Raw genomic sequence first — 288358 nt, 5'->3', positions numbered from 1 at the left:
GGGCTGGGGGCACCTCAAAAGCTTAGAGCCCCCGGTTTACTATCACATGGCCATCACTGTCCTCACTGAAAGAAGGGGAAGCCGGGGCCCAGGATTTTCCCAGCTGCTAGAGGGCAGAGCAGAGAGCGGACCCAGGTCGACAACGTGCAGTGTTATTTCCACCCTCAGCTGCTTCCGAAGGAGCCCGAGGTGTCATGAACCTTCTTCTGCAGAGATCGAAGGCATAGGTAACTCTGGGCTCGGATCCCCCCGACCCATGCTCTGCTCCCTACCATGGGAACAGCCACAGACCCCTTTATGTAGCCGCCCTAGAGGGACCAGCAGGAAACTGGGGTGTCCCCAGGTTGTCCTCCTGCCCTCCCCCACATGGGGACACAGTGGGCAGGACCCTGAGGCCGGAGGCCCTGGCCTCCCAGCACAGCAGCTCTGTCCCCTTTCACGCCTCTGCCCCGCCTTCCCCAGTGGACCTCAGACTTATAGCGTGGCACCTAAACCTCCACAGCAGGTCTTGAGAAAACACTGTGGGTGTATTTCACTAGCAAAAACAAAAGCCTTATAGTCCAAACTGTGGCCAGCAAGGACCAGAGGAACTGGGGACAGATAGCTGGGAAGCAGACTAAAATAAGAAAAAAATAGATTCTTTTAAAAATTGAGATAAAATTCACATGTCATAAAACTCTTCAAAGTATATAATTTAGTAACTTTTAGTATGTTCCAAAATTGTATAGCCATCATCACTATCTATCTAGTTCCAGAACATTCTCATCATCCCAAAAAGCAAACCCATACCAATTAACAGGCACTCCCCACTGCCACTCCGCAGTCCCTGAAAACCACCAACCTACTTTCCATCCACATGGATTCGCCTGCTTTGCACATTTCACACGAAGGGAATCCTATGACCTGTGATCCTCTGACTGGCTTCTTTCCCCAGCATCACATTTGGAGGTCCATCCATGTTGTGACAGCCATCGGGCCTCATTCCTTTTCAGAGCCAAGTAATATTCCATCGGATGGGTAGACAACAATCTGTTCATCCACCACCGATGAATGGACCACCGAGTGGCTTCCCCTTTTTGGCTATTATGAATAACGCTTCTAAGAACTTGTGTGCTCGGGTTTCTGTGTGTATGTGTGTTTTCATTTCTCATAAGTCGAAATTCTACTCCTAGGAGTAGAATCGCTGGGAGAAGCGCAATCACTTCCGAAGGCTGTGCTCTCTTTAAAGAAAGATGCTTTTCCTCTGGCATCTTAGCGACAGAAAGGGGACGGGGACTGCCCACCACTGAGACCAGCAAGAGGCACTCTGTAAATGGTGGGGATGTGCAGGGAGAACTCCAGGATTTGAAAATGCAGGCGGTGTTCTGGTGTAGTGGGCTTCAGCCGGTGGGGTTGGGCACTGGGAGAGCAGAGTCTGAGAAGCCCAGGAGGCTTCCTAGGAAGGAGGCTTCCTAGGAAGAAGGCACAGCGTGAGCCCAAGCCCCACAGTGGGCTGTGGAACCGCCCCCAGACCACAGGCGGCTTTGCGTAGAGGGAGGGGCACTCAGGACACTCGTGAGCCTGGAGCACCTCAGCGCCACCACCCCTCCCAACTGCACTGCCTGACACCCACACATCTGCCCAGCGGACTCCTACGATCTGGGTAAATTTGCTACAGGTGAGAGGTCAGAGCCAAGATGTGTGGTTCACGGGGAGCTCTTTCTCTCGGGGATCCATGAGAATATTTGGGGCAGGGAAAATGCAATCCAAAGATCCGCCTGAAACAAAAGGGTAACCCCCCCTAAATGTTCTTTCTTTCATTTGTTCATTCATTCATTCAACAGATATTTACTGAGTCACATGCAAAGTGCTAAAGATGCACCAGTGAGCAAGAGACAAAAGTCCTTGCCTTTCCAGGGCTCGCACACATTTGGTGGGGGAGCCAGATGTTAAGGTTTTTGAAAGGTATGATGCTGCCCCAGGGGAGTGCCAGCCAGGAACCGAGCAGGAAGTAAAGGCAAAGAGAAGGGCAGGAAACACCTGCACAGCGCGGTCAGGAAAGGCATCTTGAAGCTCTAGAGTGAAGGAGGAAAGGAGTCCGCTGTGAGAGAAGCTGGGGCAGAATTCCAGGCCATGGAATGGCATGTAGAGGGTCCCCAGTTGGACAGAGTGTGCTGGAGAGGCAAGCGGGCCAGGTGGGGGCAGGCTGGATACTGGGGAGAGACTGGGGAGACCGACGGGGTTCGGACTTTCTTGTCAAGACAGGAGGAAGCTGTGGAAAGATTCTGACAGGGCAGCGATGGGTTCTGGCGTTGGAAACCCCTCCCCTGCCTTCTCTGGCTCACTGATGGGAGACAGGACTGGATGCCTCCCCATGGGCCAGGCTGGGGATGGTGGTGGCCAGCGTGGTAGAAACACAAGGTGACAACCTGGCATGGTTGGGACTGTCTGGGAGAGGAGGAAGGAAGACACCATGGTGACTGACAGTGTGATTTGATTTTTTACATGTCGCCAAAAGTCCTTGCAGGGAAAAGATGTCACCCATGTAGAGAGGTGGAGAGCCGAGGGTGAAGGGAGAAGAGGTAGCTGCTGGGGAAGGAGTGGGAGCCAGCCCCAACCCCGGACCCCAAGTGCTGAAGGGAGGGGTAGTCCCACTCAGCAAGTGTCTAGTCCCTCATCCTGGCAGCCAAAGGGCACAGTGCGCAGAGGCCCTCCGTTCACTCCCCACTTGGAGAATTGTGTTTCCCACCTGGAACCTTCCTCATGAATATTATGCACAAGAATGAGAAGCAAATTCCTGGCTCTGGACAGAGGGTCACACACTTCTGAAAGTCATCCGTTAAAAAACACTGGTTTCTATTTTCACAAAAACCCTGGGAGATGAGTTATGAAAGCCCGAGGCCTGGGAAAGACTGCGAAACAAAACGTGGTGCTGGAGGGCCGTTTTCTCCTTGGACATGCGGAGGCGGCGGGGCCGGCCCTGGGGCGGGGAACAGGGTCTGGAGAAGGTGAACCAGCAGTGCTGCGGAATCACCACACCCACAGCGAGACAACTCCTTTTCTTTATTTTGAATTACCCATTCAAAAAATGAAAGTTGATCTGTCTTTCGGTACCAGAAATTTATTCTGAGCCAGTTCTGGGAAGAAAACATTATACACTGAAGGCTGGAGAGCAGCGCGACTTGGTAATAATATTACTTAAATAGCTATGTTCCTGATTACAACTGTTAGCATAATTACTCACCATTGATAATTAATATTATTAATTAGTGAGTAACTAGTAATTGATAGTAATAGCCAACCTATGTGTCCTATGTTTAGTCCTCACAACAATCTGATGACATGGGTACAATCGTTGTCTGCATTTTACAGATGGAGGCTCAGAGAGATTCAGCGACTTGCCCAAGGTCACACAGCTGTTGAAAGGCAGAGCCAAGATGTTGAAAACTGATCTTCTAGTGACCTGAAGATGAATCAGAAGGCCCTCTTTGTTTCAGTTCTTATTAATATGGCCAACTAAATTATAAATGCCATCCCTGATCATAACACAAAGAGGACTGGGGTAAGTCCGCGCACAGAGGACAGAGACAGACCTTCGGCAAAACAAGCGCGTGCACACGGGGTCTCATGGCCGCGGGGGTCCGGGGGCCCTGGGGCGGGAGGCTGTGCACCCAGGCAGGATTTCTCCTCTTCCCGGCACAGCGGTGGGCCAGCCAGCAGGGCCAGGATGAGGTCGCCCGGGAGAGGCAGCCGTCAGGGCTGGGCTCCCTGACCGGTGGGTGTGGAAGGGATGCTCCAGACAGAGGTCTCCACCAAGATGAGCACCTACCCCGCTGTCCAGGTGTGAAAGGTCTGAAGTGGCAAACTGTCCACCCCTTGGGCTCCCCACGGAGGCCCGGCTTGGAAATGCCACTCAGGCACCCTTGCTTACATTTATGCATCCATCTGTCCATCCATTCATTCATCCATCCATCCATTTGTCCCGTGAGACCACAGGAACAATTCACAAGTAAGGGCAGCACTTACATAACTAAGTGCAAGACCGCCCTGAACAAGCCATAGATTTAAGGCGTCAGCAGATATGATGGCTGGATGAGTTTTGGGACTCTGCACACCTAGGCTCCAACCTTGACCTCACCGCGGCCATGCACAGCCACCTGGTCTCACTGGGCTTTAGTCATCGGGTCCCTAAAAACCTACCCCACAAAGCTGTTCGCAGTGTTAAGGAGCCAGGGTCACATAAAACAATGGTCACAAGTCCCGGTGTGCAGAGAGCAGGCAGCCTGGCCGCCATCACTACTGTAAAATAGCGGTATCTGTGCTTTAAAAGGATGAAAGCCCAGAGACCAAAATGTTAACAGAATTGAGCCCTAAGTGTGAGAGTCACACACGAGTTTTATTTTCTTAAAGATCAGCTTCTGAGTTGTCAGGATTTTCTACTTATAAACATGCAGTTTTTATGGGAGAAAAAAAGCAAGTTGTAATTTTTTTAATAGAAAACCTTCGTGTCTGACAAGCCTTACCTCCACTGGTTGGGCCACAGAGGGTGCAACTCAGTTCACGGGAGTCTGCAGGCAGCCCCTCCAAGCGTCGCCCCCTCCCCACCCCCCACCAACAAACCCAGCATATGCATGTTACTAACACCTTAAGTAAAAAATCTTTCTTTCCATAACTCCTTGAAACCTGCCCTAGAGTAAAGCGTGTGGGGTCTGCTGGGGAAGATTAAAGGTCAAGGCCAAAAACCCACGTAAAAAGAAAGCTCAGCTTTGGTTGGTACCTGGACAGCCCACGTGGGATGAACAGCTGACCTTGGAGGCCCCTCAGCTGGCCCGCGGGAGCTAAGGGCATCAAAGACCACTCTGCCGGCTAACCTGTAACAGTGCCCAGCCCAGGAGGTGTAGGCACCCCAACATGTGGCCACATGACTGCTCGTTAAAAGGGTCCCGAAGCTCCCAGTAAATGCAGAGGGTTAACCCGCCAGGATTGTCCAGGTCAAGTTTGCTGCCGTGATCATAAAAATAGCAGGATGCTCAGAGCACTATGTTTCTGTGACTTTATGAGTCTCGAATGCTCTCCTTCCCTCTAAGTTGGTGCAAAGACCCTTATTAAAGCTATAAATTGAATTAAAACTCACATTTAATACTTAGTTATGGTGTGGTTAACGGTTTTACAGGCCAGGCTGCGGCCTCCCTATTTTCTTACAATGTTGTCCTTTATGTTTGCAAAACCGGGCTGCTCAGATGACGGGGCGGACGCCAGGTTATTAACAATCATCACCTTTCACAGTCCGTTTTGGCCCCAGCATGCTTTTTTGGTGGTCTCGTAATTTCAAAACAGGGACCTTTGAAATAATACCTCGAGACCAAACGGGCCTGCGGAGGACACCTCCTGCCTCCTGGCCGAGTCCAGCCTGGTTCCCATTGTGAGACCATCTCCACCTTCCCCGACACACCCTCCCCAAGCCCAAGGAGGAGCAGTGGCTCCTGGCCCAAAGTGCAAACCATCCTCGCAGAGAAAAGGAGCCCTTCAGGGCAGGACATGTCACACTGACTCCTGGGACAGAGGATGACATCAGGCCGCCAGTGACAGACCAGTAGTGATGTGGGTGGCCTTTGCTGTCGTGAGCTGAGGACAGGCAGAGGCCCCACACAGAACTGCTGGTCCTGTGACCTTGCTGCCAGCAACACCCCTGACAGAACTACATCGTTCCATCCCACACAGCAGTGATCTGGACACAGGGCAGGGTGTGTATGCATGAGAGAGAGAGAGAGGGGGCATGGCTCTGGCTGGGTGGCCCAGCTGGTCGCAGCATCGTTCCATAGACCAAGAGGTTGCAGGTTTGAAGCCTGGTCAAGGCACATACCTAAGTTGTAGGTTCGATCCCCGGTTGGGGCGGGTACAGGAGACAACTCTCAAATAAATAAGTATATCCTCAGGTGAGGATTAAAAAATCAAACAGCTCTACTCGAGAAGGGAGTGGGGATAGGCACAAGTTTTCACAAGTAGAGACCAGGAAGTAAATAGCAAGGACTGGGTTTGGATTTGGTTTTTAGTCCTCCCTCAATTTTTCAAGAAAAGTTGCAGTTGGTTAGAAGGCTGGAGTATGTGGACATCTAGCTGGACTAGATGTCCCTTCTCAGTCCTGGCCTCAGCAGCTCTGCCCCCCGTGTGGGGTCCACAGAAACTTGCTCACCAGCACCCACTTCGGTGGCAGATCACCCCTCCAATGCCTCAGCCCACCCACGGATGCACGCAGCGGACCCAGGTGGGCACGATCAGCCGTGAACAGGAGGAAGTGCTGCCACGCGTACAGCACGGCTGAGCCTCCAAGCCCTCGTGCTGAGTGGAAAAGCTCGTCACAGAAGGCTGCGTACTGGATGCCATTTGTGCTCAGAACAGGTAAACCCACAGACACAGCACCTAGACTGACAGTGCCAGGGGCTGGGGGCAGGCGAACAAAAAACGACCGCCAATGTACCGGTCTGTGCATCTACTAAAAACCACTGAACTGCACCTGCTGCACGGCAGGTGCATTTTATCTCGAGCAAGCTGTCTAAGGAAACATCTCCCACTGCGGCGCACCAAGCGTCCACAGCTCCATGCCAGCGCCTGGGCGGCCCTGGGTCGGCGGGGCTTCCTGGGTGGCCAGCACCCTGCCACCTGTGTGGCTGACTCCCAGGAGAGACGACCCGAAGTGGGATGGGCCCTGCAGAGTGGTGTGAGCTAGGTATTTATTTTGGGGGGGCCCCCAGAAAAATTACCTCTACCTGGTAGGGTCCCCCTGCAGTGGCCGCACTCTGCAACAAGACAGACTCCTTTCACCAGCCACCAGACCGGCCACTCAGTGAGCCTGTGGCCAATGGTGCTGGCTCGTAACCCAGCGGTGTGAATGCAGGCGTTAGGGCTGTGTTTGAAAAGTAGGCCTGTGGGTGGCTTTTAAATGTCATAACTCAACTATAAAGGACTAGCCATCTCCCACATGGCCATCCTGAGAAAAGTCGCCATAACCCACAGATAAGAGCCTCAAAAGAAAGAGTGGGAACCCAATAAAGATGGATGTGGCCTTTACTTCTTCCACACAGAGGCAGTCCAGCTCCCTCCTCCTGAGTCCAGGCCCGCCCTGGGGACGTGGCTGGCCAATGGAATGTGAGAAATGACATGCTACGATGCCTGAAGCTTGGGACACTCCCTCCAGGAGCCCCGAGCCGATATGCCCACTCTAAGACCGCCGTCCCGGGGAGGGGGCTGACTGCTCCAACTGTGCCAGCCTTCTGGCCGCTCCGCCAAAGCACCAGACCTATGGGCAGAGCCGCCTCAGGCCCCAGGGCAGCCTGGCCACTGGCCGAGTGTCACCAGGTGACCTCCACAGATGTGATGTAGGGCAGAAGAACCGCCCCACCAAACCCTGCCCAATGCCTGGCCCACAAAACCATGAGCTAAAACAGTATCATCTCAACTCCTGCTCCCCGAGTCCCTGGCACTGTATGACATGACACCGGAACTCCTCCGTGAGGCAGTGCTGCTGCCTGGGTGTTTAGAAACCGGCGCATGTCTGGGTGAAACATGGACGGGGCACTACTGGCATGTGTGGGAGGAGTGGTGCGGCCGGACAGCTCACTTGCCCAGGAGCTGTCCCGCTTCCTGTGCAACTTGACGTGCACAGAGATGAAGTTCTAAGAAAATTGTTTTATAACTTTCTGAGCCTGGAACGTGACTCTTTTGACATACCAATATAACGCATTTTAAAATGATTTTAACAAACCCTGAATTTTCCAAGAATGCAACCACCGTGTAAATCGAGGGAAGACTGCAATTTCCTTGGTGTGAGACTTTACTAGAAATTGTGCAGCAAGTCACCACGAGGGCTGGTGAGCCCTCCTGGCTTCCGAGCCACCCACGCCGGGCTCCGAGCAGCTCCCTCTGACCTGTCGCCCCCCGCCCACCCCCCAGGACCAGTCTCTGAGTCTGTGAGCAAATGCACTTAGTCCTTCTTTTGAAAGATCAAGTCTGAAAAGAAGGGCTTGACAATACGTCACGGAGAAGTACCTTCTTTAAAACCCAGACTCATTCACGGTAAGCGGGAGCATCTGGGAGCATCTGGGAGCACCTGGCGACGCGGCCCAGGCCTCTGCAGTGGGCAAGCTCGAGCGCTCACGCACTGATACCCACGTTTCACATCAGTGACTCCCCCTCCGTGGCTCCTTCATATAAGCGTTACAGCGTTGCTTTTGGAAGTGTATTTGTGGGTAGTTATGTAAATCCCATTTCAGGACAAGAAGGGAGGTGGTGTCAACAGTCGTTATAAAAGGAGACTTTGGCTTTGACAAGAATGAAAACCATTTTGCTACGCAGACAGGTTCCTGGTGCCACCCAAGAAACTTGGAAGTTTCTTGAAAGAATCACGGAACCCCATGGCCGCTGTGGTCCTTTCTGCCTGCTCCCTCCAGCAAAGGATTATAAAGATGGCAAGGGTGACATTAAGAGAGAATAGCACTTTGCTGGACATTAGGGGCAAGCAAAATAACAAAGATCTTTATGCACAGGCCAAAATTAATTGCTAAAACACACCTTTGACTCCCCCAGAGCAGGACTGAGCTGACTGCCTCCTGCGTGACTCCTGTGTGACCCAAGGCAAGTAAGGCACCCTCTCTGAGTCCTTTCTTGTCTGTAAGGAACCGAGTGAGGTGACTGAAATGTGCCTCCAGGAAACACAGAGCCCCTGACAGGAAACAACCGTGCCCTTGTTCCCGGCAGAGCCGCTTTGCCATGACCTGCCCGACAGGGCCCGGGCAAGGGTGGTCTGTGGACTGAGAAGGCAAAATCATCCTCATCCTCCAAGTTAAAAAGCACCATTCCAAACTGACCGATATTAAAGACAGAACAGAAAAAAATACCCCACAAGTTATTTATGGTTCAGAACACGCATAACAAGGTCATTTCTGGAGAGAAAAAGTGAAAAAAAATAGGACTTTTCAGCCTGTGAATAAAAACGTGTCCTTTAACAGGCGATAATTATATACAGGAAGGCAATTAAAGTTTTAATAATTTAATTACCTTCCTGCAAACCCATCACGGGAAAATACGGAGTGGAAACATTTCTGAGGCCAGCGGCCGCGACGGGAGTGATCAAAGGCCTCTGAGGCAGCCCCGCTCCGAGGCTGCGGACACGTTAATGTTTACGGGCCGACCGCCGTTATTAATAGAAGAAACTCGATGGAAGTATTTTTCCACGATGGGGGGACCACATCATCATTTGATGCCTGATGTTACAGCAAACATAGTTTTGGCTTCTCCCTGGAAATAAATCTTGTTTTCTTTGACCTTCATTTGGCTTGAGGCAGGGCCAACATTCGAGACTGGACTTCATAGAGAGGGCTCCCAGGTCAGGGCTGCCACGTTGGGACAACAACCAGAAATCGTGCAAGGAGATCAAAGGGAGTCCAGTTGGAAACCACAGGCCGGGGGCCGGCCCGGCCCGGCACGACGAGCCAAAGCGTCCCTCCCGGCCTGGCCTGCCCAGTCCGCCCTCTCACCATGGGCATCACACCGGCCCAAGGGCCAGCTGTACTGCTGTTGACTTAACACCTTCTTTAACCCCACCCGCTACTTCGTTATTGTGTTTATTGTCGTAAAATACCCGTAACATGAAGTGCACCATTCTATCCAGGTTAAAGTGTGCGATTCAGCAGCATTAGGGATAGTCATGCTGTTGCTCAGCCATCCCAGTTCCTGAGTTCTTTCATGGTCCCAGAAGGAAACCTGACGTCCGGTAGCGTTCGCTGCCCGGCCCCTGCCAACGCCCCTCACCTTCTGTCTCGGCAGACCTGCCTCTTCTGGGCATCTCACCTGAATGGAATCCCACACTACGAGGACCTCTGTGACCAGCTTCTGCCATCCATACATTTTAAACTGAAGGACGTGTACCTTAAAAAGAAGCTCTGCTTTATTATCAATAATAAAAGGCCTGCTTCCCTTGCCATAAACAGAAAATAACCATAAACACTGATACACAGAAAGCAAGTTCATGGCCTAATCGCTGTGCTGAGTCCCTGCTCTGAGCCACCCCCTGTGCTGGCCATCTCTGTGGGGGTGGGGGCTCAGTCCTGTGGGGCGCCTCTGAGGAACATTCTGGGTTCTACTTGAGTTTTCCTCCAAGTGCTGAGAAGCTGGGGCTGACTCCCACCCCTCCAGGTGGAGAGTCGGCTCGTGAGCAGTTTGTCTCCCCACCCTTCCTGGCTGCAGCCATGGACAAATCCCTGAGGCAGAACGAAGGGGCGCGTGAAGTCCTAAGACGGGGAACAACTAGGAAGGTGGGCAAGGGGACCGTCCACCGAGATGAGGGTGGGTGGGCCAGCAGGAGCACATGGGAGCAGAGCCCGGAAGGGTCTGCCAGGAGGAAGCCGTTCCGCATCAGCATGTCTGTTTCTGCCTCACTCCATTGGACCGCCAAGTAATAGTCCACTGTGTGCCCGAGCTGTCACTCACGTAGTGTGTTTTCTGCTGATAGAAGTTTTTGCTGTTAAAAAAAAATGCTGACATTGATATCTTTGTAATCATTCCACGTATGAGTGACTATAATCTCAATGTATAAATTTCTGAACTGGAACTGCTGGATTCGAGGACACAAGTACGTTACATTCGGATAGGAATTCCTAAAGTACTTTCTTTACAGATGGTCTCAACTTAGGCTCTCACCGGCAGTGTATGGAGATGCCCACTTCTGCACCTCATCACCGAGACTGCCAGCTATCCGTCTCCTGGATCTTGGCCAATCAGGAGGTGAGAAATGCCTGTACCTCACTGTGGTTTTAATTTGCATTTGAAAAGATCATTTCTATCTCCATTTTACAGATGAGGAAACAGACCCCAAGAAGATAGGACTTGCCCAAGGTTACACAGCTAATGCGTGCAAATCCAGGTCCGCCCGACTCCACCTCCTGGGCTTGTCCCCACTCCTTTCCTCCTTTCTCCTCTGGCGCGTGATGGATTCTGTCCCTTGTAAATGCAGTTTGTCCCCCAGAGGGAGTGGGAGCTCCCAGTTGGCATGTTCTGTCCCCCTCCCATTGGCCCTGCTGGGCCCAGCTCAGCATTTCTGGTGAAAGTGCTGATGACAAGATCAAGCCTGCAACCCACGCTGATGCAGCCTGGCATCAGGGAGGCACAAAAGCAAAAGGGACAGAACGGCCAAGCAGTCCTTGTTGTGGGGACACCTCTGTGACCTCATGGTTTCTGCCAGCTTCCTAGACCACCTGACTTTCCAGCTGAACCTCAAGGTCATCTTTGAAAAGGGGACAATTGGGGTTAAGGAAAAGGCACCAGGACCCTCTTCCACCAACTCAGAGCTGGTGGGTATCACATCCCATTGGTTCTGGCGAAAGTGAGACTGTACTTGTTCGAGGGGCCAGACGTCTGTAACTTACTGTGCACACTCACAAAGCCCCACTGATCAGAAAGTTCAAAAGACAATCTGAGCAGCCCTACGGAAACAGAAGAGGGCAGAGGGAGCCAGTCATTGACCATGCACTTGAAGGGCTCCTAGCAAAGTCTGTTTAACATGCACACTTTTCCATTCTGTGCTTCACAGCGACTTTCAAAGGCCCATTTCACAGATGAGCAAGTGGAGTTTCAGAATGACAGTGCATCTGGCTTGCAGCCCCGCGGCTGATGCTGGCAGATCCAGTGGCACTTTGGATGAATCCAATGCTCAACAAGTGTTCCCCACAGGCCACCTTCCTACTACCCTTCTCTGGGGCTGGGGTTCTCCAAGCCTTGCTGTTTCAGGGGTAGCTCCAGGCCCTGAACTCTGTTTCCACTAAAACCTCCCCTTGCCACTTCCCCCGGCTTAAGAGAGCATATCCCATGGCCTGGAATGCAGCTTGGCGGTGGTGGGGGGGGGGGACTTGAAAACTGCCAGGACCTCCCTCAGTACCCCTGCTCCCCTCCCAGCACTGAGATCTGACCCGCACAACGGGAACCAGGCGTTGGCAGGCGGAGGGACCACACACCCCCTCATCCCCTCCTGGGCTCAGCAGGTGCCGGGTGTGGGTCTGAAACCACGATTCCGGGAGATGCTTCGTCAGCCCAGCCCTGACCTGGGGCTCGGGCTGGGGGCTCTGGGAGGAGGGGCCCCACGTGGTCCAGCTCCTGCAGGATCTCACAGAGCATCGTGGATGTCTGGGCTGGGCTCCAGCCAGCCCCCTCACAGCTCACAACGGCAGGCTGCAGTTTGAATCTACTCTGCGAGGCTAAGGCGGGGATGAGCTGACCAGGAAGAGCCTACTCTTCCTCAGGGCCCTCCCGACAGGATGAAGGGTCTGAGAGCGCCACAGGCAGGAGGTGCGCCCCTTAGCGGAGTAAGATCAACTGCCATGCTCAAAAGGCTACGTAGTCTGCAATTCCATTGCTATGGCATTCTGGGAGGCCAGACTCCCAGGGTGGGGAGCTGGTCTGGAGTTGCCAGGGGCTAGTGACAAGGGCAGGGTGTGGCCGGGCAGGGGGAGCCCAAGCCAGATTTCTGGAGTGGTATTAATGTTCATAGAGCCATACAACAAACAGAAAGTCAATTTTAGTGTATGTCAGTGTTTTAAAAATAATAAGGCAGGAAAGAGTGGTCAGTGCCAGTGGTCTGTGGCCACCAGCTCTGGAACCTGTGCTGATGAAAAAAAATGTCCCCCAAACTATGGGCTCTGACCAGGGCACTGGGACCCCAAGTCTGCATCAGTTGGTGTCTAGGGAAGAGGGCAGGAGCCTCCCCATGCAAGATGGAGAGAATTCACATGTTTACTGGAAATTGCCTAACTAGAATTCATGCTCAGCTGATTTAGTCCTGAACCTAGAACGAGGTAATAATTATACACTCTGAGGAATCTTCACAGCACAGAGGAGAAACCCAAGCAAAGCCAGCCAGGGAGAAGTTCTACCAGAAATGGGAGATTAGAGCCCAACCAGAGGCCTCGAGGTTGTTTTCCCTCTGGAGATGGGAGCTGTCAGCAGGGCACTGCTGAACCCCCAGGGTGGGCTCTGAGCTTCCCTGTCTGCAGCAAACACCTGCCGCAGAGGCAGGGTTGCGGGTGAAATCCCCAACCCGAGGCTTCTCCCTGGGGCCCCGCCATCGTGGGTGGGATTGTTCTAGACCCTGCAGAGCTGCCACACGCATTGCAGGATGTTTTACCCTCCTGGCCCCTGGTCCCTAAATTAGTAGCTCGTCCCAGGCACTATGGCAGCCAAAACCATCCAACTCTGGGCGTGGCTGGACAACCCTGGGGTGGCACCCAGTAACCACTGCTCAAGTGGTTGGGGGAAAAAGTGATATTTACTTGGAAGCAACTGTTCCCTTTGCCCTGACGTGGAAGTGTCCTGAGTCCTGGGGCAGTGCAGTTCCTGCGATGAGATGGAAACTGTTGACGGACAAATATCCTCAGTGGTTTCTGTCCCCTCTCAGTGAGGGAGGGTGCTGGCAGTGACCATGCAGCCCCTCCCTTTCCTCACGCCCTTTGAGGGACAGTCTGTGACCGTCAGACTGACTGCACGGCCAAGCCTCGGCCATGCTGTGTCCTGACCTGCAAACTGAGGGTTCGACCACTGGCCAGGCAGCCTTGGCTCAGACAGAACGCCCCAGTTTTGGGAAGGAAAACCCAAGTCCAAGCCTGGACCGCATCATCTTACCTCTCTGAGCTTCAGTTTCCTCGTCTGTAACACAGGCGTGACAGGCCGAGCTCTTCCCCACATCCCAGTGTGTTGTGCGTTCTGGTCCCTGAGAGTCGGCCCCCAGGCAGACTCCTGTCTGATGCCTTCCTTTTTTGCCAATGCCAGTGACCTCAGAGGTGCCTCCCTATCAAAGTGAATTTTGACCCCAGTCACTTGGCATCACAGTGTCCTGCTGACTGCCACCAGGGGTTTATCACTACCCAAATTGTCTCCGTCCCCTTCTTGACTGTCCTTCGCTCCTGGACAAGAATGGACACACCATGAGGGCGAATGGAGTCCTCTTACCCTGCTCTGCACTCCAGTGCCCTGCAGCACTCCATGCTCGCTGCGCTGTGGTTGGATGAGTGACTCATCCCCGGTTGCTAGGGTTGTCCCAAAGGTCATAGGAGAGACTGCGTGAGCAAGCACTCTGCACCTCAAAGGCACCCACCGCACAACCCCCATCTCCGCAGGGAACGAGAGCAGAAGTTTGGTGTAAAAAAACCTCAAATCATAGGATTCATAATGCTGCATTTTGCCTGCTTGCCAGAGTACATTCTTGCTAAGAAATAAAAAAAAGTATAATGTTGCTGTAAATTGAAAACCAGTAAGAGTCCCAGTTTATTAGCCAGAGCAGATGCATCTTCCCCTCCATGTCAGTTACATTCAGCAAACATTTGGGAATCGACTTTCAGCATTGTTTCAATACAGGAACCTGGTCTGGGGCTCCACTCTTGAGCTTAAATTACATTTGGACACTAAACTTAAAACCTAAAGTGAAACCGAACTTCTCCGTGGTGTCTCTACACCCCACCCTCCCAAGAGCGACCCTTCAGGCAGCATTCCGGTCAGGATGGCAGGGTCTGCACTTCGTAGCAGCCAGACCCTCTACCCCCTCGGTGCCTCAACCTTCCTCATCAGTAAAATGGGGTTGATACCCACTGCACAGATAGATACGTGGGAACCAGCACCTGGCACACAACAGACACTCGATAAACACCACGTAGGATCAACATTCCCCACTGGGAGCCTTTGAGCGAGCCATTTCACCTTTCGAGCCTCATTTCCTAGTCTGTAAAGCGGGCCCAGAATCCCTTCTTGCTTGCAAGGCTGCTGAGACGGGCCTTTGAGGTCATGCTCAGAATGTGCAGTTCCTGGGGATGCGTGGCCTGGCCATCGCCCTGCAGGCCTGACGGGAATTTGAAAGAGGCTAAAAAGGTTCAAAAACATTTTTCTTTAAGCAAACGGCATGGAGATGGAAACTCTCCTGCATTTTTGTCACAGCTCTGACCCAAACGCTAGGGGAAATGTGGGGGATGTGCTTCGTCAGTCGCCATCATGGGTTCACTGGAACAGCCAGGCGCATGGTGGCTGAAGGTGCCGACTCCAGGCCAGCTGGACGGGAGGGAGGGAGTGGGAGGTGGGCTGGAGGCCAGAGGGTCCACTGCACAAACCGCAGCTGGCGCCCCTGTGCAAATTGAAAAGGACACCCCTTCCCAAAGACACTGAGCTACGGAACTGGATGTGACTGGTGTCTGACACCAGGCAGCGCACAACCTGTACAACTGCGCTCAGTGGCCAAGGGGCCCATACACCCAGCAAGGCTTAAGGAAGTCACATGACTGCAGGTCTGAATTTAAAGTCGCTGCAGCCCTGGCCGGTATGGCTCAGTTGGTTGGAGCGTTGTCCTGTAAACTGAAAGGTTGTGGTTTTGATTCCTGGTTAGGGCACCTGCCTAGGTGACAGGTTCAGCCCTCGGTCAAGGTGCATGTAAGAGGAAACCAATCTATGTTTCTTTCACATCAGTGTTTCTCTCTCCCTCCCTTTCTCTCTGTCTAAAATCAATAAGCATTTCCTCAGATGATGAATGAATGAACGAACGAACGAACCAGACTAGTGATTGTCAGAGCCTGGGGAGGGGAGATCATGAGAGGTGACTACTGAAAGGGCACTGGGTCTCCATTTGGGGGGGTGAAAATGTTCTGAATGACATGCGGACCAGGTGCCCGCCCCTTATGGTGGGAGGCTACGTGAGCTCCGGCAGGAATTTAGATCTCCCTGGGGTAAAGAAAGGAGAAAGCATGCAGAGGGCTCTGCCTCTCCAAAAGGAAGGCCTTAGATATAAGACTGAGTCCGTGGAACAAGCAGACTGAATCTGCCACGCTCGGTGGAAATGGGACCTCAAGAGAGAGGAAAGGCACAGCTGTGCACACCTGCTTCCTAATCACAAAAGCCAGTGTCTGCCCTCGGACTAGAATCCTGGTGTCACTCCCACTGTGCATTCAAGGGCATCAGGGTGCGGGCAGGCTCAGCCACCTGCCTGGGAGACACAGGTAATACTTCATACATGAAGCTGGATGGCCTCCCCTCAGAGCCCCAGCCTGCAGCCACCCCCTCTACCACCGCCCACACGAGATGATCAGGCTAAAGAGGTCGCGGGAGCAAAGGAACAGAAAGTTGAAATCGAATGCATGCTTATGAAAATATGCAAAGCTTGTTTTATGGTGACGGTGAGATGGTGATGGCGATGATGATGGTGCCACAGGTGCTGCTGATGGCAACTGCCTTAGCCAGTTTGGGTGCAATAACAAAATATCATAGACTGGGTGACATAAAAACAGATGTTTCTTCCTCACAGTCCTAGGGGCCAGAAAGTCCAAGATCAAAGTGCCAGCATGATCAGGCTCTTGGTGACAATCCTCCTGATGGGTTGCAGGTGGCTACCTTCTTACTGTGTCCTCACTGGGTGCAGAGAGAGCTGGTCTGTCCTCTTCCTGTCCGGACACCACTCGTATTATGAGGACTCCACTCTTATGGCCTCATCTAAACCTAACTACTTCTCACCTTCGGGCCTCAGCATATGAATTTGGGAGAATACAAACATTCAGTCCGTAACAATGATGATGATGGTGATGGTGGAGATGGGAATATTGTGCACGTGACAGGGTGCTTTTAATGACTTACTCAGAAAAAAATATTTTAAATCCTGTGTAAGCAAAGGAAACCATCGACAAAATGAAAAGACAATATACTATATTTGCCAATGATGCTCCAAGAAGGGGCTAATCTTCAAAATATATGAAGAACTCATACAACTTAACATCAAAAAACCAAACAATCCAATTAAAAAATGGGCAGAAGCCCTAACTGGGTGGTTCAATTGGTTAGACTGTCATCTCATACACCAGAAGACTGCAGGTTCAATTCCCAGTCAGGGCACATATATACCTAGGTTATGGGTGCCATCCCCAGTAGGGACACATCCGGAAGGCAAGAGATAGATTTCTCTCTTATTCATTGGTGTTTCTCTCTCTCCCTTTCTCTCTCTAAAAATCAGTAAACATATCCTGGGTAGAGATTAAAAGATTTTTTAAAGGAATATGGACAAAGGACCTGAATAGACACTTCTCCAGAGAACATACAGATGGCCAATAGACTTATGAAAAGATGCTCAACATCACGAGTCATCAGAGATGCAAATATTAAAACCACAGTGAGATATCATTTCACACCTGTCAGAATTGCCATCATCAATAAATCAAAAACAGTAAGTGTTGGCGAAGATGTGGAGAAAAGGGAACCCTGAAGGGTATTGTGCTAAGTTAAATAAGTCAAAGAAAGACAAACACTATGTAATTTCACTTATATATGGAATCTACAAAACAAAATAAACAAAGAGAATTAGAAAGAAACTCATAGATACAGAGAAAAAATATTGAGGGTTGCCAAATGGGAGAGAGGCAGGTAGGCGAGGTGAAAAGTGTAAGGGATTAAGAAGAACAAACTGCCAGTTACAAAGTAGTCACAGGAATGCGTTCCCTGTATTCATAGAGAATATAGTCAGTAATATTGTAATAACTGTGTATGGTGCCAGGTGGCTACTGAAAACATCAGGGGCCACACTTTGTAAAGTATGATTGTCCAACCACTATGCTGTACACCTGAAACTAACATGATATTGAATGTAACTGTAATTAAATTTTTTTAGTTTTAAGTAAGTTACACTTGTATAAGACTGACAAAAAATAAAAACAAAAACCTGTGCATGATCTCTAGCACAGGACAGAGCCGCCAGGGACAGCGGTGCCGTGGCTGTGGCTTCCCTCACCACATCACCTGGCTCAAGTCAGACTTTCTAAGCACTTCTAAGTAGACACATCAGTGTCTCTCAGCCAGTGTCCTGTGTTCACTGAGACTGGTCAGGTTACAGACAAAACGGCCCCTTTTAAGCTGGCTCATCCCAGCCAGGGAATTTAATTGCTTCTCCTAACTAGACAGTCCCTGTTGCAGAGAGTGGGGACCAAGAGGTTCAGCCAGTGGCCCCAGGTCCCGGGCTCCCTCCCTCCCTCTGCTGGTTTCCTCTGTGCTGGTTGGTTTCCTTGTGTGGGTTCTCCCACTGGGATGGCCAGGTGCTGTGGGCAGCCTCGGGTTCAAACCCTCACAGTATGGCCATCCAGGACAAAGGCAGTGTCTCTTCTGCCACGTTCCAGCAGATGACCCCCACTGAGGGCTCTCGCTGCACTCGTTTGGATCACAAGATGTCTCCAAATCCTTCCTATGGTCAGACAGGAGGGACTGTTCTCACTGCTGAACCTGGTCCAGCGCCCACCGGGACCAGGTGGGCTGGAGGTGGAGGGCAGGTGATTCTTGAAGAGGAGCAAAGGAGAGATGGATGCAGAGTGGGCAGAATCAACGCTGCCCACTGCATGTCCCTGAGAGTGGGAGGTCCAGGTGCATTGGGGGGAACGTCTATTCAGTGAGCATATAGGGAGGGCCTGCTTTACACCAAGCAAGACTACAGTGCTCACTGGCCAACCATGTCCTGCAGGAGACCCAGTTAGAGCGAGAGAAACTAGGCTTCTTACCCAGCCCAACACAGGAGAGAGGCGGGGGCCCGCCACGGCCTTGGGTGAGAGAAGACACTCCCTCCTCAGCTCTGTTAACCCTGAAGAAAGGGTTAACAGTGATGAGGAGGAGCTGCCTAGTTTGGGCAGCCCAATGGGAGGGAGCCCACCCACAAGCTTCCTGTGGGGGGAAAGACTGGGTGGCCTACAGGCAAGGTATGCTGGGGTGTGTCTGGTTGCTCAGAAAGGCCCAGAGCCAGCAAACGTTGGGTCAAAGTTTGGCCCCCAAGAGCCACTGGGTCGAGTTCATTCTTCTCAGCTGATATCATGAGGCATCTTCTGGAGGAGGAAGGAAATGATTTCCCCAGGAATTCGCAAAACAGTGATCGAGAGGGTGTTTCTGGGATTGAGCTGATGACAGGAGCTGCAGGGTTGAAAGTGGTGTGTGAGTGTGTGTGAGTATGTATGTGTGACTGTGAGAGCGTGTATATGAGTGTAGGAGTGTGTGTGTGAGTATGTATGTGAGTGTGTATGTGTGTGTGAGTATGTGCGGGTACATGTGTGAGTATGCATGAGTGTAGTTTGTGTGTGCGTGATGGAATGTGTGTGTACATGTGTATACATGTGAGAATGTGTGCATGAGTGTGAGAGTGCATGTGTGTGAGTATGTGACACTGCACCCATGATCGTATATGTGTATATGTCAGTATGTATGTGTGTGTTGAAGGAAAAGAGAGGTGCATGTGAGTGTATGTGTTAGAGCGTGTGTTAGAGAAGGAGAAGGAAGTGAGTGTGTGTGTGTGTGTGTGTGTGCAGCATCGTATGAGTAGGAGGAGAAAGAAGTGGAGAGACCTCAGTTTGGCTTAGCAACTAGTCCCCCGAGACCACGTACAATGGTAGAAAGCATCCCTGAGCACCTCGTATCTGCTCTGCAAGGATCCTCCTGCGCTGGGACAGCCAGTGAGGGGGGGAGGGGTTCTGGCTTAGTCACTGGTGTGGCCGACATTGCAGGCCAGGGCTCAAACCCGACCCTGCCTGATTCCCAAACCTGCAACCTTCCCACGAGAGCTGTGGCCTCCCCACCCCTGACAAGTAGGCGTCTGTGTCTCCTTGTCCAAGATTAGGAAACTCACCAAACCTGAGGATACCGCTCTCCCGGCCAGTGGGTGCAAATCGAGACCCTCAGGTTGGACTCACTCCTCACACGGGTTTGTTCATCCTCCCCTCATTTGATTAACATTAGGATTCGGTTGCCTTCAGGGCGTTCACCATGGTCTTGCCACCCCACATGCCCTCGCAACCCGAACCCTGGTCCTTGGTGCTGTCGGCCTGGCTGCGCCAGCAGCGCAGTGCACAGGCTGCTGGCACACGGCCCTTTCTCAGAGTGAGCGGGGACATGGGCCTGCCGGCCGCACTGAAGTCGTGTGATGCATGGTGGCAATGATGGTGAGAATGATGGTAAAAAAAAAGATTAGCCATGCCCTGGCCGGTGGCTCAGTTGTTGGAGTGTCATCTGTGCACTAGAAAGTTGCAGGTTCCATCCCCAGTTGATCCCTGGTCAAGGCACGTAAGGGAGGGAACCAGTCAGTGTTCTCTCTCACATCAATGTTTCTGTTTTTTCCCTTCCCCTTCCTCTGTCTCTAAACTCAATGGCCATACCCTGGGCTGAAAAAAGAAAAAATTACTCCAGACCCTTGCCATAAACACGGTGGAGAATTTTGACCCTTCTCCCCTCAGTGATACGGTCTCAAGGGGGCGGGGAGGAGGCGGGAGCTGGGCACGTTTGTTAGATACTTTCAAAGCTACATTTGAAAACTTCATTTCTATTTCTCCGGGTCAGAGCAGGGGGCTGATAACAGAGACGGGAGAGGAAGGGAGGGATGCAGGGAGGGAAGGGAGAGGGCCAGCCCCTCTCTGACTCCCCTCCCGGCTGAGCTCCCTGCAGGAAATCGGACTTTAGCATTCTTTCCCCAACAGAAAAGGAAACTTAAAGACTAGAATAAGACACTGACACCATGCCTGGCAACCAGTCAGCTTTCAGCAAGTTGCAGCTGTGTTTGTCCCGCCCGGAGGTGTTCTCCAGGTTGATTTCCATTGCTCGGCAAAAACAAAGCAGGCTTTAAGTCTCCTGTCCAGAAAGTCTCACTGAGAATGACTGCGTTCTCGCACAGACAGCCCTTTCTGTGGGCATGGGGGTCAGGAGGCCATCCTCTGCCCTAGGACTTGATTTCCAAATCCAGGTTGCTGCCATATCAACAAATCTGACTGTGTTAGGTAGCAATGAGCCCCTCATCCTCCCCGCCTTGTCAATCTGCTCACTGGAAGTTGGGCATGAAAGGCCTTTAGAGTCTATGCTCTCTGATGAAGCAGGAAAATGTCCTAACTCCCCAGTAACTTCCAGGCCCTGTGTCCCCTGCAGAGCTGTTGATGGGCCCCAAAGACTTCACAAAAGAATGACCCAAGCCCCTGGGAACAGCACAGAAAGGTAAGTGCGGCCCCATTGACAGGAAGGGTCACCTGAGAGGTAAAATGCAATCTCGCGGGTCCCAAACCGTCTTTCCCAAATTCCAAGGAGAGGGCCATCCACACCAACATTCCACACATAATCCAGAGGAGCTGTGGGCTCTCCCTGGGCGTCTCCTCGGGCAGGGGTGGCAGCTGTTCAGCAGGGCATTTCAGCTCATGGAAAATTAAAATCTATCCAGGGTACGAGCAGGCCGGCGGGTGGGTGCGTGTGAGCACACATCCAATTTACGCCTGATCTTCCCTTTTGTGTCAGCCAGAGAGGGTGGGTGGGAAGGTGACTTTCAAGGTTGGAGGGTAATTGACCCGAGAATGCAGGGAGCAAACATCTTAAAACAGCGCAGAGAGCCTCTGAAACTGATTGGAACCATTTGTGTGGTCAACAGGAATGAGGGCCGCAGAGAACTGCAGAGCAGGGACAATATCTGCTCTGTTCTGAGGCGTGGAACAGATGCCAGCGTTCCTCCTGACTTTACAGCTTTTTCTTGGCTTGTGCGGGTGAAAGAGGCTGATTAAAAATGGGGCCCGCACTGGATAGTGAGCAGCCTGCCAGAATGCGGCACAAGGCCCCGTGCGCTGGGGCTGGACTCCTCACTGCTCTGGCTCCCACTGAACCCAGCATCAGGCGGCCCCCACCAGCCTCTGAGGCCCCCGGCCCCCCAGGGACACGCCTTCACTCTCTCTGGGATTTTTCTCCTGCCCCTACACCAAAAGTCAGGCCTGGGCTAAGAAACAGAGTGACACCATCACCCCTCAGCCTTTCTCCAACTAATAAAACCCTTCAGAAATAGATGGAAAGACATCCATCCCCTCCAAAGCCATTTCTTCCTGCAGCGGTGTCTTAGGTAAAACCTAGTAAGCCCAGGGCATTGAGTTTCACTGGGCGAGTCACTGTGTGGTCTGCTCTGAGAGCCAAGACTTTCCAACCATACATTTCAACGGCGGTTACTCAAGTTTGGGTAAGAAAACACTTACCCAATTTCCGAGCAGACGGTGAACCGCGAGGCCTGTAACAGATACGAAGAGACGGGTGCGAGTTTCCCGGCAGCGCCGTGCTCCTGGACCCAGAGTGCACGTCCGTGGGGCTGATACAGGATGCAGCCATGCTTGCCAATTAGCCCCGGCCCCTTCGGTGGGAGATGGGGCAAGGTTCCCTGTGCGCGTTTCAGAGAGTTTCACATGGTGCCCGCTCCCCTGCCAGAGGGGTCGAGGCTCGCGGGAGGAAGCTGGAATGTGGATTGGAAAATGAAAATACTCTGTTAATGAGGAGCCAGAAAAGACTGGAAATGCCAGAGCTGGAAGGGGCCTTGGAGAGGGGCGAATTCAGGTCTTGGGGCTTCGGGGGCCTCCTCCATAAAAATGAGTGGGGGTGGAAGGGGCTGCCTGAGGCCAGCCATCTGAGGCCACCCAAGGTGTTAGTGGCTCAGCTGGGCTCAGACCCCTGACCCCAATCCAGGCTCTTTCCACCGCGGCATGCTCCCATCCAGAATAGAGCCCAGTGAGAGCATTCAGCAGGAGGCAACTTCCCTGCAAGTATTTCTTCTGCTACACCCAGGAGAGAATTTTCCAGACCAGAGGGTTATCCGACCTCCCCGTTGCACAAGTCCTCTGAGATGGATCTTAGCCACTTCATTCATTCCACGGTGTTCTGACTTGTTCCATGTTATGTGTGTACATGCATATGTGTGTACATGCATGTGTATCTCTGTGTGCGTGTGTGTGGTATTAACCGAGCCTTCCAACTCCATCCCTGCCAACGGGCTGCTCCTGCTCTTAGCTCTAGGCAACACTCACACTCTAAAGAATTTCCAGTCCGGCTGAGGAGGCAGATGCTGGATGAACAGTGGGTGCTGCTGTGATAGGCAGGACAGCGACCCTCACTTTGCCACAGAAAAGGAGTTCCTTGCGGGTGGGACAATAAGTTCTCTCCATCCCAAAACTCAGTGCTGAGTGGATGACTGACAGAAATATACATTGTTGGTTCATTAGTACCTGCTTGTTGATTAACTAATTGGTTGGTTAGTTGGCTGGTGCACTAACTACTGATTAGTTACTATTGGTCAAGTGGGTGGACATTCATTAGTTTGTTGGTTGGTTGGTTAATTGACTAATTACTGGTTGGCTGTTATTATTTGGGTGAGTGGTACTTAATAATTGGTTGATAGGTTGGATGGAAAGATAGGTGGATGGCTAGCTGATGGGCAAATTCTTGGTGAGTTATTGGTTGAGTGGGTAGTTGTTTACTACTTGGTTGATTGGCTGGCTGACTAAGAACAAAACCAGATCTAAACCATCGTGATGTTCTAAAGGGAACATGGACTTTGGGGTCAGAAAGCATTGAGCCCACTCCCAATTCTGCCATTTCCAAACTTTGTGACTTAGGGAAAGTCCCTTCTCATTGACTTTTCCAAGCCACAAGTTCCTCATCTGTAAAATAAAAATAATGCTACCTACTTTGAAATTAATATTATGTGTAAAGAGACTAGCACGTCAATGGCATTCAGCAAATGGAAGCCATAATCATTGCTACTATGCATCCCAGAAGTAAAGAATTACATTCTGTGCCTTTTTCAGGCACCTTTCCCACAACCCCCAACACAATGTCACCTGGAGATTTTGCATGCTGTCACACGGGCCCCAGCTATGTGATGAGTGATTGGCCTCTGTGATGAGTAATGAGCCCTTGTGTTGAGGCCAGAAAGAAATGGGGTCTTCATAGCCATTGCCTATTAACAGCCAACCTGTGACTTAGAAAGTGTATAGAACCTTTGAATGAGTTTCAAATCCCATTGGCATTTAAGTTTTCCCTCCCTTGCCCATTCAGGATTAAAAGCTAGGACCAAACTCAAGCCTTTAACAGAGAAAGTGCCCCAAAGTTCACCCACACATGACATACAGGCATCCAAAACATTTATAGTCTGCAAAGCACATTCATATCTATTACATCATGTGACTTTCAGTATGCTCCTGGCAGGCAGGCAAAGCTCAGTTAGTCTCCTCAGTTTACAGGTGAGGAAACTGAGGCTCAGACAAGTAGAATTACTCAAACAAGTCACACAACAGAGCCCAAGGGAAATCCTATGCTTTTCCTGCATTGGGGGCACATGTTTGAGGTCTTAGAGCACAAACGTGTATCAAGCAGGAATCCTTGAACCCAAAACACCTCTGAGGTTGTTGTTTCAGTTTAAAATCCAAGGCAGGTATTTTCTCAACCTGTTCTTTCCCACCATTCAAACGCAATCACCATTTTTGCAAATTTCTCATGACAATCCCTAAGAGCTATAAATAAAAAATAAACACTGTTAGGACTTCCACCAAGATGGAGGCGTAGATGGAAACATTTTGCCTTCTCACACAACCAAATCTAAAAACAACAAAGCTTTAGCAACAATAAATACAGCCAGCCACACAAACTGCTCAGCTAAACCAGTGAGAGGGGCGGAGCCAGCAGTGGAGCAGGTCTGGCAAAAAAGATCCCCTGGCCCAAGAGCACAGGCAGCCCAGGGGGTGGATTCCAGGTGTGGGGTAGCGACGGGTGTACCCAGTCAAGGCACCGGGTGGCTGGCTGACTGCGGTCAAGCATTTGCACGCAGATAAATACGGGGGGTGGGGAGGCGGACCAGGTGGGAGGGAACAGAGAGGACCGCCATTGCTCCCTCTCTGACCCCACCCCCACATACAGTGTCAAAAGCCCCCGACCTGGGTGGCCCTGCCCTGGTGAACATCTAAGGCGCCTCTCCTCAAACGAGGCACGAACAGACCAAAACATGGCTCAAGAACAACTCAGAGCCCCAGAGCCAATAAATCTAAGTGAACAAGAAATTGCCAACCTATCAGAGGCACAGTTCAAAAGGTGATCAGGATGCTCACAGAACTGGTTGATTTTAGCCACAAATTAGAAGAACATATGAAGGCTAAACTAATTGAAATGAAGGGAAATGCACAGGAAACCAATAGTGATGGAAAGGAAACTGGGAATTGAATCAAGGGAGAGGACCAGAAGGAAGAAAAAAATGACCAAACAGCAAAATATGAAGAAACAAGAATTCAAAAAATGAGGAGAGACTAAGGAACCTCCAGGACATCTTTAAAGGCTCCAACATCTGAATTATAGAGGTACCAGAAGGGGAAGAGGAACAGCCATGAGTGGAACACTTATTTGAACAAATAATAAAAGAGAACTTCCCCATTCTGGCAAAGGAAATAGACTTCCAGGAAATCCAGGAAGCTCAGAAAGTCTCAAAGAAGTTGGACCCAAGAAGGAACACACCAAGGCACATCATAATTATATCAGCCAAGATTAAAATGAAGGAGAGAATTCTAGAAGCAGCAAGAGATAAGGGGACAGTCACCTACAAAGGAGCTCCCATGAGACTGTCAGTAGATTTCTCAAAAGACACCTTACAGGCAAGAAGGGGCTGGAAAGAAGTATTCCAAGTCATGAAATCCAAAGACCTACATCCAAGATTGCTCTATCCAGCAAAGCTTTCATTTAGAATGGAAGGGCAGATAAAGTGCTTCTCAGATAAGATCAAATTCAAGGAGTTCATCATCACCAAGCCCTTATTATATTAAATGTTAAAGGGACTTATCTAAGAAAAAGAAGATAAAAAAGATGAACAGTGAAAGGACAGCAAACTCACAGTTATTAACAACCATACCTAAAACAAAAAAAAAGCAAACTAAGAGGACAGCTAGATCAGGAGTAGAGCCACAGGAATGAAGATCACATGGAGGGTTAGCAACAGGGGAGTGGAAGGAGGACAGGTGGGGAGAATGTACAGAAAATAAGTAGCATAGACCTTAGATAGAATAGATAAGGGAGAGGGTAAGAATAGTAGGGGAAATACAGAATCTAAAGAACTTGAGACACGTGCTCATGAACTAAAGGGGGGGAATGGTGGGGGAGGGGTGTGCAGGGTAGAGAGGAATGAAGGGGGGAAATAGAACTAATGTAATGGCATAATCAATAAAAATATATTAAAAAATAAACACCTTTAAAAAAATGCCCTGACTAATGTGGCTCAGTGGATTGAGTGCCTGCCTGCAAACCAAAAGGTCACTAGTTCTATTTCCAATCAGGGCACATGCCTGGGTTGCAGGCCAGGTCCCCAGTAGGGGGCGCACAGGAGGCAACACACATTGATGTTTCTCTCCCTCTCTCTCTCCCTTCCCTCTGTCTAAAAATAAATAAATGAAATCTTTTAAAAATATTTGTAATCCTCACCAAGGATGTGTTTATTGACTTTTAGAGAGAAAAGAAGAAATAGAGAAAGAGAGAAACATCAATATGAGAGAGAAATATCGATGGGTTGCCTCATATATTCACATCCTAGGTATGTGCACTGACCAGAGATTGAATCTACAACATTTTGGTGTATGGGATGGTGCTCCAACCAACTGAGCAGCCCAGCCAGGGCTAAACACCTTGATATTAACGTTTAACGTTTAACGCAAACATCATACAATTGAAAATACACAGGTAACCAAATGCCAGCTCAAAAGACCCTGGCTCAGCTCCCATTGCAAATGCGGGGGACTTGTGTCTGACTTTCTCTCTCCAGGATTCTGGGAAGTGAGCATGGCTTCCTTCTTTTTCCTAATCATATGTGTCTCTAAGCTCTGTCATGTCACTGTTCACATGTGACCATCTTTGTTCTTTTGGCCTGATACATTAGACCCAATGAAAAAGAAAATTAGTGAATTAGAAAACAGGGCTAAAAGAAGATGTGGAATGTAACACAAAATAATTAAGAGGTGGAAAACATCTTGAAAGAGATTAAGAGATATGGAAGATAAAATGAGAAACTCCAAAAATATTTAATAAGTTTCCTAAAGAACAAAATAGATAATGAGAGAAAAGTGTTTTTAGGCCAAATAACACCTAAAATTTTTTCAAAATCAAATAAGGACTTGAATATTCGGACTGAAGGAGCATACTGACTCACAAGCAGCTTGGAATAGATGGATGGATGGGTGGATGGATGGATGGATGGATGGACAGACAAATGGATGGATAATCTAATGGTGGACTTGAATAATGACATATCTGTGAAAAGACTCCCTGAGCTTAAAATCAAACAATGAATTCCCAATTTACTTTGCTGCCAAATTTGTCTCCCAGCAGATGAAAAGAGATATAATACTCTGAAATCATTATGAACAACAGCAAAAATAAAACTGAAGGATTTCTTGGAGATGTGGCAATGTAGGAATTTTATTGCAAAGTAAATCCCAATTTCACCTCATAGACAAAAGTAAACTCCAAATGCATTAAACAGCTAAATATAAAAAGCAAAATATTAAAATGTCTGGAATAAAATATAAAGGAATGGTTATATGAGTTTTGAGGAGGATTTTTTAAACAAGATGTAAAGATAAATATCATAAAGGAAAGGCTGGTGAATTTGGGGATGCCGGAGAGGATCATCATTGAACAACGAATTAATGATGGGATTCTGGTAATAAGCAGAAAAAAACATCTGAGAGTGGCTGAGTTCCTTCACGTCATCCTAGAAGGGAATCATCTACTCAGTCAAAGTATCCAGACCAGCAAGGAATACATCATCATCACTATAATCATCACCATCATCTTCATCATCATCACTATCATCACTATCATTGTCACCATCATCATCATCAACTAACACGTACTGAGCACTGACCGTGCACAATTGATCTTACACATTCTGTCTGCATTTGCTCATTTCATTCTTAGGAAAACCCTCAGCAGCGTAGGTTAAACCATTGTTCTCACTTTGCAGATGAGAGACCAGAGAGAGCTTATGAGACCCGCACCCTGTTCCACAGCCAGAAAGTCATGGGCTTGATGCCAGGGCTGGCCCATGTCCATGCCTCCGGCCTGCACCCTGAGGTCCAGGCTCATGCCTGGCATGCTGGGTTCTCCACCAAGTGTCTTCAAACTGCTCCGTTGAAGTCCATCTTCTTCATGCACTGACCAAAGTATACATATATTTACTTATCAATGTATTTCACAGAGTTTTTTAAGACCTATTGGGTCCCAGGGTCTCTGCAAGACCCCAAAAAATGTTGGCTTCTATTTCATGGCTCATTTCATCACAGACTGGTGGGAAATATCATGGAAAACATTTTTTGTAAGTTTAAAAACAAACATATTGACTGTTGTCCAAGGGTTCTACCAAGTGAGGGCATTGACTCTAATGGAATGTGGAGGATTCACAATGCAGAGGGTAAGAAGAAATAACCCCCCAGCCCCTCCCAGGTTTACTGGAGAAAATTGTTCTTTGCCATTGGAAAAACAACTACATTTCAATCAGGATCAAATTCCAAAGGCTTTCTCAGAGCTCACGAGTGCCCACAGGGTACAGAGCCCTGGCCTGGCAAACTGCCTACACAAAAACCCATTTCTACAACTCTTTGGATATCTAAAAAAAAAACCCACAAGATAAACTCACTGAAATCCAAATGAATGGATTTGTTCCCCTTTTAATGCCAGTTGAGGGTGTTTTATAGCCTACCCTGTGTATCTTTTACATGTCTATTTTTAAATACCACACACTTAATGCTCACGATAGAATGTATAAAACCCTTTACAATTCCCTCTACAAAACTACATCAAGATCTGGGCAGTAAAAATGTGCAGTTGATGCTATTAAGCCATGATGGTAGGGCCTAAATGGTGCTGAATGATTCCTCTTTGGAACCAGGGGCACGAGCTAAAACATCCTGATCTTCCTGAAGGCTGCCCCAACTGCAAACCCACCTCCCCCAGGAAATGCAGGAACTTACAAGTGATCAGGTGAAGCTGAGTGACAGTCAAGCTGTGAAAACCAAGCTCGACTCACATTTGCCAGACCATCCATCTGTGAGAAAGGCCTTCAGGCCCTTTAACAAAACAAGCTAACACCTACTAAGGTCAGGTGGTATTCTAGGCACTTAGATGTATTAACTCATTTAAGACTCGCCACAGCCTTGTGTGGTAGGCACTGTCATTGTCACTAAAATATAAAATACTAAATACAGAGGTGGAAACTGAGGCACAGAGAGGTTAAGCAAGTTGCCCAAAGACACACAGCTAGTACGGGGCAGAGCTGAAATCTGAACCCAGACCATCTGTCCCTGATCCCTGCTCTTAACCATCATACTCCCTGCTTCCTGTGAATGTTTACTAGGGAGGTCATACTTGATTAAAGGTACGTTGCTATGAGACCTAGAGATAATATAACAACCACAATTTCCACATTAGAATGCAGATTCCCTTCCTCCAGATGAAGCTGGCAGTGACTGCATCCAATGATTGTGTCACTCCTAGCCCATATGGCATATCGGTGTGAATTTTTAGAAAGTGCTCCTTCTTTAATCTATCATAAAATGGTTGTAATATACTTTTTGTTAGAATGAGTTCACTTACTAACATCTTCTGAAAGTGTCATAATAAGCCTCCATATCTGATATCTGCGACGTGAATGGAGCTCTTGGGTGTACTCAGTGCCTAATCTGAGTGACAGCAGAGAGCCACCCTGCCCTCCCCCCTCCGCCAAGTCAGAAGAGTGCAGGTTGGACAGCCCCCCTACAAAACAGACGGCAGCAAAGCAGAGAGGCTTAGGAGTGCAGTCCCCAGAGGCACACCTCATACGGTCATTGCTAGAATTTAGGGAAGTAAGTGTTCCTAGAAGCTGCTCAGCAAATGTTAGTTATTGCTCTCATCGGTCCATTCAAAACAGCCCCTCCTCTTTCTCATCCTCTGTTGCAGCCCACGGACAGCATGAGAGAAGCTGGAAATTTCTTTTCCAGGGGGGAATTTGTCCACACAGATAAAGAGTGCTTCAATGAGCTTACTTCCCAGGAAGTTCTCATCCAAGTTTCCTTATGTGTTTTGTTAAAACTTCATCAAAATGTGACTTCCAGCCAAGATGGAGGTGTAGGTGGATACACTGTGCCTCTTGGTACAACCAAATTTAAGGAAACAAAGATTTAGAAACAAAAACACAACCAGAACAAACAGAAAAATTGAACTGTACAGAAGTCCGACAACAACGAATCATTCATCCAGACCGGTAAGAGGGGCGGAGTCAGCAGCCTGCGGAGGGGGTTGCAGCAGGAGGAGACAGCAGTCGGCAGACCCTGGGCACGGGGAGGAAACGAGCAAACCCAGTGAGGTGTGCAAGGTGGTTGCCTGACCACGGACACACATTCGCACGCAGATAAACCAGGTGAAAAAACAGACAGTGAGACAGACCACGCAACCCAGGGCCCCAGCAATGGGAAATAAAGCCTCAAAGCACAGATCGAAAAAACTTGCAGGAGTTGAGGTGCCAGGAGACTCCCAGCCTCACAGGAGAGTTCGTTGGAGAGACCCAGAAGGTTCTAGAATGTACACAAGCCCACCCACCCAGAAACCAGCACCAGAAGGGCCCAATTTGCTCGTGGGAAGCATCAAAGAGGACCAAAATCCGAGAAAGAGAGGAGCAAGCGCCACTGCCCTCTCTGACCCCGCCCCCACATACAGCATCACAACCCAGCAACCTGGGTTGCCCCGCCCTGGTGAACACCTAACGCTCCGCTACTCATATGCAACAAGCAAGACCAAACCAAAAAATTATGGCCCAAAAAAAAGAACAAATCAAAGCCCCAGAGCCAATACTTTTAAGCGACCAAGAGATAGCCAACCTATCATATGCACAGTTCAAAACACTGGTGATCAGGATGCTCACTGAACTGGTTGATTTTTATCGCAAATTAGATGAAGAAATGAAGGCTACACTAAGTAAAATGAAGAAAAATGCACAGGGAAACAATAGTGATGGGAATGAAACTGGGACTCAAATTAATGGAGTGGACCAGAAGGAAGAAAGAAACAACCAAACAGAAAAATAATGAAGAAACAAGAATTCAAAAAAATAAGAAGAGGCTTAGGAACCTCCAGAACATCTTTAAACATTCCAGCATTTGAATTATAGGGGTACCAGAAGGGGAAAAGGAAGAGCAACAAGTGGAAACCTTATTTGAACAAATAATGAAGGAGAACTTCCCCAATCTGGCAAAAGAAATAGACTTCCAAGAAATCCAGGAAGCTCAAAGAGTTCCAAAGAAGTTGGACCCAACAAGGAACACACCAAAGCACATCATCATTATATTAGCCAAGATTAAAATGAAGGAGAGAATCCTAGAAGCAGCAAGAGATAAGGGGACAGTCACCTACAAAGGAGTTCCCATTAGACAGTCAGCTGAGTTTTCAAAACAGACCTTACAGGCAAGAAAGGGGTTGGAAAGAAGTATTCCAAGTCATGAAAGGCAAGGACCTACATCCAAGATTCCTCTAAACAGAAAAGCTTTCATTTAGAATGGAAGGGCAGATAAAGTGCTTCTCAGATAAGGTCAAGTTCAAGGAGTTCATCATCACGAAGCCCTTATTATATGAAATGTTAAAGGGACTTATCTAAGAAAAATATAAAAAGATGAATAGTGAAAGGACAGCAAACTCACAGTTATTAACAACCACACCTAAAACAAAAGCAAACTAAGCAGACAGCTAGATCAGGAGCAGAGCCACAGGAATGAAGATCACATGGAGGGTTAGCAACAGGGGAGTGGGAGGAGGACAGGTGGGGAGAAGATACAGAAAATAAGTAGCATAGACAGTGGGGAGAAAATACACAGGGGGGAGGGCAAGAATAGTGTGGGAAATGTAGAAGCTAAAGAACTTATGACACATGGACATAAACTAAAGGGGGCAATGTCAGGGGAGGGAGTGTGAAGGGTAGAGGGGAATGAAGCAGAGGAATGGGACAACTGCAATGGCATAATCAATAAAATATATTTTTAAAAAACTTCATCAAAATGTCATTTCCCCTTCGTGGAAATGCTACTTTGTTGATGGGTAAAGTGACCTAAAATCTGCTCTCTTTACCTCCCTCAGTACTATGGGCACACATATGACCCCACTACTTCTCAGAACAACCCTCTAAAAGGGGTATTTTTATTCCCATTTTACAAATGAGAAAACTGAGGCTTAGACAGAGGAAGTGCCCTGCCCAAGGTCACACACCCTGTAAGGAGCAGAGCTGACAAGCCCAACCTGATGTATTTGGACTTCACGCTGTCGTTCTTAACCAAAATAGTAGTTCAGCCAAATAAAACCATTTTGTAACTTTTATAGATAAAACAGTCAAGTCATTCCCTGAAGCATGCACCCAGCAGCAGACAAAGGCAGCAGCCCCTTTTGGACAAAAACCTCCTCTACTTTCCTTTCAAAGAAATGTTGGAAAATAGAACAGCTGCTCACCATTCACAGCATTCGCTGTCTCATAGAAACAGCCTAGAACTCCAGGTACTCTGAGCATTTTAACACCTTCTCCCCTCAAAGCTCCAACAGGTCATCACGCATGAAGGGAAACTCTTAATACTTTCCCTTTTCAGTCTCTGTTGAGATCTACCCTACACTATGCTGGATATTTTTGTAGCTGCAATCTCATGTAATTGGCATCATCAATGCACTGCAGAGATCTGAAAACAGAGGCTCTGAGTCCAGAGAGGTTGTCCTTCCCAAAGCCACCCCGCTGCTCCATGGCAGAGGTGGGCTTTAAACCTGGGTATGCATGAGTCGGCATCCAGGGACCTTCCCATTCATCCATGTTCTCACTGCAAAGAAAAATGGGGCTCCAGGGAAGGCAGCTTCCCTGATATCACTTCACTGTGGCCTGTCTTAGAGGCAGTTACCATGCTGCACTTTTGTGTGGTTTACATAAACTCAAATGCATGCAATTTATTACTTCACCCATGCATTTCCTTAGGTTGAAGATGTGCCCACATCTAGGGAACCCCTGCGAACACACATTGCACAAATAAAGTTTTTTCCCCATATTTCCCTGATTCTTGGAGCTACTGAGACATTGTGCCAATATTTCTATAACTGTTAAAACCCCACAAGAGAAAATTGGTGAGTAACAAAAGCCTCCGTGGTTGTTAGCTGCACACAACGCTCCTCTGCCAAACTTTGTAATAGACTGGTCCCAATATTGAATAGACTGGCCGTGGGGCAGCAGGGGGAACCGTCTGCCTGAGAACGCTTGTTGTGATGTTTTGGTCAGAAATAGGATGCAGGCCAGTGGCAAGGGGCTGAAAATCAGGGAGAGGAGAGCTCCCAATTAACGTCCTCCCGTCAGACCTGAGGTCCCAACCAACAGCGGTAACACACACCCCATTGTTAAAACCAATCAACTAAAACCAGTAAATACCATTATTTCACAATAATCCAATGCCTTCAAGTCAATTAATTTTCTTCACAGTAAACTAAGTCAATGAAATAGCACTAAAACCAAAATATGCATTGCATTTGGCATAATTAGAAGACAAGTGGGATATGGCCTAGAGACAGTGTCCTCAGCTATAAGATCATGGACTAGGAAGGTGACCTCAGGCCCCCCAGACCCCCACTGGCTGAGACTCTGGTTGACTCGTTCACTGCTTTCCTTGTGGGTGATATGGGGACACAGGGTATGGTGTGCGGCTGGGTAAATGGCACAGTAGCACTGTTCAGACATGTGTTATAGGCATTAGAGTCCAGAGGTAGAAAAAGGGTTTCCCCTCAAGTTTACTGTGTGGAAATGGAGAACTGTGTTAAGAAGGATTCTGAGGCTAGATCTCAGGTCAGTGGGTCAACTCAGAGATCAACAGTGTCTGCCATGGTTTTGGAGACTTGAATTAAAGAAATGACATAAACTCCCCTAAAAACAACACATCATCTCCCTCCCAAAATGTAAGATTATTTTCTTTATAAAAATCTCCCAAAAGTGAGACCTTTGGTAACATATTCCAGGCATTAGCCATTCTCCACAGGAAATTTTCTCTCCACAGGTTTAATTCTTGTGCACTTTCCAGGAAGGGCCCAAATCCCATTTTTCTTTGCTCCAGACTTGATATCCTAATGGAATGTGCATTTCTATTTTCTCAGGCCTCCTCCTCTTCCAAACAGGACACAGAGATGTGCATGCAGTCTTCAAAGAATTTTTCATGTTCTTACAAAAAGGCAAAGTTTCCCATCTGCCTGGAGGTTGCTTTTGGGCCACGGCCATGGGAATCACAGAGAGCCCTGCGACACTCCCGTGAGCTCCCTGACATACAGACTCCACCCTGGCCAGGGAGCAAGGACCCCCGCTCTGCACTTGGCCCCAAGACCCTAGTCCCAGGCGGGCGGCTGCTCCCCAGGCCACCCCCTCCTGCTCACGGAGCTGTGGCTGCTTGGAAGGCTCATGTCTGCTGCCCTTGGCCACAAGCAATGCACACTCCCCATCCCTCGCCAGGGACCATGGTGCCAGCCCCATGTCGAGAGCCAGATTGTGGTGGTCTGTCTGTGTTTGTTGAAATTGGGCCGGGAGAAACGGCCTCCCAGTCAAGACTGCCTGGAATGTGCGCCCAAGCGCTGTGCAGACGGCTCTGTCAGCAAGCTCAGGAAACGGGCTGGAAGGGCTGGGGAGGAGGCCCAGGTCTGGACCAGCTCGCCCAGCAACACGCCGACGGGAGGGAGAGCCGAGCCGAGGGACTGCACCAGGACAGAGGTCCCTTCTGTGTTGACACCATCCTGCCCTCTCTCACTTTGCAGTGTGAGGACCCAGTTACCTTCACCAAGTAGAAAATCCAGTAGGAAGCCTTGATTTTCTTATGTGCTCAGTGGGGCTTTTTCCATGAGGGAAGCTGAATCATGCTGACTCTCAGGAGCAAAGCCTCTTTTCTCTAAGGCACAGTCTCTGGACAGCCGCCTGCCACACATGCACACACCCTGCCTTAACATAGCAATGAAACAACATTAGTTATAATGAAAGAGGTTCCCATTTATTGAGCACTTACTAGGGAGGGCACGTGAAGAGTGATATTCAAAATACTTAGCAAACAGCAAGCCTCAGGCACCAGCTAATAAGAACACACTGGAAACAGGTCTTAGAAGCCCCTACTATGCCAAATGTCACCCTTTAGCATAAGGAGATTGGCTGAGGCTGGTCCTGGCAGCGTGGCAGGGGCAATAGGAGGGCTCGGGGCAGTGGTCATTTATGAATGACTGTAAGGAAATTTCAACGTTTAACCACAGCCATGACCCTGGCACCTTGCACCTGTGTGCCAGCCCCAGTGAGAAGCATCTGTGCAGGGGGATCTCCAGAGTGCCCCCAACAATCCTGCGTCACCCTGTGTGCACCAGCAGTCCCTCCCACAAGAGGTGGAGCTTGTGCCTGTTTCCTTGACACAGCTTGGCCAACAGAATGTGGAGGAAGTAACATCTAGGTGGTCTAGGAGCTCAGGTATTAGAAAGACCTGGCACTTGGAGCCCTGAATCTCCTTGCAGGAATGACTGGCCATGTGAAGAGGCCCTGGAGAATGGGACACCACATGGGGACAGGCCACACCAAGGAGCCACACTGCTTGCCTCGGCATAGCCCCTGCTATCACCTCAGGGAGACAACCAGAGAATAGGGCCTTATGAGGGGCCCCAGTTGGACAAGAACCAGGCAGCTGAGCCCCCACTGGCCCACGGAGTTATGAGACTCACTAAAAGGCTGTTGTTCGAGCCCCTTCATGTGTCGATAGTTCGTTATGTAGCACTGGATGACCAGAACGCTACCTGACCTGACATGTTCTTTTATTTGTTATCACTGTGAGGTGGGTATTATTATGCTCATTTTACAGACTCTTAGAGGTTAAGGAATTAATCTGAAACCATACTAAGTCCTGGCCATGTAGCTCAGTTGGTTAGAGCATCATCCCAATATGCCAAGGTCTCGGGTTTGATCCCTGGTCTGGGCACAAACAAGAATCAACCAGTGAATACATGAATAAGTACAACAACAAATCAATGTTTCTCTCTCTTCCTCTCTCTGTCTAAAATCAATGAATAAAAATGTTTAAAAATCCCACTAAATACTCAAGGCCAGCTTCGCTGGTCCTCTGACACCCTAAACCATCCTAATTTATAGACGAACCCATAAGCTCCTCTCATTTACAGACTCCTGCGCTTCACCAAATCTCCAGAAAGTATCCGCAGGACCTGTGATCTCTGCCCATCAGGGCATCTTGGCCGTGGCGTGCATCCTGTGCCATTAGAACCGGCAAGCCCACCTCTGTCCCAAGGGTAGCCTCCCTCCCTTTTTGAGAGCTCGAGCTACCCCCATCTGAGTACCTTCTCCTGGGAAAGCCGCTGGCCACGTGACTCACTCTGAGGGTATATTTAGCCGCTGGGAGACTTCTCAGGATGGCAGTGTTGATCCTGGACCCCGCTCTGGCCTGCGGGGAAGAGCCACATGCACTTTTCTCACTGCCCATTCTTCATGCTTTGCACACGCACTGTGCAAGCTTCCTCTGAGAAATGTTGTATAACATTTATGAGCTGTATTCCTGTCGGTGCTAATGAAACTGGAAAAAAAGTCTCATTTTTTTCCCCGCTGCAAAGTACTTTTCCATATTTTTCTGTCTTTGTTATGAAATCGCCCCAGCTATGTTAGTTAATTACTCAAAACAAAACTGCCCACTGAGACTGAATTCATCCTGTCAGAGAGCCAAGTGTTTTTATTCCTGTTGTGCAGTGGTTCCTGCCCCTGCCCAGCTCTCCCCTCAGCCCTCGTTAGGGTGATGGATGCCCAGTGTAAGCAGGGACCGGCTGGAGAGCAGGAGAATAGCACATCATTCCCATCCTTCATGATGCTGCCTGGCCCTATTCTCCAGCTTTCCTATGCTTGTCCTTCAGATTCTGCAGAACTGCCACCTCTGCCAGGAAGCCCTCAGGGGTCTCTCCTTCCTCTTCACCTACCACGTCTTCTTTGGCACCTGAATTCCTGTCTCTAATCTTTTATTTCTTAAGTCTAGTCTTCTCAACTATATCCTATGCTCTGAAATTCCAACCTCATGCAGATGGCATCATTGTCATCGGAACTCAGCACCCACCCAGCACTTCCTGTGGATTATCTCATTTCATACTGCATACAAGATATCCCCATTTTGCAGAAGAGAAACTGGGGCTCCAAGAAGGTGAGCCATCAGACGTAGCTGAGAAGCGAGCCCAGGTAGCCTCTGTCATTACCTATGTTAGTGATTAGTAATCCGTCACCCTAACTGAGTCACGGGTCAAAAGAAGAAAAAGTCAAGAGCACAATCTAAATTTTACCTGCAAATGAGCGGCAGAGAAAAAAAAAAAGCTCGTTGTTGGTAATAGTCACTGCTGGACAAGGTGTATTGTGACAGACCTCCATTACCTTGCCCGTGGTAGTCAAACTTAATACAAACATTTGCATATTTGCTTTGTTGACAACATAGTGCAAGAATTCTAAAATTAGCCAAGGGTTTATTTGATAACTCCTGCTGTTCAAATGAGCAAGACCCCCGAAGAAATGAGCTAAATGTGGGTAAAGATTTATTCACAGCAGTGTCCCCTGCAGCATGACTTTCAACAGCAAAAACTTGGAAAGAATCTAAATAAACAGCAATAGGGCCTGGCTGGGCGACTTGGTTGGTTAAAGCATCGTCCCAATACGCCAAGTTTGTAGGATCAAAACCCTGGTCAGGGCACATATAAAAATCAACCAATGAATGCATAAATAACGGGAACAACAAACTGATCTCTCTCTCTCTCTCTCTGTCTCCCTCCCTCCTTCTCTTTAAAGTCAATAAATACAAAAATATTTAAAGATAAGAAAAAATAAATAGCAATAGTGACTGGATACGGAAAATAGTGGATGTTATTGTTTCTTTCATTTTTCTGTATTTTCCAGATTCCTTCAAAAGTCCTGTATTTTACAGGATCAGAGGAAAAATCAACAGTACTTTTGAGGCAAAGCTGGAACACTGGTCATCTCCTTCCTGCCGGCAGGGAACAGTCTTTCTGGGGGCATTTTGGCAGCATGCGTTCTAGCCCACAGTTCTCCTTCTAGGAATGTGTCCTGCACAAATCCTCAGACAAATGCACCAAGACTCACATGCAAGGAGAGCCACTGAAGCACAACTTGTAATGGCAAAGGACTCCAATCAACCTAAAAGTCCGCCCAAAGGAAACGGTTAAATAAATCATGGTACATCCATACAGAGGAGTAGTCTGCAGTAAAATTAAGAAATGGAGCTAGAGCATGAGAAGTTGGCTGTGATAGACTGTTGAGGGGAAAAGCAGGTTGTAGACCTGTGTGTACAGCATGGTCCCATTTGTGTAAAAAAGTATAATATATGGTTGTTTATAGAGACATTGGAAAGTCCAGAAGGATATATATCAAACTCTTAGCCTGGGGTTACCTGGACGGAGAACAAATTGGAAGAATGAGAAACTTTTATGTTTTACTTAGCTTTATATTGCTTGAATTGTTTCCAAAAGTGCTATTGCTTTAGGCAAGTAAATATATTCTTTTTACTTTCTGTTATAAAAAAAATTCGAACATGTGCAAAAATAGAAAGATCAATGCAATTAACCCAGATGTACCCGTTACCCAGCTTCCAGCTTCAAAAATGATCGGTATAGTCCTGGCCAGGTGGCTCAGTTGATTGGATTGTCCCATACACCAGGAGGTTGCAGGTTCGATCCCTGGTCAGGGCACATACAGGAAGCAACCGATGGATGTTTCTCTTTCACATCAATGTTTCTGTCTGTCTCTCTCTCTTTTCCTCTCTCTCTCATCAATAAATATATCCTCAGGTGAAGATTTTAAAAAATAATCAATTAAACTAAAAATAAAATTAAGTTGAAAAGTAAAATTTAAAAACGGGCCAACTTCTGTTCAATCTTGTTTCCTTTCTGCCCTACGCACCCACATTTTAGTGCTATTCACACCTGGAAAAGAGCAATTGCTTGATGCCGCAAATTACCTACTCTGTTCATATTTCCAACTTCTCATGATATTATAAACCATTTCTAATGATTTGTTTGAATCATAACACAAATAAGGGCCACAAATGATAACCACTTAATATGACTTAAGTATTTTATTATGCAGATTAATTACCTATGTAATATACACCCAAATATGTGCGCATGTATGAACATGTATGTACACACATGTGTGTGTATTTGCGTGTGTGTGTGAAGTGGGTAATGTGCTTATCCCCATTGAAAAGCAGGAAAACTGAGGCACAGAGAGTCTAGGTAACTTGCCCTGGGTACACATGTTTGTATGGACAGAGTAAGAGAATGACTGAGGAAGAGGGACTGATCAAAGGCCCCAGACCATTTGTCCTATAGCATTTCCCACAGTCTGCCGGCAGCCCCATGGTGTGGTACAACCTGTTCTTCTGTCCTTCACATATCCCGTAAATTGGTGGTTAGAACAGGAGGGCCACTTCCGCCAAGATGGAGGCATAGGTGGATGTGCCGTACCTTCTCACACAACCAAGTTTAGAGACAATTAAATATCAGCAACAGAAAACACAGCCAGAACACAGAAAATGGAACTTTTCAGAAGTCCGTTAACAACAAATTCTTCAGCCTGACCGGTAAGGGGCGAAACCAGCGGCTGGTGAAGCGGGGTTGCACAGGAGGTCTCAGTCAGCCGGACTCAGGCGTGCGGAATCCAGGCACAGGGTTGGACCTAGTGAGAGACCGAGCAAGCGACCGAGCAAGCGACCGCGAGGGAGACAGCGGGGGAGCAGGGCTGCGGGTTGACTGTGGTCGCGCATTCGTGTGCGGATAGACAAGCGAGGGAGTGGGCAATTGGACCGGGACCCAGAGGATCCCCAGGGCTAGCGGCAGCGGAGGGCGCCACCATTTCCCCACTTTGACCCCACCTCCACATACAGGTCATAACCCAGCGACTCTGAGTGGCCCGGCCCTGGTGAACCATCTAGGGCTCTGCTCCTCACCCAGTGGTGCAAAACAGCAGAGGGTGCCGCCATTTCCCTGCTCTGACCATGGCCCCACATACAGCGTCACAACCCAGCGACCTGGGAGTCCAAGGCTCCGCTCCTCATACTTAACGGGCACGAACAGACCAAAAATGGCTCAAGAAGAACTCAAAGCCCCAGAGCCTATAAATCTAAGCGATGAAGAAATAGCAAAACTCTCAGACACACAGTTTAAAACACTGGTGATCAGGATCCTCACAGAACTGGTTGAATATAGTCACAAATTAGACAAACATATGAAGGCAAAACTAATTGAAATGAATGGAATTGCACAGGAAACCAATAGCAATGAAAAGGAAACTGGGACTCAAATCAATGGAGTGGAGCAGAAAAAAGCAAATAATGGCCAAAGAGAAAAGAGTGAAGAAACAAGAATTCAAAAAAATGAGGAGAGGCTTAGGAACCTTCCAGACATCTTTAAACACTCCAACATCCGAATTATAGGTGTACCAGAAGGGGGAAAGGAACAGCCACCAGTGGAAAACTTATTTGAACAAATAATAAAGGAGAATTTCCCCAATATGGCAAAGGCAATAGACTTCCAAGAAATCCAGGAAGCTCAGAGAGTACCAAAGAAGTTGGACCCAAGAAGGAATGCACTAAGGCACATCATCATTACATTAGCCAAGATTAAAATGAAGGAGAGAATCCTAGAAGCAGCAAGAGATAAGAGGACAGTCACCTACAAAGGAGTTCCCATCAGACTGTCAGCTGATTTCTCAAAAGAGACCTTCCAGGCTAGAAGGGGCTGGAAAGAGGTATTCCAAGTCATGAAATCTAAAGACCTACAACCAAGATTGCTCTATCCAGCAAAACTTTCATTTAGAATGGAAGGACAGACAAAGTGCTTCTCAGATAAGGTCAAGTTCAAGGAGTTCATCATCACCAAGCCCTTATTATATGAAATGTTAAAGGGACTTACCTAAGAAAAAGAAGTTAAAAAAACATGAACATTGAAAGGACAGTAAACTCACAGTTATTAACAACCACACCTAAAACAAAAGCAAACTAAAAGGACAGCTAGATCAGGAGTGGAAACATAGAAATGAAGATCTCAAGGAGGGTTAGCAACAGGGGAGTGGGAGGAGGAGAAGGGGGGAGAAGGTACAGAAAATAAGTAGCATAGACAGTAGATAGAAAATAGATGGGGGGGGCAAGAATAGTATGGGAAATACAGAATCTAAAGAACTTGAGATACATGGTCATAAAATAAAGGGGGGGTAATGGTGGGGACAGGGGGGTAGGGTGGAGGGGAATGAAGGGGGGGAATAGAACAACTGTAATGGCATAATCAAAAAAAAAAAAAAAAAAGAATAGGAGGGCCAATCCAGTTCAGGTGCGATGTTTTAGGCAAGATCGCTTATGAGACTCAGGAGTCTCTTGTCTCTGTATTGTGACGTCAGCTGTGTTGACCCTTATACCTGATAAACCTCTGGCCGGTGGTGATGTGTTTGGCATGGCTCCATGCACCATTCGGCATGACACCAGCTTCTCTCCACCGAGCACTGGCTGAGATAGCAGACACATAGGCTGGCTGGAGTCCCAGGAAGCTTTCAGCAACCTTGGTTCTTTGCTTCCAGCTCCCTTAAGCTTGATTCCATGAGCTCCAGAAGTGTGGGGAGATGGCATACCCTGCACTCTCAGTGTGCCCTTTTGCTCGCCACTCAACCATGTCTGAGCTGCCAAAACACAGAATGACGCCTTCCCATGTGCTAACCACGTGGAAGCACTTTGGAGGCTGAAACACTGTGGGGAAATAGGAGGGAAGGGCTTGTTTATACAGGTGTTTCATCCGGAAGTCCGAGGCAACTCAGTAAAAGGGTGATCTCACAGGCCCTGGGGCAAAACCGAAGGCCTCTAATCAAGGCTTTTTCATTTTCTGGCTGTGTGACCCAGGGCAAGTTACCTGCCCTCTGTGTGCCTTAGTTTCCCTGCTGTTAAGTGGGGATAACTGGATTACCCACTTCCTAGAGTAGTAGCAAGAACTGGACTAGGTAACCTGGATGAATTGCTCTGAACTGCGCTGGCACAGGAAATGCTAGCTTCTATTTCACGACCTGAGGGGGGCCCAGGGGCACACAGCAGACCCCCACACACTGCATGGCAGGCAGCTGGGCAATGAGAAGTATTCGGTTCTGGAATCAGCCAGTCATAGCCACGCTGCTTCTACCTTTATGGCTTTAGGCAAATAACTTCACCTCTCTCTGCCTCAGTTTTTATGTCTGTAAAATGTTATGAAACCCAAGCCCCAGGGGGTGCTACAAAGACTTGACAACAGTTATAGATTACTTTGCTCCAAGGCTCGGTTCCAGGCTTGCTCTGCCTTAGTGTGTTTTGTGTCGCAACCGCCGGAGGAAAACTGGCCAGTTTTTACCCCGTGAAAGGCTACTAGCAGGATGCCAAGCATGCAGGATACTTGTCCCTTATTTGAAACTCTGAGGCCAAATGTGTTTCAGAGTTCAGAGTCTGGGGGTTTTAGAAAGGGAGTGAGGTGTATATCGTGGGTCTCGGCAATACCCGCGATTGAGAACATTGGTATTTCTGCAGCAAAACCTACAAGCATCCCCCACTGAGTGGGGTAAACGAAGCCCTAAACACTCATCAGTTTGGGTCAAATTTTGCCACTCAGTTACAGCAAGTCTTTGAATAACTTTATTATATTCAATGTTATTTCATTGTAACATTGATGATATTCCATAGTGTTACAGAACAGAGGTCCAAGGTGGGGCAATATTTAGTCCACTCAGGGACGCCAAAAACTGTTACAGAACAACAGAGGCCAAGGTTCATTATGTCTGTCACCCTCTTGGAAAGACATTTCTCAATGCCAGAGATTTGTGAAAAGGAAAGGAAAGGTTCATTTAATATTATACAGACTTACAGTAGTGACCTAACGTCTTCATTAAAATATCAAAGACCTTTAGGATACCCACAGATGCCCACAGCACTTCCTTCTCCCCCTGCCCTAATTCAGGGTACTATAACTCAGGAAAAGAAGCAAAAGTCCGAGATCCAGGCTCCTGCCACCATCCACTGTGTCACCATCCAGGCAGGATCTCTAATCCAAAACCATGTGGCACCTTCTCGTGGTCTTCTGGCAAGAGTTCTTTGTACCCATTTTCCAGGCAAAGTCTCTCCTGCTTCCCAGGCCACATGGCCAAAGGGAGCACCCCGAAGCCACATGGTCCTCTTCTACCAAAGCTGCAGGGGTCTGCACTCTGGCCAAAACCATGTGGATCTCCCAGCAAAGCTGTGGAGAGGGTAGGGTCGCCACTCTGGCAAAGCCACTGCTAAAGCCTCATGGTGATTATCTCTACTCCCAGCTTCCAGGGTCCCCACTCTGGCAAAGTTGCATGGCTCTCTCTGAAAAGCTGCACATGGGTCCCCACAATGGCTGCTGAGTCTCAGTTTAAATCACCTAAGCCAATCTTCCTCTGCAGTCCCATTTCTGACTCCTCCCACAATTGGCTACACTTGACAGCACTCCCATATCCTTCCAGCCTTACTGGGCGGCCGTAGTGAGTCTGGGCAGGTGTGACCCCATGTCGTGCAGCCAATCATCTCCAAGCTCTCATGCAGGCTGTAACTCGGGGAACCTTCCCCCAGTTACATCTTTGGTGGAAGTCACTTCCATCCCCCTGGCTCAGAGCATGGCCACAGCTATTTAACATATCTATGCAACCAATTAAAGGTTACAGATATGTCAAATGACCATGCCAGAGGTTAGCTACAAAGCAGTTGCTGTACAAAACAGCTCTCAAGGGCCCTGCTCCATCTGTCCCTTCCCTAATTCACACCTGGCGGGAAGGGGTGAGGATATCTTAATATTTCCTGGACACCTTGAGTTCTGAACCCCATTACAAATCCCTTTTTGGGCCCTCTACCTCTTGGCTGTACCCTGTATCAATAGGAACTTAATTCTTGTTTATATAAATTAGTTTACAGTATAATTGGTCTCCTTACGTATTGTCTCCCTAAAGTCACAGAACCTAGCCACAACATTAAGTGAGGACTTAACGGCAGTTTCAGCAAACTTAAAAAAATGTTTCAGTGTTCTGATCTTTTGATCGTGTACTGGCAGTGTAAATGTCCAAGAGACCACCCCTCAGGATCTGGCGACAAAAACATCAGACCAACACGCAGCCTTCAAGACCCCTGCACCCTTCTATGGATAAGACTCTCAAGAGCCCAAGTCTGGATAATCCTTTGGACTGTAGCAGGAGGTGGGCAGAGACAGGGTCCAGAAAGGCTGACATAGGGGGTGGGGAAACAGTCTTTACCTCCATTGGTCCCTTCATCCATGCCCATATTGCCAGGGTGCTATTGGAGTCCCTGAGCTGCCAGGAGTCAGCTGGAGGTCCTGTGGACTCCAGCCTCCATGAAGGCCCCTAGATCCAGTTAGTAGCAGGAGCATATTAGGGGCATTCAGTAAAATCTCTACTCTTGTCATCCTGACACCCCTTCTTTATAGGTGAGACCCTACCTCCTCAGATAAACCATTTCTCTCTCTTTTTACAAACTCCTTCTATGGAGGCAGCCATATTCTTCTGTGACTCCACCTCCATGGTCTCAGCCGATTGGCCCAGGGGAGAACCTATGACCCAATCAGAGTGTTTCCCTGACAATTTTCACAGTATTGGGAGAAGGAGCAGGAGCAGTCCCTCTCACGTTGGGGTTATTATGAGCTAGGAGGTGAATGGCTCAAGTGCTGTCACTTCTGTTATTTTGGAGAGCAGAGGAAAGAGTGACGTGAGAATGGATGTGAGAGCAATAGACTTTTCTCAGGCTTCCCTGGCTGAGCTGATGCAGAGACCCAGGTCCATTCCTGCCCTTTGCATGGCTTGGATTTCATTCTCTCAATAAATTCCCATTTTTACTTAATTTCAATCAAGCTGGGGTGGGAACAGGGTGTGGGGGAACAAAGGGTCCCAGCAGCTGCCCATGAGCAGCTATATGGCTTGTAAATGAAAGCTGTGTTGGAAAATAACCCCCTGCTTCTGTATTTGTTCAGGAGGTTGGGGGTGGGAGGTGAGCACACCTTACCCCCAAACCCACCCGGCACCTGTTGAGAAACACTGACCCCATTGCAGAGTTTGGATTTACACGGACTCTGTATAACACCTTATAAAGAAAGCCACTGGTGCAGAAGATTAAAGAACACCATTAAGTTGTTGTTTTATTTCTTCTGAGACTGAACGAATGCTGGAAAAGTGCAAGGAAACATTGCTGAGTTATTTACTCTCTGTTACCAGGGGCTGTGCATCGCCTCACACAAGCAGCCCCAGTTGGGTCATGGTTGTGGTTTATAGGGTGTAAATGTTGTGGGGGAGTCAGCACCATCCTGGAGGGAAGCTCGGAGCGGTCACGTGGGTCTGAATGGAAAGTCAGTGCCATAAAAGCTTGTGGGGGCGGCCTGGTCCTGGTGGGACCATGAAAGAGGTCTACCCCTCTCCATGGAGTCCCTGCCATTCCTGGTGGAATATGCGTCAGGGCTCTGCCCACCTGGGCTGTGCCTCTCTTTATGGAGTTCTGCAAATCCCTTCCTGGAGCATGTGTTTCAAGGAGAAAGCAGCCCCTTTCACTGCTGGCTGCTGTGTAGTGTGAGAGGAAGGAGGAATTTCATCCAGGGACTGAAGAAGCTTTGTCCTATGTGTGAAGCTATATGGGTTTCTGGCCTCCCTTTTTGTAAGCTCCCTGATTATCTGGCTTTGGCGAGCAAACGGATCTTGGTAAAACCCCTGGGAGTTGAGGGGGCAGAAACTGACTCGAATTAGCTTTAGCCAAAGAGAGGGCTTCGTTGTAGGTGACACGGTAGTTCATGAGACACTCAGGTCTCAGATTAATAAACCAGGAACAAAGGCCTTCAGAAATCAGGGCAGACACCCGTGGTCTCTCCCTCCCCCCCCGGCCCCACCACAAGAGCCCTCATACATGCTTCTCGTGTCCTCGTGTGGGGGCCTTCTGCCCCTGCAGACCCGCTTCCTCTGGCCCTCTGCGGGCAGAACAGATGTGCCCTGTAGCTGACGAGTGATATGCCCATCATTCAGGCCACGCCCAGAGAGCAGTGCCTTCGAATCCCAAATTTCTAAGTGAGAGAATTTGATTGGCCAATGTTCAGTCAAATGTCCATCCTTTTCAGCCCAAGTCCTCATGGCCAGGGTCACAAAAGAAGTCACCACCTGGGTCCTTTTTCTCTTCCCAGAAGCCATTCCTACATTCAGTAGTCAACAAATACATGCTAAGCCCCTACCTACTGTGTGCAGACATGCGCCAAGTCAGGAGACACCATCATGAGCAAAAGAGACCAGGTCTTTCCCCTCATGACCATCTGGACAAGGGAGACAGACAGGAATTTAATGAACTTCAGGCAGAGAAGCAAATCAGGTGTGGACAGGCTAGGTTTCAGGTGAGCCACTGGGAGGCCATGAGGAGGCTGATTCCTGGAGGCTACCTGAGTCCTACTTCTACCCCTAAGCCTCCATTCTCCATCCCTTGGCTCTTGCTAAGGATATCGTCCATCATCTACCTAGAACTCTATTCCAGAGGAGCCCAAACTCCTCTTGACTTTCAGCTCTTCCCCTGACTTTCCCACCCTCAGCCCTGGGAAACTCCCCAGCATGGAGAAAAATATTTATCTCATATTTAGCCACATCCCTACCAGATGACTAACATCCCGTCCCCACGCCACAGTGAAACACAGATTCAGCACACAAGCGAAGGGGCAGCAGGCCCAGCCACAGAAACAGGGGAAGGAGGGAGGCTGGGCAAACTGCCACAAGGAACCAGTGACACCCCCACACTTCCACTTTGCCTGTCAAGACACAACTTCAGATCTGTTCCTGTGAGTCCTTCAGAGAAAAGCTGTGTGACAAAGATGGTGCAAAAACAAGCCATACACAGAGTACACCTGATGGGTCAGGAACTGCTCCGGGCCCTTGGCAAGGGTCAACTCAGTCGGCCATGGCAGGTACTATTATCCTGCCCTGGATTGATGAAGAAACAAAGGCACAGAGAGGTGAGGCCTCTCAGCCACCATCAACAGCCAGGATACAGTCTGTTTTCCAGCCATAATGACCCTCCTGAGTTCCCACTTTTCACCACTGTGATCTCTTGCCTCCTTCAAGATACCCCACAAATGCAGCCCAGGTAGACTAGGCTGCTGTTTTGCTAATTATGTTCCCTCATCAAAGGATGAAGCCTGTGATGAGGGAGCTCTGGGTATGAGACCCACCAATGACCAGGGTCAAAGAACCCACACACTCAGCCTTTAGAATCTACCTTATTCTGAAAGCTGCGGCAGGGAATCCCAACTGTAGATCTGTTGAGCGAGAACTTTCTGGAGCCTTACCTTTCACATGCTGACCCTGGAGAGGGTAGAGAGGGGAGGAGGGGAAGCGAGAGTGAGTGAAGATGCCTACCGGGACCCACCTGGCCCTCTGCAGGATTCCAAGCCTGAGGGGCCTGATCTGGGGAAGGAAGAAGTCTTAAACTGGGTTATGGTTTGGAGTTTTGACATTATCCTGGACTGGACTTTTATTGCCTGGAGGAAAAGACTACTTTTTATTTAAAGTGGCCGGAAAGGGTATGGAGTTGCCCAAGGTTCCACCTAGAGGGAGAGGGAGTAACATGCTGGGAGAGTAGGTTTAATGGAGAGCAGGGGGTGGCAGTCAAGAACTCACCCGATAAATGAGTTACTTCATCAGGTGATAAAGGATTCCATGCGCAAAGACATTTGGGGAAAGCAAGTTTATCAAAATTAAGCCAGTTCGGGGACCTTTTTTCCAACAAACTCATTGGCATTGAATAAATTTCTATTTTTAGTTCTATCATTTTCTTTCAAGTTTGACTCTACTCTTACATGAAAAATACCCAAACAGATAGTAAAAGAGCCAAACAACAGCCCACCCCCCGGAAAATCAGCAAGTCTCCGGGCAGACCTGCTGGACAGTGCCCGGCGCCGAGCCAAAAGGACACTCGGCATTCTTTTTTTCCTATTTCGAGCCTTTGGATAATTGTATTAACAAATTAATTTATGGAGTGTTTTGCAAAGTGTGTTCTATAGGACCTTAGTTCCAGATGGTGGGGGGAAGTGAGTGACAGGGTTTCCATGGTTAAATCAATGGGGGGAAGAAAGTTAAATAAAAATAAGCCATGATGTCATTCACACCTTCCTTCTGGGAAGAAACTGACCTTTCTGATAAAATGCTTAAGTGACTTTCACAAAAACTTTGAGTTGGTCTTCAGTGAGGGATCAATGATTGTCAACCAATTATTCTTTTTTCTTGTGTCCGTGCTGAAGCTTCAAGAGACCGAGGAAGCTTTTAGTCTTCACTGTACACAGTTTTGTGATTTTTGAATTTTTTGCCATAAGCATGTAGTATTTTGACAAATGTTTTTGGAGATTTAAACATATATCATGGCCAGGTTGTGGGAAAGCTTAAATGCCACGTGGGAGTATCTGGAAATTATCACGTGAGCAATAGGAAGCCATGGAGAGTCCTTGTGCCAAGAATTTCCTGGACTACAGTGTCATTTTTAGAAGGTTTACCTTGTACTAGTGACTCCCTCCCCCTTCCTGACTGTGTTCTCCTAAGCTTTTCCTAAAGTGAGGCTTGGATATCATGGTCTTTCCATGTGAGAATTCAGAAAAAAATTTAGCTAGAAAGTGACTAGTAAGAAAAAGTGTGAAACTTTTCTTAATAGGTAAATAGGTAAAAAGGATTACTGGATTTTGTTGGAATCAGTGAAATCAATTGTTGGTTGACTGGAATTGAAATATCAGTGGACACTTCACTGGAATGCCGGGAATTACCCAGCACACCCCGCAGAGCCACCGTCGTCCCTGACGAGGCTGCTTAACAGCTGTGCTCTGGGAATCCTGAATAGTTCAAATGGTTTTGTCCACAGAAGCACAAATAAGTTCTGTCTGCAGAGATGCAGCTCATTTACCCCATAGGAAAGATGATTCCAAACACACCTCTTTTGCCCCCAAGATTTAAACTAGGTGCGTCCCTATTCAGAAATTCCTTTCACTTTTCCCAATTCTCTATTGACCTGTGTGTTCTTCACGTTCACCTTTGAACCGGCTTTCACATCCTACCAATTTATTAGTGATCTAAGTAGTAAAACTTTGTGTATGTGTGCATTGCATATTTTGAAAGCCATGATTTTTTCTTTTGAAAATTATGTTTTTACATGACCAATTCGGAAGGGAAGAAAGGAGACGAGGGCTCTGCTTCACCGCTCTCTGTCTGGAGAAGTGTAAGAGGCGAGGGGCCCGGGTCAGAGAGCTCAGTGACAGAGCTGGTGCGGCAGCCAGGCCCGGGAAGCAGAGAGAGACGTTGTCTGGAAATGGTTCCGCAGCCAGGTGGGCATGGAGTGGCAGGGGACAGTTCCAGATGTGGCAGAACGGGGTGGGGGTGGGAGCGAATGAAGAAAGAACTGGGAACAAGAGAAAATCTGATTATCAGATGTGCAAATCGCTTACAGACATGTTTCCATAAGTAAATGATGCTAAAACAAGACAGAAGGAATGAAGAAAAATGGAGTTGAGAGGACTGGATGTGGGGAAACTTGTTATTCTTGAATCTGAACAATGAGGTGTTTTCTTAAAAGATAATCAGATAAGGGAGCAAAAGGAAGACTTGTTCCAAGCTGCGCCCGAGCCCCTGATCATACAATATTTACGTTTGATGGAGAAGCTAATGAAATTACAGGTCAATGATCAGGGAGCAGCTTTTGCCTGTTAACACTCTCCTTGCCCAGGGACAGAAGGGGCAGGCTGTGTTTTGAACAATAATAATCGAGAATAGAGCGGGGAAGGGGGCAGCGTTTGGGAGCAGATCCAGGCTCTGAGGGCTTTTTCAGGGTGAAAGTAACCTCAATGGGGAAGAGAAGGGAGGCAACTGCAGTCCTTTTCCTGGACTTCAGCACGGCTTGGGATTTGGGCTCTGGGGTTCTGATGCCCCAGGTTGTCACACACGGCATCACATGGCTGGCAGGACAGGAAAGGGCATCCGCCAGACTAGGGTGGGCTCTTTGCTCCAACCCCTCAACACCTCTGTGAGGTTGGAAGAGATTTTCCTAGACAGGCAGGGGCTGAACCATTTCACTTACTATGAAGACAGACCAGAACAATGCTTCAGGCTGAAAAACCTCTGCTTGCTTTTTTTTCTTTTTTTAACGTAATGCAACTCTCTCGGTTTAAAACTCACATATAGCATAAGAGGTACAAACTTCCAGTTATAAAAGAAACAAGTCGTGGGGATATAATGTACAATACAGGGAACATAATGAATAACATTATAACTTTGTATGGTGACAGATGGTAACTCGATTAATCATGGGGATCATTTCAGAATGCATACAAATATTGAGCCATTATGCTGTACATCTGAAACTGACAGGCACTGTGTACATCAGTAAAAAAAAAACTCACATACAGGGACCACGAGGAGTATAGGATGTGGGTTGAGCTCAGAGATCTTAAAGTCCGAGCTCCAATTCTCGCAGTTTCTGTTTGCTTTCCAACCCTTGGGTCCCTCATTTGAAAGGGGGTTCACACCCCCAGACCTGAACTTGAAGCAGCTTACACTGAGCTCAGCAGCAGAAGCAAAGTGAAACACACAAGCAAAAGACAGGTGGCGCGACACCCTAGCGGGAGATTACTGCTAATCACGTCTTTAAATGTGTCTTCGGTTTTGTCAGGTTGTAGTCTTTTCACTTGTAAAAGGAAATGACTTGGATGCAGCAGGAGGGGTAGGGGTAATCATTTCTATAATATTTAAATAGTAGTTTGTATCACTTAACTATGTGTCAGGCACTGTCTACTTAACCCTCACGACAAATCTGCATGTTTGGTGCCGCCACTGTCTCCACTGGACAGATGGCGATGCCAAGGCCCACAGGGCTAGAAATCTGCCAGGAGGCAGGTGGGATGGGAACCCGACAGGCGGCCGCAGGAATGGAAGGCCCCTTCCGTGGAGAGAGCACGCCAACAGAGACAGGGCAGGCGCAACCCTGCGCAGACCGGGCTCTCCCAGCCATGCGAGGGCCCTTCAGCACGGCAGGTCAGAATTCCCACTCTCTGAGCTGAGTTAGGGGGCCCCCAAAACTGCTCACAGGAGGCCTCTATTTCCTGCACTTTCCAACTTGCTTTAGACAGATCTGTTCTGTGGCCAGGAACCAACTGCCTCTTCATGGCACAGGAGAATTCCCCAGCTGCTTTTATTAAGAAAAACTAAATGGGATGTGAAAGTAGCAGCACTCTGGCCCAGCTGGCAGGGCGTCCGTTGTGGGCAGAGAGAAAGACAGATTTCAGCTGGGACAGACAGTTTGTCTCCTGCCCAGGGACAGAACCTCACCAGCCACCAGGTAGGGGACCAATTAATTCATGCAGTCCGTTTTCAAGGCCCCCACTGGCAAAGGCAGTATCTACACACGGTTTTCCGTTCCTGCCAGGAGCAGTGGCAATGCGGAGAGACAGAGCAGCAGGGAAGTCCAGTCAGGTTCAGGGATTTTACCGAGTGCCCCAGGAGCTGCCTGGGAACGCTCACCAGCTTCGTGGGCAGCGTTGCCCCCTGAGGACGTGGGAAGAGTTAAGCCAGTGTCTGGAGATCAGGGCAAAAAGGCAACCCCAAAAGACAGGGTTTGGGCTCAAAAATTATGCTTCTGTGTGGAGCCTCGGAGCGCCTGGGCTCAGCTCAGCCGCACTAACAGAAAGACCTTTCATGCAGCTCTCAGGAGACATTTCAAAAAGAGAAAAGTAAAGTAGAGCCTTTCAAGGAAGAAAGTTCAGCCCTCAGCAAAAACGGGTGTTTTTTTTTTTTTTTAGAAAAATTTAATCAATTTTTGCGGTTTCAATAAAAGCAAAGGGTTTTGTGGTTTTTCCCTCAAACTTTTCACCATTTTCCATAAAAACAAAAGCCAATCTTTGAAACCATTTCCCCCCCCAATGTAAGGGGCAACGTTTCGCCTCGGGACAGCTTCTTGGAAAAACACCTCTGCAGCATTTCAGCCTTAGGACGGCTCTGCTGCGGCCAGAGAAAGCTGGCAGGGCGCTGGCCGTCCTTGTCTGCGCTGGGCGGATTTCACCTGCCTCCAGATGTGTATCCTGGGATCCCAGAAATAGGCTTCCGTCGGAAAATTTACTCATGACGAGAAGTAAATCTTTTTTATTTCAAAAGGTTACTTTAGAATGGGGCCATTTTACTTCCAAGGGAGTCCTACGTGAAGGTCTCAGAGTGACTTCTGATACACAAGGGCTGTGCCTTAAACAGGTCTAATCGCAGAAGACAAAAAAAAAAAAAAATGCTCCCTCTGGTTCCCATTATAGTCCCATGAGTAGAACTGTCGTAAGGGACTTCCAAGAGGATACGAATTTCCCACTGCTACTTTACAGACGAGGAAACCGAGGCCCAGAGAGGCTGTGGGTGGGACCTTCCCTGAAACACGGAGATTATTGGCAGAGCTTAGATTCTGACCCAGTAGTTTTGGGTTTGGGTGGGGGGTTTTCTTATGTCTCATATTCTCTCAGTAAAATTTACTTATTTTTATCAGTTCTTAATTTCTACAACAATTACCATCTGTACTTTTGCTAGCAAGCTTTAACATTTTTGACCACAGACACTGAAGGTAAATAACTTCCAGCCTGTTAGATTTGAACTTTAGCAAAAAAAATTTCAAATACTCACAAAAAATTTCCTTTCAGACTGGGATCAAGAATGTCCCAGGAACTTTTAAGGGATCATCTTGGTGCAACAACCTAAAACTATCACTCCTCCTAGATTTCCGTTTCCCTACACTTAGCATTGATAACAAGGGCTCTTAGTTTCACTCTTTACCTTGGCTGCTAGGAAGCTCAGAGCTAAGTTGTGAGTTTATCTTCTATAGTCTCCCTCCACCTGGATTTGTTCATATAATTTATATCTCTGCACCTTAATTTTCTTCAGTCTTGCCTTTTACTTGGGATTAATGGTTTTTATGCTTTGTATTTTATGTGTAAGTAAATTATTTCAAATTCCTTCTGAAAGTAGGTAAAGAATAAATAGTCAATTAAATAAATACTGGCTCCCTCAGGTTTCAAAATGAGCAACAAAATTACTTGATGACAGACAGCCGATTGTAAGGGAAATGCAAAAGTAAATATAAAAAGAAATTTCCTCACAAATGCCAGCAAAAGAAAGCCAACATGTCATTGGTCAACCTTTCAGAATCACAGAAAACATTCTCCCTGTAGGATGTCTAAACTGGTGAGACAGCGGAGTCCATCAACTCCAATGCTCTCATTTCACAGATGAGGAACCTGAGGCCCAGAGAGGGCGACTGACTTTTCCAAGGCCACACAGCGTGGAAGTGGTGAAGTCGAGATCTGAGCTCTTTCAAAAATATCACCGACTTCCACCAAGATGGAGGCATAGGTGGGAATACTTTGCGTCCTCGCACAACCAAATCTAAAAACAACAAAGTTTTAACAACAATAAACGCAACCGAACCACACAGAAAATCGAATACAAAGTCCTGAAACAGTAAACTGCTCAGCTAAACTGATGAGAGGGGCAAAGCCAGCAGCGGAGCAGGTCGGGCAAAAAAGATCCCCCCACCCGGGCTGTGCACAGGCAGCCGAGGGCTCGGATTCCAGGTGCGGGCTAGCTAGGGCGGAACCCAGGGAAGAGGCTCGGCTTGCTGTCTGCAGTCAGTCGCGCATTTGCACGCAGATAAACCAGTGAAGAGGCGAGCATTGAGACAGATTGTGCAGGCCCCTGCGGCCAGCACAGGGCAGTGGCTTGCCCATTTGCGCTCGGATAAGCAGGCGCGGGCGAGCTGTGAGGCAGACTGGGGGAGCGGAGACCACCGCCATTGCTCCCTCTCTGACCCCACCCCCACATACAGCGTCACAAACCAGCGACCTGGATAGCCCCGCCCTGGTGAACGCCCAAGGCGCCTCTCCTCATACGTAACAGGTACGAACAGATTAAAATATGGCTCAAGAACAACTCAGAGCCCCAGAGCCAATAAATCTAAGGAACGAAGAAATAGCAAAACTTTCAGATGCACAGTTCAAAACACTGGTGATCAGGATGCTCACAGAACTGGTTGATTTTAGTCACAAATTAGAGGAACATATGAAGGCTAAACTAATTGAAATGAAGGGAAATGCACAGGAAACCAATAGTGATGGAAAGGAAACTGGGACTCAAATCAAGGGAGCAGACCAGAAGGAAGGAAAAAATGACCAAACAGAAAAATATGAAGAAACAAGAATTCAAAAAAATGAGGAGAGACTAAGGAACTTCCAGGACATCTTTAAACACTCCAACATCTGAATTATAGGGGTACTAGAAGGGGAAGAGGAACAGTTACAGGTGGAAAACTTATTTGAACAAATAATAAAGGAGAACTTCCCCATTCTGACAAAGGAAATAGACTTCCAGGAAATCCAGGAAGTTCAGAGAGTTCCAAAGAAGTTGGATCCAAGAAGGAACACACCAAGGCACATCATCATTACATTACCCAAGATTAAAATGAAGGAGAGAATCCTAGAAGCAGCAACAGATAAGGGGACAGTCACCTACAAAGGAGTTCCCATCAGACTGTCAGCCGATTTCTCAAAAGAGACCTTACAGGCAAGAAGGGGCTGGAAAGAGGTATTCCAAGTCATGAAAGGCAAGGACCTACAACCAAGATTGCTCTATCCAGCAAAGCTTTCATTTAGAATGGAAGGACAGATAAAGTGCTTCTCAGATAAGATCAAATTCAAGGAGTTCATCATCACCAAGCCCTTATTATATGAAATGTTAAAGGGACTTATCTAAGAAAAAGAAGATAAAAAGATGAACAGTGAAAGGACAGCAAACTCACGGTTATTAACAACCACACCTAAAACAAAAGCAAACTAAGAGGACAGTTAGATCAGGAATGAACCATAGAAATGAAGATCACATGGAGGGTTAGCAACAGGGAAGTGGGAGGAGGAGAAGGGGGGAGAAGGTACAGAAAATAACTAGTATAGACGGTAGATAGAAAATAGATAGGGGGGAGGGCAAGAATAGTAGGGGAAATATAGAATCTAAAGAACTTGAGACACGTGTTCATGAACTAAAGGGGGATGGTGGGGGAGGGGTGTGCAGGGTGGAGGGGAACAGAGGGGGGAAATAGAACAAATGTAAAGGCATAATCAATAAAATTTAAAAATATTAAAAATATATATATATCACTTCCTTCTTCACAGACATTCTTGGTTCCACCAGACCATGTGAGACAGACTTGAGAATTTAATTCACCAACATGAGTTTTTTGGGTTTAGCATTTTTCAGGCCAGCCAAAAAGCTAAATTTTTTTTAAAAGGGGTTAGTTTCTACTCCATGACCTATGCTAATGGACAAGCTGTGTGTGTGTGTGTGTGTGTGTGTGTGTGTGTGTGTGTGTTCAGGTACCTTTGTTGAAGTAAGATAGATGAGCTAAAATCCAATAATCTTTATAGCTAAGGTTTAAAAAATTATGGATAAAACATGCTGTCATACACATTCAATGAACTTTTTTATTCAATCAGCATTCAATGAGTCTCCTTAGGTACACAATGTCATGAAGGGGACGGAAGCAATAAACAAAAGTTTAAATGTCCAACCCCTGCAGAGCCCCAAGTCCTACTGCAGGAAGCTGATGACTGAGCAAAAATGTTTGTGTCCTGCTCTCTACCTGGCAGTAAACTCTCAACGGCTGGATCCTGGAGCAAGAGAAAAACCCACACCCTGTCTACGAAATCAGCATCCTTCTGAACAGAGGGAAGGAAAGCTTGAGCTTCCATAAGCAGTTACTTTTGTAAGGTGAATGAAAACAACACGGTCATTTAAACTCGCCCAGAGCATGAGGTATCACAGGAATGTACGGGAAGCTGGGACTCACTGTGCCCACACTCGGCCCCCCTGTCTTCACGAAATCCCACTTCAGTGTCTGCTGAAAACTTAATGTTGAACTAAATGGCTTCCCCGAAATCTGGGACCAACAGAGACAGTCTCGGGACCTAGAACATTAGTTTTCTGTGTGTGCGTGGAGAAGGACTGATTTAAATATGTTGAGAACGTCTTAGTGGTAAAAGCGAGTGGATTTTTTTTTAAGGAAAATTTTATTGGGAATATTTTTCCCCTTAGGTGTGAAATTTGGCAGGTAACTACACTCTCTGATGGACTGTTGAAGACTCGGTTAATTAGAAATAAGATTTGGGTCCAAGGTAAACATCTTGAGCTCGCTAAGTCTTCTTAGGATGTTTGTCTGAAATGCTTCTGAAAATAGTATAGCTTTCTATAAAGAAATATTAACCGGTGTTCATAAACGGAGTTGACTACATTCTAACCCAGCCCTTACTAAATTGGTATTAGAGGAGGGATTAGGCTCTGATTTTATTTGAAAATCCCAAGAGGAAAAGCAACTCCAACCACTGCTTTCTTATCCATTTTTCAGAAAGAAGGCAATGGAGTCTCTTCCTTCGCCAGAGCAGGGGGGAGGGTCGAACGGCCCCCTGGCTTGGTTGCAGAAAGCAAGCACGGCTAATTGCCTGCTGTTTGCGGATACAGTCGACCGCATTGACGGAAGACAAACAGTGACACGTCCGTGGCGTTTCACTTGGGGGGACACTTAAACCACATTTGTGCATCCACGCATCACACAGCCAGGGGCCGCCCTTGCTTCGGGCCAGTCTCGTCTTCTCCATTCAAATCCCCTTATTTCTTCTATCAGTCTTCACAGTACACTATGCTAAGGGGAATTTCAAGCCTCCCAGAATTCCCACGAGGAGCACACACTGAGGGGCACACCTGTTGATTTGGGGGCAACAATGCCTGCCCCCACCCCACCCCACCCAGCCCAAGTCCTTCTGGGCTCCTTGATGGAGGACACTGAGCCTCTGCTGAGCACCCTCCAGGGGCCAGGCACCAGTCACCATCATTCCCTCTGCTTTGAGGTAAATAAGCCAAGCTGAGACACATAAAAATTAAGCAAATGGCCCTTCCAGCCACAACAAGGTGAAAAGGGGGTCTGAACCCAGATGTTCATAGTAACAGGCATGAGAACAAAAAGGGTGGAAGGGCTGGCGATGAGGGTCACTTAGGTGGGGGAGAGATCCCGTGCTGGAGGACACAAGTCTGGAGCGAGATGAGAACACAGCTGGACTCCACCACTCAGTGCAGAATCCAGCCAAGACTGAGCTGAGCAGGCCCCATTGCCAGGCCTCAGCCATGGACCCCCTCCTCAGGAAATCCTAACTTAAAGAGCCATATACACACAAGGATACATGGGCGAGCTGCAGCTGCCTCTAGCTTGGAGAAAGAACAGGGTGGTGCTGGGGCGGAGGTGCCCTCTAACCAGTGCCAGCCCTTCTCCCAGCGCCTTCTGGCTTTTACCAGAATGTGTGAGGATGGCTGCGTACACACGTGAGCGCCATCTCAGTGTGGGCTTCTGGTAATCACCAGAACTTCGGCCCCGCGTGGGCGAGGCTCTGGGTTCTTTCTACACTGAGCACTTGTGATGATGCCTGGCACAGAGTGTGTGCTTGATAAATATGTATTGGACAAATGAATTATGCAAAAAGATTTAACAAAAGCCTGTGTTAAATGATCAATAATAAAACAGGTCTCCTGGTCCCCAGTTCCCATTCTATGGAACCGTGTCACTTCTCTGGGCCCCAGGGGATCCCATCCTACATTTTTGCTTCTCAAACGCAGTGGCACTCCGCCTCCTTCCTATTCCAGCTCAGGGCCACGGGAGAGAGGATAAGCAAGGGCTGCTCCTAGGCTGTCCCCTGCACTTGACAGGAGTCTCTGTGAGAGTCCGCGAAGCCCAGCAGATAAGGACCGGGACTTTGCTCCATGAAGCTGACCATGTTCAGCCTGGTTGCAAGGCATGTCCTGCTGTCCCCCTGTTTCTGGAGTGTCCCTAGAGCAAATGTTTCTCCATCTTCCACAGGACACAGCAGGAGGAACACCTGGCCTGGAGGAAGCCCCAGACTCCTATTTCCGAGGCTGTGGCTCTGACCAGCACGAGACACCCTGTGAGGGGGAAGGGTCCCTCCTGCACGCAGAGGGCTCACCGCCTGGTCACCACCAGAGTGTCAGCTGAGCATCTTTGCTCTTGTGGGTGAAAAGAGGAGGCGCTCCCCCTTGGATCTTGGTGTGTTTGTTTTAAAGTATTTTTTCCTCTCATGCATCACAAAAATGCTTCCAGCACCTCCTTCCCCCTGTGTGTCTCCTTCCTCTCCTCTCCCCGAGGCTCCTCGAGCAAAATGCACAGTCCAGAATGATGAGCGTGGACCAAGGCAGGGAAAAAACCTTTTTTTAATAAAAGAAAGAAGAGCCGCGCGTTCCCTGTGTGCTCACACATGGAGTGATGCTCTGCATTCTGTGCGGGGGAGGTGGGAGAGGGCGCGTGAGGGGTGCTGGCTGGTGCGTTCTGGGAGAGGGATGGAGCGGATAGTCTCCTCTCAGTGTGGCGCCAGGACCTCCAAAAACAAACTGCACGAGGACCCTGAGATTGCTCCAGGAAAAGTGTGCTGCCCATTCCTGAGAATTTACTCATTCAACAAACAGCTCCTGAGGGCCTGCCCCGTGCCCGCACATAGGGTCCAGCAGTGACGGTAGTGGACACAAGACCTGTCTGTCCACCACAGATGGGGTAAGGAGGCAGGCCCTAAACACCAGTAGTTAGTTACTCAGTATGTATGAGTGTCCTGTGGCTGCTTTAACAAAGTTGCACAAACTGGGGGCTTAAAATATACAAATGTATCCTCTCATGGTTTGAAGGCCAGGAGCCCAGAATCCAGGTGTTGGCAGGGCCATGTGCCCTCTGACAGTTGCAGGGAAAAATCCATTCCTGTCTTTTTCTCAGCTTCTGGTGTTGCCAGCGGCCCTCGGCATGGCCTGGCTGGTAGAGGCATCTCTCCCATCTCTGTCTCCTTATCACATGGACGTCTCCTTGTGTTTCTTTGTCCCCTTCTTCTTATAAGGACACCAGTCATCGAAGTAGGGCCCACTGGAATGACCCCGTTTTAACTCGATCACCTCCAAAGCCTCTATTTCCGAGTAAGTGCCAGCGTGGGGGTGAGTTGGGGGGAAGAGCAACGTGTGGCCATGTGGCCAAAGGTGACACTGTCAGTATTAGTGGCCTTAGCAGGCCAGCACAAGAATGACCATCACCTCCTCAGGACCCTCGGAATTCAGAGGCCTACTCAAAGCTCAAATGAAAGTCACCAGGAGCCTCCCTCAGCCGCCAAGACTCCTGCACCAATTTCTCGACCCTTCTCCACCCGCGGGTGTCTGTCTGGCTTTGCGGGTAGGGCCCTTTGCAGCCTGTACTTCAGGCGAGAAGTTGACACGTCTCCACTAAAGCTGCCTCATAAAAGCTGGAAATATATTGAGCAAAGGATTCCATTTCCTGTCCTCGGCCAGCAGGCGCATGTACCAGCCTTTCATTCCTGGCCAAGCACTCCAGGGAGGTAACACTGCAAACCATTTTTCTGGATAAATGTTTGTACTGTATAATTTTCCTTTGGTGCAAAGCATTTCATATACACAGGGAAACAGAGAAACAAACCCAGCCGAGCTGCACAAAGACTGGAATCTATGAAACTGAGGGACAGGGAAAGAGGACAAACATTTCAATAGTCAAGTTCAACCAGGCGAACTGCGATCCGCTCTGGACACCCCTGGGGGTTCCCTCTCCTCCTCGACCTGGAGCTGCGAACAGGGCTCACCGCCATGGACTTTGGGAGACTTCAGAGTTCTACACATTCGTCCAGGTTCCCCTGGGCCAATCTGTCGCAAATATTTTAGATAAGCTTTTCTCTTGTTAATGCCTCCTTTGTTTGAGATCTGAACTGGCTCTTGTTTGGTTAAGATCCTGAACAGACCAGGAAAGATTTTTTTTAATTAATAGCCTTTATTTTTTTAGAGCACTCTGAGGTTACAGAAAACTGAGCATGGAGTCCCCACATGCCTGAGGTGGACTCCTGCCCAGGCCTTGGGGCTGAGCCCAGGCCCCTGACTCAGGCCCCATATATGGCAGGCAACTGGCTGCGACTGAGGCTGCCATGCAGACTGGAACACTTCCACGGGGCCAGGACGACGGGACCTGCTCCCCAACACCTTCACTCCAGGGGGGGCACAGACAAGCAGACAAGAGTGTACGACACAGGAAATCCCCGGGGCAGTGGGAGAGACTGACAGGCGGACGTGTAGAATCCGTTCACAGTGTTGTGCGTGGCTGTGTTTTATTAGTGAGACTGAGAAGTTATAATAGCCTCAAATATAGGGATGTGGTTAATTAACCTCAGTATCCAGTGGATGAAATACTATGCAGCCACCAAAAGTATTTTAAAGACTCTGTGATACCTAGAAAATTGCTTCCAATATCATTTCAAAATACAAAATGCAAAAAAGCAAAAAAAGCAAAATACAAAACTGCACTTACACGTGCTAACTAGGGCACATAAAAATACGTGTACACTGGAAAGAAATACATCATGGTTAATGGAATTGTATTTGGCAGCTGAAGAGATGAAGGTGAATTTCTTTAATGCACACCCATGTCTTATACAGTAGGTGGGAAAAGTTTGAAACAAAGAAGTGACTCAAAAGTGCAAATCAGTTCTAATGTCAATTGGAGGTTATGATTCAAAAGTCAATATTTAGACTTCCGCCAAGATGGAAGCATAGGCGGAAGCACTGCGCCTTCTCGCACAACCAAGTTTAAAAATAACAAAGTTTTAGCAACAAAAACGCAGCCAAACCACAGAAAATTGAACTACACGAAAGTCTGACAACAACGAACCCTTCAGCCAAACCGGTAAGAGGGGCAGAGCCAGCAGCAGAGCAGGGTTGGACAGGAAAGATCCACCAGACCGACCAGGGTGTGCAACCCAGGTGCGCCAGCAGCTATGGGTGGATCCCAGGTGTGGAGTAGTGGGCAGACCCACTGAGGGCTGACTGCGGTCACACATTCTCATGCAGATAAACCAGTGAAGGAGTGAGCAGTGAGACAGACCGCACAGGCCCCAGCAGTGGGAAGCGGCAGAGGGAACTGTCATTGTCCCTCTCTGACCCTGCCCCCACATACAGCATCACAAACCAGCGACCTGGGTGGCCCCGCCCTGGTGAACACCTAAGGCTCCGCTCCTCATAGGTAACAGGCATGAACAGATCAAAACATGGCTTAAGAACAACTCAGAGCCCCAGACCCCATAAATCTAAGCAACGAAGAAATAGCCAAACTTTCAGATGCACAGTTCAAAACACTGGTGATCAGGATGCTCACAGAACTGGTTGATTTTAGTCACAAATTAGAGGAACATATGAAGGCTAAACTAATTGAAATGAAGAGAAATGCACAGGAAACCAATAGTAATGGAAAGGAAACTAGGACTCAAATCAAAGGAGTGGACCAGAAGGAGGAAAAGAATGACCAAATAGAAAAATATGAAGAAACAAGAATTCAAAAAAATGAGGACAGGCTTAGGAACCTCCAGGACATCTTTAAACATTCCAACATCCAAATTATAGGGGTACCAGAAGGGGAAGAAGAACAGCCACAAGTGGAAAACTTATTTGAACAAATAATAAAGGAGAACTTCCCCATTCTGGCAAAGGAAATAGACTTCCAGGAAATCCAAAAGGCTCAGAGAGTCCCAAAGAAGTTGGACCCAACAAGGAACACACCAAGGCACATCATCATTACATTACCCAAGATTAAAATGAAGGAGAGAATTCTAGAAGCAGCAAGAGATAAGGGGACAGTCACCTACAAAGAAGTTCCCATCAGACTGCCAGCTGATTTTTCAAAAGACAACTTACAGGCAAGAAGGGGCTGGAAAGAAGTATTCCAAGTCATGAAAGGCAAGAACCTACATCCAAGATTGCTCTATCCAGCAAAGCTTTCATTTAGAATGGAAGGACAGATAAAGTGCTTCTCAGATAAGATCAAATTCAAGGAGTTCATCATCACCAAGCCCTTATTATATGAAATGTTAAAGGGACTTACCTAAGAAAAAGAAGATAAAAAAGATGAACAGTGAAAGGACAGCAAACTCACGGTTATTAACAACCACACCTAAAACAAAAGCAAACTAAGAGGACAGCTAGATCAGGAGTGAACCATAGAAATGAAGATCACATGGAGGGTTAGCAACAGGGGAGTGGGAGAAGGAGAAGGGGGGAGAAGGTACAGAAAGTAAGTAGCATAGACGGTAGATAGAAAATAGATGGGGGGGAGGGCAAGAATAGTAGGGGAAATATAGAATCTAAAGAACTTGAGACACGTGGTCATAAACTAAAGGGGAGAATGGGGGGAGGGGAAGTGGGTGGAGGGGAATGAAGAGGGAAATAGAACAACTGTAATGGCATAATAATAAAATATTTTTTTAAAAGTCAATATTTGAACCAGTGTTACTGTCTTTGACTTTTAGCTATTTCTGATTATTCACTATAAGCTAGCTTAAAAACTAACTTATAACTAAGGTACTTTGCATAAATAGTCACATGTGTAGATTTATATACACTCATGTACATTCATACATGTATACACACAGAAATGTGGACATGTGTTTTTATGTACACATACACACAAGTGTGAATAGATGTGCGTGACATGTATGTGAATGCATATATGCATATACATATATACACATACCAGGATTTCTTTCCCAAGGAACAGTTTCAAATCTTAATTTCTTTGGTAAAAAAATAAAAATCCCTGAAGGTGGGCTCCAAACGGTCTTATGGGAACAGATGACCAGCCAGGATTTATGAATATATGCTGTAGAGAGGAATAATTTTTTGTATGACTTGTTCCTGGCAGAGTGTCAGCCATACATGTTCAAAATCATTTTTTAATTAATTTCAATAGTTAAAAAAAGAAAAGAAAAAAGTCATTGAGTAATTAAATTCCTGCCTCTAAGCATTTTCACTTAAACAGATCCATTTGCTTTTTAACTAACTCAGTAGAAATTCACGGGCTAGTAACCTGGAGCTCAGACTGCAAACCCAGCCCCTCCAATTGCCGATCCAGGCCCAGGTTACACTCCCTCTGTGGGCCCAGGCGAGTCACTTGGGCTCGGATTCCCACTTCTTATCAGAGAGTTGAAAATCAGTGGATTCCGAGGTGCTGGTGGTTGGCCAGTGGGACTGGGACTGGCCACAACCCCCCTTGCCCGCCCTGTCTGGGCACAGAGAGTAAGTTAGGGCCCACAGAGAGTGCTCACCTGCTGCTTGCCAGCAGGGGGCTGTGAGCCAGAGAATGCTCCTGTCCCCACCTCATTTTCCTCATCAGAAACCCAGGAATAAACATAGCGTCTCTCTCAAGACTGAATGAGATAAAACCAGACCTACGTGTCAACACGCTGTCCCCAGATAGAGTCCCTTGCAATGGTTTTCACTTTCTCCTCCCAATTCTTTTTTAATAATTGATTCTCCAAGTGGTCGAGTTTTAAAAACTTCTATTTTCCCCTTTGGCAAAGGCTGGTTTTGAATGAGTGATAATGGCTAGTTTGAGCACTTATGTACCAAGCACTTACCGGTGTTAGCCCCACGACACTTCCAGAAGCCCTGTGATTAACTACTAATGTTGCTTTCCCATTAGACAGATGGGAAGGCTGAATCTCAGTGAACAGTAGAACTGGGATTTCCACCCAGGCAGATGGACTCCAGGCCTGCATGTTTAACCCTCCCCTAAGCTACACAGGAAGGGGACAGGAGCAGGGTGTGGACAAGTTCATTCTCCAGTGCGAATGCTAATTAGGATCAGAGAGCCATAGGTAACCACATGGCTACCCTCCTCCTGCCCACTCCCACAACTCCAGAGGTCTATTATTAAAACCTTGATATGGAAGCCAGACGGAATTCCAATTCTTGCTCCACCATTCTCAAGCTGTGTGATATTGGGTGGATTACTAAACCTCTCTGTTCCTCCTTTTCCTTGGTTGCAAGATAAGGATAGTACCTACCCCACCGGCTCTAATGAAGACTAAATGAAATAATATATATAAAGAGCTTACAAATCAGGAACTGAGACCTAGAGTAGCTGCCTAACTTGCTCAGCACTTCACAACCTAGTCCACCCCACCACCAGCTCCATTTGGTGGGCTCCACATGAAGGACTCACTTCAACCCAGGTTGGCAAACTTTTTTCTGTAGAGGATCAGGTAGTTAATATCTTCAGGTTTGCAAGCCATACAGTATCTGTCGCAACTACTCAACTCTGTGGTTGTGATGTGACAATAATCACAGATAATTGATCAACTGAGTGTGGCCGTGTTCCAATAAAACTTTATTTACACAAAGAGGTGGTGGCCCTTGGGTTGTAGTTTGCTGACTCCTGATGTACACGGGGCTGGGGCTGGGTGCCCTGGACCTGGCCAGAGTTCTGGTAGAAAGAAAAAGGAAGGGTGGGTACCATGGAGAAGGCACAGAATGTGTCACAGTCACTAAGCTGAATCTGTGAGAAGCTACACAAATGGAAACGAAGAGCGGGGGCATTGCGGACTGGAGGAAGAGCCCCGCCTGGAGTCTGCATGTTCACAGAGAGCAGTGGGCAGACCCCCTCCGTCCATGAAAGGCTCAGGGTTTTTTCTTGAGACCCCAGTTCCAGGTCTGCTTTCTGGGATGGAAACTTCCCTTGACTTTTAACTAGCCGGGCAGTTGTGGGTACTGTGCTGCCTGCTGGGTGGTTGGGTGAGGATGGGGGCACTGTAAGGCCCCTTCCCACAGCTGGGGTCTCCCACAGACAGCGGGAGGGCACGGACTTGGTCAGGCTCCCCAAGCTCCCGCCAGCCTCACAGCCTTGGCAGGAACCGCCCCCTCTGCCCGCCCCTCTGCCCGCCACACCCCTGGCGGGGTGTCTGAACAGAACACGGGGGCATCTGTTCTTCGCCTGCCCAACTCCCTCCTTCCTCAGGTCACAGCATAAGCACCAATTCCCAGGCCTTACCTCCCTCGGCCAGACACCCCCATTCTGGCTGAGACCCCCATTTAACAAACTCCATCCACCCGCACTTCCCCTTGTCATTCTGACCACACCGTGGTTTGACGGCCTTTCTTTCTCTTCCCCAGCCCGCAGGCTCGGAGCCTTGGGGCAGGCACCACACCCGCCTCATCCTCCATGGCTTCCCCAGTTCTAGCTCAGGACCCGACTCAAACATTTGTTGAACAAATTAATAAATGAACATAGAGAAAACAAAATCTCGCCCTGGCTGTTGTAGCTCAGTGGATTGATCACGGGCCTGAGAACCAAAGGATCATGGTTTGATTCCCAGTCAGGGCACATGCCTGGGTTGCAGGCCAGTTCCCAGCAGGGGCCAGTTCCCAGCACAGGACACACGAAAAGCAACCATACACTGATATTTCTCTCCCTGTCTCTTTCCCTTCCCTTCTAAAGATAAATAAAATCTAAATAAATAAATAAATTTTAAAAACAGAAAACAGAATCTCCTGTACCAAAGATACTAAAACTCGGTGGGTCTCATCATCGGAATAAGCAGAATGCCTAACCATCGTTTTCTCTCCTATTTCCCTGCTTTTTAAAAACAGATGTTATTCATGTACTGAAAGGGAGGGAGAGAAGCCCTGACGCACAAGACGAGTATCACTCCCACGCCCCGGCCGGTGGCCTGACCAGGAAGCGAACCAGCAAGCCTTCAGTCCCACAGGCTAACGAACGCTCAGGCCACGGAGCCACTCCAGCCAGGACTGTTTTCTTGCCTTCCCAGTTTATAAACCGGCGAAGGGAGTTTGCATAAAGGACTAAGCTCTTTTTTTAAGACTTTATTTTTTTTATTTCAGGGAGAGGGGACAGGGGAAGAAGGAGAGAAAGAGAAATGTCAATCAGTTAGATCAGTTACCTCTTGTACGCAACCTGACTCTGCTCTGACCAGGGACCAAACACTCAACCCAGGCGGGTGCCCTGACCGGGAATCGAACTGGTGACCTTTTGCTTTGCAGGAAGACGCCCAACTAATTGAGCCAGGCTGGTCAGGGCTAAGCTGTTTTTTTTTTCTTTTTCTTTTTTTTAGATTTTCAGTGGCTGATGTATTTCATTAGCATTGAAAACAATATAGCTCCATTATACATTTTATAAACACTACTAATCCACATGTGTGCAAATTTGCCTCTGAGGACAACTTAGTATTTTTACGATATGCTTTCAATATTTCCCTGTTGTTCCAATGTAATATTTTTCACTATTAAAATACATAATAAAGTTCTAGAGGAAAAGAAATCAGGGTCATTCTAAGCAAGTAAAAGCAAGACATTAGGACTTACATGAAAACATTTTCCTTCGTGTTTGACAAGGGAAGAGTCTGAAATTACGTTTAAAAATACTTTGAAATAGCTCTGGCTGGTGCAGCTCAGTAGATTGAGCGCTGGCCTGTGAATCAAAGGGTCCCTGGTCCGATTCCCAGTCAGGGCACATGCCTGGGTTGTGGGCCAAGAGGCAGCCCATTGATGTTTCTCTTACACATTGATGTTCTTTACCTCTCTTTCTTTCTCCCTTCTACTCTCTCTAAAAATAAATAAATACAATATTTTTAAAATACATTGAAATAGTCATAGGCAGGCTTTAAGTTTAACTTGAACTTGTCACACTGCTTCACCATGGTCTCCTCGTGATCATGAGGCACGGCCAACCCTGCTCTGCAAGGACAGAGCGGTGTGGAGGGGACGCCAAGGCCCGGAGCCCTAGTTAGCGGTGTGTGCTGCCTGCTGGCTGTGTCCCCACGCAGTGAAGACAGAGCTCTGGTCTGTTCCTCTTCCTATAACAACACTGATGCCACCCTGGGGGCCCCACCCTGGGGGCCCCCGCCCTCCCAAACTCCTCCAAACCTCATCACTCCCAAGGGCCCCACCTCCAGTTACCAACGTATTAGGGGTTAGAGTTTCAACACGTGAGCTTGGGGAGCATACATTCCGTTCACCGCACTCAGCATTTTTAATGTTGATTACATGTCGAAAGGATAATATTTTGGATATACTGAGTTAAATAAAGTATAATATTAAAATGAATTTCACTTTCACTCTTTATAATGCAGCTATGGGAGAATTAAAACTACACGTGTGGCTCCTATTTCTACCAGACAGTGATGGTTCAGACAGACCACAGATTTGTACCCATGTGCATAATGTATACTGTGTGACTTTGAGCAACTATTTATGCCTCGGGTTCCTAATCTATGAAATGGGCATTGTTCTGGCACATGAAGGTGAATCGCTTCTATTTGCATCATCATCTGGCGAACAGCCCCTCCAAATGAGGCATTGTCTCCAGAGCAGCTGTGTCTGCTGGAGTCCTGGGGGTCAGGAGGGGGGCGTGGCTCTCACTTGCCATTAGTCCTGGCGGGACTGGGATCACCCAGCCTTTGTTTGGTACGGAACTGATGGGCAGGGAGACACTAAGCAAGAAAAACAAACACAGCCCCCTCTTTATGTGGTTATTTAAAAGAAATGCTTGAAAACAAACAAGCAAAGAAAGAAGTAGTCAGGAGAAATCTAAGCCATTAATGAGGTGCCCTTAGAACTCACTCCAAGCTCCAGATAGGAGGGGGGAGCAGGGAGGGTTGTGAAGGGCAAAGGAAATGAAGGGAGTAGACAGGAGGCTGACAGGAGTTCGACAAGAGGAAGCTGACTCAGTTCAGGTGAAGGGGAGGAAGGAGGTCCCCACGTTTGGAAGTAATTATTGAAACATTTTGCACCTTTCAAAACAGTGGACAGCAATTTCCAGCTCCAAATATCTTTGTGTTCTCCCATCGCAGAACCCCTGTGAACCCAGCTGGCAGAGCGGCACTCTCAGCGCTGGCTCTGCCAAGCCCGGGAAACACCTCAGCCCGGGTGTTCCTCTGGGGTCCCTCCGAGTGCTGCCCCAGGCTGGGGCTGTGCAGCAAAAATGCAAGGATGGTTTGTCTGCTGTCACTGGGATGGAACCAGCTGGAACCCACTCACATCCTGCACCAGGCAGTAGTCACATTGTGATGGATGAGGGTCAAGAACCTGCCCCTGAACTGTGTCCTAGTGGGTGGGCTTTTCTTAGAGCCCCAGGGTCTCCTGGGGGGAGGGAGCAAAGTTGGCTGAGTCCCCCAGCAGCAGTTCTTGAGCCATGGAGAGGTCCTTCTCAGGGGCACTCTGTGGATATATTATTTTTAATCCTCATCCAAGGATATATTTATTGATTTTAGAAAGAGAGAAAGTGGGGGGCGGGGGAGAAAAAGACAGAGAAGAGAAACATCAATCAGTTGCCTCCCATATGCACCCCTACTGGGAAGTGAACACACAACCCAGGTACGTGCCCTGACTGAGGATCCATCCCACGGGACAGTGCTCCGATCAACTCAGCCACCTGGCCAGGGCTCTGTGGCTATTTTGATGAGCAGGTGAGAGCTGCTGGTTTTGCAAAAACAGAGTCCTACATCCTATGGTTTCAGTAGGGACCCCACTGTACCATGTGTCTCCTGGTAACTGGTTTCTCTGATGCTGAGCAAGCAGGTCTAATGGAATTACTCTCACTTGGCCTGCCTGAAAAATTGAGAGATTCTGATTAGGACCTGACCCAGGCCAAACTAACCAAGTCCAGGCTCCTCCCTGCCTCTGCTCTGCTCCCTCTCACAGTGGTCCTCGCTGACCGCCGTGAGAGTTTCCCAGAGAGTTTCCCCGAAGGCGCTGCATGTGCCACTCTGTCCACCCTCATGCACTCCACCACCACGCCTCCCTAGCAAATACCTTCCTCCCACTTCTCTCCCCTGACCTCTGGAGAAACCTTTTGACTTTCCCCTGCTTCCATCCTAATTAAACAGGCCCACCCTCGCCTCCGGACCCCTCTGGCCCTTGCACAGCTATTGGCCTCAGCTGTCCTGCATCAAAATTATTTCTAGGTTTATTCATTTCCATGTTTTCCTGCCAGCTCCTGGGGTGGGGGGAGGAGGAAACAATGAGTGCCACTATCTAAATCACCTTGGCATTTGCACACAGCAGGTGCTAAATGCAAAAGGAGTGAATGAAATGAAATTGACTAAGAAGGGTGTTCAGGTATCCTGAGCCCTTCCCCTTCAATGAGGAGCACAGGGTCAAGACCATGGATTCTGAAGCAGCCAACCTGGGTTTGAATCCCAGCCCTCAACTCCCTGCACACAGTGCAACCTTGGGCAAGTAACTTAACATCTCTGTGTGCAGTAAAAGTACCCACCTCCTCGGGTCACAGCAACCCAGTTACTCTGTAGGAAGTGCTTGGAGCCGTACCAGGCCCACAGGAGGACCGGGGACACTGAGCAGGGTCAGCTGTGACTATCCACTGGCACAGAGCACTAAACCAAATGTGTCCTATAAAATTCTGATGTCCATCCCAACACCCCACTCTGAGCTCCCTGCTTAAAACAGAAGTCAAGCTGGGGGTGGGGGGGGGCAGTTAGCGGGTGGAGAGACTGAGAAAAAAGAAAAAGGGGCTCATGGACATGGGCAACAGTGTGGTGATTGCTGGGGGGAAGGGGTAATGGTAATGGGGACGAAAGGGTAATGGAAAAAGACACAATAAAGATTAAATAAAAACTTTTAAAAACAGAAGGCAAGGAGTTAAACCCTTCGACCTCAGGAAAGAGGGATTAGCAGCATCGTGTCTGTGTGGTTACTCAACGCCCTGCCTCTCCAGAGGAAGACCGCCTTGAAAGATTAGATTATGTAGTGTGAACTGCGAGGGCTGTGGCAGAGAGGAGGCCACGAGCTGCTGTCGCCTCGCAGCTCAGCTGAGGTCTCAGGCTAATTTCCCGTAGGTGGTCTGGGCCAGATTTCCTGGAGGCCCAGGGACAGAACAAACAGCCTTTCCCTTCCCCCGGGGATTAGAACGTGAAAGCACTTTTTGAACCTTTAATTAAAAAACTGAAAGGCCGTGGCCATTCTGCAAAATCTACATACTTAATTTTTAAAACAGCAACACATCAAGCACTCTTGCGAGTGATGAACCCCGGCTTTGGACTATCGAAAATTGTTCACCTTCAAGAAAAATAATTCAAGCAGAGGAACATATGCCTGACAGAATGGTTCAAAGGGTATCTCCCCACCCCCACCCCCCACCCCCGCAATGGTCTTCACTGATGCAGGTGTCAGGGCTGTGGGAGATGTAGACTAGGGGCATTTTGAAGCCGCTCATACTGGGATATTAATGATGTTCCAGGAGAGCCGTGGTGTAGCACCCCTGGAACAGGAACATGCCCTTGTTCCAGGCATGAAATTGACAAGGGATGTGGAACGGCCCAGCTTCCTGTTGAATCTGGAGATACAAATGTGTCGGCCGCACAGATTCAGGATGACTCCTAGAGATCAGACCTTGAGCCAAGAAGCCCAAGTCCAGGCACGGCTGAAATGAAAGGTTCTTGCCTAAGCACCACAAAGCCTGAATTCAGGGCTCGGCCTGACTGCTCCCCGAGTTGTAGGAGCCTGGGCCAGCTTCTTGACCTCTCTGAGCCTTGGTTTCCTCATCCCTATAACAGTAGGGATGTCAGTACCTGCTTCCTAGGTTGGTGGTGAAGACTCCACGAAAACTTGTATTTGAAGACCCTGCATTCAAACCGCAGCGTCCTCCATCCAAGGGTCAGTGTATGGTGTCTCTCACCATCCAAAGAATCTCTAAATCTTGGAAAACACGAAGGTGTTCAAAGAGCTGTAAATGAAGACCTACATTGCTTCATTTTTTTATAATGGCAAATCTACTGGAAATCAGTTTAAGGTCCATCAAAATTCAATGTTACCTCTAGACACTGAAGAGCACAGAGCAGACATGGAAGGATGGGCAAGGAGAGGGCACCGAGACATTTCATGAAATGAGAGGGGAACTCGAGCCCCGGCACAGTGTGTGTATGGGGGCCGCTTTGCTCATCATTGAACCCGCAGCTCCCGGCATCACACCTGGCACACAGAGGCACTCAGAAACATTAGCAGAACGAATGGACACACGCACAATCATTCAGCTGATGTGGCATTCAACGACAGCGGTCTTGCCGTCCATAGCCAATTTTGAGTGCCTAGAAGGAACATGGAAGGAAGTATCTAACCATCTAGGGTAATTCCCTGCAGAGAAAACTTTTCACTCTGAACTTCAGAATCATTTGAATCTTTAACCCTGAAAATATACTCTTATCTGGCTTGTATAATCTATAAAGTAATCCAGGCTCCCCCCACCAAAAAAAAAAAAAAGGAAACTCACGTATAACAAATACCAGCTTTTGAATCATGAGAATTCAAGCATCATTTTTAAAGGGAGCCTTTGGTGACTCATAACCTGAAATTAAAATTAATAAATCCAGAGGAGAAAGCGGCACAGTGCTGACTCCCCACCTGCAGCAGCGGGGACCGATGGAACAACCTGAACAGTGAGCTATTATGTCCGAGCAACTCACTAATAAAAAGGGGCTGAAGGTAGAACTCGAAGAACTCCCAGCCTTCACCTCTGTATTTGTATTAACCAAGATAATCACTTTGGGTGAACAAAACTCAAAATACACAGGTGAGGACACTCCTGGCATGGAGCCACTATGGGGACGAGGCTCCAGAGTGACCCAAGTCCCCTTCATTTTTTCAAAGCCTCTTCAAGGAAGACTGTAGAGGTGACAGGTGCCCCCGAGCTAGAGCTATTCTCAAGATACAGAAAGGAAATTCAGGAAGGTAATTGGTTTCAGAGAAACATGACACACTTCCTTCCTGACATTTCTTATACATACGCTCACACGCACTCACACATGTGCACGTGCACAGACTTGTGCCCGCACGCACACACACACACCACAGCCAAGGAACTTCTAAAACAAATTAATCCCCAAATTAAAGGTGGAAAAGAAACTTCCCCCGAGGACACCAGCGGCGTTTGAGGCCGAGTTTTCTGTTTGTTTGCTTTAGAGCTCTCACTGTCTCTTTCCTGAGAGGTGGTAGGTGAGACCCTCATCTTCGGGGATCAGGCAGGGAGACCTCCCGCTGGCTTTTGGTCAAAAGCTGAACAGATGTCCCAGCAACTGCAGAGCCAACTACCAAGACCCGCTATTCAGTTGGCACATATGGACTTGCCAACCCGCCGAACACTCACTCCCCACAGTCACACACATGCCCACGGCACCACATCAGCCGGATGATCAAACTGCCAGTTTTGATCCCCAAGACATGGCCCCAAGACATCCATTATTAATTGCCCACTTCTCCTGGGAACCCACAGCCCCTGGGCTGTAGGGATTGTCCTGTGAGGACCTATTCCATAGTCTTGCCCTGACGTGAACACCCCAGCTTAATCTCGAAGCATCTCCCCATTAACTCCATCCCAAGTCTACCGGGCATGACAGCTTTCCCAGGTGTGCGGGGTCCTAATCTGCCTCCTCCACCTCCCAAAACGTCCTCTTGTTGGGGCCTTGGTCTCTGATCAAGTCTGGATCTTGTCCAGGGGTTTTTGTAGGCATCTGGGAGGTTTTAGAGAAGAGGAAGTGATAGTTGCTCTAAATGAGCCTTAAAAAGACACCGATGACGAAGTCCCGTGAGAAGCTGTGACACTGTGTGGAGCATTTATTTCAAAAGACAGGGGAGACCTGCACTCAGCCACCTGTCCACTGATGATGTGGGGTGTGTGGTTCTGAGATGTGGGGCACCCCCAGCCTGGACGTACAGCTGTGTTCTGAGGCCTACTCCTCCCCAAAACTAACTACATAGCCCCATTATTCAATTCACATTTGTAAGCATTTACGTAGCACCTACTGTATTCAGAGTGCTGTATGCAATTGCACGAGATGAATAAGGGGCAGTCACCGACTTCCAGAGCTCACACTACCCAGGAGGGTTTGCGTGGGGTTGCAATCCCTGTGAGGTAAATGACCCCTCCCCTGGAAAAGCTGGCGAGACATGTATCTGGGTAAAAGGAGGGCCCGAGGTCGGGGAGCAGGTGCCCAGGGAGCACCATCTGAGGTGGCCCTCACTCTCAGGGCTGTGCAAGTGCAGGGCTGGCACCTGAGGGCGGATACCACCCTAACTTGTGCAGCTGGAAACCCCACTGTCCTCAACCTGGCCCTGACAACACAGAAATCTCATTTTAGGGCTTCCTACAGGCCGGGCAGTGCACCAAGGACAGCTCTTAAGATACTTGAACATTACTGGGAGCCTGTGAGACAGCTCAAGCCCCACCCCCCCCCCCCCCCGCTTCTACACACCAGGCTCAGAGAGCTTAAGGAAGTTCCCTTCTGCCACAGAGCCTGCGTGTGGCAGAGCTGGGCTTGAACCCAACTCCAAAGGATCACAGAGCCTCGACTTAATAATGAGAGCCTGTGTCCTTACTGGTATCCCCAAGTTGGGGGAGTTTTCTGAGAGCCTCACTTTCATCAACTAGATTATATATTGTAGGCTCATCAATATTTTTTTATTGAGCCCTTGTCCATAAGAAGTAATTGTTACCCCAGAAGTCCACTGCCTTTGGCGCTCTCTTCCAGAAGCCCCTGCCCACGGCCATAACTGTGGATGTGGCAGCTGGTTTCAGCCGAAAGGGGCGTGCCTGCCGGCGGAACAGACGTCAGGAACACAAGTGTCCTGCACGACCATGTCACACATCACTGCCCCACACACACATGCGTGCTGGAGAACAACTCGAGAGTCCTAAAAGGTCCTCGAGAGGCACAGAGAAGCACATTCCTGATTTCTGTGGACTCTTGGTGGCCTGGGACTGCCATCCTCCTCCACAGTTCAAGCCTGAAACCCTCCCTCACCCCAGCCAGCACCGGGGCTAGAACCGCCTGGAGATATTCATATACATATATGTGTGTATACATGTGGGCAGATATATATTAAAACGGCATGGAATTTTCACTCTGAGATCAGATCCCTAGAAGTAAAATGTATATGACTCTTCCTTCTAAAATGGTCAGTGTGAATGAAGAAATGAGCAAAGTGATCCTTATATAAAACTAAATCCCAGGAAGTCAAGTTCTCCTAAGAAAGGCCCCTTAATATGTTCAGGAGGGTTTTGTGTAATTGCAAATACATGAGAGAAAAATCATAAATATACTTTTCATTATGGTTGAGGAAATAGAAATGAAGTCTACTTTGCAAATAAGGGGTGGGGGAGCCCCCTCTTTCATGAAATGGGAGGGGAGGGGAAGGGAAGGAAACATTTGGGATTAAATATTGTCATTCGAGTGGCGCAGCTGATGAAAGCCAGGAAATTTGAAATGTACGCACCGACGACCTGCCACTCCAATTCGACACTCCGCGCGCCGAACAAAAGCTGCACTGTGAGGTGCCCGGGGACGGCGGCCGGCGTGGCTGCGGAGGGAAGGGGCACAGGTTTCCTTTCCATTTAATGGCTTCTCAGTGTCGAGTGTGAAAACCAAAATGTTGTTCTGTGGGGCCGATGCTGGGCCCGGCCTCCCCTCCCGGCGCAGGGCAGAGACGGCTCCGTGATTAGGGACAGGGTGGCCCAGCCCCTTTCTTCACCTCAGAACGTTTACATTCGAGGGTGTTTCCGCCCATGGCTTCCTGCCTGTCCCCATCTGGACGGAGAAAGGCAGCCATGATGTCCCCGGGCTGGAGCCCAAGCACCCCTGGCTCTGTCCCCGTCACAGTAAATCAAGAAAATCAAACCTGGCCGCGGCTGACGCGGGCCCCTCCACAGAAAACCACGAGCCCGAGTGCAAAGACCCAGCTCCGCAGGGGCCCCGAGGCTGGGCCGCGTGCGAGGGTCCAGGGTGAAGGAGCCCCTTGGAACAGCGACCACATGTGCTGACTCACATTCTGGGCACAAGTGACGAGATGACCCTAAGTCGCAGTGACCCTTGAGTTCTCTGGCGTTTGTTCACTGAGTTCAGACGACAGTCTTAGAAATGAGGTAGATGGCCCTCCGCAGAAAACCTAGACATTCAGAAGGGGCTTGGACGCACGGCCTGTGGCCGGCGGGGGCCGAGGAGGGTGAGGCCGGAGCGCGGAGGCTCCCTGGCCGGGCCGCGGCCCCTCCTGCAGCGACCCGCGTGTTCTCCGGGTCCCGAGACCGACGCCGAGGCCGCGGGTCCAGGCTTTTCCCTGGGCGAGGAGCGGGCCACGTGTCCGGAGAGGGAGGCAGGGCCCCGAGCCCCGAGCAGGGGGCGCCGCGGAGGCGCGCGGGGGTTACTGCGCCGGCCGCAGTCTTCGCGCTCCGAGGAAACTGCCGGGGCCTCCGCCGCGCCCTTCCCTCTGGCTTCGGGAAGGGACCCGTGGAGCAAGGCGGTTTCGACCCCGGCCCCACGGGTCCCTCTGCCCCGGTTCGCCGGTCCCTGCCGCGGGCCCGCCCAGCCCCGAGGGGCCGGGTCCCCGGGTCCCCACACTCCCGTGAGCCCGCCGCACCACCGCTCTCGCTCCGAACTGGCCCGCCCGGGCCGTGCGGTCCGCACGAGCGCCTTCCCTCGTCCTCTCTGGGGAGACGCTCAGCGCCACCCGCGCCGGGCGCCTAAGCCACCGCGCCCGCCGAGCTGCCTCTGGCGGCGGGAAGGACCTGCGGCAGGACGGCCCCGCGGTGCCTCCGCGGCTGGGCGTCCACCCCGCACGCCGGCCTCCCCGCGCGGCGCCCGGCCCCTCGCACCCCCGGCTCGCGGGCGCCGCCGGTCCCGGCAGGTGCGTCTCCCCGCGGGCCCGGGGCGCGCGCCGCCCTCCCAGAGCCCCGGGCTCCGGCCTTGTCCGCGCCGCGCAGACCCGGAGGCCGGCGCCCGAGGGCCCCGCAACCTCCCCGGAGCCGCCTTCTCGGTCACTCACAAAAGCAGAGCCGGGTTCTCAGCCTCCCCGGCCTTCCCTGCAGATTTCCAGGCACAGCTTAAAAAAAATCTCTTCTAACTTCTAGGATGGGTGCTCGAGCAAACAGAACTCAAAACTGAATGAAAACTTTAACTTGTTTTATTTTCAGAATTTTTTTTCTTTCAGATAACTGGTCCAAATGCCCATGGCTTTTGCCTCGGTCATAAAGTCGTATTTTGCGGGGAAAACTGACTTCGCGCCCTCACCTCGGGCTCCATTAAATGTGGGACAGCGCCACCTTCTGGCCAGCAGGCGCGGGACGGCTGGCCTCCCGCCTGGTGTCCTTGCGCACTGTCGCCTCTTTAGTCCCAATTAGGAGAGGAAACACGTGCGGACACGGATGTTCATGAAGAGAGGAGGCTGGATTGTCCTCCCTGGTCTCACTTAGCTGCTTGAGGAGCTGCGACAACGTCGGCTCACGGGGCTGCATAACAGTATGTCCCAAAGGTCAGGCACCAAAGGGGCCCCTGGGCTGAAGAGTGCAGTGTCCCCCTCGGTAGGCCCCTGGAGGGCCACAACCAGGACGAGGCAGTCCCGTCCAAGGGCCAGGTCAGGGTCCCTGGGCATGGGGCAGAGAGTGTCGGGACAGACGGGTGATTGGTGCCCAGCACAGGACCTGCCTGGCACAGAGGTGAGCCCCAATAAATATGTCGTGAAGTGAAATGAGATGAGCCAATCAGCAAATGAGCCCGTCTGCGGGAGCCACAGCTGCAGGCGTTGGAGGGGTACAGCCTGAGCAAGGCGGGGAGGGCCCACGCGTGTCCAGCACTTACACAGGACTGAGGACACAGACAAACACACATAAATACATAGATAATAGTCCCTTGTCATTTGTTATGGTAAGTTATAGGTCCAGGTAAGTCCCTTCACGCAGCTTCCAATAAACAGAGGCAGAGTGGGGTCCCCTAGAAACAGAGGCCATTTGAAACTTTGGTTCATTCATTCATTCATTTGTTCACTCATTCACTCAGTAAATAAAGGTTGTGCATCTACACAATGCCAACTTCTGCAATAAGTACTTTACGTGCATGTATCTTTAGATCTTCACCAGAAGTCATATGAGGTAGGAGTAAAACATGCATTTTTATGGATTCGGAAACTGTTCCAGAGAGGTTAGTTAACTTATCTAACGTCACACAGCTTCTCAGTGGCAGAGCGAGAATGTGAGCCAAGGTTTAACCCCAATGCCCGATGGTATTTCATCCAGGAAATATTTACTGAGTTCCTATCACAGGGTGGGCACTGAGCCAGGTTCTCAAAACACATCACAGAACATAACAAGGGCCCTACCCTCAAAGGGCTGATGCAGGGAAGATGGACAATAACAAGCCAGCAAGAGAATGGGATGCACAGGAGAAGGAGGCAGACTGCACTACAGCGGAGCTGGACAGGCCCGCTCTTACAGCTTGGCTCACACATCACCCCTCTGAGCCTGGGTTTTCTCGTCCGTAGAACAGAGATAAGGGGAGGGTCGACAGGAAGACTAAAGATTGCGTGACACCCTGGACATAACCAAGAGTAGTAGCTGTTTCTATCAGTAACTCAGAAGAGGCAGCATGTCCCAAGTGCAGCAAAATGAGGCCCGTGGGCAGGGGTGCATGGTCATTTGGTGTGAGAACTGCTCTGAGGGTTGCGCCTCCACGCTGGGGTGGGAGTGACCGAAGAGAAGGCCCGGCAGCCGGGCAGCTCGAGGGCAACCACCAGTGCGTCAAACAAGCTGTCGTGACACGCACTACAGTTCTCAAATGTATCGTATTTAAGGGAGAATATTCTTTCTTTTTTATTTAGATTTTTTATTTTGACAATTTTAGATTTGCAGTAAAGTTCAGGATAGTATAAAAATTCCCATATACCCTTAACATGGATACCTCTCATGTCAACATTCTCCCACATCTGCTCTATTATTTTTTCCCTGTACATTGTTTGTTGGAGGCATTTAAAAGTAAGTTGTCATGCAAACAAGATGACCCTTTAGCCCCTAAGTACTTCAACGTGTACCTCCTTAAAACAAGGACATTCTCTTTCTCAATAGCAGTACAGTACAACACCTCAAAAATCAGGAAACCCACTGTGATAATGACATTGTCTATTCCGCAGACCTTAGATTTCACCAACTGTCCTGAGAACGTCCTTGACAGCAAAGAAAACCTCAGACCGCCCGTTGCATTCCACTGTCATGTCTCTTAAGCTCCTCTCATCTGGAACATTCCTCAGTCTTTCTGGCCCTCCTTGGGCCAGTTCTTATGTAGAATGTCCTTCACTTTGGGCTTGTCTGATATGAAGTCATGATTAGATTTAGGGTATGCATTCTGAGCAGGAGTCCAGAAAGCCATGTGTCCCCAGTCTGCCCGATCAGGAGGCCCATGAAGTCCATTTGTCCATTAATGATGATGTGACTCTTGATTAAGATGGCGTCTGCCAGGTTTCTGCACTATAAAGTTCATTCTTTCCCTTTGTAATTAGTTTCTTGTGAGGAGGTTCTCTGAGACCATGTAAATATTCTGTTACTCAAAAAAACCTTCGGGAGCATTTGAGATCTTGATCCTCAGCATGTGTCATCAGTTTGGCTCAAATAAACTCAAAAAAAATTCAAAAGGGAGGGGAGGGAGGGAGGGAGGGAACAGAGAAAGAGAGAACGAGAGAGAAAGGAAGAGAAGGAAGAAAGAACGAAAAGAAGCCTTCACCCTCTGGTTTTAGCATCTACTACTGATTCTTGTCTGAATTAATTACTACCATAATGGCTGTAGTGTGATGCTTTCTAAACCATTCCCTCAACTTCATCAGTTAGCATTTTGGCATATTTTTTGTTAAAAACAGATAAGCACATAACAGTGGGAAATTAGCTACTCTCTTTCCTTCTTGCCCCTACATTCTGTTCTCCACACAATAGTCAAATATTATTTGAACAGGAAATCAAAGCTCGTTCACATGCAAAAAAATAAAGTGTGAGCCCTACCTCACACCATGCACAAAATTAACTCAACCTGGATCAAGGAGCTAAATGTAAGAACTAAAACTTTAAGCTCTTAAAAGAAAACAGAGGTAAATCTTCATGACATTAGAATTTCCAGTGGATTTTAGATATGGCACCAAAAGCACAAGCAATGAAAGAAAAAAAAACATAAATTAGACCTACTTACTGTATCAAGTAACGCAATGAGAAGTCCTCTTTGCCCCTGCCACTCCCTCCTCACACCGCCCAGGGCCCTGGGAAGGGCCACCTCCCGCTGGCGACAGGGCCAGGTAGGTGGAATCTGTCTCCTGGATGTGAACTAGACTTTCCGAATTTGGAGAAGGGAAAAGAGGAGGGGAAGGAGAGAGGGAAAGAGGACAATGATGATGATGACAACCATGAGGAGTTTTAAAAACGCTCGAGGCAGTATAAATAATCTAAGATGCATGTAATTAAAATCCCAGGGGGAAAGAGAGATCTATTTTGAGGAGATAATGGCTGACAATTTTACAAAACCAATGAAAGGTATCAAGTCACAAATCCAAAAAGATCACAGAACCCCAGAAAGGATTATTTGTTTAAAAAATAGATTATATTCAGAACATTGAAAGACAAAAAGAGAAAGAAAAATCTTAATGGCAGCCAAGGAAATTAAGAAACAAATATAAAAATGACAGCAGAATTCTCATCAGAAACTATATGATCCAGAGGACAATGAAGAGTCATCTTTAAAGTGTTGAGAGAAATAATAAATGTCAACACAGACTTCTACCCCCCGGAAAAATATCATTCATAAATTAGAGCAATTTCTTTTAATTTTCAGAAAAAAAACAAAATCAGAGATGATTACTTACCAGTAGATCTGTGCTGCAAGACATTAAAGTTTTTAAAACTTTTTTTGACAATGTATTTGTTGATTCTAGAGAAAGCGGGAGGAAGCGAGAAAGAGAAACATTAGTAAGTTGCCTCCTGTGTGTGCCTGACCAGGGACCAAACCCACAACCTAGGTATGTGCCCCGACCAGGAATCGAACCCATGACCTTTTGGGTATAAGACAGTGCCCCAACCAACTAACGCACTGGCCAGAGCAGGTAAGTTTTTTAGGCAGAAGAATGAAATAAGACAGAAACTTGGATCTACACCAAAAAAAATTAAGAGCTCTGGAAATCATTTAAATGGTGGTAAGTATAAAATGCTTTTTTAATCACTCTAAAATATTGAGTGTCCAATGCAAAAAATGGAAGCAAAAGACTTTGGATTTATAGACGAGGTAAAAGTAATGTACGACCACAGTAGCACAAAAGGTGGCAGAAATCTCAGGAGCGTACAGGACAAAGTTCTTACACTACACAGGACGTACTATATTATTTGAAGGTAGTCTGTGAAAAATCAAAGGTACGTATTCTAAACCTTAGGGCAGCAAATAAAACATCATTAGCTATTTAATAGAAATATAAGAACAATATCTTGTAGAGTGTATGACATGTGTGTGAGCGAAGGGCATGAGAAAAGCAGCACAGAGGTAGGAGTTAGAGGGAATTCTCCCTCATCTCTTTGACCAAAGCAACCGCACCTGTGAAATGAGGAGCCTGCCCACCTCCGAGGGTTAGAAGAGCACTAAAGGAGATCACAGCTGTGCAGTACCGAGCCCAGCCCTGGCACGTAGTAAGTGCTTGGGAAATAAGTGCTGAATGAATGAATGAATGAATGAATGAATGAATGAATGGCATGTTCAGTAGCACATATCACATTTACTACACAACAGAGTTAAGGTTCCTTCCAGAGAACCCAAAAAGCTGAATGTAGATTTCTTAGATGGAGTTCACAGGGAAGTGGGTTCAGTGCCCACCAGCACTGTGTTCTCAAGCCCCGCTTTATAACACTGTCAATTCCAGTGTTACACCTCCAGAAATCCAGTCCCCCTCTCTGGAGCTTGCAAATGAGGCAGACAGAGTTTAGTTAGCAACAGCAGTCAGGAAAAATAAACTTACCTAGAGAAAGGGACAAAGAGAACCACAAACAGCCTAGGTTGAAAAAAAGGAATGTTTTAATCCCCCAACATCTGTAATTCCCATTTATCTTGTGATGAGCACTTGGACTTCTGTGTTTGACCTTGGGAGGAGCCCAAGAAGTCTGGCTGGTTTGAGATGAATGTATAAACCACACACAAATTCTACAGCAAACCAGCCAGCAAACATTCTCCAACCTGCCCTTGACACGTAAATAATACTGTGAACCTAATAAATCTAACATCAGATAACATTATTATGAATGGAATAACAACTTTCCTTAGACTTTGTGCCAGAATCCTATGCTAAGAGCAGTAAAAACAGCTCATGGAAAGCTCTTTAAGTAGGATGTTGGTCAAACAAATTACCCATTTTCCATTTTGCCTGGGAGAAATATGACCTGACTTAGAAAGAGGAACCGCTTGGGCAAAGGAGCAGTGGGAAAGCCTGGGCCACGTCTGGGGAAGAGCAGGTAGATCTGGGAGGCTGGCCTGTTGCACAGTCCATGCCCCGCAGGCTGTTCTCGGAGCCCCCCATTTTTCTCCAGCAACTTCTGCAGCAACCAGCTGTGCACAGGTGCGTGCCAGCGGCACCCTGCTCACTACGCTGCGCAGATCCTGCTTTCTCTCCTGTTTCTCTGTTACTGCCTCCTGGGAAGCCTCCAGAAGCCCATTTCATCATAAAAGTACCAACAATGTATCACCTTGTGGACTGCCCTTCACCAACAGGAGTTGAGCGCCAGTGTATAAACACCCCGTCTGCCTGCAATGGTCAGTTTCTAGGTTCATGCTACACACTTCCTCAGAAAGTCCCCAACAGAATCGCGTCCCATTCACCCACTGCATGGGCTTAGCAGTAGTCCTGACTGAGTCAAATGGCCTCCCGTGGGGTAGAGGTCTCAGTGGGTAGACACATTTGCCCCAAAGAATCAGTTTGTTCAAAGACCAACTAACTTGCATATTGAACAATTTACACAATTTGTTTACCTCTTATAATGTTCACAGCATTGCTATTGTGTAGGATAATCTTAGTACACTTGGTTCTGGCCAAGATGGAGGTGTAGGTAGAAACCCTTTGCTTCCTCACACAACCAAAAGGAGAATAACAACCAATCTAAAATCCATAAACAACCAGAAGTGCCAGAAAATCAAAAATTGCATAAAACTCCAACAACCAAGAAATTAAAGAAAAAGTCAACCAGAACACCCAGACCAGTGCACCAAGACAAAGAAATAGGCCCCAAATGAAAGAACAGTGTAAAACTTCAGAAAGAGAGCGATGAGACAGCCAACCTAACTGATGGAGAATTTAAAGCCTTGGTAATCAAAATGCTCACAGAACTGACTGAGCTTGGTTGAAAAATAAATTTAAAAAAAAGATACCCAAAATGAAATAAAGCAAAATATTCAGGGAACCAACAATGATAGAAAGAAACCAGGACTCAAGGCAATGATTCGTAACAAAAAGAAGAAATAAACATTCAACCAGATCAGAATAAAGAAACAAGAATTCAGAAAAGTGAAGAGAGACTTACAAACCTCTGGGACAGCCTGAAACATTCCAGTATCTGAATTATAGGGGTGCCAGAAGGAGAAGAATAACAGCAAGAAATTAAAAACCTATTTCAACAAATAATGAAGGAAAACTTCCCCAATCTGGCGAAGGAAATAGACTTCCAGGAATTCCAGGAAGCCCAGAGTCCCAAAGAAGTTGGGCCCAAAGAGGAACACACAAAGGCACATCATCATTAAGTTACCCAGGATTGAAGATAAGGAGAGAATCCTAGAAGCAGCAAGAGAAAAGGAGACAGTCGCCTACAAAGGACTTCCCATCAGACTATCAGCTAATTTCTCAAAAGAGACCTTGCAGGCAAGTAGGGGCTGGAAAGCAGTATTCCAAGTCATGAAAGGCAAGGACCTACATCCCAGATTACTCCATCCAGCAAAGCTTTTATTTAGAATGGAAAGACAGATAAAGTGCTTCTCAGATAAGGTCAAGTTGAAGGACTTCATCATCACCAAGCTGTTATTATATGAAATGTTAAGGGGACTTATCTAAGAAAAAGAAGAAAAAAAATATGAGCAATAAAATGACAACAAACTCACAACTATCAACAAATGAATCTAAAGGAAAAGAAAAACAATAAAAACAAAAACGAAACAAACAACTAGAATAGGAACAGAATCAGAGAAATGGACATCACATGGAGGGATTTCAGTGGGGAGGGTGAAGGGTGGAATAGGGGGGGAAAGGTACAGGGAAGAAGCACAATTAGTAGGCATAAAATAGATGGGGAGAGATCAAAAATGGTATAGGAAAGAGAGAACTCAAAGAACTTATAGACACAACCCAGGGACATGAACTAAAGGGCAGGGGGATGCTGGAGGGTTAGGGGGTGCAGGGCAGAGGGGGGATAAAAGGGGATAAATTGGGAAAACTGTAACAGCATAATCAATAAAAATATTTTAAAAATAAAAATAAATCTTAATACACTTGAAGATTTCTGCAAAGCTTTAGGTAGCAGACTTTTATTTTGTCTTCATAATAGCACTTTAGGGAGTAGGCTAGCTCCGTGACTTGGAGCTGCAGCTCCCAAGCCAAGCAGAAAAGGAATACAGGAGCTCAGCACAGGGCCGCCTGCACTGGGCTGCGAGGGGACCGAGAGGGGTGGGGTGGGCAGGAGTTGGCCCTGGGCTCTGCAGTCCTGGCCCCACCATCCTCTTTAGCCCTAATGATCCTTGCATTCTAGGTGCTGCTGGGTTTGAGTATCAGCAACAATACCTGGGGCTTTGGGGCTCTGGACAAGAATTCTAGTTTCCAGGACCTCTATGAAAAGGGATCAAACACTCCACCTGGAGGAGTACAGTGAGAGTGAAATGAGATGTTTTCTGTTCATCACCCAGTGCAGCAAGAGTACAATAAACGTGGGATGTTTTTAATCACTCTCTGGCCACAGATACTGTCTGGAGCTCCTGCAATCCTGAAGAAGTAGCTGGAAGACACAAGACTCCTCTCAGCTACATACCTGCTCATTTTCTGAGAACCTCCCTGTTCCACCATGACCCACGTGGCTCAGTTGGTTGGGCATTGTCCTGCAAATCTAAAGGTTGCTGGTTTGATTCCCGGTCAGGACACATGCATGGATTTCAGGTTCATCCTGGTCAGAGAGTGTACAAGAGGCAACTGATCGATGTTTCTCTCTCACAGTGATGTTTCCTTCCCTCTCTTTCTCCCTCCTTTTCTCTCTCTCTAAAAATAAATAACTACAGTCTTTTAGAAAGTAAAAAAGAACTGCCCTGGCTGGTGTGGCTTAGTGGGTTGGAGGGTCGGCTCATAAACTGAAAGGTCACAGTTTTGATTCATGGTCCAGGCACATACCCAAGTTGAAGGTTTGATCCCGGGTTGGGGCACGTACAAGAAGGCAACTGATAGATATTTCTCCTTCACATCGATGTTTCTCTCTCTCTCTTTCCCTCCCTTCCTCTCTCTCTCTAAAAGCAATGCAAATATGTCCTCAGGTGAGGATTAAGAAGAGAAGAACCTTGCTACCCGACTTCTACCCCTAGTGCTAGGCTAAGCACTGAGAACTTTAAAACCCACCGCCACATTTCAAAGACTTCCAGGCTGGGGATAGTACAGGGAAGGATGAGACGGGGCCCAAAGAGCAGCAACCACCAGAAGAGGGACTGCGAGAGGGTGAAATGGAGGTGGGGAGGCCTCTCCTGGCAGGAGAGTGAGTGTAGCAAAGTAAGGAGGAAGGAAGTGAAAACCGGTAGGCCGGTCTGGCTGGCATGAGGGGCTGGGAAAGGACTCGGGAGACGGGTTTCACAGGTCAGTAGGGCCCTTACTGAGAATTTTACCTGAAAACCTATGCTTGAACAAACCTATGTTTGTTTGGGCCAAAACTGCTGAACACTCAGTGTAGGATGGGCAGGTGCACTTGTAAATCACCCATCATGAAATGAGCCAATGAAGTGAGTCTTCAAAAAAAGCATTCACTGAAGCTGATCTCAGCCTCTCACAACAACACCAGCTGGTAGTTACTCTAATCCAGACGGGTTCCTGGAACACTCACCTATTGAGGGCCTGCTCACTAGAGGATATATACATATGTCACATCCTAATGGGTGAGGTGGTATCTCATTGTGGATTTGATTTGCATTTTCCTTATGTTGATTTGCATTTCCCTTATGTTGAGTATTTTTGTATGTGCTTATTGGCCATCTGTTGTTATCTTTTATCTTCTTTGGAAAAATGTCTATTCCACTCCTTCACCCACTTTTGAATCAATTTTTTCGCTATTGAGTTTTAGGGGTTCTCTATATATCTGGATATCAATCTCTTATCAGATACATGATTTGCAAATATTTTCCTACCATTATATGGATTGCTTTTTTACTCTGTTGAGTGTATCTTTTGATAAAGAGATTTTTTTATGAAGTTCATTTTATCTATTTTTCTTTTTGTTGCCTGTCTTTAGTGTCATTATCAAGAAATTGTTGCCAAATCCATTATCATGAAGCTTTTCCCTCAAGTTTTCTTATAAGAGTTTTATAGTTTTAGCTGTAACGTTTATATCTTTGATTAATTTTGAGTTAATTTTGCCCTGGCAAGGTAGCCCTCTTGGTTGGAGCATTACCAAGGTTGCGAGTTTGATTCCCACTCAGGGCATATACAAGAATCATTTTGAGTTTTTGTTTATGGTGTTAGGTAAGGGCCCAACTTCATTCTTTTGTGTGTGAATATCCAGTTTCCCCAGCAACATTTGTTGAAAAGACTACCCTTTCCCCATTAAATGATCTTGAAAAATTGTTTAATCGTGTGTGCAAGGGTTTTTTTTCTGGGCCCTCTATTCTAGTCCATTGGTCTACATGGTGGTCTTTATGCCACTACCTCACTGTTTATAGTCAGTTTTGAAATCAAGAAGTATGACACGTTCAGCTTTATTCTTTCTGAAGATTGTTTTGGTTATTCAGCATCTCTTGAAATTCCATGTGAATTTTAGGATGGGTTTTTCTGTTTTTCACAAGACATTATCATTGGGATTTTCAGAGGGATAATGTTGTACCTGTAGATTACTTTGGGTAGTAAGATTCTTTTTTTTTAATTTTTTTTATTGATTATGCTGTTACAGTTGTTCTATTCCCCCCTTCATTCCCCTCCACCCTACCCTCCCTGTCCCCACCATTACCCCCCCTTTTTATGTCCATGTGTCTCAAGTTCTTTAGATTCTATATTTCCCCGACTATTCTTGCCCCCCCCATCTATTTTCTATCTACTGTCTATGCTACTTATTTTCTGTACCTTCTCCCCCCTTCTCCTCCTCCCACTCCCCTGTTGCTAACCCTCCTTGAGATCTTCATTTCTATGTTTCCACTCCTGATCTAGCTGTCCTTTTAGTTTGCTTTTGTTTTAGGTGTGGTTGTTAATAACTGTGAGTTTGTTGTCCTTTCACTGTTCATGTTTCTTTAACTTCTTTTTCTTCGATAAGTCCTTTTAACATTTCATATAATAAGGGCTTGGTGATGATGAACTCCTTGAATTTGATCTTATCTGAGAAGCGCTTTATCTGTCCTTCCATTCTAAATGAAAGTTTTGCTGGATAGAGCAATCTTGGTTGTAGGTCTTTGGATTTCATGACTTGGAATACCTCTTTCCAGCCCCTTCTTGCCTGTAAGGTCTCTTTTGAGAAATCAGATGACAGTCTGATGGGGACTCCTTTGTAGGTGACTGTCCCCTTATCTCTTGCTGCTTCTAGGATTCTCTCCTTCATTTTAATTTTGGCTAATGTAATAATGATGTGCCTTGGTGTGTTCCTTCTTGGGTCCAACTTCTTTGGGACTCTCTGAGCTTCCTGGATTTCCTGGAAGTCTATTTCCTTTGCCAGATTGGGGAAATTCTCCTTTATTATTTGTTCAAATAAGTTTTCCACTGGTGGCTGTGCCTTTCCCCCTTCTGGTACCCCTATAATTCGGATGTTGGAGCGTTTAAAGATGTCCTGGAGGTTTCTAAGACTCTCCTCATTTCTTTGAATTCTTGCTTCTTGACTCTTTTCTGTTTGGCCATTATTTGCTTTCTTCTGCTCCACTCCATTGATTTGAGTCCCAGTTTCCTTTTCATTGCTATTGGTTTCCTGTGCAATTCCATTCATTTCAATTAGTTTTACCTTCATATGTTTGTCTAATTTGTGGCTATAATCAACCAGTTCTGTGAGGATCCTGATCACCAGTGTTTTAAACTGTGTGTCTGAGAGTTTTGCTATTTCTTCATCGCTTAGATTTATAGGCTCTGGGGCTTTGAGATCTTCTTGAGCTATTTTTGGTCTGTTCGCGCCCTTTAAGTGTGAGGAGCGGAGCCTTGGACTCCCACGTTGCTGGGTTGTGACGCTGTATGTGGGGGCGTGGTCAGAGCGGGGAAATGGTGGCCCCCTCTGCTGTTTTGCACCGCTGGGTGAGGAGCAGAGGCTTAGGTGGTTCACCTGGGCCGGGCCACTCAGAGTCGCTGGGTTATGATGCTGTATGTGAAGGTGGGGTCAGAGCAGGGAAGTGGCGGCGCCCTCCCTGCCGTTTGCCGCGGGGACCCGTTGGGTGAAGGTCCAATCACCCACTCCCTCACTTGTCTATCCGCGCACCAATGCGCGACCACAGTCAACCCGCAGCCCTGCTCCCTCGCTGTTTCCCCTGCGGTCTCTCGCTTGTTCGCTCACTCGGTCGCTCACTAGGTCCAACCCTGTGCCTGGATTCCTCACGCCTGAGTCCATCTGACCGAGTTTTCCTGTGCAACCCCGCTCCACCAGCTGCTGGTTTCGCCCCTTACCGGTCAGGCTGAAGAATTTGTTGTTAACAGACTTCCGAAAAGTTCAATTTTCTGTGTTCTGGCTGTGTTTTCTGTTGCTAATATTTAGTTGTCTCTAAACTTGGTTGTGTGAGAAGGCACGGCACATCCACCTATGCCTCCATCTTGGCGGAAGTTGGGTAGTAAGATTCTTAACCTGTCAACAATATTAAGTCTTCCAATCAGTAAACATGGGTGTCTTTCCCTTTACTTTTGTCTTCTTTAATGTCTTTCAACAATGATTTGCAGTTTCCAGCATACATGTCTTTTCCCTCGATGGTCAGGGTTATTCCGAAGTATTTTATTTTGTGATGCTCTTGTAAACAGAGTTGCTTTCCTAATTCCCTTTTGTGGGTTGTTCCCTGTTGATGAACAGAAATGCAAATGCTTTTCCTGTGCTGACTTTGCATGCTGCTACTTTGCTGAATTATTTATTAATTCCACATATTTTTGTGGAATCTTCAGGATTTTTTACATGTAATATCATATCATCTATAAATGGAGGTTACTGTACTTCTTCCTTTACCATCTGGATTCCTTTTATTTATCCTTCAGGCTTAGTTGCTCGGGCCAGTACTTCTGGTACTCTGATGAGCAGAACTGGTGACAGGGGCACCTTTGTCCCGTTCCGGATGTTAGAGGAAAGGCCTCCAGTCTTTCACCACTGAGTATGAGTTCACTGGGCTTTTCACATACGACTGTTATTATGTTTGGATAGTTTTCTTCTATTCCTAGTTTGTCTGTATTTCTATTGTGACAGATTTTTGTTTTTATTAAACAAGAGTTTTCTTACAATAGCCTGCAGGCACCATTGAAACTGCTCTATAATTATTAACTCATTTAGTCACCATGGCAACCTTCTGAGGCAGAGCTGTTCCCTATGCTTCACAGATGAGGAGACAGGTGCACATTGGACACAGCAGTTCAACCAGACCATCCTGCTGAGAAGCCACATTCGAGATGACCCAGGAGCAGAGGAGGAGCCAGCAGGCTGACAGCCTCTTATACCACAGATGCTTCACACGTGCCACACTAGCTAGCCCTTCCCCAAGCCATAGGATGCGGATATTCGTCAGCCAGCTTACCACTGGGCGGAGTAATGTAAAGACACGAAACGAGACCAGGGCCACACTATTAGTGAGAGATTAAGCCTGGACTTGAATTTAGGGTGTTCAGACCGTCTAGTCACCAAGCATCCCCAGCCCCCATGAGGGGCAGCTCCAGAGCTGCCCTGTGCAGTAAGGCAGCCATTGTGGGCAGTGAGCCCTTGGACTGTGGCCAGTGGCACAGGCCGAAAGGATGTTTCACACAAACTAAGTTGAATGCAATGTGCTATTACAATTAATTTTGTGTGTTCTTCTTTGTCTTTGCCTCTGCAAAACTTGAAGTCATACTCATGGCTTACATTCCATGTCTGTTCGGTATCCGAGGATGGAGGAGGCTATGTGAGAGTCAAGGGCAGGCCCAAAGGAGGATCTCTGCAGACACAAGGTCTGCCCCAGCACTCCCTCCTGTGATCATTGTCCCTGTCCTAGGTGCCTTGGGAGAAGCTTGCTGGCCGGTGTCTAACATCCACAAGACAGGGGTGCTGGACAGGGGCTTCCTCCAATGGCAGAGGTACCCAAGAAACTAGCTCCTGACAGAGGGAGGCCAACTGCAGAGTGTTCCCTCCGCTCATACCCAGTGCTCTCAAATCTTAATAAAATAACAACCCTTCCCCAGACCCCAACAAGAAGTGTGGAGTAAAACAGCAAATTCGAAGCCTGTGCCCTGAGCACCCAGGGCAGGCAGAGAGGCAGCTCCCATTGCCAGGAGTGCAACTGCCCCCACAACTCAGCACAGGGACGGTCCTCCTGGTCAGAGCCCAGAGCACTCAGACCTCAGGTTCCCAAAGCCAGGCCTCCTGGGCTGTAGAGAGCACCTCTAGTACACATCACTGATGACAGAAAGATGACCAGGAAAAGAGACAGGGGGAGAAGAGGAGGGAGAAGATAAAGGAGAACAAAGGAGCCGGGGGGGGGGGCAGGGCCGGGGGGTGGGGGGCCAGAGCAGGAGGATGAAGGGGAGGAGATGGGAGAAGGGAAGGGGATGGAGAGGAAAGGAGGAAGGGAAGGAAGCAGGGGGAGGGTGAAGGGGGCTACTAGCCCTCCAGGACCTTGCAAAGGGCTTGATTCACATCTCACTGGATCCTCATGGAAACCCAGTGCCCCATTCCTCAGATGTAAAGAGTAAGGCTCAGGGACGTGACATAACCGAGCCAAGAGCACACCACTCGCAGGTCATGCAGCTAAACATCACCAGGCCTTTGTGACGTCAGAGCTTACTGCTGTAGCAATTACTCAGTCGTGTAGGAACACAGAGTATCATTCAGTAACCAATCACGGTCTCTCCATTCTATCAAAACGTGTCTTTGTGCACAGCATGTGTCTCTGCATCCAGAACTGCTGGTGGGAGCAACCGTCCCATTTGCTGGTGTCCTGAATGACCTGGAGCACGCAGGTGGGAGTACCCACAGCAGGTGCCCCCTCCCCACCCCACCCCAGTCTGTCTTCTCCACTCCCCAAGTGACCCACCCACACCCACCTGCTCCCCAGGCAATCGCACCAGCCCCTGAGCTCTAAAACAAGGCAGCTGGTAACACCCCCAGCGCTTGACCTCTCCCACTGAGACCGAAAGTATAACAGCTTGTGGCTGCTCCGCCCTGCCCAGCACAGGACCGGCTCCTTCCCCACCTTCCCCAGCTTAGTAAATGAAACTTCAGGTTCCCAGGTATTTCCTCTCCTGCTCCCACCAGCCAGTCCATTAGCAAATCCTATCCCCTCCACTGGCAAAATACACCAGGATCAAGGGCAAAATACACCAGGATCAGGGGCTCATTCCCACCCTCCCAAGTTACCAGGCAGCCTCTCAAGGCCATCCACAGCCAATTCTCAGTATGGCCACCAGAGGGCGCAAATTAAAATCTAATCCTGGCTGCCACCCAGTCGGACCTGAAGTCCCTGGAAGGGCTTCCCCAAGTCAGAAGAAAACCCAAGTCCTTTCCATGACAAGCAGGCCTAGTGACCAGGCCTCAGCTGGCCCCTCCGGGCCTCCATTCCTGACGACCATCAACCACTCTCTCCATTCCAGCCTAAATGGGCTCCTGAAATTCCTCACTTCACACCACGGGTCTCTGCTCCGGCCTTTGCACCTGCCACCCTTCTGCCCGCAGTCTCCCCCAGAATCCTGCCCTTCCCCTTTCGATCCTCTGACCAGGGTCTACCTGTAGAAAGCCCCACCCCACCCATGACCACCCCCCCTCCTTTCCTCTGCTTCCTTCACTTTTCCTCCCAGGGCCAACAAGAGTATTTGTCTGCATCGTCTTCCAATGTGGGGTAGTCAGAGCCACAGAAGAAACCAATGTCTGAAAAACATCATGTCTCAGTCCCCAGTTTGATGAAAATCAGAGGCACATGGTGCTTTGGTTATCGCTTCCCCAACTCACAAACATTAGTGCTCACAGACCATGGGGTCCAGAGTGCTGTGCATTTTATGCCGTGTTGACTGCCCGTGCTTCACACACGCCTGTGCCCATGAGCTCAGCCCCCATGACACCCCACCATAAAGCAGAAACACCCCACCGTAACACAGGGTCCGGGGGAATCCCTGTTAGAGGTGCGTATGTTGACTGGCACTGCCAGCTGTCCTCAGCTGGAGCCACATGCGACGGGGGAAGGGGTGGGCAAAGGCTGGGGGCCGGCCACTGCAGCAGAGGCAATGCAGGTGCCCACGAATGTATGAAAAGCTGCTCTCGGCTTGATTAAGTAATGCTGACTACAGTGGCAACGCAGCAGCCTGCTTTACCTCAAAGGCTGGCAAAGATTCCCGAGAGAACGACGCCAGTGCAGGTGTGGGCAGTGGGTGTGGCTGCTGCGTTCACACGCACGGTGGCCCCTTAGAAGAGTGCTGCACCGGTGTCTGTGCAGGGCCTGTGACGTGCCACACAGAGCAGAGGACACGCTCCTTCACTGAAATGACAAACATGACTCACAAGCTCATCTGGCAGGTGCGGGAACCCCTTGTGTGGGGGGAGGGTCCATTCAGACACATGTCTAGTCCCAAACCTACCTGACAGTGGAACCCTCCACTGCAGCTCAGGCGATGAGTGTCCCATGGACCCTACTACAAGCAAGCTGAGACATAGGCTGGAAAGCATCAGATCCTGGGTCCTCTGTGGTCCCATGTAGCCCCATGTGACCCAATGTGACCCTGTGTGGTCCTGTGTGGTCTTATGCAGACCCGTATGGTCCTCCACCTTGGCCCCATGTGGCCTGGTGTGGTCCTGTGTGACCCTGGGCAAAAGACCATTTCTAAGTATCAGTTTACTTGTCTGCAAAAACAGGATAATGAAAAAATTAAATGAGACCCCAGGATGAATACAGTTTAAATCCATGTATCACAGTTCCCCGCCTTGAAATAACCAATCTAATCCCTGAGCATTGCAGGATGCTGAAGCCATTAGGTGAGGCTTCACTGGAGTCAGGCTGACCCCTGGGACTTGCTGATCAGGCAGTATTTGAAGAATGGGGCCACGGCGATCCAGAACCTCCTGCCACAGGGAATGCACAGTGCAACCAAGGGAGCAGTCCTGCAAGCATCCGAATTATATGGGTATCTCTCAGATACCTGCAGGATATATGGGGCTGTGACCTAGACACACATATTCAGAAACAATTACCTGTGAATTATTTCTGAATGGATGGACAAGAAAGTTCTGTCACCTACCTGGCTCCTCAGATAGCCAAGAACTAAATGTGTGCCAAATGTTCCACAACATGGTGAGGAAGAACATGCTCTTTTCTTTACAGGATTATAACCCAGGGGAGAAATGAGACTCACACAAATAACAGATTCCTCAATCAGACCTAACTTTTCTAGAAGTATCACCCTGAGGCACAGTCAAAGCTGAGAGAAAAAGGAGACTGGAGTAATGGTAAGAGTTGTTGGGAGAAGAAACTTCAAGGAGAGAAGGGTTTGGGATTTGAGCTCAGACCAGAATGTGTTGTCTGGCCAAACACAGTCGCCCCACAGAGACACAGAGCTGTGGGGTGATCACCACTGGAGCAGGACACATTTAGGGATATGAACTGAGTGTGTTGGGAACCATCCTGCCTGTTTTTAGAAGCTGTAACCTCCCAGGGCTAAGTCTAAGTAAAAGACCTTGGGACCATAAGCCACTAAGGAGACAAAGCTTATCTTCCTGGCAAGGGTGCAGCCTCTGCCCCCTCTTACTTCACCCTGCTTGGCCTCAAGCAGATGACTGGTTAGCCAATGACCGGTAAGATTCCTCCAGGGAGGAACAACCTAAGACAGGCATGGTCACAGAGGGGCCCTCAGGGAAGGACTTGGGGGCTATAGAAAAAGGGGTGATGGACTCTCACCCCTCGGCTTTGACACAGCCTGAGTCCTCATTCTGTCTGCAAAAAGTCTCCTAATCTCTTGGCTGCCTTACTTCCTCCACCTGACTTAAACTTGAAACAATAACAGAAGGCAGTGCAGCCCTGGGAGGAACAGGCAATTCCTTGGGGAGATCAGGCCTAAGAAAGAATGCATAAAATCCTGTGAAACCTGCTTTGCTAAGGATGCCTTCAATTTTCTGATAAGGGTGTAAGTAGGAAATGGGTTTGTTTCCAAAAAGTTTTATGGCCCTTTAGCTATCTGACCCTGACTTCAATAAGCCTTCATAGTTCTTTGAATGTTATCGTTTGATCATTACTGCCTGACAATGACTGATGATGTTTACCTGTATTCCTATGCAAATTGAACCCAATAAAAGCCCAATGAGGAACAGGCTCAAAGCCCTTCTCCTTTGAGATATTAGCCACCTCTCCTCCCCAAGCAGATCATGTCACGGTAGAGTTATTCTTCGTCCAGGATGGCCAGGGGGCGGGTCATTGTCCGCAGGCAGGGGGGCATTGTCTGAGTGAAGTTCAGTTTGGGAGATGACAAAATCAATTTTTCCAGGCAACACAGAGCTACTAGTGGGATTCTTCAAAGCTGAAGATTTCAGTTTCTTCAGAAACAGAACAGGGGGTCACTGCAGGCTCATCCTGTGAGACAGTGGTTACACTGACCACTGGCGCAGGAAACGCTGGACTAAAGGGCAGGGTGGACAGGAGCAGCACGAAACAGGCAAACAAAAGCCTCGAGACCTGAGACAGGAGGAGCCGTTAAAGAAGAAATGCCGGGCAGAAGCAGGTCCTTTAGATGCATTTGTGGGGGCCGGAGGGTGAATGAGCCACAGGTCCTTTTCCACATGCCTACCAAGCACCTGCTGTGGCAGGCCGCCATTGCAGGCACCGGGGACAGAACAGTCAACTAGAGAGACGAGAGGCAGCTGCGTCTGGGGACAGAGAGAGCCCCAGGCCCCGCGTCACCAGCACAGGCACACACCGCAACAGCAGTGAATGGAGCTTCCTGGCTGCGGCGTGCGGTGGGCATTGGATCTGACTTGGAGTCAGGGAAGTGGAGAGTGAACCTGGGAACAGAAACACATCTGAAGCATTTCACAGTAAAGAGAAAAGGAAGGTGATAAGAACATAGGGGTCACATAATTTATTTTAATACCAAAATTATGAATGCCTACAACCAGAAAGAATCTAGAACAATGGGTTACTGAAAATGTCATCAGAACAAGCAAGACCCAGGGTTTAATTTTTTTAAATCTGCCTGTTGATTTCAGAGAGAGAGGAAGGGGGAGAAAGAGAGAGAGAGAAACATGGATCTGTTGCTTCACACACACGCCCTGGCCAGGGACCAAGCCCCCCCGCTCTTTGCTGTTTGGAGTGACGCTGCCCCTGGCTGATCCATGCCCACCAGGCAAGAGACCCGTGGTTTAAGAGGAAGAAGGGAGTGACTGGATTGGGTTTTGGGGAGGTAAGCATGGAAAAGCTCCACAAACATAAGTATTCTGGGGGAAGGAAGATACCTCGGGAGTGAGAGTCAAGCAGCTAATGCACACAAGTGACTATCTCTAGCCACTTCTAAAGGTTTGGGGCCATTACAAACTCCTGGGAAGAACTGCCAAGTGTTCTCACTGCCTCCCGGGTGACTCTGGAGCAGGAATTCTCCCTCCACTCTCCACAGCTCTTCTCCGTGCTCCAACTTGACGATCCCTTCCACCTTGATGGTGCAACACCCTGTCAACACATGAAAGAGCCCGTGACCCTGGCTGCTGGATTCTGGATCTCCACTGCCCGAGGGAAGTGCTGCCTTCAAACTACACACCGGAAGTGTCCATCTCAGCTGTGCCAAAATGAGGGCCGTTCATTGGAAAGGCAAAGACCAAAGCGCCCTGCCAGGTGCCCAAAACACAGTAGCCACATTGGCCCCGCCCATGTTGAAGTCAGTAAACCTGAGGAAAATACCGTACATCTCAGCAGCTCAGGGAGCAGGCTCTCCTTCACCCACCGAGACCAGGTGGCTGCAGCTCCCCAGACACGTCCCTGCAGGTGGTTTTCTCAGCAGGGTCCAGCTGCTGTCTCTCCCTCTGGGTGACATCTACAGTCACACCCTTGAATGACTCGCCCCTGTAATGGCCGGGTGATAGGAATTGGGCGACGTGGAGAAGGCACACGAGGACATGAGTTCACTGAGCTCACACAGGCAGAATCAACTATAAACATTGTACCCTTTTTTGTGTTACAGATTTGAAGGAAAATAAAGCTGTCAGACAGACACTAAGACCGGCAGCCCCAGGCCGAGGAGCACAGCCCTGTGGGGCGCTCGTGGGAATGAGCTGCACTGCCCTCCAGTTTGCTCCCAGGACATCAACAGTGTTGGTTCCGCTCTTGCCCCCCTGGCTGCTGCCTCTCAGGCTCCTTGGCCGGCTCCTCCTCTCCTCCAAGTCCCCTGAGACAGAGGGCCCTGGGGCTCAGCTCTCCATCCTTCACTCTGCCATCTGCACTCACTGCTTTCACGATGGCCCCAGCTGGCCTCCTGGCTTTCATCACCATCTAAATAGTGACATTTCCCAAATTTATATCACCAGCCCAGACTCCTCTCCTAAATTCCCAGATCTCAAACCCAACATGCCTGAAATTCAGCAGCTCTTCCCATCCAAACCTGTTCTTCCTACAGCTCCCAGAGGAGCCACTCTGCAGTGTTTGCCACACTCACCAAAGCAACAAGCAAGCCAGGCAACATCACCCTCATTTTGCACTTCACTGCACTGGGGAAGCCGACAGCAGGTCTGTAAAGCACTGTTGCTGCTGGAAAACAGCATTGCCACGAATGTTCCAAACTGGTTTTTAATTTGGTGACAGGTTCAGGTACCTTGCCCAAGTTCACTTTTATGCATAAGGAGACCCTGGCTTAAAACAGAAGCTTTATGAGCACTTTTAACTTTAAGGTGGTGGGCATCAGCCCTGGCCAGTGTGGCTCAGCGAATTGAGTGCTGGCCTGCGAATCAAATGGTCACTGGTTTGATTCCCAGGCAGGGCACATGCCTGGGTTGCAGGCCAGGTCCTCAGTAAGAGGCAACCACACACTGATGTTTCTCTCCCTCTCTTTCTCCCTCCCTTCCCCTCTCTCTAACATAAATAAATAAATAAAATATTTTTAAAAATATGGTGGGAAAACCTGGATAACAAATTAAGAAACCAATCAGAAGGGCAGATATTTAGGTTTTTAGCTTAGTTACAAAAGACAAAGGAGCAAGCCATGATGGTGGGTCTTCAAAGACCCCTCAGTACAGTAACCCTGCAGAGCCAGCTTGTAACCACAGAATTGGAATTGCTCACACGTCTTCCCATGATCCAGAACATCAGGCGAGAGGGTGAGAGTGCTTCGTGAGCAGGTCACGACCTCCTTCCCCGGGCGGGGCTTCCGCAGCAGATAATGCCCTCACTCCCTGTGGTGGGGGAGGGTGACACCTTGCCTTACCTTTCTGAGAGGCCTTTCACAACTGGCTAGAAAAAGCAGCACCAGAATTCCATTGGTGAGGTCCGAGAGAAAAACAGGGCCCCCAGGCCCGACCGGCGTGGCTCAGTTGGTTGGGCATCTCCCCACACAGTTGAAAGGCTGCCAGTTTGATTCCCAGTCAGGACACATGCCTGGGTTTTGGGTTCAATCTCCAGTCAGCGCACAGACAAGAAGTGATGACCAGTCACTGATTCTCTCACACCCATATTTCTCTCCATCTCTTTCTCCCTCCCTTACCCTTTCCCTAAAAACAAATAAATAACATCTTTGTTTTAAAAAAGAGCATCCCCCAGAGGATTGTAAATGGCAAAGTCTCAAGAGGACATTAACAAACATGTATCAATGGCAACCAAATGACAAAGAACAGCGATAGCCCACTGGGGCCGAAGACTGCGGTCCAAGGACCTCTGACCGGACAACACAGTCCTCCGAACGCCAGGGGAGAAGGCAGATGTCTCACCGTGCGGAGCCTCCGGAGTCGGGAGCCTGTGCACCACCTGCGCCCGCCGTCTGAGCGGGGTCACCACTCCAGAGCCAGGAAGGGGGAGGCTAAGAACCGACGGCCAGGAAGGAGCCACGGGACAGCACGCTCCACCCACCTGCAAAGGGACGCTACACCCGGACGCTCCACCCGGACGCTCCACCCGGAACGCACTGGGGACGGCGCTCTTGAACTCGGAACCCCACCCACGCAAACTTGCTCATTTTGAGAAATGTAAAAAATACAAAGTACTCAGTTTCTCAAAATGAAAATATTATAGGATTATATGACAATCCTGGGGGTGGGGGGGACAAATAAACTTGGAAGAAAATGTTTACTAACTTGAACCAAACTGGAAAAATTTGTAAACATTTCAGACTGCTTTCTACATCGTTGAGAAAAGCAGAAGAAAGCAAAGCAGCGCCACTGTAGAAAGGCCGGCAGCGGACGCGACGGCCCTTCACATGACAAGAGAAACGGGCCCAGGCGAAAAGGCCGCGTCCTGCGTGGTTCCACACGTGCGACATCCGGGGCGGGGCAGGCCGTAGAGACTGTGAAGCGCAGCGCTGTCGGCGGCTGCGGAGGAGGGATGAGCAGGTGGCACCCGGGGGACTTTCGGGTCCTGAAGCCATTCTGTGTGGCAGGGTGATGGTGGATACACGTCATTCTGCATTTGCGAACCTGAACCATACAGCACAGAGAGTGAACCCTGATGTAAACCACGGACTTTAGATGGTAACGTGCCAACCCCAATCGCAGCGACATGCTCAGTAAGATGGTAACAAAAGGGAAAAGTGAGAGGTAGGGGTATGGGAGAAATCTGCACTGTCTGCTCAACTTTGCTATAAACCTAAAACAGCTCAAAAAACAGTCTGTTACTGGGGGGGAAAGTTTCTAAATATGTAAAAGTATTCCATACAAACCTCACTCATGATCCAGAAAAAAATCCCAAGCCTCCCGACATACTCTCAATATACCCCAAGTTATAGTCCTTCCCTGGCATCTCGCTAGAACCAGGACCTCATGTCATTCACACAAGCAGTGTCTAGAGGTGACATCTTTTTATCAGATGACTCACTGCCCCAGTGAAAAGGTTTCAGATACTCTGCAGAACAAAAGCAAGACCCAGGACGGCAGTGGTGGCCCCTCAGTCAACCTCAAGGTCGCCTCCAGCCTCACTGCTCCTCAACAGAAGCCCACGGTCTGTAGAAGCAAAGTTCCTCCTGGCACTGCAGGGGCCTCCCCGCGTCCACCTGCGCTGTTGTCTGTCGGAGCACCGCGCCGCACCGCACCGCACCGCCCTCCTCGGCTGCTCCGGTCCTGCTGTCAGGGCCGCAGCCAGCTGCCTCCTGGGACCCACGGCCCCTCTCGGCTGAGTGAGGGAACAGGTACAGGCAGACCGTGCTTCCTCGTCACTTCAGAGTTTCCCGTGTATTGGCTGCGAGGGTCCCGTGATCTCCCACAATTATTTCTCTATTACCTCCTACGAGGAGAATCGAAGCTTCTTAAGGAAAACAAAGTTGTCTCTTAAAGTCACACTGGAGGAAAGATCTGTCATAGAAACCAACAGAGGAGACTGCGGATGGGCCAAGGCTAGAGCTGGCTGACCTCCACTGGTCTGTATACTAGGTGACCGGGGACCTTCACCAGGCCGGACTCGGCGGAGGGGCAGGGACCAAGACTAAAGGCTACAGGGTGAAACATGGATGGGCATGAGGAGTCTTCGCCAGAGACGTCACCACAGAGGCTGTTGTGCAACCATGACAGGCGACCAGAGATGTCTGAGGACACTTATTTGAAGAATGAGAAGGCCATTCCTCCAAATGGTCCTCCTCTCACGCCGGGTCTAGCAGTAAGGACAATACATCTATGGGCCGTCAGTGCTTCGGTTACCAGCAAAGCTCTCTGCACTGAGTGCTTCCTGGGCAGTGTGCCCTTGCTTACGAGAGGCACAAGGCACAAGTGGCGACGGCTTGGGAATTGTCAATTAGGCAGGCTAGTCACAATTACAGTCAACGAAAACTTTAAAACCCACAAGAAAACAAAAGTGTTTCAGTTGGTCGAGGTAAGTCAAGTAATGGATGGCACTTGTCATTTTTTTATGACGAGTGCGAAGAACAGGAGGTGCACTTGCCCGTTGGCTTGGATGAGGGACCAGGCCATTCACGCGTGCAGACGCCACGGCAACGCACGGCGCTGACCTGCGCTCTGCGTCTGGTCTGGGCATAGACTTTATCTGGTTCCACTTTCCCATTTTAAAGTTCAGACTAGACATAGCTAAGGCATTTTATAAAACAAACCAGGGGTAACTACGTGACAAGAAAAACTAAGCAGAAATGTACTCATTTTCTGCTGTTCTTGGAAAAACGTGGAGGGCTGTAACAGCGGAGGCATATCTGGAGAAGGAAAAAGAAGACATTGAAGTTATGAGTGATCTGGCCAAGGAAGTGCTCGTCCCACTCGAGAACTCACCAGAAAGCTCCATGAAAGGCACCGACAGGGGACTGTCCCTTTAAACCTTCAGAAGTGACTGGAAGAATGATGAGGGAGCACCCACCTGTGTGTCTGTAGCTCCCACATGATTCTGTGGTGACTGAGGGGATACACTTCTCACTAGTGAATAACTATCAAAGCCTATTGAAATAGTCCTCCATAATCAAGAGAAGATGAAAACAGGAATTTTGTGAAAGTCACCTATTTTCTTACTCTTTTAACAATTTATGATCAGAAAGTCCCCAGGATACTCTCAGTAAAAGAATACACGGAAGCATGGCTAACTAAATTATTTGTACATGCCCTGGCTGGTGTGGCTCAGTGGACTGAGTGCCGGCCTGTGAAGCAAAGGGTCACCAGTTTGATTCCCAGTCAGGGCACATGCCTGGGTTGTAGGCCGGGTCCCCAATTGGGGTGTGCAAGGAGCCACTGATGGATGTATCTCTCACACACTGTTGTTTAAAAGAGGGGGAAAAAGACAGGAGGGAAGGAAGACAGGGAGGAAAGAAGGAAAAGTTTAATTGCCCAGGTGAATAGCAGGGGTGAGAGACTGGCAGGCGATCCAGAAAAACTGTCCCCCAATCCCGCAGGACACCGGATGGTTCGTCACTTTCTGCATCTGCATTCGCCACCCTCACAGAGAACATCCTGTTCTGCCCTGAATTGGCGATCTTTTCACTTAGTCTGTGTGTCTGACATGTTATTCATAGGATCCTTGAGTGGGAGTGAAATTTCTGGCCCAAGTGTGATACACAGGCTGAAAACTGTGATACGTGCACTCAAGTTTCTTGATTGGACTTGGGGGGCAGGCTTTGGGCGAGTCACAGACCCCTGGAAAGTGTAGATGCCATGTGCAGGATGTGAGCACATGGACAGCTTTCTAGGACTTTTGGTTCTTACAGTGTCTCTTGGAATACAAGCTGCCCGAGGGGAGAGGATGAGTGTCCCCCGCTACAGAATCCTGAACGTCCAGTCTGTGAACATCGAGTTTTGCCAAATTCGGTGTTTCTTGTTTCGTCATTGTTTTCTGAAGGGGTTGTACCACTCCAAATTGATTTTTACCCCGATTTCTATTTATTTCTTTTTGGAGAGAGGGGAAGAAAGGAGAAGGGAGGGAGAGAAACGCTGATATGTGAGAGAATCAGCGATGGGTTGCACAGGTCCCCAACCAGCCAAGGACTAGCCTGCAACCCAGACATTGTGCTCACTGGGAATCAAACCAGCGAACTTCCGCTTCAAGGGTCGACGCTCAGCCAACCAATCCTCACCAGGGTCGGGGCACCAAATTTCAGTGTTTTAAAGTAACTTGTTAAACTGACAAGTCCATGTACCCAGGAATCTCTTTACACCTTCATCCCACTCTTGCAAGGTCTTAGCATTTCTGCTTTCCGTAAATGCCTTTGTCACCTCCCTCTCTCACCAGGCGACACTCTGAAATGGGAATGGCAAAGAGCGCATCCCAGCGTACTTCCCATTCAGAATGGAGAGAACTGAGTGACTGCTGGGAAGGAGGTAACGAGCGATGCCGACACTTGAGGACGGTTCTGGAGGCTGCTTTGAGGTCGTTGGGTCAGTAGCAGCAGACGTTGTTTTCCCCTGATCTCCAGGAGAAGTGCACACATGGCAGTTACATGTATGTATGGCAGTTACGTATATGGCAGTTACACATAGGTGTTTGAATCTTTCAAACTGGTTGCCAGGTTGGAATGACCAATGACATCAGAGGCTTCCGACCATCCTGATTGGAAGAATCAAACTCCGTGGCGCTTGGCAGCAGAGTGGACAACAGCCTCTTCCCTTCAGCCTGTGATCGCCCAGATTTCCTGAAAGAGAAGAGTTTGAAAGAAATCATGGCCAGCCATGAACAGAGTCACCAGTCTGACAACCCAAGCCCCCAGCCAAGCACCTCGGGGTATCCCCTGGAGGTGAGAGTAATTCAGGTCAACCCAGGACCATCAGGTGAGGAAACAGGGGTCATAGGGATTTGATAGGGACGACCATTAAGGAGGACGGTGAGTAGGGTGTGTGTGAAAGAAAAGGGAGATTCAGAAAGCCAGGGATTGGAGGAGACTGCAGGAGGTGGGGACAAGGATGTCCCCATGAAAGGAAAGCCTGGGAGGCAAGGAAAGAGGGTCAGGAGATGAGAGCCAAAGATGAGAGAAGGGAAGGGAGGACACAGTGAGGTTCTCTTCTATGGGAACAAAATGACCTGTAACAAGGAAGAGTTTTCAGGGCCAAGATGTAGAACAAGGGCAAGGGGAATGAGGGAGGGGGATGGACACCACGGGAGAAAGGTGAAGAGACGGCTGGGGAGGAGGCCAGTAGCCCATGAGACCAGAGAGAATGGAGGGGTTTGTTTGAGGAGAGGATGGGTGCGGTGGGGTGGGCATCTGCTTTAGGTGACCAGTAGCTGAATTTCAAAGGCAAAAAAGTCTTACCTCGTACCCTGGGTTCTTTACTCAGCCCGCTGTGTGGATTCCAGCCCCCTGCCTGCAACCTCAGGTGGCTGTAAGAGGAAAAGAAAGAGGCCAACCAAGGAGGAGGCGGGGGAGGAATTGGAGGAGGAGACCGCCCCCAGGCCTGAAAATACATGGGCCATAGAGACCGTGTGCGGCCTGAAAATGAGGCTGAAGAAGAAGCGCACCTCCACGGTGCTGCCCGAACACCACGAGGCCTTTGCCAGGCTGCTCAGTAAGAAGACACCCTGCAGAGCACCGTCCAATCCTTAACAAAATGTATTAATACCTGTATTTTCCCAACAGAAAAGAACCCCCCGCCAGCCGGTTCACTCTCCATCCTAGGAGAACTCCCAATTGGTCGCTCATGGGGACACTTAGAAGTGATGCAGGATTAGGCTAGACTTGAAAAGGCTTGCACTTGGGGTTCCGAGGCGTGGTTTCAGCCGCACCCTCTGGACTTCTTAGCTCTGATTGGCCCTTTGAATCCAAATGCCGGCACCTGTGTAAGGGGGCACCATGAGGCCCCCACTGCACCCTGATGTGCTGTCCATTGAGAAAATGACTGACTGGCTAGGGCAGCGCCAGGGGTACACTCCTGTGTGACAAGGGGGCAGCGCTGATTATTTCGGATCCGAGTGATGCTACTGCCACCCTACCTGTCACCCGGTCCCCCCACACTGGGTGGGGGTGGTGTCCCCTGCTTCCTTGCTCAGGGAACAATCTTCCCTACCCCTCTTCCTGTCAGTCTCAGCCTTGGCCACAACCTGAACCTTGCCCAAGAGGGACACTGTTCTCCGCTTTGCCCCACCATGCGCCCCCAACAACCCTGTTCCTGTGGCCAACCTAACACCTGCCCTCTCTTCACAGAGGATCCTGTCGTGAAAGGGTTCCTGGAGTGGGACAAAAGCCTGAGGCTCACGGACAAGGTAAGAGGTAACTCCTGCTCTACCTTTGGTCCTGGGGTGGGGGAGCTTCCTGGGCCCACGGTTCCCAGTGCAGCCGGACGCCTCGTCTCCACTTCCCCTCTGGGACCCAGGTGGTTCTTGCAGTGCGGGTGGCAGCCCTGCCTCCGGCCCAGCTCCTGTGGCATCTGAGCCCAAGGCCCGTCCCTGTGGTTGCTGGCACATCGAGTCCCCTGTTCTCTCAGCTCCCGGGGACTCCCCCTCACTCCGGCTTATCAGAAACCCCGTGATGCGGGCTGTGCTACACACATGCCCTGAAGCCCTCCGCCCTCGCCGTCCTGGGAGCAGCGGCTGCTCCCTTGTCCCACGTTCCTCCCCTGTCACCACATGAGTCCTCTGCTATGTTCTTCCCCTCTCACCACCAGTACCTACTGGCGATGGTCATCGCTTACTTCAGCCGCGCGGGCCTCTTCTCCTGGCAGTACCAGAGAATTCACTTCTTCCTGGCCCTGTGAGTACTGCGCTGCAGCCCGCCAGTCGGCGTTCATCCTCCGGGGAGGGCAGGGAGAGGAGCGGGCCTCCCACCTTTCTCCTGTTCTTCCGACCATGTCTACTGTGTGCTCTGTGTAGACCCACGATAGGCCTGGAGCGTAGTGTTTGTGACACCGTTCTTTGTAAAAGCCAACAACCCTACTGCCAGTTAAAAGAGGGAACGAAGAAAAGAAAACATAAAAGCCTCATAAAGAACTGACTCCACTCTTCCCGAGTGAACAAGCTCGGACTGACCATTTCTCATTTTTCCCTTTCCCTCCCCCCACCTCATAACATGACCAAACGTGGTGGTATTTCTCCTCAACCGAGGCCGTCTTTAAATAACACAGACCTGTTGTGAAAGGCTCCCTGGGGCCCTGGTCGGGTCGCACAGCTGTTTGAGTGTCGTGCAGTACACCAAAATGTTTCAGGTTCGGTCCCGGTCAGGGCACATGCAGGAGGCAACCGACCCATGTTTCTCTCTCACATCAGTGTTTCTCTCTCTCCCTCTCTCTAAAGTCAATAATTACATCCTGGGGTGAGCGGAAAAAGCCATGACCCCTAGGGATGTTTCTTACAAGTCTCTCTGAATATACCTCTAAAACCCCCGTCTAACCTCTTCACCACTCTGCCCCCAACAGTGTCATTGGCTAATTTTGTTCTAAACCAAGGCCAGCGTTCCCAGTTTGACATCAGCTCTCTCTACAATCTCCATCACATTTCCTCCCCATCCTGACATGACAATCTTTGTTTCGCTGGCCTTCCCTGGTTTGATATTGTTTTAGGTCGTGGTATTTTTTATACATATGTAACTAACAGAAATGATTTCTTCTGAAAACTAACTCAAACACCAGAATCTTCAGACCCCCTGACTTCTGCAACCCAGTAGCACTTTAATTAAAATTCTATCACAAGGTGGTATTTTGGATTCTAATTATTTCTCATCTCCACCTTTCTCCTGCTTTAATCCCATCAGACTAGACCAGTGTCGAAGGCAGTCTTGTCAAAATGTCAATGGCTCCCTAACACACTCAGCACAGTTCTCTTCATGTTACAAACTTGAAGTTATATTGAGTCTCTGAGGTAATCGGTTTTGCACTTGACCATGAGACAGAGCATTCTGTCATTCATTCTATGAAACCTTATCAAGTGCATCTCAAGTGCCCGGAAACGTGAGGTTGGGAAGAGAATTCAAGGAGGGCTGCTGAGGGCATGCACTGAGGACCCAAGCCCTCTGCTGGTCACTGGGTAGGAAAGGGATGAACACCACAATGGGCCGGCCGGGCCCTGCCCGCAGGCGCTGTCTAGGGACTTACACTACAGGGAGACAGGTGTGTGCACACATGGCAGGTCAAAGGAAGGGGGCGGGCTTCCCCACTGAACCTTATCTGCACCATCAAGGTGTGAGAAGTGCCCTTCAGGTCCAAGGTCTGCAGGGACTTCTTGATGGCAGGGTGGCACTCTGTGACACTGGATAGGGCTCCTGTGAGTCCTGTGTGAAGCTGACCCAGTCTCTGTCCTTTCTGGGAAGTGGACCTCAGGCAGGGGTCCTTCCTGTCTGGCTCCCGACTAACACCTTGATGGCTTTCCTCAGCTACCTGGCTCTTGATATGGAAGAGAATTACCACGCCCCTAAAGAGGCCATCTTTTCCTTCCTCTATGGGGACAGCAACTGCGCCCGGCGTCCCTTGTTCCACAAACTACGATTTCAGTTCTTTCGTTCCATGGGCTACAGGGCGTGGGTCTCCAAGGAAGAGTGTGAAGAGGTAAGTGGGCTGTGGGGACCTGGCGGAGGGGGGACCAGGCAGGAGAGAGAAGGGGTCGTGGGGGATCGCAGTCCCGATCGGGGGATGAGAGAGATTAGGGGGCTGGGCAAGGGGAGCGACTGGGTCTGTCCAGAGAGTCCTCGTCTCCTCAGGGGCTGTTTGTCTTTCCAGATCCAGGCCTTTGATCCCGAGCTGTGGGTGTGGAGGCGAGATCGCGGCCTCCTTTCTGAAATCAAGAAGCCCGAGGTAGGTGAGCAGGAAGGCAGGGCTGTGTCTGCACAGGTCCAGACGGAACGACCGGTGGTCCCTTCAGGAAATCCAAGACATGTAACTGCTGCACCCTCTCTCATCCTCCCCACCCCGCCCCTCCCCCTCCACACACTGCGAAGCACACCCGCCAGGCACACGGCCAGGCACCAACTCGGCTCCCAGCCACCAGCTGACAAACCACACCCAGGCTCCTCGATGGGGCGTGTTGGTGCCAGGCCTCAAGATTTGGCTGGAATCATTTCACTGAAGCGGCCGGGTCCAAATGGCAGCTTGTTGGAATACCGAGTGTTGTGAAAAGTGGACATTTTCCCTATATTGTGTTTTGACTTCCTGGTGTTAATTCAGTGGGCCTGTCATGCCTCAGACATAGTGGCTATAGTGACTATAGTGACTTACCTACAATGAAGTAAATGCATAACATGGGATAGGAGATGGAATCGTCTCTACATCCAACAATAAAAGATAAATCATGACTGGCTCTATTCTCATCCAAATTTACTCTCAAATTGCTGATGGCCACATCACAGGTGTGTTCTAAATTTCCCCTGCCTCACCAATCTCCCCTCTTGCACAAGTGCAGTTTTCCCTCAGGTTTAGGGTCCAGGAAGTTTGTCAGAACGAGCGAAGGTTGAGAAAGACTAGCTCTGGCCATGGCTCACCACGACCCACACATTAAGAGTTACAGCTTTGGGCAGAGCATTAAGCAAAGGTTTGCTTTTAATCTCGAGAACTAGCTATCTGGGACCACTCTGGCTGCTATAACAAAAGACCAGAGAGTGGTGGCTTACACAGAACAGACCTTGACTTCTGCTGGTCCTGGAGGCTGGAAGTCTGAGGTCAGGTTGCATTCTGGTGAGGACCCTCGTCCGTGCTGCACACGGGCCAGCTCCCCGCCGGGCGTGCACTCGGAGTGAGGGCCGAGACGTGGCTCTGGGGTCTTCTAGACGGGCAATAATCTCGTCATAAGGGCTCCACCCGTGACCTAATCACCTCCCAAAGGCACCCACTTCTTCTTCTTTTTGTAAACCCTCTCCCAAGGATATGTTACTGATTTGAGAGAGAGAGGAAGGAAGAGAGAGGGACAAGCAGCCATGTGAGAAGGGCTCTAGCCCAAAACCTAGGTACGTGTCCTGACCAGGGATCAAACCCACAACCTTTTGGTGTATGGGTCGACGCTCCAACCAACTGAGCCGCCATCGCCCCAGGGGTTATGAACTGGGGGGACACAAGCACTGTGACTGTAGCACTGGCCAAGTTCAGACCAGGCACTACGGGTGAACACTAGAATCCAGGGTTAGCGCCAGGGAGCAGGCCCCTGGCCACACGGTTTGTAATATTGATGTGTCAGGGATGTTTTAGAGTGGTTACAAGTTCATATTTTCAGTTGTACAATGGACCAACGTGTGAGTAAGGTGAGGCAGGACTCTGCCTCTGCGGGCTGCTCCCTGAACAGAATCACTTTGAGTCCTTTCTAGGAAGCAGGTATACAAAAAAATTTTTGGACTCGGGGTCATCAGACTTCAACAATCATACTTGAAAAACAAAAGTGTGAGACAGAGATTGAGAATGGAGGATTAGAGAGATAATTGGATTTATAGGTTAGTCTAAACTCTGCTTGGAATTGACTGAGAATTTAGATCATCTTCCTATCTGGAGAGTTGCCTTCTTGAAGAGTGACATCCTGTCTCTCTCTCACTTCCAGGTCGCTGCACCCACGGGAGATTCCAGTTCTCAGCAGCAAGTGAATCCAGGCGCTAATGACAGGCCTGAGGAAGGGAAAGAGGAGCCTCCGGTGCAGATAACCTAGCAGAACCCAGAATGTTCCCGAAAGAGCTGGAGAGTTATTATGCCCTGCTCTTCAGAACAATTCTAGGAGTCCATCTAAGGACAGTTGGAAACCAGACTTTTTTCAGGTTCTGCCCCTTTCTAAGTTAACACCCCAAATCTCCCATGTTTAATTCACATCTCCCCTGAGGGAGAAGCTGGAAGTCCCATTTTCTGTATGCTTGGTTGCAACTGCACGGAGCCGTTGGAAGGTGGAGTTTAGGGCTCCAAGCAGAAGGAAATATTTGGGAGTGTAAAATTAGAGCCATAAGACTGTGACAGCTGAATGTATGCCAAATTTTACTGATTTATTTAGAAAATGTTCCCATAGGGTGATTATATGTATTCTCATATTTAATATTTATATATTTATTATTTAAAAATTATAGGTTTATGTTAAATAGTTTTGAAATAGTCTAAGTTTTGAAAACATCCTGTTCCTACTGAGGTTTTGGCGATTATTATAGCTGTTTTACATATGTAAATGTAGTTTTGTTTACCTTATCGGGACAGGTTTTTGTGCTTTTATCTGTTACGCCGTATCAATGACCTTAGAGCTGGGTGAGTAGTTCCCTCATACTCTTGTCAAAATAAATTTTTATGTTTTGTTTGGCCTCTATTACTGAACTGTGAGAATTCAGTTGTAATTTCTGAACTTGCCTGGCTGACATGTTTGTGTGTTATTTCAGATCATTAAAGAGCACAGTGCAATGCATCCCTTGAGGAAATACAATAAAGGTGAAATTCTCACCTCCGTGATGTGTGTGGTTGTCCCAGTTTGATTAGCTGCTCACTGTCAGGGGACAGTGTAGCTTAATGGAGTTGATGCTACTCACCAAATTTCTTAACTCTCGGGAATAAATGATCCTGAATGGTTTTCCAGGTCAGTAGGAAAAGCAAGAGTTTGAGGCCCACCTCTTGCCTCAGCTAGAGTCTGGGAGCAGGGAAGGAGGTCACGACATTGAGGTAGGAGAACGGGAAGAGCAGAGAGAAGGAGAAAGCACCGCCGGCACCTAGACAACAATGTGAAATTCAAAACAGAGCACAGGTGACTCAACGAGATGCGCGCCTCCCTGGAAATGGCTGTGAGACGTGGACCCGCTGGCACCAGAGAACACACACAGTGTTCATGACCTTCAACCCTAATGGGAGCCCTTCCCACAGCCTCCCATATCAGCTTCATGTGGTCGGAGGAGGAGAGTCTGTGGTGAGGTGGGAACCATGGGAAAGAGATGAGGGTATTGGAGAAATTCTGAGAAAAATACAAGAGAGAGAAGAGAGGATGAGCTCAAGCCGTGAAATGGGATGCAGGTAGAGAAGGAGGAGCTAAAATCATGAACAGAGGACCACGGAGGAAAGCCAAGCAGCAGGACGGATGGGAGGATCCCGGATACCAAGTCCCCATGGCCTCAGGCCGGGCCTCCCTCATGGCACACAGGTGTGTTCACCCACCCCTGACCTCTAATCACAGGGCTGGTCTCTCTGGCCTGGCTGGTCCCCACCCTGAGTCACGTCCTCAGCATGAACCCAGGTGCGCTCCCAAGGACCCAGCACAGTTTGAAAGACACTCCTGTCACTCAGGAAATTCCCAGGACTTAGGAGCTTCCGCCAGGGGGACAGGGTCAAGGGCCAGCCACAGCACTCATTACACAGCACACTGAGCATTGCCAGGAGCTCCACTGGAACTCAGGTGGTCGGGGGAAGTAAACAGCTGTGGGTGCAGATGTGTGTTAAGGCCGCAGCTGTGGCAGGGGAGACAGAAGAAGCTGAAGAAGTGGGCAGTGAAATAACGGGGTGCTCATGGCCATCGAAATAGCACAGCAGGTGCACGCACTTAGGACACGGGGGCAGCTCACGACACACGAGTGACTGAGTGAAGAGAAGCCAAAGAGAAAACATGGCTGTGTGCTGGGTTGGGGGTTCTTTTTGCCAACGAGCTGGAAGGAAGGCATCCCAGGCTAATATGTGTTATCACAGAACTCTGTTCACTAAGTAACATTTCAATTAAACGTGTCACTTATGAGTGAGCCTGATATACCCCTTCCCCTTATTTATCAGAGTCACCTGTGGTCACTGATTCGAAGGCTTAAGCTCTCAAACAAAGGACAGCACTGGCGCTACGGGACGCCTGGTGCAGCAGCAACATGACAGTCCTGAAGCTACAGGACGCCCCGTGCAGCGGCGACATGACAGTCCTGAAGCTGAGGGCAAGCGAGTTCAGTGCCTGGGTGGACGGTCTGCTCCACACAGCGTCTGTGCAAACGGAGCACGGGAGTTCCCTGTGCCGTCCTTGTAACTGTTCTGTCAATTTGAAGTTTTAAAAAAATAAGTTCTTTTGAATAAAAGAGAATGCTGTTAAATGTTAGTGTATAGTGAAAGTTTCTAAATGTCTCAGAAAGTAATGTGAGGTGATTCAAAGATGGACCCACTTAATCATCAAAAAGAGGAACAACGTCAATATACCGAAAGACTGACAATTCACTTAAACCTGTGAGCTAATAACAATAACGAAATGAAGCAGATATCAAATCCTGTCACTCAGGGTTTTGGAAATCAACTTTCTTGTATGAACCACGGATCCAAGGAGAGTGAAGACGGTTTTCTTCAGAAAAGTATTGCAGCTAGTAAATGAAGAAGAGATGGTTGAAGGAGCATGGTACCATTTTGTCTCAATGAACATCGACTACCACGACTAACATCGAAGACAGGCAGACGTACGAGCTTTCAGAAGAAAGAAGACAAGTGTCACGGACAGCAGTCTTGCTAAAAGAACCAAATCTAAGTCTGAGTAAATTTCCAATCCAACTACCAACTTTACGAGGCATACAGTCAACTAAAAAAAATTTTTTTAAAGTAAAATCAAAACAGATGGCAGTGCAATCAACACAATCCAGGCTGTGGAAAATGAGGGTAAACAACTCAAAAAAACAAATTGCTAAGACATAACTCAAGAGACATATAGGGGTAGTTGCTATGAAAAGATTTAAAAACCTATCTACTAACTGAAGCATATGGACTCTATTTGTGTACTGACTGAAAAGAACAAACCGGAAAGCTTTTAGAAAACTGTGAAACTTTGGACATTAAATATTATGTGAGGAAGAATGGGTCCTGGCTGGTGTGGCTCGGTGGATTGAGCACCGGCCTGCAAACTGTAAAGTTGCCTATTTGATTGCCAGTCAGGGCATGTGCCTTGATTGCAGGCGTGCGGCAGGCTTCTGACTGACGTTTCTCTCCCTCTTTTTCTCTCTCCCTTCCCCTCTCCCTAAAAATAAATAAATAAAATCTTTTTAGAAAAGAAAGAATGGTGTCATGGGGTATCCCCACCCACTTTTTCAAAGACTCCTTATCATTCAAAGATCCGTACAAAAGTACTTACAGGTAAAACTTTTAAAAAGGCAAGTAAAGGAGGAAAACATCTGTCAAGGGCAGATGAATGGTCACGTGAGGAAATGGGCTGGAAAATGCCTGCTGGGTTTCAGTATAATCAGGTCGAGGCCAACCTTTACCAATGGATGCGGGAAAGCCGTGAGGACAGAGCTGGGGCACAGAGAACTGAAGTGGGAATGGGAAGTGAAGGCATCTTCACTAGAGAATACTTTTTCTTGTTGTTAGCTGGCAATCAAGTAAAAAGAGTACCAGAAATATTGGAAGGATGAGCAGGTCACTGCCCCATGACTTCCGGTTTTAACGATTCCCTGAATTTAACAGTAAAGATGGAAATGTCATTATGCTCACTAATCTCTTCTTCTGGCAATGCTGTTAACCTGGTTCAGTGTAATTTTCATTTCAAGAAGATATTCTAGTTCTTATCTGTTGTAGTTCAACTTGAGTCTTTTAAAATATCTCTTCTGCCTCTACTCAATTTTTTCAACATATGGAATACAGTTAATAGGCGATTTTAGTATTCTTTGTTAACTGCAATATCCATGTCAGTTCTAGGCCCCTCTCAGTTGACTGGTTATTTTCTGTAGGGGTTGTATTTTCCTACTTATTTCCTCCAATTTCTCAGCTCTTTCCCAACTGTCTCAGTTTCCCCTCCTGTTCTGTGGCCAGAACTGTAAAGTGGTAGCCCACCTTGTGCGTGTCCGGCCCCTCATAGGAATGTCTCGTGTTTCTTCATTAAGTAACATCCTGACTTTAGATTCAAGAGGACTGAAGCATAAACATGTGTGCGTGTGAGCGTGTGTATATGTGCATAAATTTTAAAAGTGTGTCTATGTGCCTGTGTGTGGTTGAGCTGTACATATATGTAACCTACATAGGTATGTATTAGACACAGTATGCATATTAGGTTATAAGAGTTCATATGTATGTATGTACATGTATTCATGTTAGTGAAGCATTAGTCAATTCCCATTTCCTTGAAAGTTTTCATTTTTTAATTTGATATGCAGTTTAAATATCATCAGAGGCTTTTCCAGCATCTTTGGAGATAAAAGAGTTTTCTTCTTAGCTGTATTCTAATGGCATATTAATGGGTTGCCATATTGAAGTAGTCTGTATTCTTGGAATAAGTCCCATTTAGCTATTACAGTGATCTTTTCAATCTGGTATTGGATTCTGTTTGCTAGTACCTTAATTTGGAGGTTTGTGTTGATGTAAGTAATATTGGCATGTAATTTTATTGATTATTGAGCAGTCTTCCAACCCCCACCACTTCTTGCCTTCTGTAGGACTTTGACCCAGAAGGTTATTCCGTCTCATGAGTGATTTATAAGCTCACTTGGCTCACTCTCGGAGTAACCAGACCTCCTGCTCATCACTCAGCTCTCTTGCCGTTCCAGGGAATCGCACCTGTGGGGCCGACAGGTGGGGCTGTGGCAGAGAGCACAGAGTCTTTGTACAGTAAATACCCGGGGAACGGAGCATATTTCCTGAGCACTTCCCTTCTGAAGAGAGTCAAACGTCTGCAGGTCCCAACACTGCTCCTTCTCCCAGCACTGAACGCCCACACGTGCCGGTCTCGCCCGGAGAGCCTGCATTCCCTCTGTCCTCTTCACGGGCGCCCTGGGGTATCACTGGGGGACATCATCCAGCGTTGTGAGGAGCCCGGTTTATTAGAGAAGTTGTCTTGCTCTTCTGAAAATACCTTTAGAGTGTTCTTAGGCTTCCATGATCGTTCGACTCGGTGTACAGTTCTAGGTTCAAAATCCTTTTTCTTTTAAAAGCCGTAGGCCATTCTCCTTGAGAAACAGAATGTCAGTTACCAAGGATCTACGGCATTTTCTCTTCACTTTCTGGGATCTTTTTCTTGTCCTTTGGCTACTTTGTCCGGCAGTGTCTGCACCTCTGTGTGTCCGGCCGCGCCCCAGCATTCTTCTCTGCCCGTCTGTCCGGTGGCCCCTTCGGAGGCCAAGGCTGCACCCTGAGTCCTCGGCTCGGATCCCACTTCCGTCCCGCCTTCACTCCTCCCCGCGCTCCTCCTCCACGTTCTCTCCCGGTGAGCGCGCTGCTCTGTGAGGTCTGGCTTTCTTATCTCAAATTTTGTTCACCATTTCAGTTTCTTATTTTTCCGAGAGACTTTCTCAATGATATATTCTGTGTCCCATTTGTTATTCGAGCTTCTCAGCTGAGGACTTTTTAAAATTCAACGATCCAGTCTTTGATCTCTCAGTATTCTCTGGTGGCTATTTTTTAGCAGAATGTTCTCTTTTTATGGAAGCGACACCCTGCTTAATTTATTAAAAAATATAAACCAATGCACAATAATGTAAGTTGCTTCCTTTCCGAATTCGGTTCCATTGTTGTTCAGTTGTCCATCTCAACGCTCACCTGTTACGTGTGCTGTTTTCCTCGGCTGGGTTTCTTGACTTTTTCATCTCAGTGTTTGACAGAATAATTGCTAAAGCAAATGTGGACGTGCTCAACTAACGACCCCACCTGGCTCCTCTCTCCTTTATGGAGGGGATGGCTGCAGAAGTGAACAGGCAGGGACTTGTATGTAATTAGATAGGCATCACTTCATTTTTTTGGCCAAATTCTTTTATTGTGGTAAAATACACATAGCACGAAATTTGCTGTCTTAACCCCTGTAAATGTACAGTTCGGCGGCATTATGCACGTTCACCTTGTTGTTCAGCCACCACACCGCTCCTGGCCACAAAGCTCCTCACCTCGGGGAACGGAAAGTCTGTCCCTGTGGGACACCAGCACCCATTCCTTCTCGGCACCCACCCCTCCCCCCGCACCTTCCTTCTGCTCTCATCTCTGGGAATTTGAGGACTCCAGGTACCTCATGCATGTGGTCTCATGCAGTGTTTGTTGTTTTGTGACTGGCTTATTGCCATTGGCAGAATGTCCTTAAAGTTTTTGAACTGTGGCGCGTGTGAGAATGTGTGTATGTGCCACATTCTGTGTGCCCTGTCATCCGTCAGTGAACACTTGGGCTACTTCCACATGTTAGCTGTTGGAATGACGCTGCTGTGAACAGTGTACAAACAGCTCTTCAAGTCCTTGTTTTCATGTTGGGGGGGCACAGACCCAGAACTGGAATTGCTGGATCGTGTGATAATTCCATTTTTGATTTATTGAGGAACCACCACACCTTGTCCAGAGTGGCTGCACCTTCCTACATTGGCACTAAGAGAGCACAAGGCTTCCAATTTTTCTACACTTATTTGTTCAAGGCGAAGTTGTTCAGGTTGCTTTATGTCGAGAGCCTGTGTGGGGAGAGAGCGGTCCACTCACTGCGTGTTTGCTTCTGTTCTCTCAGCCCTGGGAAGGGCCCCTGGGTAGGGCTGCCCTAGGCCATCCATCTGTGGAGCCCAGCCGTGGCACCGGAGGAGACGCTTTCCCCTCAGGGAACCTCCCCCCAAAAGCAGGTGGCCTACAGGGGACTTGCCAGACTGGAGACTGAAGGGGCTGCCGGAGCTGCCAGCTGGCACCGTCTCTGGGCACCTCAGCCTGGGCACTGGCCCGAGACAGGATGGTTTTCCAGGTGCAGCAAATAAGCCAAGGTGAGACCTATGTTTCCCTGTGAACCGGAACAACAAGCCCTGAGTTACAACATTCCAATATATACAGAGCAGCTCCTCACTCAAGCTCCCACACCCAGGAAACCTGCTGCAAGGAGAGCTGTCTTAAGCCAGGCCTTGGGCAAAACAAGCCTGAGCTCTGGACTCACACCCTGGGGTGGGCCACCCTCAAGCTCTGGTGAACGCATCTGCCCTCCTGCCTGGAGCACACCTGCCCCAAATGCTGAGCTTTGGAGCAGACACCTCCCCCCACCATGCTGCCCTTCACTTCCCTTTAAAGGGGCCATTAAATCACCCCAGCGCTCACCCCCTCGGCACGTCGCACCCACTCCTGGGGAAGGTCCTGGGCTGAGCTGGCATAATGCTCATCACAGCCTGCTGACAGCTCTGCAAGGAGAGCCTGCGCTTTGGACTACAAGTTGAAGTGGCCAGTGGAAGAAGCTCAGAGGACTAAAGCCAGACAAGCAAAGACTAAAGCCGCTGCCTCCTGGGCAGCCACCTCATTTCACACCAGCTTAGCTTTTCCTATGCTGTAGAAGGTTCCTTTGCTGTAGAAGGCTCCCCCACTCCTCACTCCCTGGTGGGACAGTGTGGGTGGCAGGGGCAGCCTGGGGCAGGGAACTGCGGGCAGGATCTGCCTGTAAGGCTGCTGCCCTTGCTGGCCCCTCGCCAGGTGGCCTGTGGCCCTCGCTGCCCTCCTGAGGCAGGCTGTGTGGCCTCTGGGCACCTGTGCTTCCTCTCCTGGAGAGATGGGGCACCCGCCCACCTCAGGGTGGTGCTCACACTCAACTCCCCGGAGTGCGGGCTTTGGGCCTCACTCAGGGCATGCTCAGATAAGACCCTGGCCTATTCTTGGAACTTGGCTTTTCCAATCTGCAGGGCTACCAGAAACATGGTCTGACCAGCTGTTGAGGAGAGGGGCAGGGAAATGCAGGGAGAGCCCAGGGTGGGGAGGGCTGTGAATGTGGGCACCAGGGAGCCACCTAGAGCCATTCCTTCTAACCCTAGCTGAGAACCCGTGTCTCCTTTCCAAGCCACTCAGAACCACCATGGCCCCAAGGTATGGCTCATGGGCAGCAATTGTGGTCCGCCACGTTCCCGACAACAGAGGCTTAACTGGACTTCTATACATGGGGGTTGGGGGCTGGGAGCAATAGGGTAGGGGCTCTGAGTAAATGTGCGAGTGGTGGCTTAGGGCCAGGGCAGTCCACTAACCAGTCCCAGGGGTCAGAAAGGAGAACAGGGCAGGGGGCCCTCAGTTACCATCTCCCTAACCCTCTGAGCTGGTGTGACTGGGCGGCCACCCCAAAGGCCAGCTTGGACGGAGCCTTCCTACTCCCGGGTGCATTCTCCACAGCCCCCTCAGTCTGCCGACTCTGGGAGAGGTAGGAGCACCCGGAGGTGTGCTCTGATCTCCTGACTCAAAGCAGGAAGCCCAAGAGGGGACAGAGCTTCCAGGGGCGGGACTAGAATCTTGCTGGCCTCAGATAGGTGGCCCTGACGTTGATGATGATCAAGTGTGGAGCTCCATTCCTGACAACATCTCAAGGGGCTGCCCATGTTCCTGGGGAGGGGCCTTGATTCAGGCCTGGGGCAATGGGGCCAAGGGGCTGCTGGGATGGCTTGAACACAAGGAACCCCTACTGGCCCGTGTGAGGAGAGTGGGTACGTGCAGAGTGGGCGTGAAACACACTCCTGGTCTGCCAGCGCCAATCCCCACTCCCAGCTCCCCTGTCTTTTTCTTGTCTTTAAACTTTCAGCTGTTGTGACAGTGAGGTGGGAGCCCAGAGAGCAAGAATGTCACCTGCCCCCATCTTTGCAGGCCTGATGGGACATCTTTCAAGCACACTTTCCTCTGAGCCAGTGGACAGCACAGGTTGGGGTCTCAGACCCCAGGCCAAGGAGAAACCATGAGAACCAGCCCCACTGGGCCAGCCCTGCACATCCCTGGCCTCTGTTCTGGATGTACCTACCTTCTCTATGATGAGCAGGTCTGGTCTCTTCCCATCTGAGCACTGGGCAGCTCCTTGTGAGTTTATCTGATTCCCCTCCCCTCTCCTCATCGCTCCTGAGGGGCTGCAACTACCGCTTTTTGATGATGTGGTTCATGCGGTCCTCAGTGGACTCAGGCCTGGCTCCTCGACTTTCTTTCACAACAGAGCCTCTCGGCTTGGCACAGCGGGCCTTCCTCCTGCACCCATTTCTGGGGCGCTGCTCCCTGCGCTCCAGCGGCTGCTCACACTGGGGGTCCTGCTGGAACAGGTCTTTGGCGTAGTCAGAGGTGTATGTCCAGGTCGCTGAGCTCCTCATGCACTGGGCAGTGTCCTCACCCACCTCCATGCTGCTCCCGGGGCTGTTGTAGTGCATGAAGGGCCAGATGAACTTGAAGTTGAATGTCTGCTGGAACTCCATCAGGCCAAAGAAGGCCATGCCCCACAGGTTCTTCTTGGCACTCTTCAGTAGCAGCTGGGCCCACTTGCCCTTGGGGATGAAGGACAGGTCGTGGCAGCCCACCAGACGCAGGTCGGCCAGCATGGACACCTGGCCTGTGTGGGCAGGCTGTAGGGGCAGTCCGTGAACCCCTGCAGTGTGCAGCCTGACCAGTCCGTGACCTTGTAGCAGGGCGGTAGCTCCTGGGGTGTGGGTGTGGGTGTGTGCTGGGTGCACATGTGCAGAGGCGTCTTCCACATGGTTCCACACTGCACATGCCCCCACTCACTCAGGTGGCAGGCTCTCCGGCAGGGTAGTGTGGTAGAACTTCCTGGGCATGCGCAGTGCGGCAGGGGTGCAGAGGTCCAGTACACCAGGCACACAGTTGCTGAGCTCCATCCGGTCGGCGTGTAGCCTGCAGCTCCAGTGACGGGGAAATGGGAGAAGAGCCAGGTCTCGCGGCAGCTGGGCCAGTAGCAGGTGCACTTCTGCCGGCAGGCAATCGCAGGAGCTGCGCGAGGTGGAGACCTTGCAGACAGACAATCGTGCGTCGCCCTTCAAGTCCAAGCGGAGCGAGTGGTCAAGTCAGCTCGCAAACCAGAAACTAATACTTCTCTCTCAGTGCAGGTGGGATGTAGGGAAGGGGTCCCGACAGTGGGGCAGCGCGTGGCCACTGGGCGCGCCCACACTCAGCCAAGCCCGCTGCTGGTACAGGACAATTGAGAAGGTGTGGAGTCCACCACCACCAGCACGAACTTACTGGCATGCTCAACCAGGGTCCCGACACTAGCACGCTGCACGTGTCACAGCCGCCACCACCCACCCTCTCCCCGCCCCCCAGCCTCCCAATGCTGGGCTAGGCTTGGCTCCGCCAGGCTCTCGCTGGACCTGAGCCCACGCCCCAGCCACCTCCTGGGCGCCAACTCTGCGCAGCCCTATGAGCAGCTCTGTGCGCCGCCACATCTCCACAGTCCTGGGCCTAGAGATCCATCCGCAAGGGCTCTGTGGACGCGTCTGCTCGTCACTTGTGCTGCAACTCCGCACCTGCCCGGTACAAAGTGAGCGCTGCGGCTCTGAGTTGTATCCCAAGGATTTCCTCAAAGAAACCCCTGCTGTTGGTACCCTCTTGTGATCCAGTGCTCCTGCGACAATGTACTCACTGGTTATATTTCTTTGCTTTGGACTTTTGGGGTTTAGTCTTTGGCAGGAAGTAAGTGTGTATGTTCAACTAATGCTCTTGAATTAGAATCAGATCTCCCTGTGACAGAACTGTCCTTGACAGAGTGCACTCTTGGTCTCTGCTCCATGCCAACCTCCGAATATTGACGCTGCTTCCTTTTTTGCCATTGGCATCTTCCCCACTTCATCCCCTTCCTTCACCTTCATCCTGCAGAATACACAGCGGAGCCCCAGAAGCCTAATCTGGCAGCTCTTGTTAAACCACCCTCCACCTTGTATGTACCACTAATGACACCTCAGGTTTTCCTGCAAGCAACAAATTTTGACTGCTGCAAGCATGAGATACTTGAGTTAAAATTCACAGAAAGTTGAAAACAGTCATGCAGATAGTTGGCTGTAGGAATAGGAGTCAGAGGCTCAAGGAGCTGCCAGTGGAGGTGCCCCCCACGCAGGGGGTGTGGGAAGGAGTGGACCCGGGGAGAGTCTGGGGTACCAGCGCGAAGAGGCAGGGAAGAGGTGGAGCCACCAACTTGTCCCCGTGAAGGAAAAGACAGGGGGTAAAATGGCTAGTTCATTCACATGGCCTCTCCTTATCAGAACATAAGCTTTCTGAGAGCCAGGATGATGTTTCACTCGTGGCGTGGCCCCCAAAACTCAGACACTTCTGCTGCAAAATCAGAATTCAGTTTCCTTTTTGGTTTGAGGGGTTTTTGTTTTCGTTTTGACATGAGAAAAAACCCAAAGGCCATGCATTTCCAATGTGGTTTGTTTTCCTTCCAGAGTCTGTAACCTAAAAAGGTATATGACGTTCATAGTTGGCTGTACCAGTGAGCTTCGTGAGCACTTGTCCCCATTTCTCCACGTCACCCAGTTCCAAGCAGGTGCAGGGTCCAGTGCCATTCGAGGATGTGACTGTAGATTTTACGCAGGAGGAGAGGCAGCGGCTGGACCCTGCTGAGAAGACAACCCACAGGGATGTGATGCTGGGGAACCACAGCCACCTCGTCTCCGTGGGCGAGGAGAGCTTGTTCTCTGAATCGGTGCTACGTGAGGGCTTCTAGTCAATAATATTGTCCTTGAGTTTGAAGAAATAAGCGATAAGACCATCTAATTCCTTTTGGGCACCAGGTAGAGTACTTGTATCTCTGCTTCTCCATCAAAGGGTTCTAATGTTGATAAGGTGCAAACTAGGTCACCTTGTGAAGCAGCCTCTGAGGCTGCACCTGCTACTCAGAGATTTGGAGCCAAGCAGCTGGTCGCAGCCCGGCTCCATTTGTCACACACAGGGTACGGCAGCACCAGAGCCATGTGATCATCAAGTTGGAGCAGGCAGAAGAGCTGTGGGTGGCAGCAGGTGACTTCCCATGTCAGTCATCCAGGTAAGTCAGTAGATTATTGCACTTGTAGAGATGGTCCCCACAGACCTTTGGGCGTGACCGGCAGCATCCCTATGCCTCCCATGCCCTAAACCACACCCCCAGTCCCAGACGACGCCATCCCTGCAGCACGGGTGCACAAAGCTCCTTCGTGATTTTACAAGTGATTTCCATGCGAAGGGCCATGCCGTGCTTACTGGAACTGAGCACCAGTCCCTCCACTGGCCCTGGTATTCTCAGGACCTTGCCTGTGCCCTGTTACCACAGAATTGCTTTGTTTTCAGGCATCCAGTGGTCTAACGAGTTTCTTAACTTCTCTGAGACTGCATTTCCCCATCTTTGAAAGGCCGTGATGGAATGGCTGTCTCGCTGGGCTGTTCTCAAGATTAAACTGGACAGAGACAGCTAGTCACCTACCCAGCATCCACTCTTCCACTGTCCTCAGTGTGGAGCCTGGTGCAACACAGGGCCATCAGGGCCCGAGATAACACCCGCGCTCTCAGGTCACCAGAGAATTGCAGCCACAGACATGGCTCTGGCTTAGAGCCTAAGAACCTTCCAGAAAACTTGTGTCAGTGAACGTGCTATTGAAGATTTAGGGGAGGGCTACCTCAAGGGAGCAATGGTCAGCAGAGTGACCACAAAAGATGTCCAGGTTCTTGTCCGGGGTGGAAGAGGCCTATTGAACAAGTAATGAATAACAAAATAGATAAATTTTTGAGTGGGGGAAAAACTCTCAACCAGAAACACCTGCCACTTAAAGGAACCTGATGGCCACAACCCTTCATTCACAGTTCGGATGCTAGTTCTCCAGTCTGCGTGTTTCCAAAGTCGGGACCCTCTGTACTTCCTCAGCAAAATGTTGAGCAGAAGTACTTGGAACCTGATTGGCCTGAGATAGCTGTAGGTTCAGCAGCTGTGGAGAGATCCAACACTGTTTTCCTCTCAGACTGTTGCATTTCTGGGCTGGGGAGCACGTGGCTGGTGTCGAGTATGAAACCTCTGCGATCCTCGGGCTAACCACATGGCCGGGACCTCGCAGCTGCTCCATGCAGCAGCTGACTAGGGGCTGAGCTGCCGTTGTGGCCGCCTGCTCACTACAGATGAGGAGCCAAGTGCTCGCTGGATGGGAAAGCTCATCCAATATGGGAAAAGCTTCTGGCAGGAAGAAGCTGGCCATTGTTCTGGAATGAGAGACCAGCTCTCAATTAGCTGTAAAGGACTTTTCCTAGGAGGAGAATTTAGGGTATTTCCCTGGCAGGAGGTTGAAAGAGATGCTCTGGCTCTCACAGGACCTTTTCTATTCCCAAGAATCTAATTCTGACCAGTAGTTTGGGGCCCTTCATTTGCACTTGAAAAAGCCTGACAGGTTAAAACACTGTTATTCCCCACAGGATCCTGTCTGCTGCCCACCCCCAAGGAGTCATTCCTCCCTCCACCCAGAGCAGTCTCCCCTGCCTGCTGCACCCATTCGTTCTTCATTTCAAGTCCCAGCGACCAGGAAGCCTCCCAAGACCCTGCTCCTACAAGGTGTCTCCTGCTTGTAGCCCACACCCACCTCGCTCCACACACTTCCCTGCAGTAGTGGAAAGCCTGTTGTCCTTCCCTGTCATCACCCACCACCACATGGGACAGAGGTTTGGGCCAGGACCCCTGTCTGGGACAAGGAGGAGACGGCCAGACTCCTGGCAGGAGAAGAAAGATGTTCCCATCGATGGATGTTGAGGTTCCTCTCAGTCACATTCTGGGTTCAGCGAGGCTGCTTTCTTTCACCTGTGGAAGTGGCTCAGCCACGTTGTCCAGCATAATCTTTTCAAAGCATGGTTTTCCTCCAACAGTGTGCTGCCCTGGGTCCCTGACCAGGCAGCAGGCGGGCTTCTTCTCAGGAAACCAGAGCTGTCGTTTCCCGGAGGAGAGGCAAGGCCCGGATGGAGCAGCCTGCCTGTCGCCGAGGGCCGCCCCGCCTGGGGAGCCATCATGAGCCTTCAGGCTCCCTGAGACCTACCGAGAGCCCCACGAGAAAATGAGGCAGCCCAGGAAGCAGCTGCCCTCACCCCCACAGTAAAAAGGCTTGAAAGCCAAGAAACTGATCAGCATTTCTAAAGCAAATGCTGTGACCAAGGCCAGGGAATATTCTAGAAGGTCATGAAGCCTTGTTTGGGTCCCGTGGTGCTGTCATGTGAGCCAGCAGGGAGGACAGGTCAAGGGCAGCGGCCGTAGGGGTATGATCTCTGCTGCCCAGTGTGCTAGCCACTGAGCATACATGGCTGTTTGTTTATTTCATTAAAATAAAGTTTTCTCTTAAAAATTTTTTATTTTATTTATTTTTAGAGAGAGGGGGAGAGAGGGAAAAAGAGAGGGAGAGAAACATTGATGGGCAAGAGACACATTGATCGGTTGCCTCTCATGTACCCCAGCTGGGGACCTGGCCCACAACCCAGGCATGTGCCCTATGCTCCCTGACTTGATTCTGAGGTGCCATGGATCACAGAAACATCTTTCCCCAAACCCCTTAAACTGCTCGGAACACATTCTGCCCAGAAGGTCGCAGATGTCAGGGCCTCATCTGGAGGTAGCAGTCAGCAGCGCCAGGAGACTGCAGGTAAGCCCGGGTCAAGCTGGGAGACCGAGCAGCTTCCGGGCCTGACCCTCTGTGAGAGGTGCCAGACCAGAGGCTTTCAGACAGCGCCCTCTCGTGGCTTCTCCCATTAGCTTCAAGAAAACAAGTGCAGGCAGGGAGTGCCTGGGCTCAGTTCTCATAAACACACGGCACATCTGGCTGGGCCACCGCAGCAAAGTTGTCCCTGAATTAAGAACAAGTGGCTGTGTCACTCCCCTGGAGCACATCTGCATAGATTCCTGAATGATGGCACCAAACCCTCCTCCGTATCTGGAAGAAAATCACCACTGACCTAGAGCTGAGGTCTGGGCACCATACTCCCCACATCTCCGTCTCTGCCGGGTTTTCTGCTGTAGCCTCGGAGGGGCCCTCCCATGTCCAATCTTACCCTGTTTTCCATTCAACTTGATTCAGCCATCGTGGCTTTTCCCAAATACAAATCTGCTGTATTGTGATCTTTTGAAAACATCCCACCGTCTGGTCCCATCCCCATCTTCTTTCACTGTCTCCTCCCAAAGGTGAGCTTCCTCTGTGGGGGGCGCACACCAGACTGCCACCTGGAGGCCTCCACACTGTGCTTCTGCCGGACAGCCTGTCCTCACCCTTCATTGCTAGGATAACCAGACTCGTCCTCAAGTCTCAGCTCAGAGGGCCCTGCACCAGGAGCCTCCCTGACCCTCACGACCCAGTCAGCATGCCTTGTCTCATCTAAGGTTCCCCAATACGGAGCCTGAGCCAAGGGCTGAGGACCAGTGCTTTACTGGGAGGTAATCCTGGCAGGCTTCTGAGGAAGTAGGGAAGTGAGTCAGGGAAGGAGAGGAGCCAGGACAAAGGACATTACCAGGAAGGTGACCTCTGTGGGCAGTAGGGGCTCTGGGGCTCCTGGAGTCCTCCAGGAGACGGGAAAGAACACAGCTCAGAGGGCGAAGAGGCTGGTGTTTATCCACACCTCTCACCATCATGGGCTGGGGCTGCTCCCCGGGGTGTCACTCCCCAACACATCAGCTTGTCCCTGCACGGGCTTCCACGGCCAAACACCACCCCAGTCAGGGAGTGCCGGTCCTTGGGGCAGCCTGGGAATGTGGGCAGGATGAGACATGGATGATGTCACCTGCACTACCACCCCCATGCTCACATGTACCTCACTCTTAACGCCACTGGCCACCTGCCCGAGAGCCACTTAGGGTTCAGGCACACCTTCTTAACACTCTCTCCCCAGGACTGGTACATAGTAGACACCAGTGTTTGCTGACTGAGTGAATGATGTTTAATGTCATCCTTGGGGCACGGAATATGCACCCAGCAGAACACAGCTATGCCTCCCCAGGGGCAACGGGAGGCCCTTTGCAGCAGCCAGCTCAGAGGGAAGGAGGTGCCTGAAACACGCCACAGGGCCAGCCACCGGCCCAGGGAGCGAATTCCTCGTCGTCCTGCATGTCAGGCACCCAGTCCTCTCCTGACTAGACTTCCTCCCGTCTCTAAGATGGACACCCCCATTTGTGCCTCCCAGAGTCTGGTTCCTGTGGGGATCGGCCTGCTCCTTCCTGCCAGGGCAGTGAGAGGTTAGCTCAGCATGGGGGATCTGAGTAGTTTCCACCTTCTTCTTTGCCCTTTTCCATACCTTGAAATCTCCCAGAGCAAGTTGTACTGCTCTTCTAATGAAACTTTTATTTTGAGATCATTATCGATTCACATGCACTTATAAGAAACGACAGAAGACCCATGTTAACCTTTACCCAGTTTGCCCTGGTTGGTGACATCGTGCAAACCTCTGGTGTGAGTGGTATCACAACCAGACGACTGATAAAAGTGAAGCTACAGAATATTCCCCTCATATGATGCCTCATGTTGCCCTTGTATATTCACACCTGTTTCTCTCCTACCTCACTGGCCCCCGGACCCCGGGCACCACTAATCTGTTCTCCGTTTCTAGAATTTTATCATCCAAACAATGTGATGTAGAATAACTGGATATCCATGTGCAAATAATGAACCCAGACCCCTACCTCACACCATGTACAAATATTACAAATATTAACTCCAAATATATTTAAAAACCTTGCTGTAGGAGTTAAATTCTGATCTCTTAAGAAACAACTAGGTAAGTCTTTGAGAAGTTGGATCTTGGTGAACTTGTTAGGCTTTGGTTTCTCAGAAGTGACCCAGAGCACAAGCAACCTAAGATGAAACAGAACACTGATTTCAGTGAAATTACAAACTTTTCCACTTGAAAGGATATCAAGAAACTGAAAAGGCAACACACAGAATAGGAGAAAATATTTTCAAATGATATGTCTGATAAATAAATACCCAGTATCCAGAATACATACATATCACAAATTCAACAATAAAAAAGATAATACAATTAAAACATATACAATAAGTTTGAATAGACATTTTTCCAAAGAAAACATATGGATGTCAAAAAGCATATGAAAAGATGCTCAGCTTCATTGGGCATCAGGGAAATGCAAATCAAAACCTCAATGACATGCTCCTTCACCCACAAGGACGGCAGGAGTAAAAACGAGAGACCAGTGTTGGAGAGCAAGGGGGCAGATCCAAGCCCTCATGCCTCACTGACGGGAACACAAAACATAAAATGGTGCCGTTTTTCACTATGAAAAACTGAGACAGACAGTTCACCCAAAACATTCAGCAGAATTACCATACGACCCAGCATTCCTAGGTTCAGTCCCAAAAGAAATAAAAATATGTGCACATAGAAACTTTTGCTCGAACAGTCATGGCAGCACTAGTCAGGACAGCCAATGAGTGGAAACGACCCAAAGGTCCACTGACTAATGAACAGACGAACAGGATGTGGTCTGTCTGTACGACGGGATGTTATTTAGCCATAAAAATAATGGAAGCATTGATGCCTGCTACAACGTGGGTGAGCCTTGAAAACGCCCGGCTAGGTGAAAGAAACAGACACAAAGGAGCCACACAGCACATTATTACATGTATGTGAAATGTGCGGAATAGGAAATAACAGAAGCAGGTTAGTGGTTTCAGGAGCTGAGGAAGGTGGTGAGGAGGAGTGGCTGCTTGGCAGGCAGAGGGTTTCTTTTGGGGCTGATGAAAAAGGTATAGAATTAGATGATAAATATATTCAAAACCACTGTATCATAACTTTAAAAAAGTATATTTTGTGGTGTGTAAATAGTATCTCAGTTTTTTAAATATATTTTACTGATTATGCTCTTACAGTTGTCCCATTTTTCCCCCTTCACTCCCCTCCACCCTGCACACCCTCTCTCATCCACACCACACCCCCTTTAGTTCATGTCCATGGATCATATATATAAGTTCTTCAGCTTCTCCATTTCCCATACTATTCCTACCCTCCTCCTGTCTATTTTCTACCTACCATCTATGCTACTTATTCTCTGTACCTTTTCCCCCTCTCTCCCCCTCCCACTCCCCTGTTGCTAGCCCTCCATGTGATCTCCATTTCTGTGGTTCTGTTCCTGTTCTAGTTGTTTGCTTAGTTTGCTTTTGTCTTTGTTTTAGGTGTGGTTTTTAATAATTGTGAGTTTGCTATTTGTTTTACTGTACATATTTTTGTCTCATTTTTCTTAGATAAATGCCTTTAACATTTCATATAAGAAGGGCTTGGTGATGATGAACTCCTTTAACTTGACCTTATCTGAGAAGTACTTTATGTGTCCTTCCATTCTAAATGAAAGTTTTGCTGGATAGAGCAGTCTTTGATGTAGGTCCTTGCCTTTCATGACTTGGAATACTTCTTTCCAGCCTCTTCTTGCCTGTAATGTCTCTTTTGAGAAATCCACTGACAGTCTGATGGGAACTCCTTTGTAGGTGACAGTCCCCTTATCTCTTGCTGCTTCTAGGATTCTCTCCTTCATTTTAATCTTGGCTAATGTAATGATGATGTGCCTTGGTGTGTTTCTTCTTGGGTCCAACTTCTTTGGGACTCTCTGAGCTTCCTGGACTTCCTGGAAGTCTATTTCCTTTGCCAGATTGGGGAAATTCTTCTTTATTATTTATTCAAATAACTTTTCCACCTGTTGCTCTTCCTCTTCTCCTTCTGGTACCCCTATAATTTGAATGTAGGAACATTTAAGGATGTCCTGGAGGTTCCTAAGCCTCTCCTCATTTTTTTGAATTTTTGTTTCTTCATTCTTTTCTGATTCAATGTTTTTTTCTTCCTTCTGGTCCACTCAGTTGATTTTAGTCTGTTTCCTTCCCATCATTATTGGTTCCCTGTACATTTTCCTTCATTTCACTTAGCATAGCCTTAATTTTTTTATCTAATTTGCAACCAAAATCAACCAGTTCTTCGAGCTTCCTGATTACCAGTGTTTTGAACTGTGCATCTGATAGGCTGGCTATCTCTTCATCACTTAGTTGTATTTTTTCTGGAGCTTTGATTTGTTGTTTCAATTGGGTCATTTTTTTTTTTTTGTCTTGGCACACCTGCTACGTATAAGGGGCGGAGCCTTAGATGTTCACCAGGGCGGGGCAAAACGTCACTGCATTGTGACGCTGTATGTGGGGGAGGGGTCCAAGAGGGAACAATGGCGCTTGCTCTGCTCTCTGCCGGATTTCAGTCACTTCCACTGCTTCCCACAAGCAAATTGATGGTGCTGATTCCTGGGTCGGTGGGCATGTGTGCATTCTAGGACCCTGTGGGTCTCTCCAACGAACTCTCCTGTAAGGCTGGGAGTGTCTCCTGGCTCCTCAATCCCCACAATGTTTTCAATCGGTGTTTTGAGGCTTTATTTCCCCGCACTGGGACCCTGGGTTGTACAGTCCATCCTGCTCCCCCGTTTCATCTGGGGAAGAATGTGGGACCACCCAGTCGGCCAGCTGCCTTGTCCGCTGCGCCCCTCCACAATCCACTGCCTCGCAGGGTCCTCCAGTCCTCTCCTCCTGGCTGCCTGTCCCCGCCCCTCCTACCGGTCTGGATGAATGTGTCTATTTTAACTCCTTGGTTGCTGGACTTCCATACAGTTTGATTTTCTGTCAGTTCTGGTTGTTTTTGTTTTTAAATTGCTGTTGTCCTCCTCCTTGGTTGTGGAGGAGGCACAGTGTGTCTACCTACACCTCCATCTTGGCCGGAAGTCTGTATCTGTTTTAAAAATTCCATTCACATACAGTTTTATGTTCTTTACAGTGAGACCCACCTGAAACACATGCTAAAGCCACGTCAGGTCCCTCCTGCAGAGGGTCTGCTGTCCGCGGCAGGGCGAAGGGAAACCTGGACACAGCCCCCAGCCCACAGGGACACAGAGGTGGAGCACAAGTCACTCCTTCACGGGGGAGAAACACCATCAGTAAACAGTGGGCACTCCAGAGTCTCCGGAATAACATTCACTGGCTGCATTTATAACAGAATCACCCACATTCACAGAAACTCTAGACAACCGAGACTCCCCAGTGATAAGTCGTTTGGACGGAATCTTGGGTGAGAACGTTCTGAGAAATGGTGTGCTATCTCGGAAACTGCTTTCTCAGACCCGAGAAAACAGTGGCTATCAGAGCCTCTCCTTGACTTGAAGACCTTTCTTAAAGACCGTGGGTATGATTGACATTTTTGTTGATGTTCTGATAGTAGCTGAAGATCCCAACTTCAAGTCTCCCCAAAATGGCTGGAAAGCAGAGAGAAAGGCAGCTACCAGGCAGTGTAAGTGCACACAGCCTTGCAGCGCCTGTCAGGAAGCCTCCGTGGGGGCTACTGTGGAGGGTCCCCCACAGTGGTGGGGGTGTCACCCAGGTCCCCAGTGCGCTCAGTCCTGGGGAGCCCAGGAAGGAGAGGGATGCGGGGGGGCCACACCACGGTGCAGTCTTAGCTGCTCACTTTCCAGGACTGGACTTCGGGGTCACTCAACCCCTCTGTGCCCACTCTGTCCTTCTACAGCAAGGAGGAGAGTCCCAGCTTTGCAGAACTGGAAGAGAATGGAGGGACATGAAAGCTACAGCAGGTCTGATCAAGAGGCGAGTGCTTGATCACTGCTCCTCAGGGCTCCCTGTGGGACGGTTCTGAGCTCACCCGTCCACTGAGGCCTCCTCAGTTCTCTGCCAGGCCAGCTGGTGGGTGACTGGTGGCTTCTCCTCAGATAAGCGGGTGGTGTAAGTTTGGGGTGTCTCACAGGGCATCCCACCTGCACCCCAGCCAGGCAGGGTTTCTCTCCTAAACAGTGGGCACTGCCTGCATCAGCAGTTCTCCTCCCGGCCCACCCTGACCAGCTACTCTACACTCAGGCTTCTTTGTTTGCCCTTCCCAGAGAGGGCAGAGGGGAGTCCAACTAAATTTGACATCGAGTTAGCAAACGTAAAAACAAAGATGATCTTCATGAAAAGCAAAGGGGGGGAAATCGCACAGTGCTGCCCCCTACGCACGGTCACAGGTCACACCAGGCTGACAGACCCCCTGCCCGGCCCTCTTCCTGGGAGCACAGGCCCTGCAGTGTGGCCCAGGTCACTCCTGAGTGAGTGTGCGTCAGAGGATGTTTGTTATCCCAGGGAGTCCAACACCAGGGAGAGACAAGCAGGACACGGGGAGAGGGACTTCCACTTCCGGCCGTGGCAAAGTGACAAGGACACAGCTAACCTGCCGAAAACTAGGAAATCGGGAAAACCACACCTACAGCTGTTGTCAGGTACCAGACATTTTCTAGGATATTTCTCTCATGATTACATGGAGGAGATGATTAAAAAGCAAGTAAATTTACACATGCAAATTAGAATTGCATACACTTACATATTAATATGTATCTGCATGTTGTCTGTTTACGTAATGGTGTGTTGAAAAGGAGTTGGACTGGATAGGGATAACGTTTGGGAAAGATGGGTGACCTGCGGCAGGGGGAGTGTGGAGGAGGAGGAAGAGGAGCAAGACTTTTCAGAGGAGACTGAAGGAAGAGGTGGGTGTGGGGAGGCTCAGGCTTGAAGCCCAGAGTCACCCTGGAGGCTCCTGCAGGAGGGACTCAGCAGCTTCCCGGTGAGAATGTGGAACCTGGTCAAAGTTTCTGGGGTCCAGACTGGTCTGGAGTTTCTAATATGGAGCCTTGTGGTTGGGGTGGGGCTGGGGGCCAGGCAACCGGTCCTCACCCCGAAGGTGTGCTCCAACCCAAGAGGGCCCACAGAGCAAGCTGGCTCCAAGATCCACTTTCAATGTTGGTGCAATGAAAATGTATGGGAACCGGAGCTGGTGGTCTTTTGGGGGCAAGAGAATTGTAGAACTGGGTGACAGAGAAGAGGTGAAGAAAGAAAGGTGGGTGGCCCCAAGGTGTCCCAGTCCCCACCATCAGCTCTATCATATCTGAGTGGCTCTTCCATGAACCTGGCTGGAATGGGAAGACACCTGCGTTGGGTATGAACAAGACTCTGGACAGTGACAACAACATAACAGTAATCGTGGCCACACCCATTTGTCACCCTTTTGTTGAACTACAGCCAAGTTCTCCCACATCCTAGACTCAACTAAACCCCAGCAGAGCCTGGGGGAAGCAGCCCAGGGGGGTGAGATGGGCCCAGGACGCCCTGCCCCCACCCCAAGCCTGCTCACCAAATAACAGCGATGACCCTCCAGACACCCTGGAGGAGGGCCAGGAGGCAGAGGTAGAGAAGCAGCAGGGAGGTATGGGGACTCGCTCCCCTGCCCTGGGCCAACGGCCCATCCCGGTGAGGGGCCTGAGGCTGCAGACGCCTGAGGCAGAAGCACCTGCTGCAGCAGATCCACCGTCTGTTATGCCCGAAGCGTGAGTCCAGGGGGGGTTCTAGGCAGAGAAAGCGGGTGAGGCCGCGCCTGGGTGTGAGGACAGGCCCGTCCTGCGTTTGTGCACTGCACACCAGACAACCCTCCAGAACCCCGGGCAGGGACCCAGGGGTCCCAGCAGGGAAGGGAGGGCACAGCCCCGGGGTGTGGACACTGAGCCAGCGCTCATGGAGAAGAAGAGAGCCGCTCACTTATTTCCAGGGTGAGCGTGGGGCTCCTGGCTGTGTTTTCAGTCTTTATCTTTTAGAGCTGCATACTGAAATAGTTTCGGATGAAAGGAGGCAATTCAGCTGGGATGTGCTTCACATTAACCTTTTTTTTTTTTTGAGGGGTAATGGGAGTGGTGAAGCTGAGATGAATCCAGGTTGGCGAGGAGCTGATGACTGGACGAGGGTGACGGGAACGTGGGGTTTATCTGCGTGTCTGAAATCTCCCATAACTCAGGGAACAGCAACCACAGCCCCCAGTGGGATCCCGGCGACTGCACCTCCCCGACGCACTCCAGTGCGCTGCAGCCCTGCTGGGTTCAGCACGTGCCCTGCTGGCGTTACAACTGGTTTATTTTTATTATACTACTAATATGCTGTATGATGAAATGTACACTCTAATTACACTGGTACAAAGGCACACTATTAATATGAAATGTAACAAATGTATATTCTGTATAAGAAATTCAACTGCAAAAGCATAGAAAAGTATATAAGCCCCCTCTTTACAAGGAAAATCCTGGAAAGGAAATATTAATTTTCTCTTTAAAATAGAAATAGATACGAGGCCCAGAGAAACCCATTTTTCAGTTCCTCTGTGTGCAGCTCGGGAAGAGACCCGTGCTAATTCTCCTTGCGCAGCGAGACCACCCCTCCACCGCCGCCCGCGAGCCCCTCCGAGGGCCTGAAACGTCATTAATATAAACTGCCTGAAGTGTAAAACAGTGGCTGGAGTAAATGTTGATACTGCTTTTTAACAATGTATCAGTTGACACATATGATTCAATAATAAACTGAGCTTTTAGCTTTTCTCAAAGATACAGAATATCATTCAAAGCCAAAAACAACCAATAAAAATGAACCCATAAATGTGTGTGATTATACAGTTAGAAGAGCAGCTTCTCCTACTGTTCTTGTCCTGCTGGTGTAGAGTTTTTTAAATAAAGTGATTTTTGGCTCTTTAACCTGAAATGCCAGGACCGTGCTTCCTGTTCTGCGCATTATGCACCCGTCTCTCCTTGCGGGGCCTTTGCCTACCCTCTTCCCGCCCTCAGGGGTTACCAGTGACTGTCAGCTCAGACACACACCACCCAGCCCTTAGCTCCGCCCTAACAGGGCTTTGCTTTGTGCATGCACATTAATGGAGCCCTACTGTCGGGCTACAGAGACTTGCTTCTGTTCTTCTCCGCTGCAATGTGTCTCGGGCCCATTTCACTGTCCCCAACAGCTGCGCACTCCAGGTGCCACATTTCTGATACGCCCCTGCTGATGCCCGTCCTCCCACCGAGAGGTGCTTATGCTGTTTCCAACATTTTCCCATGGAAATCACTGCTGCAGACAGGGGTGCACGTGGAAGTGTCTCCAGATACGACTCAGACGTGGGCTCGCTGGACTAGGTGAACCACCACATCATGAAATTGGATAGACACCTCCAATCGCCCCCTGGCAAAGGCTGTGACAGTTCACACTCCTATTGTGTTGCTTTTATAATCAGGAAAGACATGAATTTTTTACAACACAAAGAGGCGGGTGTGTTGGGTACTGGCCACTCAGTGCCCAAACACTCTCCCACCCAGCGCCTCTTGGGCCCGAACAGGGCCACTCAAATCACTTGCCCATCACAGAAACACCGGCTACCTCTCGGACCCACCCCTCCTGAGTGAACAGAATCCACCAAGCGGTGCCCACTGCGCAGAGTCTGGCTGCAGCACGCCAAGAGAGGCTGTGACACAGCCCGCAGAACATGCCCACTCCTTCACTCACGTGCAACCCCGGGAAAGCAGATGGGCCGGCCATCGGCACCGGAAAGGCACTTCGAGAGCAAGTCCAGCCCACTTGTTTACAGACAGTAAATGGTATGGCCAGGGTGCAGGTGCCACTCCTTGCGCAGGGTGACGTGAGTGCATAACTGAACCTATGTACTGGGTCACATGTCCGTACGTTCAGGAACACACTTCGTCATGAATACATGCTGCATCGTAAACATACAAATACGAGTGTACTGTGTCTGTCAGAATGTATGAATGTGTACATAAGAGGTCACAAATGTGAATGTATGAAGATAGAACACATGATACGTTATGAACATACAATGTGGAAATGTGTACTATATCATGAAAATATAAATAAATATACGGTCATAAATGTATGTATATACAACACACTTACACACTATGTCATAAATTATAGATGGTTAGAGCTTAAAAAAAACACTTTAAATGCCATCAGCTCCAAAAAGAAAAAGAAATAAAAAATACCATCTAAGCCCTGATGGCAAACTGGTTTCATCCTGAAGCCGACGCTGAGAGATTGGTAGAGTCTGCAGCTTCCTGGGGTCGCTGGGAAGGACGGCGGGTGATTAGTGATGCCTGGCAGTGTCAGGGGCAAAAGTACCGTGTGTGCCAGTCTGTCGGTGTCTCTGTGTCACAGGCATCTGGGATGACAGGAGTCTCCACATTCCCATCCTGACAGTCAGGAGACCCCGCCTTTCCAGGGCAGACTTACCTTTGATACCTTTAAAACTCCGCTGCCTTTGCGCTACCTAAAAAAAAAGCATGTGGGCAAATGCGTCCACCCAGTGAGCCACAGGGGACCAACTTGGTCTGGAAACCCCCAAAGGGAGCACTCCCAGTGCGAAACACCAGCCCTGGTCTCCTTCTCAAAGGACTCTGGGTCTTAATTCTGGAAACAGTCTACTCCTTGATGACGGAAAACCAGCACCTGGAATGTGGGGCAAGGCAGGAGGGAAGCCTCTAACCACCACCCAGGGCACACACGCACGGGAGGACACAGAGGGAAAGGTGCCGGGATGCGAGGAGGGCTGGACCTGGCTGGCCTGCACTCACTGCCTGGGAATCCGGAGCTCTGGAGGAGCCAGATGAAGCACAGAGTGAGGACAGAAACTCAGGGCAATGGTCCTTCCCAGACACCCTCCCTACCACCACCACCCTGCATGCATGTTTCGGCTGGGGCCAGGAGCACAGGATGCTCAGACAGGCTGGGAGAGCTGGGGGGGGGGGGGAGGTGAGGGAGGAGGGGTGCAAAGGAGGAGGCAAGGAGGTGAGCAAGTAAGAAATGGTGGGAAAGAGGGCAGCAGAGACAGGTGCCCCTCTTCAGAGGGCAGTGGAGCCCCTTCCCAAGCCCAGCCAGGACACATGACCCGGCCCCATCCCACGCCGCCTATGTGCTGCTCTGCCATGGTTTCCAGAGGACCCCTCCCCACAGGACACCAGTGGAGGCCTCTGTGGAGTAAGAGCCCAGCACCCTCTCCCCTCACCTCAGGGTCCCTCCCAAGGCCCACCTCACTCACAGGCCTCACTGCTGTAAAAGCCCCCCTCTCACCTTCTGGTAAGACCTCACAACCTGGGGCACCCAGGACGGCATCACAGCCTGATCCCCAGGCACCGGAAGGCAGCCCCCAAAGTGGTGACTTGGGTGGGGGCACGCTCTGGTGGCTTTGGTGATGTCCACCGGGATCATCTTTTGGATCTAAGAGAGAGGAAGGGAAGAGAAGGTCCAAAGGGACTGTGCCCCAGACAAACAGCCTCAGGGACAGAGCCTGGTGAGCTCCTCTCTACATGCCTCCCACAAGCACAACCAGCCCCCCAGCTAGGGAGCAGGTCCCCACTCCATGGCATTCTGGGGCGGGAGGCACCAGCCCCTCCACGATTCCCCTGCCCCTACAACCCACCACCTGCAGGGGCAGGGCACAGAGGACACACCGGTCGGAGGCAGAGACCTGGCTCTGCAGGAGCAGCCCTTGGGCACACCATTCAGCTCCCCAAGCCTCAGCATTCCAGCTACACAGAGGGCTCCGCCAGCATTTTGACAACATCGACCAGAGTCTCAAATGACTGACTTCGATCCAACAATCCAGCCCCGGGACTGTACCCCAGGGGACTCATGTGCATTTGCAAATGTGTGCACAGAACACTCACTGCAGCATTGGCGGTGGTGACCACGCTGCCTGCATGCCTGCCGATAGGGAAAAATAAACAAAAGGACAGGGCACAGGAGGAAGTAGTGTGGCCTTTGGCAAGAGTAAGGTGGTCCAGTCTCTCAGGATATGACGTTGAGTGGGAAGTGCAGCCTTGTAAGCACAGCATGCTACCATTTGCATTTTTGAAAGAATATGTGTGTCACGTTGCTTTTATACGAGTTGTGGTGGGTCATACCCCATTCCTCACCCCTCTCTGGAGCCTCCCCTCTGCCATGTGACTCTGCAGTTCCTTCCAGCAGGGACAGGGTAGACCCCACCCTCAGCTTTGGTTCATCCAGGCACCAGATTGGCAGCAGCAGGAGGAGGGAGGACAGCAGCCAGATGCGGACTTGGGCCAACAGATGCTCGCAGGTTTCCAGCTGTCCTTGTCACTGTCACTGCCACAAGAAGCCCATGTCTGAGCAAGCCCACGCCTGAGCAAGCCCACCAGCCCCAAGATCAGGGACATGTGGGGCTCAGCTGCCCAGCAGAGACTCCTCAGATACACGAGTAATAACAGTGACTGGTGGTCCAAGCCAGGAGTGTGGGTGACTTGTTACAGATCACTGGCGAAAGGTTAGAGCACAGAAAATGTCCAGGAGGCACAGGAAGCCTTGGGGGAGGGGCCAGGCAACAGGAACGGGCCGAGGGAGAATTACGTTCATCATACTCCTTTGGATGCTGGATTTCAACCACGGGCTCACATCACACGTTACAGAAAGTAACAAAAACTACTTTCGAGTGACGCTGTCGACTTCCCAAGGCTGCCGGGAGCACCAAGCAGCCGTGTGAGATGTGCTGCAAAGTGCAGATGACTCTGCAGGGGAAGGGCTGAGGGATCCGAGGGCTCAGGCAAAGAGGGTGTAACAAGGCCTGGAGCACTCAGGACCCTCCCCCACCTCTGCACCTCTTGCCACCACAGCAAAGACACCCCTCGCCTCTGACACTTTCAGCCAGCAGGAGGAGGACACTCTGGCCAGTTCTACCCAATCCACTAAGCACTTGCTGAGTGTGTGCTCCATGGCAGGCGCTGTGTTAGAAGCATATAAAACCCCATCTGGCCCGTGGAGGTCACTACATGGCACCATCCAGGAGAAATAACAGATGTCAGGATGCCAGGGAGCAGAAGAGATGGGAAAGCATTCCGAACTAGAGGAGGCTTCCCAAGGAAGCGTCACTGAGCCAAGTCACAGGCAGATGGCTAGGGGGAGAAGGCGGCAGAAGAGCAGGTGCCTGTCTGAGGGCCCTCAAGGGTGTGGGTAACAGAACCACCTTCATGGGGCAGACCTCCCAGGTTGTCTGTACAGCAATCACTTCCTCCTTCTCGGTAAAAGAACCCAATTTTGCTAATGGGGCCAAGTGCCCCACTCCAAGCGGTCAGCATCAGCCAGCTGGGGCTTTGCCAGGAACGGGTCTGGGGTGAAGTCAAAGAGATGAAAGAGAAGATGACTGGGGTTTTAGGGAACACTTTATTCTGTATTTTTAGTACTGCCCTCACTGCATGCTCATCAGACAGCGGCTCAACCCCAAGAAAAACATCTGAGAATTTTTTTATCCCTGATAAGAAAGAGGATGGGAGAGTAAGCTTTCTGTGCTCTCCTATGAACTTTCCGCTGTGTGTGTTGCGGTGTCAGAAAGAGACTTGCAGACACATGTAGAAACATTAGCAGTGACAGCGCCAACACTCTGAGCAGAAGGATGAAAAGAAGCTGGGTCTTGAAGACACTGTTGAGTCTTAAACCATTCCTGGAAGAATCTTCTGCCAAACAGGCTGGTTGAAATCACTGTCAGTTTTCTGTACTTGCAACCTAACACCTTCTCTCTGATGGAAATCAGAGCCCCTGGGGAACAGGAGCCCCTGGGACAAGCAGAAGTGGGGCCGGGGAGCCAAGCAGAGGCAAGATCCGCAAGGACCCCAGTGGTTGTATCAGGCAGTGGTGTTGATACTCTGAAGAAAATGGGAAACTCCAGGGGAGGGACAGGACAGATCCACGGCTCTAAAACTCACAAGGCTCCAGAGCGGAAAATGGGCAGTCAGAGCTAGAGAGGATGGAGGTAGGGAGACCAGCTAGGAGGCTGGGCAGTCACCGTGGTGAGACCCGCTGGCACCTGACTTCCCCATTCCTTCCATCCTGCTTAGAGGCCCCTCCTTCCTGCTCCCAGCTGCACACCTCAGTGGGGACTCGATTCAGCGCCAGAGACCTGGATTCTAATCCATGATCTGCTACAAACTGACTATGTGACCTAGGACAAGGCCCTGTCCCTCTTCGGACCTCAGTTTACCCATCTGCTGAAGGGGTATTATAACACCTACTGCACCCAACGTTAAATGATACAATGACCCGAGGCTTTCATCACTGCCTACAACAGTATGACCTGGTTATCTTGGTATCACTGACCCCTCCTTTGAGAGTTTATTAAAAAACAGGGAATGAGCCTGGCTGGTGTAGCTCAGTGGATTGAGCGCGGGCCTGCGAACCAGACAATCGCGGTTCGATTCCCAGTCAGGGCACATGCCTGGGTTGCAGACCAGTTCCCTGCAGGCCAGTTCCCAGCAGGGGACGCACAAAAGGCAACCATACATTGATGTTTCTCTCCCTCTCTCCTTCCCTTCCCCTCTAAAGATAAATAAATAAAATATTTTAAAAAAAAACAGGGAATGAGAGAGGTGGCATCACTGCAGATTCTACTAATATTAAAAGGGCAATAAGAGAGCATTATGAACAACATTATGCCAATAAATTCAACAGCTGTGACCTAATGGAGGAATTCCCTGAGAGACACAAACTACTAAAGCTTATTCAAGAAGAAATAGATAACCTAAATTGCTCTGTGTTTATGAGATAAATTAAATTTGTAGTTAAAACCTTCCTACAAAGGAAGTTCCAGGCCCATACATATGGCTTTATTGGCAAATTCTACCAAACACTCAAAAAAGCAGTATTTCCAATTTCACACTAAGTCTTTCAGAAGAATGGTGGTATACTTCCCAACTCACTTTACAAAGCCAGCATTACCCTAATACAAAAACAAAGGGTGATTGTTTCAAACAAAATACAACTGGTGATTGGCAGCTTCAGCACCACAACATACCCACTTGTACATCATGTCTCGTGCAGTTTTTGGCAAAACATCACATCACCCAGATGACTCAGCCCCCATTTAGCCCAGATTTGGTGCCCTGCCACTTCTGGCTTTTCCCAAAACTTAAATCACCTCTAAAAGGGAAGAGATTTCAGATCATCAATGAGATTCAGGAAAATATGACAGGGCAGCTGATGGCGACTGGGAGAACTGAGTGAGGTCCCAAGGTGCCTACTCTGAAGGGGCCTGAGGTATCATTGTCTTGTGTACAATGTTTCTTGTATCTTCTTCAGTAAAAGTCTCTATTTTTCATAATTCATGGCTGAATACCTTTTGGACAAACCTCGTATAATGTTACAGCAACAAGACATCCATATGCAAAGAAAACTAACTCAATACACACCTCGTACCATACAAAAAAATTAACTTAAAATAGACCACGGGAACTCACATGAACTGTAAACTATAAAACTTCTGGAAGAAAAAATGGAAATCTTTCTCACCTTGGATTAAGCAAACATTTGTAGAAATGTTTAGAAAGCAGAATCCACTGCTTGCTGGGGATCCGAAGCAAGATCCAGAAAAAGGTCGAATTGATAAATTGGATTTCATCAAAATTTAAAACTTCTGCTCTTTGAAAAATTAAAAGGATAAAAAGACAAGCCAAAGACACAAAGATAATATTTGCTCATTGAACATCACAGAAAGAACTTGCATCCAGAACATATAAAGAGCTCTCAAAACTCAATAAGAAAAACAAACAGCCCATTTTTTCTAAATGGGCAAAATATCTGAACAGACACACATCAAATAAGATATGTAAAATCATATGAAGAGACACCTGACAGTTTGCTGTAATAGAATTACTAATGAAAACCGCAATGAGATAAGATAGCTAAAGGTGACAAGACTGACCAAACCAAGTGTGAGTGACGAGGTGGAGAAACTTGAACTTCACTGGTGGGGATGTGAAATGGCAAAGCCACTTTGGAAAGCCAGCTGATAGTACAGACCTACCATATGGTCCAGCAATTCCAGTCCAAGGCATTTGCCCAAGAAAAATGAAGGCATGTTAATACAATACAAAGACTTGTACACAAATGTTCATAGCAGCTTTATTTATAACAGACAAAACTTCTGAAAGTGATCCAAGTGTCCTTCACTAAACAAGTGGATAAACCATAGTCCATTCATATAATGGGAACGCTAAGCAGCAATAAAAAAGAATGAACTATTTATATACACAGCCATGTGGACAAATCTCAAAAATAACTGTGCTGAGTGAAAGAAGTCAGACCAAAAAATATACATACTATATGATTAAATGTATATAAAACTCAAGAAAATGTGAACTAATCTACAGCAACAAAAACAGACCACGGTGGCCTGCGGGCGACGGCAGGGCAGGGAGAGTGAGAGGAGAGCCACAAAGGGCCATAAGGAAACTCTCTGGGGCTGTGTGTACGTACATCATCTCAATGGTGGTGGTGTATAATACGTATGTCAAGACTTAGCAACTGTACACTTAACATATGTGCAGTTTATCATATGTCAACCATAATTCCATAAATCTGTTTTTTTTTAAAGAATCTGGTTATAAAAATCACAAACTACCTTCCACAAACTTTAAAATATAATTCATATAATACTGATAATTCTTATGCTTCTGAAGGGGTAACTGGTCCTCCTGGACTTCGGTAAAGAACCTCTGGTTCGAGTCACCTAGCTGTTTCAGGTCCCGGGGACAGAGGGACCCAGTAAGGTAGCGCTGCCTCAGCCCTGGACACCTGTAGGCAGCCTCTGAATCTAGACTGGTAACCACAGCACATGGGCTCTTGGTGAACAGTGCTGGGGATGGGACACATCTGAGCAAGAGCCAGAAAAGACAGAATTGGAAGGGATGCTGCATTTGTGGTGAGCCAAGGAACTCTCCGGAGGAGTAAGTCATTGCTCAGAGGGAGCCAGGGTTGAGTCAGGGTGTTCAAGGGCAGGGACAAGGCCTCATCTTCTGCTGCAGCTCAGAAAGAGGCAGGCTATCATGGCTCATCCTCCAAAGTCATTTACAGGGGGACTGCCAGAGCCTGCAGAACAGGTGAGCTGGGATTGGTGACCACTTACTGCTGCATTATCATGAGCAATTCTCAAGTTCCAGCTCTGAAAATGGAGAGGTACAGCCAACTCTAGTGGGGAGATGATTGCTCTCTTCATGGTTATGTGTCAATCTGCACACAGTGCTTTCCATTTGCAAAGACTTCCACATCCATCCCACCTGATCCTCCCCCCACCTACAGGCAGGAAGGAGAGGGGAAGCTGTCCTCTCCATGGGCAGACGATGGTGCTGATGCCCCCAACAGATACTTTAGGTGGCAGTGTTGGTTCTCCCCAGCCTCCTGGTCCATCTCAAAGTGTCATGAAGAACTGGGGACTAGGAATAGGCAACGGGTGACCCTACACAGAGATTTTAGGGGTTCAGCAACAGCCCCTACAACCATGAACTCCTGTGTGTGGCACATTCTCTCATGAGATGCTGCTTCTAGAACCACATTCTCTATTCCCCCCACCCCAGGAGTGTGTTGGGGTCAGGTAAAGTAGCTAAAGGGATTGCTCTCCTTACTGAAAGATGTGAGGCACACCTCTTCCTCAAAGGTTTGAAGTTTGCTCTTCCTAGAAAAGAAGGAAGGCTTAGAAAGCCCTGGGCTCTGTATAAACTGGGGACAGGAGTGCTAGGGTGAGGGCCTGGGCCAGCCTTCCTGGAACTGGTTCATCTCATTAAACCCCAGGGGTGGAAGGGGTCATCCTTTCAAGCCTAAGAGTGGGTAGAGGGTGATGATAACAGAAGGTGTGTGTGGGGTCATGTGTTAACGTCTGGGGGTTCCCTGATGTCGGGTTACTGTGGAATCCTGCTTTCCGGAACCTACTCTGCTGGCTGGTAATGACAGCGTCAGTTCCAGTGGTTCAAACGGGCTGGAAGCCCTAATTTTGGTCCAGCCCATTTCAGACATTGGCTCAGAATGGTTTTATCTACCAAATCAGTCCAGCGAAACTCACTCTGGGACTTTGTGCTATAATTAACTAGTAAAGACAATCTCCTTTTCTGCTGAGTATATAAGGATTTAGAAGTCCTGGTGGTCATCTTGCTTCCAAGGGAAAATCCAGCACACAGGAAAGCAAAACTGAGACGGAGACAGTAAGTCCTTGAACATAGTTCTTGAGCACCTGGATACATCCATGCCAGAAGACCTTCCCCTGACATTCTCGGTGAAACAAGAAATTGCCCTTTTGTGCACACACACACCCACACACAATGCCCCCCACTTTTCAGACCATAGCCCACAGGTCCCCATTTGTCAGCGGCGCTCCAAGGCATCCGCTTCCAGCAATATCGCCCCTCTGAATGCCCCTCTCTGCCCCGCTGATTGGTGGGGCTTCAGCCAATCAAGCACTGCCTCCCAGGCCTGTGCACTTAGGTGGCGGCTGATTGGCTCCTTGTAGAACTGACCTCGGAGTCTGGCGAGGCTGGATTGTCCTGGGGCAGTGGGGAGGTTAGAACCTCGCAGGTCAGACTGGTACCCTTGCTCTTGTTTGTCCCGCCCAGCGGGCTAGCATGGGTGGGTGTCAGCCCGAAAAGCCCACCGACTCCCACTGGGATGCCCCCTCACCACTTTGGACAGGTGGCTTCCTGGGCGCCCCAGCCTGGGGCGGGGGTGGGTCTTACCCCTGGAAGAAGGAGGTGGGACCCGCGACCTCACAGGGGCTCGCAGATGCTGTTCAAAGGTCGGTTTCACCGAGCCAGGCAGCATTTCGGCCTGAGTATATCACACGCAGGATTTGGCGTATACTTGTATTTAAAGTCCTAAATTGTAATGAAATTCGTATTTAACTGTGCATTTAACTTACTGAAGAATCTGATGCCCCTGCCGATGGGCTCAAATTGTGACTTTTAGGGAAATATGTATTTCTTGAGCAACCTGAAGTCTAAAAGGCCGTGCAATTCAAAACAGCTGTCATCGCGAAGGTCCCGCTGCTGTTTTAAACCCTTTGGCCCCTTTTCCCGTGCCCCTTAGTCTCCCTCCCTCCACCCTTCCTCCCCTGCACAAGTGCACACTCTGCACAGCTGCTAAAACGAAAACAGGAATACATCCTTATGTAAAACCAAATGCATTCTGCCTGTGTTCCTTTAATTTGTCACAAGCTTCAATTTATATTTCTTGGAAGTGTGTTTTTACACACTTTTCAGTATTTTCATGCTGACTTGAATAATCTTAATATTTACCCAAACCATCATAAAAGGAACTGCAGCCCCGATGGACAGCGCCCCAATATGCTATGTTCTAACCATGGGGCAAACAGGGTGCTCACAGGCACTGCTCAGCTCTCTTGGTTCCGCCATTTACCCCTGAGAGTGGTAGGTGACCTGTGAGCAGGCTGAGTGCCCATGCCAGGACACACATGCATTCTCATGCGCATGCTCTTCTGGCCAGCACCCATGCTGACTGGGCAGTGCCCCTGCCATATTAGCTGCCAAATGTCTGAAGCCTTACCCCCGGTATCTGTGTGTTTGTAAAAGTCATCACTGGTCTCTTAATAGCTAGTGACAAAACTACCCAGGAATCTCATTATTAGGCTAGCATTTTATTTATAGGTAGCTGCCTTGTGTCTGCCCCCTTTGGAGTTCTTTTGGCTGCCCTGCTGTTTCAGTTCTCCTGAGTCCACTAAAACATGGCTGTAGCATAGAGGACAGGCTCATGCCCCCCAAAACCCTGCCCATTACTGCTGGGACACTGTCTTGCCCTTTCATGTCAAGAGTAGCTCATTACTGTCCCCATCCCAATCAGGAATGGCTACAATTAAAAGGACTGAAGATACCAGTTTCTAAGGATGTGGCAGGCAGAACCCCCAGACATTGCTCATGAAATAGATACAATTGTGTTGGCAAACTGGCGGCGTTATTGGCAGTGTTATAAAACCTAACCTTGAATACCTGAGAACAAAGCAGTTTCTTGCCCAAGGACAGACCCAAGAGAAATGAGAACTTATGTCTGCCAAAAGATGGGCAAAAACATCCACAGCAATCTTCTGTTAACAGCTCCAAACTGGAGATGACCCAAATGTCCATAGGAGAACAGATTTTCTTTAAAAATGTATGGCATATTTACTACGTGACAATAAAAAGAACATACATTCACAGCCCACGACAAAGTGGATGAACAAAGCACACGGACAAAGAAGCCAAACCCCAAAATGTGTATGTGATTCCACCTGTAGGATGTTGAAAGACAGGAAGGCAAATCCACCACGACACCAGCTGGTGCCCTGAGGGGACCCCACGTACATACCCTGCCCCAAGTGTTCAGAATAACAAGGGGCCTGATCCCAATCCTTGCCCTGCCTCTTACTCACCATATATGGCAAATCTCCTAACTTTTCCAAGCCTCGGTTTCATCAGTAAACTGGTGACAACCATAGAACACATCCCATAGGAAATTTGAGATCAGGTAAGACAGCAAGAAAGGTGCCAGAGAGCTAGGCACATCAACCGCCACTAACTGAGTGTGGCAAAATTGTAACCCACCCCCATCTCCCATTCCCTTCCCACTGTAAGCAAGAGTTGGCTCATTGCCACTGTCTGGGGAGGGAAGTGGGACCAGAGAAGCCTGTGGCTGTCAAACATTTCTGTGCCGGCTCTTGTTTCCAAAGTTCCCAGGGAAGGGAAGGGAGAGAAGAGCGAGGGCTTTGAGTCCCTGAGTCATGGCGCAGATGGGCAGTGTGTTCACCAACCAAGGGCACCTGCAAGAGAGCACGAGGACTTCCTTTCAGCCTAAGCACCCAGCCTAACTGACCAGCCACGGGCCTAGAAAAGGGGCTCTACAAACCTAAATCCTGTGGGTTAAGTTACATCATAACTTTAACATAAAACCTAAGAACTATAGTTTTTTTAAATTCATGTGCCTTAGTGGGGGACTTCTGTGTTATGTGCCTGGTCCCCACTGGTGGACAGCATCATGTGAGACTCGGCTGCCAAACCCTCACCATTTCCTCCTGGGATCACAAGTTTCATCGTGCCCGATTCTCCTTGCTTCCCAGTCTGTGACTAGCGTCTGCCCTCAATGAGCTGTAAAACTTCAGCATCCTGGTCTCTCTTCTTCACGGTGTCCTCCTGCAATCTACCGGGAGACATGGAACCCACCATCATCCTCTTCCTGACCGTCATCAGAGCACTGCAAAAGGGGCACAGACCAAGCCAGACAGCCAGGCTCTGAGTCTGTTCATTTTCAAATGCCTCTGTCACTATCACCTCACCCCCTAGCCTGCCCCCCCCCGACACACACACACCAAGGGCCCACATCCTAGTGCTTTCCAGAGGTCAGCGTGTCCTCTAAGAGAAGAGGGGTCCTGAGAAGTGTCTCACTTGCCTATGGCCATCAACAGAAGCTTGCCTTCCAATACAACCACGGAAACTGGGATCAGAGGGCAGCTCTGTGGTGATGAGGAGCATCCACCAGGCTCAGCCAGCCTTCATCTTCATCCTTCATCCTGCAGGGAGCGAGAGGAGAGGACACAAATTGGGTCTGGGTCCAAGCCTGCCTCCTGGCCAGTCCACATAGTACTCAGCAGGCATTCTCTGAATGACTGAACAAGGGTGTCCTGTAAATTCCTCCTGTTTCCTGCGTTCCCAGGTTGGGATGGCAGCTGCCCTGAGCCAATGCCCAGGTGTTACCCAACCAAAGTGGAGTTCAGCTGCCCGCCACCAGCAGAGGCTGCCTCTAGAGGCAAAGGCTGGTGAGAAAAGAAAATTTTTTATTTTATTTTTTTAAATTTAGATGTTGCACAATGTGAGAGAATGGCAGACAATGGTCTCAAAGCCCATTTCTTTCACAAAACCGAGACAAAACCCAGCTGTCTTCAGCAAGACCAAAACAAAAGACAGAGTCTACCCTGACTGGTGTGGCTTGGTTGGTTGGGCATCATCCAGCAAAGTTAAAGGTCACAGGTTTGATTCTTGGTCAGGACACATACCTGAGTTGAGGGTTTGGTCCTGGTTGGAGCACATACAAGAGACAAGTGAATGATGTTTCTCTCTTGCATAGATTATTTCTCTCCCTCTCTTCAGCTCTCAAAAAAAAAAAAAAAAAAAAAAAAAAGACAGAGTCCAGAGTTCCTGTTCCCATTTAAAATACTGTCCTTTGAGACTCACAGCTTGTTCCTGGCTGCTCTCCAGCTTTAGGATCTCTTGTTCCCGCACGTGGGGCCAGCACTGCCATAAGCCACGTGGCTTCTAGGGCCACAAGGCCCTGCAAACACACCAACCAGTGTGTTCTCCAGGTGGGCAAAAATGTTTCTTCGTTCCCCTGGGTCTGTATCAGCTGGGGAGGGACCAGGTGCTTTCTTTTGCTTTTGGTGGATCCACCTCCCAACCAATCCCTTTTCTCCCCTGGCTAGACTGACAGACAGGTCTCTTCGTTCAGCACCTCCCCTTTTGCCATTTTATTTTTTATTTGAGCATACGCTGCCCCCAATTTGGTACTGGAAAGGGATAGGAGGGCTTTTCCCTTTTTACCCAATTATCTTGCTAGCCTTGCAAGTGCTCAGTGTAAGGACTTCCTCCTGCCCACCATTTTGCTGGGGGTGGAGCACTGGCAATGCCCCCCTCCCCCAACTATCTTGCCTTGGCCCCCATCTGTTCACCATCTTACCCCGGGAGACCTTTCCTGTTCCACGTCCTTAGCTCGCTCCCAGCAATCTGGACAGCCTCTCAGTATCACAGGCACCGGCTGTCCACTGAGCGGTCATGGTGGCTCTGTGAGGTGGGCTCCAGGACGGAGCCCCCAGCAGGCCGGTCCCAAGACTGCATAGGGCCAGTGGCACACATGTGAAAGCGTCATCAGCTCTTCTCATCCCCCAACCCAGCGCAGCAGTCCTCAACTCTTCACCCGGAGTCTTATCCCTTCCCAGGGTTCAGGCTGTGCCAACCCTTCCCAGAATCCCCAAAGCAGCCTCCTGGGAGACATCTCCTACCCCCCTGTTCACCTGCAGCCCCTTCTCAACATGGCAGCCTGAGCCATCTTCTGATCAGAAGTCTCCCAGAACTCCCAGGGGCTCAGAAGGAGGACCCCGGTCCTCACAATGCCCGAAGGGTGCCATGTGACCTGTGCCTGTGTGAATACAAGCACACCTGTGCACATCTCATTCCCAATGACAGTGTCAGGCAAACTTGCGGCATTGTGGTGCTACCAGACTCAAGGGGCTTGTCACTTGGGGTGTTCTATTCAGGGAGATGGTGCTTGTCCTCGGCTAGTCTCATTTACTTGAAGCAAGTGAACAGGACAGACTCACATCCAGAGTTGTCTCCCCGAAGGGAGGCTTAGCCGTTGCTTGTATACACTATTTGGTAATCATTTCTTCTTGGCAGTTGGCTAAACTTATCAGGTTGGGTTCTGATTAAGCTCATCCTTTACAGGCTGCCTCTGAAAAAAGTTATACTTTAACACTTAGCAAAAATAGCATTTCCTGGTAGTAATAACTGCTCAGATCTTGAGATCCTTGTCCTAATGGTGGCTTTCTTCTACTCTTTAAATACTTCCGAGAGAGTTTAGTCAAATGACAATCCAGATCTTTTCCCACAAATAAAGACAGAGGGGTTAACCTATGTTAACGCTGGGATGGCCCATGAATTGGGGCGTTTTCTCCTCAAAGTAGGTCGGGGTTGTATGAGGACATTCATAGCACTCCTAAGGGCTGGAACATGAAGATAATGAAAGGTTTCCAGAGAACATGACTGCTTTCTCCAAGCTCTGAGCCATACAGTGGGCTGCTCAGAGTCTATGCACCGGACAGCATGGCCACAAGGAATTCAGGGAATTCCAAGATAACTGTGATTGAGTTCACCAAATGACAGAGACTGAGCAGGTTTCTGTTCTGTCACTGTTCATGAGCACTAAAAGGTGACTCACTCTGAGTGTCCTCAGGGTGGAGAGAATCAGCTGGCTGAGGGAGGGGGTTGGGCTGTCTAGGCTACAGCAGTCAACTCCAAGTTCTCAAAGAAAAGGCCTGTCATGTGAACACCTGGGCTAGTTCGGCATGAGGTGGGAATGAAGGGCTACCTGCACCTAGCTAGTCAGACCACTGTGTGCATTCCTGCCCTACACACTGGCCAGGTGGATGTGCCTGGTCCTGAGCTGCCTGGTGTCAGGACAGAAGGGTGAGGAGGGAGCAGGGCGGCTGTGGCAGTAAGCACCAGCCAATGAACCAGATGCCCAGACCCAGCAGGGGGTTAGGAAGGGAGGTCCCAGTCTGGACTGCGAAAGGAGTTGAAACTCTCCCCCTGCCAGGGGACCTTCAAACCTGTTCAGACTCAGCAGTAGACACTGGCAGTCTGAGCTGGACAGGCAGACATAAATGGGTATATGGCCAGACCCATGTCACAGAGTTAGGGAAAAAAGTTCATCTGCAACAGTCTCATGCAACAAGCATTCAGCCCCAATACAGAAGAATCTCCACTGACTTGTTAGAAACATCCAATGGCATCCTCTTCAGGTGAGGAGCAGAGAGCAGGGCATGTTCAAGTATGCGGAGATACAGCTTTACCTCCCAGTCCACACAAGACTTACCTTACCCAGCCTCACAGCAGCAAGATGGCAAGTGAAAGTGGTGCCAAAGATGGAAAAATGTCTGAGGACCCTCCTAAGCCAACTGCCACTTTCCCCAGATCAAGCACCACATGGACACTGCTGGTCCCTAAAGTGGGTCTTCAGGTTTGTTAGTTCATTGGAAGTTAATTCATGCAGCAAGTTCTAACAAGCTGCCTGACCAGTTCCTTGACCAGGGAAAGCCAGCTGGTGTTGGATCCCTGCACATTCACCTGCTACAGCGGAAGCAAAGGACACATTGGAGTGGGAGAACATATATTCTGGATGACAACTGCTGGCGCTGCCTGGTGTCACTGCAGGCCACTGCCAGATGGACAGGCCCTACAGGCTTTGGGGCTTCACCTCACACCAGAGACAGGGCTGATGTGAACGCAGCCCACAGCCTAAAACCGAGGGTTATTTTACTCAGTATTAGTAGAAACCAGGTATAGACCCAAACACCAGAGGCAGGTTACATCATTCCAATTTGAGACTGGTTTATAATCAGAAGTGCTCATCTTCCATCCGTGTGCACTTTACAAAGCTTAGGGGAAGCCTTAGATGGAGGAGTCCTTCAGAGCAAGCTTGATGCTCTGGGTAAAATAGGCATTTTCTTGACTTTATTTAAACAATGGTGAAACTTAGAGAACAAGAACCAGCATGTCCAGTTGTCCTTCATCTTCATTTTCCTCAAAGCTTCATGGCCACAGCTATCATGTGCAGTCCAGGGCTGGCCACGCTGGGCACGAGAGAAAAACCTCATACTGCAAGATGGGAGCACTGATACTTGCAAGCTCAGTCCTGAAGAAGATGTGGAAACTGGACTTGACTGCAGGACCTGCCAGAAGGACCTGGAAGGTGAGCCCTGGGTATGAATCTCTGATGAGATCCGGCTGACGGTGCTGGGTGGCTGAACCCCACAGCTGCCCAGGTGGGACCTCATCTTCTCCACTTGCCTCTCCGGGTCTCCACAGAACCTCCTGGGAGGGCCCATTTGCCACTCAGGGAATGTGTCCCAGAGCCTGTCAATTGTGACACTGGGAAGTGAAAGAAGGTCAAAGTTGCCAAAGGAACTGAAGTTAAGGGCAGTGGAGATTTTTTTTATTAAAAAAAAAAAGGGGGGGCCAGTCAAGGGGAAATTAATTGGGAAAACAGAGGACACATTTCACGAGACAGTTCGGGTCAGTCTCTGTATGAGGGTGCCACGAAGCTGCCCCTTCCCTGGGGATCCTCACACTCAGTACAACCCGGCCAACAGGGACAAGCAAGGAAGAGAGGACGAAACTCTGCCCTGCCCTCCATAAAGCACACACCTGGGCAGGTGGTGTGGAGATGGACCTCTGCAGGCCACAGGGAGCACTGAGACATTCTTGGAGGCCAGCATGCATTTAGGGCTCCATTCTTCAGGAGATACTGAGATTAGCACGGACCTCAGAGGGGGTCCCCAAACGTAGTTGTCAACCTAATATGGGCACAGCGCCAGTACAAGAGTCAGTGCTCAGGGTCTCCATGAAGGAGGGTCCTGGTCTCCAAAGTGCACCCCAATGCCCACAGTGTGACTTTTCTAAGCTGCCCTTAGGTAGCTGCCCTCTCAGCTGTGAAGGGGCTGCACAGTCCTCTCATGCAGCCACTTCTGACACTTTAACACTTCCAAGAACAATGCCAGTGTACACTGTGCAGACAAAATAACTGCAGGGTCATAAAAAGACACAGACTCTGACCCAGTTCTGGGACACGTGGCTGAGTTTGCAGTTGTACCATCAGAGTGTGTGTGTCGAGGAGGGGGGACTATGTGCAATGAGTACTGACTAGAACTGACTGCTGGGAAGGTTCTAAACCTGGAGAAAGGCCAGGGCGAGCCATGGGTGCTGCCTGGGGACCAGGACCCACGGTGCTGTTCGCAGGGCCTCCAAGCTGCTCAAAGGCCTGCAGTGACCTTCCCTAGTGACCCACACCTCTAGCCCATTTCCCTGATTCAGAAACTGAGATGGGGGTGAAATGCTTTTGTCCAAAATCCAAGTAAGTCAGTAGAGAAATGGGAACTCACAAAAAAAGTGAAAAAAATATAAAGGAAAAAACCAAACCAAAACAAACAAAGCAAAAAAAGGAGAAATGGGAATTCAGTCCTCAGTCCCTAGACTGACATCCCCAATTCACTAGGGCTCTCTTTCCACAAACACTGCCTCTCCCTTCCTGCCCAGGCTACACAGAAGTTCACCTCGCCAAGACCCTCCCTCACAGGCCCACAGCCACTTCCATTTGCTTCCTGCAGAACAAAAGGTACAGCTGGCACCCCCTCCACACTGGACCCCTTAAATCAAGAGACTGAGTTTTGGCATGAACTTCCCTGAAGGAGGATTTTGTTATCCCTAGAAAACTGTCCGTGAGCCAAAGACAAACTCGATTTCTCCAATTCTTTTTTTGTTGTTGTTGTTATAAGACATGCTCAGCTCAGCTTTCCCATCAGCTACTGACAAATGTGCAGGCCTACGCTGACACGCTATAAAAGTATTTCAGGTGGCTGAGCCAAGATGCCTTCAAGAAGGTGGGTGTCCTGGTCGGAAGGTTGAATCTCAAAAGTGCATGCTGCTGCTCTTCCCAGGTCTCGGGGTCTGGAGCTGCCCCCAGCAGAAAGAGGGGCTGTCAGGAGGTCAGGGACTGAATGTTCTTGAGCATCTCCTCGAAGGCCTGTGGGGATGGTGCGTCTGCATTCCGGAAGGTGGCCTGGACTCTGCTGTACAGGCTGAAGGATTTCAGCTCCAGCCAGATGAACCCGAAGCGGTCCTCGTCGAACAGGATGAAGACCCCGGGGGTGCGCTCAGGGCTAGTGAAACCATGGTCAGCAATGAGGCCTGTACCATAGAAACTGAACCAAGAAAGAGGAAAAATACAAGGGAGAGAAGAGTAAGAGGGGCTGCGAGGCACTGTGCTGGCCCAAGCCAAGAACTGGTCATGCTGCAGTACTCTAAAACCCTCTCCTCCCATTCAAGCCAATTTTCGCTCTTTGTAAACAAGAAGCTAAGAGTCAGCTGGCACCCTGAAAGAGCCTATCCTCGTGGGGCGCCTGAGCACCACTCAAAGTCCAGCACACCGAGCCATGGTAGCAGAGGAGTGGGGCTCTGGGGGTTTGGGGGACAGACATTCACTTGCAGAGCATGTGAGAGGGCTTGCTGAGCTCCCCCATACAGTTGGGCTCACCCTACCAGCCACTGATTCCTACCACCTCGCCCAGCTCTGGGAGGAGGGTCTCAGGCAGTCCCACCTCAGAATCTGTCCCAAAGCATGTTTTCATCATGCAGGCCTGGGTTACAAAAATCTTAATTTCCAGGGTAGTTATGTCAACATATGAACACTTCAAATAAAATCAATAAAGACTTATTGGCATGCAACTGGCATTAATTCACAAAGTAGAACTTTCAAATACCTATATGGCCAAGTTTTGAGATCTAAGTCAGGCTGAAATACATTTGTCCTTCTTACAAAGAACCTGGTGCTTCTGCCCATGACAAGAAGTCAGGGGCTGGCCCAAATCTCCCAGCAGGTGGAATGGTACCTGAGATCCCCCCACCTCCTCCTGCCATGCTGAGGCTCTGCTGGGTGCGAGAGGGGAGAGCAGCCTGTGCTTCAGAGGGTTTCCTGGGTGGAATGAAAGCACTACAGCCCACAGGGAGGCAAAGGAATGCCCACTGGGCTTAGAGAACACAGCAAATGTCTTCTGCACCAGCACTGCAATAAGGCCTTGCAGACAAACGAAGCAGACAGGGAAGGCTCACAGCAGGCCCTCCCAAGCCATGGAGCCACTAATATTCAGCATGGGTTGGAGGACCACCCTGTGGCTATGCCAGGGGCCTGGACCAGACCTCCAGACTGGATGGCCCCAGCCTGCTGGTCGGCTGGCCATGAGCTACTAAGAGTTGTCAAGTTTTCCAGGGATAACAGAGCCTTTTCCTTGCATGGCCTTTCAAACGGGCACGTAATATACAGCATAGGGAAAAGAGTCAACATTATCCTAACAACTCCGCAGGGTGACAGATTTATTAGACTTATTTTGGTGATCAGAGTGTAAGGAATATAGATGTCAAGACACCATGCTATACACCTGAACCTAATATAATATTGTATGTCAACTGTAGTTTTAAAATTTTAAAAACCTGACAAAAAGTTTACATCAGATGAAATTATATTGGAATGCTATTTGTATGTCTCCCTCTGGAAAAGCTAAATTCAGTCACTTGTATCATAATTGTATAACAAGCAGAAAATGAAATAATGTTTTTCTGCCAAGCCCACTAGATACCTAAACCGCCTTCAGGGAGCTTGGCGTGCAGTGCGCACTGTGAGTCTGCACATGAACAGCCGCTCAGACCACTGCAGGCATGTGGCACAGCAGTCGGCCCAGACACAAAGGGAAACGGACTTGCGCAGAACTTGAAAAGGGTGGCGAGTCAGCTGTAATGCCTGAAACTGACAGACTATTCCCTCAAAATATCCATTACGGCAACTGCATAGAACTTCCTCTGATAATGGAATGTCCTCGACCTGCATGTGCGATATGGTAGCCATCAGCCACATGCTGAGCCCTTGGGGCCAGTGCAACTGAGGACCTTTTGAATTTTACTGACGTTAGTGAAAGTTAAGTAGCCCAAAGTATAGGGGACTGGGACGAGGGTCTCGTAATCGATCTGCCAGGGAATGGCCTGAATGGCAGGGCTGGGACTGACTGGCTGAAAGCAGAGACCAAGACAAGACTGTAACAACAGCAAGTCAGGTGAGGTGCTGGCAGCCTGGGAGAGGTCTTGTCCCAAGAGCAGAAACCCTGACCTCTGCACAGAGGGGAGCAGCAATGCCAGCCCCTTACCACATGTTGTCTGGGCTGGGGTTCACTTGGGTGGCCAATTAGGAGCTGGCCAAAAGTAACCGAGGAGGGCAGAAAAATAACAGAAATGAGGAAGGAAGTTAAGAGAAGAAATCACAGGAAGAAATAATAATCTGACGTCCAAACTACCTCCATTAAGAGATGAATGGCAAACCCACAACAGGCCTTACCAGCAAGGACATCCAGTGAACTCCAAGCAGGCTTTCTACGTGGAGAGGTGTGGGCTGAGGGAGAGTCCTCCTCCTCAGTGTCTGCTTCAGTGCTACCTGACATCCTGCCTCATATCCCTTTCACCTTAGTAACTATGTGACATGAGGCATTCTGGGAGGAGTCTTCACACATGGCAATTCTAATAAGCCCAGTCTGAGGCTCCCGGAAGGGATGTGAAGGGTCTGAGCTGGGGCTTGGACCCAGCTGCTAGAAGCTCCCATTCCGGGGCAGGAAGCCCCCACACCAGCCTGTCAGAGCCTGGGCCCACCATGAAGCCCAGTCTTCGCGCACCCTCGTGTCCTTACCACATCCTGCAGGTTCGGGGGTAGTCCTCGTTCCTTGAGGTCACACCCACAGGCAGAACAAACTGGACAGGCTGCTCCTTCAAAGCTGCAGCCCCTCTGTCCCCAGGCTCCCAGACCTTCTCAGTGGGTGGCCTGGCACCCTCACTGTCCTCTGTCCTGTCTTCTTGCTGCTGCTGCTCCTGGCGCACCTGCTCATGAACCTCCAGGACGATGCGGGAGAGCTCATTGAAGTTGCAGAGGTCCTCGACATTAGGCAGCTGGATGCGGTGCATGAGGTCAATCTCTACCGTTTGCTGCCCTGCAGGAATATTGGGGTCACCCTGTGGAGCGAGTAGGTGACAGTGAGCAAGGCTCTGAGGCCAGTAGAGACACACTCCAGCCTAGGTCCCACCTCTGGCCAGAAGAGCTCACTCTAGTGTTCCTGTTGATTTAGAAGTAATCCCTTGAGAAGTAATACCATTTTAGAAGCCTGTAAAATTAGCACATAGAGCAGGTCCCCCCCATCTGTAAAGGGGTCTTTGAGGCCAGAAAATGACAGCATCTACCAGGGACATGCTGAGGGTCCACAGGCACAATGGCTTATCTGCACTCAAAGACCTCAGGTGGGAACTAGCCTGTGATAATTGAAGAGACAGAGGTTTAGAGAACTCCACCCCCTCCCAGGGTGAGGCGGAGGGCAGCAGGCCTGAGAGGCCAGCCCATACAGGTCTGCCCAGAACACAGAAGCTCCTAAGTATGAACTCCAGGAGCTCTCCCAGGTCCTGCAGTTCTACAGGATTCCTGGGGCATGCCAAGATCCCCCCAGAAGAGCCACAGCATGCTAGGGACAAAGCTCTGATTCCAGGTTCTTGTTCAATAGGAACTTTCCCAAAAGCAGAGCGACCTAGGAAGACACAGGCTCAAGAGCAGCACTATGTGAGGACTAGGAAATGGTGCTGCTTCTTCAGGATGCTTTACTGCATCTGCCAGAAACTCACCCCAACAAACTATGCGTATGACAGGTGAGCACAGTGTGAATCACCAGGCCATGGAGTGGTCAACACAGGGCCTACTCCGCTCAACAACCCTCCAGCTGCTTTCTCAAGCTGCTGAGGCCAGGACAGGCAGTGAGGCCTGTGTGCTACCAAAGGGGGTCTCCAATGGCGAAGCCCTTGGGGTCACCTGCGGAGCTTGTGGAGCCCTTACCTAGCCCCCTAGCCATTAAATGAGAACCTGAAGGGTGGAACAAGGGCATCAATGTTTTCTCGACTTCAAGTATCTCGGTATGGAAAAGAAGAAGCGCTCACCATCCCCTGAGGCCCTGGTTGGGTGAGTCCAGGTGGGGCGCCAGGATCTGCATTCCCAACCAGCTCCCTGGGGAAGTGATGATGCAGTCTGGACCCTACTGAGGAGCCAGGGTGCAGCCTGCGGCACGATATACCAAGGCTGGCCTAACAAATCCACACAGGGCTGGACCTGGCCTGGCAGCCCCAAGACTTACTGTGATCTTCGTGGCCCTGGCATGCTTCCCATGGAAGCTGAGCATGACAATCTCTAGGCCGTGGCTGCCATAGGTGCCTTTGAAGAGGCCTGGCTTGATAAGGTCGTCTGGGTGGCTGGGCGGGAGGTAGATGCGGCGGTAGGTCAGGCAGTTGCTGTGGGGGAGTGGGTGGTGTGAGAGCTGCAGGGAGCTGCAGCAGTGCAGAGCCCACACCTCCCTGCCCCACCACGGGCAAGGCAGGTAGCCTAGCATAGCCAGGTCAGTGGGGAGCAGGGGCACCCCACATTCCTGAGCCATGCATGCTCACCCACCCACATGTGCAGGGCACCCTCACACCTTCTCTGATCCCAACAAGGCTTAACAGAGGCTCACATGTCCCTGCCAGGCGCCCCAAGGCTGCTGGACTGAAACTCGCAGTGGAGGGAAGGGAATGACACTCCTGATCTGTCACCCTGGGGCAGGAATCCAAAACTACGCAGGGGACATAGCAAAGAGGCTAAACAGGGGCTGCAGGGACAGGGCCAAGGGACAGAGAGGTGGGAAAGCAGGCCTCCCAGGGCGGAGTGGGAAAACAACCCCAAGGGTTAGGTACACACAGCAGGGCAACTAGAGCGTCCTGCTGGTGGATGCTGATGATAAATAAGACAGAAAACATACGGGGGGCAGGTGAGAGGTGGGCATGGGGACTGTGCTCACAGGAGCCACAGAAGAAGGTACTAAGTTCACAACACTCCCACAGAGAGGGACTGTGCCCATCGTACCCACAGAGGGGGCTGCACGTACTCATACTGACTGGTATAGATGAACTTCATCAGGATGAGCTCCTGCATGTGCTCATGGAAAATGTCCTCCAGCGTCCGCCCCCATTCTTCCCTCAGCCACGTTCGGAACTCCTTCCAAGAGAACACAGGTCATGAAAACCACCATGACACAGGGACACGGGGAGGCTGTTCAGGGTCATGCTGAGTGGACAAAGCAACATTTTTATAGTTGTGGGTGATGCTGCGGGCACACTCATGACAAAGGAATCCACCTGGGTGGGCACATGAAGACAGGGCTGAGCAGGAGAATAGGAATCTACCATGAGTTTGCTCTCTCAGCGCCTGGCCTCCCTTCCTGTGGAGGCAATGCCACTGGTGAAAAATGAGGGGCTCTGGTCCCTGCTTTCCTAGAACACATAAGCCCAGACTTCAGGGGAAGAAGCAGGGACATGAGGTCCCTTCAGGTGAGGCCGGGGCCACAGTCCATGTCCGGAGATCCCAGAGAAAAGCCACATGAACCTCCCTTCATGCCCACCTGGGAAACAATAGGGGTCTACACGGAACTTGCTCGACACTGCCCAGCATCTGAGCCTAGCTCAGTCTTCTGGCAGAACAGCAGGCACAGCAGGACTCTGTCGCTAAATCCCGTGCTGGGTGAGCTGGCCAGAGTTGCTTCCTGCAGCTGCCCATGAGGACCATGATAGATTCAGCTGGAGTCAAGAGACTGGGTGGATTTCCCTTTCTCAAATGTGCCTTTAGAGTTATACTGTATGTTCAGTGAGTATATGCACCCAAAGGGAACTTTTATAAGCACTGAGTCCCCAAAGATCAGTAATTCATTATGGAATCAAACACTGTGAAGGATGTTTAGTGCTTAACTGCTTCACTGCACATTTAACTTAATCCAGAGAACTGAGTTCCTAGCTCAGTATAGTGGTTCTAATGATTATCTAGAATTAGCTCTATAAACAGAAGCAAAACCTATTTATCAAAACCACAAAAGAGCTACAATCTGTCAACTGCTTTAATATGTTACTGGCCCAAATCTGAAAACAATAAAAACTACTACAGTCACTAAGCACAACTGTTACAACTACAAAGTCAATATGTAAAATCAACTGAATTTTTATATACTAGCATCACGAAATTGTAAGAACTCCTACTTACAATAGCCTAAAACAAAACAAAACCACAGGACTTGGGAGTAAGTATTACAAAATATGTGCAAGACCTCCACTCTGAAAACCCCAAGACTGCTGAGAAAAAGTAAAAGAGGCCTGATAATAGTCCGAGATCTCTACGGACTGGAAGACTCAGCATTGAGTCAGCAATTCTACACAAACTGACCTACAGATTCAATGTCAATCAATCCCACCAGGCTAGCCTTTCTGTAAAAACTGACAAGCTGATTCTGAAATTCATAGGGAAATGAAAAGAACCTAAACATCCAAAGCAGTCTTGCAAAAGAATAAAGCTGAAGGACCCACACTAGGTCAGCTAGTTTTCAACAAAGCTGACCTAGCCACCTGGTAGGGAAAGGAAAGTCTTTCCACAAATGGTACTCCAACAAGTGGACATGCATATGGAGAAAAAGAACCATGATCCCCACCTCATGCCAAACACAAAAAATAATTTGAGTTACAGACCTAAACATAAAGTGAAGCTACAAAGCTTCAAAAGATTCTCTGTCACTTGAAAATAGGCAAAGATTTTTAGAACACAAAAACAATAACCATAAAACAATTTAAAAATAATACTTCACTAAAATCAAAAGCTTCCACTTAATGGCTCAACTCATGGAAGGCCCTTAATAAAACAAATAAAGAAATAACAAATAAAATGGAAGCAAATGAGTGTAATGAACAAGGATTTCAATGTTGCCATGATAAATAATCAGACTTTAGCTAAATGCCAAAGAGAAGATGGCTTGTGAATAGTCATAATCTTATTTACTTTGCATGAAAAGGTCAAAGTCATTATACCAGCCAGACCCAATTACTCAGAAACAAATAACTTTTAAACACGTTTATTAAAAAATAATCTTATAATGTATATATATATGTAAGGAAAATCATAGGGGCCTAGAACACGTAAGACCAGACCAGAGTAACATTATCTGGGGCTGACTCCCCATGCGCTAGCACTGCTCAATCAGTCCAAACCTGCACCAACGGCCCAGGAGAGGTGCGCTAACACTTTCCCTGTTCTGCAGAGGCTCGGGACTTACAAAAGTAGAGAAACCTTCCCAAAGTCACCCAGCTAGTGAGTGACAGAATCGGAGCTAACCCAAGTCCACATGCTAACTGGTTTTGCCTCTAGCAAGGCCAATATGAGAGCCAACAGGAGTGTGGGAGCTGGGCTCACCTGCCCTAAAGGACCATCCGTACACAAGAATCATCAAACTGACAACATGTAACAAGAATTTGGAACACCTTCAGGGCATTTACCTGGCAATATCTCTTTCTGCATGATCCAAAATCCACATAAAGTTTTGCACAGAGATCAGATAGTGAGATGACAGCAGTGACACTTGGCATTTTCCTAGTGTGATACCCTATTCAACCCTCCAGAATCACCTGGGGTGCACAGGTCATTATAATCTCTATTTCAAAAATAAGGGCTGAGGCTCCCAGAGGGTAAGTCACTCAAGCATGTGGTCAAGAGGGTAACAGAAGAAACATGAACATTTGAGACAAACCCCATGCCCACCTGCAGGAGAATGTTTACATCCAATTACATCACAGCAAGATGACGGAATGCTATGCTGAATGAAAAATAAATCTTATGAAGGGTTCTAATGAGACTGGAAAATATCTCTGGAGTAACAAGATTAAAAAATCCAGCTGAGAGAGTAAAATTGTAATTCCATCAGAAATGCCAAAAAACAAAGGGAGGCTGGAGAATGGGCTTTGAGACAACTCCTACGTGGTGGGGCTGTGCTAGCACTTTTCCCTTCAGATTCTGATGATTTTGTATTTGATGATAATAAAGCATCATTTTAATAACTGGGTGATTACTTCCCCAGCTCTGCTCCTCCCTGCAGCCCCCAGGATTCAAGAAGGCCTGGACAGGAAGTGGTGGTGGCTGGGTCTTGGCCATCATCCATGAAGACAAGCCGAGCAGTGTCTGCACTGGGGAGGCAGAGTCTGGGGCAGCCTGAGGGCTACACTCCTCAGGCTGTACTCCTCACGGAACAGCCTGAACTTGGCCTTCAAAGGTGCACACAGCTGGCAGCCATCCTGGGCCTAGAGTTTGCATGCAAGTAAGTGGGAAAGTTGTCAAGCCCTGTGGGTGCAGTTTATGACATTACAGGGCCAGCTTCTGGTACCGATGGAGTGTAAAGCCCATGTGAAGGGCTGGGCAGGACTACTCACTGGTTTCTTCATGAGCAGGATGCTAAAGGGACCGACCACAAGCTACCATGAGCTACCAGAGACTCAAAAACGGCCTGAGAAATGTACACTCAACAAATAGATAAAAGCTACAATGAATCTACTATATTTTAAAAGTTCAAGTTTTGGGGACTTCCACCAAGATGGAGGCGTAGGTGGAAACACTTTGCCTTCTCCCACAACCACATTTAAAAACAACAAAGTTTTAGCAACAAAAATGCAGCCAACTCATAGAAAATCGAACTATATGGAAGTCAGACAACAACGAACCCTTCAGCCAAACCGGTAAGAGGGGCAGACCCAACGGCAGAGCGGGGTCGGGCAGAAAAGACCCAATAGACCAACCCAAGGCGTGACCCAGGCGCACTGGCAGCATGGGCAGATCTCAGGTGTGGAGTAGTGGGCTGACCCACTGAGGGCGCAAGGCAGTGGACCCACTGAGGGCTGACTGTGGTCACACATTTGTGCCCAGATAAACCGTAAACCGGTGAACGAGCGAGCAGTGAGATGGACGGTGCAGGCCACAGTGGAAGGAAATGGCAGGGGGATCGCTATTGTCCCTCTCTGACCCCGCCCCCACATACAGCATCACAAACCAGAGACCTTGGTGGCCTCCCTCTGACCTGCCCCCACATACAGCGTCACAAACCAGCGACTTGGGTGGCCCCACCCTGGTGAATACCTAAGGCTCTGCTTCTCATATGTAACAGGCACAAACAGATCAAAACATGGCTCAAGAACAACTCAGAGCCGATAAATCTAAGTGAGGAAGAAATAGCCAAACTTTCAGATGCACAGTTCAAAACACTGGTGATCAGGATGCTCACAGAACTGGTTGATTTTAGTCACAAATCAGAGGAATAATGAAGGCTAAACTAATCAAAATGAAGGGAAATGCACAGGAAACCAACAGTAACGGAAAGGAAACTGGGACTCAGATCAAAGGAGTGGACCAGAAGGAAGAAAAAAATTACCAAACAGAAAAAAATGAAAAAACAAGAATTCAAAAAAATGAGGAAAGGCTTAGGAACCTTCAGGACATCTTTAAACATTCCAACATCCGAATTATAGGGGTACCAGAAGGGGAAGAGGAACAGCAACAAGTGGAAACCTTATTTGAACAAATTATAAAGGAGAACTTCCCCAATCTGGCAAAGGAAATAGACTTCCAGGAAATCCAGGAAGCTCAGAGTCCCAAAGAAGTTGGACCCAACAAGGAACACACCAAGGCACTTCATCATTACATTAGCCAAGATTAAAATGAAGGAGAGAATCCTAGAAGCAACAAGAGATAAGGGGACAGTCACCTACAAAGGAGTTCCCATCAGACAGTCAGCTGATTTCTCAAAAGACACCTTACAGGTAAGAAGGGGCTGGAAAGAAGTATTCCAAGTCATGAAATCCAAAGACCTACATCCAAGATTGCTCTATCCAGCAAAGCTTTCATTTAGAATGGAAGGACACACAAAGTGCTTCTCAGATAAGGTCAAATTCAAGTAGTTCATCATCACCAAGCCCTTATTATATGAAATGTTAAAGGGACTTATCTAAGAAAAAGAAGTTAAAGAAACATGAACAGTGAAAGGACAGCAAACCCACAGTTATTAACAACCACACCTAAAACAAAAGCAAACTAAGAGGACAGCTAGATCAGGAGCAGAACCATAGAAATGAAGATCACATGGAGGATTAGCAACAGAGGAGTGGGAGAAGGAGAAGGGGGGAGAAGGTGCAGAAAATAAGTAGCATAGACGGTAGGTAGAAAATAGGGGGGAGGGCAAGAATAGTAGGGGAAATGTAGAATCTAAAGAACTTGAGACACATGGTCATAAACTAAAGGGGGGGATGGTGGGGGAGGGATGTGCAGGGTGGAGGGGAATGAAGGGGGGAAATAGAACTGTAATGGCATAATTAATAAAATATATTTTTTAAAAATAATTTCATTTAGTTATTTTTCAAGTACAGTTTTTTTGTTTATTTCTCCCATCCCAGCCCCCGCCCCGTGCTCCCCACCTCCCTCCCATTTCCACCCCCCTCGGTTCTCATCCCTGTGTTCTTCATATTTGTTCCTCCAAATCCCCCCTTTCCCCCCTTAAATTCCCTTCCCTCTCCCCTCTGGTCACTGTCTCCTTGTTCGCTACTTCAGTGACTTTGTTTTTATTCTGCTTGCTTATTTGTTTTGTTGTTTAGCTTCCTGTTAAAGGTGAGATCGTATGGTATTTATCTTTCAACACCTGGCCTATTTCACTCAACATAATGCTTTCCAGTTCCATCCATTTTGTTGCAAAGGGTAGTAGCTCCTTCTTTCTCTCTGCTGCATAGAATTCCATTGTGTATATGTACGACTATTTTTTGATCCATTCATTTACTGATGGGCACCTAGGTTGCTTCCAACTCTTGGCTATTGTAAATTGTGCTGCTATGAACATTGTGGTGCACAGGTTCTTTGATACTGATGTTTTAGGACTCTTAGGATATAATCCTAGCAGTGGAATTGCTGGGTCAAAAGGCAGGTAGGTCGATTTTTATTTTTCTGAGAAAATTCCATACTGTTTTCCATAATGGTTGTACCAGTCTGCAATCCCACCAACAGTGAACTAAGGACCCCTTTTCCCCACAACCTCTCCAACATTTGTTGTTTGTTGCTTTGTTTATTATAGCCATCCTGACTGGTATAAAGTGGTATCTCACTGTGGTTTTAATTTGCATCTCTCTGATAGCTAAGGATATTGAGCAACTCTTCATGTCTCTGGATATTCTGTATGTCCTCCTTGGATAAGTGTCTGTTCAAGTCCTTTTCCCATTTTTTAATTGGGTTAGATGTCTTCTTAGAGTGGAGTCGTGTAAGATCTTTGTATATTTTGGAGATTAAACCTTTGTCTGAGGTATCATTGGCAAATGTTTTCCCATACAGCTGGTTGTTTTTTTAATTTAATACTGTTTTCTTTAGCCACGCAGAAGCTTTTTATTTTGATGAGATCCCATTTGTTTATTCTTTCCTTTATATTTCTTGTTCTAGGGGACATATCAGTAAAAATGTTGCTGCGTGAAATATCTAATATTTTCTTGCTGATGTTCTCCTCTAGGACTTTAATGGTGTCACTGCTTATATTCAAGTCTTTTATACATCTTGAATTTATTTTGGTGTATGGTGTAAGTTGGTGCTCAAGTTTCATTTTTTTGCAGGTACCTGTCCAGTTCTCCAAACACCATTTGCTGAAGAGGCTATTTTTACTCCATTATATGTTACTGCCCCCTTTGTCAAATATTAATTGACTGTAGAGAGTTGGGTTGATTTCTGGGCTCTCTGTTGTTTCATTGGTCTATGTGCCTGTTTTTATGCCAGTACCAGGCTGTTTTTGATTACAGTGGCCTTGTAATACAATTTGATATCAGGTATTGTGATCCCTCCTACTTTGTTCTTCTTTCTCAGAAGTGCAGCTGCTATTCGGGCTCATTTATGGTTCCATATAAATTTTTGAAGTGTTTCTTCTATGTCTGTTAAATGTGCCATTGGTACTTTAATAGGTATTGCATTGAATCTGTATATTGCTTTGGGTAGTATGGACATTTTGATGATGTTAATTCTTCCAATCCATGAAAAAGGTATATGTTCCCATTTGTTTGTGTCTTCCCTGATTTCTTTCTTCAATGCTGTGTAGTTTTGTGCATACAGGTCTTTTACCTCCTTGGTTAGGTTTATTCCCAGATATTTTATTTTTCTTTTTGCTATATCAAATGGGATTTTTTTCTTGATTTCTGCTTCTGCTGATTCATTGTTCATATACAAAAATGCCTTTGATTTCTGGATATTGACTTGGTATCCTGCTGTTTTGTCAAATTCATTAATTAGTTTGAGCAGTTTTTTGGTAGAGTCTATAGGATTTTCCATGTACACTATCATGTCATCTGCAAACAGTGACAGTTTTGCTTCCTCCTTTCCTATTTGGATGCCTTTTATTTCCTTTTCTTGACTGATTGCTGTGGCCACAACTTCCAAAACTATATTGAATAGAAGTAGTGAAAGTGGACATCCTTGTCTTGTTCCTGATCTTAGTAGAAAAGCTTTTAATTTTTGCCCATTGAGTATGATATTGGCTGTAGGTCTCTCATATATGGCCTTTATTATATTGAGGAATGCTCCCTCTATTCTCACTTTGCTGAGTGTTTTTATCATAAATGGGTGTTGTACCTTATCAAAAGCTTTTCCTGCATCTATTGATATGATCATGTGTTTTTGTCTTTGCTTTTGTTTATGTGATGTATTACATTTACTGATTTGCAAATATTGAACCATCCTTGCATTCCTGGGATGAATCCCACTTGGTCATGGTGTATGGTCTTTTTAATATATTATTGGATGCAATTTGCCAATATTTTGTTGAGGATTTTAGCATCTATGTTCATCAGCAATATTGGCCTGAAGTTCTCTTTCCTTGTTGTGTCTCTGTCTGGTTTTGGAATTAGGATGATGCTGGCTTCATAAGAAGAATTTGGGAGTTTTCCATCTTTCTGGGTTTTTTGGAATAGTCTGTGGAGAATAGGGGTTAGCTCTTCCTTAAATGCTTTGTAGAATTCTCCTGTGAAACCATCTGGTCCAGGGCTTTTGTGTGATGGGAGTTTTTTGATTACTGCTTCAATTTCTTTTGCTGTTATTGGTGTGTTCAAATTTTGTTTCTTTTTCTTTAAGTTTTGGAAGATTATATTTTTCTAGAAATGTGTCCATTTCCCCTAGGTTTTCAAATTTCTTGGCATACAGTTCTTCATAGTAATTTCTTACAATCCCTTCTATTTCCGTGGTACCAGTTGTAATCTCTCCTCTTTCATTTCTGATTGTGTTTATTTGAGTCCTCTCTCTTCTTTTCTTGATGAGCCTACTTAAAGGCTTGTCTATTTTGTTTATCTTTTCAACGAACCAACTCCTGGACTCATTGATCCTTAAGATTGTGCTTTTTGTCTCTATGTCATTTAGTTCTGCTCTAATCTTGGTTATTTCCTTCCTTCTGCTTGCTCTGGGCTGTCTTTGTTGTTGTTCCTCGAGTTCTTGCAGGTGTAGGGTTAGGTTGTTTGTTTGAAATGTTTCTATCTTCTTTAGGTAGGCCTGTATTGCTATGAACTTCCCTCTCAGGACTGCCTTCGCTGTGTCCCATAAGTTTTGGGTTGTTATGAGTTCGTTTTCATTTGTTTCCAGAAACTTTTTGATTTCTTCCCTAATTTCATTATTGACCCATTCGTTGTTTAATAGCATACCATTCAGTCTCCATGATTTTGGGTGCTTTGGGTTTTTTCCTTTGGGGTTGGTTTCCAGTTTCAGTCCCTTGTGGTCAGAGAAAATGCTTGGTATGATTTTAATTTTCTTGAATTTGCTGAGGTTCGTTTTGTGTCCTATCATGTGGTCTATTTTTGAAAATGTTCCATGTGCATTTAAAAAGAATGTGTATTTAGCTTCTTTGGGACGAAGGGCTCTATATTTATCAGTTAAGTCCATTTCCTCTAGGGTGTTGTTTAATGCTGCAATATCTGTGTTGATATTTGGTTTGGAAGATCTGTCCATTTTTGATAGTGGGGTGTTAAAATCCCCTACTCTAATTGTGTTGCTGTCAATATCTTTCTTGAAGTCCTCTAAGATTTTCTTGATATATTTTGGTGCTCCTATGTTTGGTGCATATATATTTACGATGTTAATGTCTTCCTGGTGGATTCTTCCCTTGAGTATTATGAAGTGACCTTCTGGATCTCTCTTTATGGCCCTCTTTTTGAAGTCTATTTTGTCTGATATGAGAATTGCTACCCCAGCTTTTTTTCCTTGTCTGTTTGCTTGGTAAATTTGTTTCCAGCCTTTCACTTTTAGTCTGTGATGGTCTTTTGTCCTGAGGTGGGTCTCTTGTAGGCAGCATATGTGAGGGTCATGCTGTCTTATCCATTCTGCTATTCTGTGTCTTTTGATTGGAGCATTTAATCCATTTACATTTAAGGTTATTATTGATAGGTACTTACTCATTGCCATTTTTGTACCTGTGTTCCTCTCTTGGTTGTAGGCCTCTGGTTCTCATTACTTGGAATATTTCTTGCCATTCTCTTCTTGCTTGAAGTGTTTCCATTGAGAAGTCAGTAGCTAACCTTATTGGGGCTCCCTTGTATGTTACTTCTTTTTTCTCCCTTGCTGCCTTTAAGATTCTCTCTTTGTCTTGGAATTTTGCTATTTTGATGATGATGTGTCTTGAAGTGGGCCTCCTTGGGTTCCTCCTGACTGGAACTCTCTGTGATTCCTGGATTTGTGTGACTTTTTCTCTCATTAAATTAGGGAAATCTTTTCTCATTACTCTTTCAAATATGTTTTCTATCCCTTGTTCTTCTTCTCCTTCTGGTAGCCCTATTATTCGGATATTATTACATTTCATATTGTCTTGTATTTCTCTTACTCCCTCTTCATTCTTTCTGTGTTTCTTTTCATTTTCCTGCTCTTTCTGTGAGATGCTTTCTACTTTGTCCTCCAGCTCGCTAATCAGATCCTCCGCCTCATCTATTCTACTTTTGAAACTTTCTACTGTGTTCTTCAGTTCGGAAATTGTATTCTTCATTTCCTCTTGTCCCTTGCTGATAGTTTCTATTTCCTTTTTCATGTTGATATAGTTTGCAGTGAGATCACTGTAGCTCCCCTGTAGTTTCTGGTAGCTCATTGTGAGCTCTTTGAACTTTCTGATCACCAGTGCTTTGAATTCAGTATCTGATAGTTGATTAGCCTCTATTTCATCTAACATTCTTTCTGAAGCCTCTGCTTTTTCTTTCATTTGGGGACTGTTTCTTTGTCTTCCCATTGTTTGTGAGACTCTTGTTAGCCTCAGCTTCTAAAATTGATCTGTTCTGACTCCCTGGGTTTATGTTGTGAACCTCTGTGGTATAATACCTGTGAATTTCAGTGGTGCAGACTCCTTCAGGTATCTTGATGTTCTTCGTTTCCACCTACTCCTTTTATTGTGTATGTGTAATCAGTTGTAGGAGGAGGCAAAACGGTTTATGACAGCAGAAGAATTTTTTATGATATTTACGGTCACAGCCAGCAGAGAGGAGATAGGCAATCTTTAGGCTATATATAGTGTTAACCATATTCTTCAGCCCAACTTGCCACTTTTACGAGAGGATGGACAAAAGATAAGCCTCTTGTTGGGGAGGGAAGGCTTGTTAGTTGGAACTAGAAAGCAATGAGGTTTTAGATGGTCAGATTTTGAGGTAAGGTGAGTGTAAGGAACAGTAAATGGGTGTAGTGTGTGAGCAAATAGAGTTAACCACTACAGTGATAGAATTCAGGGACCTGTACAATGGGCTAAGATCTGGGAGATGTGTTGTGAAGTAGTTACTGTTGTATAGATCAGCTATTATTTACAATAATATTAGAGCAGCACTCAAATAACAAACTCTGTGTGATCTCTCTGAGTAGGGGGTATAGAGCTTTAGGTAGTGTGCTAAAGGAAAACAAGTGACGTGGAGTTTAGAGGATTAGCAAAGCACTGTGGAGGAAAGGACAGGGGGAGCCTGTCTAATAATACAATATAACTACTCAAGACTGAGAAGCCTATACAGAAAGAGGAGGAATACAGAGATATTATTAAAATATAAAAGAAGTGAGAATAATGAAAAAAATATGCAACACCTTGTGGCTTCTCTGCTATAGGAAGGTGAAATTTGTCTCTCTGTCTCTACTGTTGAGATGCCCCTTCTTTGGGTCCCATTCTGGTCCTTTCACAGTTCCTAGTTGTTTGTGTCTCTTGTGGGTAAAAGGAAACGAAGCAACAAGCAATCAAACAAAAAGACAGGAGAAGGGAGGCGAAAGCGATGAATTTAAGAGGAAAGGAAGAAGGACTAAAACAGGGAAAAAGAAAGGAGAGGAACAAAGTGTAGAAAGATAAAGCAGTGATAAAATTAAAAAATATGTAAGATTACTAAACAAACGCACAAAAAAGTTACTAAAAAAAGGAAAAGAAAAAAAAACCCCAAACAAGCAACAACAAAAAAACAATAACAACAACAACAGAGAAACCCTCCCCTTGTTGGTTTCAAACTGTCCAGACTGGTTTTTCTGTTTGCAGCAGGATCTCCCTGTGGGTTGGGATGCCGGCGCAAGTGCGCGCACCAGCCAGGCTACTAGATTGGCGTGTGGGCGCCCGCACACTCACCAAGCTGCTTGGGTACCACGGGTTCTGGTAGGGTCCTTCCCAGTCCTGTGGCAGGACTCAACCACTTCTGCACCTGTGCACACCGGCCAGTGGAAACCAGCAAGGTGCTTCCCTGTGTCAGGGACTCAGAGGCTTCTGCGCCTGTGTGCACCCGCCAAGCTGTCTGGGATCCGAGAACCAGCAAGGTGCCTCCCAGCCCTGTGGCAGGGACCCAGAAGAATCCACTCCTGAGTGTGTCTGCCAGGCCATCTGGGACCCGAGAAACTGGGAGGACACTTCCCAGTCCTGTGGTAAGTCCCCAAATGCCTCCGCTTTACCCCGGCTCGCTGCAAGGCCGGGTGGGAAGCAAGCCAAGCTGTCCTGGCAGGAGAACACCTCAGTCCACTTTCAAAAACAAAAAAAAAAAACCCAAAACTCTCCAGACAGCCTGCCTCTCAGTCCAGCCCAGTCCCCAGCGAGACCAGTGAGGCCAATGTGTCTCTCAGTTCTCCCAGGGTTGGGACCACAGAGTCCGCAGTTGAACCGGGCCCTATGTCTTTATAACCCTCCCTGATAATGCAAGCCGGCAAGCAGACAGGTCTCTGCCCAGGTGTTGTCCGGTTTTGCTTATACAGGGAGCGGAGGAGCTGCTGGCCCACACTGGTGGCCACTGGGGCCGCTGTGTGCCCAGGCTCCTGTGGCAGACACCTCTGGTGTTGGTCTCAGACCAATGGCTCTGGTCCCTGGATGTAGAGGCAGCCCCGGGGCCACCTGGCCAGGGGCCCGGGCCCCAGCTGACGCTTTGTCTTTCCTCCGGTCCCCAAGACCCCACTGACCTGCCGCTTTCTGGTGTTTCAGCGTCCGTCACAATCTCTGTTCTTTTAATTTCACAAATGCTGGATAACCGATGGATTAGTGCGCTGCTTCTCTATAGATTTGCCAGGATTTTCACCCACGAGTACGGGAGCTAGAATCCGCTCCGTCCTACTCCGTCTCCATCTTCCCAGCACCCCTCAAGTTTTTCTTAAGAAATGAAAATATTTTGAAATGGCAGTATGACTTAGATCCTCAGAAAACTACAACTCGAAGACAAAGTAAAATTCCTCGTGTAAACAAAAGAAAGCACAAAAACTCCTAGTATAGCTGACACACAGGTTTACCCACCGTGAGGCCTGGTTTGAAAATCTCCATCACCAGGTCCACCTGTGGGGAAAATAGTGTGACTCTGAGAACAGCGCTCTCATCTCCCTGCAAATCAGCTCCAAGAAGAAACACACACGGCACAGGGACACCCTCAACAAAGCAGTGAAGGAGAACCACCTAATGAAAACTATTTCCTTCTGGTCATATTCTGAGGGTTGGAGGGGAAACAAAACCCTATGCTTGTGTACACACACCCACATGAGGCCATTTCCGACAAAAGGGTCAGACACACTCTCTGTGCCAACAACACCAGGATGAACCATGGGAGAGGGCCCTCATGTTGGTGGCATGTTGATGATGTCAAACCATTCAGCCTCATGTCTGCTCCTTGTGCACAGAAGGGGCGCGGGCTCACCTCTTGCCTCCCACCAGACATCCTGTGGTGGTCCGTCTGGTTACACTTGGTGGAGAACTCGTCCTTCTTCACAATCTTCAGCATTCATGACAAAGCAACAAGGGGAACGAATCAGTCATGGCATCTCCATCACACAATGAGCCCCTCCTCCTCAGTGCACCCCACTCATATGCAGAAGCCCAGGATGCATACAAATTGTGACCAGTCCAGAGAAGGGAGCTCAGAACCACCCGAGCACGCACTTCCTTCTGGAGGAATGGTGCACCCAAAAGAGAGGTATCTGTGCTTTTTTTAAGGGGACTCTTAGAGCAGGAAAGAAGGACTATCATTTTGTAGTCTTAGAGGTTTTTAAAAAAAGAACAGTGAGGAACGGTGTGGTTGGAAACAACAAATGGTTTTAACTGGATATTGACTGCAGAACTAGTGGAGGGGTCCAGCTAGTGATCCTCTGGGGAGCTACACCACAGCACCATAGCATAAATAATACACAGAATGGGTGGGGGCTAATAACACAGAGCCCTGTTTCCCCTGATCTGTGCGGACACAGGCTTGTAGCTATGGACACCACTGAAAACTCAGCTGGCACCTGGATGGGGAAGACCAGAGGAGACCTCGCCCTCGCCTGCACGTGACTGCGTGTCTAAGGGAGCCTGAGCACACACTCACCTGGATGTGGCCATTGTGGGGCCCTCTGTGGCCGTACATGCACTCCACTGTGGGTGATTTCCTCTCCGTCAGGTGGATTCTAAACAAGGGCTTGAATCGCATTGGGTCATCCACATGAGGGTCATGGGGAGGCAGGTACATCCAACCAATAATGAACAAGCCATCCACCTGTGGTGAGGAGAAAGGGCGCATGTCCACGTGAGGGTATGTGAGGCACCGAGGCAGAGGGCCTCACCCGCAGCTGTCCACAATGACCACCACGTCTCCACACCCCAGGCCCATGGAGAACCTCAGGGACGACAGACATCGAGATGCCCCTGATGTGTCACAGTGGGACAAGCACAGCACCACCACCAAGTGCTTGTTAAGTAGAGACTAGTTATCTAGTGAAAAACAATGTGACTACAGTTAATACCAGTCGATTGATCACTGCACTTCACTGAGAATAGAACTTAAATGTGTGATGATGCATACATTAATTAACTAGATAGTGGGACCATGAAGTATGCTTTACAAATCTTACAATTCTGTCAATACCTCAATAAACCTGAAAAAAAATTTTTTTAGATAGAAAAAAAGTTGTTAGATCTGAATCCAAGAAAACCTTTGAGAGAGAACTCCCAGATCTAAAGTGGAGGATGGGGGGAGCTAAATGATGTGAGAAAGAAGCGGAATAATCTAGCAAGTGATACCCAGTAAGTAGGGCAACTGACCTGAGAAAAAAATGGGGGTGCTGCTTTCAACAGGAGAGAGTCATGAGGCAAAACACACAAATACAATGTCAGTCCTGGTTTAGGTCCCAATCTGAATGGACCAGTTATCAAAAGGCAGCTGTAAGACAATGAGGGAACCTCACGTAGGGACTGGGTCTCAGGTAACATCAAGGAATTACTGCTACTTTTGGAAGGTGTGATAAGAACTGATGGATATGGAGGAAAACACCGGAATTTTTAGAGATCCACACTGAAGTATGAACAGATGAAGTGACACAGGCCTGGGATTTGCTTGAAACTTCCTCCTGAAAACAGAACACCAAGAGGCAGAGACAGAGGCCACGAACTTGGTGCACTAATGATAGCTGCGAATCCCGGCGGTGGGCATTGGCAATTCGCGCTACCATTCCTGCTACTCTTGTGTGTTTTAAACAGTGATAGAAAGTGGCAGAGCTTAGATCAAAGGACATGCAGTCCCCACACACATGCTCAGCACAAAGGTGCCACATTCTCAGTGGAGGGACAGGGACGACCCTATTTGAAATGACCCAGCCATTACTCCTGCCTTCCCAGGAGAGCCTAGACCCATGGCTTCTACCTCTAGCAACAGGAGGAGAGAATTTACTCACTTTTGCGACGAACCAGTCTGAGATGAGAGCCAGTTGCCGTGGTTCAGTCATGGGATACATTTACCACCCTCCCCAACTAAAAGAAAAAAATATGCCCACGCTGGGAACTGTTGCGTTGTCCCTGAGAGAACATTTTAAAAGTCAGGCTTTTAAACATAACATATGTAAAGTGTGTTTCTGAATGAATGCTGCCACCAAATACAATTATAAAGTAATACTTATTCCTGTCCAAACCCCACCTGGTGAGCAACATACACAGAGTGACAGTAACCAGAGTCACTAGGTGGCCCATTTGGACCAGGCTCGGAAAAGCCACACTGAGGCTGCCCAGAGCCACTGTGAAGCAGACTCACTGGTATTACAAGATGTGGAGCCGGTCTTCTGGACTGGGCTTCCGGCATGAGCCAGTGAGAAGGAAAACAGGGGCAGACCACCAGCATTCCTCAGGGGGCACTAGTGCTTGGCCCTAGGGCTTCTGTTCAGTCCTGACTTCATAGGAATGCATAGGCGAGGCTCTTGGACTTACCACCACATTCAGCAGTCCTCCGTAGGGCCCGATATCTGGCTGCCATAATCCCAAGATGTGTCTGTATCTGTGCAGCACTACAGGGAGAGAGAGAGCAGGTCTTCGTTTTAGAGCCAACCAATCTTCACTTTAAAGTACATCAGAGGAAAGGGCAGGAGGAAGAAGACAGAACGATGAAGAAATGACGAAGGCTTGCAACAGAGCCTTGTAAATAAATGTGGATTTAAGCAAAGCTTACCTACAAAATTTTCTAAAGAATTCCAAGAATGAAAAAGTCTTTGAAAAGCATAATAAAACAGACAACAGGGTCCTTTTGAAACCCAGCCTGGACGTGCGCAGGTCCAGTGACAGGGAACTGCTGCCTTGTAAGATGCGGGCTGAGCACCGTTATGAAGTGGTGAGCCTCCTGTCCATTTATACAGCTGAGGAAGCGTGGGATTCCTTAAGAGGTGGGGTAGAGTCCACAGTGTCCTGGGGCTGGATACTAAGAATTCAGTTGAATCATCGCTCCATTTTAAAAGCACCACACTTCCCCGCCTTATTTCCAAAGCAACACACACATTCACTGAAGACAACTGGAGAGAAAGAAACCCAGTGCCAACCTGAAACCCCAGCACAGCGATGACGAGCTGCAGTAAACATTTTGGAAAATGTCCTTCCCTTCAGTTTCCTCTGCCTTTGCACATGTACTTGTTGGGTGAATAAGGTCAATGAATTAATGGGCAGCCAAGTTTCACAAGGCCTTGACTGCCGGGAGTAGGGCCTGGGGTCTCTGTGCAGACAGAGTGTGCTGGTTAACTCCGCGCACCAACTGGAAGGGACCACAGGGTGTCCAGACATTGGTCAAACATTATTCCGGATGTGCCTGTGAGAGTGTTTCTGGCTGAGGCTGGCATTAACATCGGCAAAACTGACTGCTCTCCCCAGTGTGGGGGGCCTCATGCGATCAGGTGGAGGCCCCGGGCAGAAGGAGGCTGATCTCCCACCAATAGGAGGGAGCCACTCCTGCCTGGCGGCGAGAGCTATGTTTTCTCTAACCACGAACTCTAAATGTGGGCTCTCCCTGACTAGAGTAGGAGGTTAACTCCTGTAAATGAGGGAATTTCCTCTTGCCTGACAGCCTTCAGCTGGACACTGGGTAAAAGTGGCCTGTCTACCTCCTCACCGTGTGGTGGGCAACCTTCTACCAAATTCCGCGCATCCACTAGAGCAATGTGGAGCACTGCCAGGTTCTAGGTCAGAACCTCAAAACCCAGAGCCCTACAGTTAGTTATTTTTAAGTTCAAAATGCACTTCAACAGCCACTATCAATTTGTACACAGGGCATGTTTTAGACATGCTGTAAGGACAATACATCCCCTAGGATGCTTCCAACTTCTTATAGACATGAATTAGCAAGAATATGAAGAAACATATGGCCCAATATTGAGAAAAATAAACAAAAGTGACACTGCAAAAACTGCTAATAATCTGAGGTCACAATGCCCCGAAAGAGCCAGAATCTTCATCCTCAGACGATGCTGATTTGCTTCTTCCTGGGACAGCATCACGCACTAAGACTGTTGATCCTCTTTTCCCACAAAACATGGCCCAAAGGCTTTTAAGAGACCAGGGGACACAAGTTCTCAAAAGCTCCAGGAATAGTATGAATGGATGAAGTGCAAGAAACAGTGCAAGGTCCCAGGCACCTCACAAGCCAACCATCACAGCAGACTTTTCTGGGAAGTCTGGCTAACGGCAGAGAAGAAATTCTAAGCTGCACTCCATGAGAACGTTCTAGGGGCACTGGAATACCAAACACTGGGGCACAGAGAGGTTTGAAACTGGGGTTGAAATGACTTTTTTTCACACATGTAATTTTTTTCTCCTTACAGTCATAGAGGTAACAGACCACTCAGATTAAATGTGTCCACAGAGAAATGCAACCAATGCTTACATTACATTTTCATGTATTTTCTGGATCTTCAAGTTTTCTACGAGGATTGCTACATTCTTATACCTACACCCACACCTTAGAGAGGACAGCAGTCTCCACTTGGAGCAAGTCTCTTGTAAGCTGTCAGCTACCTGCAGCTGGGGGACATCCAATTCGTGGCTATAGTGCAGATGCTCTGCAAGTTGTGAAAAGTCTGGACTCAAGACACATACTTTACAAGCTGCAGAAAGCTTCTGACAAGCCAGCCCTTGGGAACAAAAAGAACACACCCCTGACACAGACCTAGGCACTTCCTAGGTCCCAGCCACTGAGCCACCTTCCCACAGGTGGGTCAGAATTCCATTCTCGGTCTCAGGTATAAGTTCCAGGTAGACTGTTGTTCTAGAAGAACCCTGCAGCAAATATATGACTTAATGAGCCTCTAAGTGCTTGTCCACTTGTATTTAAAAGCCCATGCCAGGCTGTTCCCGTCAGCACAGCCGTGGTGATTGACTGATGGTTCTCATCAATAAGTGCTACATCACGTTCTCTCCCACGAGCCTGGAGAAGGCACCTTGGCTCACTTTCTCCTTGGCTCACTGACTTGGCCCACCAAGCAGGGAGGGTGGGTTGGTCTATGACAAGATGTTCTAGAGGCTACTTGCAAGGGGGTTTGGAAAAGAACAGAAGAATTCATGCCTTCAGACTTGGCCCACTCATGCCCTTGCCGCCCAACCGCAGCGAAGGAGCCCCCTCGCCCCGCCCCCCCCCCCCCCGACCCTGTCTTCACTCAAGCAGCTCAGCTCTGGGACTGATGACACAAACACTGTGAGTAGCATTCACAGTTGTGCACAGGGCTCAGACACCACCCCAAGCACGCTGACCAGTCCTGGCATCTCCACACTGCCTCCGTGGTGGTTCTCTGGAGTAAATAAAATGGGACCAGCAAGCATTTTAACTGCACATCCAGAGCCTGGCAGGAGTAAGGAGAAATTCCATAAACAACTCTATTCCTTGTGTTCCAAGTAGGTTTTGTTAGAAACTGTGCCCTTATAAGACGTAGAAGTGGGTCTGGTCCACTCAGGGGATGCTAACACAGGGCACACTCAGCGGGGCTGAGGTAATAAGCAGCAGGGGGTCCTTGCAAGCAGTATTTCTAATGTCTTTCTTGAACACTGAAATTCACACTCTCCATCTCAGCTCAACCTAGTAAGAAGTGGAGATACCCTTAACCACGATGGAATATGGCTTAGGAAAATTTCCAGAGCCCAAGTAATGCCAATCAAGAGGAATCAGGTTCTAAATAATCAACTGTTCCTACATAGTTTTGTCTCATGTGTATACAGGTACAGGTGTATGTCATTTTTTCAAATTCACATATGCTGTCCAAACACAACTAACTACTGAAGCCTAGAAGTAAACCATTTACATTTCATTTTGGAATACAAAGGTTTTATGGCCTCAACTCTATTCTCTCCTGTCGGCCTCAATAAATGGTAAGTGCTAAAATGTGTGTTAATAGAACGATCACACTGGCACTCCCCCAAAACACAAAAGATACTGCGGAAACCTGGCCCAGGCCACCGCTCAGGTGGGATCCTGGTCATGGCCGAGCCACAGAGAATGCTGCGGAAAGCTGAAAAGACAGCAAAAGCCAAGGTCAGCTTGTTCTTAGGACCAAAGCATCCGCGTGCTGTGAGTCAGAGGTCCCTCTCCACGCAACTTGTCACCGTGCTCCCCCGCCAAAGCCAAAGCAGCAGGAGGTACATACGGCAGGTGTACACATCTCTGTACTCCACGTGCTCGTAATCAGGAAGAATTTTCATGAAACGTCCCGACTTCACACGAGGGTTTACACCTGAACAGACACAGCAGGGAAAGGGCTAAGGATGGCTCTGCTTTCACAATGGTATTAACAGTTTTCATGTGACTCAACACTCTTTCCCTCTCTGCCATCATACTCAACCCTGGTACCTTAAGAGGCAAAATACTGCCAAAATGAGAGGCCTGGCTGGAGAGAAAATGTGCTGTATCTCCCTTTTAATCAGTAGATTCACACCAGGAACTCAGGACGGCAGGCAACCCTGGGGCCCTCTCCACGGCCACTCTCCTTCCTCCCACAGCTGTCATGGATCAATGGAGCTCACTGAGGTAGGAGAGCAGAAGGTGCGGTGGGGGACGTTTGGAGTGGCTGTTCTGGGAGCCCTGGTGCCCCAACTAAGATACCCAGCTTGGACAGTGTATGCCTAATGTTTTCCTTCGTTTGTGTTTGTTTTGTTTGGCTTCAGACTATGGACAACATCTGCCAGCTCCTAACTCAGACCCGTCACTTCTGACTCAAGGCTGGCTCACTCTCACCTATGCCAGCTTGGGTTGACCTTCTTGTACTATCTAGCCAAGAAGCTAAGTAATTTTCTCCTGGATAAGGCCCTCAAAGCAAACTCAGAAAAACATGCTCCTGAACCGTGAGAACTGCTTTAGCTGGTGATAAATGAAACTCTTTAGAGTACTACATAAAGATAATATGAATTATTCTCTGAATTTCCCAACTATTTACACAGGGTGAATAATAACCAGTCAAAAGAAATCTCCAGATATCTTCCTCGGTCTGCCCACCTGCCCCCACGCACACGTGTGTGTTCACCCCCCCACAGCCCACATCCCCAGTCTGCTGCCCACCTCCTGACTTACCACTGGCCACACCACCCCTTCTCCCTGGCAGTCCTTACACACCTATGGAGAAGAGACTGTTCCCTTGATATGACTGGGCCTGTCCTGCAAGCTGGACCTGAGCCAAAAACCCAGGCTGTTTCTCCAAACCCCCTTACAAATAGGCTGGTCAAAAATGATGTTTGTTCAGACATAAATCAGCACCCTCCTTCGCCTCCTGCTGTGCACCGGCCCTGGAACAGGTGGTTGTCCCCACCGGGCCAAGCACGTAGTTTCCCACACCTGGCAGCCTTCACGCACTAGTTCCTCCGGCTAGCACCCCTCTTCCCTGTGTAATTCTTTGGTGCCTGTTGAGTGGTGAGGGGATCCATTTCATCCTGCAGCTGCTGCCCCAGACATGCCTCGTACCTCAGTTTCCCCCAATAAACTCCGTTAATTACCAGACTGCAGTGGCTGGCCTCTCTCTTCAGTCTCTTACCAGCCCTGACCTACAGAGGTACATTTTTCCACCTTGGGGCTTTTCCCTGGGTCTGTGTGTACAAACACCACGTGCCTGCCCACCTGTGCCCAGATGTCCCCTCTATAGGACAGCTGCCAGAGGGCCCAGACAACACCACTGCCCAGACCTGTGGGGCCTCATTTACCACACATGCTGTCCTCTGGGTGTCACAGCCTGTCATGCCCAGGACGTGTGAGCACCTGCCTCCCTCCAGGACGCTATTTTGAGTGCTCACAACTCTTAAAGAAAGAATTGTCTTCATGCTGCGTTAGGAGAATGTTATCAAACAGCCTCAGAAAACTCAAAAAGCAGTTATTGAAGATGAGCACTTGTCACACTAGAGAGTCATAAAAGCCAGCTGGCCACCCTGAAGGCCCATGAAGCCTTTCTCGAGCACATGTGCACAGACACCGTCCCAGAGAGAGTCTGGTTCTGACTCTGACCCCAACACCGACAGCAAGGCTGCTCGCTCCAATGAGGGTGAAGACTCAGCTCTGGGCAAACGACAGAAGAATGGAGGACACCGCCCAGACTGTGTGGCTCCCACAGGATAAAGGGGTGGGGAAGGACCAGGGGAGCACCCATCTACCTGCCTTGAAACTCTGGGCTTTGAGGGAATCACAGAGGCATCATTCTCACCAGTGAGACCAGAGGGCAGGGAGGGTACATTTCCAGGAGACGTGACCACTCAGGTCTCCCGACTCACTTCCTTGGAGAGACGCATGTCTTCCTGGGTCAGTGAGATGGGAAGCAGGAGCAGGAGAAGAAACGAAAGTCTGGAGGTGCAGGGGTAGGAGCAGTGGGAGGTCCTGAGCAGAGCAGCCTCGCAGTGGAGCTCGGGCCGGGACAGCGGTGCAGGAGGCGGAAGCCGCTGTGAGGCCGGTGCCTGAGGGCAAGGGGAAGCCTGAGGCCCACGGGAGGGGGCAGGGGTGCTGGGAGCTGGCAGAACTGGGGCAGAAATGAGGCAGGGCACAGGGGTCCCCACAACCCTGGGTCCCCTCCAAGGCTCCCTGAGGCAGGAGGGAGGGGCAACAGCTCGCAGGGCACAGCTGAGCCACCAAGAATCGTGATGGAAGAGGAAGGCCCATGAAGATCTTGGAGACTTTTGACAGGAAATGCCCCAAGGGTGAGCAAATTCTAACCCAGAAACACTAGCCAATCCAGCAACCCAATGGCCGTGGGGTCCTCGTGTGGAGTCTCCGAGGGGATGAGGAAACAAGGAGAAGGTGAGCGTGGCCCAGATACAGGGACTGTACACCACCCCTGGCCTCCCCTAGGATCAGCTGCTCTGCAGAAATGCTGCCCTCTGCCTGCGCTGGTGGCACAGACATGGGAGGAGGGGCCCCTCAGACGGGGACTCTGACAGGAACAGACCCACAGAAAGACAGAATGCAGACCATGACACCCACTAGCCCCCGGACCTGGAAGAACGCTTGCAGCACTTCAGTGCACAGACTGCGGCCTGGCCCACAGCGAAGCCCCACTCCCCTGCCTGTCTGCTTCTCGCCGGTCCCCCAGCTGCCCCCAACACACAGGTTTCCATGGAGAAGTGCGGACCTCAGTTCCTGGGTGAAGCACGTGGTAGGAAGACAACCCCTGGTCTGCTTTCAATGCAGAACTGGGTAGAAGGTGCTGCAGAATGTGCAAACCAGTCTTCTCAGATGGGTTTAAGATGAACACGTAAGGTCCTCTCAGAGAGGTGAACGGGTGAACTTTAGGCCAGAGAGAATGGGGTCACCATGTCCTTCTTACTCTTCTTGATCCCCAGTCCTGGGTGCTAACTGGAGCCTTCACGGCCTCCTGCACAGGGGCACTGAGAAAGGCCAGCTGGGAAGGCGGGTGGGCCAGGGAGACTTGGAGCGCCCAGCGAGTGCTGCTGACGGCGCTGCACAGTAACGCAGCGAGGTTCAGAAATGGGGGCGGGGAGGCGGGGGAGGGTCAACACGTCTAGAAGAAACTGAAGAGAAGACCGAAAACAGAGCTGGAGTCCAGTGCCCGGCTGGAGGGAGGAGTGCGCCCACAGGCAGCCAGGAGGCTCACAGCTTTGTGTCCCACTCCCTATCAGCCATCTGCTCATCCCACCAGGCTGTGGGCCCAAAGTCCCCAGGAAGGGACCCCTGGAAGCACCCCAGAGTCTGTTCCCAGGGCAGACATGTTTCTCAGATCTAAGGGTCCCGACCCCTGTGATGGGCTGAAAGTAAGGGTGCTGCCTCGGCCTGAGTGGGAGAGAGGAGAGCCCCCCACCCTGTGCTGTCTTGAAAATTCAATTGTGCCATTCAAATTAAGATGTCTGAGAATGACACTGGGTTTGGGTCAAATTAATTTACGATCCATTGTTGATACTCACGCTGTCTGCTCTTGGAATGGAGTTAATGATGGATGATATTAGGTTAACTTACGCTTCGCATAGACGTCTCGACAAGATACACCCGTGATCTCCAGCTTCCGCAAGTTTTCACAAACGCCGTACTCTGTAACAAGAGACATTTGCCAGACATTACAGTAAAGGAATCACAAAGCAACAGAAACACACACTGATAGAAGGGGGAGGGATAAAGAGAGGGAGGGATGAAAGGAGGGAGGGAGGGAGGGAGGGAGGGAGGGAGGGAGGGAGGGAGGGAGGGAGGGAGGGAAGCAGGGTGCATGCCAAATCCTTGGTTAATTTGGTCATACAATCCCAAAATCAGACAATCCCCAGCTTATGAATATGGTGTGGCAGAAATTCGATGGTCTGAAATGATGCTTGTCCCCATGAAAATGAGATTGTCATTGGTGTCAGGGTTCCACAAAGACCTACTCAACCCTCAGTTTGGCTCACCATACTACTAATTCTATTAAACAGAGACACAGCTCCTATGATTGGAGACCTAGGCAAGATGCTAGGAGGAGGACTGGACACTCTCTGCCCTTCTGCACCAGCTACCTTAGAATTAAAACTGGTAAGGAGAGATCCTTGACGCCACCCCCCACCTCCCTGTCTTCCCCCCTCACCTGGCTGACAGCACATATTCTCCTACTGTTGTTGGGGGGAAATTGATAGCTATTTTAAAATACAGCACAGCAATTAGGGGACTGTTTTTTACAGCCCGGATGTTTAACAGCCCAGTGATTTACCTTGTTTCTTCTAATTTATCGCCTGCATACCAGAGATAGTGAAGCGCTCTGCTTTCTGCTTCTGTAAATTATCTCCCGCTTTGGTCTGAAGGACAGGCCTCCCCCCCCCCCCCCCGGCCCCCGCTCTATAAACCGGCTGCTTTCCCTTTGTTTGAGGCTCAGAATTTGGAGACAGACTCCTCTGGGCCCGTGCATGTTAATAAACCTCGTACTCCAGAAACCCTCGGTGTCTGGTTGCTTCATTTTCCTGCAACACTGTGAGGGAGCTTTGCCTGCAGAGCGCCCCCCCTCCCCACAGATGAAAATAAGTATATCAAAACAAGATCTGCCTGGGGAAGAAAGGTGGCCACCTCTCAAAGGAGAAGGACCAGTAACCTGTTCCTCAATAGGCTTTCATTGGGTTTATTTGTATAGGAATACAGGGAGTAAGTGTAACGCTCATCAGTTATTGTCAGGCAGAAATGATTAAACAATAGATAACATTCAAAGAACTCTGAGGGCTTATTCTGAGTCAGGGTCAATAGTTAAAGGGCCATAAAACTTTGGGGAACAAACTCACTTCAAGCTTGGATCCTTATCATTTAAATTGAGGGTATTAGCAAAGTAGGTTTCTTAGGATTTTAGATATTCTTTCTCAGGCCTGATCACCCCAGGGAACCTGCCCTTTCAAGAATAGGGCCACACCCACCCCAGGCATTGTTTCAGGTTTAAGGCATTGTTTAAGGCTTAAATCAAGCAGGGGAAGTAAGGCAGCCAAGAGATTTCACTTCTTGCAGACAGAATGAGAACTCAGACTATGACAAAGCCCAGGGACAAGGGTCCATTACCTTCTTTTTCTATAGCCCTGAAGTCCTTCCCTGAGGGCCCCTTCTCGATCATACCTGTCTTAGCTCACCCCTCTTTTGAGGAATCTTACCTGTCATTGGCTAACCAGTCATCTGCCCAGGAGCTGAGCAGGGTGAGGTGGATGGGGGGGAGGGGTGGACAGACACAGAGGCAGTGCCCCTACAAGGAAGATAAGCTTTGTCTCCTAAATGGCTTATGGTCCCAAGGTCATTTACTCAGCCTTAGCCAGGGGGATTATAGGTTCTGAAACCCGGAAGGGTGGTCTCCAACATCTTACATCTTCCTCCCTCTACCTTCTCTCACCCCACCATGGCCCCACCTTTCAAAATCACCCTCCCCCCACTCTACCAGGCCAGAACTTCTCAACCAAAACCTTGGGTCCTTCTGTTCAGACCTCAGCAACGCTTTGGAAGGAAAGAACTGTAATTGAACTAATCCACACTAATACAGAACTGCCTGTGGGCCAAAAGCTAATAATGACGATGCCTGCCTCCTACCAGCCTTTGTGCATGCTGGGCACCATGCCAAGCTCCTGCCAGGCACCAATGCAGTCTATTCCACCAGCAGCCCATGAGAGAGGTGCTACAGTCATCTCCATTTTAACAATAAAAAAAAAATAGGGGCAGAGAGGTGACTGTTCTGAAGAAAGAAGCATGGGCTTGTGATGGCAGACCCAGAATCAAAGCCTGGATGTGGGAACACCTCAGAGCAGTGAACACAGCCCTGGTGCAGGTGTGTGCTCAGCAAGCATTTCATGACAAGAACAGGGGGCCCTGGGATCACACAATAACAACCACCAGGACTCTCACTGTGCTCATACCAGGTGCAGGCATTCGACTGGGGCTTCACAGAACAGCCTAGTAACGAAATCCTGACAATCACCTCTGAGGTCAGTACTGTGCCTGTATTATGGAGGGGGGGAGGGGGAACTGATGCTTGAAAACATTGGTGACTCAGCAGTCATTTGGCCAGTAACCACACAGCACTGTCCTTCAGCTCATCACTTTCCATCATCCCTGAATCTCCCCAAAGTCTGGTCTTTTTTTCTTTCTTCCTTTTTTTTTTTTTTAACTCAACCACACATTATTTTCCTTGAGGCGACCATTATACTTACATATACAACTATAATGGTCTTTTCAACAAAATGGATGATATTACCCCAAATGCTCCCCATGATTATTAGGATTTTGACAGTGCATGAAGTAGAGCCAAGATGCACACAGGCTCTCTCTGCACACCAATTTGATCAGGCCCACCTGGGGGCCCTGCTTCCCCTACTCCACTACTGATGAAAACACATAAAGTGTAAAGACCTAAAGCCATGGCCTTGCGCATTATCAGGCAAAATACACCTGCTTTATCCTCATGCCAAGAGGAATGTGGACTCTACTCTAGAGGACTAGAGAGATTACAAGCATTTGTAATGTAACACAAATCATGAAATACACTGTCTGAGAGTCTAGGGCAGGGATACAATAATGCAGGCATGCAACAATGTCACATGAGTTACCAGCAATCTGAGAGGGCACAGTTCATCAAAATGCTTGCAGATCACCTTTGGTCGGTGGAACAAACGGAAACAATTGGTCTACCTCACTCTCATTGAGAAGATCTCTGCTCTATATTAAACTATCTTCACACTTTCCTATGGCTCTGTGATGCCAAGGGGCACCTCTAGTACACCACCAGTCATTGTCACTACTTTGTCCAGCTCTCCGTAAACACACTTTGTCCTTCTCTTGTACAAATGATGCACTTCAAAATTGTCACCCACACAGTGATATTGGTGCTTCGGTTTGTTTTCTGTGTGGCTTGGAAAGGCCAGCTCCTTTTCTCAGTTCCAGAGGGCTACCAGTGCATGAAGCAGCCAAGGACCGGCCTTTTCCTGCCCTGCTGACAAAACAAAGCAGCTTGATTGTGGGGCAGGGGATGTGGGAGGGTGTCTTCCTTTGAATTGCACACTTTTTTAATGTGTTAGTGCTACAGACCAACAGTTACATACAGGGCAAGAGCTGGAAATACATTGTGCTCTTGTTGCTGATGGTGCCTGAAATCAAAAGCCAGGCCTTTTGTGAGGCACTGGGACTGTCTCGTGGGCATTCCTCTGTGCTCAGATTGCAGAAGACTGGTGACTTGGTTTATGATCTCTCTCTCTCTCTTTTTTTATTCTTCACCCAAGGGCATTTTTTCACTGCTTTTAGAGAGAGGAAGGAAGGGAGGGAGGGAGGAGGAGGGAGAAAGGGAGGGAGGGAGGGAGAGTGAGGGGGGAAGGGGGAGGGAGAGAGGAAGGGGGGAGGGAGGGGGAAGAGAGGGAGAGAGAGAGAGAGAGAGAGATGGATTGGCTGCCTTCTTGCATGCACCCCGCCAGGGGATCGGATTCCCAACCTGGGTATGTGCCCTAACCAGGAGTCAAACCCATGACCTTTTGGTGTACAGGATGTTGCTCCAACCCACTGAGCCATACCAACCAGGGCTGGTTTATGATTTCTACATGAGTCCAAGAGATACTCTAACCTGATAGAAAGTATCAGTACCCCTCACCAATCACTTAGGCGTCAGAGTGACTCTAAGGTTTTTAGCCAGGATGACCAATCATGAATCTCTGTATACTTTGTCAACAAATAGTATTGCTAATATTATACAGGAGATGAACTTGCATGATCAGATAACGCATCCACAAAATACGCCATTAACAATCAGAAGAAGAGCAAAGTTATTAGGTAGTGCTAATGAATACAGCAATCCCTAGTAGATGTTCCTTAATGTTCCCAAAAGATAACAATAAATACACCAAAGTGAAATAATGTCCCAATGTTCTGACCCAATGTTCCTGTAAGAAATGCTCGGTATTTTCCACATGATGGAATTTTTTTTTTTAAAGAGTGGCTAAGAACAATTCCACATCATCTGGTTGTTTTATAAACCTTCCCATAAGTCATCAAGGGAAAATGCCCTGCAAATAGCTTTAAGGCCAGTTTACTTGCCAGTACCACATATTCTTCCTTCCAGAAAAACTAATGAGTGTTAACTCCATCCTTCAGTAGACACCTATTTGAAGTGACTAAAAGCATACCAAACCATGCTGCATATTGCTGCTGTTTAAGTATGGGATTTAGTGTTGCAGGCTGTCAATTCAAAAAGTTTCCTTGTCAATCTAGTACGCAATTTATGAAATTCTTTTTTGAAAGTGTCTACATAGAAAGATGGCAACGAAGCATCAAAAAGTTGGGAAGGTAGAGAAAAATGGGTGAGCTGGACTTGAGGAAATTTATAAAACTAAATGCTCTTATTAAGGTGCGCTTTCTCAAACAACAAAACACAGAATTACAGCATCATCCAGCTATTATTCTACTTCCGATATGTAATCGAAAGAACTGAAAGCAGAGACTCAAAGAGATATTTGCACACCATGTTCACGGCAGTATTACTCACAACAGCCAAAAGGCAGAAGCAACCCAAGTGCCCACTGACAGGTGAATGGATAAACAAAATGTGATCCATCCATAAATTGGAATATTATGCAGTCTTTAAATGGGAAGGAAATTTCGACACATGCCACAATGTGTATGAACCTTGAGGATATTATGCTAAGTGAGATAAGCCAATCACAAAAGGACAAATGCTGTATGATTCCATTTACATTTAGGTCCCTAGAGGAGTCAAATTCATGGAGACAGAAAGGAGAATGGTGGTTGCCAGGGACTGGCGAAGGAAAATGGGGAGTTTTCATGGGAACAAAGTTTCAGTTTGGAAAGATGGAAAGAGCTATGGAGACAGATGGAGGGCGATGACTGCCCAAAAACGTGAATGTACTTAATGCCACTCAACTGTATGCTTAAAAAATGATTAAAGCAGTAAATTTTATTTTATGTATATGTTACCACAGCAAACAATTAAATTGCCACTTCAAATATTCCAATCAGAATTTTTCAAAAAGCTACTTGAAAGATGTTTTGCCAAGTGGTTTCGCCTGAGTCAAGTCAACACTGAAGCTGCCCCAAACTGCCGGGGCTGCCAAGACCTCATCATGCATTTCCCGTCCGATGATGCCCGTACCGAGTAGTGGGGCCTACCAAAAGCCCTCTGTCCTCACGGCATGTTTCTGAATATGCACTGAATCCAGTCAGCCTCTATGGGTGGGAATGAATTAGAAGAATTTTCTCTCTCTTTTCTACTCTCACCCCCACAGGAGAGCCCAAGACACATCTGCTTCTTTGGGCTCCTTTCCTAATAGAGAAGATGGAACAGCGGAGATGGTACTCATGGCAGTGTGACAGATCTGCACACACTTTGCACTGGAACAGAAGAGGACAAAAGAGGTAATGTCATTACTCTGTGTGCACTGTCTCGATATTTGGAGACTACAGTTAGAGGGGACTTAACCTCCTTGCTGCAAAAAATGCCACTCATGAGGGAACTCTGCCACACTGGAAAGGCACAGTACTAAGACACCATCTAGAGCAGGCTGCTGGGCACCCAGAAGAAGTCTGAAAAGGGAGGTTCTCCCCTGGTCCTAGAGGGGCTTGAATACCAGAGATGGGAGTCCATGGGCAACACAGAAGCACTGAAGTCTCAGAGAGAAAAGCAGCAGGCACAGGGCCTAATAGTGGACTATTAACCTGTGGGCAGAACCAGCAGAGATGCACCTGGAAATGGGGGTCTGTGTGGGGGGGTCCAGTGAGGAGGCCACTTGCCACCAGGTAAGGCAAAGGCAGAGGCAGAGGAAAGGAGGGTGCAACCCAGATGTGGCCCTAGCAAGCAGGATGGAGCTGGGGAGAAGGGGTGGAGTGTGCGCTGCAGGAATGCTGCTGCCTTGTTTCCTACCTGCTGTAAACTCACACAGTTTTCTAAATAAAATCTTTTAAAAGATGGTTATTGGTAAGAAAAGCTGCACTTTTGTTTGTACTAAGTTAGGGGATAACTATAACCCTTAATAAAATATAGTTAAAAGTTTTATTTCTGAGGCTACTAAGAAGTCAAAGGAGGTGGGGGAGAGAAGCTGGTGGGAGGGAGCACTAGGGCGCTGAGGTGCCAAGGTGTCCTGACACAGCTGCTCCGAGCGAGCGAGATCTGAAAACACTCCTCAATAGAGCCCGATTTCAACACCTCCCCCCCCAGGTGTTCTCCAACAGCTGTTTTACTCCGCTATTACTCTAAGTGTATGTAATGCCCTTTAAAGAAATAATAATGTATCGGATCTAGAAAAACGCTCTGCAAACAGCTCATTTTAGGATGGGAAAGAATGTAAAAACCAAAACCTGGACATGGGTGTCTCCTATTAAACACCTTAGAACATTTAGGATGCTGAACAAATAGTTCCCGAGGATAGCTGAAACCACCTACATTATCAATGTGATTTAATTCCCAACAAGCTCCACCCTTGCAAAGATAAACAGTCACAGTGCCAATAGGATCCTTGAGAAACTTCACTCTTCCAGCTAGATGACTCTGACCCTCACCCAGCTCCTATGACAGGCAACCCCTAGCCACAGGAGACCTAGTCAGGCTAAGGCCCATCTGTCATCCCAGACACCCATTCTTCCCGAGTGCACACACACCTGCTCTCTCTCGGTACCCATTTTGAGACCAGATGTGCCCACAAGTCTGACTGCAATAATCTCACACTGGCCCTTTTCTAATATTCCAGACACATCCCTATTCCTCTAACACTAGACAAGCAGGCCTGGAGATTCCAGGTTTACTCTCCACTGCCACTAGGTGGACAGTGATGGCATTGCTGCAAAGGATGCTGACTCATGAGTTTGGAACCCCAGCCATCTCCTGAAAGGGCCTGATTTGGGGGAGGACACTTGTTCCTCTCCAAAGGCCCAAAGATACCCTTGTATTTATTTGCATGCCCTTTACAGCCAGAGAGACAAACTCAGATCCTCAAATGCATTATGTAACCACTTTATAAACAACAGTAAAAAACGGCAGTGCCTGGACCTCTAACAACCAATCAATTCTCTTTGACAAGTCACCAGTGTCTGACCAATTAAATAGGGCCAAGGGAAAATCTTTACGCAATGATTTCTGGGTACCAGATTCACTTTCTAGCTCTTTTTTAAAGTTAAATAACAGGAAGTTTTAAGGGACACCATTTTTCTTTATCTTTCACTTTGCTTTTTTTACTTTACTTCATAGGTTTCTCTATGAAGCAGCACATGAGGTTCAACTTGCAAATATAATAGAGGACTGTTGTCCTTTCAGTTAGCAAAGCAGAAGAAAAGAATAAATAAAGGTTTTCCCTATAGTCTTAGATCCTGCTGTATGTCCAGGAGGTGAACTGGTTTCCTCTTCTCATGGTTAAGACACATGTTTCTATGACCTGGACAGTTTGTTTATCCAACTGCCAACCTGCCCTCCCTAACACCAAAACTGGTGGGCTCTAGAAGCATCCACACAGCAGGAATCAACAAATATTTCTCAAGCCAACCTTAAAACCAAAAAATGGTAGTGGCCAACAACTTCACCATTTCCCCTCTTCCCATGATGGCTCTTCCAATTTCAGCCATATTTAACAAAAGCCACATTACTCAAATTTTGCATCAGCACATCAAACAGAATGGAAATAGCATTTTCTTCTGCATGCACAAAACAATTAAATATTGATTTTTAATTTCCCGTTTCTGTCATAAAGACCACACATTATGGGAAAAAGATATTTCTGAGTATGGTGGAAAGTAAACCCACTTTAGACTTACTGATCAAACTATTATACAAATATTATTCTATATGTCATTAAAAATACTCACCATAAAAAAAAACACTTACCATCAAAGAAAGAAATAGAAAAATTACATATTAATTAAAAACCTGATGCTGGCAGCAAGAACTAAACTGAAAACTATGAAATTTTTGTGACTCAACACTTAGAGTTTAGTGTGGAACAGAAAAATATGTGCATAAGTATTTCCTTTGTTTTTCATTTATCTTCTGTTACTATTTAAATATTCTGATTTAGAACTATGGCCTGGATTTTGTAAACTCATCAGCCTTAGGTAGACTTCATAAAATATTATATAAATGAACAGTGTTAAAATTAGCAAGCATTTCAAAATTCACTAACTAAATGGTAAAGTATTAAATGAAAAAGCCCCGTCTGGGTCAAAGGCAAAATAACGCACTTGGCTTCTGCCCTGGGTACTCTGAGAAATGATGACTTATTTATAGCTCCACATGCAAGTAACTGCAGGAGGACTGTAGCCAAAGGAATGATGCATCAAAAAGTGTTTACCCTCCATCTACCTGCCCTGCCTGCACAACTGAGTTTGGTTTGGTTTCCTGTAAGAGGGAAAAATATCGCCTATTTGTTATATACTTGCCTCAAATCAGGAAAACAGATTCAGCTTTTCAGGAGCAACCCTTTTACCTGCCCGGAGAAATACCACTACAAAATACTACATGCAGGGGGCTAGAAAGGCCCTATAAAAGATTTACTATCGCTAGAACACTGGAAATTGTGAACTTCTCCCCATACATTATACCTCATTTTAAGTTTCTGGTGTATCTCCCTCCCCACTGCCCCCAGGTCATACTATCATTTTAGGAAGAGCTATTAAACATACATGCCTTGCTGGCACCCTGAAAGGTAATCACAGCCCAAATTCTTTGAAGCGGTTCCTTACACAGGTGCACAGTATCCTCTTTCCCAATCCCATTCTTTTGTGGTTTACTTCCTGTTCTGGAAAATCCAGTTATATAAATGCAGAAAGCAAACATATGAGCACTGAAACTCATTCAAACTGGTTACTTACTAAACATTCAAGCTCATTACTTAGTCTCACTCACCCTTTCAAGACACTAAAAACTGGAGCCACCATTATACCCCTGCCAAGGCCATACCCCAAGGCTGTTCCAAAAAGTCTGATGAGGTATGACCATCCACCTCTTCAACCAGCCAGAGATCTGGTCTCCTGTTCACCAAGGCTGGGAGAGCTTTGGTTTTGTGCCCAGAGGCTTCTCTCTGGCCTCATCAACACCCACTATAACCAGACGTCTAGTTCAGGAAAGATGAAGTTTTGAGGCTCAGAGAAATAAGACCACATTTGTCTCACACACAACTATTCTTATATATAAATCCAAACACAATTATACTAACTCTATGAGCCATCTATGAATGCCACATGGGATTATCCAATTATTGACTAGAGAAGCTGGAAATTAAAGCTATTAGAAGGAAATAGTGAAACTGAAATCTAGCTGTCGACCATCTTCATAACCTTGGAATGACAATTATTACTTAATTATCACTCAATTATTACAAAGTTAAAATTTTGTAATTCTGATTTACATTGTACACAAAAGTCACTATAAATAAAGTTAAAAAGCAAATGACTACAAACTACAAGAAAATGTTTTACAATATATTAAACAGAAATCTATCCGGATTAAATAAATAAAATCCACAAATCAATATGAAAAATAACAATAGAAAAAGAGGGCAAAGATTAAGGATAAGCAAACAAAAAAAAATCCAAATGGCCAGTAATTACATATCTGAAATGTGCATCCTCATTATCATCAGGCACATATACAACTTAAAATGAGACTTTGGTTCTCCCTCAGATTGGCACACATTTTTTTTAAAATCCTCACCTGAGAACATGCTTTTTGATTTAAGACAGAGAGAAAGTGGGGAGCGGGGGGAACAAACCCACAACCCCACAACCTAGGTATGTGATCTGACCGGGAATTCAACCCACCACCTTTCGGTGCACAGGAGGACTCGCCAACCAACTGAGCCACCTGGCCAGTGCTGATACACATTTTTAAAGCCGTATCATTCACATCAGAGAGAAGCTAGCAGATAATGGATTAAATGAGATAACCTGGACCACAGAAGGCAGCTACTTTGTAATGATGCATATTAGGCATTTGTATCTCACATTTTGTGACCTGCCTATTCATGCTCCAGTGACAGGTATGTAAAGGGGTAAAATCACTCCAGAAATGACTGGCTAGTATCTAGTAAAACTGCAAATTTCAAAACCCATTGCCCAGCCACACTCCTTCTGGATATAGTACTTAGAGGAATTTCCAAACTTATCTGCATCCAAGGAAACACATCGGAGACTGTTCACTGTCACACTGGGTATAATAAAAAAAAATTATAAAAGGGGAGGAATGAAAGTGTAGTTTCTTCAAATAGCATTTAAAAAGATTTAACTAGACTTAAATGTGTTAACATAGACAGAACTTAAATAAACACAGGTTGACAGGGGAAAAAAGATACACAATACTTATGGCATGATCCAGTGCTAAACTTGAAACCACCACAAAACAATATAATGTTGGGGATGTATACAGGTGTATGTATATACAAGTAAACTAAACCCACAGCAGTGGCTGCTTCTTAGAATGGGAAGAACAGCGGTGATCAGAAGGGACTTGAGTCTCACCTGAGATGTCTTCCTAACAAAGGTAGAGGAGTCAAAAGTAAATATGACAAAAGACTTTTGGGGGGGAGGTGGCTAGGAATATGCTTGTTTTATCATTTTTATCTTTCATGTCTTAAATTTCTCAAAATGGAAATTCCCCGAGCACGTCGGAGCCCCGTCGTGCAAGATGGATGAACAAGATGGCTGGATTCCACCATCGTGCCTGCTGTCCCAAGAAAGCTGAGCTGAACAACGCAGCGGTGAGGAAGGAGGGGCTCCAGGGTCCTTCCATGTCTGCTCCACTTCCTTCTGCATCTTCATCAGGACTTTTTATATTTCCAGTAACAATTCTAGGAATTTACCTTGAGTTATAACTCCAGTTAATTTTACCCTGTGACATGCCTTTGCATTTTCTAATTACACAAAAGTCTTCTGTTACCTTTGTTCCTAGAGCTGAACTACAAACACACATACATTACAGTTCCCAAGAGACCACAACACGGGTTTGCTTGACTGACACAGAAACTCCTCAAAGCACAATAGAACATCTGTCATGATTCTAGATCTTTTTTTTTTAATTTTATTTATTTTTAGAGAGAGGAAAAGGAAAGAAGAAGGAAAGAGAGAGAAAGAGCAGCAATGCACTAGAGAGAACACAGATCAGTCTCCTCTGGCACACCCCCGACTGGGGACCTAGACCACGACCCAGGTATGTGCCCTGACGGGGGAATCAGGCCGGCACTCCATTGGCTAAGCACACCAACCAGGGCTGAATCTGGGTCTTACAGGTGTACAAAATACAAAACAAAGCAAATGGAACTCACAGATAAAGAGAAAATGGTACTTTTTTTTTTGCCTCTATTTTAAAATGCCAAAGAAAATTTACTTGCCACATATATGACAAAAGGGTAATAATGTTAATATTCAAAGAGTTCTTACAAATTTGTAAGACAACAGACTCCCTGCCCTGCCCAGTGTGGTTGGAGTGTAATCCCATGAACCACAAGGTCACAGGTTCAATTCTCAGTCAGGACACATACTCAGGTTGCGGGTTTGATACCCAGTTAGGGCACATACAAGACAACCAGTGTTTCTTTCTCACATTAATGTTTCTCTCTCTCTCTAAAATGCAATAGAAAAAAAAGTCCTTGTTTAAAGATAAAAAAGAAAGTGATAATAGAGTCCCTAAGAGGACAAGAGAGAAAACAAAACAAAAAACAACCCACAAATAAGAAATTCACAGGAGGTGAAATAAAATGGTGAAAAGCCATGATAACTAAACGCCTACTATTTAGAGAGTGAGAGCTTCATATGCATCATCTCATTTAATCATATGGGACAGCACTTCCCACTACCACTTGAGCAGGTGAAGCAGCCTATGCAGGATCTCTCGATGGATACACAGCCTGCCCATGACTCTAAATCCAGAGTGTTGGCCATTGAGATTTACAGAAGAGAGATGACTAGTTGATCCCCTTGTTGAAGAGGATTTGAGAAAAGAGGCCTTCTTATATAGCCTCCCTGGTGGTGTGAATTCTGACAACTGGGCAATGGGTACCTAAGGTTTTACCAATGTGCACATCCTACTTACCCACAACCCCACTTTGGGAAATGTGCACTAAGAAAATAACCTCCAAAGTCCTAGAGGATACATGTAAGTCTCATAAATTCCCGTGAAATGCACAAAGGCAGTCTTGATAGCACTGTTTATGATAAGAAAAAATTGCCGATTTAACAACCTACCAGTAAGGTAGTAGTCTGTGGCCTATGTATGCCGGTGAATAATTTTATGGAGCTTTTTTATACTAAACTGTCTCTAAGAGAAAGCATATGGTACAACTGCATTGAAGTAAAAACATGTACATGATTTTATATTTGTATATGGAAAGATGTTTTCCAAAATTTTAAGAGTTCGTCTTTGACTGTAGGAGCTCTGATGATTCTCACTTTAAAAAAAAAATAAGTTTATTTCAGCCAACTTGATGACATATGCCAAGGAGGCAAGACTTCATATGTTCCCTGATGATTCTTACTTTCATCCTTTTGCAGTTCTGCGTTGTTCAGACTTTTTCTTGCCTATCCTGTTTACCACTATGAGAGCTTGCTGAATATCAAAGATCTGGTAACGTTTAAACGCAGAGAGCCTTGTATCCTGGATTAAGTAAACCTTTCCTTCCAGGATTTGTTACAAAACTCACTACTCACTATCCTCACCACTGCCACCAGCACCCCTGAGCGGGACAGCAACCCCTCCAGCACCGCCTGCTCCACTCACCTGTACGCAGACCCACTCCTTTCCCCAGGAGACCCTCCAGACACTCGGCCCCCTCTGCCCCCTACTACTCAAGCTCACCCTCACGCGCCCCTCAGCTTCCCCCGCACACACACCCAACCAACCCCAAAGGGCTGGGGACGCCGAGGGCCCCGGCGGACATCAGCGGAGGTCAGCTTACTACCTGGGCCAGCCTAAACCTCCAGGGTCTCACACCTACAGGGACCACCCCTCAACCCCGGCCCCAGCTGGCGTCACTTCCCTTGGCTCTGCTGCGTCCAGTCCTGGCAGCTGAAAGACCACTCCACCCTCTCTGGGCACACCAGTGCCCACTGGGAACTATATTTCACCCAAACCCCGTGCCCTGGATCTGCTGCGGGACCCCTACCCACCCCCCCCCCGCCCCGCACAACCGGGTTGTCCCTTGGAACCCCCATCTGTGGCAGGTCCCCATGCAGGGCCCATGGGACCCAAGACCCCGAGTCCCCCCCAGGCCGAACCCCTAACCCAGTCGAAACCCTGCTTATGGGGCCCCGAACTATGGCGGGGCCCCGAACTATGGCAGGTCCCCGTCGAGAGCCCTGGGCAGGTCGCCCCCATTCCAGGCCCTTACCCCAATACAACGCACTCACCCTCCCGGCAGCGCCGTCTCCAGATGGTGTCGGTGTGCAGGATGTGACGGAACTTGGTGCAGACCTGAGCCAGGCTAGGGAGATCAGTGCCTGGTAGAGAGGCGAAGATCTCCACTAGCAGCTCCGGAGGCAGCTCCAGCAGGGAACAGCGCGGGGGCGGCGAGGGGCTCGAGCTCCGGCCGCTCCCCCCACCACACAGCACCGCCACGCCAGCCTCAATGCGCTCTTCCTCCGGGTCTGTGTCCGGTTCACTGTCCGCGGCCGCCGTCTCGGCCGGGCCCCGGCGCTGCTGGCGACGCCGGCATCCCCGCGAAGGTCCCACGCCGCAAAGACGAGCGCACACCGCCATGCCGGTCAGAGTAACAGCTGCCGCCGCCGCGCGTGCGCTGCGCAGCTGTGAGCCGCCCCGCCCCACCCCAGCAGAGCCCAGCCAGCCCCCCAGGGCCTAGTCACGCCCACTTAGAGCCTAGCCTCATTTACCAACCCCCCCACACCCCTCCATCTAGTCTCGGCCCCGCCCCCTAGGAGGGACCCACAGACGACCAGCCCCCCAAAGCCCCGCCTGCCCAGGGGGGCTATCCGCGGGGCCCTTTCCCAGCCGTCCCGGCCTGGCCTCACCTGAGGTCTGAGGGCCTCCTGTCCCACTCCCGGACCAAGCACAGGTAAAGAATGTCACCCACAAACGCGCGATGGCTGTCCCTTCCTAACCGAAGACATGCTGGTGGGCAGCAGGACGGTGCACTGTCTGCTGCGGCATGTGAAGACCAAATTTGCCACCTCCGGAGTATGGAGCTGACGCGCTCCCCTCTGCATGGACCGGGCTCGCGGAGGCCACCCCTCACCTGGAATGCCTTCAGATGTGTCTGCAGTCCAGAGGATAGCCCCAAGGACCACCCCCCATGGTCCCGAGGACCCCCCCACCCCACCGCAACCTTCCCCTGAGGACAGCCGCAGGGACTGGACCCCAGGATTCCCCCAAACACACCTTCCTCCCCAGGAAACCCCACCCCCACCCCCTGGAAAGCTCTAGATGACCCCCAAGGGCTGCTGCACACAGAAGGTGTGATTAAGTGGCAGGAGGAACCAGTGCCAACTGTTAAAGCTCTACAAACTAGGTAAGCAAAATAGAACCCTGAATTCAGCCCTTTTATCTGACAACTAACATTCATTACAGCAAAAGGGGAAATCATGCTAGCTGATAAATCCTGTGTCATCTCTCGGTGATCTTGTTATACCCTAGTTACCTTGTTTTCTGTGCTCCAGGGCAGGTGTGTTCTAGAGAATCTGTAAAGCCACCTGTGACAGTGGCTTCACCTTAAATTGCTCATAGCAAGAAACTGTTATTATTAGTTGTTTCCAGAGAGAAGGGCCAGGGGGTGTGAACCCAACTCCTTTCTGGTCAGACTTACTTCAATGACCTGAAGTGCTGGAGAAGTTGCCCAGAATCTAAAGCACAGGTGGCAAACACAAGGCAACCCTCCACCTTGTTTCTACCCAGCAGCAGCACTGAGCTCCTTGCCCCTAGAGTAGTGTAGTTACATGTATACAGCCCTAAAATTACATTTGGCCCTTTGAAGGCAACCCCAAGGCTGATGTGGCCACCAATGAAAATGAGTTTGACACCCCTGGTCTAAATGGAAGCCAAGAATCCACAAGCCACCCCAGTGTTTCTGGTCAAGTGTGGGGTCTTGCTAATCTAGTTTAAAAAAAAAAAATAGAAAGTTTGCCAGTTCCCCTGGGCCCAGTCTCCACAAAGTCCTGGCTATCCAGCACCACCTCTATAAAGAAATCTCGAGCAGAAAAGAGGGGAGCCTACTCTAGTCCATAGAATTCCATAAATGAGGAAGTACATCTTCTGATGAAACTAACAGTATCTTAATTCAAATTTTGACCATCTCAGGTCCACATAATTGAAAAACAACAGCAAAGTGACCTCCCTGCATCTAGAAGGTTTTTCAACCTTCCTCCTGTGCAGTTACCAGAACTCACTAAATAATAACAAACAAAAGCAGACTCATCCCATTTAAAAGTACTTAGCAGGCCCACTGACTCCTTATCACATCACACCAGTAGCTCACTTCTGGTCCTAACTTCCCAGCCTGGCCGCACTCATCTCCTTCCCCACACATCTTTCAATAGGAGCCACCAGATTCCTTAGCCATAATTCACTATGCTTTGTCACATCTCTGTCACTTTGCTCAACCTGTCTCCTCTGCCAGGAAGTCCCATCTCCCCAGTCTGTGTCATTAAAACCAATCCTCTTCCCTCTTGTCCTCTAAGGTACCCCCCTTCTAGGAAGGCTGGTCCCTTTATTACAGCACCATCATATTTTATTGTCAACATTTGCTTCCTTTGGAACCAGCTTTATTAATGTAACCTTTGTTACACGATAGGTATACTAACGTTTCATGTAATAAAGGAATGTTTACTGACTAAATGTTTGTTGAATGAAAATAAACAAACTGGGTAAAAGATTTTGCAGGGAAGAACATGAGCCTAACAGATGTAGAGAAGACTGGTGGGTTATCACCGTCACCATCCAAGCTAAGAAGTATCTCAGCAATGTATCAACTAACATAATAAACATTTACAGAATGCCTGACTAGTGTAGGTGCTATGTTCTGTGTGGATCCATAGATTCTAAAGCATGATCCTTGCCACTATTACATTTCAGTCAGTTTTTTAAAAAATATATCTATTCCCTACTAGGCCCTATTAACAAAATGTAATTTTCTTCTAGAGGAGCTTAGAGTAGATTAAAATGTACAAAATAATTTACTCAAGTGTCCATCTTTAGTAGAATGGGTAAACTATTATATACTGATAATTTGAAATATACAACTATACAGTTAAAAAGTGTATCTATATATTCTTTACAGCAGGAAGTCTGTGTAGAATAACTCACAAAGATATCGAAGGACTGAGTTGGTGCAGACCACTAGAACAGTGGAAAAAGACAGCTGTCAGAGCTTGGGTGATCCATGTTGGCACAGAGAACCAGAAGGGAAAGACTTTGCACACAGCAGAGAACTGTTACAGGTTGAACCCTGAAAGTTTTATTTGTCCTTGAACAATTTTATAATCCTTTATATACAACTGTATCCTTTACAAAGAACACTGAGGGTGCATTCATGCTAAAGTGAGGAAAAATTAGGTAGAAAAGATCATTTGTTTTAACACTATGAGACTACAATAATCAACTTTTTATTAGTGAGAACTGATAACATCTAAGGAAATAAGCAGAATACAGGGGAGGGCATTTTCCAATTGGTAGTAAACAATGTTAACTTTACTCATGCTGTTTCTCAGAATCCAGATGTCAAAAAAATGCCATTTTATCATTGCTCAGCAGAAACAGTCAAGGTGACTAGAAAGAAGGGAACACATTCAAAGGCTAAACAAGAGGTTCGTGGTTTAAAATGAGAGTCTGAACAGTTACATCCCTTATATGGGCAAAAGCTGAAAAAAAAACAGCAATCCTTTGAAGTGTGTTAGAATTAAACAAGCAACAATAACAAAAAACCTGTGGAAAGTCACCCAGTTCCATCAGTCTTATTCACTTATTTAAGAATAATGTTAAGTTATATGTGATTTATGGTGGCTTTCCTGCGAGCACTAGGTCGCTGTTTTCTGAAGTTGTACCGCAGAGGCAGAGCTTCACAGAGAGAAGCACTGCCTCCCAAAACCTCCCTGGAACCAGTGAAGACACTCCCACAGCACCGCACCTTTAGCGTGCCAACTTCCAAATCCTCCTGACTGAATCCCTTCTGAGAATAGCTCCTGCACTCCTCTTGAGCAATACTTGTTTGTTTACTTATAAAGAGCAAAGAGATGACACAAGACTGATTGGACAACTGGCCAATAGTGGCCCAGGCAACTTCCAGGGTGAAACACGTCCTCCAATCAGAAAGAGGAGAGGTGGGACAGGCCAGGCAGGCCTGAGAAGGTGAACTGCTTCTCAGTGTGACTTGCCCTCCATATTGAGTGTGGCAAAAATAACTCGTGTTCTAGACCGCAGGTTAATGTCTCATGCCCCATTTTATAGATTCTTAGAAATAGCTAGATGGCATGATTTAAGCCATGTGACATCACTAACGCTGGGGTGTCATATTTTTTTATCAGTATAATTATGTCCCCCACAATTATGGTCAATTAATGTTATGAAAAAAGGAATAGTGCGAGAGTTATTTAAAACTGACAATGCTTGGCTTTCTACAATGATTATTTGATAGTTTAAAAGCACCATGAGATTCCTGGAAAAACACTAAATAAATTTCAATGAAAGATGTGCTTTGCATTTTCCCTTTATATGGACTGTTTTATGGAACAGTCATATTTATTTATCTAAAAATTAATTCTATTATGCTTATATTAGCTAGCATAAAATAATTCATGAATAATTAATTTACCACTCTGACTATTGTTAACTACATCAAACTTCCATTAAATTGCAATCTGTGGCACAAGAAATTTTTCACCATATGCTTAAGCACACTTGTTTTCAAGTTACATGAAGTTACTTTCTTTTTCATTGATTTTAGAGAGAGAGTAAAGGGGAAAGAGAAAAACATCAATTTGTTGTCCCACTTATTTATGCATTCATTCATTGGTTACTTCTATTATGTGCCCGAACCCAAAACCTTGGTGTATCAGGATGCTCCAACCAACCTAACTACCCAGCCAGGGCCTAAAGTAATATACTTTTAAATATAATTTGTTATGTATTTGAATATGCTAGTCTAAAATGGAGATTATGTTTATGAGACACCTTTACACATCAACTGTACAGGATAATTTTCTGATAAGTATGTAGGGATCTGTGGTTCTAGACTGGAGTAGGAATTTAGGGTTAGAGGCAGGGCTGTAACAGCCACTGTAAATGTGGACTTCAGTGCTTGAAAATCACAATGAGTAATGGAGTCCCATCACTAGCACAGGCCTTGAGGCTAATCCTGAGGCTATGACAGTGAACCCAAGGCCTCTAGTAATTTGCTATGGATGCCTAAGGGACTAGGAAAACAGGAAGCCCTCTGCTCCTCTCCCCACCTCCACATGCCAGATAAGGATTCCCCCATGCCCCCTTCTTGAATTTTAAACTTGTCCAGCAAGAGAACAAGAAGTCCATTCCTTACAAAGCAGCACTAAGCCAAGAAAGTACTCACCAGCCAATACTTAGTATCATAAAAAATTGTTTTTTACTTTAAACTGATCATTTTATGTTTGGTAGAAGATAGGTACATAATAAGCACTTACTGGATCTCACAGACATTTTTCCAGTCCTCACAGAATAAACACAAAACAATGAAGTACACTTGGGAGCTTAGAACCTTCTTTTGGAACTTTGGAAACCAGCTGAAATCTAAGTATTACCAGATTTTGAAAGTAAAGAACTGTGACAGAAGGAGGGAAAAACACCTGGGAAATAAAGTGATGCATGCACAGATGTACTGTTCTGTTGTGGGCAGTGGGAGAATCAAGAGCCACAACTACCATCATTGTTCTGGTGCAGAGGGGGATAAATAATTACACACGGACCGCCAACACACTTGCTTCTCTATAAAGAGAGAAACCCCATTGTATTAAAACACTTGGAGAAAAGCATCTTAGAAAATTGTGCGTTTGTATAATAATGTATATTAGCACAATCCAATGTCTTTATCAAACAGGCATATAAGAAAGGCTTTCCCAAAGGAAAGTAGTGGTGAGGGGGCCTGGAAAAAATGCTGATCTTACAAAGTATTAGATATTATAGAGCAAAAACAGCCAAAGAATCAAGTGCTGTTGAGAGAAATGTACATTCATCAGATGTTGAGATGTGCAATAACTGAACTGATAACTACACATTGCATAGTGATCTAGATTCTACACTTTTATTCGCTCCTCAAAAATCACTTGGAGTTCTAAAATATGGCCTCTTTACCCGAGTCTGAGACTCAGAAAAAATGGCTTATTCAAGGTTGCTCAGCTCGTTAGTGGCTGAAATGAGTAAGATTAATCATTTGAAAGACTGGAAAATCCCCCTTAAGTGACATCAGCACTCTGGCGATGCTGAGCAGGCCCTCTGCCCCAACACGGGCAGGCACGTGAAGTCAAAACGCCCAGACCTCCCGAAGTCACCTAAGGGCTGCAGCATCCGGTTTAAAGAGGAGTTCACCTAATGGGAAGGTCTTAAGCTCAAACAATTATCCTTAGACTTTCTTCCAAGTTAAATTCTAGTAAACAAAACCTGAAATAACCAGTTGCAGGTCTTTCCTAGTTCGGACAACGTGTGACAAAAGTTACCAGTGGAGATTCTTAAAATTAAAACACATACACACACAACCGAATATACTTGATCCGGACGGCTAATGAAAACAAACAAAAATTTTACACCTTCAGAAATAACCAGCAGCTCCTAGACCGGCGATACTCGTGGAGCAGGAGCACGAAAGGACTGTTTTTCAGGCGGAATTGTTGAGCGTCACCAGCACCGAGCGCTGAAAACATTAGTGCACTAAGCCAGAGCAGCGGGCCACGAAGGACAGCGCGGCGCGGCGGGGACCCCGGGGATCGCACTCGCCTCTCCATGGGGCAAGGGGCAAAGCGGGCTGCCAGGCCCCACTTCGTGCTCCCTCCCGCGGGCCACTAGGACACGTCCCCAATCGGCGCTGCGAACTCACATGTTCGCCGCGCACGCGCAAGCGCGCGGCCCCGCTTCCGCCACGCACGACATGGCGGCTGCAGAGTCCGCCCTCCGCCCCGCCTCCAGGGGCGGTGCACTAGTCACCTGACGCGGCTGCGGGCTGAGGAGACACAAGAGAAGTCGCTGTCGCCACTGTCGCATCCGCCGCCACCTGAAGCTCCCGGCACAGTCTGCCTCGCCGTCCCTTCCGAGCCTCCCGCGCCTCTCGCGCCATGCCGTCTGAGAAGACCTTCAAGCAGCGTCGCACCTTCGGTGGGTGCCGTGGCCAGGCCCGGAAGGACCGCGGGGCAGAGGCGGCGGGCCTGGGGTTGACGGGGGCTGGAGCGGGCTGAGGGGCCGAGACGGCGGGCCGGGCCGGAGAGAGCCGGGGGTTGGCGGGGCCAGGGAGGGCGAGGAGCCGCGCTGGAGGCCGCGGACTGACGGAGGGCCCGGCCCGGGAGACGTGAGCGGCCCAGACGGCGGGCCGGGCGCCCGAAAGGGCTGAGGAGCCGAGACGGCGGGCCGGCCCGGGGGCTGACGGAGGGCCAGGCACCGCAGGCCGAGGTGCCGCGGTGGCGGAGACCAGGGGCCGGGCCGGGTCGCGGGCTGGGGGCGGTGGAAGGCTGAAGGACCCAGGGGCCGAGGGCCTGACGGGCGGAGGGTTTTCGGGGAGGGCCTGCAGGGGGGCGGGGCGTCCACACCTGGGCCCGCGGGCGCGCTTGCGCAAAGGTGGGGGGTCGCCCAGCGCCCCTAGTCCGCGCTCCAGGCTGGGGTCCGGGGTGGCTGTCGTCCCAGAAGCGCAAGTCCTTCTAAGAAATGTCGGACTAGTGGAGAGACTGTCCGGGACGCCGGCAGTGCCAGGCCCTCTGAAGTGGCTGGTGGCTCTGGGATGCAAATGAGTTACCTTCTGGTGCGCTGTCCTCATTGCCCGTGGGCAGTAAGCGAGTCAGCGCCGAGGTCCCGAGGAGGGAACCCGGGTGAGCCCCGAATCTGCCGTCTGCGTCGCGGCGCGGGCCCTGCACAGCGGACGTGCCCGGACGTCTGGTGCCGGTTCGTGGCGGGAGAGCTGGGACCGGCCGGGGTCGCCTTTTCTCCCGGCCGGCGAGAACAGTCCTGCTCTTACACGGCCGGTGCCCGCCTCCGGTCAGGTCTCCTCCGCTGCAGACGGCAAACCCCGCGTGGGTTTACCGGCACTTGGTTGACGATGAAAGTAGCATCACGATATTGGCTCCTCCACAAAAATGACAAGAAAGAAGGGATTAGTGCTCCTTTTAAGCAAGGAAATTCTGCAGTAACGGGCGGCCTCCGTGGATGTCTGTGTAGGACTCGTTTACAGCGGCTTGGGGAGCACAGTGGAGCAGGGGTCCCGGTCCCTCCCGCCGCTCGGGCAGTTTCCCGTGGACTCTTGTGCGCCATCTCAAGCAGTGGCACCTTTGTGCAGATTCTGGGCCTCTAGGAAGGGTGCTCATTCGTCTGACCGTGGATGTGGGTTTCCAGATCTCATTATTGATAAGTATTTGATTTCTTGTGCCTGAGGAGTTTCAGTAAGTGAAATTCGCGTCGGCCTGCCCAGCATGTCCTCAAACAACCTCTTGTGGCAATTTGTTGGTCCACAAGACTTGGATGTGCTTTTTTTGTCAGGAGTTTTCTCCTCAGTGACCCTAGTGAACTCCTCATACTGTTTAGCTTTTGTACAACCCTGAGAGCGGCATTCGAAGCAGATCGGCTGTTTCGGCTCCCGTCCTTACTAGTCCTGCATTCGAGTTAACTGGGCACGTTCGTGTGGGAAAGATGTCCATTTCTCATGACTGCAGTGACTACAACGATCCTTTCCTTTGCTGAACGTATTTTTACGTTATTCTGAAAAAGTACTTTCTGATGACTTAGAAGGATTTCACCTGGAATCTCTGGCTCTGGGAGTAAACAAGCAGGAATGTCCCATTTTTCCCCCATTAGTGTATCTTACTGTGCCATTGTGACATTCTTTTTGAGTTAACAAAACTACTGTAATAATCATAACCCACATGCATTTTCACATATGAGCAACTGTAAACCTACTTTTGTCCACTCCATTTATTGTATATGGGCTTTCCCCTTAGCTTGCCATTCCTCCCCACCATTTTAAGATATCTTTAGTAGTAATTTTGCAGGAAAGTATCAAATATCTTTTAATGATTTCTGCCTTCCCTTGCTCCTGATTATCGTTAACAGCACTGGCAATTGACAGTTTTCAGAAATTTGTAGCCTAGTAAGTGAGGGGAACCAGTTATTTGGGGAGAACTTCTTTGTAGAATGTAACACCAGCCCCATTTAGCTTAAGCAGTTCTTTCTTTCCAAGTGAGTGAGTTTACATTAATTTAAAGTTGAATATAGTTCTTTTGATATACGGTGATTGAAAGGGTTGAAATGGATCTTAGGGCCCCTCCCAAACAACCCCTTCCTTTGTAGCTGAAGAAACTGGGTGGGGCACAGAGAGGTGAAGATCGCGGTCCACCTAGTGGCCGAGTCTGGACTTGCACTTCTGACCTTCTGAGATAAATTTTTCTATCCTCTATAGGGAACCATCATTTATAATACACAAAGTGGATCCAAACTCTCAGTCAAGATGCATAGTGTATCCTTGCAGATGGTTTGGAAAATATAATTAACTTAAAAGGTGGTATTTGAGCGCCCTGGCTGGTGTGTCTCAGTGGATCAAGTGCTGGCCTGTGAACCAAAAGGTCACCACTTCGCTTCCCAGTCAGGGCACATACCTGGCTGGCAGGTCAGGTCCCTGGTTGAAGGGGTGTGAAAGGCAACCAACTGATGTATCTCTCGCACATCAGTGTTTCTCTCCACCTCTTTCTCCCTCCCTTCACTCCCTGAAAATAAATAACATCTTTTAAAAAGTTTATTTGAGTGAACAATTTTGGATTTGGTCTTCTCAAATGTTATTAATAGTTTCACTCCATTTTCTTCTGGGGTTCGCCAGTTTCTTCAAAATCAGAACTGTATCCCAGACACTGTTCTGCTGAGATTCGATGGTAAACTTAGGTCTTAAGCTCCTCCACTGATAATGAAAGAGGGCTTTCATGTCTCGGGGGAAGCTTATGTATTGGTCTAGAATAAACAGCTCTAATAGGTTGATTGGAGAATGAGATTTATACCAAAAGCTAGGTAGCACTCCATGAACTTAGCAAACTGTGGCACTCATTGATGGGTTGGATGTTACATTTATGATTTATAGACAGATTGGGGAAATATTTATTATGCTTTCTCTTTCACTCAGTGACCTAAATCCTGGAAAATGCATATGTGAAGTTTTACTTTAATTGCTCTGGGGAATCTCAAAGGAACTTCATAGATAACGTGTTGGTAAAAGTACATACCTTAGACTCCTATTTTTATCTGTAAGGGTCATAAGGGTTCTCAGATAGGAGGAAAAGGAATCTTAGGAGGCATATCTTAATGTGCATTCGGAGCAGTATTTTCATTTTGCATGTGTTTATTAACCATCTTCTATGTATAAGCCTGGGCCATGAGGGAATACAGACATGACTAGAGCTGGGTCCTTGACTGCCAGGGGCAGTTTGTTGAGGAAGACAAATAATAAGCAGATCTTTAAAGCACTAAGAAAATAATTGAGTAAATGAATTGCTCTTTTTATGTGCCTTTGATGTGTGCTGTTGGCATGCTCTTGTCCAATGTACCCGTGGTCTCTGAAGATAATTAATCAAAAAGAGTAAGGTATCAGCATGTACCATATTTAATTGCTTCAACATCACTGGGCCAAGACACTCAAGACATTCCTATGTTACTCTTTTCAGCTTAAGACATCACTTGTCTTTAATAAAAACAATCATTTTTGTCTTTTTTTTAGGGCCATATTTTTGGGGTAAATCAAGATAAAAAAGACTTTTGATGCTATAGTTTGTTTGAAGCTTCACATTTAGAGTCTATTTTGTTTTTTCCTTCCTCATTAACCAAAATAAACCTGTTTCCTTATGTAAAAAAAAAATCTCTTCCTCTTGTACCTAAATGTTTCCACTTACCTTTTCGATTTATTAGGATAAACTTTTAAATATGGCACATTCTTCAGGGTATATTAAAGAATTGCTGTCTATTTGCTGGAGTGAATTGATTAAATTCTGATTTTCCTGAACCTCTGAAAGAATCTACCCTTACAAAATGGAGGTTTTTATTGTGAAGAGGGCTGGTAGCTAAGTCTGGATGGTCGAGCACCTTTTTCTAGGCTAGGAGAGTCATAGGGACAGGTCTTAAAGCAATAAAGAAGAATCCACACCGTCAGAAATAGAGGATTCAAAGGATGATGTAGAGGAAATGCTCCTTCTCCTGTATGTTTCTTCTACTCCTAAACACTGCTGACAACAGACATGGGTTTTTTACACATCGAGCAGTTCAGCTGGGTTACAATTTAACTCAATTTAACACTATTTACCCAGTGTTGGCCTCAGATCCAGCAAGTTGAGGGCTCAGTCCCACAAGAGTGCTCCTCCCCCACTAACATTATAACTGTTAATTGCATGCGCAGGTTTTAACCTGTGCTTCTGACCAACTGGCTACAAATCAGAGGTTCCCACAACCCCCTAACTTTTGATTAAATCACCAGAATGGCCCGAGAAATCTGGAAATCCTTTTGCTTATTAGTTTACCAAATTATGACAAGAGATCTTAAAGGATTTGAATGAACAAGCTTATAAAGAGATATACAGAATGAGGTCAGAAGACTCCCTGTCCCTATTCAGTGTGTGCCACCCAAAAGCTTTCCAAACCCATCTTTTTGGATGTTTATGGGAGCTTTATTACATAGGCACAGCTGATTTAAGTGTTGGCCATTGGTGTAATTTAGCCTCTTGTCCCGCTCCTTTCTCCTCCCAGGTGGTCAGGGAGTAAGGCTGAAAGCTTCAACCCTCTAATCACTGTTGGTCCCCCTGGCAACCAGCCTCAACCCTTAAGGCTTTCCCAAAGCTACCACATTAAAATAAACTCCGATGTGGTTGAAAGGGACTTGCTATGAATAAGGAAGGACCTTTTGTTATCACTTAGGGAATTCTAAGGGATTTGGGAGCTCTGCCAGGACCAAATATACATTTCTTGTTATAAATAACAATATAACAGGTGAAAACTACTAGGTTAAGTTTATTATTAACAATAGCTAAATTTGTTTATTCTCATGTATTGAATAAAAATGTGCACTGGGCCCAGTTGGTAGGAATGTTGTCCCATACACTGAAAGGTTGCAGGTTCTATCCCCAGTTGGGGAGCCTACGAGAGGCAATCAGTCTGGTTTTTTTTTCTTCTCTCCCCCTCCCCTCCATCCTTCTCTCTTCCCCTCTCCCTTCCTCTCTTTCTAAAAAGCAATGAAAAAATGTTCTCGGGTGAGGTTTAAAAAAAGAATACACTGGTAGGAGCCCATGAGCTTGCAGTCTTCTTTGTCTGTAAGCATATATTTACTTATTTATCTTAGCAGCTGATTCAGAAATGTTGGATGGGAAAATAGAAATAGAACTTATATGTTTATATTTGAATATGGGAATTCAGTAGTTATTATGAAGACTACTAAAATGTTTTTTTAATCCACACCAAATTGGCAACAGTATTAGAATAAATCCATAGTGCCTTTGGAGCCACCAGCATAAGCACTTTCTCAGGAAATTCATGACATTGATCATTTTATTTGCAAATACCATGAAAATGAGTCCTACCATGGTAAATCAAGGTGATTTTTAGAAGGTTTTTAAAAAATGCATATTGATTCTGGAGAGAGAGAAAGATCAATGTGTTGTTCCACTTATTTATGTATCCATTAATTGATCCTTGTATGTGCCCTGGCCAGGGATCAAACTCCCTATCTTGGGGTATCAGGACCATGCTCTAACCCATTGAGCTACCCAGCCAGGGCCTTCAGTTTTAATTAATGCCATCTTAATCACATGTTCATGTATTGCTTTATATATGACATGTCTCTCAAATTATACCTTATTGGGAACTGGACTTAGCTTTTTTTTTTTTTCCTGTATTCCCCAGAGAGCTTAGTACAATTATTTGAAAATATTAATGTGATTATATTAAGGGGCAGAATACAGAGAATTCTCAAGGTATTCAACAGTAGGCTTTATGCTTTAAACCTTTATTTTGGGCACTGTACAAAACCATTTAAAACTTAAATAGGGCATTCTTTTTCCCCTGGTCTTATGTCATACCAGCTGGTAGAGCCATGTAATTGCATATTAGTTTTCATATGATTGCCTTTGGCCTTACATACTAATCTTTGCCAGATATGAAGTGTTAGTGCGTGGTTTCTCTCAGTTCTAGGAAAGATGTGTCTACTGACTGCTTTGCTCTGTCACAGCTAAGGAGAGATGAATTCAGATAGGAAAGTCACCAGAAAAAGTGCAGGCAAGAAGCTGCATTTGGGCCTCTTATAACACCTATGTCTCTTCATTGCAGAACAAAGAGTAGAAGACGTCCGACTTATCCGAGAGCAGCATCCAACCAAAATCCCGGTAGGTAGTTTCAGGTACCTGTGTTATGTGTGTCTCATTGGTTCATGATGTGTAAAGAAGAGAGCCTTGCTTAATGTAACTTTAATGCAGTGCTGCTGTATGCAACTACCTGACAGAGTTTCTACAGGAATCCTACTTCTGAAATCTCTTAATCTAGTTTTTAATATAATCATATTCTGTTTCCTCATGAGTCTAAGTTTGCTGTCTTAATGTCACACACTTCACAAATCAAATGTATTTGGGGGGACAGGACAAGATGGGCTAGAACTGTTAGTATGTTGTCAATGGAAGGAAATACCCACTTTCTTCTAAAGAAAGCAAAGACTACTGCTGTGGGCAGATTAGCAGCTCTCAGGATTTAAGTGTGACTATATTCTAAGCTGCCTGATTTCTGATGCCCTGGAGAAGTCTCTTCTTATATTTGGCTTCTTTGCAGGAGATGGAGAAAAGATACTGATGATCCTTGTCATGTGTAGGGGCCTCAGATGCTTATTGCTGTGCCTAGCCAACCATGTTCTCTGCCCTGAGTCCTTTCGTGGTGGACCTTAAATAAGCTTCTGCTAAGGCACTAACTGGTCTAGAGAGAATTTGTCAAAAGGAACTTTTGGTTTCAGGCCCCCTAGGGTCAAGGTTGCTAAGTGATCTTGGACTGGTTAGTAAAATTCTGAGAGGACCTGCCATATGCTCATCTGTAAAATGGGAAGAAAAATCCCGTACCATATGGTTGTTGGAAAGAGTTGCAAGATTCTGGGTACGTGGTTATTACCTCCTGCAGGTTTTACAGACCACTTACAAAGAAACTCCACTGCTAAATACTAAAGAAGTTTTCATGTTTGGCTTTGAGACTGGTCATCTCATACTGAAGTGAGGGGAAAGAAGATGAAAGATCCATGGGGTTGGGGCTGGAAGATACACAGAAAAGAGAATAAGATGGGGCTGCTCAGCATTTTCACACCTATAGGATCTCATAGTAGGGCACGTTCTGTTTTGCTTGGACTGGTTGGAAATTTCACAGTATGTCCTTGGCCTTGGGGTCAACATATGGCTTAGAGGTGAGCCTTCTGGGGAATTTCCTTAATTTTAAGGTTTTTCTTTACTTCGGAGCACCCACTATATTTGTTTGCTACAGCAGGTGTTGGCACACATCGATGTTGTCCTTTAACCAGAAAAGGTACTCCCCCGGAAACAAACGGCCAGCCCATCAGGCTGCCGGGACTTGTTCCACAGGCTCCTTTTGAAATGTGAATTTATGTGTACGTTAAAAATCATACCTTCTGCTGGTAGTTTCAGGGATTATTTTATTTTTTATTTTTGCAGAAATCACATATTTTTCCTTCCATGTCTATGCTTGTGACATGCTGAACAAGTTTAAGAAGCAGACTCATAGCCACTCACATGTTGAGAATGTGATGGGTGCACAGATAAACAGTGACAGGAGGACAGGCAAGATGTAGGCCGTTCCCCAGGCTCCAGGCTTTGTTCCCCGATGGTGGCTTTTTCTTCTGCGTTCCTGTCCATGGCCCTACCATCTAAATGAAGTATCAAGAGGGCACTTTTCAGATCTAGTCAGATACCTTATTCTATGTGTTATGCATCTCCTCTCTCAAATTAGAAGAATTAAAGGGAAAATTTTTTTTTTAAGACTGAAAACTAAACCAAGCCTTTATAGGTGATTGTATTTGCATGGAGATCAGCACATGGTGAGTAGGAGCAGCTACAATAGCTTCTCCCCAAGCAGACCAGACTCACAGCTGAGAGCAGGAGGTACCCAAGGTCATCTTATCCAGCATTTTTCCCAGGCTGCTGTGTGTTCCTTTAATGGAACGATTCTAAGGTCCTGAATTTTTTCTTCCCATTCTCTGACTATTTCTGCTTCTTCCTGGGCCAAGAATCTAAGATTTCTGTATTGTCTCTGATTTCTGCTACTGTTTAACCCCAGGCAGGTAGTCTACCTACTGATACTTTGTGGATATTATGTTCTGAATACACAGCTGTACTAGATAAGCTCTTCATTTTAGCAAAGGAGGTGATGACAGCTTGACCTGGCCCTAACACAGAACCTCATATAGGTCCCATAGAGTAAAGTACAGATAAGCATTTTCCCTTTTCTGAAGAAACATGTGAAGGTTTTCTATTGGTATCTCTCAACTTCTCAATGTTGTTACAGGTCAGAGAGTTGCTGCACATGAAGAAGGATGTCTGTGGTACTCAGTAAAGAGATGATAATGAGTCTCAAGGGCAGTCACCAGTATGTGGTCAGAGCTTTTGTATGACCACAGAACTGGAAAAAAAACTATTTCTTTTTTTTTTTTTTTTCCCTATGGAAAGAAAGTATGGCAAGGAGCTAATGTATTTATTTCAGTCATAATGTGAAACTATTTTTGTTTCTTGCATAGCTCAAGATTCTTGACTTTAATACTGATTAATGGAATAACAAGAATGTTTTACCAAAATGAAAGAAATCCTCAAGTAACAAATTTGTCCCTGGAACCAGCTAATCATGATCTCTACTTGTCAGTATTGATTCAGGATTATTTTCATGTCAAATAGAGAAACATGTCTCTAGTATTTAAAAAAAATGAGTTTATTACTGTAATTAAGATCTTACAATTTTATTAAGGTTCCTTTCCATGTCACAGGAAATGGTGGTTTTATAATTGATATAGACAGATTCAGATCTTTACACTTTAAGCTGCTACCCAGCCTCTCTGTTCTTCTAAAACTTAGGGTCTTTTTTTTTCCGACTAGGTAGTATATTTTCATGTTTCTTGTAGGGTAAGCAGAGGCAGTCTGGCTTCCTCACCCAAGTGTCTGGGTAACTAAGGGAAGCAGTGTTCCCATAGCCTTGGACGGGCCTGATAAGTGGTGTTCTCATAGGCTTGAGACTGGGTCCAGTAAACTGTTCCCATAACACGAAGTGGGCTCTCATACACAGAATTATGCTATGTTATATAATTTTCTGTCTTGAAGGCAGCTTTACCATGAACCTATCAGGCCTTGTTCAGCTGCAACACAGTTCCAAATTTTAACAAAAGAATACACAGCAGTTTCTTCCTCCACCCTGCTCATGTCCCTGGAGGCAGCTACTCTGTCTCTCATGTACCATTTTATAGGAGAGTCTAAGCTAATAAATGATCACTCTTCACAAGAGAGCTATGAGGAAACTAACAAACAGGTTATTTTAAAACCCATTTTGGCATGTACCAGTTACAATATAGGAAGTATTTTATTTTTCTCTGTTGATGGCTATTTTAAAATCACCTTTCTGGCTTCATTTAATTCTAGGTGATAATAGAACGATACAAGGGTGAGAAGCAGCTTCCTGTCCTGGATAAAACCAAGTTTCTTGTACCAGATCATGTCAACATGAGTGAACTCATCAAGATAATTAGGTATTTAATCTTCTCTTCTTTTTTTATTGAGTAACTTCTCATTGTTTATCCCATTTACAGATAGATCTTTAGTTCTGATTAAAATTATGCAAGCTTAATAAGACTATAGGATGCTTCGTTTCTCCGTTTTTTAAATTTTTTTTTAGATTTTATTTATTATCTTTAGAGGGGAAGAGAAGGAGAGAGGGAGCAAAACATCAATGTATGGTTGCCTTTTGTGCATCCCCTCCTGGGAACTGGCCTGCAGGGAACCGGCCTGCAACCCAGGCATGTGCCCTGACTGGGAATTGAACCACGATTGTGTGGTTCGCAGGCCTGAGCTCAATCCACTGAGCTACACCAGCCAGGTTTTAATATTTTTTTTTACCTGCTTAATCTCATATCCCTTCTGATCCTTTTGTAACAGCTAGTGTGGATGTTGTCCATTAACCAGAAAAGTTACAGGTTTTGTATAGCACAATTAGTAAAAGAGAGTGTAGACTTGGTACAATGGTAATAAATTGTACCAGCTTAGGTCATAGTTTATAAATGTTTTGAACTGTTTTTTCTCACAGTTTAGATGCTAATGGCTCTTCAGATAGCATACTAGTTTAAAACTGGCCTCAAGAAGGTAATAAAAATAACCTGTCAAGGATTATCACTAATATTGATCATGAATATAATCATAGAAAATATTTTATGCTTTGTGAGAAGAAATATTGGAGTCATCATCATCAGTAAAGTATACACTTTAATTTGCCAGAGTAGCATTTGGAAAATGTTATGCCTTTAAATCATTCATTCAGGGTAAGGGATATTTTTACATATGCTCCCTACTTACTGATGTATTTTTTTTCACACTTTCTTTCAATAGAAGGCGCTTACAACTCAACGCTAATCAAGCCTTCTTCCTGCTAGTGAATGGGCACAGCATGGTGAGCGTATCCACACCAATTTCGGAAGTATATGAAAGTGAGAAGGATGAAGATGGATTCCTGTATATGGTGTATGCCTCTCAGGAGACATTTGGAATGAAATTGTTGGTGTAAGACTAGAAAAAATGCATCTGTTCTAGAATTTTTTAAACCCTTACCAACAGGAAGAAAAAGGGATGTTACCAACTGAGATTGATCAGCTCATCTAACACAGATCATCAAAACAGTAGTGTTCCTGCCTAGGAGTTTTAGAAAGTTGTTTTTGTACTTCAAGCAGAAAAACTGGGCTCCAAATGAGCACACTCAGCTTTGGAAAACTATATTATTTAACGTAGGCTGTCTTGTTTTCAGATTTAGAAGTTTAAAAATAAAATACTTTGCATTCTGAGTTACCAGTAAAATAGATGTTATTTTAATGCTCTTTCCACAACAGGAACTTGCATTTTGAGCAGAGACAATAAATCTTTTCTTTAGGTTCACAGAACCTGCCAACATTTTAATTGAAGGGTTTGTACCCAACTAGAGAGGTCTGTAAGAGGATCTTTAAGCATTTTTTGTCAAGCATAGCTCCCCCCCAAATCACATCTGCCATAATAGTTGGCACGGAGGAGGCCAGATAGGGGTGTGTAAGAAAACTCTGAACTGCTGTTAAAGCAGTTCCTCCTGATTCCTAGTGAGTACACCCCAAGTCAGTGCTCTTGCAGTGTTGGGAAGCTCTTACTGGGTTTGTTCCCCAGGCGGTAACACAGAAAAATATCACTGCTCAGTAGGAACTTTGAATAATTTATTTTGGTCTAGTTTCTCAAAAGTCCCAGAGAAAAAAAAGTGACATTTCTTCTGTTTCAGATATTCTCTGATCAAAAAGCTCAAACTAGTGCCTGCTTTGGTGATTAAACAAGCAGTTGTATCAGTTTCATTCTTTAGGGTAGGGCTGGGAACTACAGAATCCTCAAACTAAAGACATTAAAATTCAGATGCACTTTTTTAGGCTTAAGGCTGCAGATCCATGTTTTATGTTAGGTGTGTGACTAAAATGTGATAAAAAGTTACATTTTAAATAGTATTTCAGTTATCACTGTTAGGTCAAACAGCCATCAAAATTCCCGCACTGTAAGTGCATGTCAATTGTGAAAAAAGCAGTAAAAGGAGATATATTCTCTTCATAGATAATAATGTCAAAAATTAAAACTTACTTTCCACATCCAACTAGAATAACCAATGCTTCTACTACCTGCATGGGGCTCGTTTACTATTTTTATGGGAGTGTCACAAAAAGATCACATATCACTTGAGACTACATGTAGCAGGTCATGATTTGTCCTTGTATATTTAGATGTGTATGGAATACCTGCATCAGTTAGTGGAAATTATTTGCTGTAATGAAGGAATTAGACAATATTTACTGCATATGGGCCTTCAAGCTCCAGTCACCTACTCCTACTGCTGCATGCGTCTGTCTACATGGCTAACTTTTAATGTGTATATTTTTACATTATGTACATTCTTAATCAGCCTGTCTTGTTTAGATTGTATATGTCATTATATCTGACATTGTAACTACTATGTGATCAGTAAGATTCCTATAAGAAATTCTGCTTTTTACAAAAAAAAAAAAAAAGGCAAGAAGGGTGATATATCCCAGATTAGTGGGTGGTCACTCTGTATTTATAGGATCTTTAAAACAAGTACATTTTTAATGAACTAAGGTGAATAAAGGCACAATTAAAAACAGTCATCAAAGCTCAGTTTAATGGATCAGTGTCTGAGACTTACAGTCCCGCATACTGTCTGTAGTAGCCAAAGCCAAACAAGTAATATCTTTCCTAAGAAGGAGCACCCAGACTGGTTTTGCTGTGTGGGGACAGCAGTTGACTTGGAGGGACACTGACTTTTGAAGGTCTCCGCCTTGTCATGGGCACCTTCTTTGCCTTGGTCAAAGTTCTCCCAACTGGTTGAGGGCCCTAGCTCGGTTGGAGTATTGTCCCAATATTCCACAGTTGTGGCTTTGATCCCCAGTCAGGGCATATACAAGAATCAACCAATGAATGCGTAAGTAAGTGGAATAATAAATCAATGTTTCTATCTCTCCACCCTTCCCTCCCTCTCTAAAATCAATAAAAATTTTTAAAAATCCCTAAATTCTCCTTAGAACTTACATATCACGCAGGACGCATAGGATGGATGTGGAACCTAGGTGTATTGTGAGAATAAATACTTAAAAACTTAAATAGCTCTGAATGAACAACAAAGTAAATATGAAGGTGTCAAGAGTGTGTGTGTGGTGGTCATGAAGGCATTACATGGCTTATGGTATGTCAGTTGACTAAGGAGCCACATCAAGTAAAAATACAGTACAAACAAGCCATGTGGAGAGGAGAGGTGGCCAGTCTCAGGGGAGAAGGGGCTTGAGCCTATTCCTCAGTGTGCTTTTATTGGGTTCAGTCTGCACAAGAATACAGGTAAAGCTCATCAGTCATTGTCACGCAGTAATGATCAAACAACAGATAACAACTACAAGGGCTTACTCTGAGTCAGGGTCAGATAGCTAAAGGGCCATGAAACTTTGGGAAACAAACTAATTCATAGACGCTTATCAGAAAATTGACAGGCATCCTTAGCAAAGCAGGTTTCACAAGGTTTTATGCATTCTTTCTTAGGCCTGATCTCCCCGAGGAACCACCTGTTCCTGCCCAGGGCTGCACCACCCTCTGACATTGTTTCAGGCTTAAGTCAGGCAAGGGAAGTAAGGCAGCCAAGAGATTGGGAGATTTCTTGCAGACAGAATGAGGACTTAGGCTATGTTAAAGCTGAGACGTGAGGGTCCATCACCCCTTTTCTTACAGCCCCCCAAGTCTTTCCCTGAGGGCCCCACCCTAAGACCCTGTCTATCTTAGGTTGTCCCTCCCTTGAGGAATCTTATCCATCATTGGCTAACCAGTCATCTGCCTGGGGCCAAGCACAGGGAAGTAAAGAGGGCAGAGGCAGCACCCCAGCCAGGAAGATAACCTTTGTCTCCTTAGTGGCTTATGGTCCAAAAGTCTTTTACTCAGCCTTAGCCATTGGGGGGCGGGGGGGAGGATGGGGTTACAGCTTCTGAAACCAGGCAGGGTGGTTTCCAACAAAGTAGTGGCCAGCATTACTCATTTGGAAAAGATGCAGAACCAACTCAAATTGAAATAGATTCTGTAACTTTAGTGGAAGAGTATAGGGAGCGCATTAAGGGAATGCTCTGTTTCCCCACGTTTCTTGTTCAGCAGATATGCACGTCTCCCACCCCCAGAGGTCTGGCCTGGATGGTTTCCTAGAGATAACCCAGAGGCCCTGGAAGTAACAAAGAGCAAGAAATAATTTTAGGAATGTATAAATGTAACTACTCCTTAACTGTTAAGGAATTCAAATTACATTCAGCTCTTTGAAGGCAACCGCAAGGCTGATGGGGCCCCCTGGTGACTGAGTTTGACACCCCTGTCCTAAATGAAAGAACAGAACAAAACTTCACTGGAAGAACTAAACAGAATGGAGACAAGCAATCTTCTAGATGCAGAGTTCAAAACACTGGTTTATAAGGATGTTCGATGAACTCAGTGAGAACTTCAATATATCATAAAAAAGAACTCAGAAATGAAGGCTATACTAACTGAAATGAAGAATTTACAGGGAAATCAACAGAGTGGATGAAACCAAGAATCAAATCAGTGATTTGGAATTTAAGGAAGCAAAAACACCCAGTCAGAACAGCAAAAAGAAAAAAGAATCCAAAAAAATGAAAAATAGTTTAAGGAGCCTCTGGGACAACTTCAAGCATACCAACATTCACATCACAGGGGTGCTGGGAGAAGAAGGAATGCAAAAAATTGAAAACCTATTTAAAAAATAATGACAAAAAACTTAACCTAGTGAAGAAAATAGATATGTAACTCGAGGAAACACAGAGAAACAAGATGAATCCAGAGACCTACTCCAAGACACATCATAATTGAAATGCCAAAACTTAGTTACCTACGAGGGAGTTCCCATAAGACTGTCAGCCTATTTCTCAACCAGGCCAGAAGGGATTGGCAGTAAATATCCAAAGTGATAAAAAGCAAGGACCTACAACCAAGATTACACAGTAAAGCTATCATGTGGAACTTAAGGACAAAGAGCTTCCCAGACAAGAAAAGGCTAAAGGAGTTCATCACCACCAAACCAGTACTATATGAAATGTTAAAGGGTCTTCTTTAAGAAAAAAAGATAAAAAGTATGAATAAAATGGCAATACATATGTATCAACAATTGACTAAAAAAAAAAAAAGAAAAAGTGGAACAGAAATATACTCATAACTACAGAGAAAATTCTGATGGTTGCCAGATGGGAAGGGGGTTTGAGGAATGGGTGAAAAAGGTGACAAGATTACAAAGTACAAATTGATAGTTACAAAATAGTCATAGGGATGTAACATACAGCATACACAATACAGTCAATAATATTCTAAGAATTAAGAATGGTGTTAGAGTAGTGAAAGATATCAGGATGATCACTTTTAAGTTATGTAATGTTTAATCATTGGAGTACACCTAAAACTAATATAATATTGTACGTCAATAGTAACTGAAAAATAAAAAATGATTTAAAATTTAAAAAAAGATACTTACATCTATTAACCCCAACCTTGTCGTGAAACCTACAGCTGTATGTAACATCTTTAAAGCCCAAATAATTCAAATTTCTGTCCATATCAAGGATATTTTTTAAAGATCCTTGGAAACTTGATAGAAAACAGACAAGATGAAGTATCTCTTTTGTAAAGCAGGAAGAAGGCAGAAATAATTGACTCCCTAATATGGAGACCAAGAATTGTGATTTATTTGAAAAGACAAGTGCTTCATATTTTGAGACAAAAACCTCATAAGAGGAATGTTTTTTTTTTTCATTTTTATTTTCAGTACATTAAATTTACTCATAAAAACATTCTAAAAATGTACAATTTTTCTTTTAACAAAGTATAATAAAACATAAAAACCCCAAAAACAGAATACTTGACATTTACAATTCAAAACCAAATTAGCAGAATATTAAATATTTACAAAACTATATTTTTAAAAAATATTTATAAAGTTACATGCAATTTTGTAGGATTGACAAAAGAATGGCTCAAAAATGGGAGACTTTTCCTTCATTCCTAAAAAGCAAATATGTCCAACAGAAGCTGTGAAGATTCTTGAGTACGCGAGGTCTTCAGTTTCAGTACCAAAGCCTTTGTCTTTGTGCAGGTAAGAACTTATGCATGTGAGGGGCTTGCTACAATACCCAGGATGGAGAACCGACACTCCCCTCCCTCCATCAACAGTGTAGTAACGTTGACCTTTGGCCTCAACCAGCACAGTATGTAGTTTTATGAATGCTGATTAAAGATAGTTTCTTTCAGAACCTTGGGACTTGTCAATAATTGAGCTTCTTCAGAACCCATGGCTTTATATGTCACCTGACTCATTCTTTGGGAGTCATCTGTACTTTGGAAAGGACGGCCGATGGGATCAGGTTCCACAGGCCCATCCTCTGAGACGGGTGGTCAAGCTGAGCAGGGACATGGTTTCCCTTATAACCTTTTAAGACTCTTCAACATGTAACACCATCAGTTATCAGTATGTAAAACTAGCAAGACATCAAATAAACCAGCACAAAAGCAGGAAGAGTGACAAAATGATAGGGAGTGAGGAGGGTAGGGTACAACCCAATTCCTCTCAGCAAGTGCTCACTGGAAACACTGGAGTGAGTGGACAAGTGCAAGCCTCGGTCAGCCTGTGCTCAAACAGGAAACATGTTACAGCTGTGTGACATCAGGCAGTTACTACCACTGCTACTGTGCCTCCATACATAATGTGTAGTGTAAACTAGCTATGTTGACTTCTTGCGATAAAAGACCTATAGAATTCTAAATATAGTGAATTAAAGTACTCAACCTACTAACTACTATATTAACAAGCTGACTCCTGTAATCTTTTGGAGATTATAGATGATGCTGGTTTTTTAAAATACCCAATAACATATCTGCTTTTAAAAAATAAATTTGTCTATTTTTATCAGAAGTGCTAGCTCCCATTTCCTCAGTGCTCTTCCACAATTAGGAGTTTTAATGTTTAAACACTTTCCAATTTTCAGTACTACCATAAAATAAAAATCAGAAAATAAGGTATAAAATTGAGTGTTTTGCTTTTCAAAAAAAAAAAAAAAGATGAAATAGTTGTTTCATCCCAACATTGTATTGTACTTTGATCTGTACATTCCTCTTTCCCCATTCTTGGAGATAAAAATGGGGTTAGAAACTTTAATATACGACAGACTACACAAAGCAAAGTGGCTGCTGCCACACCTACCTGGTTGCCACAGCACTTCGAAACAGCCACGATTTCAGGAAAAAGACTAAGTAGTTGAAAGGATCATTCTGATCTGTGTTTCTAACTGGTGAGGACATCTTCTGAGGAAATGCAAAATGTTTTTTAGGTTTACTGACTTTGGTAGCTTTTGGAGAGCAATTCATCAGAGATAATGCTGCTAGCAAATATTCCCAAGTCCAAGTATGCGATTCACTTAGGAAAAGATCTAATGGATCAGCAGCTTTGTGTCCTGTGTACCTCATATTTACATTTCACAATTGTCAACTTGAAATGACCTCTTTGGAAATGTCACACCACACACCCACTTTCAAAGAAACTGGGGATTTTTCTAAGACCTCTGATGACTGGAACGCAGCCACACAACGTCTGAACTCATACGCCTCAATCTGAGTGTCATACTTCAAACCAAAGTTTGTTTTGTTGTATTTAATACTAACCTCTAATATTTATCAAAATAGTTGCAAGGGTAACAACACACACTTTCATTCCCCAATACTGACCACTAAAACAAAAAACCTAAATATGATTTTTTTTGCTACGAGACAGTTTTCAACAATTTCACTATGTTGAAATAGGATTTATTTAAAATATTTCTTTGTTTAAAAAACCAAAAAAATTTAAAAGTTTGGCTTTCAGCACATATCCAGGCCACTATAACGGCCTTCAGAAATATTAAAATCGTAAACATCAATGAACACTCTAAGTCTTCCATTAACATAATATGACAAGTTCCAGTCTAATATTCTTTAAGGCAAAGTTGTGTCAGTTCTCATTATTTTGACATTTTTGTAGTGTTTATAACTTTAGAGATCAAAACATTCCCCCCAAAAGCTGCTGTAAGCATCACCGTTCCATAAAAACTGGATGTGATAATACTGTGTACCAGGAAGAGAGAATACAGAGGTCTGTCAATTCTGCATTGCATAGAAATAAAACTCTACTAAAATAAAACTCTAAAAAACTCTACTAAAAGCCTTTTATTTAAAAAAATGTTACAACTTTCGACTTTAGTTTCCATGAAGCCAGGAAACTGATCTCAAAATGTGAAGCTTCACATCACGATGCCTCAAATTCTAGGGTGTTTTTTTAATATACATCAATTCTGCTTGAGGCTGATTGTCCCATTTTAAGAATGGTCTGAACATTGTGATTTTTTTAAAAAATAAATATTCATCTGGAAAAATCCCTGGGCAAGGCCTTACCAATCAATATTTTAATACTGAAGGCTTTAGCACTTAAAACAATGTTATTTGAGCAGAAAATTCCCTTTAGTCTTAAAGATTTAAGTCCCTAAATTTCAGACCACGAAGCTCTCCCCACAGCAGGGTGTAACTGAGAGCTGCGTGGGGAGGACCTCGCTAGAACCAGACCTCTGCAGACCCCATAGTTGTCCTGTTGGTGTGGTCTCTCCCAGAGTCTACCACTGTCCATTAGTCTCCCAGGTATTTTTTAACAGAACGAACTATTAATACACAGCCTGATACAAAAGAAGTTGACAGGAGAAAATTTCCAATCTTTCACTCATAAATTGCAGGACTGTATCATTGTTAACATGTGTGTTTCAAGTGTGAACCTATTTGCAGTAAGCCTTGGGGTCTCTGGGAAGACTGTGTGAGATTTTAAAAAACTTGCAAACTCTGCTAAGGACAGATGGCATCTGTCAGAGCCAAGTCACAAAGGCCGTGCTGCCACCATGTCTCTGTGAGAGTTCCTACATGGTGGAAGATGACGGGACTCAAAGCTATGGGAGGGCCAGTAAAGAACATATTCGCAAAGCTTTGACAACCAAGAATTCTCTGGGACTTGGACCCTTAGAAATTAGTTGTGAGAAACTATTTCTACTTAATAATGTAGTTAAAATTTATTTGCAAAAAGAGAATCAAAAACCTGAAACTGCTACAAAGTGTTCTAAGGAGGGAAGTAAATACTAAAATCTCTGTTGTGTACTAAGTCACGTGGCCTGCTGGTGCCAACTCTGTAGAGACAGATCCTCTGAAGGTCTTACACTGACTGGTCTCAGGGAGTGAGTCTCCCAGAACCGTAAAGATTGACATCAGTTTACATTCTGCTGTAGTGCAATCCTTAAAAAGCCCAGATATTAGTGCCTAGCCACTTTAGGAACAAAACAAAAACAAAACAAAACAAAGGTGACATTTTCCCTCACCCAGGGGTGTCAACAGTCCGACTGGTGGAACTCCACTTGGAGAACTCCAACCTTCAGCTCTCACTTCCGATCTCGCGTAGCTGCCCTGGAATTACGTGGGAGCCTAGAAGGACCAGTTACGGCAATGCTCTTCCAGAGACGGCAGGTCTCTGCATTGCAACCAAGGGTGGAGATACCCACTGGGCAAGTCCTGACATCGAGCTCCAATCTAAAATTTTGGCAATAAAACTGAGTTTGATGCACTCCTACGCTAGGTTTTCTATCCAGTCTAATAAAGTAAAGCACCTTTGGATTAAAAATATTAAGCTCAACAGCAACTAGACTTCTCAGTTTTGTATTTAATTTTCCTTATGTCTCCATGGCTTAATAGTGTTCTGTTGCCAGAGAAAAATATCAATCTGTGGAGTCCAGACTTTCTGCTGGAGGGGCATATTTCAACCTAAAAGTACCTAGAGAGAGGGAAAAAAAGAGATCACATTTGAATCACTGTAGAATTACCACAAACAACTGATCTGTCCAAAGTTATTTCCAGAGTCACTAGTCAAGACTCAGGTGATGGAAATCTAGACCCTCTGTTTCTAATGACTGCTAGCCCCCCTCTCCCACCCAAAAACCAGATGCTATTTTATTCGTTTATAAAATCAGACAAGGGGTAAACTAACTGAAGAATTACCAATCCGTTCCTTTATTCTTTTAGCAGCTCTGTTTCCAACTCCAACAGCATGCAGCTGGAGGGCTATCCAGCGTGCATCCACCCAGGGACGAGGACAAGGACACATGCTCTGGGCTCGCTGCTTCAGGAGACGCAGCACCATCTCTATCACCATGGGTGGCCACAACCCAGTCACCTGCACCTGCCACCAGACCTACTGAGTCTTAAGTTGTTTGTCTTTAAAGCTCTCCAGGTGACTAAGATACACAGGCAGGTCTGGTAATCACAGGTCTAAGGCAACCCTCACAACTACAGAGATCAAGTGACTCAAGGCTGCACAGCAAATAGTCACAGAGCTGGGACCAATTTTCCCAAATGCCCAGTTTAATGACCTTTCCAAAACCAACAGCAAGAACAAACCCATTGTAATAAGTACATCAGACACACACTGGAATTTGACTAAAGAAAACAAAAGAGAGCAGTGGGAGAGAGGAAGAAGATGGCAGTGCAGTGAGGACGGTACCATGCACTCACGTGCACACGCCCACAGTCACGGGCACCCTGTGGGGGAGAATGGAAGTGGGGACGCTGACTCCCATCTGCAGCATCGGAATTTATGCGCTATGCCCTAGGCTTTCAGTTAAAGGTTGGGGTGACATTAAATCACCCATACCTGTTCCCCAGTCATGTGGGAAGAAGTAATAGACCAAGGAGCCATCAGGCCAGACCCCCTCTCCACAGCCAGCTCATCACATTCTAGAATAAGGAGTGGGCTAAAATTGTGAAGACAGTCTCAGAACCAAAGTAACCCTCCTTTCGGGAGCTCACAGCCTACCAAGAATTTCATGCTTTTTCAAAGAGCATTTGAAAAATTACTTTTTGCTTTTAAAAGAAGAAAGATACTATTATTTTCATAAACAATAAACCTTTTCCTGCACCTCTCTGAGCAGCGCTGCACTGCTAACCAGTGTAGCTGGTTTGCCTCCGGAGCTTCGATGGCCGCGGCCTGCCTTTACCTTGCCGATTGAAGTCCATGGATGGCTGCTTGCAGTCCTGAGCACGGTGACCGGTGGCCCCACAGTTGTAACACGAGAGGTTGCCGCTCTTTTTGTGACTGGAACCATTGCTACTGCCCACCAAGCCCTGGGCCTGGTACACACCGGCCGCCCCTGTCATGAAGCTCTGCATGGGAGGGACAGTGAAAGTGGACTGGCCGCCCAGCACAGGCTCAGTGGGCACACTGCTGCCGTAGGGTGAAGGCATGACTGGGAAGGCGCTGCTGCCATACTGCTGGGTGCCCACGTAGCCACTGCCACACACAGGGCTGAAGGGTAGGAAAGGGAAGGGGAAGACGGATGGCCCCGAGAACGGGTGCTGGAAATAGTTGGCATAGCTGACAGTCAGGCCACCAGAGCCACAGCTCCCGCTGCATCCACAAGACGTGCACACGACACAGCCAGGTGGTGGGCCGGGTGAGGGTTGCTGCGGTGCCGGTGGTTGCTGATGGTGGTGGTGGTGGTGATGGTTCTGAGCAGAGGCAGGAATGTTCCCAGGGGAGCCACTGCCACTGCTGCTGCTGCTGCTGCTGTAGAAACTGCTTTCAGGGACTGAGGAGAGTGCAGGGCTGGAGCTGGGGGCGGGGCAGCTGGGCACAGTGGCCATGTTTGGGAAGGACGGGGAAGCGTGGCTAGTGGAGGAGGCAGTGTTGCTGTTCGCACAGAAGCTGCCCTGCAGGGGGCCCACAGGCACACTGCTCATTGCAGAGAAGGCAGCTTTGGTGTTGGCTGTGTAGAGAGCAGTCCGAGGGTTTATTATTGCAGGGGGCACACTGATCTGCACATTATTAGAACAGGAGGTTTGCCCGGAAATGGCAGAATCCGCAGGGACAGATGAAGACATCAGAAGTTTCACTGGTGGCCGAGCCACATGGAAGACCGTGCTGGATGTCCCCATGGCAGCAGAGCTCGTCTCTACCACCAGGGCCGGCTGTTGGGCCGGCTTCATCACCCTGTCCAGTGCAGATGCATGGACGACTTTGGTGCGAGGACCAAAGGACACGGTGGGTGACACGGAGCTGCTCTCAGTAAGTCCGGAAAGGACCTGCATGGGCTGATGGGGGGCAGATGTGGGTAATACATCCATCATGACATTGCCAAAGCTCTTGTCCACTTTGATGCTGCTTCTTGGTCCAGAGACTTTATTCCTTTCTTCTAGCGAGAGCAGTGAGTGCATGGAAGATGAGAGGAGCTTCATGTCTGCGCCTCCCCTTTCTGATTTGTGCACAGAGTTCAGCATTCGGATGGGTGCAATGTGCGAGGCTGCAGTCATCATCTGAGGAGGCAGAGGGTGGTGGCCTGATGGGTTGGAGCCGGCTTCATTCTGCACAGGAAGAACCTGAGCCGTGGGTCTGGTGGAAGTTGAAGTAAAATGATTCAGCAGCATGACAGGCTTCTCTTTATCGGGACCTTCCATGTGCATCTCTGCACCTAGAGATGGAAACACAGAGGTCAGCACAGTCCCACGGGCCAGGGCAGAGGCAGCACTGGGCCAGCCATGCCAGGTATCCTTACGTCTATCATTCTCCTCCGCACTGTCTGAGCTCTCTTCCCGGGCCTGCACCCCCATCGGGCTGGGCGAAGAGCTAGAGCACTCTGAGGAGCTGCCTTCCCGGGCTGTCTGGTGAGGCGTCTGCTCCACTTCCACCCGCAGAGCTGCAAAGAAGAGACAGGTGACAGTCTGAAGGTGGCTCCCAAGTCCATGAGCTAGAGGACTCTGACGGGGATCCCTCCTCACTCACCTCCGTGCACACCTATCACACACTATTTTCTACATCAGCCCCAGGAAGGCAGTATGATTATTTCCATATTCAGACAGGGCTCTGACATGCTTAGAGAACCAACTGCCCAAGGTCAGACAGCTGGTTACACAGCAGAGGCAAACACAGCAACCATCTCAGCCAGATGCTCAGATGCCTCCCTACTCAAACAGTAGGGAGCAAAAAAAAAAAAAAGGGCACCTCCCAAATTAGCACGGTGCGCTAAAAGCAGTCATCCACAAAAACCCCATTTCATGAGGCTGAAGGACATAAAGACCTTTTTAGTCAAATAACCACTTAAAAGATATACTGGCATTTTTTTCTTTCCCCCTTTACTATTTTCTCTTGATATTTTTATTATATAAAGGATACAATAGAGCAACTTATATGGGGGTCCTCAACTTTCTGAGAGGGGGGGGGATGGTGTTTGAAAAATCAGATCACTGGAACTTCAAGTCCCCAGAGCAGGAAGGTTGGTGGTTAGGCATGAAGAAGAATTTCAAAATGACTTGGTAGGCAATGACCTAAACATGACCTTTGTGCCCCGTCTTGGGGAAGGGAGATGCTTTCATCTATTTTGTACACTTCCTGCTCTTCCCATCTCATCAGAGTAGTTTCTGGATCTAATTCTTTTGCCCTAACAACTTCTGGTGAGTCACCAGTCTCCAGCTTCTAAGTCCAATGACCCTTCTAATTTCCTGTGGTAAATTACCAAAGCTAAAATGAGGAATAGTAACTGTAAATACTAAAAAACATGTATGGCAAAAGGGTGTGTTATGAAGTCTAATGATTATCAAAAGGAACAGACTGTTGTCCGTGTGTCCAGGCTAACCTGGCAATTGCACACCTGAAGCGTGGGTGCTCCGCACATTCTGCACAGGCCCCACATGGCTGGTGGGGGGAACACGGGCCACTCCGCTACTGGTGACAGTGGGTGGGGCCGAGGGGTTCATGCACCGTTTCTCTGACTTCTCCCTGTGCAAGAAGAAAGCACACAAACAGGTGAGGTTTCAATCCTGCTGAAAAACCTTCTCATGTGTGACCAACTCTGCTTAAATACATCTATTCCACACAGAGGTGACTTTCATCATAATCGTCTCCAGGTGGAAAATGATATTCTCGCTTGTCAGGTTCACTGCAAAGGGCCTTACCTAGCAAACCAGAGCTACACTCACAGAACTGTAAAAGCATTAAAGTTTAAAAAGCAATCAAAAGTAATCCAATCACTGACATATAACAAAATCCCAAGTCCTAGCATCTCCCTGTTCAACATGTCAGAAACTAAAATGAGCCAATTATTTCACAAACAACTTCACACTTACTTCTCCAGCTCCAGTTGAGTCTTGAGTTTTTTCTTTGCTCCCATGGTGAGGGATTCAAATTTATTTAGGTCTTCTTCGGTAAGGCTCAGAAACTTCCATAGAAGAAACAAATTACAAAGTCACTGATAGTTAATTAGGATTCTAAAAACAAAGTCTTCAATTCTACCTCTATGATATGTGAACAGATGAAACTTAGTCTTCCCAATAAAAGACTTGGGAACACTTAAATATTTACTTGCTAAATGTTTTGGTATTCATAGTTCACAATACAGACACCCATTTTCCATCTAAGGGGCACAGGCCTCTCACAGTGGCTTGGTGAAGACAGGGTCCCCGGGAAGGTCCATGCTGTATGGCCAGATGGTGAGAGATGCAGTTTGGGGACAGGCCTCCTTCCTCCCTGGGACTCTCCCTCAAATGCAAACATTTATCCTCTTGCAGACAGGAGGACAGTTTCTTTTAACAGCTCTTTTTTCTTGACATCTGGGACAATAGCAACTGTGTTGGAGAGCAAGTGATCCAGAAGAGTAGCGGCATTGGAACTAACCTGGCCTCACACTGAATGAACAAATGATACTCTGGTTCTCAAGACAACCCATGACATAATTTGTGACTATAGCCATTTTAGCTGATGCATTAGAGTAATCATGACCAAGGTTAGTAAAATCTGTTGTTTTTAAGATCTATGAATCCTAAACTGAGACTACTGTAAATATACTTAAAATTTATTTTTTATTAGGTAGTAACAGCTGGATTTCTAAGTTCAATTGTAGATTTTTGGACCAAGGAAATTTTTACCTAGATAAAAGTCACAAAGTCATTTTACCCAACAGTGGGAGCTCAGAGTTCAAACACAGTGTACAAGTCTAATTTGGTTTTATTAGTGATACTAAAACTTCTAATCAGAAAAAAATGCCCCTAATCAGAACTTCCTATAAAAAATTATTTCTATGAAGGGCTGCTTGAAAGCCCTCAAATCCATCTGTTCCTTTAGCTATATGACCCAAATCAAGCCAGATCACCAGAGAGCCACTTACTAGGACCAAAGTGCTGGGACTCCTCATAGAACTGGCCTTCCTGAGCTGAGCCTCAGCCCATGCACAGGCCTACACTGATGGGCATCTAAGATGGGGGTGGGGGGCATGGTCAGCAGAACTATTTCTACCTATTGCAGGACTGATGGAGACATGTCCTTCACATCACAGGGAGTGCCTATTGGTAAAGACCCCAAACTACCTAAAAAAGCTGTTTGTTTACAACCAATCCTGTTCCAGCTTTTCCTTCGGCTACAGGCAGCCTTCAAATTCCATCCACTGCCAGCCTCCAGCAAGCATGCAGCACTAAGGGCATGCATCTGTAGGTGTTACATGTCAGATATTGTCATTTCCACACCACATACAGTTTAGAAATCCAACTCAATTCCTCTAGGAATGAGGTCAGAAGAAAGGTTACTTGAGAAAGCAAGCAAATTCTACATTGCCTGCTTAGCAGCCAACATACCTTCTCCATTGTGAGCTGTTTAAAGACAGGGTAGTATTTGTGCAAACGCAGTTTCCTCAGCCAATCTAAAATCCCATTTTGCTCCTGGGTCTGAGGAGTCTGCAGACTGGAAGGCATTAAGATGGCAGGCGAGGTGTCCATCTGAGTCCGGTAGGCCAGTGCTGAGCCCCCGCCCCCTGTGTGGGAGCAGTGGGGCAAGGTGGCTGCACCAGCTGAGTGCTGCATGTGATGCTGGGTGCCACTCTGAGAGGATGGGATGCCAGCCACTCCACAAACAGGCCTGCAAAGACAGTGGACAAGTGGTTTCAAAAGACCACAGCCTCCACTGAAGATCACTGTAAGAGGCATGCACATGCCAGCTTCCACGTCCTGGACTGCCTCTGTGGTCACATCTACTATTAGCCTCAGAGTCCCTTCTGCTACTTCCCCACCCCACCCACCCCCACTTGACCCCCATGCTGTGCTTTGAGGTCTGTAGGTGCATGTGTGTACTGTATTTGTATGACATCACTAGAACACACACAATTCCTATGTGGGTATCTATGTATACATGTGTACATACATGTGTATGCCATAACCAACTTCTGGCTAAGCTGTCTAGTTTCTTTCCATTACTTGTATCACAGGATGATACTCATAATCATAAATTAAAATTGACTCCTAAATCTTTAATACTCAATATAAAGAAAGTAAATCCTAGAAGCTGGAAGAAACACAAAGCATCCACATTCTTTCCTTACCCTTCCTTCTACCCTAAACTGTAAACCTACATGCCAGGCTAAGTGGTGTGCACTAAAGGAGAAAGTGAGCACTTTCAGAGACCTCACTGAGACCCAGCTCTTCACAGGACTCTCTGTGATGTCAGCGCGTTAGAACGTCAGCTCCCAGGCAGGCAGGCGGGCTGTTTGTCACTTGAGCACACCTCCAGCTGCCATCAGGCCTCACAAGAACAGAGGAGCCCAGAGCAGCACTCTGGCCTCGTGAGCATACTCACATGCCCGGAGCTTGTGAAAATGCAGATTCTCAGAAATCTGGTTCCCCGGGGTGTAAAGGCACCAGAAACTGGCACTTGCAGCAGGGCCCTTGGGAATTCCAGTTCTAGTGGCTCAGAGAACCATTTCTTTCTCTTCCCCTTTTTTTTTTTGAGAAATTTTAAATTGGATTATCTCTATGCAACTCCTCTCTCAACATTATTCAAGACTAAGATGGAGAATGACTTAACTCTAGAAACAATGATTTACACACAACTAAATGTTATTTGAAAGGTGCTGGTTACGTGGTAGAAGTCTCACCTTCCAGACACACCCATCATGGTGCCGACTTTAGAAAGGGAAAGGCTGCCTGGACCTGTGAGTTAAAATAAATGTCATAAAACTTACAGACAATAGCAATGTTCGTATTTTTACTTAGTTACATTTTACAAACTCACTTGGACTTTGAAGCTGTTGGGTGGGAGATGAAGTGCTGAAAAATTTCTTAACATGGTCATTTTTCAGTATGTGAGAAGGTAATGAAGCCAAATACCTAAAAATTAAACAAAGGGATTTATCTGCATTAAAATATTACCAAAAACTGACTGTGTAGAGAAATTTAAATTTTGAATTAAGAGAAATATATTCTAGGTAAAGAAGGAAACAGTGGTGCCTTTATCTCTATTCATCCTGATTTAACTCAATTTAATCTTTATTGCGATCCCCATGCACCTTCCGTTACTTACACTGTATTGGATCGTATGAATCAAGCCTTTGCGGGCCCACTATGTGGTCAGGGAGCTGTAACGTGAACGCAGCCCACGCCATCACAATCACTAGGAACTTGTAGCCACTGTGCTGCAACTGGGTCTCAGATGCTAAGGTGTCAGTGCCATTCTGGACCCCAGGCAGCGGGCCTTCTCCTCCCTGCACATTTATAAAACCATTATGCCAGGAGAGTATCCAGAGTCCAGAAACACCTGGCCTAGGAGACTTTTTTTATTAGGCTCTGGATCAGTCTTAACTTTCAACTACAGGGTAGAAATAGTAATCAGATATAATTTTATAAGACTGTCAAAATTACATGAAATAGTAGCATATACATTTTTTAATTTATTGATTTTAGAGAGAGGGAGGAAAAGAAACACTGATTTATTGTTTCATTTATTTTTTTAATTTGGTCTTTATTGTATTTTTTCCATTACCATTTAATCCTCTTATACCTCCCCCTCCTCCAAGTAATCACCACGCTGTTGTCCATGTCCTTAAGTACTTTTCCCTTGTTGCTCACTCCCTCCACCCCTTAACCTCTTCCCATCGAGTGGCTGTCATATGCTCTCCATCTGTGAGTGTGTCACCACTGTCCTGCTTATTTATGCATTCAATGCTTCTTGTATGTGCCCTGACCAGGAACTGAACCCACAACCCTGGCACATCAGGACAACATTCTAACCAGTCAGGGCAAGTACCACATACTTTGCAATTCCTTTGCTCGTATCCTCAAAATTGCACCTAGGTTATTAAGAGACTTCAAATTGCCCATAACAGATGAAAATCCCTAGAAGGTAACTGGAAGTTACCTCAGGTCCGCTTCCAGATCTATGTGGTTTCGCTCTACATAAAACGAATCTGGGCCAGCTAAGCAAGGAATGAATTTCTCCAAATTTTCTTCAGGGTATAGCTGACATAACTGAAAGAAATGGAAAGCACAGGAAGTACATTAAATTCATTTCATTAAACCAGAACTCTTCCATGTAAGAAAAACTTGGGCAGGTGTTAGATGGTGACACCTGCTAGTGTGATACAAAGTATCATGCTACTGGCTACTTTGGGGTTCCACATCCACTTAGAATGTAGAAAGCCACAAAAGAACACAACCCTCCCACCATAACATCAAGAAATATCTTGATATTCTATATAATCACACCTCTCCTTGAGCCCAGAGAGCTGAATGTAAGGCCACCACCTGAACTGAATTGCATGAGGGACCTGTCCCTCCCAGGAGAAACGGGACACCTGAACTGTCTCAGCTGTGACAGAGCACTAGGAGGTGGTGGCCTCCATGTAAGCAGGTAGAAGAGACTGGCCAAGATGGACACATTCCCATAGCCTGAGAGTGGGCCAGACATCCATGAGCCAGGAGCCCAGACACAAGGAGACTGTACCCTCATTCCTGAGCTCTCTTCTACAGGCAGACTGGCAAGAGCCTCCACAGGTGGCACAGGTATGAGCTGGCTTCCCCTGGGGGTCAGGCAGGAATTCCTGTGCCTTTCCTTGGAGCTTCCACTCAATCACAACAAAAGTCCTTAAATCGCTGTGGGAGGAACACGAGACTGCTCCTGTTGCCAGAGCCCAAGCAAAAGCCCCAGGTTGCTGGGGATGAGGCAGAAGCAATCCGTTCCTGCCTCTGGGGGTACGGTAGGATGTCATCCTGGCACCAGGCTCGGAAAAGATACCCTGCCTTGGGGAGGTAAAAGCAAAACCCCTCCAATCCAGAGAAAAGGGCCTACCTGGGTGGAGGACCCTGCAATACCACAAAGCTGCCGCTGCAATACCACAAAGCTGCCGCTGGGAAATGAAGGGTGGGGATGCTGAGAAAGCCCCTGCCAAAGGCCTTGCACTTGCACCTAAGGCTGGACCAGAAGGAGAAAGATTCTCCCCATCAAAGTCTATCACTTTGTGTAGACAGGTAGGCAACAAGCAACACCTGTCTCCTGAGGTGGTGTGGTGGTGCGGGGACAGCAGAGTGGTCAACAGAGTAGGGAGACCCCCTCTGTGCCAGACACATAAGACTACTGAAAGCTGAGTGTGATGCAAGACCACTGAGAACCTTCCTACACACCAGGACCCACTCAGAGCTCAAGGTACCAGCAGTTCTTTGCTGAAGAAACTGGAAGCCTGCGGCACATGGACACTAACCGCGGTAACAGCAAAACCAAGCCCAGCCCCACCCCTGACTGATGCAACGCGAGGACCCCCTGACGGCCTGACAGGTGGCAGCACACCCATTTCCAGGCGGAACACGACTTCCCCCAGTCTCTGCATTTTCTAAACATGATTTCTAACACTCAGTCAAAAACTGTAACGCTTACCCTAAGAAAGAGAGAGAATAAAAAACCTGTCAAGATAATCATCAGCCCTGGCTGGTGTAGCTCAGTGGACTGAGCGCGGGCCTAAGAACCAAAAGATACGCAGTTCGATTCCCAGTCAGGGCACATGCCTGGGTTGCAGGCCAGTTCCCTGCAGGCCAGTTCCCAGCAGGGGATGCACAAAGGCAACCACACATTGATGGTTCTCTCCCTCTCTCCTTCCCTTCCCCTCTAAAGATAAATAAATAAGATGTTTAAAATATATATATATACATATATATATATAAAATCTTAAAAAAAAAAAAAGATAATCATCGGAACCAGACTCAAAACTAACTCAGATGCTGGAACTAAGTATCAAACAGGGATTTTAAAATAACTGTAATTAACATAATAAAAGATTTAGTAAAAAAAAAAAAAGAACATCATGTATGAACAATTGGAAAATTTTGGCAGAGATGAAAAGTTTATTAAAAGACATGTCAAGTAGAAGAGAGAGGGGGGAAAACCAAATAAGAAAAACAAAACAAGAAAACCATGGTATCAGAGATGAAGAATTTAGCAAATGTAATAGGCTCAGCAGCAGCCTGGGCTGAACTGAGGAGTAAAGTCAATAAACTGGAAGACAGGGCAACAGAAATTATGCATAGTGAAACAGTGAAATAAGTAAGAAAAACAATAAGCACCCGAAAGCTGTGAAGAATATCAAGGGTCTGAACACATGTAACTAAAGTCCAGGAGAAGTACAAGTGAACAGGGCAGAGGAAGTATCTAAAGCGATAATGGACAAGGATTTTCCAAAATTAATGCAAAGACAGCAAACCAGACCCCCAAGAGTGCCAGAGAACCCAAAGCTGAGTGAATACAGCCACTGCAAACACCCAGACAAAGACCAAGGCAAGGTCAGAGTTCCCGCCGGCATCAGGGAGTCCAGAGAACTTTTCTTTCTTTTTTTTTCCTAACGAAATGAGAGGACAGTCACAAAGGAGAAGAAATTCAGTGTTCTGTATGTTACAGAGGAAAAGTGAGCTCCAGGGAGAGTCCGTGGCCCTAGAGAAAGGCATTGTGGTCTTTTGTGTGCCTGACAGGCCAACTGGATGGGAGAATCAAACCACCTTCTGTCCAAGCTTTTAAACCAGGGTCCACCACTGGGATTTCCCTTACAGGATTACAACCACACCTTGGTTCTCAAAACGCCTTGGTTCATGAACAATTTGGTTCTCGACCAAGCTGTTCACAGAAAAACATCCTGGTTGTCTAAAAACTTCAGGTGTTTATTCTTGACCCAACAACCCTTTCAGGCTGACACCAGCATGATCAGTCACATGTCTCTCAGGTGACAAGGGAGATTCTGCTTTTGAACCAATCAATTCTCAGTTTTCTGGAATGAGTTAAGTTCAAGAACTGAGGTTTCACTGTATAGCCTTGATTTTATAATGAAAATTAGTGTAAGACTCACTTTGGAGGTACTTTAAATCTATGTAAGTAAGTAAGTATGTATGTATGTATGTATGTATGTGTGTACATGTGTATATATGTAGGTAAAGAGGTATTTATTTAGCTTTTGTTCAAATAATATTTGTTAAATCAACCCGAAAATGAACAGGAAAATCCAACGTGTCAAACAGGTAAGGTGGGACTAGGTGAAGTCCCTCCCTCAGCCTCTGCTGAAGAACAACCAAACCAAACCACACCAAGCACCCTCAGTCATCTGTGCAGCCGCATCTTCTGCCTCAGCTCATTCTCAACAACTGGGAGGCGTCCAGACTGGCATTGAGGACCGTGTGTTTACTGCCCCGCTCCGTTAGACACAAACCTTGGACTTCCTGTGGACAGGCACGAGTCCCAGGCACGCACTCACTATGCTAGCTGAAGGAAGCTGTCCACTGAAACCACTCTGCAGAATTACCGACCACAGGGAACCAGAGCCTTCTCATTTTTAGAAGAGCCTTTAATCACCTTACCTTTGAAATAAATTCAGTCACTTCAGAGGAAGATTTGGTTACGGATGTTACTGAAGAGTCAGACCACAAGACCTTAAAAACAAACAAACAAACAAACCTTAAAAACAGACACCACATACATAATCCACAGCATGCTTGTCCAGGCATTCTTGCGGGCGCAGGTGTCATGGACACAACAGGCCCTAGAGTACTGTGCGTCTTGTGAATGGAGCAATTACACATCCATTGACTTGTTAGAGAAAGAGTACTCACTCGTGTCCAAAGCTTAACTTTGTCTTTTGTGCAATTATTCAAATATCACCAAATTACTCAAGCATGGAGTCTAAGGTCTGCTCCTCAAAGTTCTAACAAGGCACTGACAACTACGGCTTGTGATGCCCATATACGTTGCCTTCAAGGGGACCTCCTCTCCTCAGGTCAGTGTGCACAACTTTGAACGCAAATCAAGAAGTTACTAGAAATCAGCCCAGGTATCCACATAGTAAGCGCTTGTATGTGCCCTACCCTCAGGAAGCTCACAGAACTGGGGGCCCCATGGGAGTAAATCCTTAACAGGCCGGGGCATCAATACTCAACAGCAGAGAAAAATCTTCCCTGGTGGGGCAGTGTAGAAAGAATTTGGGGAGAAAACATCAGAGAAAGGGCTTTCTGGAAGAAGTTCCACAATGCCTCATATACCAAAGACCTGATTACATAAGTCTGCTTTTCCTTGCCTGCGTGCATGACGGTAGTTTTGTTTCATTTCTCCGTAACTGTCAGTCTCCTCGGACAGACTAAGCTCCCTGGGTGAGAGGCCGGGCCTTTTTCTTGTTTCCTCTCCAGTGCCTCACAGTAACCCCCTAAGGTGCCAGATGAGCACGAGCGCAAGGGGGGGTGACACCTATGAACATCGTCAGGGGGCTTTTCTGCATGAGAAAGCAGGAGCTGAGTCCCAGTGGGCAAGCGGGAGGCCTGCTGAAGGCATGAGACAGACGAGGAGGACGGCATGCGATGAGAGGGGGCGAGGGGCCGGATTAAGAGAGGCTCAACCACGAAATAGGAGCTTCACCCTAAAATCCAAAAGAAGCCACTGCACAGTTTCAAAGTCAGGAAATAAAATGACTGAATATGTTGTGTTTGTTACCAAAAAGAAAGCACTCTATTATACTGATCTAGAGCAAAGAGAGCCTGGAGATATCAAACATGCCTTCTGCCCCCACACCTGCCCTCACCGAGTATGCTGCGGGTCTCCTCTGGCCTGGAAGGACTGCCGTCTCCCCTCTTGTGTTCTGAAGGCCACATAAGCCCTTTTCTATTTCAGTAGTTGTCAAACTACACAAAAATTACTAAGGCATTTGTTTCATCAAGATCCCATTAAATACAAGCTACCTAAGGAAAAGGACCATCTTCTTCATCTTTGAATTCCCAAGACCTACAGGAATTCACCAATAAGGCAAGCACTGGCATTCTCTGAACAAACTTGCCTTGCCATCTAAAAACTACCTACACTAAGAGGAAAACACCCCAACTGTTTTCATCTAAAACAATCAAATCTTACATCATTAAACAGAAGTTTGGTGGTGGTAGGTGGGGGGCAAGCTGCTTCCCACACAAACACAAGTAACATCTATGAAGGAAAGTGAAAACTTTTAAAGTCATTAGATGTGTGAGTCAAAGCACTGCTGACATCTTCTGTGATGTGGAAAACTTGTCTCTTCCTTATGATAATAATGTTCTAGTTTGAGTCTTTTCTCTCTTTCCTTCAGCATTCGCATCCCATGAGTGAATCCTAACCCAAACTAAAACATGAAATCCTGCACCCAAAGAGTATGGGGAGCATGCACAGACCACTTTATATTGAACCGACAGTCTTCATCCCCAACAATTATGTACTTTAAATAAGTACAACTACCGTAGGCTGCCTGCTACTGATACGTTTTTCTTTTACTTCCAAATGGAGCTGATATCTCAGCTGAAGGCATACAGGAAGCCACGGCCTGGAAACGAGAGCTCACTTCCAGGCTGGGTTCAGCACTACCGTGCTCTGCAGATGATGCAGGATTGCTGCAGCCTCACATCCTCTGCCTCCTCTGCCAGCCTGTTCCCCTGTACCAGATGAAGCGAGAGGCCACAAAGCAGCATGGGTATGCCAGAAAAGCCCCACATCACACCACGTGCTAGACAGATGCACGCCCTGCTGTCAAATCCCAAGGTGGCATAAATTACAATCAACCCCATTACTTTATGTACCAAGAAAACATGTTCCCAATCAAGTTACGGTACATTGTTTTCCTACCACTTAATCAAAGAGCTACTCGGCCTTACTGAGACAGGTCTAACACATCTTAAGCATACACAAAAAGCAAAATATGCACAAAACAGCTACATACCTAGGATCTCTTCACGCAAGAGTATAATTCTAACTCACTTTTTACCCCGATCATGTTTTTCCACACAGCATCATGTTCCAAAGCATACGGAGTGACATTTTCTTCACCCTCCACAAGAATCTGCCAGCCAGAAGCCCCTTCGCACTGCTCATGCCACACCCTAAGGAGAGCGGGATACCCAACGCCACCACACCTACTGCCAAGCTTCTAAGAATCCCAAACCAACCACAAAGACACAGGACAAGGCAGCCTGGAGGAAGCACAGATCATGCACGGAGAAGAAAACTTTACAAGTAAAACCACCCTTAATATTCTTAGGGAACTAAGAAAGCAAAACCAAGCTATGAAAAAAGAGTTGTTACAGAACAAGTAGTCTTTGAAATTAAAAACAGGATAGCAAAAGTGAAATGAATTCAACTGAAAAGATGAAAGATGTGGTAATCTTCCATAAAGTAGATCACAAAAGAAAAAAGTCAAAGGGAAAGAAAATAGAGGGGAAAAAGGCAACAACAAAAAACCTAAGGACCATTCTTGAGGCCAAACATGCAGATTAACAGAGTTCCAAACAAGCAAACAGAAAAATGGGGCAGAGGAAATCAAAAGGACTGGTCCAAGACAAAGTCCCTAAATTAATGGATGTGAGTTTTTAGATTAAAGGGCCCACTGTATCTCGGCATATGATGACTACAGACCTACCAAGGATGTCTCCAAGAAATGTGCAAACACTTGGGACTAAGAAAGTTCCGAAAACTGCGAGAGACTGAAAAACAGGTCTGAATGCAGGATTGGGAACCAAAATAGATTTCTGATTCCCAACAGCAACACTGCATGACAGTCAATAAGCAGTGCATCCAAAGTCCTAAGGAAAAAGATGCCCAATTTAGAACCGTATTCCCAATGTCGGGATGAACAGCTAAAGGTACTTCTAGACCTGAAAAGTCTCATAAACTGTACCTCCCAAACACCCTTTCTAAGAAACAACCAGATTAACTACTAAACCAAGACCAACTTAAGACAAAAGATGACCTATGACCCAAGAACATGGGACCAGAGCTGGGAGGGAGGAAGGAACCTCCAGGTGATGATGAAAAGAGACCCCATGATGACAACTGCGTGCAGGGCTGAGGACCTTGAATCCAAGCTGGAGCAGAGCCACAGATCCAAAGACAAAACCGGTGGGAGGCTGGACACATCTCAACAAGGGGAGCTGCAGACACCTAGGGAGAACCTTAAGGCTGAAGCCTTTTTGTACGCACTTGTCCCTGCACAAGAACAACAAGCAAAACGAGACACACAACTCCAGGGAAAACACAACATTGAAATGAAAAGCACTAAGCATGCATCATATGGCGCTAGTACCAACAACCTTCACGTAGTCACACTAATTATGATGCAACCACTAAGGCACATATCAGAAGAAACAGTTCCCTGCGACCCCAGGCAGTGTGTGCAGAATTACTGGACTCTTGAAACTGTGTGTATGTGTGTATCCAATAAAAACAAAATTTAAAAAGTAGTCACCAAGGCTCACCCTTTGCTAATAGTGGTAAAATATTCAGAGCAATTAAGATTGCTTAGAAATGAAAATTAAATTTTAAAGAAAAGATAAAGCACTATAACAGATATAATGTCTAGGTTCTTAAGGAAATGGCATAAAGATAATTCTTTTTAATTCGCAGAGTTTTATAGTTCCTCTTAAGTCAATAAAGTTCTACAATCTAGTAGGTGCTTCAAGGGTTTGGGTTTCTTTTGACATTTTTTCTCTCTTTCCCTCATGTGTAATAACTAAAGAAAATGTTTTAAAAACGTTTTTTAGTCATTCTCATTTCTCAATAGTGATTTTGGAAAATCTGGTAACATCTGGACATTTCACACATACATAGTTACATACTGATTCTGTCACTTGCTTCCTATATACTGATTTGGTTTCCTCAGTAACTAGTAACTAGCAATTACAACTTCAGCAAAAACAAAACCATCTCCATGGAAAAGAACAGAAAACTCAAAATCCTATTTGTAGTACATTTGTGTATTTTGAAATCATTTTGATCTGGGGTTAGATCTTCCTATAAAAGAATAACTTTAATTTGTATCCTGGAAAATAATGATCCATAAAAATTAAAACTACAGATAAATAAGGCTAGGAAAATTGGTGGGACAGAGTCATTGATTTCCCCCTAAATAAGTGAAGGCTTTCAGAAAAAGTATTTCACTAAGTCTTCCCATATTCTTAGCAACAAACTGTCAGTCACATCTCACTAAGATTGGCAGACACTCCTAATAACACTTTTTTTTTATTGTTCTGGTCACAGTATAATAACTATTTATTTCCACATACAAAGGACAACCTATGTAAAGAACTCTTTATCTTGATTAATTAGGGTTCTGTGGACAAAGGGCAGGTAATTTTTATTAACAAGTTTTATTAACTTAAAACTGACATCAAACTGTACATATGAGGTCTGTCCAGAAAAAGCCCAGCAACTGTTAAATTAAGATAAGAACAGTTTTGCGCCACATCGATGTAACCTGGCAGCCAAGGAGAGTGGACGGGAATGAGCGTGTGTGAACAGTGACAACTGCAATGTACCAGGCAGTGGGGGTAGCAGATGTCCCTGAGTGAGCATGTGGACCATGTGGCCGTCACATTCAAAATGACCAAGTGCATAGAGCAATGAATTTTGCACCAAACTTTGTGTTAAGCTTGAACATTCCCCCACAGAAATACTGGGATGACTCAGAAGGCCGAAGCTATGGGCAACTGGTGATTTACAGCTTCCCCGCAACAATGTGCCTGTTCATGCACAGTGTCTTGTAAAGAGGTTTTTTGATAAAATACCAAATCACCCAGGTGATTCTGTCCCCCTAGAGACCCAACTTGGTGCCCTGCGTCTTCTGGCTTTTCCCAAAATAAAGTCACCTTTGAAAGGAAAGAGATTTCATAGCATCGATAAGATTCGGGAAAATACCATGGGGCAGCTGATGGCAACTAGAAAAACTGTGTGAGGTCCCGAGGTGCCTGCTTTGAAGGAGACTGAGGCATCACTGTTCTGAGTACAATGTTTCTTTTATCTTGTATCTTCTTCAATAAATGTGTCCATTTTTCATAGCACGTGGCTGGATACCTTCTGGACAAATCTCGTATTTCAAGGCCACAAATGGATGTTTCAACATGTTTACACCCATTACGAAACTATCACTCCAATCAATATAATGAACATATATACTTCACCCTTAAATTTTTCTCCTGCCCCTCCCCAGGAAGCCACCCTGATCTACCTTCTTCCGCTGTTTGCATTTTCTAGAATTTTATGTAAATGGACCTTTTTAATTTTTTTTTTGGTGGGGGTGAGGGGAGTGTGGTTTCTTTCACACAGCATATCTGAGCTTCATCTGCACTGGTGAGTGTATTGACATTTCCCTCCTGGTTACTGTGAGCAGAGCTCTACTGTAGAATACAACACCATGGTATGTTTACCCATTTTCCTGTGGATGGGGTACTTGGGGTGTTCCTAATAAGGCTGTTATGAACATTCATGCACAGATCTCTGTATGAACACATGCTTTCACTTCCTTTGGGTCAATACCTAGGAGTGGAGTTGATGAGTCATATTTTAGAGATATGTTTAGCTTTAAAAAACTATCAAACTGTTTTCCAAAGTACCTGAACTATTTTACAACCCCACCAACAGTGTAGGAGAGTTCCAGTTCTTCCACATGCCTGCCAACACTTGGTATGGTGAGTCTTTTTAATTGTAGCCATTCTAATGAGCATCTAGTATTACCTCACAGTGGTTTTAATGGGTATTTTCCTAGCAACTAATAATGCTAAACATCTGTTCATGTGCGCTCTTTGACATCCATACATCCTCCTTGGCAAAGTACCTGTTCAAATCTTCGGCTCATTTTTTACTGGGTTGTTTTCTTATTAAGTTTGATAGTTCTTTATGTACTTTGAATACAAATCATTTATCAGACATGTAATTTGCATTTATTTTCTCCTAATCCATGCCTTGTATTTTCATTTTCCTAACAGTGCCTTACGAAGAGCAAGTTTTAAATTTTGTATGAAATCTATTTATTTTGCATCTTAAGGATATTTTTGGTACACTATCCAAAAACCTTTGCCTCATTTAAGTCACAAAGTTTCCTCCTATGCTTTCTTCTAGAACTTTTGTAGCTTTAGGTTCTACATTTAAGTCTAAAATCAATTTTAAGTTAATTCTGTATAAGAGGTGAGACTTGGTTAAGGTTCATTTTTTTGTATGAGAATATCTGTTCAAAAGCCATTTGTTGAAAAAAATCCTTTCTTTATTGAGCTGCCTTTATACCTTTGTCAAAAATCAATGGACCATTTACATCTGAGTCTAATTCTGGACTGTGTTTTGCTCTGATCGATACCTCTACCCTTTCAGCAACACCACGGTGTCAGAGTTCCTGCAGTGTAACAGGAAGTCTTAAAACCTTAAGGAAGTGTGAGTCTTCCAACTTTTTTCTTCTTTTCCAAATTGTTTTGACTACTCTATAGTTCTTTCTGCATAAGTTTTAGAATCAACTTGATTTCTAAAACAGAAAATCCTATTGGGACTTATTCCTGAGGGACCATTAAAATGATGAAAAGTTTAAAGATGCGTTGTCATCCCCTCGTATGATCTGATGGCAGCCAGCCAAAGAGACTGCAGTGAAACATCAGGAGGTACAAGACCATACAGTGGTTCTTCCACTTTTCCTCCATGGGAATAATACGTATCTGCATACCCTGTACATACCCTATACATACCTACCCTATAAACAGCTGTTTAAGAGTAGAAGACTTCAACTCACCAGGCACACAAGCACACCGTTTAAGCAGCACAAAATTAACGGTGTGTTTTATAAATAAGATTTTTTTAATGTTATCTTTCTTTTGTGCCATGAATACCAACCAACAAATGCAGTCTGGACTATACATTCCTTTGGGCACATCAAGTTTGCACCTCAAAAGAACCAACACCTGGAGTGCTGGGTAGTGAAGAACACTTTCCTGAACACAAGAATACTTTTAAAATCACTTATCACATCAGGAAAAGTCAGTTTTTCAGACACTTCAGCTTACTCACTAGGGTAAAGACATCTTTAGTTGAACACCTAACCCCGTGTGACAGTTATCAACGTCAGCAGTAAGCAAGGGTTCCTAGTCCAGTACAGCGGCCTCAGAGCTGGGACCGGCCTGAAGGCCGCAGCTCCAGGCTCCTTTTGGAGCTGTCCAGCTTGCTTTCGGAGGACTCCGGCACGGGCCCCCATCCCTGCCCGCCTGCTGCTGTCTCCGTCTCCTGATCATAATCCCCTCCTCCGAGAAGAAGCCATGAGAGGCCAAGTGTCTACTTTGCCAAAGCTCATTTTCTAGCGAGCAGCTGCAGACGATTGTGTTGTGTATGGTTCCTGCATCTCACGCTGCGTAAGCCTGATTCCCTGCCACAAGTAACGGGACTGAAGATGGGGGTGAATCAGAGCCCAGATGATCAGATGGACTGTGAGTGGGGCCAACCACCCCGGAGACACTCCATGCTCCGCAGTCTCCCAGTGGCAGCCCCCACAGAGGCAAATGATGACTGCCGAGCACCCTTCAGGGAAAACCTGATGACAAAAGGCAGAGAGCAGAGAGGAAGGGACAGGGAGTCCAGGTCTGGGAATTTGCTGGGCCCCCAATGCCTACTAGGCCTGGAAGATGCTGGAATTCTGAGGTTCTCTGGGTGCTAAGACTCGAGTGCTAGTTGCAAGCTTTAACAATCTCCAAAACCTAAGTCTTTCCTGTACATTTTGAAAAGTCATCTATAGCTTAACAACTGATTCTTACAATGCAGTACCTCCTAAATCAAAGGAAGATTTTATCCTTTTAGTGGAAAATATATTTTAAGTATTTTGAATCGGCTACACTCTGAAAAACTAGTAAACTTCACATAGTATACAAAGTACTGTATTTTGCTGGGGTATAATGTGCAGTTTTTTGCCCAAATTTCTGAGGGAAAAATAAGGGTGTGCATTATTTACATGGGTAGTACCTGAAATAACTTGTATACGTTCTTGCGTTTTATAACTGTTACATAAAATGTCTTGTACCATACTATGTCAAAAAATAAATGCTAAAATTCCTTTACAATACAAAAAACAAGATCTAAATATAAATTAAAAATTGAATAAAAAATTAGAAGACTTTTTTCCTGAAAGTTTAGGCCAAAAACATCTTTGTGCATTACAGACAGAACACATTATACACAGCAAAATACAGTAGATACGTGCTAGTAAACTGTACTTAGTTTACATACTAGATACTAAGCAGAAGCTTTCACTACTGAGAACATTCCCCAAGAGTGTGGGGAGCAGATTTCCCTTAACAATCAGTATTCAGGTGCGTGATCAAAAGAGACGCTCATACAACACTGCTGGGCAAGTAACAGAGATTCATTTCCCAGCCTCTTCCTCAGCTAAGTGGGACCGAGAAACTAAGTCGGGGTCAACAAAACATAAGCAGCATCAAGTAGCTGCTTTTAAGAATGTTCCTTAAAGAAAGATAAAACCTTTCCCCTTCTCTTCATTCTGTATCTTGCTATGTGGAATGAAAATGTGAGGACAGGAGCCCTAGCTGCCATCCTGGGCCATGAGGCTAAGTTACCTCCTAGGGCTATCCAAGCAGTCAGCTGAAGGAAGCCTGGACCCTAGGAATTTTCGAGAGCATAACTGCCATACCAGCACCAGGCACCTCCCTGTTATTTCAGACACTGTTACTGAGGGTCTCTAACCCTAATATACACTGCATCTCAATTTTTAAGATTCTCCACTTCAGCCAACTTATGTAACCAACTACCAGCAGCTGAGCATATCAGTCTACACAATGTTCACCGTACAGACTAAGAAGCATTTGTCATCTAGTGGGTACAGAAGAACAGCTTTTGTTTGCAGGCTTTTAGTTTCCAGACCTTGTGCCAAGTGTTCTGAAGGGGCTGTCTCCTTTAATTCTCCCCCAAACCCCTCCTCCTTTACTGACTGGAGGTGTTGGGGCACAGATGTTCAGCACTGTCCTCAGTCACATGGCCAACAGGGACAGGACAGGACTGTTAATGCCAAGCAGTTCTAGAGCCCGGGCCCCTCCCCCTCATGGAGGCCTCTGAGGTCATGGAGTGAGCACCCTGTGGGCCAGAAGCCCAACAAGCCCCATCCTGAAGGGGGCCCACCCCCAGGCTGAGTCCCAGCTTTCTCTCTCCCACAGCACTGACAGTGCTTTGCAAAAAGGCCCACCTTTTATTTAGATAACTAAAAGTATCAATTCATGGTAAATGTTTCTTTCCTATCCCTTAGAGGAGAAAAGGGAAAAAAAAACTTAGCATCTTACCTCAAAGGAACATTCAACATTTCTTTCATTTTTTTTGTGTGATAATCCCTTCAGGTCTATCTTTTCAACACTCACTGCAAAAGTAAACAAAACAAAAAAACAAAAAAAACAAAAAACACAAAAACAAACAAACAAAATTATAAAAATGAAATAAAATCTTGAGGTACATATTATTTTATTTAGCATTTGATATTTTAGCAGTTTTCGAAATAAGGCTCTCAACGCCCAGTGCTGCCCAGTCTCTTCTGCGCTGTGTTCACCTGGAATGAGAAACTCAAGAGGAAGGCACAGATCTGTCACGCTGAGGAATGGAGGGTGAATTGAAAAGTAAAGCAAGAAAAACAGGCAAAAAAATAAATACAAATTATAGAAAAGGAAGAGAACAGTGCTTGGAGAGAGAACATAAGTTTATTTCTATGCACAAGAGTATGAATACTAATTATAGTGAAGATTAGTTATGATCTGTTCCAATTTCTGAAAAACTCTAATGCTTAATGTTTTCTCCTGTTACTGTTTCAGAAAGAGCTGCCCAGAGCCTCTTATTGACTCTTCTTGTCAACGGAGCACAGCCCCATCCTTCCCTGGCAGGGCGTGCCTGGAGGTGAGCAGGGCGGCAGACACGGAAGAGTCCTAATGCTGCCTCTAGAGAACACGACACTGAGCACTGTCAGGGGCTGGCTGCGCAGACTGACCAGGATGAAAAAGACAAACCACGAAGAGAGACTTCTAAAGTCATCGGTGTGTTCATGCCACCCTTTCACACATGTGAGCACATTCTTTTCTGCTCAGAAATGGAATGACACATTAGACTCATTTTCCCCCATTCATTTTTGCTATTCTTAGAGGACATATGGCAGTGTTCTGTGACGATTTACACAGCTCTTTCAACCCAACTGTCCAATATGAGATATTCGACTTACCAAACTACTGTTACAATTCCCGCAGATGCCTGAGACCTCCTGGCCTGCCACACCTGTGTTTCCCAAAGTGTTTTCCAAGGAGCACCAGTTGTGTAAGACGCTCAGGGCCACCCCTGAACATCTTCATAACCAAAAGGTTTGGAGGAAAAATCTGAAAAACTCCTTGCAGACTGTCTATGTACATCAGCAAATTAAAGGCTCTGAGAAGCCGTGCAACAAACAAAATTTTTTTTGTTAACAACGATTCCCCAGTTATTTGGGGCCACAGAACTCTTTCTTTCCTAATACCCATGAACATCCCAGAGAAAACAAACTGCTCTGTATAATATGCTTTGGGGAGGTTCTAACCCTGCACTACACCCAATACTGTAGCCACTAACCACATGTGACCATCTAAATTTGTATTAATTTCAACTGAACAAAATTAAAATCTAATTCTTCAGCTGCACTAACCACATTCTAAGTGGTCAACAGCTCTGTGGGGCTAGTGGCCTCCACACCATACACACAGACACAGAACACTCAGTCATCAGACAGTTCTACTGAACAGTGCTGCTCTAAGCCAGGGGCTGACAAACTGCAGGCTGCCCTCCGCCTGTGGATATGAATGGTTTTATTGGCACAGAGCCGTACCATTTGCTTACATATCGCCAATGGCTGCTTTCCACCCCCAAAAGCTAAGCCGCTGTATGCCTCCCGAAGCCAAAAATATTTACTATCTGGGTCTTTGCAGAAAAAAATTTGCCAGGCTCTGCTTTAACCAACAATTGTTCATTCACCAACATGTCTTATAAAGTTCCTGCTGTGGACCTGGTCTCGTTCTAGGGGCTGGGAATACAGCAGTGAACAAGATAGGTGCGTTGTTGTGCCCATACAGTTACAGTCTGAAGGGGAAACCCTTCGCTTGCTAAATTATTCTCTCATAAATATTCCTAATTTCGTCAAGTTGTATCAGAGTTCATATGCATCTAGGGAGATACTAGAATCCATTTGGTTCAGTGTATTTTAAGTTTAAAATAGCACCTTACAGGAAGGAATTACTCTAAAAAATAAGAATGTTTCCTTTCTGGCAAAACAAAACACTACACTTAGAACTTGTTCAGCTCCTCATTTTCACTCAAACTACTCACTGTTCCTGTCTGACTTCCTCAGTCAGACTGTCAGCAAATAAACAGCTCTTCTGTTTTCCCAACCAGTATTTTAAAAAACTTACCCACAATGACATCACTCTAATCCATATCTTTAACTTTTTAAACAATAGAGTATATAAAGTCGATGAATACAAAAAAATGTAGTCAGCATTTTCCCTGGCCACAGAACACCAATGTGTACCTAAATGTCCCAGAACTAAATTAATATTAAAATTTATGGGGGGGGAACCCTCATCTCGGCTGAAAGCAGGAAGTGACTCATATCGGACAGTAAAATGTGAAATGCAGATGAACGTTATTCAGCTGTTTTGAAATAAAAGAGGCATTTGAACTCCAGGGCTAAAATGTTTGTGAGAACTCTTCAAAATCATCAGACCAACCGACATGGTGCTCTGTATCAGCTCTGTATGTACAAGGAGCTGCTGCAGCGGCTTTAGCCACCTGGGTAGCCCTGGACCAAATAAATGCTTTACAAGTTCTGCTACACTGAATTCTCTCCATGTTGTCCTCCCTGAAAACAACATCTGCTATTATACAGGGCTCTGAAAACGGGAGAAGGGGAGGCTGCTGGGATGGAAAGTCAGGAGGGCACCTGCCGAATGATTTTCTGTAGCAGATTATCAGTAGTGGTAGCAGTGGCTAATGTGGAGGGTGGGGTTATGAGATATCTAATTCAGTTTCAAAGATGTTTAAGCACATTCTCTGTTTTGGAGCTATATTAAAGACCACAATTATAAAAACAAAACCATGAAAAAAACACTTATAATATCAACTGAAAGATTACACACTGTATGTGAAACATGATTATAGTTGTTTAAAAGTAAAAGAGAAACAAACTAAAAAGAAATCATCAAAAATCACAGCAATGGGCCCTGATGGGTGTGGCTAGTTGGCTGAGCATCCCGCGAAGCCAAAGGTTGCCGACTGGATTCCTGGTCGGCGCTACACCTGGGTTGTGGGCCGGTTCCAGGTTTGGGCGGGAGTGTGGGGTAATCAATTGATGTTTCTCTCACACACTGATGTTTCTCTCCCTCTCTTTCTCCCTCCCTTCCTCTCCTCCAAAAATAAATAAATGAATGAGTAAATCTCTTTTACAAATCATACCAATGACAGGAATAACTTTGACTGGTGGTGAAATTATAGCTAGCTTTCCCCCAAAATTTCTAGAATGTGGTTTCATAATGTTAAAGTATACATCTCTATTCATACATATACCTACTTATAATCTGTTTTCAGTCTATTGGTAGATAAAATGACCCCCCTTTCCTTTTCGCCTCCCTGGTCAGTCCTGCAGACTGTCATCTACCAGCACATAGTAGTCCCACTACCTTCTGAAGTACAAGCAAACATGTGTAAATTTTAAGGGCTAGATGATCAGTCCATCACCTGAAGGGACAGAACAGAGTGAAAGGTGACTATAAAGACAGGATTCGGGTCAACTGAAAAGACTCAAAGACTGAGAGGGCACACTTCTATTTGGCCAGAGACAAGCCAGTCACCAGCAGGAACAGCGCTCTAAAGAGTGGCCTGGGGAGGACTGGAACGTCCATCAGGGGAGAGACTTGGGGAGGGGAGAAGTGGGGCTGGGTCTAGACTGCGTGGAAGCTCGTCTACGTAAGACAGATGGAGCTGGGTCAAAGGGGTGTGAGGCTAGACCATGTGGAAACGAGAAAGAAGAAGATGATTTGCTTTTTCCTTTTTAACATTTTATTTGTTCAAACTTCTCTTCTTCATTCAAGATGCACACTAGAAACTCTCAGATCTTACAAGATATGTTAGATCACATAGCCTTTAATAAAATGTATAGCTGTATTAAAGTTTTTAAATAATTGAATCAATAACTAATTTTAAAACTAGTACACTAATGTAACTGAAATAAGAGGGAGGGAAATTTGTGTAAAGAAAAAGTACAGATGGGTCATAATAAAAGCCCAGGCAAGCAACTGAAAGCCCTAAAGCAGGATCAGGCAACCACACGGGGATGGAGGCTGGCAAAAAAGTCACGAATGACTTAGGATGATGATGACTGACCAAGAGGCCGCAAAGCCAGCAGGTGCCAAAGCCAGGAGGACCAGGAACGCATTCTCTTCCCTTCAGCCCAGGGAGCTCCTGTATAAAATGGCCACGGCCTAAGGGCCACTTTCACTACCACGCATCTCCAAATGATCTGTAAGAGCCAACTGTCACATCAGTACGTCAGACACCTATTGCTAATGGCTTTAGTATGTTCCGAGAATGAACCACTCTTTTGAAATATTTTCCCTTTCTAAATTTTTCTGGAAAAAACTGGGTGGTTGGTAGTTTTCTGCCAAATATGTTTTTTACTTGATTTCAATGTATCATTATTAAACAGTTTAATTTGATATGCCCAACAAGAACCACTTTAAAAATTACCAAAAATATACTAAAGTAAATCAAAGAAAATATTATTGATAACTGAGGAAAAAGATGAAAAAATTTTTTCCAGTACACTCTCCTTCTCCTAAGTTCTACACAGTAGAACTCAAGTCTTCATACTTGAAATAAAAAAACTAAATCAGAATAATATTTAACATGCTTCTTGTTTTAAAATGTTATTAGTGAAATCTAGTTTTCATTTAAAAACTGAAAAACTATATTCTTTAAGAAAGTCAAAGCTCGGTAACAATGCTTCTAAAATAGCAACTTAACTTTCTCAATTTCATTTACTTGCCTGTGTTAATGGTGATAATTTTTAGAAGCATTACTTCGTTCATCTGTTCTTAAAATGGAACATTCACTACTATACTGATTAAGTTGACCCTATCTACATCTTTTTGGGATATATATCATGTTATATTTAAAAACCCTATCATATATATTTTTGTTTTTTTAATCATCTGGCTACCTTGCCTTATTTGATTTGTTAGTTCTCCAGAAATAGACAGAAACAAAAGCAGTGCCTACCTGGGAAGACGCAGCGCTGATACAAGGTACTTCTAAAGTAGCAAACACAGGAAAGGAACACACATTTCCATCTAAGTGCTTAGTGATAAGATACTTGAATTTTGGGCCCTGAGGAATTTCACTGATTTATGTATCAGGGACAAATATTTTCTTCAGCATTAGTATACATTCAGCACAGTACCAACTATGTGGTAGAAAAATTAGAGTTCAAAGTGGTAATGCTAGAGCTAGACCTCAAAGGGAAGAAGGGCCCGCTTAGGCAGGGCGACAAGCTATAAGCCAGGCCCAGGTATAACAGTCCGTGGTATTTGAATAAGTTTAGCCACAGCAAGAGCCATGACACGAAGATAAGGGTGACAGGAGAGCAGAGAGGGGAAGACAGTCACAAGAGGCAAAGGCACACACAGGACCAGCCCATCAACCTCACAACAGGCACATAAAGAAACCTGGGCCTCCCTGCAGGTCAAGGTAAACTCAAGCTCTGCAGTCAGCCCAGCTCAGTCTGAAACAGGATACTTCCCAGCTCAGTGACCTTGGGCAGTTACTTAATCTGGGAACAAAAGGAATAATGGTTTTTCACTTCGCAGAACTATGGTATCAACTAGATGAATACACGCCAACTGCAGGATGGCACCTTGGGTAGTTAGTGCTGTATGACACCAGCTGCTGCCATCAGTGCTGCTGACAGGCTTCCTAAGCAGGGGACCATGATCGAAAACGTTAGAGAGGTCCCTGCTCAGGAAATGGGCTGGAGAGGTGAACCCGCAGGTGGCAGAGCAGACAGAGGCCTGAAGCAGGACAGGGGCCCAGGGACAGTGAGAAGAAGCTACGACAGCCTTACAGGGCCATACCTGCCAGGACTGTAAGGGCTGAGACACCTCAAGAGGGAGAGAGAACTGTCATAGACTTCCAGGTTTTGCCCCAAGTGCCTGAATGCTGGTATCAATCACGAATACTGGAAACCCATTTTAGGGGGTAGCAATGAAAGTAATGACCGCATTCTAAGCATTCCGACCAAGGTACCAGTGAACCGTCTAGGTGGAAATAGTCAGTAACTGGCAGGTTCACAGGGATTTGGGCTCCGGGAGAAGGGTATCAGCTGGACTCATTTCTGAATTCATCAACAGATCAACAGTGGCTTCAACACAGGCTCAGAGAAGACTGCTCACACAGTGTGAAGTAGGGGACCAGGAAAGAGCCTGGAGAGCCACACAGTGTGACGTAGGGGACCAGGAAAGAGCCTGGAGAGCACTGATGTGTAAGGGGCAGAAGAAGAAGCGATAACAAAGGAAACCGAAGTGAACAGAGAGGCAGGAGGAAAACCAGGTGTGCTGTCAGGAGACCTGTGCGGCCACACAGACCACACCAGTGCTTCTGTATGTCTGATGTTCCACAATTTAACCATGAAGAAAACCAAAGCAGGACAAAGTCAAGAGTGGGGTGATCTCAAATGTCAGGTGAAGACAGAGCCAACCTGTCACCCAGGGAGTCATTTGTGACCTTCCATGAGAGCAGCATGCTGAAGTCAGAGGTCACAGAGAACCCGCCCTTCTTCTAGGAAGTAGGCTGTGGGTTGTGGGCGTACAGCACACAGGATCATACACGACGACTAGGGCAGGTCAAGAGAACTACTGCGATGGTTCACAACTTACTTGAAAATGCACCAAAAAATTCAGTGTCTTGATGGATGGAGAAATGGGCAGATAAAGGAGAGGTAAATAAAGTAAAATGAAACTGCGAAATCTAGGTGGCAGCTATTCACTGTAAAATTCTTTGAACTTTACTATATGTTTGAACGTCTTCATAATAAAATGTTGAATAACAAGCCAATAGAGAAATGAAAATTATCAAGTGTCTCAATTACAAACGCACATTAGAATCCCCAATACAACCCAAGAAAAATAATATACTACTGGTATTTTAGAATTCAGGCTTTATTGTAATTCTTATCTTATTAGAATTCACATTCTAGTTCTCTGGGTTGAGTTTTATTTTAAAAAAAGAACATGACTTTTCATCATGGCAATGCTGCATGATTAAAAAAAAACAACAACAAAAAAACCTCACTGGCCCACAACAAAAAGCATTTCTTTAGGTTAAAAAATAGCCCTGTCTGGTGTGGCTCAGTGGATTGAGTGCAGGCCTGTGAGCCAAAGAGTCACTGGTTCGATGCCCAGTCAGGGCACATGCCTGGGTTGTGGGCCAGGTCCCCAGTAAGGGGTGTGTGAGAGGCAACCACATACTGATGTTTCTCTCCCTCTCTTTCTCCCTCCCTTCCCCTCTCTCTAAAGATAAGTAAAATCTTAAAAAAAAAATACCAGTTTTAATCTACAATGTGCTAAATATCTGTAGATACAACCTATATAAACAAAAGCTTTTTGGAATCAATTTTTAAGAATTCAAAGGGTCCTGAGATTTTAAAAAATTTTCAGAACTTCTGCTAAATGATCTGCAGTTTTTAATTAAACTTAATTGTTTAATGAAACTCTCTTTTACTGTTATCACAAAAGGTAATTTTTTAAAAAGTAACTTCCACCTTACCTTGTACATTATAACTATCCCCCTGTGTTTTAATAATGATCAGTACGAGGGACTAGGTCTGGGCAGACCTCGAGCTCTCCCAGAGCGTACAACAGTCCTATGCAACACTCCTGGGTAACTCGGGCCCCAAAGGAACACACCACTGATTGCCTGTTGCTACAGCCAGATATGGGCCACTACTCTACTGTTCTCTCTATGCTAGTACTTGAAAATCTTCCCAAACAACAGTATAGAAAAAAAGGGTAACACTTTCACTTTTTAATATGTCTTTTTAAGAACTGCACCCTGGCCCTGGCTGGTGTAGCTCAGTGGATTGAGCGTGGGCCTGAGAACCAAAAGATATGCAGTTCGATTCCCAGTCAGGGCACATGCCTCGGTTGCAGGCCAGTTTCCAGCAGGGGACGAACAAGAGGCAACCATACATTGATGTTTCTCTCCCTCTCTCCTTCCCTTCCCCTCTAAAGATAAATAAATAAAATCTTTTTTAAAAAAAAGAAAAAAAAACTGCACCTTGATTTTAGTCTTCTGTTCTCTTCAGCCAAGTAAGAGCAGTGAGAGCATTAGCTCTGGGTTAGAATCCCAGCTTACCTTACTTATCTGTGACTCAGTTCTTCCATCTGTAAAATGGAGTAATAATCTCCTACTGGGACTGCTGTTAGAATTAAATAGGTATAACTGAGCCCCTACAGAACTCTTCAGAGGACTATGTACTTTCATCTAGGTAATCAGCATGGGACAGAGCAGTCAGGGTTTCAGACTGTCTTCACTGCAATTCCTTGGGCTTATATACAAAAGAAATGGAAGAGTCTGAACTCTTTATAAAATAAGCTGCATTAGTGGAGACTTCTAAATATGCAGAGAAAACCAAAAACACAGGTGGGTTAGAGAATGGACAATGGAAAAACTTTATAGTAATACTTAGCGTGACTTCAGACTGCCAGAAGAGCAGTAACGTATGCCCAACAGAATTGTAGGAGAAATGTGACTAATAAAACCAAGTTAACTTGTTTGCCAATTTCTGGAGGGAAGAAACTATTATTACCTATGAACAGTGAATGCAGAAAACTGTACATAATTAATGGTGCTTTGGCACAGCTGATGCTAAAGCCGGCTCACCATCTCTCTGGGCACCAACACACACAGATATGAGTGATAAAGGTAACAGCCACATATTCTGCAATTATATTTTTAAAAAAGAGTGAGGGGTTCTTGGTAATTATATCGTGAGGAAAAAAAAACTGTGGTGTATCACCAAAATCACTTATGGTGAAGAAGAGGCCAGCCCTTCAGATCAGGAGGGTGTGGGGCATAGATTCTATGCTGGATGGTCTGAAGACAAAGAAGCAACATCCCATCAGAGGCCCCGCTCCCTGGATGACACACTGAAGGCAAAAGGACGAGGGCAGTTTTAGGGGGAGAAAGTGCCTGTTACTGAGTGTCAACTACCCATCCTGGGAGCTGAGGCCCTCTGCCCTCAGAATGACGGTCCCTGGAGCACAGTATATGGAACAAGCTGACTGTGCTCCCAGGGCTACTATAAGGATTTACTGATTTAACACCATGACATGGTTATGTATATATAAACACAGGTGCAGGCAATAGAAGACAGACATATCCAGCATATGACCCAAGCCAGGGACTGGTAGATGGCTATGACTTTGTCAAAATGGGGCTTTATTTTAAAAATAAAGTGTTTACTAAGCATCTTAATAAGGCATTGTGCCAGAGACAGGAGGGAGACGGAGAACAGAAAACATGAAACAAGCAGGCAACAAAACAAGCAGGCATGGCTCCCACCTTAGCAGAGCTCAGTTCTAGAAGAGACACAAACAAAAGGGGGAAGGAACAAAGCCCAGCCAGTGAAGAAACAAATGCCCTGGGGCCTCATGATGACTGTCCAAGGGGCATCCTGGCCCTTCTGACAGCTCTGAAAACTTGGGGTTCACTGTCACCCATCTAGTGCTACACACCACCTTCACTCTCCTGGAAAGTCTCCCGCACCTCCACACAGCTCACTAACTTCGTGGCAAACTGACTCTGTGACTGCACAGTTAGTTGGCTGTAAAAGTCGGGCATATGAGGACCGAAGAACTCACTGCTTCCTCTGAAACATGCCTCCTACCAAGTCCAGAGCTGCACTGCCCGGTGTGGCAGCCAAGGTCCACACTGAGCTACTGCAATTGCAATGGAAAAAATACGGTCTCTAGTTACATAAGCCACATTTCAAAAGTGCTCAAAAGGCACACGTGGCTGGTGGCGACCAGTTAGTGCAGATAGAGACCATTCCATCATCGTAGAAAGTTCTTCAGGATAGCGCTGCTCTAGAATTTAGGACTTCTTTTGGTGTGGGATGGGGAAGGATGTAACACCTTTCTTTTCTCCCCCTTAATAAACATCAATATTTGAGATCTTTACAGCCAAGATACGTTCATGTAGCACTTACAGGATTAGAAGAATAATACACATTACTACAACAAACGCTGATGAGAGATACGAAAGCACTTAACCCAGTATCACCAGCAGCTCTCCCTGCTACACCCCACTACAACGCCTTCACGTCAGCCCTGCAGGCGGACGGGCTCACCTTTGGAGTGTTTTCCTACAGTCCTCTTGGGCAGCGACTCCTCAGTGGAATGTGCTGATGTACGCAGTGCATTCTCCAAACTATTACTCACACTGGTGACAGGGGTCTCGGTTCTCGGAGTGACCTAAAGGGACAAAAATATAATCATCAAACCTTCTTTCGCTTGGTTCATATAGAATGGTTTTCATGGTTATTTGAAAGTCATTTATGTTTATTACAGTTATTAAATTTTTCTACAAAACATGTCTTACTGGTGTAATAATATGCACGTTCTATGAAAGACAAAAGTTTCACCCACCTACTACTCCCCACTGAAATTTTAAAATAGCCCAGAGAACTTTAAGCAAACGTGGGAATTTATGTCTTGTGTGCGTGGCTCACTTGACCGGATGAAACTATGTCAACCAAGCTGTCACGATTATAACCCATAAAACTAATTACACAGCAGGACTTAACGCTGTCCTTTTACAAATCTTAAATAAATCATAAAATGCTCTAAAAACCACAGCAGACAACAGAATACACCTAGATCTAGTTGAGGAGACACTTCACAAAAGCATATTCTGAAATTATATTTATAGTTCCACTTTTAGGAATTCATCAAACTAAGTGCTCATCCATGAAACAGATGTGTGGGGGGGAGGATGCTTGGTGCAGCGGCTGCACAACACGAAAAAGCATCTGAAACGGCCACCGACCGAGAGGCAGCTAACCAAGGACAATGCATCCGCAGATGAGCTACATACAGTCACAAAACCACCACGGAAGCTCATCAGCATATGGAACAAGCCACAAAGCGTCATGCCACCCCCTCCTCCTTTTCTCTGGTTTAAAGTGCATGTGTGTGTGTAAACAAACAGAGAGAGGCCCGGAAGGACATGGCAAACCCTGAACTGTAATGACCTGAGGAGAGGGAAAGGGAAGAGGAGAGGAGACTTTCTTGGGTGGGGGCGGGAGGATGCAATAACTTTTATGTTTTCCCCTTAATAACAACGCTGTATTTGAATTTATTTTATTTTATTTTATTTTACTTATTTTCAGAGAGAGGGGAAGGGAAGGAGAAAGAGAGGGAAAGAAACATTAATGTGTGGGTGCCTCTCATGTGTCCCCCACTGGGAACTGGCCTGCAACCCAGGCATGTGCCCTGACTGGGAATCAAACTGCGATCCTTTGCTTCATAGGCCCGCACTCAATCCACTGAGTGACACCAGCCAGGGCTGTATTTGAAATTTTTATATCCAAAATATATTAATGACTTAAAAGGATTTAGAAGAAAACAGCAACCAATGCTTTAACTTCTTTGGAGTGAGTCACAGTTAAATGCATATCAAAATTTCAAATAATAAAAGAAGTTAAGATTTTAAAGTTTAGCAAAAGAGGTGTGAGTTTTCACAGTTGGAGAAGCACTACACTACACACACAGTGAAGGGGAAAAGCAGCGCGACTCTCGGACCGATTCTTAAACAGACCTAACTTGAGACATGTGAGCCCCCGGCTGTCTGGCCCTCATTCTCAGTAGCTTACCTGGAGAGCAGGTAGGAGCTGATCAAACGAACCTGTAAGTGCACTGCAAGTACAGATCCCATCACCACCATAAGGCTCTGGAGGCAGGGGCCCTGAGGCAGAGGCAGAGAGCTGTGGGGAGGGGGGAGACGGCCACCACTCGTGCAGGGCTGGGTTGGCATTTGCTACATGAAATACAGAGCGACATCCAATCACTCACAGAGAACTGCAGTAAGACCAGATGCCATGCATACAACAAGCTCTCTCTACTCCCACCTTTGTCAAAGCCACTGGAGCAGGAAGGCCTCCCTGCTTAGTACAGAGAAGTCTCACTGTGCAGCTCACAGCACCGCACTGACAGGTCCTGGGCCACACAAGAGATACTATGCAGGGCAAGGAGCTCGTCACAAGTCTAGGTAACCTGGCAGTTAACATAACTCAAGAAAATGACCCCGCTGATCCAACACCTCCCTAAAAGTCAATTATTTTGATAACATTACAAAGATATTAGTTATCAAGACAGTTAAAATTTATATCCTTCAAAATAACTAAATTGGATTGTTCCCCTTAGATTTGGCAAAGTTTCTTCCAACATCCAATGTCAGAATACTCCATAAATAAATTTCTTTCCTATTAAGATAATAGAATTGGTACAAGTAATTACTCAAAAAGCATGATTTTTAGTTCCAATAGTAAATATTACTATGGGAAACAACCCAGGAAGTTAACATTTATAACTACACAATTAACACAACCACAGCAGATTCCATCCTATTTGGCCTGACTCATAAGAACCCTCACGTTCTCTTAGCTCCCTGGTAAGTAATTCTAAATCCTGGTCCTAAGAAGAGGCTGGCCGAGCCGTCTGGATTGGCGATAAACCTCTGCTGCCCCGAGCTCGCACGTGTGGCCACTACATTGCTCTCTACACGTACTGCTTGCCCACCACGAAACATCCCCTACAGCCACAAACTGAAAACCAGCCTCCCAACTCTCAGCCTGCAGGCAGGAGGGGAGAGGGAGGCCACAGGTGAGCGGAGGAGAATGTGTTTAATGCATTTAATGCTGTGGCCAGGAGAACCCAGCTTGTGAAGTAAGGGCGCTGGACTGAAAGGGTGGTCTTTGACCTTGGCTGCATTCAGAACCCGAGAGGCACTGAAAAACCATATACCATCACAAAGTCCCACACACCTGCACTGAATCAGAGTGTCCGGAGTGGGGCTGGGACACTGCTTGTGGCATTCTTTTGTTTTGTGTGTTAAACCCTCTGGGGATGCTAACTGCATCCAGAGTGTGAACTGCTGATGGCTCCACACCCTGGTTTCCGACTGTGCCCATCATCTTGTCAAGTCTTGGCAAAGTCCAAAGAAAACCCAGAGAGACTGGAAGCTCCTCTTGTGGACTAACAGGAAAACCTAATATGTGTGTTCAACTGTCATGCCACAGAGAGAGAGGTAAAACCTCTGAGTTATCCTTTCAAAACATATCCTCTGCATCCGACATAAATACATGAAAGAAAACTCTTTAAAATTGTAACTACTAGAAAAGAAGTATTTGTTTTCCTTCATGTTTTTTCCCCTAAAGCATTTCTTCTTAGTCTTCCAAATGTTTGCTTTTTCACAAAGCATTTATCTTTACTTTGCACCTTTGTTTACATTGAAAGCTGTCTTCACTTGCTTTTCCCAGAAATGCTGTTTTTGGGGTTATTTTTGGTTAAGTTAATTTGCCCATGTGACCTACGCATTCAACTCAGATGCTCTCTGACTCATGCTCACAGTGGAGCTCCAGTCATCAGCTCGATGTGCATGAGAATGAAGACTTGATCAGTTCCAAATGTCGTCTTCTGCTACTGTGAGGAAGGCAAGGAAAAAAAGCCTCTCCAAACACAGTGCCCGACTCAGCCTTGATGGATGTTTTCCATTAAGTTCAAAGTCCTTTTTTATACAAGCGCCTTGCTTTACTTCTAAATGAACACTCGGTATTGACCCCCAGACTAGGTGACCACTCTGCATCTGCACAGCCAGCTTCTCCTATGAGCTACAAGGGCCTGGCTCCTGTCATCTCCCATGTCTTTCCCATGCTCAATCCACTGCAGCCACTAAAGGTGGACTCAGCAGCCAGTTCTGCTTGGAGGCCTTCGCCCTGGCTGTACCCTCTGCCTGAAAGGGCCCCCTCATTGCTGTCACATCTACACTGGCATGTCACCTTCTTAGCAAGGACTTCTCAAAGCTCAGTGAGGCAGAGACATTTTGTCTTTGTTTCCTGCTGTATTCTCTATACTTTAAACAGTGCTTGGCACAAAAAAGGTGCTTAATATATAATTGTAAAATATATGACTATATCCACCAAATTTTAATGAAATTCAGGCTTCACCTAACTGAAAAGCACCTCCATTTCAGAGTGAAATTTCTGTAGTCTACATGGTATAATACACATCATCAGAGTATTTCCTCAGGTCTAATAAAGGACAGACAAAGCTTAGGCCATGAATGAAACCTGACTCTGAAGTGTGATACTAGTCACGAGGCACACGCTCTATTCTGTGGTTCTGCCAGGAAAGCGATCTGGGTTTATCTGCCACACACCTAGGGAGACCACAAGGGGCTATAAAGTCCCACCACCTGGACTTACAGCTCGCACCCTGGCTCTGAGACAGCGAACCCTCTTGTTGTTACAGCTATTTCAACAGAGACTAGACTTCTGCTTCCAAACTAACGTGCAAAATGCCTCCAGATCTTGTTAAAATGCAGATTCTGATTCAGAAAGTTGGGGGGGGGGGGCGGTGGCTAAGGTTCTGCATTTCTAACTAGCTCCCAGGGGGATGCCAGTATTGCCAGAGCATTTCAAGATAAAGGAGTCTGCCGTGATCAGAACATTCACAATCCCTTTTTAAAAATTTATTGATTTTAGGCAGAGGAAGGGGAAGAGAGGGACAGAAGAAAGGAGGGAGGGAGGGAAGGAAAGAAAGGGAGAGAGAAGGAAAGATCAGTTTGTTGTCCCGCTTATTTGTACGTTCTCTGGTTGTTGTATCTGCCCTGACTGGCACGGAACACGCAACCCTGGAGAATCGGGATGACCAACTGAACTACCGAACCGGGGCTTCACCACTTCTTTTTACGTAGGATGTAAAAATAAATCCAGCAGTGTGCAGAGCATTGGATCAGATGAACACAAAGGCCCCTTCCCTTCTGAGGGTGAGGTATGAAGACGACAACCGTGTGAACCATCGCCCGAGAGAAGGGACACGTGCTGGACAGCATGCCTCCTGCAAATTCTCTCCCTCAGATAGTTACACTTTTCTTCAAGGGTTTTCCTCAGTCCATAAATCTGATGAAAAGAGACCTAATGCTGCAGAGTCTACTTTAAAGCTTTGTGTTTAAAACTCACTTTAGTATTCATGGACAAGAACCACAATTTTCAGAAGAGACTTTTAATGAAAATCTATTTTACTAAAGATCAGTCAAAGTCATCCAGATGGGGCATGCTAACATGCACTCGGATTGAAGAAGAACCCCAAAACACAGGTAAGCTGACTGGGGCCTCCAGTCTGCAAAAGTCTTATTCCATGCCACCAACAGGCAATTGAAATGGCTCCGAAGATGGCAATAACACCAGAGTGGGGTTTTTTACTTTGTAAACAAACAAACAAACTGTAGCTGTCTGATGAAGTCTACTGATCCGTCCCAGAAATATATATTAAATGCATAACATACATGGGACTGCAAATGAAGCCAATTATACTAAAAATAGCTAAGATCTTAAGAGATGAACTTCTTTAACACACTTAGCAAGCAGGTGCCATGTTAGCACAAAAGCCATGATAGCACAAAAGGTACCTTAAGGTGCCTCAGCCACTGCAATATGAAGACATCTGATTTCTACTGATGACAAGTCACAAGCACTATCAACACCACTGTGAGTTTCTTTCTGCTTTCATAATGGCAGCAAAAGCTACATTTCCAGATGGAGTAGGGGTGTCCAACCCCGGTCTGCTGGCCAAATGCAGCCCAGGAAGGCTGAATGTGGCCCAACATAAAACCATAAATTTACTTATAATGTTATGAGATTTTTTTGTGATTACGTGCCTCAATGTATTTAATGTATGTCGAAGACAACTCTTTTTCCAGTGTGACTCAGATGCCAAAAGGCCGGACAACCCCCCGAGTTAGAGGCTAGTGGAAGTAAAGCTGTGATCTCCCCCATGACCTCTGGGAGTGGGAGGGCCCTGGGCTGGCAGACAAGCTGATGTGTTGGTGCACCCTCCCATGAGGGCTCCTGACGGCCACAGGTGTTCCCTTCTGAACTGAAGTGTACAGCGACCACCACACTGAGAGCACTCCGGTCAGCAGTGCCCGCCTCACTTTTTTTTCACCTGAATAGTATTAACATAAGCATTGTCTTATAAAAATGAGCCTGACAGCAAAATCCTCAGAATCACTTTACAGTTCAGGTGTTTTTCATGGGGGGAACATGTCTTTATGATGCCTACAAGTAGCTTCTCACCACCTACTCCATCAAGTTTGAACCCCTTTACCTAATTTTTAGAACTCTTCTAGACTTCTACCATTATTTTACTTATAAAGTCTTATTTTCCACTAATCCTAACAATCCTAGAGGCCACAGGGAACATTACAGTTTGAATTTTGCTAGCTTCCAACAGGAAATGTAGCACTTGCTACCACTATGCAATTAGGCAGGAATTAACAATGCTTGTGACTCTGCAGTAGGTCAAAACTGGGGGCCATCCCACCCAGGAGATATGGCCATGTCTGGAGACATTTCTGGCTGTCAAAACTGGGGGCAGAACTCTACTGGCATCTTGTGGGTGGAGGTCATAGATGCTGCTAAACATCCTACAACACACTGGGCAAGCCCCCAAACAAAGAATTATCGGGCCAAAACCTCGATAGTGCTGAAGTTGAGAAACCCTACTCTCATCCAATTCCTTTTCTCTACTATAATACGCCTTAGGACTTTTAAGGCAAAAGCAACCTCCTAATTTCTAATCAGAAGCCCCTGAGCCCCACCCTAATTGGAGAAGGTCTACAGAAAGCCATCCTCAATCTCCTCATCCCCACAACACAATCCCTCTAAAATAAATGCAACGCTTAACTCTAACTGGAAGTATGTGTCCAATGGTTTTGCCTGCCGACTAGATTCTTGAAGATGGATCCCAAAACTTACCTTTTACATATGTGCCCTCAAAATGCCCAGCAGAGGACAAGGCATGTAGCATGCACTCAAACGTGCAACATGTAAGTGAGGTGGAGGAGGTTTTAAGAAAAACCTGGTAAAGCAACAGTTAATCTCTTAAGAATCCAGAGCGTCAAGGTCTCAGCTGCGCTGTTATTAAATGATCAGCAGTATGAAAAGAAATGGAAGCGGATGCCGTAGGCAGGCAACAGGACAGCCTGCCTGTTAACAGGCAGTGGTTCTGTGGTGAGGCCCCCAGACTCCCGTGGGAATGCCTACACAAAGACAAAGGTGCGCCTTTCCCTCACACACGAAGTTCAAAGTTCCAAAACCTACCCTCAGACACACCAAAGGCATCCAAGATAACATCAATACAAGGTTTACACCATAGCAATATACAATTCTAGCAAAAGACTTGAAATAATTAAGTGCCATTAATATGGGACTGGTTAAATAAAATGGTACAGGTATGCCTATAATACTAGGCAGCTGTACACCAAAGGGACAGTGACATGAAAAGTCTATCAAGATATGAGTTAAGTTGAATGCCTAAGATGTGAACACTTTGTTAAGAGGCCATGGGAAATAAAATAATGAAAAATACTAGTATCATAACCACACTCTGTATACTTCTTATATCATTTATGCCATATGCTTATATACACATGCATCTATGTGACGGTGGCACATAGATGTTACCCCACTTTAACAATAAGGACACTCATCAACAACTTCTCCAAGGTCATCTGTCCAGTAGGGAGCAGTCACATAGCTACAGAGGTTTATGAGTTGGTGCAGATTCAGTCCAGGGAGGAGAAGACAGCTCCAGACGGCCAGCAGTTTCCATGTCTGCTTCCCCTCAAACTGGGTCTGGGTGTGTGTATGGGGTGCCTTCTCTTCCAAACACTCCACTTAAAAAGGACTACCGTGACAAGTAATCACCTATTCTAAAACTAGCACAACAGCTTGGAGTTTATCTGAAGTACAGTTAGACAAAGTGGCTTAGGGGTCAGTGCTCACAAAATGTTAAGAGGGGGGCATGGTCATCCTCAACTAGCAAGTGGAAATCAATGCAACTGTCTTGACAGCAATTAGGTACATGTAACAAATTCTCATTCCATCTGTACCTTTGAATCCACTAATCCTGCTGGGAGGCATCTATGCTAAGAATATAATCAGGGATACAAAGGTTTGTGTGCAAGGAGAATCATCTTAGCTTTAGAAGAGCAAAAATGAATATGTACATAAATATCCAGCAAGATTTAATATTTAAATAAATTTACATCCCATGATTACATATTATGCAGACTTTAAAAAATAATTTCAGAAAACATAAGGCATCGGAAATGCTCACATTTAGATAAATGAAACAATATAGATATTTTGAGGGATCATTTATTTTTATTTACTTTTTTTTAAGTGCCATAGTTTGTATACAATATTATATTAGTTTCAGGCATACTATAGAGTGATTTGACATTTTTATACCTTACCACGGGATCCCCTCACTAATTCTACAGTCTTAATCATCTGTCTGTCACTTACCACAGCATTACTGACTGTCTTCCCTTTCATCACCTTTTTCGCCCATCCTCCAACCCTCTCCCCTTTGGCAATGATCCCTTTGGTCTCTGTTTCTATGAGTCTGTTTTGAAACAAGGTAGGATTTATAATATGTCAATTGTGTGTAAATACAAACAGGCATTGAAAAAAAAAGAAAATGCACCATAATATTAATAATATTTATTATCACTGGGGACTTAAAAATTTTTGTTTTCCAACTTTTCTGCAATAAACATTAACTAGTAAAATTCAGACAAAAGTTTAAAATATTACATCTACATGTAAGTACCTTCCTATAAGATATGAACAATATAAACAAGTAAAATAGAAGCAACCTCTAAAACCAAAACTGCTCATCTTGTCGAAGACTGTCCGCCACCTTCCTACCAAGCTGGATGTTACTGAGGAGCTGTCAGAGGTGATAAACATCACTCACGTGACATGAGAGATGCTGGCTCATGGGAGAACAAGTAAGACAATTTCAAAGAAAATAAGGGGGTGGCACGATTCCTGGTGATCCAGAAATAACAGCGGAGTTGAGGTCTAACTGGAAGAGAAGCCAGTCAAGCCAGGACCTACAGGAAGGGCTTTCAGAAACAGGAGCAGAAAGGCTGGTGCCCGGAGGCAAGAAGAGCTGGGCAGAAAGACCTTCCTGACTGAAGCTTAGAGTGCCAAGGGGGCAGCAGGGCCCGGGTACCCTCAGTAAGCACATGAACTTGAAAGTGTCTACAGACAGAGTCCTTTATTTTCAATTTGTTTTCCAAGTAATCTGTCTCTACACAGGAAAGAATAACATCTGTTAAACACTTTTAACTCAGTGGGAAAAAATACATAAAATCAAAAAAAAGAGTGATTTGTAAGCATTTTATTAAAATAGTAATTACGTGTCTCTAAAAACCAGAACAAGAAAACAGATAGTTTAATAGTGAAAGCTATTTGCTGACTTAGGCCAAGTGAAAGCCAATGCTAACCCAAAACTGTTTTCCATATGAAAACATTCCTTTTAATATTTCTTACCCTAGAGCTCTACTCATTAAAAAAAAGCAAAGAGAAAAAAAGATTGCTGCTCAAAAATCTCAGCAAAGGGTACCAAGGACTTAACTAGATGAGCTCCAGCAATGCGATTACAAAGCAAAGTTCTCCCGCGAGCAGCCTGCAGAACAGCACAGCTTCTCACTATACCAGGCATCCCCAGCCCTAACTGTGCACACTGGAGAAGCTTTAGGAAATTCAGATTCCAGGCCACCCCCAGGCAGGCTCATTAAACCCAAACCTGGGGGCAGGGGAGCATGGCCTCTGTACAAACAGCTCTGAAAGGGTCCAGAATTACTGCTCAGGGGACTCTGAAGTGCAGCCCAACATGGATTTGAGGCAAAAGCCCTGGGTTGACTAAAGACAATACTTCCTAAGCGACACAAACCTATAAAATTGGGTTAAATAGCATCTCAGTCAATTTCCTATGGCTTTTATAGGATTAAAATATCTAGTACCTAGAAAGTTTACAGAGCCTGTCACATAGCAGGTGCTCAATAAACAGTTATCCAGGTCGGTGACACAAATGAGGAGCGGGGAGTACCAAGAAAGGCTTTTGTCTGAATAGTCACGCTACCCAGTCTTTCACACCGACAGCTCTATTTAAACACAATTCCAACAGGCTTAGGTGTATTCTCCCAGGGCAGAGCAAATAATAGGCAGCAAATTTAAAGTGGGGGTAGAGGGAGCCTAAAGAAATCAATGGTTGCTGGAGAAAGGTACAATGTTAGCAGTTAGCAGTAGCAGTAGCAGTGGTTAGCAGTGGCTTTTCCACAAGGGACAGCCAAGGAACATACAGACGCATTTTTAAAAACAGAAGTTTGGCCCTGACTGGTGTAGCTCAGTGGATTGAGCACCGGCCTGTGAACCAAAGGATCGAGGTTCAATTCCCAGTCAGGGCACATTGCCTGGATTGCACGCCAGTTCCCCACAGGGGACGCATGAGAGGCAACCATACATTGATATTTCTCTCCCTCTCTCCTTCCCTTCCCCTCTAAAGATAAACAAATAAAATGTTTTAAAAATATTTAAAAAAATAAAAACAGAAGTTTGAAAGGCATAGCCATGTGGGAACAAACAACCCAACCTAAATAAACTCTGAAGGCAACATTGTGTTTGAATATAAAACAACACATTCAGGAAGACAGAAAACCTTAAATTATGTGACCATGTAATACTAAAAACTGTTACCAGTGGAAACAAGTTCAGACGCAGAGGCTGCGGTGGCTCCTCCTCCACACGCGATTTCAGGTAGAGTGTCCTCTGGTGAAGGTCTCACCGGAAAAGGAGGCAGAGGAGGCATTCCCGTGGGTTAGTTTTACCTCCAGAACTGCTGACAATTAAGTGCACGCTACACACAATATTGTTATTGTGTACATTTTGGCCAGAAGTATGTTTAAATATTAGGATTTTCTTTGAGAAACTGGCTCAGTGTCTAATCATAACAAGTAAACTGCGTTAAAATAAACCACTTTGCTTCCCAATATAATATTCAACTACCTGAGATGAACTATTCAGAGCAGTTAGCACATTAACATGGTTGCTTCACAATCCCTGTGGGGTACTAGCCACAATATAAATTCAACTGCAGAATATTTGGGGATCCAGGAGGGGAAGATCAGGGACTGAAATAAACCAGAAATGTATGGGAAGTATCAAAGGTCCAGAAAATACCAGTAAAACAGGCCTTTGGGTTTTATTTCTATAGGAGCCACAAATTCCATTCAAGGAGTCTTGACTGGATATCTATTATGAGCAAGGCAAAGCTGCCCAGAGTCCGAAACCAAATCTCTTTTATGGCCAACCATGCAGGGAAAGATCAGGCCAGAAAAGGCTCAACTGGAATGAACAAAAAGAAAACACTTTGGAGATCAAGAAATTCAGGATTTACCTCCTTTAGCAGATATAACCAGACTCTGCATCCAATAGGTAAATGGTATTTCCTTAAATGAATTCCATGATTATAAGTAAAACAGAGCCCAAATCTGCCCTTTCACATTTCTCCTGCAAGTTCATCCACACACCTAATTCTCCATTGGTTTTTTAGCATGTAGGAAGTGCCAGAACGTTAAAATCATCATCTCATATTCTCCAAATGACCCTCTAATTTCCAGACACCAGGCCAGCTCATTCTTTCTCCTCTGCACAGAACCTTAATCTTTATAACAACAAATGGTAGTCAGTGTAAAACCCTCCTTTACTGCTACACATCATGAGAGAGAATTAATCCTTCCTAGAACACATGTTCAATATTTACACAAACAATGACATTATATAAAAAGCAGGTGATTCCACTTTCAATAGTGGTTGAATAGTCAGCCCAATCTTCATACAGAGAGCCATAAACTCTATTTAGACAAAGTATAAAAATAAACAAACAATAAACTGAACACAACCAAAAGCAAGCAGAAACTAGAGGTAGATCTACACTTAGAAAAAGAGATTTATACTGGGGAAGTTTTCACATCCTGCAGGTGCAGCCTCGGTGAGGAAAAGGACTGAAACTCAGATAGAACCCCAGTCTCCCTGACTTGAAAAACCAGGTATCGGAATTCTAGCAGACTACGATGGCTGGAAAGTGGGGGGGAAATCTCAGAAAGGAAAGCAACTGGGAAGGGGAGCACCAATGCTGCACACGAATTTTGCCCACATCTCCAAGTGAGCCTTGACACATGCATGCCTGGGGCAGGTCCAAGAAGCCAAGCCAAGACCAAAGAACTAAACAGAGATTGCAGCTGCTGATCAACACAGGGAAGAGAGTCCTAGAGTTTCAGTCCAGCCATATTTACTGCCAGCTAAACAAACAAAACAACATCAGTGCTCTTCAAGAGGATAGAACAAAATCCAGTTTCTAAAATGTCTCATTCACAAAATCCAAGAAGCAATCCATAAGTACTAAACATGTAAACAAACAAAAAACATGACCCATACAAAGAGAAAAAGGAGACCAAGCACAAGATGAGTCACATGTTAGAATCAGAGGGAGTATTAAGTGGCTGTTACAAGGAAGCTCAAGAACACAAAGGAAAATATGCTCACGAGGTCCAAACCAGAAAAAGAGAGCTCTAGAGGGAAACAAATGATGTAGAAAAGGAAATTCAGGAAGGAACCAAAATATCCTTAGTGGGTGAATGGATAATGAACTGTGCACATAGAGAGCACACATATTATCCAGTGAATCAAAAAATGAGCTGTCAAGCCATGAAAAGACATGGAGGAACCTTAAATGCACATCACTAGGTGAAAGAAACCAATGTGAAAGGCTACACACTGCATGATTCCAACTATGCGACATTCTGGAAAAGACAACACTATGGAGACACTAAAAAGATCAGTGACTGCCGCGGGTTGGGGGAAAGGTGGGATGAACAGGTGGAACGCAGAGAATTTTAAGGGCAGTGGAAATAATCTATGAGACTATAATAGTGGACACAGGTCATTACACATTGGTCCAAAACTATAGAATGTACAACACCAAGAGTAAACTCTAATGTAAATTGTGGACACTGGATGATTTTAATGTTTAATCTGTGTAAACCTAAAACTACCTAAAATAATAAACATTTTTACAAATGGAAATTCTAAAATGAAAAATACTATTCCTAAACTAAAAAATCCACTGGATGAGCTTGATAGTAGTTTGCAATTAACAGAAGACAGTGAGAACCAGTACAGATTGACAGAAACTGTCCAATCTAAAAAACAAAGAAATACATGAGGGGAAAAAAATGAACAAAGCTTCCAGGGCCCGTGGAGTATCAGAAGGTTTAATATACTTACAACCAGAGTCGCAGAAGGAAACAGGCCGCGCACTGAGAACTGTGCACCTGAGACCTATGTGGTTTTGTGGACCAGTGTCACCCTAATACATTCAACAACCATTGAAAAGAAAATAACACTTGAACACATCATAGTCAAGCTGCTCCAATACCGAGACACAGAGACAATCCTGAAACCAGCCAAAGAAAACCAGCATGTTAGATATAGCAGAACAGCAGAACAAACTGTGGTCAGAAGACACGATCTCAACTTCTTTTTTAAATTGTTTTTTAAAAGATTTTATTTACTTATTTTTAGAGAAAGGGGAAGAGAGGGAGAAAGAGGGGGAAAGAACATCAATGTGTGAGAGAAACATCAATCAGATGTCTCTCGCTCCCCCCAACTGGAGACCTGGCCTGCGATCCGGGCATGTCCCCTGACTGGAAATTGAACCAGCAACCTTTTGGTTCACAAGCCAGCACTCAATCTACTGAGCCACACCAGCCAGGGCCTCAAATTTGTGACATGTAGAAGAAAAAAAATGAAAAGACCCTTTAAGCCCTGGCTGGTGTAGCTCAGTGGATTGAGCGCGGGCCTGTGAACCAGAGTATCGTGGTTCAATTCCCAGTCAGGGCACATGCCTGGGTTGCAGGCCAGTTCCCAGCAGGGGACACATGAGAGGCAACCATACATTGATGTTTCTCTCCCTCTCTCCTTCCCTTCCCGTCTAAAGATAAATAAATAAAATATTTTAAAAAAAAACAGAAAAGAAAATAAAAAGAGAGACATTTATTGAAGAAGATCCAAGAAACATTGTACACAAGACAATGATGCCTCAGTCCCCTTCAAAGTAGGCCCCCTGGAACCTCACACACTTCTCCCAGTCGCCATCGGCTGCCCTGTCACATTTTCTAAAATCTCATTGATGATCTGAACTCTCTTTCCTTTCAAAGGTGACTTGAGTTTTGGGAAAAGCCAAAAGTTGCAGGGAGCCAAATCTGGGCTGCAGGGGAGCTGAGTCACCTGGGCGATTTGATGTTAAGCCCGAAAATCCTGCATAAGACGTGATGCATGAGCAGGCACATTGTTGTGGTGAAGCTGCCAATCACCAGTTGCCCGTAGCTGTGGCCTTCTGAGTCATCTGAATAGTTTCTGTGGAAGAATATTCAAGCTTAATGCAAAATTTGATGCAGATCCGTTACTATACTTGGTCAGTCATTTTGAATGTAATGGCCATACAGTATATGTGCTCACCCAACAGCATCTACTGCCCCCACAGACTAGTACAGTTAAGTCATTGTTGTTCACACACACACATTCCAATCCACTCTCCTTGGCTGCCAGGTTACTTGGATGTGGTACAAACCATTTTCATTATATTAACAATGGCTGGACCTTTTCCAGACTGACCTTGTATGTGAATCTCATAAAACGTTCACATGAGAATGTGAATAAATGTGAATAAACGTTCACATTTATTCACATGAATGAATAAAAATTAATAATTGGGAGTGGAGGTAGTGGAGAGAGGAATTATGTTATAAAAACAGTAGATTCCAAAGGCAATCAGCAGCAGGCCCAGTGGTGGCTGGGCACTGGCAGTGTGAACAAAAGCTGTGAATGACGTCAACTTCCTACTTCTACAAGTTACACAGAATTTAGGTCTCCCTTTTTCTTCTCATTTCATATTCTTTAGGTTTCTCCTCACTTTTGACAACATAGAAAAATATTTTTAAACATAATTTTGGCTTTACATAATAAAAATAGCCACTTAGAAATGTCACCATTGGCAAATTACTTACACTTAACCTTTCTGTCTGTTTTCCCACCGCTAAAATGGGGACAAAAATAGAACCTAACTCACTGAGTTATTATGAGGATTGAATAAATACATTCAAGACACTTAGAACAGTGCCTTATACATAGAAAATATTTACAATGTTATCTATCATTGACATCATTCCCTCTTTATGACTACCTGTTTTTCTACTTCATCTCTTTATTAATAATTCTAAAAGACAAAAATAATTTTCACTGGTAAATCAGCCTCCCAAAACAAATATTAATAGAACACTGGCTCATGAGCTTCATACCTAGACTTCAAAATAAAGAAAAAAAATCCCACAGAACCAAATGTTCTCAGATATTCCATACGTTGCAACAGTACCCATACAAGAAAACTGTCAGGATGCTGGAGTCGAAAGAATCCAGCCTACCGAGGTAGCACATCAATACAGAACAGCATTCTGAAATTGAACTGTGTCTAGGCAGAGTGCATGTACCACAAAGTGCTTCCCACACACCTTCAATACTGGTGCATTCAAAGTATCTTGTCACTGTTATTAACTTCGTTACAGCTAGGTTGTTAGTGTTATTCCCAGGCTTTTATATTTTATTAAAATGCCCAAAAGCGGGAAAGGGATTGTTCTTCTTCCCCACAGATTAATTCTCTTCCTTCTTCAGGTATTTTTTCTGGTCGAGACTTTAATATTTCAAGAAGTAGCTCCTATATATACATGTTTTAATTAACTGACTGTGAATCAGTAAGAAACCCAAGGATATAATAATTTCTTCCTAGTAAATCTCCTGAAGCTTTTATGTGTAGGTCCCAAATAATTAGGAGATGGCTCTATACTACGCCCTTCTTGAAATTAATCTGGTGTCACTATTTAAAGTGCAAAAAATGTAAATTAAACTTTAATTAGGATAATTAACAGTCATTCAGTTAATTTATTGCCATTCTATAGCAAACTAAAATATCTAGGCTTACCAAGATTTACAATTTTGAAACATTAAAGGAATAAATTCAAAACAGTCTTACTTTCAGAACTACAAACACCACTCCTATCCTACATGGATAACAAGGCAGACAGTCAACTGGAGCATCAGGTGATGTACCCTTCCCGAGCTCTCTGTGTTCTTTGTCCATTAAACTTGGTTTTGTCATAGGGTAATGTAAAGCCAAACTACCATGTTCAGAGAATTTCTCCCAATGAAAACTTTTGTGTGCCAGCTTGAAAAATAAGAAAGTAGAATGCCAATGTTAAAATTCATTAGCATCTACAGCTATGAAATTCATAAGAGAAATGGCCGTTAGATACAGGCAACTAAGTCGAAGAGCCTGAGTTGATAACAGGTACTATTATTACCAACAGGGCCAGAGAAAAAAAGCACTAAGAAAAAAAATGTTTTCGCTAAGATGGCCTTTCACAGAAACACCCAGCACCTCCTTCCCACCAGATTTCCACAGGTTCTCAGGACACAGTGGTGGCAAGGACTGTGGGCTCTGGGACTGAAAGAGAAAGACAACCTCTGCCCTCCAGGAAGTCGAAGTCTGGTGGTGGAAATTTAAAGAAGCCTATTATAACACAGTATGCTAAGTTCTAGGACAGAAGGAGGAAACAAGTTTAGTATGTAGGAGCCAAGAAGTCAGGGCTAAAGGGCCCCCGGTAGGCACCAGGTAATCCCACCTGAGACACCATCTGCAAAGGGTCAGTGGAAAGAGAAAACACAGTGAATACAAGGTACTGCAAGTACCGACAGAGATGAGGATCGGTAGGCAATGGATAGGTCACAAAACCACAGGACACCATGGCAAGAACTGCACACCAGAGAGTAAGAATCCTATAGGCATCTTACCAAGGCCATTCCAGTGGCACCATTGGAACTGTTGCTGGAAGCTAAGAGTGGGGCCAGGGAGACTAGCTGTTATAGCGGATTATATCTAGGTCAAGGACACTACAGGCGTTATGGTCTACTACACCCAGGTCCAGGTCAGAAGCTGTAAATTTCTGAGTAAATCAGAAATTTACTCCAGGTCAGAGTAAATTTAATTATTAAAAAATAGAGCAGCTATTAAGTTTTCTCTTGTTGACTTTAAACAATGACAGCAGCTAAATTCTAGAAGACCGTCACTCACATTCCAGCATGCGCTTTTGACTCAGGAGCGAGTGGAGTTACATGAGGCTAGGGTGGTGCTTGTTCCCTGAAGACTAATTTTATCTATTCCCTGGCTCCCTGGCAATTCGCCCCAAATCTAAGTCTGCCTACACCGAAGTGTGCCATATGTGTGACCATCATGCCAAGTGTGGTGGGGACAGGTTGGAGGAGAGGGAGTGAGAGGGACAGACAGACACACAGGGAGAACATGGGCTGTGACCGTGCTGATGGAAAACAAATCTATAGGATGGTGAGGACTTGGAAACAAGCTGGTTGGAGGGATATGAAGGCAGGCAAACCATGTATGGAAGGCATGGGCTTCTCACTAGGGGGAATGGGGACAAGGGCAGAGTGGTAACAGAGGGCAAGGGCAAGGTGGGAACAGAGAAACTTACCTTTGGACAAACTGAGCTCCCTGGAAACTCCAAGCTGGAGCTCAGGTCTAATTGGACATCAGGTTTTAGATTCATCAGTGTGAGTGGCAAAATCACAGCTGAAAATGTCATGAATTATAAGGTAAAAAGAGAAGGGAAAGATGGAAAGGAGAGAAACACTATCAAAAGGATAGGAAAGCAGCTGCAAATACTCAGAGGAGCAGGAGGAAAATCAGTGGTGCCTAATCGGAAGCCTAAGGAAGGCTCTCAGTGGGCTGCCCAGGCCACGCCCAGACTCCTTTAAGCCAGAATCTGGGGGAGGCACCTCAGGAGCCATAGATATTAAAAAAAAAAAAAAAAAAAAAAAACCTCTCTCCTAGGAATTCCACTGTGTAGGGAACCCAAAGAACAAATAAGAGATTTTTTAAAAGATAAGGATTGAAAAGAAGCCGATGAAACTGACAAAGTCATCAGATAAAAACATCAAGGAAACCAACTATAGTCCAGAAGTAAACCTAAATATATATATGGGAAATGCAGAAAACTATAAGAGATATTTCAAATCTTAGAGGGAAAAGATGGATTATGCAACAAATGGCACTGGGGCAACTGGGTTGTCATCTGGAAAACATAAAACTAGCTTTCTACCTTACACCATAATAAATTCCAGATGAATCTGTTAAAAGTAAAATAAGAAACCACACAAGTTCTGAACCAGAAGAAGCCACAGGGAATGTCCGTGTGATGTACATGCATATGCATAATACATGTACAGTGCATAACGTACAATGCATTTCTGATTATGACACGAAACTCAGAAGCCATACAAGGTTGATAAATTTAAAAAAAAAAACAAAAAAACTACATGGCAGAAGTCCAAAGACAAAGGAAAAAAAACCTGGAAAATAAATATTTGCAAATTCTAAAGACAAAAGAACAATTTCCTTGAAACTTAAAAGAGCTCCTAAAAAAACAATAAAGATCAGCAACCCAACAGACCTGGGCAAAGGATATGGAGAGCTTGCCAAAAATAAAGGTTCACTTGAAAAAATATTCAACCTCGCTCAGAAAAGGACTGCAAAATAACATCACACTACACTGAGATGTGTTTCTCACCTAACCAAATGGCAGAGATCTAGGGAAGGGGATGAGGGGAGCTAACTCTTCATACTGGTTGAAGGTACACAAACACACACTCACACACTCCTATGGGGATTCTGAAAGGTGGATCTAAAGTAACCACAGAGGTACAGAACCATCAATCCCACTTCCCGGTTTCTATTCTATAGGTACACTTCCTAAAATGTGAAAGGCTATGCATACTGCTTGTCATACGTATTGGGCTGGCCAAAAATTCCATTTAGTTTTTTCCACAAAATAAAAGACATTTTTCATTTTCACCAATAACTTTATGGATTTGGGTATTTTGAGTATGTCAGTTATCTTCTGCTATTGGCTTCTAGTGGGTAGAAGCCAGGGGTGCTGCTAACATCTTCCAATGCATAGGCAGCCCACAGCAAAGAATTGTTTGGCCAAAATGTCAATGGTACCAAGAACCTTCGCAAACCACTTTTGACACATTTGATCAGTCACAGCACCTTCTCCATACACTACACAAATCTTTTCTTTTGTTTCAGTTGCATTTTTAGCTTTCTTGAAATTATAAAGCATAATACACCGAAAATGTTGCATTTCCTTCCATCTTCAATATTAAGATGGCTGCACAAAAACTCACCAATTCTGATGTTTATTTTCAAATGCATGCAGATATGACAACTGTCACAATACAATCTAACATTATTGTTTCAAATAAACTTAAAGATAACTGAGCACTACTAGGGCCATTGTACAGAAAAAAAATGTTACAGACTTTTTGGCCAACCCAATAGATGACACAAATGTAATATGTCAAAGACACTGAGTTGTCTGTAATGGTAAGGTAGAAACAAAATGTCCACCAATACAGACTGATTAAATAACACATAACCTAGAATGAAGAAGCTCTACACACTGATCGGGAACGCTCATCAGGAAAGACTTCCAAGAGAAACCCACAGACCGTGTAGGGAGTAACATGGCAGTTATCTGTTTGTTAATACACAGAGACTCTCTGGAAGACTGTACAAGCAACAAAGAGAGGGGCATGGCTGGACAAAGGGTAAGAAAGCCAAAGGAAGACAACCACCCACCAAATTCCTCCACTGAACACTTTAAAATCACTATTTCAACATGCCCTTTAAAGAAATCAATCTCATCAAGTAGTTCCAGGATGATCCCTACCATGAGGATTCTAAAACACAAAGGTGGGAGAGCACAATTCTCCAAATGGACGAAAGCCAATGAATTGCATACTTTAAAGGCATAATTTTATGATATACGGGTTAAGTCTCAATAAAGCTGTTATTTAAAAAACTAAGCATATATGGCCATAGCACATTATCACTTACATAGAGAAAAGACTACAAAGGATAAACTTAAATTTCTCCCCAAACTACGGTTGTATATTTACATAAAGAGGAAAGAAAGAAGTAGTGTTAAGTCCAAACCAACCATTATCACTACTGCCATTGTGCCTTAGGGAACAGCATACCTGCAGAACCTGTCAGCCGCCGAGCACAGTAAAGCAGCTGCAATCTACTACCAGCTCTACCACTCTGAATACTTCTCTTTCTGAAAAGTAAAAAATCTGTTTTACATTCCTCACACTTTTAAACTTCTTTTGCAAGCCCTCAGAGCAATAAGAATATTATAATAACATAGTAAGGGTTTGGAGAAACAAATGTAAATAGTGCCAACAGCAGTAAATATAATTAAATTAAGTGACATTTTAAATAAGTTAAAGAATGAAGCAGTAAACATCTTTATCTCTAAAAGATAAACAGTCTCTAGGTTCAGAGTTTAAAACAAAACTCAACAGCTTACAAAAAAAATACAAACAGCTTTAATGGGGCTGCTTTCTCAGGTTTACATTAAGTATTAGATTTAGAGAAACTAAGGCAGCAAAATGCTCAAGGGCTAGCTCGGGCTAGCTTTGAGTTGCTAGCTCCGAGCAACAGAAAAGTTTATCAATGTCAGGCCTTGACTTTAAATCAGCAAAGGAACAGAAAGTTAAATCAACTTAGTTCAGCAGTGACGTAGGGGATGTAGGGAAAACTAGATATCACAGTTGTTTGGAAATAAGGAAGAAACAATCCCAAGGTTACTCATTATAACCTGGTTATTAAAGTTAGGCAGAATTCTCCAATTTTCCAAGGATGAGCAAAAACACTGTTGGTTCTAAGTATCCAAAAATCAATTTAGAAAACATGAACACCCCGAGACATAAACATTTCACTCTGTAACAGCATGCCTTGCTCAAGTCAGCATTCCTCTGTAAAAAGTCAGAGAGACACAAGGAAGCCCTCACTGCACATCTGCTGGGCACTTCACACGTGACCTCATGTGACCCTCCAAACAAGTCCTTGAGGCAGGTAGTTTGTCCTCCAACAGAGAACACTGGAGGATGGAGGGCTCTAGCCAAGGTCACTTAAGTTGGCTGAATTAACCATTTGGGTAGAGGAGTGGGAGGATGGATGGATCGGCCCCTTCATCACATCGAAGGGATTTCTGACTTGACAGAAAGCCTCTATGATATTTTCCCCCCTGGCTTTTAGCTTACTGCCCCACCAAAATAATGACCACTATCTTCTGCTTTTAATAAAGCAACGAATCTGAACATACAAAAGACCCCCCTCAAGAGCTGAATAAACTGGAATTACAGCCGTGGACGTTACCCATGTGTGGCATTTAACCTAAAGACTAACAGCACATGAAGCTGACCTTAGGGGACTGAAATCCCATAAACAGGTGACACTCCACTGGCACTCTAAAGCTTACTGAGCTCCCTACATTCCCTGGGACCTGGCTTTCTCTTTGCTGTAGTTGGGGTAACATTTTTTTTGCTCAGTACACAAGATGGGTGGGATCTGAACACTCTTAAAAAGAAAACCACAGTCTCAGAGGTCAATGTCTCACACACACACACACACACACACACACACACACACACACAAACACATTATAACCAATGCAGGGACCACAAACACTTCTTAGAGGAAGACATTAAAGAAAAGCCACAATCCAGGGTTGAAAGATAGCTTAAAACCACCAGCAACAAACCAGAGAATATCAAACATTAAACTTAACGGAGCTTAGGCACTGTCAAAGAAAGATACTCAGCACTACTGGTCCTGACTGTAATCTCTTGTTCCCCAAGTCAGTGTGACACCTTAAATACGACACACTTGGTGAAAGAAAAATCTTTTTTCTCAGAGCACATTTTGGGCATTGGGTCCCAAAGAACCATTTAAAGTAAGTTTGAACCCCACTTTGTTTACATGGTCTTGAAACATTTAGACAAAAGTTCACATTTCTAAGTGGATGACCATGATGCCCTTACTGTTTAATTTGGAGACTGGAGATCTTTAACTTAACCTAGCATTCCTTAGGAGACTGACACCGTCAACACCCACAAAGGAAGGCCTCCAGAAATAACTGTTTCACATGCCACTGTCTGTTAAACAGAAACACAGATATGCATAAATACATACACACATATCAATACACTCATACACATTCATCAGTAGGTATACACACGCATGCATGCACTTACAATTACACGTGTACGTGTGCTCACACACCCGTGCACACGCTGCGCTACAACCCTCCTCATCCCCCCGCCACCTCTCCAGGCACGACACCTGCCCACTTAGGGGAAAGAGACACCAGGTCTGGAGTGCCGCACAAGACCGCGAATGTCTGAGCACGTTCTACTGCCTTTTCATCTCCATCTCACAATGGCTTCCTTTTCTACTAACAAACAACAGATTAGGAGAAACCAAGGCAACACCAAGTGTAACTGTTATCTGTCGCCCAAGATACCGATTAAGGAGACAAAGGCCTGAAAGAACCGCATGGGAACTCCGACCTCTGACTGGGGCTATCTGTTGGTCTAGGGGAGCCAGGAGCGCGGCCCTCCCTGACAGCCCGTGACTGACCCCGGTGAGACGGACGCAACAGCCCCAAGGGCGTGAGATGCCAGACTGGTTTGGGGTGCGGGGTCTGTGGGTCGCGATGGGGACAGGGACTTTGGGAAAGGGTAGGAATACATGGTGGAAGCTTGGGACACAAATGTGGAGTGGAAGCTTGAGGTAAGCGGTTGGGGTTGTGAGGTGGCTCGGGGTGGGGGTTTGGAATGGAGGCTTAAGAGGCGGGTGGGCATTTGGGACCCCAAGTGAAAGCTTGGGGAGCTAGTGAAATTTTGAGATCCGGGGTGAAGGCTTGGGTGTGTGCGGGTTTTGGGGGGAGCGGACTGGAGGCTTCGGGTGCGGGTGGGCGCGCCGGACCCGCCCCCAGAGTGGGCACTCACCTTGTGGCAAGACGGGCAGGTGGGCAGTGCGCTCTTGCCCCCGTGGCCCCCGCCACAGCCGCTTAGGCTGCTCTGAATCTGCGTGAGCTCCTGGCGCAGCACCTGCTTCTGGTGGAAGCTGAAGGCCGGGTGGTTGGAGGCCATGGTGAATAGCAGCAGGAACTCATCGCCCGTGCGGCCCTCGTTGAGCTGAAGCCCGTAGTTGTGGATGATGGAGTCGATGTGCGTGAGTGTGCGGTAGAGCACGCCAGCCGCCTCCCGCTGCTCCGAGCCCAGCAGCGCCAGCGACACCAGCAGCTTGCTGCGCACCACCTCGTCTGTTAGGTTTGTGAGGCTGCCCAGGTCCGCAGGATTGTTGGCCTTGATCTCCGAGTCGCGCAGCGAGTGGTAGTCCTTGCGCGCCAGGTCCTCGAGGCACGAGCCGAGGAAGCGCAACTCGAGAGGGATGCACAGATCCAGCAGGCCGCACAGGAACTCTACGCGCTGTGGCGACGGCAGCTCCGAGAACCAACGGTACACTCCGTCCCTCTGCAGCGGGCAGCGCTTCTCCACCATGCTGCCGCCCGTGCCACGCCGCCGACCGGGGCCAGAGGCCGCCGGCCGGGGGCGCGGGGCACAGCGGGTGCGAGCGGGGGGCGCGGCGGGGCCGGGCGACGGAAGAAGGGCGCCGCAGGCTGGGCCGGGGGCGCGCAGCGCGGGCGAGACCCCCGCCAGGGACGGGCGGGTGGGCGCGCGCGAGGCGCTTGGGGGGCCCGGGGCGGCCGGGGGCGGCGAGCGACCTCGGGCCCCCCGCTCACGGGCGGGCTCTAGGCCCGCGCCCGTCCCCAGCGGTGGCCGATGCGCGGCGGCGGCTGCTCCTCCTCGTCGTCTTCTTCGTCGCCCGGGAGGCGGCCGCCCCCATCTTCCCCCACGCCGCAGGGTCTGTCACTGCGGGCCACCCCCCGACGGAGCTGCCCAGGCCATGCCTCCGCCGCCGCGCTTGTGCTGGCCGGCAGTTACTAGGACGGAGGCCGCGGGCGGGTGGACTGGCGCCTCGGGAGCGGCAGTGGAGGGACACGCGGGGCGCGGCGTGCGGGCGGACCGCGGATGGATCTGCGCCGGCACTGGCGCGGCCTCGCGCCCAGGATTCTCGCGCACAAGCTTCTCGCGCACAGGATTCTCGCGCACAGGCTCTCAGCCCCGCGGACGGATCCAGGCGAGCGCAGCCTCGCTAACCGCTGACGGACACCGGGACGAGGCTCAAATGGGCGGGGTGGCTTCATCTCGCGACAGCGGGGCCAGTAGGGCCCGCCCTCCCCCCTCTGATTGGCTCGAACTGCTGCTTCCAGGCCCGTGATTGTTTCGGGTCCCCAATCTCGATTTACCCCCGCCGAGGGCACGCCTCTCCTGGTCTGTCGATCACCTGGGATCACCCGGTCCCTCCCCTCCGCGGCCAGCTGAGTGGATTGGCCAGCAGAGCTGGAGGGACGGAAAACGCGGGGCGGATTTCTGGTTGCTTTTGTTCCGACAGATTTGCGTGGAGCATTGTTTTAGGTAAAAGCCAGGCGTCAAATCTGCTTTATTCCTGAGCGACACATTAGGAATGTAGCAGGTGCCTTTAAAAAGCCGCTGGAACTGGGCTCCGGAGACCCGAGTCCCCATCCATGCTCAGTCTGCTAAGCTGTGTGACCTTGAACAAGTCGCTTGGCCTCTCTGAGCCCCAGGCGCCTTCTAAGAAAATAAGGGTAATAATAACCACCCGGTAGCTTGTTGGCTCACAGAGGGCGGGCGCCCTCATTTCTGGGGCTATTGGCCTTCCTTGGGCATGTGATGGGAACGAGCTTTCTCCATTAAGTAAGCTTAGGCCCACACCCTAAACTTCCTACCTTAGTTTAGGAACCAGAGGATGCAAATACACCAGAGATCAAAGAGCAAGTGAACTGTACTCTCCCCTGGCATTTGAATTGGCACCGGATTACAGGCTGGGGAAAAGTGGGGCACCCAACCACCTTTAAATTTGTCCACTGTAAGCCGTGGCCCTACCATCTACAAATGAAACTGAAACCCAAGAAATTCTTTCCTCCCCTGCCCTACATCTGGAGCCGTTCTTTTGACGTTTTGTGACCAAGGATGAGTCTGTTCTCTCAGCAACTCTATGGAGGCCTGGTGTGTATCAGGTTCTAAGCCCTGCTGGGCAGCTATAAGCAAAGTGGTGCCCTCACTGCCCTAGGAAGCTTACAGCTTAGTTCTGAACAATACACAGTAGAGAATCATTAAATAAATAAATTTATGCAGGCATGGTCCAAGGTATTAGAAACTTCCTAACAAGACATTCTCCATCCATCCTTGGGACTTCATAGTTGGCAGAAAAAGAAAATTGCTTTCCACTCCTCTTTACACCTCTGAAAAATTTCCCCAGAGCTGCACTGGTGTTCTTGATCAATGTACGAAGGAGCAGGAATCCAAGATAGCTTCCCCAGGGTACAAAATCCACACAGAAAGCCAGGGCGAGGCTATGTCCAGTTGGGTATCCCTGCCTTACTTTCCAAGTCCAGACTAATTCCTACAAATAATTGAATCAATCTTTGTTCTCTTTGACCTCACTTTTTCAAGCGATTTCAAGGAAGCAGTCACATTCCAAAATCTACATATGAGGGAGTGAAGGAACATGAAAATTAAGACAATTAACACATTTTCTTTCTATTGGTAAATTAAGTTCCTCAGAATGGAAAGATCTTAGGATCTTATCAGCACTGGAGTTCCTCAAACCCAGCCCAACCTGGCTGTGAAACCCTCAAGCTCTGGTGCCAAACCAAACAGGTTTTCAGTCCCAGCTCTGAAAACCCAGCCCTAGCCCAGTTCTAGCCCACTGGGCTACCTTGGCTCTTCACTCAACACTTACATATGAGAAAGCCTGTTTCCTCATATGTAAAAAAGAACCATGCCTCCCTCCAGCTGACAGTGGCGCTCAGAGATGTTCAGGAGCCCTCACTAGCTAGGACAATGGAGGCACAGAAGTCACCGGATCAAGATTCCCCAGATCCCCATAGCCTTTTTACTACTTCCTGCTCTGCTATTTGCTACCTAATGCTTGTATTGGGTTGAGTAGTGCCCTCCAAAAGACCATGTCTGCCTAGAACTTCAGAATGTGACCTTATTTGGAAATAAGGTCCTTGCAGATATAACTCAGGTAAGAATCGAGATGAGATCATGGCTTACAGTAGGCTCTAAAGCCAATGAGAGTGTCCTAAGAGAGGAAAGAACAAGCAGAGACTCAGAGAAAAAGGTCATGCGAAGATGGAGGCAGAGATTGGAGCCAGGAATGCCCAGAGCCGCCAGAAGCTAGAGGAGGCAGGAAGGATCCTCCCACAGAGCCTTCCAGAGGAAGCATAGCTCTGCCCACACCTTGACTTTGGACGTCTGGCCTTCAGAACTGTGAGAGGATAAATTTCTTTTGTGTTAAGCCACCAAGTCTGTGCTTGTTTGTAATGGCAGTTTCAGGACACATACTATGTCATGTCTTTCTGAAGCTCCACTTCTGTCCATCTCAAATTATTATCCACTCAATGGATAATAAATTGTTACTGTACAGGATCAAACTCCACTAAGGGTTTGGGGACCTCTAAAGAGAATGGGATCCAGCCCCTGTGACATGAAGGAACTGGTGGCCTGAACTCCCTGCCCCAAACTAGACAGGTCCCTCTGTCTGTAGGAGCTGTTCCTTCAGCACACTGTTCCCTCCCCCGGGAAGCAGCCAGGGATCTCCCAGGAGATAGGGAGCCCTACTGTCAAGCAGACTCCATCTCTGGGCTATTTGGAGGTTCTCACTTTCCCTTTCTTTGCAAAAGGTGACTCCCGGCTAGTGGAGGGGCTAAGGGTCTGTGGGAGGAGGTTGGGGAGGTAGCGCAGGGTAGGTCACAGGGTGGGGCATGCCTCCTCATGAGCAAAACTGAAGTAAAAGGCAGGGCTGTGTGTTTAGATAAGAAGAGAGTTCCCACACAACACTGAGTGAGACAGCAGATTCACTTGCTCCTTCAGACCATACTTGCCTTGTATTTAACTGGGGCCGGGGGCTGACGGAGCAGTGGGCCCTGCCACTGGGGAGTTAGGGTTAGGATGGGACAATATGTGTTTGCTTTTTCCATAGGGCTGGAATCGAGCATAATTAATACTATTTTTGAGAAAGACAGGGACTTGGAATTCACTAATTCCCCAAACAAATGATTTTGCAGTAGAGATATGATATGCCTGGGATTACTTCTTGTGTCTGCATTAGTGATGCTGACTAAATTACCAAAGTGGGCAGTGACCAGGCTAAGACCATATTGGCCATCTGGATTCCATGGACGGCCAGCTCTCTTCCCTGCATCTCCCCCGACCTGCCCACACACACCCTATAGAATAGGGCAGAGAGGAGAAGCCTAGAGGCCAAGTTGGAATTAGGAAAATGAAAACAGAATTAAGACTGAGACATGGATTAAGACAAAGTTTCCTTAAACATTTGGGGCTGGAGGTGCACATCCAGGCTCCCTGCCCAGATCTGCCTCTTATTTTGCCCTAAGAGTATGTCATCGGGATGTATGTGGTCTCAAGTGGGATGGGTTTACCGAGTTACACTTTTCCTTTGTCCCAGACCCTGCTTTCCTGTGACTGAGAAGGCAAAGGGACTTCTACCTCTAATGTGGAAACCTTAATAAGTGGGTCCCAAGGCTTACTAATGGATTCTTGTCCAGTGCCTCAACTTCTGATAGCCTCCTGTGACAGCTACAACCCCATGTGACCGGTCCTGATACTGCTATCATTGTTCCCATTTCACAGATGCTCAGTGGTCAGCCATGGGCCAGGGCCATGCAGTTCATATGTGTTGGAACCAAATTCTGACCTAGGTCAGTCACCCAGACTCTGTCCCTCTAAGAGGAAAGCACAAAGGTGAAGGTCATTTATTCACTATTTCTGCAAAACAAAGACTACAATGGTGCCTGTCGCATGCCGGTTTTCCTAGCTGTGACTGCTGACACAGCAGCCATACCTGGAATCATAAATGGGCAGTTGTTCCAAACTGCATCCAGCCCTGTTTTTCTGCATGGCCACACACTTTCCTCCATGCAGACCTGCTCCTTTGGGTGTCTGGCCTTGGGCTACATGTGGTATTTCCCTAGTGGCAATTACCTGGGCTCTTATTTAAGATGCAGATTCCTAAACCCGACCCTAGCTACAGACTGAATCAGACCCCTGGAGAGGGACCTTGGACTCTGCATTTGCCAGTTCCCTGGTGGTCCCCATACTCTGGTTTGAACAAAAACTGCTATTGGAGTGCAAGTCATGCTTTCAGGCTTCTAGTGTGCTTCTCTGGATCAGCCAACAGCAACCACAATAATAATTAGACTTAAGTTCACACTACATGCCTACCAGCCAGCAAGGATCCTCCCTATTGACAGATCGAGAAACTGAGGTTCAGAGAGGTCACACAGCTCCTGGCTCAGAGATTCTTGTCATTAAGTTTTGCAGGCTATTTCTGTTGTATATTTTTTGTTTTTTCTCATTTCTATGTTGCTTTTACCATAGTAATAAAATACTCTGAAAGTCAACAATTACTTCACTGTTGCTCTCAGTTTTGTGTGTTTACCTTTTTTTTTACTATGGAAATCTTCAAAAATACCCCAAATCAAGGAATAGCATAGAAGTTCCCCATATCCCTATTGCTCAGCTTCAAAAAAGATGACATTTTGCCATTCCTATTTCATCTACTTTTCCCACTCCACCTGAGCATAACATTTGCTTTCTAAAGTATTTTAAAGCAAATAAATAAATGTATACACACACACATTACTGTGCTTTTTTTTATTATGAGGTAATGGATGCTCCTTATAAAGAGGTTATATCTCACTAAAAACAATGTAACAGTCACAAAAAACTCACTTCTCAGTCATAACCAATGTTAACGTTTTGAAATACATCTTTCTAGACACTCGTTTTCATATATATTTTTATGCACACCTAGTTCTAAAAATGTGGCATACTACACAAAAATAGGATTGTACTTTACATTTCATAGCCTAGTTTTTCACATTATCTATTCCAGACATCTCTTTATGTTGTAGACACTTCTATACATCATGGTTTTTAAGGGCAGCCCAGAATCTTGTTGATTGGATGTAACATGATTTATTCGACTAGTCCCCTAATGTTGGGACTGCAGATTGTTACCATGCTCTGTTGATTGAGTTTCAGAAGGCAGTGTTGCTTACCCTAGACTTTGCACCAGGCTGAAACCAGATCCACCTTCTGTAGAATGCTGCCTGGGTTTCGAGAGGTATCAAGCAGAGATAAAGATGGAGGTAGTAGATTGCTTCTCAATGCCATCCTAATCAACTCTTCACCACTTGGTTTGAAGTCTCAAGACACAAGACATACCCAGATTCGTGTGGCTGAAAAATACATTCCAGAGGCAGGTAACATCATTTGGGTGACAAGCTATAACACAAAATATGGAAGGTTTTTTTTTAAACAAACATATCAGAGCTCACCCAACCCAGTAACTTTCTCTCCTTCAAAGTAGTAACCCCACAAGGCAACACTCTCATTGCGATTAAACTGTGATTGCTTGAAAATACATCAGTGAACCCCCCTTTTAAAACTGCTTCCAGAGACTGATGTCAATCATTTTTGAAGGTACCATATGCTGGAAAGTCTCCACACTTTGAGGAGTTTGATATTTGGAGATAGCCTGTGCTGATAAATTACAACAACAGAATCTATCTTGCCTAGTTTGAGCATAAATGTTTATTAAATTATAATAGGAAACTCAGTCTGTAGCATGGCCTGAGAACCAGGGGTGGATACCATCCTTATATCTTTGAAAAAAATGAATTGCCTGTTCATGTTCTTTGCCCATTTTTCTATCAGGTTTTGGATCTTTGTTTCCGTCAATTTTTAAGATCTGTTTAGATATTAGGGATATTAGCCCATTATGTGTGATTTAAGTTGAAAATATTCTCTCCCTGCTTGTCAATTGTCTTTTATTTCATTTTAGGTATTTATTTTTATCTTGAAAAAGTTGCTTTTATTTTTATGTAGTTAAATGCATTGATGTCGAGACTTCCGCCAAGATGGGGGCGTACGTGGAAACACTGTACCTTCTCGCACAACCAAATCTAAAAACAATCAAGTTTTAGCAATAATAAACATAGTCAAATCACAGAAAATTGAACAATACGGGAGTCCAACAACAACGAACCACTCAGCTAGACCGGTAAGAGGGGTGGAGCCAGCAGCAGAGCGGGTCAGGCAAAAAAGATCCCCCAACCCAGGCAGCTAAGGGTGAATCCCAGGTGTGGGGTAGTGATGGGTGGACCCAGTGAAGGTGCAAGGCAGCTGGCTGACCACGGTCACACATTTGCTCACAGATAAACCAGCAAAGGAATGAGCAGTGAGACAGATCGAGCAGGCCCCAGTGGCGGGAAGCAGCAGAGGGGGCCGCTATTGCTCCCTCTCTGACCCCACCCCCACATACAGCGTCACAAACCAGCAACCTGGGTGGCCCCACCCTGGTGAACACCTAAGGCTTCATTCCTTATATGTAACAGGTGCAAACAGATCAAAACATGGGTCAAGAAAAACTCAAAGCCCCAGAGCCCATAATTCTAAGCGAACAAGAAATTGCCAACTTATCAGAGGCACAGTTGAAAATACTGGTGATCAGGATGCTCACAGAACTGGTTGATTTTAGTCACAAATTAGAGGAACATACGAAGGCTAAACTAATTGAAATGAAGGGAAATGCACAGGAAAGCAATAGTGATGGAAGGAAACTGGGACTAAAATCAAGGGAGTGTACCAGAAGGAAGAAAAAAATGACCAAACAGAAAAATATGAAGAAACAAGAATTCAAAAAAATGAGGAGAGGCTAAGAAACCTCCAGGACATCTTTAAATGCTCCAACATCCGAATTATAGGGGTACCAGAAGGGGAAGAGGAACAGCAACAAGTGGAAAACTTATTTGAAAAAATAATAAAGGAGAACTTCCCCAATCTGGCAAAGGAAATAGACTTCCAGGAAATCCAGGAAGCTCAGAGAGTCCCAAAGAAGTTGGACCCAAGAAGGAACACACCAAGGCACATCATAATTATATTAGCTAAGATGAAAATGAAGGAGAGAATCCTAGAAGCAGCAAGAGATAGGAGACAGTCACTTATAAAGGAGTTCCCATCAGACTGTCAGCTGATTTCTCAAAAGAGACCTTACAGGCAAGAAGGGGCTGGAAAGAAGTATTCCAAGTCATGGAATCCAAAGACCTACATCCAAGATTGCTCTATCCAGCAAAGCTGTCATTTAGAATGGAAGGACACATAAAGTGCTTCTCAGATAAGGTCAAGTTCAAGGAGTTCATCATCACCAAGCCCTTAATTTATGAAATGTTAAAGGGACTTACCTAAGAAAAAGAAGATAAAACAGATGAACAGTGAAAGGACAGCAAACTCACAGTTATTAACAACCACACCTAAAACAAAAGCAAACTAAGAGGACAGCTAGATCAGGAGCAGAACCATAGAAATGAAGATCACATGGAGGGGTAGCAACAGGGGAGTGGAAGGAGGAGAAGGGGGGAGAAGGTACAGAAAATAAGTAGCATAGATGGTAGATAGAAAATAGATAGGGGGAGGGCAAGAATAGTATGGGAAATATAGAATCTAAAGAACTTGAGACACGTGGTCACAAACTAAAGGGGGAGAATGGTGGGGATGGTTGTGCAGGATGGAGGGGAATGAAGGGGGGGAATAGAACAAGTGTAATGTCATATCAATAAAATAAATTAAAAAAAAGAAAGTCCTTGAATTAAATAGCTCTAAATTAGCTAATAAAAAGAAGCATAATGTTGGGAAGGAGAAACAGTTTTCTCCTGAAACTAAATCCCAAGAGAAATTAATTGAAATGAAAAAAATTAAAAATTGGGTACTGTGGGAAAAAAATGTATTGATGTCTTTTTTTTATTGCATCTAGATTTTGAGTTCTGGTTAGAAACCTTCCCCTGCACTCAGATTACAAATAAATTAACTTATGTTTTATTCTATATGTATATAGTTTCATTTTTTCATATTTAGATCCCTGATCCATTTGAAGCTTACTCTTATGTGGAGTATGAGGTATTTGCTTTTGGAACCAGTTTTATTAAATGTTTTAATGAAACCAAGGGTTGCACATTAAAAAATGCATTAAAGAGCCAGGCAGAAACTAAATGAATGTAACTAGGTGATAGAATAAAACAGAGAGTAGTGAGGGCTATGGCCAACCAGAGGTTAAATTTAAAAAATGCTCGCATAGTGGGTGGGTATATTAGTTTCCCAGGGCTGCTATAACAAAGTACCCCAAGCTTGGTGGCTGAAAAGAACAGAAATTTATTTTTTCAGTTCTGAAGGCTAGAAGTTTGCAATCAGGGTGTCAGCAGGGTCGGTTCCTTCTGGGGGCTCCGATGGGGAATGTTTCAGGCCCCCTCCCAGCTTTTGGTGACTGCCTGCAGCCCTCGCCTGGCAGCTGCATCACTCCCACCTCTGCCTCCGTCTTCGTGTGGCCTTCTTTGTGTGTGTCTGTGTCCAAACTTCCCTCTTCTCATAAGGACATCAGTCATTGGATTTAAGAGCCACCCTAAATCAGTATGCTCTCATTTAACTTTGCATAGTACATCTGCAAAGACCTTGTTTCCAAATACGGTCACATTCACTGGTTCCAAGGGGACACTACTGGACCCAGTAGAATGAGGGGAAGAGCAGAATGTCTGGAGCTCCTGTGGGCTCCACGCTGAGAGCTTGAGGACCCTTAGTAGATACCTTAGGTTGCTGTCATAATCATCTCTGCCTAGTGATGAAGAATCTGCTGTGTTGGGACACTCAAATTCATTCGGAGAATGTTTTGAAAAGTACTGACAGCTTGTCACTTTAAGAAAAGAAGGAAGAGGAAATCCAATGGTCAACTCTTCTAAGTCTGAAATAATAGATGGCCTGTCCCACAGCCTTACAGAAGACAGGTTTGTTCAATATGAATATTTGGGTTTACCTTGGAGGTTAGGACTGTTATGCTTTTTTCCTTCACTGTAAGAGGTGAATTCCTACAAATTCCTCTGTGCCAAAAGAGAGCCCATTTCCTACCAAGAAGGACACAGATGGTGCCTTGCCTGACCAGAGGTCCAGGGGAGGAGCTGTCTTCATAGCTAACCTCCCTTAAAACCTTCCAGGGTAGGCAGAATTCTAAGGATGGCCCCCTAGGTTTGTGGACCCCTAGTTATCTAAACACTAACCTAGGTGCTGCTTTGAAGAGATTTTGCAGATGTAAAGTCCAAGGTCAAGTGACCTTAAAACATGGAGATTATCTGGGTGGGCCTGACCCAGTCAGGTGAAACTTAAAAGCAGAAAGTTTTCTCTGGCTAGTGGTAGAGATGTTAGAAGGGTCAGAAGGACAGGACACACTGTTGCTGCTTTGAAGACAGACGGGACCATGTGGGAAGAAATGTGAGTGGCTTCCAGGAGCAGAGAGTGGCCCTGCCCTACACCGAGCATGGACCTTAGACCTATGGCCTCAAAAAAGTAGGTCCTGCCATACCTGAATGAACTTGGAAGCAGATTCTCCAACAGGCTAGAGCCCAGCTGGGTGACACCTTCGTTTTCGCCCGTGAGACCTGAGCAGAGAACCCATTTGAGCCCGTTCAGATTTCTGGCCTGCAGATTGTCTGATGATATTATACGTGGGTGCTGTTGCCACTAAGTTTGTGCTAACTTGTCATGCAGCAGTAAAAATTGACACACCTCTGCTCTTGGGGTGGGGACTCTAGCTGGGGGAGAAACGGATTCGGGATTGAGCAATTCCATTTTTTTTTTCCATTATACCTCCACTCATACATTTATTCATTCAGCTTACAAGAACTTCTGTCCCCTGTGCAAGACATAAAGATACCAAAATGAACCGGCTGTTGGGTGGCCTCAGTGGCTTCAGAGGTTGATGGAAATCAGACACATGTGCCCTCTTCTTGCAGTTAACTAGTTATGAAGACCAGAGAACCACGTGTGTCCAACTGCATTTTATCCTGGCGTTTTCTGGGTTCCTAGGAACAGACGGAATCTTGGTCACATCTTAACACAATTAATTCCCCTGTTGGGGTAATGTCCCAGGAAATTGCATTTCCCCATCTTCCAAAAAGAAGTAAGCAGCAAAGGCTTATGTACATCACAGCTCTGCCTCCCAGCAGCTCTGCCTCATAGAATTGACCCAGTAGCTCCACCTGATAGAGTTGAAGATGGCAGGTGTGAAAACTGGCTTGTAGCAGGGACTCAATAAATGTTAGCAGTTGGAATAATGGTCCTCATGCGCCCACCCTTTGTTTACTGCTGTGTTCCTTTCCCCTCCTACACCACAGGGCCGGGTCTGTGCGGTGGTCTTTGACAGCAAGCTTATTGAGACTTCAGCTGCACTGTGCCACAATGTCCAGATGCTGTTCGAGGACACCATGTGCCAGGGACAGTAAAGAGGCAATGCACATTGGCAAGCAGGTATCCAGCGGCAAGAGAACCTCGGCAGCCCCAGGACACCCACCCAGTCTTCCAGGCAAAGGCTGGGAATGGGCAGCACTGCTGACGAACCACTCATCCCCAACCTGTCCTCTCGCTGCCTCAGACTACAAAGGTGGAAAACAAAAATTTTACATGCCCACTTCCCTTGCATCCAGGAGTGAGCATGTGATCCAGTTCTGGCCAGTATGACCCAAGTAACTCTGTCCAGGGGTTTCTGAAAACATCTGTTTCTCTAACAGAAGGGGAATTGTGTCAGACACACCTCTTCACTCTCTCCATCAGAGCCTCTGAACACAGCGTGTCTCCACAGTCAGGGGTTCACTGCTGCTGTCTCATTACCTTGCTATGACAAGCATGGAGACTCATCCAGACCCTTCAACTGTTCGACCAAGCTTATCACGGTAGAAAAAATAAACCCGTATTTGTTCAAATTAGCATGTTTTCCTCTACCATGATGAATGCTTTCCCAGGTGATTCCATGATCTGCCCACAGGCGGCTCCCCAGACCTGGCAGGGAAGGAAGAGGGTCCCTTTTCCCTCCGGGGGGCCAGAGAGGTTGAGGGCAGGAGCTCTGGAGGTTGGAGTTAGCAGATTCTAATCTCAAGTCTCTCACTCCCAGTTTACAATTCACCCCCTTTTCTCAGCACCCCCATTCTCTGTAAAATGGAGATAAAACCATTTACTTGCAAGATGGCTGGAGAGTAGGGAGGGGGTCCACAAAAAGCCCAGCACTATAAAGAGTCAGGGCCAGGGTGAGAGCTCTCTCAGCTCACCTGGACTCTGAGCAAGCTCTTGACACAGAATGGGACCCCTTTCCTGTGTGTATGGGTGTGTGTTTATATCACAGACACTACCCTCTCTCCTACCCACAATGCCCGGCTTGGCTCAAGCCATTCCCAAGTCAGAGAACAATAACAGCAATAGGTCATCGTGGTTGCTGCCATTTATCAAGTGGGTTCTATGCATGGGGCACAGAGCAGTAAGTCCCTTGCCAAAGGACAAACAGCCAGTAAGTGACAGAACTACGTCTTGAGGCTGGCAGTACACGGAGCCTCCTGCCAAGTCCGAGCTAAGGGTTTTGGCACTGAAAGCAGGAAGGGAAGGAATGCCAGGGGACAAAGCACTTTCATGCCTCATTTAACCCTTGTGACATGCTTTCAAATCAATAGATCATTATCCTCACCTGGCAAAGGAGGAAGTCAGGTCCTGGGGAAGGAGAGCAGACACTGACTGCCAGAGGTTGGAGGAGAACAAAGGTTGCCTGATCCCAAATCCTACTGCCCTGTCCCCTCTAGGATGACTGAAGATCAAGGCTGGGCCCGGATGAAAACTCCTGGGTGAGAAGGGTCACTGGAGAGCGAGTTTCTTCAACATGATGCAGGTGACCCTGATGCCAAGGAGCTAACACCACCTGTCGAGACCTCCTGGAGTCTGGGTACTTGGCATCGTCATCTCAGTTCTCCTTTTACAGATGAAGAGATTGAGGCTCAAAGAGGCCACTTGTCCCGTGTGGACAGCCAGCAAGGGCAGAGCCCTGACCTCTCCACCATGTGCACCTGTCACATTGGGGGTTTCCTGACCACAGAGAGGCCTCTGCCCTCACATTTTAACCATAACTCCTCTAATATGTATGCATGTATATTTGTATGCTTTCATATGTAATATGTATTTGGCCTCAGCTTAAGATTTTGTTTGAAGCACGTTTTCTGTGGCTGACATTTTTTAAACCACTGGTTCATACATCACACATGTGACTCCATCACACATCTGATTCTTAGCACCGAGACTTATTTTGTTTTATGCAGGAATAGCATCACACAAGGACATCTGTACAGAAGCACCGGAACGGTCCCCTGGCTGAACAATACTCCAAGGCCATGTCGGCATGTCTCAGTTGAAGATCAGTCCTGTTGATGCCCATGTACTGATGACTTAAATCAATTCTAAGCTCTTTGAGAGCAGGCTCAATAGTTTCTTTAAAAAATCATTTTGAGTTCTCAGCTTTATATGGGTGTCTTGTACACAGTAGGCACTTATCAAGTGTTTGCTGATGGTTATTTCATCAGCTAAGTTTGTGCAGTGCATCTCCCAGACAAACATTTTCTTCTATAAAGACAATGGAACTGTGCCAATTTCTCCAATTAATGGGAAATCTTTTCTATCAATTATTTGTTATGTATAATTATGGTTCCACCCAAATGCTTGTAAAATGGAATTTTTCCCAAAATATTGATAATAATTCCTTGTAACATAGTGTTAATCCCAGGCTAGGAAAGACTTGATCTGGAAGAGGATTTAGCTGTCAGGTGAGTTAACTTCTTTTTTTTTTTTTAAATATTTTATTTATTTATCTTTAGAGGGAAAGGAGAGAGGGAGAGAAACATCAATGTGTGGTTGCCTCTAGTGTGTCCCCTGCCAGGAACTGGCCTGCAACCCAGGCATGTGCCCTGACCGGGAATCAAACCATGATCCTTTGGTTAACAGGCTCATGCTCAATCCACTGAGCTATACCAACCAGGGCTGTGAGTTAACTTCTTTTTTTTAAATATGTTTTATTGATTATGCCATTACAGTTGTTCCATTTCCCCCCTTCATTCCCCTCCACCCTGCACACCCAGCCCCCCATATCCCCCCCTTTAGTTCATGTCCATGTGTCATAAGTTTTTAGATTCTGTATTTCCCCTACTATTCTTGCCCTCTCCCTGTCTATTTTCTACCTACCGTCTATGCTATTTATTCTTGTACCTTCTCCCCCCTTCTCCTCCTCCCACTGCCCTGTTGCTAACCCTTCATGTCATCTTCATTTCAATGGTTCCACTCCTGATCTAGCTATCCTCTTAGTTTGCTTTTGTTTTAGGTGTGGTTGTTAATACCTGTGAGTTTGCTGTCCTTTCACTGTTCATCTGTTTTATCTTCTTTTTCTTAGATAAGTCCCTTTAACATTTCATAAATTAAGGGCTTGGTGATGATGAACTCCTTGAATTTGACCTTATCTGAGAAGCACTTTATGTATCCTTCCATTCTAAATGACAGCTTTGCTGGATAGAGCAATCTTGGATGTAGGTCTTTGGATTTCATGACTTGGAATACTTCTTTCCAGCCCCTTCTTGCCTGTAAGGTCTCTTTTGAGAAATCTGCTGACAATCTGATGGGAACTCCTTTGTAAGTGACTGTCTCCTTATCTCTTGCTGCCTCTAGGATTCTCTCCTTCATTTTCATCTTGGCTAATGCAATTATGATGTGCCTTGGTGTGTTCCTTCTTGGGTCCAACTTCTTTGGGACTCTCTGAGCTTCCTGGATTTCCTGGAAGTCTATTTCCTTTGCCAGATTGGGGAAGTTCTCCTTTATAATTTGTTCAAATAAGTTTTCCACTTGTTGCTGTTCCTCTTCCCCTTCTGGTACCCCTATAATTAGGATGTTGGAACATTTCAAGATGTCCTGGAGGTTCCTAAGACTCTCCTCATTATTTAAAAATTCTTGTTTCTTCATTCTTTTGTTTGGTTGTTTTTTTCCTCCTTCTGTTCCACTCGATTGATTTTAGTCCCAGTTTCCTTCCCATCAGTATTGGTTCCCTGTGTATTTTGCTTCATTTCACTTGGTGTAGCCTTCATTTTTTCAGATAATTTGTGACTAAAATCAATCAGTTCCGTGAGCATTCTGATTAGCAGTGATTTGAACTGTGCATCTGATAGGTTGGCTGTCTCTTGGTCACTTAGAAGTATTGGTTCTGGGGCTTTGAGCTGTTCTTCTTGAGCCATAATATTTTGGTCTGTTTGCGCCTGTTACATATGAGGGGCGGAGACTTAGTTGTTCACCAGGGCGGGGCAACCCGGGTTGCTGGGTTGTGATGCTGTATGTGGGGGCGGGGTCAGAGAGAGGCAATGGTGTATTTTTTACTGTCTCTCATATTTCAGTCCCCTCTGCCACTTCCCATAAGCAAATCGGGCCCTTCTGGTGCTGGTTCCCAGATGTGTGGACTTATGCACCCTCCAGGACCCTGTGGGTCTCTCCAACGAACTCTCTGTGAGCCTGGGAGCCTTTCCTGGCACCTCGACCCCTGAAAGTTTTCCCAGTCGGTGCTTTTAGGCTTTAATTCCCGTTGCTGGGGCCCTGGGTTGCGCGGTCTGTCTCACTGCTCACTCCTTTGCCTGGTTTATCTGAGTGTGAATGTGTGACCATGGTCAGCCAGCTGCCTTGCACCCCCTGCCCCGGTTCTGCCTGTTGCCACCCCACACCTGGGATCCACCAACCACCACCTGCATGCTTGGGTTGGTCCAGACGCTTTTTCCTGCCTTGACCGCTCTCTGCCAGCCGCTGACTCTGCCCCTCTTACCAGTCTGGATGAATGGTTCATTGTTGTCGGACTTCTGTACAGTTCAATTTTCTCTCTGTTTTGGTTGCATTCTGATTTCTAAATCTTTGTTGTTCATAAACTTGGTTGTGTGAGGAGGTACAGTATCTCCACCTACGCCTTCATGTTGGCCAGAAGTCTTATTTTATCTTTTTGATTCTTTGCCCCATTCATCTTTTGATAGGGAAAAGGGAAAAATTTCTTTCTTTTGTAATCCTTTTCTGTATATTTACAGGGCCTTAGTGGTCAGCTGCTGGGTGGCCATCCTTCTAGTGCCCATGGTGACCAGTGGACAGACAGGCAGGTGGTACATTCTCTAGGCAAGCAAGAGCGTGAGTTAACTTCCTAATCAGCAGATGAAGACCTCGGAGTTCACAGAGGTAAAGGGCTGTCAGGGATCGCCCAGTCAATCCACTTGTCAGTTTACATTGGGAGCTGACTGCTGGTGCAGAAAATAACTGATCTGATTCACATGTCTTCAAGTTTTTGAGCAAATATATGTTTGATCAAGTTTTTCTTGTATTACATATATGAT

At 46.8% G+C, this 288358-nt stretch overlaps 4 protein-coding genes and 1 pseudogene across 12 annotated transcripts; 2 read left to right on the top strand and 3 right to left on the bottom strand.

Moving 5' to 3' along the window:
* The first annotated feature begins 101254 nt into the window (after window positions 1-101254).
* On the top strand, window positions 101255-107139 carry LOC128627668 (speedy protein E4-like). Its single transcript, XM_053666782.1, has 7 exons — window positions 101255-101329; window positions 101828-102095; window positions 102731-102789; window positions 103191-103276; window positions 104891-105062; window positions 105234-105308; window positions 107035-107139. Exons 1-7 carry the CDS (start codon window positions 101255-101257, stop codon window positions 107137-107139), a joined length of 840 nt encoding a protein of 279 aa, XP_053522757.1.
* A 9076-nt stretch (window positions 107140-116215) lies between these two features.
* On the bottom strand, window positions 116216-117329 carry LOC119047008 (heparan-sulfate 6-O-sulfotransferase 1-like; annotated as a pseudogene).
* A 23942-nt stretch (window positions 117330-141271) lies between these two features.
* FBXO31 (F-box protein 31) lies at window positions 141272-191335 on the bottom strand. Of its 7 annotated transcripts, none has more exons than XR_008391903.1 (12): window positions 190978-191335; window positions 177133-177204; window positions 173336-173422; window positions 169650-169726; window positions 167782-167949; window positions 167116-167190; window positions 166722-166760; window positions 154035-154144; window positions 153252-153405; window positions 151772-152091; window positions 142785-143288; window positions 141273-142541 (listed from the first exon to the last, which is right to left on the bottom strand). XR_008391903.1 is itself a non-coding variant. In XM_037142376.2 (11 exons), the coding sequence occupies exons 1-11, from the start codon at window positions 191324-191326 to the stop codon at window positions 143219-143221; spliced, it is 1521 nt and encodes a 506-aa protein (XP_036998271.2). In that variant the 5' UTR covers window positions 191327-191335; the 3' UTR covers window positions 141272-143218. The 7 variants fall into 7 exon arrangements, 5 of the variants coding, with proteins under 5 accessions (XP_036998271.2, XP_036998267.2, XP_036998268.2 ...); XR_008391902.1 differs by having other exon boundaries at window positions 141273-142918; window positions 143168-143288; XM_037142376.2 differs by having other exon boundaries at window positions 141272-143288.
* Window positions 191336-197826: 6491 nt separating this feature from the next.
* Window positions 197827-210583, top strand: MAP1LC3B (microtubule associated protein 1 light chain 3 beta). Its single transcript, XM_037142378.2, has 4 exons — window positions 197827-197911; window positions 204089-204144; window positions 207430-207536; window positions 208390-210583. The coding sequence occupies exons 1-4, from the start codon at window positions 197872-197874 to the stop codon at window positions 208562-208564; spliced, it is 378 nt and encodes a 125-aa protein (XP_036998273.1). The 5' UTR covers window positions 197827-197871; the 3' UTR covers window positions 208565-210583.
* Window positions 210584-215774: 5191 nt separating this feature from the next.
* ZCCHC14 (zinc finger CCHC-type containing 14) lies at window positions 215775-273163 on the bottom strand. Of its 3 annotated transcripts, none has more exons than XM_037142370.2 (13): window positions 271935-273163; window positions 249165-249288; window positions 239044-239117; window positions 229306-229377; window positions 225833-225942; window positions 224711-224805; window positions 224574-224628; window positions 223282-223561; window positions 221782-221873; window positions 221292-221434; window positions 220215-220355; window positions 218661-220130; window positions 215775-217441 (listed from the first exon to the last, which is right to left on the bottom strand). In XM_037142370.2, exons 1-13 carry the CDS (start codon window positions 272487-272489, stop codon window positions 217386-217388), a joined length of 3267 nt encoding a protein of 1088 aa, XP_036998265.2. In that variant the 5' UTR covers window positions 272490-273163; the 3' UTR covers window positions 215775-217385. The 3 variants fall into 3 exon arrangements, with proteins under 3 accessions (XP_036998265.2, XP_036998266.2, XP_053522680.1); XM_037142371.2 differs by having other exon boundaries at window positions 221307-221434; XM_053666705.1 differs by lacking the exon at window positions 229306-229377.
* Window positions 273164-288358: the final 15195 nt, after the last annotated feature.

This window comes from Artibeus jamaicensis, unplaced genomic scaffold (genome assembly GCF_021234435.1).
Source record: "Artibeus jamaicensis isolate MK-2021 breed Jamaican fruit bat unplaced genomic scaffold, CSHL_Jam_final contig_464, whole genome shotgun sequence".
In the NCBI taxonomy this organism is placed as follows: Eukaryota; Metazoa; Chordata; class Mammalia; order Chiroptera; family Phyllostomidae; genus Artibeus; species Artibeus jamaicensis.
This window is presented reverse-complemented; position numbering and strand designations above follow the sequence as displayed.

Excerpts from the sequence above, each read along its gene's own strand:
- LOC128627668 (XM_053666782.1), top strand. The coding sequence starts at position 101,255 with ATGGCCAGCCATGAACAGAGTCACCAGTCTGACAACCCAAGCCCCCAG. Across the intron at positions 102,790-103,190 it reads GCCTGAGGCTCACGGACAAG|TACCTACTGGCGATGGTCAT; the intron begins GTAAGAGGTAAC and ends TCTCACCACCAG. Across the intron at positions 103,277-104,890 it reads ATTCACTTCTTCCTGGCCCT|CTACCTGGCTCTTGATATGG; the intron begins GTGAGTACTGCG and ends GGCTTTCCTCAG.
- FBXO31 (XM_037142372.2), bottom strand. The coding sequence starts at position 191,326 with ATGGCGGTGTGCGCTCGTCTTTGCGGCGTGGGACCTTCGCGGGGATGC. Across the intron at positions 169,727-173,335 it reads CAGAGATGTGTACACCTGCC|TGCTGCACAGATACAGACAC; the intron begins GTATGTACCTCC and ends CTCTCCCTGTAG. Across the intron at positions 149,247-151,771 it reads CCCCGAACCTGCAGGATGTG|TTTCTATGGTACAGGCCTCA; the intron begins GTAAGGACACGA and ends TTCTTGGTTCAG.
- MAP1LC3B (XM_037142378.2), top strand. The coding sequence starts at position 197,872 with ATGCCGTCTGAGAAGACCTTCAAGCAGCGTCGCACCTTCG. Across the intron at positions 204,145-207,429 it reads AGCATCCAACCAAAATCCCG|GTGATAATAGAACGATACAA; the intron begins GTAGGTAGTTTC and ends ATTTAATTCTAG. Across the intron at positions 207,537-208,389 it reads GAACTCATCAAGATAATTAG|AAGGCGCTTACAACTCAACG; the intron begins GTATTTAATCTT and ends TTCTTTCAATAG.
- ZCCHC14 (XM_037142370.2), bottom strand. The coding sequence starts at position 272,489 with ATGGTGGAGAAGCGCTGCCCGCTGCAGAGGGACGGAGTGTACCGTTGG. Across the intron at positions 225,943-229,305 it reads TGACTGAATTTATTTCAAAG|TTATGTCAGCTATACCCTGA; the intron begins GTAAGGTGATTA and ends CATTTCTTTCAG. Across the intron at positions 217,442-218,660 it reads CATGGACTTCAATCGGCAAG|GTACTTTTAGGTTGAAATAT; the intron begins GTAAAGGCAGGC and ends CCCTCTCTCTAG.